Raw genomic sequence first — 288,358 nt, forward strand, 5'->3', positions numbered from 1 at the left:
GCCCAGCACAACCTAGTTGGCAGCTGCTAGCTTCCCTAGAGAATGTAGCCAATGTCTGAGATAATTCCCATTCATTTTGTGTATGTAAAAGGAGGTTTATTATAAACCACTAAACTTCCCAGATTTACTATATTATTTATTTTCCTTTTTTTATTACTGTCAGGGTGAGGCTGACTGATTTATTCAAGTCATGCTACCCCTCTTAAAGTGAAAAAAAAAAGAAACAACCAATCACTCTCAATTGTAGGCTTTAGACCTATTGGTCCATGGCTAGATTTCAGTTAAGTTTGTGAAACTGAATGGGAAGAAAAGTTGCACCACTAACTTCTAAATGAAATTTCTTTATTTTAAAACATTATGTTAAGGAGTCCATAGGTTCTGTCAGACTTCGAAAGGAGTCTATAACACACACATACACACACACACACACACACACACACACACACACAAGTTAATAATCCCAGCTTTACAATAAATGAAAAAATTCCTTTGAATTAGAGTGACATTGCACAGAAACTTTTGATCACATTCCAGGAATCATCTATAAATTATCAAGCTTGCTTAAAACTAGAGGAATTTGAGGGGTTACAACATTTAAAAAAAAAACAAAACCCTTTTAGGAAGAACCATGGGCACTGGAAGTAGAAACCTGAAGTTAAACCTTGGTCAGAGGAGGACCTTATGGATTTTGAAGGGTCCGGAGAATGTTGGACTTCTCATCTTCCTATTGGTGTTCTGGTGGTATCCCCAGATCAGCTGATGGCAGGGTCTGCATTGGGAGCCAAAGACAAATTGAGCATAGACTTATAGAACCACAAATAGCTTAGAAATCAAACCCAGAGCTCTGATCTACCCCTTTGCAACATTTGTTCCCTAAACTTGAGTTGACTTTTCCCTGGTCTCTATATACTTGTGTCCACAGACTTTTATGGAGATGTTTTCTACAAACTTTGCTAATTATGCCAATTTAGTAAATATGTAAAAGTTACGTAAGGCTGGTTGACTAAAATGATTCTCAACTGATAACCTCAGGGGTGAAAGAAGCATGCTGGTGGGGGTTTGAGCTGATGTCATTAGAGAATTACCTCCTGGATTTTCCTCAAACTCTGAGGTGGGGGGTGGGGTGGATATGTAATGTTTTTACAAGACCTGAGGTCCATCTGTAAAAATGGGAGTTGGATCAAGGATCCCCAGAGTTTCTATGGGCTACATTATGAACTTACTAAACACAAACACTTCAACATGCAAAGAAGAAAAGAGGATTGCATAAAATTGAACGTGTTACATACAATTTTTTAAAAATATGTTAAATTTAACATGGTAGTAACAAAAATGCCCTATTTGTCAGTGTCCCCTTCTGAACTTCCTTTTGTTCTGTGTATTATAATATCTCATTAAAACTCTCTTTAATCCTTCAGGTTTATTTTCCCATAGGTCACGAGCAGTCATCGAGAAAAAAGATTAAATCTTGCCTTGGGGATTATTAGTTATGGTTACTGTAAAAATGTTGACTGAGAGAGTTTACATTAACTTTTGAAATGTTTCATAATATGTTCCACTCGTCAAACTACTTTGCTAGACTATGATCAGAGAGGGCTGAGAAAATTGTAACAGCTGGATCCAAGCAGAAAACATTTTCAGTGGATAGGGTCAGAACCATGAGTCATATGCACAGAAATAACCAAAAGGAGGCATTGCTGAAGAGGCTAGTTTGTACTGATTGTGATGTAGATAGGAGCTTCTCACTTTGAGCTCAGCAAAGACTGTAGTATTTAATAGCCTATTGTGTATAGAAAATCATGCTAAGTGCCACAAGAGAGGCAAAGTTTGGATAAGACAATCATGGGTTTTAGGGGAAAAAAAAACTTACATTTGTGTAGTACCTCAAGTTTTACAAAACACTTACCTCACAACCATTCTATGGGGAAGGCAGAGTGTGTGAGCCTTATTATCTCTATTTTGAATATAAGGAAACTGAGGCTCAGCAACTTAGGCCAGTCAAAAATAGGATTCACATCTAGACCCTTTTATTCTAAATTCAAAGTTCTTTTCACTACACAATGTTGTCTTTCTAAAATTCAGACTAATTATGTAATTAATTACATTGTCAGTTTATTTTCCTTTATTTTATTCTATTTGTTGCTCAAGTGGTATCTAAGAAAAAACTGTCAAGTCACTGCCCATGGAGAGTATTGTTTTACAATGAAAGAGTAGCCTAAGATGCTATTTACAAAAATGGGACGTATCATTGTATCATTTTCTTTGTACTTCCTTTGGGAAAAGTTCTAGCTTGATGATAAACAATGCTAATACTGATGCAGAGTGAGTTGAGATGAACCAAGAAAATAATTGATTCAGTGAAATAAGAAAAGCCTACTCTAATCAATTTAAGGACCAAGCACAATTCCAGAAGACCAATGGGAGAAATGATGGTCAATGTAGGAATTTGTTTTGGTTGATTATGCATATTTTATTTGACTATGAATATTTGTTATGAGGATTTTGTTTTTCTTGTTTCAGTGAGGTAGGGTGAGAAGAAGTGGGTGATAGGGATAGAGTTCCCTCCCCACCAAAAAAAATGAAAGAAAAAGAACAGTATTGAAGCATTAAAAAAAAAAATTAACAGAACTGAAGGAAGTCGAGAAGGAATACCAGAGAAGCAGGATAGCCTTGAAAGTTATGTTGAATTAATTATATACTTAAAAAAAGCAAACTGTACATAATAGAGATGTACACTTTCATGTAAAATCTTTTTTTCTCTTCTACTATGTACATGGAAATGCTCATTTTATTTGGTGTCTAAAGTTAAAGAAATAAAATTTTGTTGTTTTTTAGTTGTGTCTGACTCTTGATGACCCTGTTTAGGCTTTTCTTGACAAAGATAGTGGAGTAGTTTGCCACTTCCTTCTCTAGCTCTTTTTACACATGAGGAAACTGAGGGAAACAGGTTTAAGTGACTTATCCAGTGCCACACAAGTAGAAAGTGTCTAAGGTAGGATTTGAACTCATGAAGATGAGTCTTGCTGACTCCAGGGCCAGCACTATATCTACTGTCTCACTTACCTGCCCCAAAGAAATAAAATAGAAACAAAAATAAAGTGTTGCTGTCAATTACTTTCAAGGCCAGTGGAATACAGGTGGAAACTATCTCCACCTTCTTACCCTGACAGGCCAAATTCCGAGCAGGGATAAATGTACATATTCTGTATTTACCTGTCAGTTTATTGTATCCATCTAGTAGACTGTAAGGTCTCTGAGGACAAGGACAATTCTTAGCACATAGGAGACACTTAGTAAGCGCTTGTTCACTGATTGATACTTTAAAGCTGTCAGTGGCTCACAAAGGTACCATATGGATTTCTTACTGACCTTACACAATTGTGATACTCAAATGAGATGATGTATTTGAAAGTATTTTGTAAACTACAAAGTACTAGAGAAGTGTGAATTGTTGTTTATTTAGTCCTGAATTAGTTGTCCACTATGTGTTTAGTCATGTGACTAGAATCAGATTTTTTTTATCTTTAAACTTTTGAGAAGTAGTAGGCACAGAGATGGTATTTTGGTTCAAGTTTTGCAGTCCAGCAGAATGTGTCACAATGCCATAAGAGCAAACTGCTCACTAAGGTTTATTCTGATGTCTGCCTTCTCTTAGTGGTAGAAATAACCTAGGATTCTCAAAGGCTAAGTGGGACTTCCAAGGGAAAATAATCTTGTTTCCTGCTTTCAGTTTGTAAGCACTGCAGTATCACCTAGCTCTTCACAGCTATGTAGATTCTTTTAACTTTCTTAAGTTTCTTTTGTGGAATCATTTCCATTTCCAAGACTGTTCAACTCTAGATTTCTCAAAAGGAATGCTTAGAGGTCATCAATTCTTCTAAAAGTTCTATTTCCTCCATGTTTGGATTATTCTCAACTTTGTAGGATATTGTCCTTGGATACAAGGATATCCTTGCTTTGCTTTTTGATAAATTGCATTCCAGTTTTTCCCCCTTTCTTCTTTGTTGAGGAAAAGTATTCCTGCATGATTCTACATGACATTCCTTGGTATGTGATCTACCTATTTTTGTCCACTTGTAATATTTCCTTTTTGATCTGTAATCTCTGAAGCTTGGCAATCACATTTTTGTGTGACTTAAACCTGGGGTGGTTCTTTATTGGTGGCTCTCCAGTCTCATCATTTCCTGTCACTCAGATGCTTTCTGTCACTATCTTTTCCTTCAACCCTATTTCACATTACGAAGTTACCTTACTATTTACTAAAGCTAACCCCAGAACTTGTTCAAGCAATCCCATTCCATCTCATCTTATCCAACAGATTGCCCCATCTATCATCCCTACTTTCACTTATTTTCAACCTCTCCCTGTCTACTGACTACTATTCCCTCCCTACTGCCTACAAAAATGCCCATGTCTCCCTCATCCTAAAAAAAAAAAACTTCAAATGATCCTTCTGTTTCCACTCATTCTATATCTTTTTTGCCCTTTGTAGCTAAACTCCCTGAAAAGGGCCATCTGATGCGGCCTCCATTTACTCTCCTCTCACTCTTTTCTTAACCCCTTATAGTTGGGCTTCCAAACATCATTCCACCAAAACTGCTCTCTCCAAAGTTACTAATGATCTATCAGCTGCCAAATCCAAATGGTCTTTTCTTAATCCTCATTCTCCTTGACCTCTCTGCAGCCACTGACACTGTTTATCACTCTCTTCTACCTGATTTTCTCTCCTCTCTAAGTTTGTAGGACACCGATATTTCCTGGTTCTCATCTTACCTATCTGACTGCTCCTTATCTGTCTCCTTTGTTAGATTCTCTTCTAAATCATGCCTTCTAACTATAGGTGTCTTCTAGGCTTCTTTCTTGGGCCTTCTTTTCTTCTCCCTCTATGCTACAGTTATCCCTTCTACATCATGGGTGCTAGGGGCATGGCACCTCTACAATCTGGAAAATCTGTGTAATTTTTTTTGCCCTCTCTTCATACCAGAGAAGTCTGATTTTTTTCTATTATGGGGTATTTACAGTACCTTATTGTAAAGTTTGGTTAAGTCTTTGGTCATAGACTATATTTTATGCATTTCTGAGTTTCTAAACTTTTTCTGAGTTTCTGATTTTTTTCTGTGTCATCTGCTGGCCTCCATGTGTCATCTTCAGCTTCTGTAAAATTCTCCCAAAATTCCCATTTAATTTCTTATGCTGATTCATGATATATCAAAACCTCAGTGGGGAAAATTGTGATGTGGAAGGGATACCTGTACTTTACTTTGTGATCTCAGTAGCTTTCATGGATTTAATTACCAACTCTATCCTGATAATTCTCAAATCTATCTATCTTACATCAAACTCTGTGCTGACTTCTAGAATCTCACATCTCCAACTGCCTTTCAGACATCTTAAACTGGATGTTTAATAAATACCTTATGTCCACTAAATGTCCAATAAATACACTATATCCAAAACAGAACTCATTATCTCTTCCCCAAATTCTCTCCCTCCCACCTTCCCTATTACTATAGAGGGCAATGCCATCCTCCCAGTCTCTGAGTCTCACAACCTATGACTCATCCTGGATTCTTCATTATCTCTTACTCCCCCCTCCCTACCCTACATTCCATCTGTTTAAAAGGATGTCAATTTCACCTTTGAACCATCTCTTAAATATATTTTCTTTTCTCTTATGATGTTGTCACCACTCCAGTGTAGGCATGAATCACCTCAGCATCTGGATTACTGTAAAAGCGTACTGGGGGGGGGGGGGGGGTCTACTTGTCTAGACTCTTGCCTTACTTTAATCCTTTTTCTACTCAGCCACCAAACTCTTCTTGATAAACACCAGTTGCTACCTATTGCCTCTAGGATCAAATACAAAGTGTTCTGTTTAGCATTCAAAGCCCTTCATAACCAACCCCTCTCCTACCTTTCCAGTATTATACATTACTCCCTGATATGTACTCTTCAATCCAGTGACAATAGCCTCTTGGCTGTCTAACAAACAAGGCACTCCATCTCTTGGCTCTGGACATTTTTCTCTGGGTGTCCCCTACGCTTGGAATATTTACATTCCAACTACTGACCTCCCTAGGTTTCAAGTCCCAACTAAAATCCTATTTTTTTTTTTTTACTGGAACCCTTCCCCAACCCCTCTTCATTCATGTGCCTTCTCTCTTTTATTTTCTATTTATCCTGCATATAACTTGCTTTATCTATCTATCCATCTATCCATCTATCTATCTATCTATCTATCTATCTATCTATCTATCTATCTATCTATCTGTAAAATTTGTATCTTGTCTCCCCATTTGTAAGCTTCTTCTGAGGGCAGAGACTGTCTTTTGTTTCATTTTGTATCCCTAGCACTTAGCACAGTGCTAAGTTCATAGTAGGTGCCTAGTAAATGTTTATTGATTGATTATGCATACTATTGATTACTTTACCCTCTAATTCTTATATTTCTAGGCAATTTTTCTGATTTCCTGAAGTAAGCATGATCCTCATACTTTTTGTTCAATAATGTTTTTCTGGAAGTTCAGTAATTCTTAGGTGGACTCTCCAAGCCCTGTATTTCAGGCAAATTATATTTTGTTACAAAGACCTCCCAAGTTTGCTGTCTTTTGGCTCTGCAGTAATATCACTGAACTTTTTTCTTTCTTCCATTCTTTTTTTACCAAGTACCCATTGCCTTGCTTATGTTTTATAACTTCTCTTCAAAGTCATCAATTCTTCCTTGGAGATTTTCATCATAGGACATATTCTCTTCTTCTGGATAGTTCTTACTGTTCTCTTACTATTTCAGGGGACTTTTATTTGCTTGCTCATTTTTAAGTCTTTTTGCTGTTGTTATTATAAGAAATTCCTTACTTTCTCTTATATTCTATTGTTCCTTCAATTTATCTGTCAAATGTCTGTTTTGAGCTAATGAGGCTAACTGAAAACCTCTGATGCAGCCATATGGATGGAAGCCCCCCTCAGCAGGTATTTGATACCTCTTTCTGGAATGAATGCATGAGAATAGTTAGAGATGATGCTTGAAAGGAATGTTAAAACTTGAAATAAAAGACCTATATTAATCCTTGGATGTCAAAATGAGGTTAAACTTTATCTTTTAGGCAATGAGAAGTTATTGTGCGCTGCTGAGGCAGTATTGGGGAGTCACGTAAGATAAATTATAATTAGGAAGCTTAATCTAGACAGCAGAAAACAGGGAGGATTGTAGAGTGAAACCAGTTAAAAGACTACTGCATAAGCCCAGGTCACAAGGGCCCAAACAAGGGATATTTGAAAACAATGAACCAATGGGAGAGTGATTGTAAAGGAGACAGCAACCACCTGGTTATATCAGGCCAGAGGGAGGAGGTGAGAAGGAAAGAGAATCGCTGTAAATAGAGAAGGACAAGTAAAATATAAGTTCAAAGTTCTGAGCCTTCTGAGGATGATACGTAATTCTCATTAAAAAAAAAAAAAGTCAAGAGGGGAATTGTTTTTAGTGATGGTGGGAACATGAGTTCTAAATAATTCTACAACTCCTCATCAGTTATTTGATGAGAGTCTGCCTCCACTGCTATCAATTATAGTGAGCAAGCCTTCCTAGTTGCTAATTGCTTCAGGGTTCCTTCTCTACAGCTGTTCATGTGTACAAACCACTGCTAAAATCCACCCACTTTGTTTTACCTCAATCATCTTTGCTGCTTGTCAGAAAATACGCACTATTCTTTTTGCTCCTTTTGCTAAATCTTTATTAGTTTAGTTAAGAAATAACTTTTTATTGACTTATTTTGTTTTCCCATCACCTGCCTTTCCCACTCAGTCCCTTATCTATCTTCTTTTTAAAGTCATCCTTATAATAAAGACTTTAAAAAGAGGGAAGAAAAAAAGCAAAAAAACCCCTTACAGATCACAAAGAACTAATGTTGTACAGTGTTGTATTTTTTAGGGGAAGCATCTTCTCATATCTCTCATTTGGGGCCATCTGGTCATTGTAATTTCACAGTATTGACTCTCTGTTCATACCATTTGCATTGCTGTAGTCACTGTTTATATTGTTTTCCTGCTTCTGTTTAAGTCACATATATGTCTCTCCATGGTTCTCTGTATTCATCACATTGTTTCTTACAGTACAGTAATATTTTACTACATGAATGTACCACAATTTGTTTAGCCATTCCCCAAACAATGAGTATATACTTTGTTTCTAGTTTTTTTATACTACAAAAAGTGCTACCATGAATATTTTGATGTGTAAGGATCTTTTTATTTCAGCACAATCTTTTAATCTGCTCCAGGGCTCTTACTAGGTATTATCCAAATAGATGATGCCCAAGAGTTCTTCAGGCTGCTGCTTTCACATTTTGTCTCAGATTTTCCTAGGTAGTACTCAAAAGGGTCTCTCAAACAACTGTCATAAGACAGTCTTCTCCACAGATTCTTGATTCCTATCTTTATTAGTAGAAAGAACTTTCTCTGACCTCTTTCAAAACTCAGGGGAGTGAAAGGTTCCTCCTCATACTTTCCACACTCACAGGGCAGTTTTCTTAGATAAGCATACATATTCTTTTTTAATAATCCTTTCACTGTAGGGACCTTGCAAATATTCTTGAATCTTTGATAATTGTCAAGGGTGTAACAAAAGTTGGGAGAAGGTGGGGAAGTACAGAAGAATCATAATACTAAATCCTTTGCTGCTATTCCTACTACACCATAAATGCTCCTACTCCCTTTTATAAAGAATGTTTGTATTATAAAGAATGTTTGCATCAAAAGTCTTGAGTTTAGGTCCTAATTTACTATACAGCATTAGTGGGGTCTCTATGACAGTGAAAAAAATTACATAAATTATCTGGGCTTCAGTTTCTCCATCTGTAAAATGGAGACAATACTTGAACTTCCTTCATCTGAGGATTGTTGTATGGAAAGCAATGTATAAACTGTAAAGTGCTCTAAAAATGAGTTATTATTATTATTTCCCTTTGGCTGGCCTCATTCTTTATCTGTAAAAAATGAGCTGGAGAAGGAAATGGCAAACCACTCCACTATCTGTGCCAAGAACATCTCCAATGGGGTCAAGCAAGAGTCAGACACAGCTGAAAACGACAGAACATACACCCCCCCACATACACATACATGTATACACACATGCACACACACATACATGTATACACACACATACACACATACATAGCAGTCAGTGACTTCTCACATTTTAATTAGGAAATTGAGTGACGGAAACCTCCGGCCACTGCTTACCCCATCCCCAAAGAGACAAGACTTAGGAGGCTCAGACGTTACCTATTCCAACCCTCCCCCGTTTTACGAAGGAGGAAGCTGGTCCAGAAGGGTTAAAGGACTCACCCAAGGTGACACATCACAAGAGGGGAAAGCCACGATGTAACCTGAGGACCACCCTCAGGCCAACGCGGAGAGGTCCCTGAAGACGCGAGCAAGGTAAAGGTTTAGGAAGGGGTGGGGGTACTGCTGGGGGAAGTGAGTGTATGATGAATCATTCTGGAGAAGAGCGAAGGAGAGAAAAGAGAGAGCGCGACTCGGCTCCCAACCACCGCTCTAGTAGAGACTGCGCTCCCAGCAAAGGAGACTTGCAGAGCAATCGCACCAGAACGCACTGATGGAGTTAGGCGGCGGGAGCCCATCTAGTCGCTCGTGATCGATTCCCTGGGCCTTGCTCCGTCGCCGCCGTCTCTCGGGCAGCGGCGCGCGGAACCGTCTGGCGTGAGAAGCTGCCGGGGTGCAGGGCCGCCGGCGGTGCGCGGGGGGCTTTCTCTTCCACGAAAGAGAGAGGTAAGAGGGGGTGCGTAGGGGTCACCTCAGAGTCGGGGGTTGAGAGGCCAGGATGGAAAGGGCCTTTTAGGCCCCTCCTGACGGGGTAGATAGGGAAGGAAGCGCTTTGCAGACTTCAGAGCGACCTGCCCCTCCGTACGGGAAGGCCCCCCGGGCCTGCGGGAGGCCGGGGCTGTACCGGGCTGGCGGCCCGGGCTTTGACACTCTGTCCGTCGGTCCTCCGGCGCCGCCCGAGACCAGGCCGAGCCTTTCCCGCCTGCCCTCCGGGCACTGAAAGTCAGGACTCGCTGTTTTCTAGTACTTGACCGGGATCTCGGGGCTTGCCTCGCGGGCGCGCACCTTGCGTTCCAGGCCCGAAAACGTCTGTCTTTGGGCTGGGCTCGCCTCGCCGAGCCGGGCTGGCTCCTAGGCGAGGCGGTGTGTGTGTGGTCCGCCCGGGCAGGAGGAGAGAGAAGGCTGGCCTCCGCTGGTGGAGGGCGGCTCCAAAGGCCGAGCGCAGTTGTATCTGTATTTAGCTGTGTATCTGCTCTCTGACTGTCCATCTATCTGTCCGTCATCTGTCTGTCATCTATCTAATCTCTCCGTCCATCTGTCTATCCATCTATCTTATCTATCCATCTCTCCACCTATCCATCCATCTATCCGTCTATCATCTGTCTATCTAATCTCTCCGTCCATCTGTCCGTCCATCTGTCTATCCATCTATCTTATCTATCCATCTATCCACCTATCCATCCATCTATCCGTCTATCTGTCTATCATCTGTCTATCTATCTAATCTCTCCGTCCATCTGTCCGTCCATCTGTCTATCCATCTGTCTTATTTATCCATCTATCCACCTATCCATCCATCTATCCGTCTATCTGTCTATCATCTATCTATCTAATCTGTCTGTCCATCTATCCGTCCATCTGTCTATGCAGCTATCTAAACATCTCTTATCTCTCCATCCATCCATCCATCCATCCATCCATCCATCCATCCAGCTATCTATCTATCTTGTCTGTCTGTCTGTCTATCTATCCATCTATCTAAACATCTATGTGTTCTTCCATCTATCCGTCCGTCCCTCTGTCTATCTATCTATCTGTCTCTGTCTATATTTGAGACACCCAGAAGAGTGCTTTACAGTATTCAAAGAAGGAACATTTTACTGCTTGACATCTACTTATATTTTCATTACCTTGTAATTCAAACAACATTTTATTTTTTACAATTTACAATTACTTCCATCCTCTCTCCTCCAATGAAAAAGACTCTTCTAACAAATATGCACGGTCAAGAAAAACGGATTTCCACATTGTCCACGTTCCCAAACATATGCCTCATCCTGCATCTACAAAAAAGTTAAATCTCTGCTGACTGCAAAGCATGGTGTTTATTGGATGTTGTGGATACCAAAAGATCTAGGACGCAGTCTCCATATTCCAAGAGTTTTTAAGTCTAATGGAGAGTAGAGGGTGGTGAGGAAAGACAAGCAGGCAAGTAATGATATCCTGGATTTGTGAGAGAAATACAAATTGCTGGAAAAGTGCTTTTTTTGCTTGTATTGCGGAAGGGAAGGTTAGGGAGGGCTTTATGCAGAGTAGAATATGAATTGAATCCTGAAGGAATTGAAAAGCTGTAATCTGGAGGTGAGGCTGGGGAGGGGAGAAGCAGTCCATTCTAGTCATTAGCAAAGCATGGAGATGGAAAGGGTAACATGAGAACCTGGGGTGGGAAGGGGAGTAGCCTGAAATAAATTGGAACTAAAAGAGAGCCTTGAATACATAAAGTAGGTCCTGTGTACTCACTCATATGTTGAAACAGATTGATAGGACCTACGAAGGTTTGTCTTTGAGAGCCTGCCAAACCAGACACCAAGAGAAGGCACACCTCAGACTTTTGTGGACAGTTTGCTATTATGACATTGTGTAATTTTTATTCTGCTGGATTACAGATCACTCCAAATTGTGCAGTTTGGTCCATATCTAATCACAGTATCTGTTGTTTCTTGAAAATTTAAAACCACATGAAAACTTGATTCTTCCTCACGTGACTAGAACACGTGATGAACTTATTCAGGTTAGAATAAACAATTTGCATTGTTTTAACAGTTTAGAGTTTACACTTTTACAAATGTCATCTCATTTGATTTTCACAACAACTATTTGAGGGAGTTAGTAAAAGTGCATATGGTACCATTGTGAATCACTGACAGGCCTAAAGCATGTAAAGGGACTTATGGGCAGAATAAGCAAACATTTATTAAGTGTTTCTACTGTGCCAACCACGGTGCTATGTGCTGAGTATACAACAGTGAAATGAGATACACTCTGCCCCCAGGGACCTTACAGTTGACAGAGGTTATAACACATACATAGGATATATTACAATAAGTACACTTTGATTTTTGGGGGGAGGCAATCATAATTGAGGGGGAAAGGAAAGACCTCTTGAAGAAGGTGGTACTTAAACTGAGCCCTGAAAGGAGTTTCAAGAAATGCAGGTAAGGAGAGAGAGCATTCCAGCTACGGAGAATAGTCTAAATAGGGATAAGGAAGCAAGAAAGTTTATTGGTGAAATGCCACTATGTACAAGTTTGGCTGTATCTCAGAATGCAGTCAGATTCCTGATAAGAGCTTGGTACGTAGTTTGGTAGTTGGTCAGTCATTAATGATTATAGAAAGAAGCTGAAGAGGGAAGATGGGACCTCCTGTATTTGGCAGCCCACTAAAGGTGATTGTACTCTGTATTTTGTGATGCTTTGTCTGGTAGGAAGGAATATTACATTTCAGAACATTGTATGTGAGTACATTTTTCTGTCAGAACAGAATGGACAAACAGATTCTGTGCCCAATAGTCACAGGCAAAGTATGCCAGAATGGCAGGGGGAAAAGGAAAACAAGTCAAAGGGAGGGAAAGATGGGAGAAAATGAACAAAAAGCCATATGGTTTGGCAAGAGTATAAGCACATGGTTTGCCTTATTCCCAGCAATAGCACAGAAGCATTCTAAGATGGGGAGGGAAGTAAAATTTGAAATAGTTTGTCTTTTTCTTTTGGAGACCTAGATCTTTTTAGACAGTCATTCATTAAATAGCAATTTTTAACCACCAACGAGAAGTTGCAATTAAATATCTGCCAAGACTGAGGTACAGAGACAGCAAGATGCATAGATGATTGAGATTCTTTGTGGTGGTAATTACTGAAGGCCAGCAATTAAAGTCATTGACTGTAGCAATGTATTGTAGTATTATTTTAAGTTTTCTGTATGTACAATTCTGCTATTTATCTGTTGATAGTAATTCCTCTGTGCCCTTTTTACAACTGATAATGAAAATTTGTTAGTGTTAACCTCTTAATGTTCAGTAACCCTGGTGTATGTCACAAAATTTGTGAAATTTAAAGGTAATTCTGAAATGCTTTTTGTGTCGGGTTTTAATCTGGATTTTTTCCTTTACTTTGCCTTTTGGTTATAACTAAATGGCTTAAAAATAGATTTCAACTCATTCATTCATTCAAGAGACATTGATTAAATTGTCCTTACTTTGTCTTCAGAAAAATGGGGATAAATAACAAACAAACAAAAAGATCAGAAGATGAAAATTTTAAGCTATTTAGGGAGATGAGATATACGAAGAGGAAATGACCAAAGTTAGTTGAGTGAATGAGTTAGAAGATAATTCTAAGACTGTAAAATAAGTTTGAATATTAGGTAATTGAACTTTTAAAAAATTAATGCCTTTTGTTTTGTTCCAGATACTTCTGTCTCCCCCAACTCAGCAAGATTTCCCTTATAAAAAAGATCTAAAAGGAAAAAAAATAGTTCAGTGAAACCAACTAGTCTGTGCCCATAGTTCTTTGCCTCTGTAGTGAAGGGAGGGAAGTGCATTTTATCACTTCCTCTCCAGGGCCAATTCTGATCATTTGTAGACAGTTTAGTTTCAATTTACCATTCCTTATTTCAACACCACGGTAGCTAGGTAGCTCAGTGGATAGAGTGCTGGACCTGGAGTCAGGAAGACCTGAGTTTATGTCTAGCCTGATTTAACTAGTTGTATGACTCTGGGCAGATCACTTAACTTCTTTTGCCTCAGTTTCCTCATTTGTAAAATGTGCTGGAGAGGTAAATGACAAACTGCTTCAGTATCTTTGCCAAGAAAATTGCAGATGAGGTCATGAAAAGTCAGACATGACTGATAGGACTGAACGTCAACACTGGCTGTTCCCTTGTCTTGATTGCACTACCTCTTCACTTCTGCCTCATAGAATCTCTCTTTTTAATGTGCAGCTCATACACTCCCCCTGCCCCCACCTATTAGTCCCTTTCCTCCCTAACTGCCTTGTCTTTATTTTGTATATGCTTATATAAATACTTACGTATACTGTTTCCCTTCATAGAATGTAAGCTCCTTAGGAGTAAGAATTGTTTGATTCTTCATACTGCTATCTCCAGTACTAGCACAGTGTCTGGAATCTAGTTTATGCTTAACAAATGTTTGTTGATTGGTTAAATGGATTTTGGATAAAAATATTTTACAATGGCCTGAATATAGTAAGGTGACCTTAAATTTCTGATGCCCGAAACTTTTCATAGAACAGAAAATCCTTTTTTTTTTGAAATATCTCACATTGATTCTGATACTTATGTCGTCAGCAAAAAGAACTTCCAAGAAACTAACACATCCTTGTACATAAAAGTCAGTTAAGCAAATATGTATTGAACTTCTGCTGTATGTAAAGTAACGTGGGGAGTTTACCAGTCAGTCATGTCTAATCAGTAAGTTATCTACTAATATAAAATGAGTTAACATTTAATATATTTATTAAATACATCATTAATATATAATTATAAATATAATTATAAGTATTTACAAATTATAATTATAATATAATTATTTACAAATTATAATAATTATTGTTAAATTATAATTTAATTATAATTATAAATATAATTATTAATATACTTAATTTTCTTTGCAATTTTTATGATAGTTGTGAATTATTGGCATAGAAGTGAGAATTAAACTTGTGGCAATGTGTGTTTGTGGCTATGGGGTAGGAGGAAGAAGCTCAAGAGAATGGGGAGAATCTTTCTTTCTTTTTTTCCCTTTTCCAACCAAAATTGGAAAGTTTGTTTTCTTAAATATTAATTTATTTTAAAAATTCTTTTCTTTTTGAATTTTGAGTTCCAAATTTTGTTCTTCCCTTCCATGGCCTTCATCACTCACTGAGAATTCAGTTCTACATGTGAAATCATACAAAAACATTTCTATATTAGCTATATATTTTTTAAAAAGCAAGAAAAATAAAGAGAAAATTATACTTCAATTTGCACTCAAAGTTCATCAGTTCTTTCTCTGGAGGTGGATAGCATTTTTTCATCATGAGACCTTTGGAATTGTCTTAGATTATTGTATTGATCAAATTAGCCAAGTTTTTCATGGTTGATCATCATTATAGCATTGCTAGTACTGTACACAATGATCTCCCAGTTGTTCTCATTTCACTTTGCATCATTTCATATAAATCTTGCCATGTTTTTCTGAAACTACTCCCCTCATCATTTCTTATAGCACAGCAGTACTTCATCATAGTTATATACCACCACTTGTTCAGCTGTTCCCCAACTGATGAGCATCCTCTTGATTTCTACTTCTTGGCACCACAAAAAGAGCTGCTATAAATATTTTTGTACACATAGATCCTTTTCCTTTTTCTTTGATCTCTTTGAGATACAGATCTACTAGTGGTATTTCTGGGTTAGAGAGTATGTATAGTTTTATAGCCCTTTGGATCTAGTTCCAAATTGTTTTCCAGAGTGGTTAGACCAGTTCACTGCTCTACCAACAATTCATTGGTGTACATATCTTTCCCTCATCCCCTCCAGCATTTGTCATTTCTGATAGGTGTGAGGTGGTATCTCAGAGTTGTTTTAATTTGCCTTTATTCAACAGTAATTTAGAGCATTTTTTATATGATTATAGATCACTTTGAATTCTTCTGAAAGGTGCCTGTGTATATCCTTTGACCATTTATCAATTGGGGTATGCCTCTTATTTTTATAAATTTGACTCATATATTCTGTACTCAGTATATTTGAGAAGTATAAAATATTTTTTATCAGAAAAACTTGCTGTAAAATTTTTTGATATCACTCCATTGTCTTTGGTACCCTTTTAGCAAAATGTAGTTTCCTTGATCATCCCTTGATCATCCCATTAGGTCAATTTTTGCTTTTGGTGTGAGATCATGAATACTACTTCTTCCTTTTTTTAGTTAAACTGAAGAATATTTTATTCTGCTTCAGCCCTTTATTTTAACTCTGCGTCTTTCTGCTTCAAGTGTGTCTCTTAAACACCAGTTTTTGATTCTGGTTTGTGATCCATTCTGCTATCTGCTTCTGCTTTATGGGTGAGGTCATCCCATTCACATTCACAGTTAGAACTACTAATTGTGTTTTTCCCTCTATCCCATTTCCTTCTGCTTCTTTTTCTGTCTGTCATTTTATCCTGCCTCTCTTCAAAAGTCTGTTCTGTTTCTAATCGCTGCCTTCCTTAATCTGCCTTCCTTTTTATCATGCTCCCTCAGCTTTCTCTTTTTCCCTTGCCCTCCTATTTCTCTGTTGGGTAAATTATATTTCTATACACAAGTATACATACATATTCTTCCCTCTTGGAACCAGTTCTGATGAGAATTAGGTTCAAATATTGCCTGCTACTCTCCTTTCCCCTTCTCTTCCAATCATTTTCACTTCTAGTGTGAAAGTTCTTCCTTGGAGTGCCTCTCTTATGTGAGAAAATTTTCCCTCTTCTACCTCTCCCTTACCCCTTCTCCCAGTGCATCCTTCTTTTTCCTTTTTTTTTCTTTAGATTATTCCAATGTAATTAACTCACATCCATGTCCTGTCTATGTAAACTCCTTTTAACTGCCCTAATAATGACAGAATTCTTGCATGTTACATGTATCATCTTCTCATTAACTTTATTGAGACCCTTATGATAACTTTTTTGTATTTCCCTTTTTGCGCTTCTCTTGAATCTTATGTGTGAATGTCATATTTTTTATTTGGCTCTGCTCTTTTCATCAGGAATGCTTGAAAATCCTCTTATTTCATTAAATATCCATTTTTTTCCTTTGAAGCATTATACTCAGTTTTGCTGGGTAGGTTATTCTTGGTTGTAATCCTGTCTCCTTTGCCTTTCACAATTTTGTATTCCTAGCCCTCTGCTCCTTTATCATGGAAGCTGCTGAATCTTGTGTGATCTTTCCTTTCCTCCACAATATTTGAGTTGTTTCTCTCTGGCTGTTTGAAGTATTTTCTCTTTAATTTGGGGGCCCCTACTCCCTTGTGACTGATCAGAAGTGCTGCTCTGTACCCTGGAACTGTGACCACAGATTTGAATATGGGTAGTAGAGTTGTCAGTCAGCACCAGCTGCCCAGCACAGGGTTCCCCATAATCTTTTTTTTTTGAGGGGAGAAGTAAGGCTGTTGGGGTTAAGTGACTTGCCCAAGTTCACACAGCTAGTAAGTGTCAAGTGTCTGAGGTGGTCTGCTGAAGTCTCCTGAAGCTGCTGCTGCATGTGTGGGCTCCAAACAGGCCCCTACTCCAGTGTCATAAACTTCTCCTGTCCATCTAAGTTTTCTTAGGCTAGAAAAATGTCTGACCCTGACCTTTTGTAGGCTCTGCCACTCCAAAATTTGATTGGAAGCATTATTTTAAAGTTATTTGGAGGGGAATGTTGAGAGAGTTTAACTGGATTACCTCTAAAGGGGGAGAATATTTCAGGAGGAAAATGATCAGCAGTATAAATTGTAGCAGAAAGATGGTAGGCTTGAAAAAGATCATTGAATTTAGCCAGAGGGAGTCTATTGGTGACTTTAAAGGAATACTTTCACTTAATTTTTTTAAAAAAAGCTTAAAGAAACATTTATTAATCACTTACACATGCGATACAAAGACAAAAGTTAAACAGTCCCTATCCTAACCTGATCATTTCCTTCCTTTCATCTTTGAAGGTAATTCTGTGGCATGCTTTGCGAGAATTATTGTGATTCTCCAAGATATGCTTGTTATATTACTAGTTTTACTGGACTCTGCTAGATAGTAAAATATTGTATCTTCTCCAGCACCTAACATATTATGCTCTATACAATCACAGTGATAAGTCTTGGATAATTAAAGCAAATGTCTCCTTAGAATAACAGATGTAATATCCTATTTTCTATTTGTTATACAGGTTTGTTAGAGTTTTTCACTGATAACTTCTGCTCCATTTGGCTGTATGGAAAATGGCATCAAATCTGAACCAGGATGCTAATGAATTATTAGATTGGAAAATGACTTCTAGCCAGGTATATTTCTTTTTGATACTTTATGAACCTTTTTTCAGTGTGTGCTAGGCTAGTTACACATGCTTTAATTATTTTGCAATTTATTTGTATATAATTGGGTTAACTTTTTTTTTAGCAAAATTAAAAAATATTTCTGAAGGCAGATTAGTGGTTTATTTAAAGATAATATCTAACATTTATATAGCACTATTTGAAGTTTGCAAAGCACCTCACAAATATTATCTCATTCATACCCATTTTAGCTCTGGGAGATAGGTGCTATTATTAATCCCTATTTTACAGATGAGGAAGCAGACATGGGTTAAGTGACTTCCCTAATTAGTGTAGAGAGAAGAATTTAGGATAGTCTTAATCTTGCAGATTATGGAGTTAGGAGAAAATATTCTACTCTTTGCTGAGAAGAATAAGAAGATCTTCAGAATATAACTGACTTTAAACTTCTATGTGGGTATTTTCTTATGCAGGTCAATAAAGATTTTTTGCCTACTTCATCTGATCACACAGAGTCGGTCATTCCACTGACATCCCCTACATCAATTGAATTACTAGACATACTTATGACAGGAAGTCAGGTATTTTTCTTTAGGAAAATGTAAGATTTTTACTTTTAAATGTCTGTAAGTTGGTTTGGGACGTAGTGACATTCTTAATATATTTGCATGAACAAAGGATTCCCCTCTATTATTTAGCTCTTTCTCGAATCCAGGCTGTATTTATAATAGTTGTTTAAGTAAAAGATACTCCTAGATTGTTTAGCTCTTTCCTGAATTTAGGCTGCATCATTTTGAAGTTATTTTTGTATAAGTTCCTTCTATAGATTCTTAATTTTAAAACTTTTTTTCCTCAGTGAAACAATTCAACAAATATTCATTTAGTGCCAACTCTTTGCAAGGTACTATGCTAGCCTCTGGGAATACAATGACAAAATCAAAATAGTTCTCGCCCTCAAGAAGATCATATTTTTCTTTAGATATAATGTCATTGAAGCAAATATAAGCAATATCAGTTAATTTGAAGGGGAGGAAACACATAACGGGGGAGATTAGGGAAGGCTTCACACAGAAGGTAGCTCTTGGATTGAAGTTTGAAGGAAGATAAGGATTCTGAGATGGGAAAGAAGGAGCACATTCTAGGTATGGAAAACCTGTGCAACAGATAAAAATATAAGTCTGGAGACTAACTCTTAGTGTGAGCTACATGAAGTAAGACTGGAAAAGCAGGCTGGAACCAGATTGTGGGTGGTCTTAAATTATAGACTGAGGCAGTTGACTTTACTTCTAGAAGCAATAAGGAGTCACTGAAAGTTATTAAGCAGAATAATGACATGGTGAAAAACATGCCACACAAAGATTATTTGGGCAGCTGTGGGGGGAGGAATTTCAGTAGGAGGAGTTGGACTAGGTGAAGGAATGCCAGTGAAGAGGCTATCCCAAATAGTCTTATGACCTGAAATAGGAGGAGACAGAAGCAAGAAATTTGGGGAAGTAGAATCAATGAGATTTGGCAACCCATTTAATATAGGGAATGAGGGAGAGTGAAGACCCAAGAATGAATGAAGGGTGAAGGGTGAGGGCAAGATAATGGTGCTTTCAACATAAATACAGAAGTTTGGAGGAAGGAATGGATTTTAGCGAACTTTTTTTAGTACTATTTTTGGCATGTTAAATTTGAGATGCCTACAGTATATCCAGTGGGCAGTTGAATATATGGGACTGGAATTTAGATGGGACTTTAAAACCGGATGTGTTGATTTAGGTGTCATTTGTATAGAACCCATGAGAGTAGCAGATGAGACTTTCAGGGGGAAAGTGTGGAGAGAAAAGAGAAGATGACTCAGGATAGCTCTGAGGAGTCAAGAGCTAGATGATAATCCGGTAAAGGAGGCAGAAATGAAACAGTCAGACTGAAGAATCAGGAGAGAGTAGTATCATAAAAGCCAAAGGAAGGGTAGTAATTCAGGAAGAGGGAATGGTCAACCGTCATGAGCTACAGAAAAATCAAGGAGGATAAGGACAAGGAGGAGACCCTGGGCTTTTTCAATTAAAAAAGTCTTGGGTGATTTAGTACCATCATATGACTAAGTATATATACTGGAATCAGATGAAAGACAGAAAAGCCCTATACGTGCTTGTAGCAGGGCTTCTTGTGGTTGAATTAGAAACAAGTGGATACCCATCATTTGGGAAACGACTAAGCAAATTGTAGTTTGTAGCACATTTACTTCTGAAATGATCAAAGCTTAACACTGCACTGAGAATATTGGAATACCTTACATAGTGAGAAATAACTTGTGTAAGAAGCAAAAAATATTTAAAAGAAATGAACAGAATTTTTGGTAAGCTTGGAGAAAATGAGTTCAGTGAAGTGTGTTATGTGTGTGGGAGGGCAGTGGAAAGGGTCCGATACCATATTGCAAAAGATCGAGAAGTGATGAGCAGTGAAACAAGTGAAGATGTGAAGACTTTCTAAGATTGTGTCAGTGAAAGGAAGAATAAAGAAGAGTAGCTCAAGAGCTTGGCAAGGTTGTTACAGTTTTTTTTTAAGGATTAGCATTTTTCTTTTTTTTTACTTAAACTTAATTTTTTAATTAATAAAAATCTATTTTCTTTCCCACTAAATAAAACCTTTTAAAATAACAAACATGCATAGTCATACAATACACATTCAAAATGAATGTCTTCTTCTGCACCCTGAATCTATTAACTCTGTCAGAAGGTGGGTGGCATGCTAGAGGTGGGTCTTCTGCATCATCAGACCCCTGGCTTTTTCATTCATTCATTCACTCATTCATTCATTCATTCATTCACATAGGAAGAGAGTGGAGAGCAGGAAAGGGACTGCTGAGGCCTGAGATTGAGTTAGGGACTAAAGTTAGGGGAGAGGTAGAAAGGGGCAGGTAATTTTTTCTCAGCACATCATGACTGAAGCACAAGGATTAGGGAAGCAGGAGACTTGAATTTGTTAACCGTTGCACGGCAGAAATGCCAGTTGACTGGGACCCTTATTTTATTGCATGTTCTAGTGAGTAGTGTTGGTCTGAGTGTTCAGTCTCCAAACACCAGGTTGCTGGACCTGGACATTTTCAGGCGGGGATCTGGTCCAGTAAATTCCTGAGGATCAGTTTTCCTGAAGTTGGATTGTGGATTTACCTGTTGTCTCATCTCAGTATGGCATGAGATGACGCACTCCTGGATAATATCCAATACCTGCCTGAAATGTTCACTTTACTCTGGCTTGGAGGCCATTCATTTAAAATATACAAATATAATGGCTTCCTTTATGTTCCAACCAGAATCCCGCCTTCTACAGGAAACCTTCCCTAATTCTAGTTCACTTAATTCTAGTTCTTTCCCTCTTTTATTTATTCCCTATTTATTTTGTGTATGTACCTTACTTTGTATTTATTTGTTTGCATATTGTCTCCCTTGTTAGACTGTATGTCAGTTCCTTGAGGATGGGAACTCTCTTTTGCCTCTTTTTATATCTCTAGTGCTTGGCACATAGTAGGTGCTTAATAAATGTTTATTGAATTGAATTGAATCAAATTGAATTATATTAACAATGATATTATTTGTTGGGCATCCAAAATCAGTATTACAATAGAGAGACTCTTAAATGTAATGAATCAATAGTGGACATGGTAGCCATCTAAATTTGGTTCTTGAATTAGAAGTCAGTTTTATTTCAGTGAAGCTATGTAGCGCTTGTGGGCTCAGCTCCCAGGCCTGCAGAATAAAGAAGGAAAGGTAGAAGGAGGGAAAACAATAAGGAAAAAGAAAAGGACATAGTGAATACAGAAATAAAATGCTGCTAATAAATAGCATTGTAGAACTGTAAAATGTAGAGTTTGAAGGGTAGTTCATACTGAATGCATCTCTGCATCTTACAGATGAGGAGACTGATGACTTTGAGTGAAGTGTCCTGTGGTGGTACCTGTGCTATGGGGTGCCTGCCTTTTCTTAGATTATTGTAACATGTAATTGATTATTCTTATTTTGGGGGCTTCGTTTTGATCTAGTGCTAGCTTGGGGTATTCAGCTGATAAGTTATTTTTGTTCTTTTAATAGTTACAATGCATATTGTTGAAATGTGTGTGAATTTTTTTAGGTGTTTAATAGTTCTATTTTCATATTAATTATTTTACCATGACCTGTAAAGAAAACAATGTAATCTTTATGACATGAACATTATTTTAAAATGAAGATGTACTTCTATGACTTTGTGTTTGTTGTTTAGAGATAAAATTAGTTCACTCTGAAATATAGATTCAGTGTAAAGAATTTTAAAAATCTTGACAAGGAGCACTGAGTTTTTGATCTTCTTTTAAAAGTTATTATTTAGTTTGCTTATTAATTCAAAGCTCAGAGCAAAAATTTCTATACCCTAAGGCAGAAAGCATATTTATAGTCTAATACAGTATGTGAATTTTACTTTAGAGTTTGTCAGCAATTTTTTTTGTCTTTTTCTGTGATTATAGCAAGAAGAAGCAGAATGGGAAAGCATAAATGCACTACTAATGAAAAATGGCTTAAAACCAGTGTTTCTTGTCAAAAGGATGCATGGAAAAAACCTAGGCGGTAATCAAACCTTACTCTCTTTGTTTCTGAAGTTTAGATAAAAGTTAGTTTTACTTTTCCAAATTACATATATTAAATAAAAATATATTACTAAATATAAAATACAATAACATACATGTTATAATAGTATGAGATATGGTACGCAGTAAGATATATAATATGATACTGCAAGTAATAACATTTTATATATCCTATACATAGCTATCTATATTTGATTTTTTCCCCCCAAATTAAAGTTCCTTACATTTTGGGCAAATTTTTAGTACTGTATTTTAATTTGTCTGATTCCAGATCTAATCATTTTTGACAAACAGTCATCACAGATGATTAGACAGACTTTAAAAAGGTTGGTGGATGACAGTGCAAGGAATCAGAATATGATCCATCAGCTCATCGAAGCAAATCAGCAACTTAGGTAAGATTTGTTGTTAAGGGAAAAAAAATTCTGCTTTGAATTGCTCTGAATTTTTATGACTATAAATACATATTTTTATAAGTATATTTTATAAAAATAAAATACTCTGATCTTTTATGGTTTTGACAGATCAGGCCTCTTCTATGGGCTTAAAATATTTGCATGTTAAAGGAAACATTTTCTACCATTGTTAGCTTCTGATGTAAGGCAAAATGTTGAGTGACTTAGAAGTTTGGAAAAACTATTGAATCTAAAATTGAGAAAATTTGCCTTATGTCTTTGACATGAATTGATGTTATAACCAAGAGAAGCAATTGTGTATTTATTAAATCAGAGATGAACTGCAGCAAGAACAAATTCGAACGTTGCAGGAAGAAAAACGAGCTAATGACTTGGAACAAATTGTGGATAGTGTGAAATCCAAAATCACTGAACTTGAAGAAGAATCTGTAGTCATGGCTTCCCAGCAACAGAATCAAGTGAAAGAATTTCAGAAAGATCAAAAAACTGCACAGGTATAAGTGTTATATATGTTTCTATAAGATTTCAAATGGAAAGTGATTTATAAATATGTTAAAGTTACTTTGTTATACTTTATAGTAATGTCAGTAATGATGAATATAGAATTAAGGATTTAAACTGTTTAAAGAAAATTGAACTGGTAAAAAGTCCTCATTCAACTTTGATGTTTAATATGATAAAAATGAAAAATGAATGCCATTTAATTCAACAAGTATTTATTGAATGTTTATCTTGTACTGGTTACTGATCAGTTCATCAAACAAGCATTTATTAAGTGCTTATTGTGTACAAGGTGTTGTGCTAGGTTCTGGATATACAAAGAAAGGCAAAAATATAGTTCCCATCTTTTAGGAGCTCACATTCAGATCGGAGAGGGAATGTTCAAAGAGCTATGCACATGCCAGGTATATTCAGCATAAATGGGGGTAATCTTATAAGGGAAGGCATTAGCTGGAAGTGAGGAGGAGAGAGTGAGAAAGGCCTCTTACAACACATGGGATTTGAGTTGAGTCTTGAAGGGAAGGAGGCCAACCTGCTGGTGGTTATTAGGAAGGAGAGCATTCCAGACTGGGGGTGGAGGATGGGGTGGGTGGGAACAGTCAGAGAAAATATGCAGTTGGAAGATGGAGTATCTCAAGAGGAACAGCAGGGGAGAGTTCATGGAAGACAGATGGTAAAGTATAAGAAGACTGGAAAGGTGGGAAGGGGCAAGGTTGAGAAAGGCTTCAAATGCTAGACAGGATTTTATAGTTGATTCTGAAGGTAATGGGATGCACATGAAACTGTAGGTCTTGATAATGTGCAGTTTGCTTTTCTTTTCAAGAATGTAATGAAGATCAACCTCTAGTTTTCAAAACTTGGCCTTTTTGTCTCATCTTCCTTTTATATTTTTCCCTCCATTACAAAAAAAGGACTCCCCAATGACTCTTCATTTCCCTTTTTTTTTTCCCCCAGTCCCTTTCCTTTCTGTCCTTGCCCTCCCACAGAGGCAGAGGTTAGGAGGGAAAACATTCCAGGCAAGGGGTAGTTCATCATTGTTATCTGAGTTCTTATGTAAGCCTGAAGGAATAAAATATTGTTTTACTTGGTTGAAAATAGTGTTTTGTTAACCACTTAAAATGCTTGCATAAACATGCTGCATTTGTGTTTTCAAGGACTTAGTAATGATGAATGAAAAAGCATTTATTAAGTGCTTACTGTGGGCAGACCATATAAGGATACAAGTCAAAATGAAGTACATTCCCTGGTCTTAAGGAGCTCACATTATAATAACACACATGGCAGGTTTCAGCTGCAAGTTAGAAGTAAAGGTCCCATGGTTCTTAGGGTGTGTTGGCAAAGCAGATGGTAATTTGTATTTAATGTGATTTTCTTTGATAAAATTTTTCTGATATTGGGCCATTTGCCAGTGCCAAGGACTTTGGTGTCAAGAACTTGCTTTTCTGGGTCTTCAGTAGCTGTGACTGCAGCTTGCTTCTTGGGATTGGACTGGGTATGGGAAAGGATGGGGAAAGGGAGGAGGGGAGCATTGCTTCCTGGAATGCTGCTTCCTTGGCTGGATTAGAAGCAGAATTGGAGATCTAATGAATCCTGCCACTCCCAATACCCTTGGGTTTAACTGCCCTAGGGAGGCAGTGGGTCTGATCCACACTACTGATGTTGGTGGTGTTGAAGAAAGTGGGCCCCTTAATAGGCACTGCTGCCCTCAGCAGTAGCTGAAGGACTAGGCCAAAAATAGTGCTGTGCTATGAGAGGCGCTGTTATTCCCAAGGCCCTTGGAGCTTGGATTGTGAGCTATCTCTATTGGAGTCTGAGGAGGGGTGGTAGTAGAGATAGTGGTGGCCCCACAGTTTGAATTGCATCTTTCATCTTGTCTCTCAGAGTAGTTTGCTGCTTCAGCTAGTGATAGGGCTTAGGTATGGTCCCTCCTCCATGGGACCAGGAGAAATCTAGAATATACCTTGAGTTAAGGAAAGCAAGGTTAGGTATCAGAAGAGTAGACAAGGCTGGGAGCATTAGTCAGGCAAGGTCCAGAGTTTGGGAAATCAGAGGGAATCTTCAAAAATGGCAGTAGTTATGTAGTACTGAAGGTGATCTCTTGGTTCTAAAACCAGGTTACTCTCTGCCTTGTTGTATCCTGTTTCCTGTTTCAGAGTGGTCCTGTCTGAGACCTACAGGTAGTTTGGAGGTCAGAGGTTCGGTGAAAGGTTTTGCCTTTCTCCTTTTCCACAATGAATCTTTGGTTTCCTTCAAGAAGTGTCACCTACATGAAACCCTTCCTGGTCCCTCTAGCTGCTGGTATCCTCTGTTCCAAGGTCACTTTACCCTGGTTAGTGTAAACTCCCTGAGGGCTTTGCTTTTTGTCTTTACCTCTCCACTACCTACCACTTAGTAGGTGCTTAATAAGTTCTTAATAGATTGAATGAGAACATATTATTTGAGGGGAGTAGGAAAAGAAAAAGAGAGCTGAGGCATCTTTACGAAAGCTTACATGTGTTTAGTGTAGAGACTGAATCCATGATTTCTTTAATGTAGAGGACTTCTAGATGAAAACATTCCTTCCACTGATGAATGTCTGCACCTTCTCTGCAACTTGAAATTTTGAAGGGTTTCCTAGATCATTGAGAAATTAAATGACTCGATTCAGGGTCATACAGCCAGTGTATGTCAGGTGGGATTTTATCCCACACTTTCCTGGCTCCAGGGCCAACTTTCTATACTTGCCTTTTAAGGGGTTTTTTTCATGGCAAAAATCTAATGTTTGTAGCAGTTAAGGATGTTGGTACGTGAAACAGAGCTTTGTGGTTAACAGAACACTGACTTTTATTTGTTAGCTAATAACAAGCATATATTTTCTCTCCCTCTTACTTCACCTGCCAAAAAACAAAATGAAAAACCAAAACCAAAGCCCTCTAATATGCATGGTCATGCAAAACAAATTCTCACAGGGTAGATTCCCACCCCCACCTAAAGTGGGAAGTTAGGGTTTTCTTCTTTTAGAAAATGAAATAAATATTAAAGTGGGTCCCAGAAAAGATGTATGCATTCCCAAGCTTTAGGTAAAACTTAATCAATTTTAAAGATAAATTCTAATGTTTACAAAGTTTCTAATCTATATAGAAGGTTGAATTTCACTCATTTCCATTATTGCAAGTTTTTAAACATAGATAAGTTAAAAGGTTTGTACTTTTAGAATGAAAGAAAGTTTTTTTTTTTTTTTAAAGGAGAGTGACTGGGTTTTTCTTTAGTCATCGAGATGAAATGGAAGTAAATGTTGTTTTTATCATTTCATGTTGGTTTCATTGGGTCAGTTATAGTTTATATCCCATTTTTGAAAAAGGGTGGATATTTTATCTACCTTAATGCATTATTGCTGTCATTTATCATTAGCGTTTCAAAAAAGAGTTCCAGTCCTGTACATTCTTTTCATACATACTTGCCCAGTATCTTCTCATCCCTGTAATCTTAGAATAAGAAGATAGGACCCTGTAAGTCATCTAATCCATTTTGTCTCTGAGCAGAAATTTCCCTCTTACCTTTCCTGTGTAACATCCTGCCTTTGCTTTATGACCTTCAATGATGAGGAAGCCATGACCTCCTGAGACCTCTTTCTAGATTTTTTTGGACATATATAACAATTACGCAGTTTTCCCTTCTCTCTGGTTAAAAATCTTCTTTTCTGGAATTTTTACCCCATTGCGCCTATTTCTCCCCTTTAGGAACTAAGCAGAATGTGTCTAATCCTTGTTTTTCCTGACAGTTGTTCAGATATTTGGTGGCAACTTTCATGTCCTTCATAAATTTTTCCCTCTTTAGACTAAACATCCCAGTTTCCTTCAGGCAGTTTTCTGTGGCATAGCCTGCTGTTATCTTGCCATCCTTGTCTTACTCTGAATGTTCTAGTTTGTCAATGTCTCTTTTAAAACTTGGTCCCCCAAAGTAAAAACAGAACTTATAAGAGCTGAGAATGGCTTGATGATCATTTTTTTGTTATGGACACCGTTAATTTTTTTAAAAATCTTTTGAAAAAAGTTGCATTATTTTATTTTGAGAATTAAAAAAAAATTCTCATCTCAAATTATAACCAATTCAAGAGATCTTTCCCAGTTCTCCCTACTGCTAATGCCAGTACCTTCCATCTGAACTTCTCTGCCATTTATACAGTATATCTGGTATGTACATTATTGCTGCATGTCGTCGTTACCATTAGAATGTGAGCTCTTTTTGTCAGCCAGGGCCATGTTTTTTCTTCTTTTTGCATCCCTAGTCCTTAGCACAGCATCTGGCACATAATAAGTGCTTAATAAATGCTTATTGTTGATGCTGAAGACATATTTACGCACCTCTGTTTCTTATATCCCTCTTTTTCCTGTTTCCAGTAGACCATTCCATATGACAAAAGATAAAAAAGGAGGTCAGCAAAACTAACCAGTGTTTTGCCCAAGTCTGGTATGGTTTGCAGTGTTCCATGCTGATTGTCCTCTGCCTCTTCCAAGAAGGAGGAAATATTCTCACATCTCTTCTTTGTGCTGTGAGAGTTAAAGTTTGTGATGTCAGAATATAAGTTCAGGAGAGCAGGCACGTAATAAGTAACCCCTTAGTGTTTGCTGTTAATTGCTAATTGATTAGGGATAAGTTTAGTCATTATAGTTTCACAGAATTCAGGTTCTTCTGTTATTCTTTCCATTTACTTTAGTGTAGTCATTGTGTATATTGTTTTTCTGCTACCTTTGTAAAAGTTCATGTCTTCCCATTCTTCTCTTTATTCATCATATTTGTCATTTCTTATAAGCAGAGTAATATTCTATTATACCAACATAGTACAGCTTTTTTAGACATTCCCCAGTCAATACACATCTACTTTGTTTCCAGTTCATTGCTACTACAGAAAGTGGTGCTGTAAGTATTTGGTGTGTATGAGACCCTTCTTTTTTTCCACTGACTTCTTTGATATACCTAGCAGTGGGATATCTGGGAAAAAAGGTATAGATATTTTGATTTCTTCATAGCATAACTCCAGGTTGCTTCCTAGACTAGTTAGTCCAGTTCACACTCTTATCAGTAGTGTTTTTTTGAGTGCCTGTCTTTCCACAGTCCTGCCAGCACTGACTAGTACTATCATTTGTCATCTTTGTCAGTTTGCTGGGTATGAGGTGAAAACTTTAGTTGTTTGTTTTGATTTGCATTTCTCTTCTTATTAGTGATTTTGAGCATTCTTTCATATGGTTGTTAATGATTTTCATTTCCTTTTAGAGAACTGATTGTTCATATACTTTGACTAGTTATGCACCAAGGTGTGTTTTAGTCATGTTGATGTTAATTTTCTATATACCTTTGATATCAAGCACTTGTCAGAGACATTTAGTACAAATTTCTTCTACCCCCCAATAAACAACTTCCATTTTTATTCTGCTTAAAAATTTTTTTATTTGTGCAGAATATTTTTAATTATATGCAGTCAAAATTACTCATTTTATTTTGTTTTGTGATTGCCTCTAGCCCTTTTTTTATGAAGTATATGCTAAATTCCAGAGGAATATAGGTTTACTTTTCTTCCCTTTTTTGTAGGTTACGATATTGTCCTTCTCTATGTCCATGACGTCTTTCCCATTCTTCACAATCTTTCAGATGTCACTAGTGGCTCAGCATAATATTTGCCAATTTTTTCAGTACTCAAAAAGTTGAATTTCATAGGAACAGCTGAATACTTTCTTGCTGTTTTCTTGCTTAATTATCAATTCCCAATTAGTATCAGGAAGGGAGATAATGGTTGTTGCTGGAGCAGACTGTCTTTAGCCTGGGGAGAAACTGCCTGGGACAGTATTTTGAGGCTAGGGAGAAATGTGATTTTTAGAGAGAAATGTTTTAGAATTAGGGTTCAAGCACAGGCATCCAAGCACCCCATCAGTACTATTTAACAAGTTCATCTTTACGATATGTTATCTGTCCTTCCTTCCATCTTCTGTACATGTCTTTGAAAAATCTGAATTGGTTGTAGGGTGGCTGCCCTGTACATCCTTATTGGCCATGTCAGAAATACAGACATTGTACACTCATTGCGACACTGTAAAATTTCCCCTTCTATCCACATATAATGAAACTGATATCACTCCTTGCCATTTAAACTACCTAGGGTGATTAAAACTCTTCTCATTAACATCTTGACATTTTCTTAGAAGCTCCCAACTGGGAGACAGCTATGCTTATTTTCCTCTTGTCTTAACAGTTTTTGTTACTTACCTTGTCTTAGCAATGCCCTTCTTAAGTCTTTCTCTTCTTCAGTCTCTTTTCAGCATTTCTTTTTCATATTAAGCCATTTTTGAAATTAAACCCTTTTCCCCCTCCTTCAGATCAACTCATGCTTTTTCAGCTTTTCCTTAAATTTTTCCAAATTCAGTTTCTGACTTTCTTTACAATTCCAATCCTCTCCTAGTCACTTTTAGAGTTATTTTCTCCTTATTCAGTTCAACTAGTGGTTCCTTCTACAGCAATCCTGTATTTTCTTGGGCAAGTCACTTAAATTCCTTGAACCTCAGTTTCCTCAACTTTGTATATTAGGTGACCTGTGAGAGGGTCCCTCTAGTTCATATCTTGGATCCTAAGTGGTCCTCAATCTCTGTTGGAAACCTCTAAATCATTCCAGTATTAGTAGTACTTCTAAGCAGCCAGGTGGCAAGTTCAGAGCTTGCCTCAGACAAGTCACTAAGCTGTGTGACCCTGGGCAAGTCATTTAATCTCTCTCTGCCTCAGCTTCTTCATCTATAAAATGGAAATAATAATAACTTCTACCTCCCAAGATTGTTCTGAAGACCATATGATATAATATACAAAAATGTTTTGCAAACTTTTAAGTTCTATGTAAGTGCTACATATTATTATTAGACACTGTTCATCCTTGGATTTCTTTGACCTAGACTCTGCCAGCCTGCCATTCTTATGGTATTCTTGTGGCTCTCCTCCTGTGAGTGTTCAATGAATCCTTTTTTTTTCTGTTCCTTAAGGAAAAGAATTCTCATTAACTTGATTTCTATTCTTTGAAATAAAATAGTTATGAATAATAATGTGATACATTCCTAAAAACTAAGATTAAGTTAGTTAGGTTATTGTAGATACTGCTGACAAACTGACTCCTTCCCATCTGTGGTCCTAAGCACCACACCCTTACTCCCCACCCCGCTTTCCTGCTCCTTCTCTCCTGTAAAATATTTCATGTGTTTTCTTGTTATTTTATCACTTGAATTGTATTTTAAACAAAAAAAAAAACCTTTTTGACAAGAATGTAATTAGCCATTTTATGTTTTTGGAGTTGAAGCTAGGTTAGCAGCAGGAATACGCAGAGAAGGTGGGTAGCATTAACTGTGGAAATGGTGTCTTTGGAAAACACCAAACACCAAATACCAAATACAAAAACTGAAAATACCATGTCACTTATATGCCATAATTGGTGGTTTTGTTTTGTTTTGGTCTACAGGCAAAATACCATCAGTGTGAGCAAAAATGGATGGAGCAACAAAAAGCTCTTTCTTGTTTGCAGAGGGAAATTCACAAATTACAGAAAGAGGAAGAACTTCGTGTTGCCTCCCAGAAAAGAGTTTTTAACCGTCTTTGCAGACAAGCAACGCGTACTGTTGTGGATAAACAGTAAAGTTTCCTAGTTACATTAATATACATAGTCACACTTACTATGATTTCTAAAAAAACACTGATTTGAATTTTGGTATATTTTGATTTTTAAAATTCGTTTTCAGAAAACTATTAGGTGAATTGGTTTACCTGTTTATATTGAACAGGAGTGAAGAATTTTCTTTCTCTTTCAAGGATCTCTGGGGAAAAATCAGGCCAAGACCATTTGTAAGTGAAAACTGAAATTAGGGTTTTTTGAAAGAGAGAGGTAAATATAAACTGTGTAGCATATATGGCTCTTAAATAAGAACAGGAAACACATTTTATTCAGCAAAAGAGATAGCAAAAAATATTAATAGTAGCAAGACAAAATAATATTAAGAGAAAGAGGAATGAAAACAGGGATGAAAAAATGAGTAAAAATAAAGGAACACTAGTAGATTAAAGGAGGGGACAGTAGGAACAAGAAAGAAAGAGAGGAAGAGGGTACCCAGGTTCTGGGGAGGGGCTAACATTTCCTCCTTGTTCACTTTATAGGGTCTGGCTTTTTGGTGCCATCTTCCCTTCCTGCTTGGAGAGTGTCAAATATCTCCTTTCTGGTAGCCAGATGTGCAGTGAATCCTCACCAATCACAACTTCCCCCCTCTGCCCTTTACCTTCTACCCTCTTCCAACCTGCACTGGGTTATATTGCATTTGGAAAAATGTATGATCCTGTAAGAACCTTTCCTTTTCTGATAAGGGAATTTTTAAGCAGCTATCTAGCCCACAATTTTATACTCATTTTGTTGTGCTAAGTGAAACTGAATTGAGGGTTATATTTCCTACTTTGGCCAGAAGTATCTTATCCAGAATTTAGATAAAAATTAAAGCTTAAATTTGACAAATAATAAAGAGAATAGTTTGAGACATTTAAGCTCCATATTGTGTAATGAACTGGTTCAGAATATAACTTTTGAATTCTAAATTTAATTTTTTTATTTCAAATAAGCTTTATTGGTGCCTTTTATTTTTCATCACAGCCATTCACAAATAAAGTTTCCCCACTCAGGCTTCATGACCTTATTCTCTACCACCCCCTGTCCCCATCTCATTGAACTCTTCCTTGTAACAAAGAAAAAAAAATCTAACACCAACAGGATGCCCATAGTCCCCAGTGTTTATACCAATAGGAGGGATGTTTCATTATCTGTTCTCAGGCACCAAGATTAATAAGGATAATTGTTAAGTTTCTAGGGTCTTATTAATAACCATTGTAGCTCTGTCTTCAAGGTGTGAGGCTTCTTAGAGATGTTTCGATTCTAATGACTTTTTATTTCTAGATTAGAAATTAGGACACACAAGACTACTTTTTTGATTAATTATGTATCCAGGGAAGATTAGTCATTTCCATTTAAATGATATAAAATTCCTAAGTTTGTTAAAGTATTTTAACAAATTGGTGATAGTTTATTTGACTGTTTATTTAAACCTACAATCTTAATTGGAAAATACTGTGCTAACATAAATTTGGTAAATTTTTTAAACAGTTGAGGATGGCTTGTCTTACATAAAAGATGAAACAACAAGGCAAATGACTGTTGCCTGATTTCAGCAAACTTCTATATCAGAAGTTTCATGTTATTTCATGTCTTCAACATTAGAGAAATTGACACTAGAAATTACATTACTGATCATGAAATTAAAAGTGATGGGTATTATTTCTTTAAGATTTAGTTTAACATGATTAGAAAAAAACTAAAAAAGGCTTTTAGTTGTTTTTAAATTCTGTGTTAGTCTTAATAAATAAACTGTGAATTGTCATATAATGTTGCTCTGGCAGTGGGGCATTAAGTAGAACAAACTGTCATATTCTTTTGTTAACAAAATTATTGCTGAATTTTAAAATCATATACCAAAAATCATATTGTAATGCAGCATTCAGGAAAACTTTCAATGTATTTCATTTTTTCCAGGTTGCTTATCCTGATTGATTATTATGAATCCAAAATTAGGAAAATTCAAAAGGAACTAAGGTAGAATTAAATCCAATTTTAAGAAAAAAATTATTAGGTATTAAATGGTTGCTTAAATGTTCATGTTATCTTTTGAAATTTTGTTTTGGAAATTGACCAGCATTTGATACCACAAATAAGGTTCTTGAAGATACTCTTAGAGTGGCCTGATGCAGTAATGTTAAGTTCTGTTACTTGGCAAATCATTAGTCTGTTGCTAATAGTAAAAAACAGTCTTTTCTTTTTTGTTCGTTGGATTTCATCACAGTGGCATCCATTTCAATAATTGTACTCAGTCAATCTTTATTCAGTGCTTATTAGATGTATAGTTCTAAACTGGGCACTTAACAAAATGCCTAATAAGGATACAGGTATCATATAAAGATAAAATTCAGAAGTGAAAAATGAAAAATAAAGTTTGCAGATATGAGCAGAATTATTATCTCTGATTAAGGAATGAGCTCAAAGAATAGATGCTTTTGCCAACTTAAAGCAACTAGACATGTGCAAGTGTCTTTAATGTGAGGACATCAGGGCACTTTGCAAGCATTATTATATGCCCATAGTTATGATTTTCTGCTTTGTATAAATGTTGCATTTAGAGCATTGATTTTTGTGACTTGTCTGAACTGCCTGGTGGCAGAGGTTTCGCTTGACACCTCTTTGGGTGCTTAGAAAACAGTAATGGTACTTGTATCATCTGGGCAAGAAAACTGTATCACTTCTGAAGTCATGTTTTATTACATATCTTCATTTGCATTTAATTAGAATTTTCATCTCAGGTTGAACACTTAGTGTGTATATAGTGATGTGTGCAGGGTGACAATAGTGGATACAAAGAAGTATAAGATCCTCATGGAATTTAGAATCAACTTGGGGAAATGACAGAAACTTGTGAAAAATGTTTAAACAGTTACAGTACATGATTTAAAAAAATGGAAAAGATGCCACACCCTAGACAAATGAATGGCACAGCCAATAAGTTCAGAGGGAGAGGTCATTCTGTGTTGGAGTATCTAGGGAAGGTTTTATGAGGGTTTGATTTGGGTCTTAAAGGGTGGAGAGGAGGGGGATAGAAAGGGTGTTATAAGGGTTTGGCTTTGAACAGTATAGCTATGAGCACAAAAGGACAAGGCATGGAATGGGAAGGCAAAAAGCCAGGGAATAAACCACATGAGCTGGAACAAAGGAAAGACCTGGGAGAGAAAACAAGAAATATAGGTTGAGGGTAAAACCTTGATTGTCAGGAACCACACTATAAAGATTTTTGAGGAATCCCTTAACCTGGTTTGCCTTAGTTTCTTCATCTGTAAAATGAGCTGGAGAAGGAAATGGCAAAACCCTCCAGTATCTTTGCTAAGAAAACTCCATGGGATCACAGAGAGTTGGACATGACTTGAAAATAACTGAATAGTAACATGAGAAAATGTTTTAGGAAGACTGATCTGGCATGACTGCACAGTCATGTGTAGTTCAATAGGCACTTCTGACAGATAATGAGCTAGACTGAGAATTGAATAAGGATAGAAAATTGGGCTAGATTGCAGCTGGGAAAATACAGTGCTTTCAGTGATCTCCAGCTTAAGGTCTTCTTTGGAGCACCAGTCTTCTCTCAGTCATACTGTGTGACTCTGAATCATGAAATCCTGCAGTCTCAGAAAAGTCATCATATCAGGTGAACTAAAGGGTAAGGGCAGAAAGACACATAGTTGGCATAAGTGTGCCCGGGCTTGTCACCAATATAACTTGCCTATGAGAAGTGTCATAAATCATCATGAAGGAAATGTGAGTGTAAAAGGAGTTGATTGCTTTTAGATTTAGGTGGCACAGTGGATAGAGCACTGGACCTGGAATCAGGAAGGAAAGAGTAAATCCAGCCTCAGACCCTTATGAGCAGTGTGACCCTGGGCAAGTCACTTAATCTGGTTCTCCTCAATTTCCTCATCTGCAAAAATGAGCTAGAGAAGGAAATGACAAACCACTGTAGTATCTTTGCCAAGATAACCCCAAATGAGGTCATGAAGAGTCAGATATGACTGAAACAGCCAAATAATAATAAGAAGACTTAAAGAACCAACGGAAGATTTCTAGCACATTGGATTGGTCTTCTGTAGCAGATTTATAGAAAGACATAGACAAAAATTGCATAGGATCAGAAAGTGTGGAAGGATTGTAATTAGCACCAAAGGATGGTACACCCACACTGATGATAATCATGGATCCACCGAAGTATCAGAACCATCTGATAGTGATATGCAGATTTTTCGGAGAAATGGTAATTAGGGCAACCAGTTATTGAAATAGTCTATGCTGAGGTAATAAAGGCTAGGACAGGTCAGTGGCAGCATTGAAGATGGAAATAAAAGGATGCAATTAAAAGACATTTTGAAAGATTATTCCAGTAGTAATTGGTAATTGATTGAATATGGTGAGTAAGGGATGTGGATGATTAAAAGACAACTTTCAAGTTTTGAACTTTATTAATTGAGAGACTAGCAGTACAGTAACAGAACTAGGGGAGTCAAGATTTTTTTGTCACTGATGTTTAGAGGTTTGTCACTGATGTTTAGAGGTATAGAACCTCTTTGACAGATATCCAGTTTATAGAACTTTAGCTTCCTTTGAATGCTACTAGTAGATAAGTATAAGAGTAGGTAGAATTTGGCCACCAAGAAGAAAGGAACCTTTGGTATAGGTCTGAGGGAGCACCCAAGGAAAAGAACAGAAATAATGGATGAAACACAGGGCTAAGCAGTTTTGTTTTTTTTTTTTTTGAAGTTCTGGGAAACTACGTTAGTAACTTAGGAAGATGGAAAAAAGAATATAAAATGATTGCCCATCAGTATCACTTTGCCTACTTTTTACCTGTTGAAGGTAAAAAGTATTACTATATATGTAATAGGCTGCTGATGTTTGTTCTAGTATTTCCTTGACTTGTTAGGATTACACAAATTAAGGAATTGGAAAATAACACAGGAATAAGAAATCGGTTAGTTTAGGATGAATTTATTTCAAGATGTCATAGACACATGTTAACAGGAAATGTATTCACTAGAATACTTGTTATATTCTGTGCTATCCACTTGCTGGAAATAATTATCAAAAATATTTTTTTAGGAGTAAAAAGAGGAGAGGCAGGGTTCCTCTGTGACTCTCCTCTGATTTACAAATGGTATGACAGTTAAACCAAGGAAAAACTGGACAATATAGCTGGTTAAAATTAAGGCAGAACTTCTCTGATATGCATCTTTATTGCTACTCATGATGTTAGAAGTGCTGATATCGTTTTTGGATCTATGGAGCTTTCCACATGCCAGCAGAGGAGAAGGCGAAATGTGGAGGAGTATTGAACAGAAAGAACCCCATATCATAGTGGAAGCAAAGGGACAAAGGCCCTGCTTTGAATCAGACTCCTACTTTGTGTTTTCAAAGAAGACCATGTCATCAGAGAAATGATGACATGGCTTGCACTTGACTTTGTTTTGAGTGAGGGAGGGCTGTGCAGGTCACCAGCCTCACTTCTCCTTCTGAGCCATTTGGATCCAGTAACCAGATATTCATCAGGATGACTGGCGATGGCCCAGGGTGCAATGGGAGACCTTGGCCTTTTTAGGCTAGGCCTTTTCAGGTACTCACTTAGAGGGAGATAACGCCTTTCAGTGAATAGGCCTCTTTAAGAAATAGTCAGGGAATGGCTCCTTTAGAGCAGAAAAAAATAACCAAATCAAGCAGGGAGGGAAAGAGAAACTGTTGCTATTGATATTTACTCCAAGCCAGCCAATAAGTGGAGCTTGGGCGGGGAACTGTTGTCCCATTCATGGGCTTCAGAGTGCACTGTCTTTCTTTCTTTCTGTCTTGTCTTTCCCAAATCTCTCATAGTACAGAAAACCAACAATACTTTGATCAGAGGCTATTGCACATATTTTTAAAAAATTAAAAAAACAAATTATAAAAGACACCTACTTTGTGAGAACCAGTGAAAATTTTGACAAAACTAAACAAAAGATTACATTTGGAAGACACACATTTGAAGAAATCTGTTTTAATACATTACAATTTACTATGCACCTTAATTGACAAAATATAACTGTAAGGATCTTGAGAGTTTAAAAACTACGAGAGTATAGAATCCGATATTTAAATTGATCTTTTATCATGTGTTAGGCTTTAGCTATTTAATTTGAGGGTGCTATTGGTCAACCAGAAGAGTTTGACTCTATCTTAATGAATTAAGGGCATAGAAGGAAATAGCAATATAACAACTCTCCATTAGAAAGCAAATCTGCTCACTCTTGAACCGGAGCAATTGAAGAATGATATTTTGTTTTGAAAATTAATTTTCATTTATATTGAAGGTATTGAGCTATTATTTAATTGGTTTGATTTTTGTTAGCAAAATTACGCTTTTGTACTTAAAGAATTTTCAGAAGAGGCATACCTTTTGTTTCATAGGCACTATAAAGAAGATACAGATACTGAAGATGGAGGGAAAGAAGACTTTGTAGATCTGGATGGTACACCAAATTATAAAAACCTTCTCCTGGTATGGAGACTTCATGACTAATGAAAATTTGCTTTAAATGTTACGTAATAATTCATAATAATTTATTGTCTCTCTGTGGTATGTGTTATAGTCGTTCCAGAATCAACTTAGAGACGTTAAAGCCAAGAATGATAAACTTTCATGTGAAAATCAGAATCTCCGCAAAGATTTAGAAAGCAGGTGAGAAAAGTGTAAGTTATCAAATTTGGAATCTGTTGAATGTTCCCGCTTCTGCCCTCCCAATCCTAGATCCTGCTGGTATATCTCAGGGCAACAGGGGTTCATATTGTGGAAGGGGAAATAATGACAAAGGCATCCAAATTGAAGACAGAATTCAAAGAGGAGAGAGAATTAAGCATGCCTCTGTACTTGTATCTCCAGTGCCTAGCACAGAGCCTGGCACGCTGTAGTCACTGAATAAATACATATTGATTGATTGTGGAAACTGGAAAAATGGATGAAGTATGGATATTGGAGATTTTGGAGATATTCTCCTCTCAGCTGGGATATGCTACTAATATTTACATGGTATGATTTCCCTCATTGGATCCCCTCTGAGCATCAGCATGGTATACCGTCCTGAAGAAATGTAAATTTTTGTATTATAAATGACTTTTATTAACATCCAGTCTGTTGTATTTAGGGAATGTTTTATTAGGCTTGATCTTTTTAGTTTTCTTAGTTTAGCAAAATCAAATGTATTTAACATTTTACTTTCAATAGGCCTTCGTCGCATGATTTAAGACTTTATAAACAACAAGTGAAGAAGCTGGAGAAAGCACTTAAGAGAAACATAAAGTAATTATGTTTTACTTAAATATATTATGTTGTTTTTGTTTTGTTTTATTTTATCATTTAGTATTATTTCTCTATTTGCCTAAGGCTACATGATTTCATATTAGATGTACCAGATTAGATATGAAATATGTAGATAGGTTACAAATGACATTAAATAGAGGTTATACTGGCCACAGAATTTTTTTTTTTTTTTAGAGTTAGTGGATTAGGAGTGATAATTATGGTTGTTAAAGAGACTCTATTCTCTTTTAAGGTATGCCTACTTGAATATGACACTCCATCTTCCAGCTCCATCGCTTTGCCCTGGTTGTAGCCCATGCCTGGAATATTCTTTTGTAACAACTCCACGTCTTAGCTTTTCTAGCTTCCTTCAATACTTGATTTAAATCTCACCTTCTATAGGAAGACTTTTTCCATTACTTTCAACCCCCAATCCTGCCTTCTCTCTGACATTACCTTCCATCTACTCTCTCTATATTTTATATGTACATAATTACTTACATGTTGTCTCCCCAGTAGAATGTGAGCTCCTTGAGGTCAGGGACATTGCTTTTACCTTTGTATTCCCAGTGTTTAACATGGTACCTGGCACATAGTAAATGACTGACTGATTGGCTAAGCCTATCCTACAGTTCCTACAACACCTAGCAGAAATTCTCACCTCCAGGAAGCATGTCCAGTTATTCTGTCTAAAATTGTTAGAGATTAAAGAAATATACTGAAACTTTGTTACCCCCCCCAAAAAAAAATACAACATAGCTTGTAGTAGCGAAAAACTGACAACAAATATGTGCCTATCATTGAAAAGGTTGAACAAATCATGATCCATAATTGTAATGGAATATTATGTGTGTTCATCCTTCGTTACCAAAGAAGACCATGCCATCAGAGAAATAATGACATGACTTGCACTTGATTTTGTTGTGAGTGAAGAAGGGCTGTGCAGGTCACCAGCCTCACTTCTCCAGAGCCATCTGAATCCAGTGACCAGCTATTCATCAGGATGACTGGAGATGACCCAGGATGAGGCAGTTGGGGTTAAGTGACTTGCATAAAGTCACACAGGTAGAGAGTGTCAAGTGTCTGAGGTGAGATTTGAACTCAGGTCCTTCTGACTCCTGCACTGGTGCTCTATCCACTGCACCACCTAGCTGCCCCAGTGGAATATTATATCACTGTAAGAAATGATGAATATGAGGAATTGAGAAAAATGAAGATAGACATGTATGAGTGGACACATAGTGAAGTAAGCAAAATCAGAAAAATTTACACTTGACTCTGATAATGTAAATGAAAAAATGTTAAAAGGAAGCTGAGTAATTGTACTGCCCAATCATGGCCCTAGAGAACAATCAGATGAAGAAACGTCTTCCTCCATCTGCTAGAGTGGTTGGGGAATGTCACATATATTGTCAGATGTTGTTACTGTCTTTTGTTTCTAACTGCTTTTCTTTGTTACAAGGGAGGGCTCATTGGGTGTATGTGTGTGAGGGGGCATATTGGAAAATGACTGATATAAAAAAAGACATTAATAAAACTAATTTTTTTTAAAGAAAAAACACTATGCTCAGGACAATAAAAATAAGAACATTTTAACAGTGGAATGGCGTCCCTCTGAAAGTAATGAGTTATATCACTGGAAATTTTTAAGCAGAGACTGGAGGAGCATCTTTTGGAGGTGTAGTAGAGGTTATTCCTGTATTGAAAGGGAGATTGAACTAGATGACTTATCAATTGTCTTTCCATCTCTTAAGATTCTGTGATTACAAATTAAGTTGTTCAACCTATTTGTTAATCATTTAAGATATGGCCTTCCTAGTAGTATTTGCATTTTATAAAGGAGTTGTTAAAGGAAAACATCTTTGGGGTCTGACATGTCACAGACATGACATATGGTGAAATTCATATTTTGGGGGTAAAGTGTTGCTTTAAATCATACTATCTGAGTGACACAAGTCTAATCTGATTATTGTTTTATTTTCTAGGGACTTTGGTATTTTATAGCTAATTATCCTCTAGAGGAATTTTGTGTGGACTGATTTTTTTTGTTGTTGTTGTTATATAGATTACAGGAACTCATCAGAGAAGACAAATCTGAGAGCTTAGACAACAGAGATTCTGAGATCAGTAAAACAGAATGTCAGCGCCAGGCCCTATTTGACCAGAAATACTTCAAGGTATGTAGGGAGTAATTGCATTTGAGTTTTCAGTGAATTGATGACAGTTACATGATAAACAGTCAGAACTTAGAGCTTGTGAAATATGTATATCTATCCTGCCTTCCCTTGCCTGTTATGTCACTAACTCTTCCTTTAGAGGAGCTCCCAAATTGTCCTTCTTTCTCTCTTCTTCTCTAAGGGTTTAATCTTAGATGGTAAAATTAAGAAAGTTTATCTTTCATACCTTCTTTATAGCCTTAGTGTTTTCTTACTCAGTTCAATAGATAAGCATGATATACTGTGTAAAGGCAAGTTGTTATTGTTACACAAAAATGATTAATGCCATTTTGCTTTAATATGCGTGCCCATATGGAGCTTATATTCTAGTAGGAAAGAGAATTATAAAGCAATGTCATGAGAATTTAAAATCAATCAACAATCACAGGGTCACAAAGAGTCGGATGTGACTGAAATGACTGAAAAACAAATTTGATTCTTAATTCCTTTGAGACATGGCCAGTGTCTTATATGTTTTTGTGTCCTGGACAGCTATTTTGCCTTTCATAAAGAGGTGCTTAATAAACATTTTAAGTCAAATTAATTAAGAATGGACAGTTTAAAGCAAGTCTTTTTTTTTTTTTTTACTACCATACTGTGAAGTTGGCCTCTTAGTAAGGATATAAAAATAATTTGAGAGAGGATACTTAAAATAAGGACTAGGGTAAGGACTACAGATAATAATAAATAGGCCACAAACAGATTTTGCCTCAATTTCTAAGCAGTCTACCCCATTGTTAACATTATGTCAATTGACTTTAAACAAGAATCCCTAGGTACTTAGCTTTGCAAGAGGATGAGTATGGGTTGATGGATTGTCAGAGCTTGTGAGCTGCATTCCTTAATGGCTACTTAGCTGCATTGGCATGTGAAACATCTTAATGTGAAATAATTTGATAAAATATTTAGCCAGATAGATCTGGTCCTGCCACTCAAGAGGACCTATGAAAAATAAAATGGATGAAATGCAGATTTTAAAATGAAGAATGCAACTGTAAATTAGAAAAACAGATACTGGATGAAAAAGGGAGAACACAGAAATAGAACCTAATGTATTTAATAGACTGGACCAGCCTTATGATTTTATTGGTATAAGGAACCATCAGGTAGTAAATTTCCTTTGCCAAATGTAGGTTAGTGCCTACTGGACAATTTCTAGCCTTAGAGAGATATGTGGAAGCACCAAGAGCTTTAATGAGTTGAATAGGGTAAGAACATGCATATTGACTACAACTGTATCAAACAATGAAAAGAACCCTAGTATTTTAAGTCACAAACAGTGGTGAGTTTAATCTCTTATTGTTTGTTTTGTTGTTTATATTCTTGGAGTGTTACTAAGTTTATGAAACATTTTAAAACATGATATGGTAAATAATTCATAAATAATTTCTCATCCTGTTTACTTTTATGCTCTGTTGCTTAATCTGTGAAGAGTAATAACCCTGTTTGTTATCACTTCTATACTTACTGCTGATTACAATAAAAACCAAAGGTTTGTAAGTGGTGATCTCCTTAAAGGATAGTCTTGTATTTTATGAGAACAATGAAAATGTCTCATTGAATTATTGATCTTCTTTTTTACACTTTTAATAGCATAAGTAAACATTTCCTAAATGCTGTGACTTTATTCTCTTATCATTGCTTTGAAGATCTTAACCAGCATTGACTCAATTATAAGTAATCCAAGAGCTCCACTAGTAATATACAAATTGAGCAAGGGGCCCTTCCAGAGTTATAATAAGGCTAACAGTCAAGGATGTGGATTTGATCATCTTCCTCCCACAATAGAAATGTGGGCAGACCAGCTGAGAGCTCTAAAGGTAAGGAAACATGCAAGAAATGCAACCTTTGAAAGTCAGAGCTTCTGAACTTTGATAGAGGAGACACCAATAAGAGAGGATTAATTTGCTTCATTTTCTATACAGTTGAAAACCTCAGATCCTAATCTTTCATCTTTAATATTTCCATCTTCTACCCTTCTTACCTAGTGTATGCCTTGTGCTAGCCTTAACGATCCCCTTGCTGTTCACTGTCTGCATGTGCCATCCTGCTTATAAAAGAATGAAGACTTTCAGGGCCTGGATTGTCCTGCCTAATATTGTATTCCCCTCTGTTACACAGACCATAAACCTTTTCTCTGCCTTCCATGTATGCCTTTGCTTCATTTATCTTATTTTAGCCTCAGCTATTGATTACATTCAGAAATTCTGTTTTCCAAATTACATTATTCAAATCAAAACCCATCACTTCTGATGCACTTTCCCATAGGAAGTAATGAAATGTTTAGACTGGCAAATAATTTGTGCCTATAAAAGTGTGTGCGTGTGTGTGTGTGTGTGTGTGTGTGTGTGTGTGTGTGTGTGTGTGTGATCATCCTTTAAGTTTAAAGGATAAACTTGCCAGATGTATTGTTAGGTTTAGGGCATGAGCTTTTTTTTTTTTAAATCTTACTCGTTTTCCCACTGCTTAGTACAGTGTTTTGTGTATTATCACATGAATTCTGTTTGTTGAATGAATTACCATCATTATAATTTCTGATAGTCCATAATGTGATAGGTTATATTAGTAGCTTTGCTATTACAGCCATTTTGGTCACATCATTAAATCTCTTTATCTTTCAGTTATTCCATTTACTAAAAAAAGTGAGGAAGATAAAAGGGATAAAGTCCATGAAAAGTGAAGTTTGCAGAATCATTGAATCTGAGTTGAGCAGGATCTCAGACACCCTTTAGTCTAAATCATGCCTGATCAAAAATTCCTCAGCATCATGCCCAAATAGTGCCCGTCCAGTCTTACCTTGAAGACCTCAGGAAGAATAAATCAGAACTGGAGAAGGTGGCAGTTGTCTTTTTTGCATCACTTAGAGCATCCATTGTATACTTGATACTCATAAATATTTGGTCATTGATCGATAGTATTACAATGTCTTTAGGTCATTAATTATTTTTGGTTAATTAGCCACTCCTACAGTTCTAAAATTTTATGCTCAACGATACAGTAGATGAAGATTGTATTTCAGGATTCAGATAACTATAGATAGATTATCTTGTTAATTAATTCTTTTATAAGCTAAAATCTGGTGCAAACTATTGAGTATTAACTAGGATATTTTTATGAAGTTTATAAACCATAGGTTGTCAAGCAAAAAGAAAGAGTGAACTATAGTTTTGTAACTATTTAAAGCAAGATTTTTTCATCTATGCACATATACTCCCTTTGTATTTCTTTGTAAATGTACATACAGAAAATGTATAAATAGATCACATTGCTGCACTCTTCATTGATGCAAATCAATACACCTGTCATAACTTAGTAGATCATTGTAATGAATCTTAAATTAAAAAAATTAATAATCATTGGCCAACCTTTTGTTGGGGAGCTTCTCTAAATTCAACTAAACTGGTCTTCAGACAGTAGATATAGAATCTATTACTAGGCTCATAATTAGATTCTTTCTAGGTAGATAATCACAAGCCAAAGATTGGATTCTGTAGGCATAGCCTGTGAGAAGTCAGGGTTACCTCCAGGCCACTTTAGTAGTTAGTATTTAGCATTTTAGTGGAAGAGAGAAATCATATATTAACTCATTTACAAAACGTTAACCCCTGAGTGATCCGGAGTTTCTGAAAACCCTACTGCCACTTTTCTTCATGTAGTCTGTTTATAATCACAGTTACTTAACAGTATGTTTATGTGGAAACTTGGCTAATTAATTGTCTAGCATTAAGTTTTTTGAAAATGTAATAATTGTTTTTAAAACAGGTAATACTGTGTAGTTTCTTCTATTATAAAGGACTTACATAGGTCCCTGGAAAAACTGTCTGAGGAGTTGTTGCCTTGGCACAATATGAAACGATATGATAAGAGTGAAAGTGGCATTAAAGTGGAAGATCTTCTATTTATCGTCGATACCATTTTGGAAGAAGTTGAACATAAGAAAAAGGTAACCATTAATCCATATTTAGAACACAAATATTTTAAGGTAACCAAATCAAAAAGTGTCATTATCATTTTTTAGCGTACAGCATTTGCTGTGTTATGATTATATTTATAGTATAGGTATTTACTTTTAGTTATTTTTTGGTTTTGTTGGCAGGATGATGTGCCATGTCCTGAAACTTTACAAGCAATTGTTAATCACTTCCAAAAGTTATTTGATGTAACATCTGTGTCTGGAATCTATCCTCGAATGAATGAAGTTTACACCAGGCTTGGAGAAATGAATAATGCTGTGAGAAACATCTATGAGATCCTAGAACTAGGTGAGGATATTCACTTTTAATAACAGTAGCATGTTGTGGTAGAAAGAACCGTGCATTTGGAAGCAGAGTGATGGAGTCTGAACATGTGTATCCTTGGTCAAGTTACTTGATCCCTTTGGGTCTCAGGGGAAATATAAAAGGAAGGAGTTGAATAGCTAACCTTTCGGTCTCCTTTCAGCTCCGAATTCTGTGACCTTCTCCTGTCTAGGAATTACTAATAGAAAAGTAAAAAGCAGTAGGTAAACTGGTAGTGTAAAAAAGAAAATGACAGTGAGAATAATAATGCTAATGATAATGTAAAATAATCGCTAACATTTATGTAGCACTTACTGCGTGCCAGCACTGTGCTAACCACTTCACAATTCTTATCTCACTCCGTAACCCTGGGAGGTAGGGTGCTATTATTATCCCCATTTTACAGACAAGGAAACTGATGTAAACAGAGATTAAGTGACTTTTCCGGGGTCACACAGCTAGTAAGTATCTGAAATCAGATATGAACTTAGGTCTTACTGACTCCTGGCCCAGCACTCTAGCTGTTGTACCGCATGAAAGGTAAACTGTTCCATACTATAGTTTGAAAAATCTTTTTCAAAAATAACAGCTCCATTTGTTCCTCTTTCTAGATAACTCATCATCACTAAGTGTCCTGGTGAATACAGTTGGGAAATTGTGTAAAATAATTAATGAAGATTTGGGCAGACATGTTCAACAGGTGTTGGGGACCCAGGACATCCAAAGGTATTTATTTTAAATGTTTACAAAAATAGTAAAAGTGCTTTGAGGAGAGAATTTATAAATTTATACTATTATATGTAATATATAATATAGTATTATAAATTTATAAAATATATAATTTATAAAAAATTTATAAGATCTATAAACACACATAAGTTACATGTCTTCCTTATTTGGAATATCTTATTTTAAAATATATATATTTTAAAAATTTATTTCAATAAATATTTCCCAATTTCATTTTAAGAAATTTTTAGCATTCATTTTTAAAAATTTTGAGTTCCAAATTCTCTCCCTCCCAATCCTCCCCTACCCCTTAGAAGGTAAGCAGCATATTGATTATACATATGTAGTCATGCAAAGCATATTTCCATATTATCCATATTGCAAATGAAAACACAAAAAAGTCAAAGAAAAATGAAGTGAAAAAACTTTGTTTCATTTTGCCCCCAAGAGTTCATCAGTTTTTGGAATTCCTTATTTTAAAGAAGTCCATTTGAAAATCAAAGAACCTCATACCCTTAGGAAGCAGGAGAATGCAAAGCATTTATAAGCTAGAAACAGATTTCAGGATCCTGTTCTTGTGTAGGGTGGGTGAGGATCTCTGCTGTGGTTTTCAACCTATTTCCAGTAAAATCTATAGCAAGAAGTAAATCTGTCAGTTTAAAATGAACTGTCCAGTTCCAGTTATTTAGGAACCAATATCAAATGATTAATTATTAACTAGGTAACTGGTTACTAATAACTAGAATGAAATGTTTCTTTTGTATTTTTACACTGAAATTTTGTAGCCAGTTTCCCTGTATTCCTTTTTTAAAAAATAATATTGCAGCTGATATCACAGTTCACATCACTTAAAAAATTATTAGACTAAAGAAAAAAATGCCATTCTTATTATTTTCTCCTATGTGTTCTTTTTACTGATTAGTAACAATTGTATACTTAGGCTAGAATCCTAAAATATAGGAGTAACTTATTTTCATAAAATTTGAAGAGCATACCAAAAAACTATTTTAAAGCTCATTAGAGAAGAAGGGAAATTATGGGACATAGGTAAATAGAAGTTTCCTTAGAGGGAATATAATCTAAATAAATTTAGTTTTGTAACCTGTCTCCAATATGACAACACAAACATTTTGACTTAGAAAAGTGTCACAAAGAAATAGAAAGCAGGATCCAGGCATAAGAGTGACTGCAGCAATTCCAAGCTGAATTTATATTTAAATTAATAGGCAATCATTTAGATTTCTTTCTTTGTCCGATGCAATCATCCTGAGTTATAATTACCCATAAACTTTTCTTCTAGCATTATCAATAAATTAGAAGAATATGATGAATTTTTCCCAGCCTTTCAGGCTTTTATACAAGATCTACTTCAGATTTTAGGTAAGATTGTGCTTTAAACTTGTTGGTGGGGGTAACATTTATGAATGATTGTCAGTGACTATTAACATCAGTGCACTTGAAGAAAGAGGGTTCCATGTCTAGTTTTTTGCTCTCCAACACAATTATTTTTCAAAACTTCACCTCTAGTCCATTAACAACATTTGTGGAAACACTTAGACCGAAATCGAGATTGCTTTAGGTTATTCTGTAGAACAGTATATAGGTCTCTATAAAAAGGGGTCTGAGGTATTTCTACAAGGAATGGTGAATTCAATATATTTTTTCACCACGTCCTTATTTCTTCTTTGATGGTATCTTTAAAAGGACCCATGATTTAAAGAATTTTTTACTACATTGTTGCTAACAAGCTATTAAGTTTATGATCTGAAGAAATATTTTTTTTCCTCCAAATTTGTTAATTTATTCGTTTTCAGTTTTCAGCATTCACTTCCATAAGTTTTAAATTTTCTCCTTCTCCCTCTCCCCTCTCTCCCCAAGACAGCATGCAATCTTATGTGGGCTCTACACATACATTCCCATTAAATACATTTTCACATTAGTCGTGTTTCACAGAAGGATTATAGCGAATGAGAGAAACCATGAGAAAAACAAAACATAACAAAAAGAGAAAAAAGTCGGCTTCATTCTGCATTCTGACTCCATAGTTCTTTCTCTGGATGTGGATGGCATTTTGTATCATGAGTCTTTTGGAAATGTTTTATTTAGGTCCTCGCATTGCTGAGAAGGGCTAAGTCCATCAAAATCAGTTCTTGCACCCCATGGCTATTAGTGTGTATAATATTCTCCTGGTTCTGCTTACTTCACTCAGCATCAGTTCATATAAGTCTTTCCAGGTTTTTCTGAAGTCTGCCTGTTCATCATTTCTTATAGCACAATAGTATTCCATTACATTCATATACCACAACGTGTTCAGCCATTCCCCAAGTGGTGGGCATTTCCAGTTCTTGGCCACCACAAAAAGAGCTGCTATAAATATTTTTGTACATGTGGGTTCTTTTCCTATTTTTACGATCTCTTTGGGATAACAGTCCTAGAAGTGATATTGCAGGGTCAAAGGATATGCACATTTTTATAGCCCTTTGGGCATAGTTCTAAACTGCTCTCCAGAATGATTGGATCAGCTCATAGCTCCATCAACAATGAATTAGTATTCCAATTCTTCCACATCTTTTCCAACATTTATCATTTTCCTGTTTTGTCATGTTAGCCAATCTGATGTGGTACCTCAGAGTTGTTTTGATTTGCATCTCTCTAATCAGTAGTGATTTAGAGCACTTTTTCATATGACTATAGATAGCTTTAATTTCTTCCTCTGAAAACTGCCTGTTTATATCCTTTGACCATTTATCAATTGGGGAATGGCTTGTACTCTTGTAAGTTTGACTCAGTCATCTATATATTTTAGAAATAAGGCTTTTATCACAGACACTAATTGAAAAAAATCTTTCCCAGTTTTCTAATATCTGTCCTAATCCTGGTTGCATTAGGTTTGTTTGTGCAAAAACTTTTCAATTTAATGTAATCAAAATTGTCCATTTTGCATTTGTTTCATCATAACTTCCTCCATTCTCCATAAATCTGACAAATACACTATTCCTTGCTCCTCTAGTTTGTTTATAGTATCAGCTGAAGAAATCTCTTTTGCGGTCTGCTTTAGGTTGTATTATGTGAACAGGTATCATGGCATGTTTCAACATATCACAGAGAAAATTAAGTTAGTATTATTTGATATGTAGAAAGAAATGTAGTGTTGCAGTTATGCTTTAAGAATGTAACAAACCCAGGGCTTGTCACACCTTTTAGTATATAAAGGCATATTTTTTAAAACCCATGACTGCTGTGATTATGCTTAATGACAAAACCCTTAACTGATATGTGATTATATTTCAGAATTGGAAAGTTCTTTACTTTATAGGACTATTTTGGAAAAGACTTATTATAGGATTGTTATTTTTTTTTTTGTCTACCTTTTTTTTAATAGGAGCTTGTGAGAATACACATGTAGAAAATTACATTGGAAGAAGGCACACCCTTTAGAAAGATAAGGGAATGAGAATTAATTAGAGCTGGGGTGTGCTTATAAAAGCAAATTCACAGATTAGTTGAGATATTAAGTACATTTGAAGAGGAAGGTAAGTTTCATAGAAACATTTTGAATAGACTGGAGTAGAAGATGCTGTATTGAGGAAATAAAAAATGGATGAGCATGTTTGTGGCAGTGAGCATGCTTGTGGCCGTGATTATAAGGAAAAATAGAATAAAGTAAAAATGTAGTTTGGAATCAGGAAGAGCTTAGACAGAGATGCTTTTTTGCTGTATAGAAGAACATTATTTCATAAAATAGAATAGCTTTATTTACCTTTAGAAAGCTATTGCATTAAAAATAATCAGTGTCCTTATTTGGCTAATCATTTAACACCCATTCAGTTATTCTCTGAGCATGACTTTGTTGATTGCTATTAAATCAATTGTGAGCAAACATTATTAATAATTTTTAAAAAATGATCAGTAGTTTAAATTTCTGTTGTGACGTAGCAGTGTATTGAGCTCCATATCAATTGTAGAGTTTGGATGAGAGATGATTCCTTAACTCTAACTCTTAGTGGTAGAACTGAGACAGGACAGTCTGTGCCAGTGTCCCATCATGAAAGGCTTCCTGTCCAATGACAGTGCTGCAGAGAGAGCCTGTCACGTTTTCCTATTGAGGCCAAGTAGCTCAGTTGATAAAAAGCACCCTACCAAAGAGGTCAGTCACAGTCATAGATGAGTAATTGTTTGGGTCCTATAGGTTCCCTGTGTCCCAAGTCCACAGATTATGCTCCTAATTTTGATTAGTTATTTTGCAAATGTATGAAATCTTAGGTTAAAGTCAGGGCTAGGCACAGTGCGTGAGGGTAGACTATCTTGAAGTGAATTGCTACAGTTTCATCAGTTTATATCAAGAGACTTAATATTTATTGCACTTTCTATTAACTATATTTTTAATGTTCACAACCTTTTTCTTTTTTTCTTCAGAAGTCAACAACTTGGATTCCATTATTCCTGAAGTAAAGAAATTAAAGCTAATTGCAAATTGAAGAAAATGAAACCTTCCTTTTTACTGTATAAATTTTATCTGTAATATATTTTATATTTACTTGCATAATTCACCTCTTTTTCCCATCCCAAATCAACACCAGTGGCATGGTTAATCTTCATTCTTTACAAAGTTAGTCTTTGATATTTTTATCCTTTATTATTTGTCACTCTCAGAATTATGCAGCATCATTTGGGGGACTGAATAACTGGACTCTGAATTTTCTAATTTTTTCAACAGTTTTTGGCTTACAAGGTTTAAGGAAAGCCGCTTATGTTTCAGAAACAGGGTAACAGCATGTTAAGAGTTGGCATGGAGGTGTTTGCCTTTAAGATGTCCTTTGACATTTGAAATTTAGAACGCTAGCATCTTTGACCCAAGGGAAGTAGTACTGGACTTGTTGATGACATCACTTCTGCATAAGTTTGGGGAATGAACAGTTCTATATCCTCCCAATCTCAAGGGAGAAAGAAAAGGGAAAGGGTTTCAAAAATAAGCTAGGAGAAGGTAGAGGAGGTGTAATGCTGCCTAATTCTTTTTTTTTTCTAATTTTTTTCTAATTTTTTCTAATTCTCAGTCATTGGCACGCTGCCCTTTGAATTTAACCATATGTATACCATGCCAAGCATTCTGTGTCGATACAGATCATCTTCTATTGGCAGAACCAGTTGTATTTTCAAATTGAAGGATAAAGGTCAGGGATCATAAATGAAAAACATTTAAAAAATTTTCCTCCAATGATGGGAAAATAGAGATGAGTAAAGAGGATGATAACTACCTTGAGGTATATATATTACATACCTTTCTTAAGAAAGGGTCTGTTTGAGACCTGGACTGTAATATATACATATGTATACATATATATATATTTTTTTAGAACATGTGACTGAAATAAATATTTTATAAAAGCGTGTCAGAACATTGCTGTCTCCTGATGTTTGTTTTGTCTTAACTGCAGTTGTACTTATTATAATTAGCCTCCAACTTGCATGTTAATCCACTTTCCATGGTAAGCTGTAAAATGTGAAATCAAACGACCTTGTGAGAACCCCCAAATACAGTGCTTTGAAAACCTTAGAAGAGACATTTTAAAAAATCACGAAGCTTCAGTTTGAGAACTCAAGTAAAGATGCAGATTAGTTGTCACCCTGAAGTTATTGCCAAAAAAAGATCTAGAGGAGTTCTTGCTACAGCAGAGTTACTGTCTTTTAGCCATTGCGCAGATATTTACTTTTGTCTGGGGTTTGGAGAAATGAACCAAATCGTTTGTAGCTGACCTCAAGCCAGGATTTTTTTTACCAAAATACCAAGTAAATGCTGTCACAACAGCTTTGGATTTAGGATGATTTTAAAAACAACCTACTCTAATTTAGCCCTGTAGATTAAAACATGATTTGAAGCACTGTTCTCTGTCCCTGAAATTATATTTCTTAAGCTAATGACCCCAGTATAGTACAAAACAGTACACAAATTCCAATAGCAAATTAAGGATAGGGATAGGAACAGGAATTGGACTTGTGATTTTTCTGATATAGAAAACTCCTTGAATGTCAGAACTCCTTCCACCAAAGTAGGTTAATACTTTCTTTGTGATTTAGTCCTAAGAGAGTAGCTTAGAGCACTGAAAGTTAAGTGACTTGCCAAGGGTTGCAAAGCCAGTATATGTCAGAAGTAGGACTTGAACCCAGATCTTTCTGGCTCCAAAGCCAGCCCTCTACCACTACACCAAGGCTGTCTTTAAATAAAATTTAAAAGTACTTATCTTGACAGCTAAGACTAGACTTAAATTGCCAGGTCCCCAGGCAATCAGTCTAGAGATCTTTCTCTGTTTGTTTAAAGGGAACCTAATGTCAAAGCTCAGGGTTCATTCCCCCAATTTTTTTTTCTGATACCTACCAGTTGAGAGTAAGGTTTATGTTCTCATTCATGAATGTGCTGTCCTTCCAAGATCAGAAGTCATTTCTGAAAACTGATGTGTGTTCAGGAAACATTGTGGGGAGCAGAGGGACAGAGGACTTATCGCACTATTGTAGCTCATCATCTGGTGGTGCAGTGGATAGAGCATCGAGTCTGGAGTCAGAAAGGCTCATCTTTCTGAGTTCAAATTTAAGCCTCAGACAGTTACTAGTTGCAAGGCCCTTAACCCTGTTTGTTCTTTATCTTTAAAATGAGCTAGAGAAGAAAATGGCAAAACATTCCAGCGTCTTTATCCAGAAAACCCCCAGTGGGGTCATGAATAGTTGGACATATTGACTGAAACAACAGCAACAGCAAAATGCATCATTTTGACTTAAGGGTATTTGGCAGTTATGTTACCCTTTGGCAACAGAGATAATCTGGAATAGAGTAAATAGGCAGCTTCTTAGTTGGATTGTGTGTTCATAAATTTATGGTAGTGGCTGATCTGGCTCACTGATGTATTCTTGACTGATGCTAGCAGACAGAGATAGATATGTGTGTCTAGGCACACACACCTATAAATATATTATTTGTTCTTTGAAAGTTAAGAACTCAATTTATACTAGTTCCAAATGAGCTTGTAACTAATACAAACTAATAAAATTAATGTATCAAGACCATGTTTAAAAGCTGAGAGAGAAGAAAAATTTGCAATATTATTTGTTACTTTATAACTGATGGTGTTTAAAAATTCATGGATTACCCACCAGTGTGTTTAAGGTATTTAAGTTTAAATGAATTTAGCATCAAACACTAAAGTTCTTTGACCAAGGTAGTTTTCAGTCATTAAAAATATCACATAAAGTAATTATGTTCTGTTTCCTCAGTTTAAGAAGACAAGTCAGTTTTGAGGAAGATTGTTATTAAATGTGGTTAATTTTCTGGAAGTCCCTGTGTCATCCCTGTATGTAAATTTTCCCATGCTTCTCTGAATTTTTTATACGTATCATTTTTATAGCACAATGCTGTTCCATTACATTCACGTACCATACTTTGTCTAGACATTCCCTAGCCAATTCATGGGCATCTACTTTGCTTCCATTTCTTTGCTGCCACAGAAAGTGCTGCTCTGAATATTTGGGTGTACATGAGGCCTTTCTCCTTGATCTCACTGAGGAATATGCAGTAAGATCTCTGCATCAAAAGATAAGGAAATTTTAGTTTTTTTTAGCATGGTTGCAAATTTCTGTCCAGAATGATTTGTAAAACAATTCACAGCTCCACCAACATTGACTTAATTTGCTCATTTTTTGATAGTCCCTCCAATATTTGCTTTTCCCATCTTTTATCATTTTTGCCAATTTGCTGAATGTGAACTAGAGCCTCAGACTTGTTTTGATTTGCATTTCTGTTACTACTGATTGAGAACCTCACGTAGTTCATACTTTCCAATTTTTTGAGACCAGTTTTCTTCATTTTCTTTGCCCACTTACCCATTGTGAAATGGTTCTTGATCTTATATATGTGTTATATACATTTCTCTTAGAGATAATCCATGAAAAGATTTTTTCCCAGTTGATGGTTTTCTTATCCTAATTGCATTGATTTGGTTTGTACAAAAGCTTTTCAATTTTAACTGAAATTATCTGTTTTATCTTTTGTAAAAAAAGCCTTTAACAGCTTAAACAGTAAAACCAGGTTAAAGAATTCTTGGCAAGACACCCAACCAGGTAGAGTTAAGGGCATTCAAGGATGAAAAGGGAAGGACTATGAACAGAAAAAAAAAAAAGGAAAAAATGACTTGCAGAAACCATTTGAACAAATTTTTCTTCATCAAGAATAGAAGAAACACCACATTTAGATTTGGATCCCAATATCAGGGTCCCAGAATGGTTGTGGAGCAGTTAGAAACAGCACTAATAGGAAAATATATGGGAAAGGTAGCCAGATTGGACTTACTATATTTAGAGAGATCTGCGTTGGATGTAGGACAGTCATGAGGGTGGGTGTGAACAGGTGGCAGTATATCTCCAGTGAGGAACTCTGAAGAACAGGAATGAAAGATGTCATCATGAAATTATGTGCTAGAAAGAGATGGCCTGGTCATGGGGCAAGAGTGAGGGATAACAAGTGGATAGGTAGGATGCTCCATTGGTTCCCTCCTGAAGTCAGGAAAGAGGGGAGGAAGGTCTCCAGCATATCTATTGAGAAAGTGCCAGAGAAGGGACTTGACCAGCACTCTAACCACTGGGCTAGACTGTGTCTTTAGGGCACATACTACCCTGACTTTATATAGGTGAAACTGAGACTCAAAGAGTTTAGATGCCGTAAATCATACCAATTAATACATGTAAGAGTCCATAATCCACCCCAGGTCTCTAGTAGCCATACATCCTCCAGTTCTACTCTGCTACACTATCTCTCATCCACAGGCTTATTAAGATTTCCAAATTTCCCAACTTGAGTAATGATTTTACTGAACTGTTACCATCCAAAACAACACAAAGTTTGGGCATAAATCAAATTTTATTGTATATTTATGAGGTATATAGCACTGTTAGATACAATGAGGAATATAAGGAAGCATATAAATTGTGCCTTCAGTGAAGTTACACTGTGGTTGAGCAGACAAGAGAAATACATGTTAAATAAAAATAGACAGTGCAAAAAGATGTCACAAGTTGGTATATAAAAGCCAGATGAGTGGAAAGATGTTAAAGGTTGTAGGAATTGAAAGGAGGAAGAGGTCATGGTGAACTGGAGTTGTCAAGGGAAACTTTGCTGATAGGATAATAGTTAACCTGGACCTTGAAAGGGATCTAGGATCTGAATAGTTGAAGAAAAAAAAAGCATTCTAGGTATATGATGGTAATAAGGGAATGTAGTGAGAGGCATAGTTTAATAAGAGAATGTAATGAGAGGTACAGTTGTTCTAGTTTGTGGAGGGCCCCAGAATCAAAATGTTGTACATAATGGGAAGCCACTTGTATGATGATTGAGAGTGGGGGGTGCCATGATGAAAGGGATGTTTTGGTAAGGTTAATCTGTAGGGTAGATTAGGAAAGGGGACAAAGTGGAAGCAGAAAGACCCATTAGGAAGCTATTGCCATAACTGAACCTTGAATGAAATGTTAGCTTGGTAAGGAAGAGAAGAAAAAGATTCAATGAGAGATTTGATTACTAATGGGATATGGGATGAGAGAAAAATTTATGGTAATGTGTGGCTGCAACAATCCTAGTAACAGAAATAGGGGAAACAATGGAGCAGGACCAGGTTTTAGGGTGTTTTGTAAGGCATATTAAGATAATGAATTATAAAGAGAGTATTAAAGATGAAAATGCGAAAACCACTCACTATATATACACAAACACTTTACATATTTTGCTTTTAAAGCAGCATAAGGTTACTTTGGTGACCAAAATAATCTTTTGAAATAGGGGAACAGACTCTGCCTCTATTAAAGATAAGGACTAATTCCCCAAGTTCCCACACCATGACTGTGACTCCTAATATTAATATAATATAAGTAGTCCTGAATTTACAGTTAATTTTGAATGAATAATAAATGCATTTTCTCCTTGAAATAATATAAATGGCTCCCTGGTCATTTCACAAAAGCCTACTTCATCTCTTATTCAATCCAGTTCAATTTGATTCAGTTCAATTATAAATACCCCATACATTTATTAAGCTCCTATGTTCAGTGCACTGGGAATGGCAAAGATAAAAAAAAGACCGTCTGCTCTCATGCACCTCAGTTTACTCCATTGAGATGGAGTAATGTACTGGAAGTTGAATCCTGCTAGCATCACGTAATCATTTATTTTGAAAAAAATCTAATGGAGGAGAGGAGAAATGCTTATATTGCTGTAGGGATGAGGTGAGGTTAGATCACTGCTGATTCCTTACATTTGCATAGGATAAGGTAAGCTGTCCAAGTATTCCAAATCCAGGAAAATAGTTACCCCTCAAGGTAGGAGTGATTCAGAAACTGTCCTTGCTCCTCCCCACCTCAACCCAATCACACTCATTCCTTTGTATATATCATTTGTAAATCAGAGACTACCTGTAATTGTCTAGAAATGGAAAACATCCACTTTGTGAATATAAAACTGTTACTATTCACAGTGCACCCAATTTCCTTAGTACAGGATTTAAATTAAATCTAGCCTCAGGAAATCTCACTTTTTCATACATCTTATCCTTTCTAAATATTAATCAGACACTCAAAAAAGTAATTTATAAATTTCATGCCAGAATGTATGCACTTCTCAAATATTCTTAGTTATTAAATACAGAATATACATATATACATTTTAATAAAGCATGCTTGTCCTCTGGTGAGTAGGAATCCTAATGTTCTTTATCAACTTCTTGGCTGGCCATTTGCTGTCAGTTCATACCTACAAAGAAGACAGGAGAGTTAAGGAGTAATAAACTTATTTGACAATAAGCCTGTATTTGAATTGCTTTTCTAAAAATGTTGTAATAGTTGGGGACCTTGTGATCAGTCCTATCCATTTACAAGTTGGCTGGCTAGAGTGAAGGGGGCATTCATAGCATCACAAGGGTTATAATGGGAGAGGCCTTTGGAGGCCCATCTTGTCCAACCTTAATTTACAGAGGAGATGACTGAGTCTCAGAGAGGTTACATGACTACCGAAGTGACACATGAGTAATAAGTGAGAAAGCCAGGATTCAAACTCAGGAATTTAAGAATTCCTTATAAAAGGGATACTATCAAATATTAATGCCAATACCTAATCACAGTGGATCGAGCACTGGACCGGGAGTCAGGAGGACTCGAGTTCAAATCTCAGACACTTACTAGCTGTGTGATTCTAGGCAAGCCATTTAACCCTATTGCCTCAGTTTCCTCATCTGTAAAATGAGCTGGAGAAGGAAATGGCAAAGAAAATCACAAATGGGGTCATGAAGAGTTGGACATGACCAATTGACAAAAAAAAGAAGGAAAGAAAGAAAATCAACTTTGATAAAAATGAGAACTAGAAGAACACAGAAAAAATGAGAGTGGTAGAAAGAAATGGGGTCTACTGCCCCCTAAATTTTGGGGAGTACAAGGCCATTCCTCTGTTTAGCTTTTTACTATTAAGAACTTGACAAACACTGATAACTATAAGAGAAGAAAGAGGATAATACAGAGAAGAAAGAGGATAATACATAACACTGAATATTATGCACAACTTCAGTTTTGAAAAGTATTTATTAAATTTCCCATGCTAATTCCAACACTGCCCTGACTTGTCTCTGTCCCCTTCTGAACTTCCTCTTGCAATTTTTATGTTTCACTCTATGTTCTTTCTTTTTCTTTTTGATACCATTCACTGCTGCTCTTATCCCTCTCATAATTCAACCACTCTTCCTCTGCACCCCAAAAGAAAAAGAAAGGCCCTTCCTTATACCCAAATAGTTTAAAAACAAAAGCAGAAAAACTTCTGTAGATCCCAAGCTAAGAGTCTCTGCCCTTTCTAAGACAGCATCAGAGAGGCTTGCCCAGCAAATGGCCAGCAGCAGAGGAAGATTTCTCTAGTCAAGGGGACCTCTAGAGTCCAGCATCTAAGGATGGGAAGGGTACCAGTCAGGGATTATGAAAGACAATAAATCCCCCTTGCAACTCAGCTTTCCTTGCAGTAAAATTGATCCATAAAACTTGCCCATTCAATATGAGATTGGGAAGATTAATTAAATATCACTATATGCTATGATAGCCCTTAAGATTTAAGTAAGCTACATCAGTATGAAGTATATCATCTGAAGTGCTATTTTAATCTGATTGGAAAACTACCACTAGCCAGGCATTTAAAAAATGTAATTACTTATAAAGTTACAGAGAATAACATTCATGATCAAATGAAAAAGTATACTCACCATTGTGTAAAACCCTTGACTAGATCTTCCTTTGATAAGTCAATCAATACCTGCCAGGACAACAATTACATTATGAATGTCAATTACTTATCCAACAATAAATCCCCACCAGTTGGGTGGCTTGTATCCCCACCTCTATCCACACAGGAGGTGCTCAGTAAATATTGGCTGATATTCAGCCAATATTTATTTATAGGTTGCCTGGTTGAATGAAACTCATTGGGATTAAGTAAAAATGTTATGGTTATAAAAATGCAGCTTTGTAGGTTTTAGGTGTGATTGTTAGCCCTTTTGTACTTTCATGTTAAAAATGTCATAGCCAGGAGACCAGGATTAACCTCAGCCTAACCACAGGAAAAATGCTGATGGTAGAAGCAGTGACAGTTTCAGAAGTCTACGTTTATTTAAAAATATTCCCTTGTCTGCTTCATTTTACAAACAGTTATAGATAATATTACAGAAAAACATAAGCAACTTTTAAAATTACTGTTCATTCTCCTCCCTGGTGTTCCCTCACTGTTAATGCCGCTATCCTGTACTGCGGATAAAGTCCCATTATACAGTCCCCTTCTTTTCCTTAACCACCTCTGCTGAGCACCAAAGAATGCTGGAGGTTAGCTATGGGCCACGTGTGATTCATTTGCTAAGCTTCCTGATTGGCTGCTAAAGTAGAATCATTGATGATGATGGGTGCCACACTTGGTTGAAAAAGAAATGACTTCTGACTGGCAGCCATCTTGGATGAAGCCTTCCAGTTGACATCAGGAGTGGGGGTTCAACTAGCATGGCTTGTATTAAGGACCGTGGCTGCCTTCGCTTCTTTTTCTTGTGTGTTTTTGTCTTTTAGCATGGACCCTTTGAGATTATAGCTGGAGTCTTTCCAGGAAGCAGTAGGAAAAGAGTTTGCAATGCAAAAAGAGTGGACTAGTTCCAGAGAAAGAGTTGACATTAGGAAGAGGCTGCTGGAAAGATCATGGTTGACTGTATGATTGGACAATGTCCAGTGCCAAAGGTGAAATCTGAAATGGCGAATTAGCAGAATTGCCAAACTGTCTTATGCCTTGATGAGGTTCATCTAGTGGATTACAACCATAGCTATAAGTAAACAATTAAATTCTCTGTTAAACATTCTTTAAATACATGCCATGACTTTTTTTGCTTAGCATTCTCTCCCTTTCCTTACCATTCCCTTTTGCTTAGCATTCCTTTCTGTGTGGGGATAAGGTCCCTAACTCTTCCATACCTGATTCAGGTTTAGTACATTGGGCACTTTTTCCTTCCTCCCCTTTTTGGGAAACCCCCTAAATTTCAATACGTTTAGCACCTTTCCCCAGGATGCTGAGGTTGGGGTGATGTCAGTGAATGTGAGAATTGAGGAGGCCTACTTCCCTTACCACAAAGTCAGGTCTCCATTGAGCAAAATCTAAGCCAAGTGCAATGGTTAGGTTAAGGCTAGACTGGAGATTAGCCTGTGTGCTAGATAACAAAAATTTGTCTCCTTTGAGATTTTCAAGCTCCAGGTTGCTTCACTTAGTTAATATACAATACTGAATATAATGAAATACCTGGACAACAAAAGTAGGAAAGAGGTCCCCTTGAAGTTGGCTCAACAATATTTGCCTTGTACATTGATTTGCCCTTGTAATTGTGCTGTTTTTATGGGTTTTCTCTCCCCAACCAAACCAGCCCCTAATATTGAAGCCGGGGCCTCTGTCTTCATTCTTTCCAGATGGTAGCATACAAGGCTCTCCATGCTTGTTGACAAAACATTAATATTAAGGTGCTTATAAATGAAGGGATGCCAGAAATGGGGACAAAATCTTAGATTTGGACTCAGAGCGCTTGGGTCCTAGAGCTTTGCTACTTACTACCTGTGTGACTTCACCTGTCTGGGTGAGGAGGAAGACATTTTCTCATCTGTAACATGAGATCTGTAAGTAGCCTTTCGGATCTAAATCCTGTGAGCTTGAACATACTTACTTTGCCCAGTTCTTTTCTTTTGTGTGACCCGAATGGCCTGCAGTGTTTAACTGCAATATCCAGTGTTCTTTGCTTCACTTCTTCTATCGTATGGACACAAAATTCAAATCTTTAAGAACATAAGATAATCAAGTCAGCAAGTAGACCCTCAAAGAAAATATAAATCAGTTTCTTTCATGTGTTGCAATTCTACAAACCATGTCCCAAACTCTCACAGCAGGAAACTGCCTGATGCACACAGACATTAAATGGCTTGACTAAGGTCAATAAGTGTCAGAAACAGAATTTGAACCCAAGGCTTTCTGACTCCAAACCTGTTACTACCATAGTACCATAGATTTTGAGCTAGAATAACATGGTGTTCAGTCATTTCAGTCATGTCTGACTCTTCATGACCCAATTTGGGGTTTTCTTGGCAAAGATACTGGAGGGATTTGCCATTTCCTTTATCTCATTTTATAGATAAGGAATGGAGGCAAACAGGATTAGGTATCTTGCTAAGGTCACACAGCTGGCTAAGTGTCTGAGGCTGGATTTGAACTCAGGTCTTTCTGACTCTAGGCCCAGTGCTCTATCCAATATGTTACCTAACCACTCTCAGAATAACATAGTACCATAGAGTTGGAACAGAACTCAGAAGTCAACCATATCCTTCATTTAGTTCATCACCCCCTCCATTTAGCTGAGGATACTGAGGCCCACAGAAGATAAATAACTTGCCCAAGCTCACATAGGTAAGTCCTGTGACTTTGCCAAGTAAGTAGAGGCTGAGTTTTGAACTCTGACACACAGTATATGCTTAATAAATGCTTGCCTTACTGAACCTAGGTATTCCTGACTCCAGACCCAGTATTCTGCTGATCTATCCTACAACATGTAGAATAACCAAATGTTAGGTATTTGCTTTTATTAACAATTGATACCTGAAGATTCTGCTTTGCCAGAAATACCCTTCATTAGGAAAGTTCATACAAAAAGCACCATACCTGCTATAGGCATAGGCTCTAAATAGATTTTTTTGTATATTGTGGAGTCACATGATCTGAGTATGACTCACGGCTCTGCTATTTACTCGCTGTGTGACCCTGGGCAAATCAAGTAACCTCTCTGGGCCTCAGTTTCCTCCCCTGCAAAATGAGGATTCCCTAGATAGCCTCCAAAGTCCCTTCCAGCTGTAAATTCATGTCCCTATTCTATGTAAGCAAATTTTTCAGTTAAAGCTTCTCCCTCCCTCACAATTACAAAACTCCAATCCCACCTCTTCTGAATGATCCTGAATCATCAGAAACACAGGAATCATTACACTATGTTATGATATCAAGATACCTTGGAGGTATTGGGAAGGGAAGGGAATAAGCACTTATATAGTACCTACTGTGTGCCAGGCAAAAAGTGCTTTACAACCATTATTTCATTTGATCCTCACAACAACCCTTTGAGGTAGGTACACCAACGTGTTCTAAGATAAACACGCAATGTACCAGACACTGTGTATGTTATAAAATTAGCAGGTAGGAAAAGGAGTAGGGGTTTAATAATAAACATTCATTAAATTGATTTTTTCTTATTTAATCGAGGTCCATGAGGCCGTTAGGTGGCTCAGTGGATAGAGCACTGGACCTGGAGTCAGGAACACCTGAGTTTAAATATGGCCTTAGCCATTTACTAACTATGTGGCCCCGGGCAAGTCATTTAATCTCTAGAGTCTCACTTTAATCCACTGGAGAGGGAAATGGCAAACCATTGTAGTATCTTTGCCAAGAAAACGCTATGGCCAGCACTGGTACGCTTTGGTCCATGGGGTCACAATGAGTCAAACATGACTGAATGACCAGAAGCCAAGCTCATATCTATCTCCCACAACTGTTGTAAGGCTCAACTGAGAAGCTGTGTAAAAGCACTTGGCAAACCACAACACTCTTGTTATGTCCTACTGTGATTAACCGGGTGTGTCTAAGAGTATGCCCCTTTCATATTTCTGGCAATTCTGCTGATTAAAAGGGGCAAAGGTAAATAAACAAATGTGTAAATGTGTATGAAAAACACTAGGAAGACAGTTCACAGAGATAATGCATTCACCTTGGGAAAAGTCTGTCTCGCTGCCTTGTTTCCCTGAAGCCTACTTCATCAGACTAACAGGAGAACTCTGAAGTTAATAACTAGAGAATCTGGAACCCCAGAACTGTTTTGGGATTAGCAGACAAATTCACACTGTCTGGTTATGTTTTACTATATAGAGATGAGGGTTTAGTAAATACACTGGCTCCTCAGAGTGAGTTCTCTCACTGACATTAGCTACTTCACATATAGTCCAATAACCTCACTTTAAAGGAAAACATTTCAGGAAGATTTTAGCTCCTGGGGAGGTGAAAAAACAGGGAAATATCCACAGAACAGGCAGCTAGGTGGTAAAGTAGATAGAGCTCTGAACCTGGAGCCAGGAAGATGCCTTTTCCTGAGTTCAAATCTGGCTTCAGACACTAGCTGTGTGACTCCGGGAAAGTCTTAACCCTCTTTGCCTCAATTTCCTCATCTATAAAATGAGCTAGAGAAGGAAATGGCAAACCATTCCAGGACCTTCACCAAGAAAACCCCAAATGGAATCACCAAGAATGGGACATGACTGAAAACAACTAAACGACAATCCACAGAATGCGAGCAGGAAAAGAGCACGTAAATGATAAGCTCTTCAAATATTAGCTATTCTCCACAATTTTCTAAATCCCTCCAAAGAATCCTATGCAACTCAGCTGACCCACTCACTTTTCATCATACTGGGGATTTACGGTTTTCCGTTTTACTGACGTCTTCTTTCGGCTTGTCCATTTCCTTTCCGGCAACAGGTATACTCGGACATATGGATCAACTCCACTGCTACAACAGGGTCTCAAATTCCTAGTTCAAGTTCAAAGATTTTGTTTTTAAGAAAAGGTATCCTTTAGTAATATAAATACAAAGTAGAAATATATTAAGTCAATAATTATTCAGCCTTAAAGTGTACTGATTTACATGCAGACATCATAGGCACATAGACTGAGAGTTAGAAGGATTCTCCTTTTCCCATTTTATAGATGAAGAAATTGAGGTTCACAATAATAGTTAAGTGACTTGCTCAAGGTCACACAGACCAAGATAAGATTTGAACTCTGGTCCTCTCACTTTAAACCCAACACTATATCTTGTTATTTCGATGACTATTAACATAGCTCCCATTTCTACATTGCTTAATAAAATTAGAGTAAGTAGGCAGGAAACTAAGCTTATTGGTTTTTCCAAAAGATTTATTTGTGTTTAGTGGAGCCAAAACATTTTTCATCCATAGGAAGTGAGATTTTTCCATCTGGAAAAATAGGCTATTTCTAACTAGTTGACACAACAGTTCTTACTGGAGTTATATTTGATTAGAGCCTGGGGATCAGAAATCCTGGCCAAAGTTTCCATTGGCACCAATGGAAAGGATGTACTAATTAGGATATTTTTGAACTTGGTCAACTGCAGCATGCAGGCATTTAAAAACAGTGCACTCTTCATTATAGAGGAGGAAGTGTAGGACAGTTAAAACAAACTAACTGGCTTTAGTGTCAGAAGACTGGTTCAAATCCCACATTTGATGCTTCTGCTAAGTATAGGACCTGACCTCTCTGGGCCTCAGCTTCTTGATCTGTGAAATGAGGGGGTTAGACTAATTGGTTAGACTAGGTAGCTCTGTGCTCCTCTAATCCCTCCATGGAGCATTCATTCTGTAGAATGTATATGTAGGCTTCTTAGTCTATATTTCTTTCCCCCAGGCCACCTTCACTTAACTGCTTTTCCACTACCTAGTTCTCAAGAAAGAGAGAAAAATCACAGAATTAGAAATACTTTACCTGCAGCCATTAATGAGAACCACGAGGCTATGTTCAAGGGACATGTAATGGACAGTGAGTTGAATCTCTCCCAGTGGCTGGAAGTTCCCATCAGTACTGCAAAAACAAAGACCTTTCACTTCTCTGCCCAGTTTAAATAACATAGACCTTCCTGAGAGACATGAAATTGTGTTTAACCCTAAGAAAGCTCAGTGGGTAAAAAAGATGAACCCACAAATTACAAATTATCCTCTCCCCCAATTTGTCTCCTTGTTTTATAGGTATTACAAAATGACTCTCGGCCTTACAAGAGGATTCACAGAGCAGTTATTTAAACACAAGTTCGGAGTGAATTTAAATGGTTAGAGATGAGATAATAAGGGTAGAAAGTTGAAAGGAAATTTAAAAGACATTAATGGACCATTGCTATTTGAAGAATTCCCAGAAGGGATGATTCAGAATGCTTGGCAAATATGGTTAAATAAATAGGAAAGTGTTTGATTTACAGACATTTGAAAGTTCATACACTTAAAAAAAAATCTACAGAAAAAATCCCTGCAGATCATGTTTCCATAATTTCAAAGTTTTTCTTTTAGCACTGCAAAACGCAGATGATTTTGTAACTTTTTTTGATACCCAAGTGTTACTTTTGGACCAATCTCTGTTTTTCAGCAGAGGGGAAATTTCTATAATGAAATTGCTCTTAAGGAATTTTCCCTTCAAGTCAAGAATCTTATGATTTAAATAAACTTTTTGTTTTTTGTTTCTGTATTTTTTTTTAAAGTGTAGAGGTATGCTGGGACAGCATTTTAATCTCCATCACACCAGCAGATGGAGCTCTTAGTCAGAAGAACCCTGGGTTCTTGATCTGGCTCTGTCACTCTGGTGTCTGGACTCTGCAATAGTCTTTCAATGAGTCTCTCTTCCTTGGTTCATCCCCTTCTAGCCTTCACTCAGCTGCCAAAAAGATTCTCCCAAAGCGCAGGTCTGATCAGATCACCTTCCTACTCAATAAACTCCAGTGGCTCCCTGCTACCTTCAGGATCAAACCCATTCTACCTTTCCAGTCTTCTTATACTTTCCTCCCTTCCAGGATCCGTGCTGTCCCTCCCTTATAACAAGACTCTATCCCCCAACTTTGCCTCTTCACTGGATGCCTCCAAGGTCTAGAATGCTCTCGCTCCTCCGTTCTGCCTCAAACTTCCCTGAAGGCTGAGTTCAAATGTTATCTTATCTGAGGCTTTCTTTCATCACTTACATCTCCTCCACTGGTGCTTTCCCTTCCATCTACCCTGTAAACAAACTTGTCTTTACTGTTCTTTGTATGCTGTCTTCTCCAATAGAATGTGAATCCCTGGAGGGCAGAGACTATGTTTTTGTGTTTGCATTGCTAGTGACACAGTGCCTGGTGCATAGCAAGTACTTGGTTACTACTTGTTGGCTGTCACCTTTGGCTTCCTGTTTTCCCACCCCTAAAATGGGAAGAATATTGTTAGCTACCTGAGCTACAAACCAACCAACCAAACAGATATGTGCTGAGACCAATAGGAGATAATATACGTGAAAACACTTTCTAAGGCAAAATGCATCATATAAATTAAGGAGGTACTAAATGGTCTTCCTTTGAGAGCAAGAATCAACCTTTTGGAGTAAAACTTTTTTTTGGTGGTTTGGTTAAATTCTTGGACAAAACAAGTCTGATGTGAAAGTATCCTCAATATAATCTTGCAGCCTTATCATTCTAGGTTTCCAACACAATCTCAAGGCAAATGTTTCTATTTTACAGAATCTTAAAGCATAGTAGACCCTAGAGATTAGCTGGTTCAGCCCTCTCATTTTACCTATCAAGTAAATGAATGGCCCAGGAAGACAAGACAATTTAATTAGCATAACTAGGGCTAGAACACAGGCTATCTAACTTCTGAGATCAGTTTTCTCTCCACCAAAAGACCCGATGGCCATACTTCCTACGGAATAATCAATTACAAGGAAATGTGTGTTCATGTTTTTCTTCACTCGCGTGAAGGTATTTTCACTTTTCTTTCAGGCTGCTATGATGAAAAATAATATTCAAGAAGAGAGAAGCATACTCAACGGTTAGGCTGCTTTCTGTCATGTCAAAGCATGAGGAGGCCATGGAATTGAGTGAAGACATGCTGGGAGACATCTTTTTATGTGGCCAAGAGAATGGGGTGGCATGGCCTTTCACCCATGGCCTGGGTGACTTGATGGGTCCTGGAGAATGGGAGCCAGGGACAGTCAAGAACATGGTCGTGGTGCCTTTGTTCCCCATTTGTTGTTGGGGCCTGCTGTCACTGCCCTTGCCTTTGGATTCTGGGCCCTTCTCCTGAGGAATGAGCTTAGCTGAGGTAGTTTTGTTGGCTTGCTGGGTGTCAGAAGTTCCAGAGGTTTGGGACTGAAGTGGAAGGGTGGAATCATGTTCCTGGCATGGGGTTTTTGGCTCCTGGTTGATTTCAGATCTCTTGATAAACACAGGTCCTTTCTTCAGGACCTCTGGGCCTGTGTATGGTGTGCCTGGTTCCCGATCCTCCACATGTAGAAACTGCAAACAAAACAAACCACAGGATCATCCATAGAATTCTGTTGCCTCAACCTTGGGCATCCATTACCTATCTTATCACTCATTGTCTCTTTGGCCCCTTAAAATCTGATCTTGATCCCCACTATACCTGCTATCTCAAAGAATAACTTTGTTTCTATGAGATCCAAAGGACTTTCAGTCTTCATTCTTCATCATCAGATGGAGAAAGATGGCAGAAGATTACGAGTGAATAAAATGCCTGATAAAATGCACATTTTCCCCAGCTATCTCTCTTGTCTAAAATGCTTTCCCTCTCATCTCCACCAATTGGCTTCCCTGAAGTCCCAACTAAAATCCCTTTTTCTTTTTTAAAATTTTTTTCATTAATTATTTTTAGTTTTCAACATTCACTTCCACAAGATTTTTGAGTTTCAAATTTTCTCTCCATCTCTCCCCTCCTCCCATCCCAAGACAGGGTACATTCTGATTACCCCTTCTCCCAATCTGCCCTGCCTTCTATCACACCCCCCTTCTCTTATTCCCTTGCCCTCTCTTTTCTCGGAAGGCAAGATAGATAAAATCCCTTTTTCTACAGGAAGTTTTCCCAACCCCTCTTCAGTCTAGTGCCTGCCTTCTGCTAATTAATTTCTATTTATCCTGTATATAGTTTGTGCATATTTGTTTGCTTTTTGTCTCCCCCGTTAGACTGTGAGCTCCTTGAGGTCAGGGACTGTCTCATGCCTCTCTTTGTATCTCTGGTGCTTGGCACAGTGCCTCGCACATACTAGGGGCTTATTAAGTGTTTACTGATTGAAGCAGTGAAGGGTAAAATCAGTCTGAAGAAAGCTTGCCTAAGTGAGCCTTAGTCCAAATTCCTAACTGTGTCTTCTGCTTTGTTGTTCTTTCTTTAAGTTGTCATTCAGTTGTTTCTGACTCTTTGTGATCCCTTCCTTTGAGAGCAAGAATCGACCTTTTGGAGTAAAACTTTTTTTTGCTGGTTTGGTTAAAGTCTTGGACAAAGTAAGTCTGATCTGAAAGTATCCTCAATGTCATCTTGCAGCCCTATCATTCTAGGTTTCAAATGCAATCTCAAAGCAATTGAGTGGTTTGCCATTTCCTTCTCCAACTCATTTTACAGATAAGAAAACTGAAGCAAAAAAGGTTAAGTGACTTGCCTAGGGTCACACAGCTAGTAAGTCTCTGAGGCCAGATTTGAACTAAGGTCTTCCTGATTCCAGACTTGGCAATCTATCCACTGTGCCACCTAGTTACAGGTAACCAAGTTGGTCCTGAAGACTAGACATTTTTAACCTTCACAACTAAGTTGTGAGCTGAAGAGTTCCTAGGTTCTTGATTCAGTGATCCAGTAGGAGTTGCTTCTTATAACTACACTGATTCTCAGAGGGAAATATATATCACCACCAGGAGAAACTGTCAGGAGGACACTGCAGCTGAAAGGACTAAGAAAGCTCAAATGATGCCCTGGCTTGTCAGGAGATCCAGATTTGTGAGTTGCACAGATAGCTGCTGGTTAGAAGGGAAAGTGGTATCTATTTATAAGTTGTGTTCATTTCTGGGTCCTTGTTTTAGAAAAGGCATTGATAGGCTTGTGAAGAGGCAGAGTAATCAGATGGTGAGTATCTACTGAAAGAACTGAGGGTGTTTAGCTTGGAAAACAGAAAACTCAAGGGTAATAGGAAGCTCTCTTAAAGTATTTGGAGCACTGTCATATAGAAGAGGGTTTAGCCCTCTTTAGGGCTAAGAACTAGAAGCAGTCAGTAAAAAAATGCAGTTTTGGCTCAATACAAAGGAAAAAAATGTCCCAATGATTAGGAATATCCAGAAAGTAGAATGGGATGCCTCAGGAGGGAGCAGTTCCCCTTTACTAGAGGTCTTTAAGTAAGGGATGGATGACTATTTCTTAGTTGTGCTGTAGAGGGAATTCTTATGAATTCTTATGGGTTAGAGTAGATGGCCTCTGAAGTCTCTTCCAACTTTCAGATTCTGTGACTCTGTTAAGTGAAATGTCCCTAAGAGAAACAACTGGTCCCTGCCAAATACAGGTTTACAAATGGAAGAAATGTTGAATTTGAACCCAGTTGTAAACGCTAGAAATATCTAGCCTTCAAGGTTACTCTTTGTTTACCTGTAGCTAGGTGGCACAGTGGATAGATTGCCAGGCCTGGAGTCAAGAAGACCCGAGTTCAAATCCAGCAATGTTATCGCCATTAATTAGCTATGGTCTTGGGCAAATTCCCTAACCTCTATGAAACTTGTTTTCTCATCTGTAAAAGGAGAGGGATGGAATAGATGAGCTCTAGAATCCCTTCTGGCCCTACACCTACAATCCTATTTATCATTAAGTCAAAGGGAAAATGAACATCATGAAATATCTCATGATGAGCTCATTATCTCCGTTATAAAATACAGATAGCAAATGATCACATTCAACTGATACACTGGAATAAAAATGATCTGAAAACATCTATAGTTTGCTTTTATTTTTTTTTAAACCAGCCTTCAGCCACCATTACTAATAAGCATCTCAAAAAAAAAATTTTTAAAGATTTTTTTCCTCTGTTTTTCACTAAAAATTTTATTTAAAGTGAAAGATTCCACAACTACAAAGTGTAAGAACCATTGACCTACAAGCTAAAGTCGGAAAAATCTGCCTCTGGCCAACCTACTCTTCCATCCTTATCTTCTATTGTTTCCTGAGAAGAACGCTCCATTCCAGTTGGACTGGTCTTTTCACTGAACCTTAAACACATCAGGCACATTTCTGCCTCCTCACTGCTGCCTAGGAATTCCCCCTGCCCAGAATTCTCTCCCCTGCAACTGTAACCACTGATGTTTACGTAGCATTGTAAGTTTTACAAAGCACTTTTCATACTTGATCTCATTCAATTCTCAAAGCAACTCTATGTAGATACTATAGGTATTAATTTGTCCATTTTGAAGATAGGGAAACTGAGGCTCAGAAAAACTAAATTGCATCTCCATGATCATAGAGTTACTCAGTGTCCGAAGCAGGATTTACTCTTTTCTAGTTGGAAACCAAGTATCCTTTCTACCATACCATATTATTGCCAATTCAATTTATTTCAATTCACCTCAGAGAACAAGAGTGGTTCCACGTATGGATGGTATAGTGCTGGCTGATGGAGTTAATGTGTTTTCTTGGTGTTAACTGTTAGGCCAAAATTCTCACAAGCATCAGAGAACTGATCCATACTTTGTTGCATCTCAGCTTCAGAGGCTGCATTGAGTGCACAATCATCTGCAAACAGAAAATCAAGCACCAACACTCCCTCCACTTTGGTCGTGGCTTTGCAGCTTTCTCAAGTCGAAGAATTTACCATCAGTGAGGTAGCTGACCTTGACGCCATGGTTGTCCTCGTTGAAGACATCTGACAACGTGGCTGAAAGCATCATGTTAAAAAGCATGGGAGCAAGCACAAAGGTTTGTTTCTCTACATTGGTGAGTGGGAAATCATGAAAGTATTGTCCAACATCCAGAAATCAGGCAAGCATTCCATCGTGAAATTCACATGCAATACTAACCAACTTCTCTGGTCAACCAAATTTTGACATGATTTTCCACATGGCCTCATGACTGGCAGTATCCAACGCCTTGGTCAGATCTACAAACACTGTGTACAGATCTCAGTTCTGCTCTTGGCATTTCTCCTGGAATTGTCATGCAGAAAACACCTTCCTTGATTACTGTAACTCATGAGACTCTCCTCTTCTTAATTCCTATAAAATCTGCTGTGTATACTACTCTTTTGGAACAATCAGCCTGACTTTCGGTTGTTCTCTCATTCCTACTTCTGTCACTGACTAGACACACAGAAGAAGAAAAGATGGAGGAGGGGCTAGATTACAAAAGGGAAGGAGGGAGGAAGGGGGGAAACAGGAGAGGGAGATAGATATGGAGGGAGGGAGAGAGAGGTGACAATGAATTCACAAACTCTATTAAGGACAACTGACTTGCTTGTGTTGCAAGCCTAAACTGAAAGCAGAAGGGATTATATCAATTATGGACAGCACTCACAAAATTTGATAGTGTGGAAGGGACAATAACCATCTGGTCCAATTCATAAAGGAAGCCCTGTTACAATAATGATAGATTTATATAGCATTTTAAGGTCCGCAAAGAGCTTTACACACGTTATTTTATTTGATCCTCACAACAACCCTGTGAGGTTGGCGCTATTGTTATCATCACCATCTTATAAATGAGGAAACTGAGATTGACAGAGGTCAAGTGACTTGCATAAGATCTCACAACTATTAAATATCTGAAGGAGGACTTAGACTCAGGTCAGCCTGACTGAATCCAATGCTCTTCCACTCTATGCCATGCCCTCCAAGTGGTTATACAAAAGGATTTAAATACTATCTATATGCAGTAGTTAGGTAAAATCCTGTCTGTGGGCATGTCCTTTCATCTCTCTGAGATTTAGTTTCGTCCTCTGTAGAATTTAAGGGTTGAACTAGATTTCTAACATGCCTTGCCAGAACCGAGTCTCTATAACTGGCAGCAGCATCAAAGCTACCCTATCTAGAACACATGGGAGGGCTTAAATGTGCTTTTACAGACTGTTGTCCTCATCTGGACTGTTGTCATCTCTCTACTTTGAGGCAAGATCCTCACTGTTCCAAATCTCATTCACAACTTGGAATGCTGTTAGGCATCTGCCAACTTAGCCATCCTTAGCATTACTACACATAATTCCCCCTAGACACTGAATTACTTTCTAGCTTTTTAGAACTGAAGGCATAATAACCCACTCCTCATAATGGATCCCAATAAGTCATATGACTGGATGCAAGAGGTGGCTTTCTATTGTTCCCCGGGCAGGAACCCCTTGATTGAGAACTGATTTGTCCCTTAAAGACAAGGGAAAGAAGAAGCAAGCCTTCTATCTGCTATAAAGTTTGGAATGCGGAGATAAAGGTGTTGCCTCCAGTCTTCAGTGCAACTGAGGAACAAGCATAGCAAGAAAGAACAGGATTTGGAGCATGTGACCCAACCTGACTGATCAGAGAAGACAGGGCTTAAAGATAGAGAGATCTTCTGTGGAGGCTTTTTTTGGCTCTTACTTCCTCTCCTTCCACATGGGCAGAGAAGCAGCTCTAATCTTGGTTTCCTTCTGTCTTCTTTCTCCTGGAAGGCAGAATAGCATTCTTCCTCCTCTCTTTCATTGGAGAATAGAATGTCAGGGAGCAGCGCTTCTCTTTTTGGCTCCTTTTCTGGACCCCATTCCTGGTAAACAGCAGAATCTTTTGTTCCTCTATAGTGGCTACATGGGAATATCTCTGTGCCTAGGACTGAGAATCCATTTCTACAAAAAATCACAGATCTATATCTGGAAGGGACTTCAGAGAATACCTAGTCCAATCCTATCTTTTTTCCAGATGAGGAAACTGAGGTCCAGGGAGGTCAAACAGATAATAAACATCACAAGTGGGATGTGAACCTAGTTACCCTGACTCGAGGATCTTGGGCCTGTGTTCTCTCTATTGTAACATGCTTCCTCCAAGGAATGGTTGTATGTCTCGTATATTCAAGGTTATTAAGAATTATATTTTGTCATTTACAGAAGTCATTTTAATGAATTTTTATGTTTGTTATGGAATTACAAATTTTCCCCAAAGCCTGTGTTCTTGCTAGTTTCATTAAATGCTTTTCTCTCTAGCAGTTTTTCTATTTATTCAGCAGAGCTTGGCTTGCTAAACATCCCCCTGTTCACCGCTGAGGAATTCCCATGGTAAAAGTAGCAATGGAGAAAGAAAGGCAACCATATAGCTTAAAGTTGTAAGCACTCCTCTGACTTCTACTAGAAAAATGGAGACAGTGTCTTCCCTATCCCCAAAGGCCACATACAGTCTGGTTAATAGGATACCTCTTAACACTTAAGGATACTTACATGGCAACTTGGAAGCAAATACAAATGAGGGTAACAGTAAAGAGGGTAATGACATTTGTTTCTCCTGTGTCTAGCCCATTTTTCCTAATCAGATCCAAAAGTCTCTCCAAGAGCAGAAAACAGGTCTTGCCCATCAGGCTAGGGGCAGGGGTGGGGAACCTGCAACCTCAAGGCCACTTGTGAGCTTTTAAGTCCTTGGGTATAGCCTTCTAACTCCAAGTTTTACAGAACAAACCCTTTTATTAAGAGGACTTGTTCTGTGAAGTCTGGATTCAGTCAAAGGGCTGTACTTGAGGACCTAGATGGCCACATGTGCCCTTGAGGCCAAAGGTTCTCCACCCCTGGGCTAGGAGATCCATGAAAGTAGAGACCATGCTATACATGCTCTGTTTGCATAAAACCCAGTTTTTTAAAAGTATATTTTAGATAGCTTCATGAAAATAGTCTTATTAAATCCATTTTATAGATAAGTAAACTGAGGAAAAGAGGTTTACCTCTATGACCTGTTGGCAAATAGTGGTAGAATAGAGCCAGAACTAGAACCCAGTATCCCCTGATTTGTCCTTCCCAGATCCTTTCCACAAGACCAGTGATTCTAAAATGTTTTCATTTCAAGGCCATTTTACACTCTTAAAAATGATTGAGGAATCCTCTTCCCTAATGTCCCCTACCAAAGAATTTTTGTTTACATGAGTTATATCTATTGACATTCACTATATTTGAAATTAAAATATCTCAGGATTATTATGAAAAGAGTTTTGACCTTGTGCATCCTTTAAATCTTGCATCACACTTGGAGAACTGCTGCCCAGGCCCATTCTGCTTCCCTAGCCCAGGAGCTCTCTGAGGACAGGAGATTTCTATTTTGCTTTCTTTGTGTCTCCCCTGGTGCAGTGCAGTGCGGAGGTGGCAAGCACTCAGTGAAAGCTTCCTCACACAGACAGGATGTTAGTCCAGAGGAAGCAGGAAAGAGGGACATTTACCCGAAGTACCAGCTTCATGGAGATGAGGCTGTCCAGGCCAGAGCGGTCCAGCTGAAATCGCTGCTCGATGGTCATGTCTGCATAGGTGAGGATCTGGCTCAAAGGAAGCTCCAGAATGCCCAGGGCACACTCTTGGTCATCATCGATCACCTGGAGGAAACAGTGGTCAGAACAAAGCAGCCCCCAGTGGATCCCAAACTGAGTCTGTCATCTCCCACTGACCCAACACAAAACAATGGGGACTAATATGTGGGCCCTTCTAAGAATGCTGTCATAAAAGATGACATTAACAGAGTTTTGGTTTGTTCTATAAGAGTCTAAAGCCCAAGCCCAAGCAAACCTTCAGATGCAACTGTTCAGTGGCCACGCTGTAAACAAAGAAAGTGAAGGCTTGGCTCCAAACGGGATCCTTGCTGTTGGCACACGTCTGTGAACATAGAAAACCTAATCAATCCAACTCCACTACTCAGGTTTAGTTATCCATTTCCAGATTGCCCAGGCTCAGATTCTCAACCACTCATGAAACTATCATAGGTTCCAGGCACAACATTTCTTGGGTGAGGTGGGAAGGGAGATCCCCAGCCAGCAGCATCCCTCTGACTTGTTCCTGTTCTCCACATCTTGTGTCCTAAATGTGATGTTCAACTGCTTATCTGGCAAACGCACTTCTTGAAATCTACTGAGGTGTTCCTTCTCAGCTTCTTCTACCACTGGCTATGTCTGGCAGGCAAACGCTGGCGCAGACTGACTACTGACTAATACGGAGCTTATTTCAAAAGTGCTTCAAGACTATAAAACTATCCATCCCCTTTGACTGAGTGATAACCACTGCTAGATCTATATCCCAAAGGCATCCACAAAAGGAAAAAGGACCTATTTGTACAAAAATATTTATAGCAGCTCTTTTTGTGGTAGATAAGAAATGACAATTGAAGGGATGCCGATCAAATGGGAATGGCTACACAAGCTGTGGTACATTATTATAAAGAATATTATTGTGCTATAAGAAAACACAAGTAGGATGATCTCAGAAAAACCTGTAAGGATTTACATGAACTGACCGATGTATAGTGAAGTGAACAGAGCCAGGAGAATGTTCTCCGTAGTAACAGCAATATGGTTCACTATGAATGACTTAGCTGTTCTCTATGAACTATGAATGACCTAACTATTCTCAGGAATACAATGATCCAAGACCATCCCAAAAGACTAATGATGAAGCGTACTATCCACCCCCAGAGAAAGAACTAAAACGTGCTATTTTCATTTGCTTTCATTTTTTCCCCTCTATTTGAGTCTTCTTGTACAAAACGATTAATATGGAAATGTTTTACATAATTTCACATGTATAACCTCTATGTATTTGCTTTTCATCTCAGGGAGGAGGGAAGGAAGGGAGGGACAGAATTTAGAACTGAAAACCTTAAAGAAAAATATTTTTACAATTAAAAAAAATAAAGGAAAAAAAGTGCTTCAGGCCACCTTGCAGTAAAGATGGAATTCACCTTTCTGTGACAAAAATTTGTTTTCAGGCAGAGTTCAGGGAATCTCACATAGAAGTAATTAGGATTCTTAGGTGGTTGAATAGTCTAAAATGATGGACTTCTGCTCTCCTCTCAGACACAGATAGTGTTTGCTACAGCACACTCCTACCTTACTTGTCTGAGTCGTCTGACCCACACACATCTTGACATAGGCAGAGGGGTCTCGGTCCACCTTGTTCTGTGGATAAAAGAATCAAAAGGAACTCTAAAACACTTTGGTGAAGCTGGGAATTGTTCCAGCCATTCTGGATTTCAATTTGGAACTCTTCAGGAAAAGTGACTAAACTGTCCATTCTGATAAATCCATTCTTCAGCAAAGACCATCCCCCAGTAGTCAAAGCCAAAACAAAGGTCTACACCGGGGTGGAGGCCACATGTGGTCCTCAGGTCCTCAGGCGTGGTCTCCAAGTCGCAGGTTCCCCACCCCTGGGTATATACCAAAATATTCACAGTAACACTTCATGGCAGCAAAAAATTAGAAACAAAGCACCCTTATACTAGGGAATGGTTTAAGAAAATGGGGCATATGAATGTAATGGGATATTATGTAGTAGGAAAGGGCAACTATAAGGAACTCAGAGAAGCATGGGAAGACTTTTATGAATTGATGCAGAGTAAAATAAGGAGAACCAGGAGAACAATACAGCTAGATTTTGATTGGCGCAAGAAGTGGCTGCGTGTCTTCAAATTCACATTATCAGAAGTTATAATTATAGAAAATATGGTAAGTGGTTCCAGCCCAAGGAAAATATTCTGTATACCACGGCTACAACAATGTAAATAATCACTAAAAGGAAGTTGAACTCTGAGTAATTAAAAAACCAACAAGATCTCAGAGAATAAACTGGTCATTAAATACTTGTCCTTCCTTGCAGCACCTGGGATAAAATGCTGTTTACACTTTCAGATACAATCCCTGAAGAAGATAGTTTTAACTGTTACTTTTGGTTGAAAGGAAGGGGTCAATCTGGGAGGGGGATGGATGTTTCTTCCCAACTGTTTCCCCAGTATAAAGACAGAATGCCTCAATAAAATATTTTTTAAAAAAAATCAAAAGGGAAAGTAATGGTGATTTGTCATTGACAATCTTTGAGATCTTCTATGGGGAACATCCCTGGAGCTCATGGAATTATTCTTCTGATAATCAATCATCACTTAATACTGCAAGGTATTCCTTACTGCTTTTGCCTTGACTTATCCCATTTCCTAATCTTTTCTTTCTCCAACACCCAGTTAAATAAACAATACTTTCACTCTTACAAGTCACCTGGCAAATACTGTTATTGAACCTAAAGACAAGACCTGAAGGAAGAAGAACAGAAGAGAGGTAAGTATTTGGAGAACTGGAGGTGAAGCTGGAGATGGGGGTAGACAAGGTATCCTGGATGCAAACTGCTCCCTTTTACATACTCTACACTACAACCAAGCTTGTGTCCTCTCGTTTCTAAACATAACCTCGATTTCTCTTGCCTTTGTATCTTTTTTATGTTGTTTCCTGGCCTGGAGTGTCCTCACTCCTTAACTGTTCAACTCTTATCCATCCTTAAAGCCCAACTCAAACACTGCCTCCTCCTGAAACCTTCCTTGATTCCACCCTCCCCCCATCCGCCTGTTGATGACTTTCCCCTTCTGATCTCATATCACAATCTTTCTTGAAGTCTTCTAATGTATTTATCACGTATTATTGTATTTTGTATTTATCTGTTCATGTATTTTATCCTCCTCCTAGACAACATACTCCAGGAGGGCAGTCTTATCAAAATTTGGTGTCTTCCCAGAATCTGAACTGGTCCTCTATATAACAAACATAAATGTTGGTTGAACTGAACTGTGGATCACACAATGGATATTTAATAAATATCTGCTTAATGGTTAAACAAACCAAGACTTTATTAGGAGCTGGGCTTAGTCTTACTCTGGCCAAAAGGAAAAAGAAAAGTATCCATAACTTTTACACTTTCAGATGAAGAGCTGGGTCCCACCACTTACCTTGGCATACCTGGGCAGTTTTTTGGCTCTGTATTCACCATTCATATACTCAAAAGGATTTCTCTACAGCAAAGATAGAAAAATATGAGTTACTATCATGTATGTGCAAAAATTATATTCGAAGAAGGCACTTGGCTACTTTTAATACTCACTGGTAAATTGCAGGCACCTTCTAAGAAGACAACAAGGATGGCAGTTGAGAGGCCACAGGGATCCTGTAGACAGACACAAAAACAACTTTTGAAAAATTACCCAAGAAACAGGATGGATGCTGATTCTGAAGATGCTGCCTCTACAAAGGGGCCTAAATCTAGTACCAGAGGTCCTGGCTCAGGAAGTGGTAGATATCTGCTACTCTGTAGCCAACTATTCTCTATGTGTGTGTAGAGGCAGACTAAAGCATGGAGAAGTTAAGTTAGACTTAGGAAGAACTTCCCAGTAGTGAGGACTATGAAGTACTGACACAAGCTTCGGAGGGGAGATTGTGGCATTTTCCTCAGTGAATGGGAGAATACCCATTGATTTGGGAACTGTTAATCAAATGACACATGAATGTAATGGAATTGTACAGCGCTGCAAGCAACGATGTCTGATGAGTAGAGAAACATGGGCAGGACTTATATAAATGGATTAACAATAAAACAGAACCAGGGTGAAAATACATGCTATGTCTACGAGAGAGTAAATGGAAGTAACAACAATAAAGCAATCAAAACTGAACGTTGTGAAATCATGATTACAGAGCCTGGCTCCTAAGAAGAGATACGAGAAGGCATTCTCCTGCTTTTTTGCAGAGGTCATGACTGTGGGTGTGGAGCACTATGTATAACATTGATTATTTTTTTCAAGTGTGTTGCTGGCAGCTAGGTGGTGCAGTGGATAGAAACCCAGGCCTGTAGGGAGGAAAACCTGGGTTCAAATCTGTCCTCAGACTAGCAGTGTGACCCTGGGCAAGTCACTTAACATTTGCCTCAGTTTCCTCATTGGTAAAATGACCTGGAGAAGGAAATGGTAAACCACTCCAGAAAACCCCGAATGGGGTCACCAAGAGTGGGATATGATTGAACAGTAACAACATAGTTCTATTTAATTGTCCCCCCGCCTCCCTCTTCTATTCTTTGTTATAAGTAAAGGTTCTCTGGGAGGGGAAGAGGAAAATATTGTTGCTAAACAATATACTGAGGGTTTTTCTTTTCTTTTCTTTTTTTAAAGATTGGGGTGAATCTGATTGGGGATTGCTAAATATTTTGTGTTGCATGAATGAAATGGCTGCTGCTCTATAAGAATAAAAATTCAGAGAAGCAGACTAAGATTAATGTGAAGTAATGCAGAGTTAAAAAAGCAGCACGAGGAAAATGCTTCTGTCTCTGTCTCTGTCTTGTGTCTCTCTCTGTCTTTGTCTATCTCTCTTTCTCTCTCTCACACACACACACAGAATGGCTACAACAATGTAAAAAAAATGAAATTCAATTCTCCGTTGTCACAGTGATCAAACTTAACCCCTGGGGAACGGATGCTGAAATGTACATTGCTCCCTTCCTTGCAGAGATAGGAGGCTATGGGTGCGAAACATTACATCTTCTATCAGACCCAGGTGATGGGTTGGTTAGTTTAGACCTCTTTTAAAAATCGTTACTATCATTATTATTACTTTGTTACAAGGGGTGGGTTGCTGGATAGGGCAGGGAGAGGTATCAGTAGAAGTTGTTTTTAAAAGAGTAGGGGAGAGTCTGCTCTCTCTAAACCTGCTTAGGAGCTAGGCTGCTAGACTTAAAGAGGTTAAGTGAAGTCAGGGGCAGAGGGGACCAGAGAGACAACGATTTTAGGTCTATAGTAAGGACAAAAAGGAGGTTAGTGTGAGTGAGAGAGAGAAGGGGAGGGAAAGGAAGGTTTGGTCAGAGAGCAGAATTTCAAAATTTCAGAAACAGCAATTCCAAAAGATGACAAAGCTAAAGATAATGATCAGACTAGTAGGTGGCCATAGTGGGGTGGGGATGGAGACATGAAGAGGTTAAAGAACTAGGTGGTCCGAGGGCTCATCACCACAAACAACTGAAGTCTCCAACAAAGATGGAAGGGTATGAGTACCAAAAAAATCAGGAGCAAATATTGTAGTTATTAAGAATATTTGGCAGTGTGATTTGACTGTTAGTAGATGACAGGTAACAAGGGAGAGGATTATGGAAACAGACTCTCAATCATTTTTCATTTTTAAAAAGGAAAGATCGTTTAGGGATGGTAGAGGAAGTAGAATCAGAGATCAGAGGGTATGTCATTTCCAAACAGTACAAAGAACACTGAATTTGGAATCAAAGGACCTAGGCTTGAATCCCAGGTGTGTGACTGAGGGTAAATCATTTAGTCTCTGGGGACCTTGGCTTGCTCACATGTAAAATAAAGGGATAAGTGAGGGAATCTCTAAAATTCTTTTCATTTCTAAATTCTGCAAACTTAATCTATCTTTAAAGGAGGTCATAATCCTATTACCTCACTCATGGCAGTTCCAATTTGTCCAGTTGGGCTGACTCAAATTCAGAAGCCTAGCTAAAAAGCGGGTGCCCCAGGACAATGCCTTTTCAAGTTTTACAAATTTGAATTTTGTCTGGGTTTTCATGGATGGGGGTACAGCAGGGAAGAGATTGGGAGCTCCGACAGCTGAGCCATCAGATCTGCCACACTTACCTCAGCCATAACTTCCTGGTAGGTGGTCAGAGAAAGCCACTCAAGCTTCAAGTGCAGCCGGCCACTTGTGGTGTTGTTCAAGACAAACCACTGAGAATAAAGGAGGGAAAACAAAAAGAAGGCAGGAGATACATCATCCCAGGGATCCTCCTATTTCTAGAGAGATGCTACGAATCCTCCCCAATCTGACAAAATGACAAAATACACTGGCCACTGCATCTTAGGTAGAGGTCCTTGATTTATGTTAGAAGATCTTGGGAAAGAGAACAAGATGCCCATTATGGGAACTTCAAGAAAGAGCTTTTGACTCAGTGATTTGGAGTTGTGATACTGAGAAGGAAAGGAATCTGCTGAGGGTTGGGACTCCAAAAATAGCTTCTTTTCTTACTCAGTAAAGCAACTAAGTAATTTAAAAGCTCTAGCTTTTCTTTCCTACGCATAATAGCAGTATGGTGCAGTAGAACAAGATTGAGAGTCAGAGGACCTATGTTTGAATCCTGTCTTAGCCATTTACTACCAGTGTGTCCTTGGGCAAATCATTTCTTTAAGTCTTAGTTTCCCCATATGATATGACAATGACTTATCTCTGCGCTTGTCTTATATTTAGTATTCAATACAGAGTTTCCCAAGACTCAAAAATGGCCCTTCACATTTATAATTGATATAACATTTCTTGCCTTCTCAATGGTGCATGGTAGGGGAAGAGGAGGGAGGGAAAGAATTTGGCACTCAAACTTTTTTATTTTAAAAAGAGAGGAGGGAGAGAAGAATAGGGAGGGAGTGAGGAAGGGAGAGAAAGAGAGGGAGAGAGAGAGGGAGAGAGAGAGAGAGAGGGAAAGGGAGAGGGAGAGGGAGGGAGGGGGGGGAGAGAGGGAGAGAGGGAGAGAGGGAGAGAGAGAAGAGAATGCTTGTTCCAATGAGATTTCTGCTAAAGTAGAGTTTAACTTTTTTGTGCTGTACATCTCTTTGGCAATCTTGTGACTCCTCAGAATGTTTTTAAATATGTAAAATAAGACACATAGGATTACCAAGAAATCCAATTATATTGAAAAACAGTTATCAAAATATTTTTTAAAGTTCATTGTATCCTAGGTTAAGAATTCTTTGTGTCCATCTGCAACAGGGATGTCCTTATAAGACATAGGGGTACCATGTATGTCTCTCAGCAGAAAAGAGTCATGACAGTTAAACTGAAGTAACTGGGGCTCATTCCCATAACCCAGCTCCAAGACTACATCCACTGTTAGATTGGAGGGTTACAAGGTGATGGGCGCAGGTTACTTATCTCTGGGCTGCTAGCCTGTCCTGACTCTGAGTGAGGTCCCAAGACAGACTTTACCTCATCCACCACACTGTTCTTCATGACATCGCCAAGGTTGATCTGGAGACTGGAAGACAAAAAGGAACTTTGGTCATCTATTTCAGGCTCCCAGAAGGCCTTGGCTATTTCTCCTTTAAACTGCTAGCTTCTTTCACCACAGATCCACTCCTCACCTTCTGCCTTTGGCTGACTGCAATGAGGGAAGAGTACAGCTAAGTGGCAAAGCAAAGAGAGCTGGGATTGGAATCTGGAAGACTCATCTTTATGAGTTCAAATCCTGCCTCAGAAACTTAGTAGCTGTGTGACTTTGGGCAAGTCAATTAACTCTGTTTGCCTCAGTCCCTTGTTTGTAAAATGAGCTGGAGAAGGAAATGGCAAACCACTTTTTTACCAAGAAATCTTGGCCGCCTCCCCAACCCCAAACAAACCCAAATGGGGTCACAAAGAGTTGGATATGACTGAAAAACAACTGAAAAAATAAAAAAAATGAGGGAAGGGTGAGAAGGCACAAAGGACTATTTTGTAAAGGACATTTTTCAAGTGGTCATACTATTATCTCCAAATATGTTTGTGAAATAAAAGCCCAGTCAAGTTTCACGCAAATATTCATTTAAATTCACACAGTAGTCCTCAGGTACAAGTGGGCTTGGCAATGAATTGCTGAGTTGGCTGCGCTCCTAAGACCACAGGTATCAAGGAAGCAGGTTTTCTGTAAGGCCAGAAGCACCATTCCTTTGAACTAACCTAGAGTCCCTCATATAGCAGGGATGCGTATGGGCAGGGGGGTGTGATCATAGACTAAGAGCTAGAAGGAAGCTTAGAAGCCACCGAGTCCTCCCTCATTCTACAGATGAGGAAACTGAGGTCCAGGAACTTAGGGGATAATTACCTTAGGGTGTGTTTGTTTGTTTGTTTTGAGTCAAGACACTTTGCAGGTAGAGAATAGGATACCGGAGACATGCTAAATGTCCCAGGAGTTGAAGGTCATAAGGTTAGATTTTTATTTATTTATTTCTTGAGATTAGGTCTTCCTATCTTGTCCAAGCTGGAAGTGCAGGGGGCCTCTCTAAAGGGACTGCTGATTGTCATGGAAATTTTGACCTGCCAACCTGGGCCCATCTGCCCCACCTCAGGCAGCCTGGTGGCATCCTTCCTTCCACTGGTTTGTCATACTGGTGCTAGATATAGCATAGACACTTGATTGGCTTTAGCCTTTATGCATCCCATAACTCCCAGACTCAATCCACCAGCCCCAGCTTTCCCAGTAGCTGAAATTACAAGTAAAATCACCAGGCCTCACATATGGCACAGTTTTCTAATGGTAGAAGAGGGCAATGGAAATCCAAGTCCCCGAGCTCCTCAGCCCAACAGCCTGGTACCCTTGTAGTGGCAGATGGCCTAATTAAAGGAAGTCTGCTATTGTGGACCCATGCTAGCATTATCCTCACCTGCCCAGAAAGTCATCTTTATCTGTATCTTCATCATACAAATCCACTTCCAGGTCTTGCCCCGGGACTTCATAAACTATAAACTTCAGAAAGAGAAAAAGTTTCCTTGGCAATGCAATGGGTAGATGGTATATCCTTAGGTTCTGCAGCAACTTTCCTGGCAAGAGGTAGGAAAATAGATTTCGCCTTCCCCCACCCCCTACTCACATGCCTAACAGCAGTTCTCATCATTCGTACTTATACCATTTTGGTTAATCTGGGATGATTATTTCACAAAAGGTTTGCATGCTTTACAAAGTATATGGAGATAATATCTTCTTGGAAGACAGCTGAGGGCAACCAAGATGCTTTCCCCAAAACTGTGGTACCTTGCATCAAGCAGTGGTCAGGATGTCTAGGACTCAGGTAACTGCTGTTAGGTAACTTCTCCCCAGAAAAGTGAGATCATATGATTTAGAGCTGGTGGAGGCCTTAGGGAACCATCTAGTTCAACTTCTTCATTATACAGATGAAGAAAAATGACTTATATTAGAAACAAATTTTCTCTCAGGTCTCTGTGTCCATGTCCCATTGCTCTCTGAGACTCCCATTCTGGTCAGGAATAGGGAAGAAATGACAAATACAAGGAGAAAGAAAAGGAGAGTTCCTATTTCTAGAGAATGTAGGATGTGGGCAGAGAGGGAGAGATACTGGGTAACCTACTTGTCCCTCTTTTTCCAAGGAAGAGTATCCATCTTAACAAGGAGGAAAGATAGTCACCAACTAGCTACCTGGACTAGGGACATCTACCTTCTCTCTGGGTCTCAGTTTCTTTTGCAAAATGGGGTTAGGAGACCTTAGATGACCTCTCAGCTCTTGCTCTGTGACCTTATGATGTCTAAGGTCCATCCCAGCCTTAACATTTTATGATTCTAGATCAGAAATTCTTTTGATAGTATTATCTGTCAACTGACAGGAGAGTCACAGAGGACAAAGGGAGTAGTAACTTCCAAAACATGAATTTGCAGTCAGTTTCTGTGTTGCTGATTTCCCCCAGTGATCAAGAGGAGGAGGAGAGAGGAGGAAGAAGCCTCACAGACCCACAGGCAGGCAGGACTTGCCCCACATAGGCAAGGTAGGTAGAACCCCTAATGGCATGATCTAATAGAAGCTCCAGATTGCCTTGTGTATCCAAATCTTGCTCCTTTCCTTCCAGTCAGCTGAAATGAACTTATTCTTTGATAAAAAAGGCTCCATTCCTAAGTCTCTCTCTCTCTCTTTTTTTTTTTTAACATGCCACACCTTGGAAATTCACTCTATCCATGGACTTCTCATGCTGAAAGTACATACTACCCAATAGTCTGTTCCTCTGATTGGCTAGTTCCTCTCAGAACCTCTGTTTTAAGGAAAACAACCAGATGAGTCATGTCTTCATTTCCCTCTAGGCTACACTTCTGATCCTCTACACTTTCTCTACCATCCCCACCTTCTACACACTTTTCAGCTTCTTTTTATGTATTATTTGTTCAGAATATAAGCTCCCTGAGGGGCAGAGACTGTCTGTTTCTGTTCATATTTCTAATGCTTGTTGATTTGATTTGTCTGAATCTCTGCTTAGCCCAAGCACGTTCTACTTGGTATTATGTTTATTTGTATCCTGTCCTCATTAGATTATATTCTCCTTGAGAGTGGGGGAACTGCTGATTTTCAACTTTGGATCCACGTGAACTAGCTTAGTGCCTGGAATATAGTAGGCATCTAAATGTTTCTTGAATTGAATATGGCCCTGTGCCCTTGGATTTCAGTCAGAGATGGCTTGCTGTTTCACAAAATATTGCTTGGCTTTCCCACCAGTCACATAGTAACTCTCATTCCACAATAAGAGAAGAAGAGGCTTAAAATGCAAAAATTCCTGAGAGAACGGCTAAAAGGATCTAAGGGATAAAGAGCTGGTGTCCTCTAGAAGTCTGATATTCCCACAGAGCACGAGGAAAAAATAAAACCAAATCTCTGGCATACAACAGCTCTGTCAACACCCAGCCCAGTATTGTGCAATGATCCCTAATTTCACACTCTCCCTTGTGCCAGTTTTTGATGTTCAGAGTGATTGGCAAACCTGCCCCCTTGGGCCACCTCCAAATGTTGGTTCTAAAGTACCTTGATACTTTGGCCCTATGTCAATATTTCATGATACATTGTCCCACTCCTGCCTCTGGAAAAGACAACATGGTTGCCTGGTCAGACTGACCCAAGGCCAGCCAGTGGCTCCATTCATTCAATGAAGTCTTGATATCAGGAAGTCCTCCACCGTCTCCTACTAACTGAAACTCCCTTTAGGCAAGAAAGCTTTGGGTTGGTCATGGAAAAATTCCTTAACCTTAGGGTTTGAAAGTGGTTTAGGTAACTGAGTGAGGTGGTGAGCTCTTCAGTAAGACAAGAGCTAACTTTCTCTTGGATGGTCTGGCCAATCAACCTCATGAAAGGATAGGCCAGAACCAAACAAACTCTCAAAACCTTCTTATGTGAGTCTGTATGAAAGTCATGCTGTAAATTATAGATCTCGGGCATCATGTCCTTTGATGGTGAGGAGGACACAAAGTATTAGAAGAAGGTAGAACCAGAAGAGTTCAGAGTTAATAAAAAATATAAAGAGGGAGACAGAGGACCATGAAGTCAATTTTAAAGTTCATAGATTTAGAGCTGGCTAGGACTCCAGAGGCCACCTAGTACAATTTCTCTGGGTTAGGGACAAAAGCAGAAATCATTGGAAAGTACAAATATTTTAGGAGGAAAGGATAGCCTTCTCCCATTAATACACCAGCATTAGTTCAATCAAATTAACTAGACATGACATTGAAAAACAGAAGTCAGAACCCTGAGGCTATTAAATATAGGTTAGGGGAGTTATAAGGACAGCAGGGTGCAGACAGGGTGAGGGACTACCAAAAAAAATCTGGGAGTGATCCAACATATGAAATGCAATTCAGAAAGGGCAGTCCTCTGGGAAACACTGGGCAAGCTAGGTGGCATAGTGGGCACAGAACGAAATCTGAAGTCTAGAAGACCTGAGTTCAAGTGTTAGCCTCAGTTTCCTCATCTGTAAAATGGGGATAATCCTATCCCTTACCAACCAGGGTTGTTACGAGGATCAAATGAGATGCTATTTGTAAAGAATTTAGCACAGTGCCTGACACACAGCAGGTGCTACATAAGTATTATCTATTACCACAATTATTAGATAGGGAATCACATAAGGGCATCAGGAACATGGGAGAGGGAAGAGAGAAAGGAGGAATCCTAAGCAAACTTCACCAATACTTTTTCTAAGGGGTAGGTATTCCCACAGAACGTACAGTAAGATTGTCCTTTGAGAGGCAGAAAGACACAGAGAGCCGGAAAGACAGAATAGACCTAAAAGATTAAAGAGTAAGATTAAAGGGTGAGATTCTGAGGATGCTCTTACCTCAAAAACTTCATTCCAGGTAGGATTCAAGTTTCTGTACACAGTCTTGCTCCGGAAATTTTGGAGGCCAATAGTCACCAGGGCGTATGGATCTGACTTGCCTTTCAACCCCAGGAAACCATCCTTTCGTTCTAGTTTCTCAGCCTCCACCAAGCGAACTCTGATAACTCCCTGAAAAATACAACCCCCATACCAAGGTGACAGGAACTCCCTAAACAACAAAGCAGTTAGGAAGCATCTTCCAGCATTTGATTCTTAACGACAGTAAATTCTCAAATATCTGTGGGTGGTTAAACAAAGCAAGATTTAGAACTCAGGGTGGCTTCTCTCTTAGCACCTCTTGCTTACCTCTACTGTTATCCGGGGCATGTTCCAGGACTTTAAATTTAACATTTATTTAACTTATTTAACACATCACATAGTGAGCAAATCATTTGAGCTTTCCAGGGCTCAGTTTCCTCACTTATAAAATGAAGAGCTTGGACTAGATAATTTCTTTTTTTTTTTTTTAATTTAAATTTATTTATTTATTTCACTTTTAACATTCATTTTCACAGAATTTTGGGCTCCAAATTTTCTCCCCCCTTGTCCCCTCCCCCCACCCCAAAACACCGAGCATTCCAATTGCCCCCATCTCCACTCCGCTCTCTTCTCCATCATTCCTCTCTGCCCTTGTCTCCATCCTCTCCTCTGTCCTGTTGGGCCAAATAACTTTCTATACCCCTTTACCTGTATTTCTGATTTCCTAGCAGCAAGAACAGTACTTGACAGTTATTCCTAAAACTTTGAGTTCCAACTTCTTTTCCTCCCTCCCTCCTCCCCCTCCCTTTGGAAGGCAAGCAATTCAATATAGGCCAAATCTGTGTAGTTTTGCAAATGACTTCCATAATAGTCATGTTATATAAGACTAACTATATTTCCCTCCATCCTATCCTGCTTCCAATTACTTCTATTCTCTTTTTTGATCCTGTCCCTCCCTGTGAGTGTCGACCTCAAATTGTACCCTCCTCCCCATGCCCTCCCTTCCATCGTCCCCCCCACCCTGTTTGTCCCCTTGTCCCCCACCTTCCTGTATTGTAAGATAGGTTTTCATACCAAAATGAGTGTGCATTTTATTCCTTCCTTTAGTGGAATGTGATGAGAGTAAACTTCATGTTTTTCTCTCACCTCCCCTCTTTTTCCCCAAACTAAAAAAATCTTTTGCTTGCCTCTTTTATGAGAGATAATTTGCCCCATTCCATTTCTCCCTTTCTCCTCCCATATATCTCTCTCTCACTGCTTGATTTCATTTTTTTTAAAGATATGATCCCATCCTATTCAATTCACTCTGCGCACTCTGTCTCTATGAGTGTGTGCATGTGCATATGTGTGTGTGTGTGTGTGTGTGTGTGTGTGTGTGTGTGTGTGTGTGCAATCCTACCAAGAACCCAGATACTGAATAGTTTCAAGAGTTACTAATATTGTCTTTCCATGTAGGGATGTAAACAGTTCAACTTTTATAAGTCCCTTATGACTTCTATTTGCTGTTTACCTTTTCATGCTTCTCTTCATTCTTGTGTTTGAAAGTCAAATTTTCTTTTCAGCTCTGGTCTTTTCATCAAGAATGCTTGAAAGTCCTCGATTTCATTGAAAGTCCTCGATTTCATTGAAAGACCAATTTTTCCCCTGAAGTATTATACTCAGTTTTGCTGGGTAGGTGATTCTTGGTTTTAGTCCTAATTCCTTTGACTTCTGGAATATCCTATTCCATGCCCTTCGATCCCTTAATGTAGAAGCTGCTAGATCTTGTGTTATCCTGATTGTATTTCCACAGTACTTGAATTGTTTCTTTCTAGCTGCTTGCAGTATTTTCTCCTTGACCTGGGAATTCTGGAATTTGGCCACAATATTTATAGGAGTTTCTCTTTTTGGATCTTTTTCAGGTGGTGATTGGTGGATTCTTTCAATATTTATTTTGCCTTCTGGTTCTAGAATATCAGGGCAGTTTTCCTTGATAATTTCTTGAAAGATGATGTCTAGGCTCTTTTTTTGATCATGGCTTTCAGGTAGTCCCATAATTTTTAAATTGTGTCTCCTGGATCTATTTTCCAGGTCAGTTGTTTTTCCAATGAGATATTTCACATTATCTTCCATTTTTTCATTCTTTTGGTTTTGTTTTGTGATTTCTTGGTTTCTCATAAAGTCATCAGCCTCCATCTGTTCCATTCTAATTTTGAAAGAACTATTTTCTTCAGTGAGCTTTTGAATCTCCTTTTCCATTTGGCTAATTCTGCTTTTGAAAGCATTCTTCTCCTCATTGGCTTCTTGAACCTCCTTTGCCAATTGAGTTAGCCTATTTTTCAGGGTGTTATTTTCTTCAGCATTTTTTTGGGTCTCCTTTAGCAGGGTGCTGATTTGTTGTTCATACTTAGCTTACAAGTCTTTTATTGCTCTTCCCAGTTTTTCCTCCACCTCTCTAACTTGATTTTGAAAATTTTTTGGGCTCTTTATGACCTTTTCCCAGAACTGATCCCATTGAGTGGGCTGGGATGTAGAAGCACTGACTTTTGTTTCTTCCCCTGATGGTGAGCACCGCTCTTCCTCATCAGAAGGGAGGGAAGGAGAAACCTGCTCACCAAGAAAGTAACCCTCTATAGTCTTGGTTTTTTTCCCTTTTCTGGGCATTTTCCCAGCCAGTGACTTGAGCTCTGAATATTCTCCTCACACCCACCTCGCCTCCTGATCCTCCCAGCCAGCGCTTGGGGTCTGAGGCTCAAATGCTGCTCCCCAGCCTCAGGGCTTTGGGCGGGAGCAGGGCTACTGTTCAGTGTGAGATTATGTTCAGGTGGTCAGGTGGAGGCAGGGACGCCTCATGGGCTCAGTTCCCTCAGGGGGTTTATGCAGAGACCTTCAACAATGGATCCGGGCTCCTGCCTGCTTGGGGAGCCCCGGTCTGCTCCCGCCTCCGCTGTTGCCTCCCGAGGGGGCCTGAGAATGGGGGCACCCCACTCCCTTCTCGACCCACCAAAGAGACCTTCTCACTGACCCCCGTCACCTGTGGGTGGAGGGACCCGCGCGGCCGTTGGAGATCCCGTCCCTGAAGTCCCCTCAGAACTGTTCCTCTCGGTGCTGGGGCCAGTGCGGGGCTGGTGCAGGGCTGGGCTGGGCTCCGCGTCCGTAGTGCAACGGACCTTTTGTGAGAGGTTTGCAGGTCCCTCTGGAACAGAAATCTCATCCGCTCCACTGTTACATGGCTTCTCCTGCTCCCGAATTTATTGGCGGCTCTTTACTACAGATATTTCATGGGCTGTGGGTTCAGAGCTAGCGTATTTGTGTGTTTCTACTCCGCCATCTTGGCTCTGCCCCACTAGATAATTTCTGTAAAAGCATCCAGCTCTAATATTATATGACTCTATGATTATAGATTTCATATTTATATTTTAGGGCAGCTAGGCATGGAGTCAAGAAGAATCATCTTCTTGTATTCAATGTGGTTTCAGATCCTTACTAGCTGTGTGACCCTGGGCAACTCACTTGACCCTGTTTGCCTCAGTTCCATATCTGTAAAAGGAGCTGGAAAAGGCAAATCACTCTGGTATCTTTGCCAAGAAAACCCCAAATGAGGTAAAAAAGAATTGGACATGAACAATGAATGGAAAAAAAATTATTATATTTGGGTTCTCTGCAGGTTGAATATCATTTCCTATGTTAACTAGTCAATAAATGGGTTGAATATAGGACATATTTCTCACTATAAAATGCAACGGTCATAATGGTTATTGTCCTTGTCTCCTAACTCAAAGGGGGATTTACTACCTTAAATGTAAAAATCTAAGAATTACAAATTATAAGTGCTTAACATATGCTTGTTTCTTTTCCCCCAGGAATTTTTATTGGCTATTCCCTATGGCTGGAATTCTCTTTCCTCTTGACTTTCCTGGTTTCCTTTAAATCCCAACTGAAATCCTACCTTCTATGAGAAACCTTTCCTGATTATCCTTAACATTAATCCCTTCCCTCTGTTGATCATTTCCACTTTATCCTGTATATATCTTATTTGTCAATAGTCCTCATGTTGTCTCTCTCACTAAACTATGAATTTGTCAACATACTAGGAAACACCCTGTTCTCCAGAGCTAATGCTCAGCAAGCAAGTTGTGCCCTGAGCTTGGCATAACAACAATCTTTTACACTCACCTGCTGGATGATCTCAACCTCTGGCAAAATCAAATAATTTTTGTATTGTTTTGATATGTGTGAAAGCCAGAAGCAGCTAACATGCTGCAAAGGAAGGTGATCAATCAAAATCTCCTGACGTGTTAACAGTTCCTGAATTCCTATGCTTGTAACTGCTAAGTGAACCAAACCAGGGATGCACTCTTGTTTCTGCCATGCTAACTCTGGTTCTATACTCTGCTGAATGATCACAAGGCTCAATGACTCCTACAACTTGAGACAATCACAAAGCTCAACTATTCTAATAACTTGGAGGCTGTTCTCACAGGACCCAAGAACGTCTGTACCCCAAATATCTGCATGCATAGGCCTGCTGTGGGAAAGGTTTACTGCAGACCTAAGAATGACCATGTTGGGTTCTGCCTTTTTGTGATTTTTGTTCGGTTATGTCCCAATGGCTTTTATCCTCTCTCTCAGCTTCTACTGTTAAGTGACTATTCCCAGAAATTCTATAAAGTTCTCTCAGAGCTCAGTTTTTCTAAAGCTTACTTGGCTGATATTCTGCTAGTTCTCCATGTATCTCTCAGTTACTTTAAGTGAAAGGCTCCTAATGTAGAGAAGAAAGTCAGTCTAACATCAAAGAGTATCTCAGCCCCTTTCAGACATTCCCTGTTTTGAACAGTAGAGTACTGGTTTACAAACCATGATGATAGATTGTATCTCCTGGATGCCTTCTGGCATCCTCCAAGGGAGCTTCAGAAGAGAATTTGCTACCTCTGTAGCACACAGTCTCAGCCATCAAAGTGATCTGAATTTTTCCTCAGGTGTCTTTTATCATAGACAAAACACACACATGCAAATTTGTATTCTTAAAACATAGATATTAATCCTTTGGTCCTTCGCTTCTGCTTTCAAACATTCACGGGAAAAAAAACAAACAAACCCTTTGCTTTATTTTATCCACTTCAGTTATTAACTAGTTTTTCCTTCATCTCTTTACTGCCAGACTTTTGAAAGGAATAATGTGAACTGGGGCAACTAGGTGGTACAGTGGAGAGAATGCTCAGTCTGAAGTCAGGAAGACTCATAATCTGACCTCAGATATTAGCTTTGTGATTATGGGGCAAGTTACTTAACTTTTACCTTAGTTTCTCATCTGTAAAATGAACTGGAGAAAAAAATGGCAAAGCATTGCAGTATCTTTGCCAAGAAAACCCCAAATGGGTCATGAAGAGTTGGACACAACTGAAATGAATGAACGACAACAAAAACGTACCAACCATGCTGTCCAATCCAACCACATTATGACAAATGCTCCTTCCTTTTTGCATTTTACATTGCTGGCTACTCTCTCTTTTTTTAAATCTTTTTTTTCTCTATGACATATTCTAGCTTTCCTTCCATTCTGACTCCTTCGCTGCCAGTCTTTCTCTTCCAGAACTCTAAGTAGGTACACCTCAAAGTTCAGTCTTTAGTACTTTGCTCTTTTTTCTTTATAATTGCTGCCTTGGAAATCTGATTCATACAATTTGACTCCAGCCCAGATACTTAACCCTTCTATGTCTCAGTTTCCACTTTTATATAGGGAGGAGGTAAACCAGATGGTCTTTAATTATATACTCCTATGATTTCAGCATCCACTGGCCATTTCCATTTGAATAGCTTCAAATTCAACATAATCTAAATCTCAACTAGTCTCCCTTATAAAAAAAACCATTTCCTCCTCCAACTTTTCTTTTAGTATAGATGTCACTATAATCACTGCAAAGGAGGCTACAAGCTCCAAATTGGTTGTTAATGAGATAAAGCGCCTTCTTATCAGTATAACTCTTCTACATATCCTCATTCTATGTAACTCATTCTAAATACGCATATACATATTTAATATTTTATTTTTTCCCATTACATCTAAAAATAATTTTAACATTCACTTTTTAAAATTTTGAGTTTCAAATCCTCTCCCTTCTTCCCTTTCCTCCCCACCTCACTGAAAAGGCAAGCATTTAACAATTAAGAAACAATTAAATGCATAAAGTCCAATATCGGGTAGCAAGTTAGTGTTCCACTAACAATGGGAAATCATTTCAGGCAGCTAAGTGTCGCAGAGGACAGAGCGCCAGACCTGGAGACAGGAAGATCCATCTCCCTGAGTTCAAATCTGGCCTCAGACTCTTATGAGCTTGTGTGACCATGGGCAAGTCACTTAACCCTGTTTGCCTCAATTTCCTCAGCTGTAAAATGAGTTGGAGGAGGAAATGGCAAACCACTCCAGTATCTTTGCCAAGAAAACGGTTAATAGAGTCGTGAAGAGTTGGATATAGCTGAAATGATTGAACAATAACAAATTTCCCACTGCACTGTCCATCTTACGTATCCAGCATTGATTCTCCTTCATCTGTGACATGCTGCACTCAGTCATGCATTACATGATCAGTGACCTTACTGCATTTGGTTCAAGGTCATAAGCACAGAAGAGGACAGTATAATAACCTCCTTCTCTTCCTGAACTGAAATCTACCTCTGTGTTACTATGTACACCTATACAACCTCAAATAAGTTTACCATGCCTGTCATTTTTTAAAGTTAATTTTTTTTAATCAGTTAAAGTCTGTGTTCTCTCCCTTCCACCCACTCACCCCAGTTGAGAAAGAAAGAAAAATAAAACTCCTGTTACAAGCATGTATAGTCAAGCAGAACAAATTATCACTTGTCATTTTTCCTTGTGGATAGAGAAGAAGCTGTGGATATGTGATTTATTCTACCTCTTTCCTGACAAAGACCTAACCTTTTCTACAACAAACAAACCCATTTTGAATCCTGCCTTTGACATCTGCTGTGTGACCACAGGCCAGATATTCTGAACCAGTTAGGAATATCCAAAAAAGATTCTATCGTTTGACCCAATGAAAAGTATTCTTTAATGTTGCTGCGTTCAGCCACTTTGATAAATACATTGAAGAACTGAATTATAATTTTAATTGTTAGAATTGTAAAGGGGAAGTTTTAGTTTAAATCTGTTAGTTTTTCAAAAAATTTCTCTTAAGTTTTTAAAAGAAATCTAACTTGTCAATTTTCTTTTGATATCTGTTACACTAGACAACAAACAGTAGTGTTAGGGTGTTTACATAAGTAGCTGTATGCTTGTTGTGGTTGTTGAATTTCTCTGGTTTAAGTGACTGGATGACCTCATTGGGACAGGAGGTGACAAAACCTCTTCTAAGGCAGCTGGAGCAATTTTTCCTTTCAATTTAGGGACCACATCTCACCAAGGTTGTTCTGTACTCCAACTTCAACCAGATTCATAACTAATCAAGAAAGTTGAAAGAGATATTAGAGGTTACCTAGTCCAACTCCTTCATGTTCCCAATAAGGAAACTGAGACCCATAAAGGTGATGCTACTTTTTCAGTTTACTGGTAAGATAGCCAGCAAATGGCAAGATTTAAATCTTGTGTCAACAAATCTAGTGGTCTTTCCATTATGTTACCACGTCCTTGAGCTTTAGACCTCAGAGAATCTCAATAAACTGTTTTAAAGTGGGCAAAATGGTGGTCAAAGATGACCATTCACTGCACGCATTTTTGGCAAGGAGGCAGATGGTATGAACAAGAAGGTTATCCAATAAGAATCCAGATACCGCTAGAAGGAAATTCCCTGAGAAGGACAAATAAAGCAGCTATGGAGACTGAGAGCAGGTAAATACAGCATTGAAAAAAACAAACAGTAGCTTTAGTGTAGCAAAGGAGATTAAAAGAGATATTTTCCAAGGGATAAGTATTGAATGAGAAAACCTGAGCTGAGCTAATGAAAATAAATCTGAGGATGTGTAAGGATGGTTAAGTAGCGCCAAAGGTCAGAGATCCCAACAGATAAAGAGAAGAAAGTTAAGACTGAACTTAAGGTTCCGTGAGACATTTCCTCATTCATTCCTTTCCTGCCCAGGTATGCTGTGTGTCTCACTTAGTAAAATCTGACCAAGTAGTGAACCACACAGTCCCCTTTCACTGGGAAGCCACTAGATTCTTTTCTTAGGTATGTGTGCTGGCAGATCAGAAGGGCCAGAAAAGGATAGGTTTACCTACCAGTATGACTACACAAGAGAGTAGCAAGGTGGCGCAGTGGATAGAATGCCAGGTATGGAGTCAGGTAGATCTGAGTCCAAATCTGATCTCAGACACTTACTGGCTATGTGATAGTGGGCAAGTCAATTAATGCTGTTTGCCTCAGTTTCCTCATCTATATAATTAAGTAGAGAAGGAAATGGCAAACCATTCCAGTATCTTTGCCAAGAAAATCCAAATGGGGTCACAATGACTAAAAATGTCTAAGCAATAACAAAGCACTACACAAAGAAAAGCCTCTTTCTGGCCATATAATAAAAAAGTCCCCTAGGTTAAAAGGTAGAGTCCAATTCAAAGAAGCATGGAAAAACTTAGATGAACTGACGGATGCAAAATTAAGGAAGCAGAATCAGGAAAATCACATATACGACTACAGCAATGTAAAAGAAAAAAAATAAAATTGAATTGTGTAATTGTAGTGATCAGGCTTGGCCTGGAAAAGAAGAGAGGCCAAAGCCCATCTCCCTCCATGGTTTGCACAAGTGGGGGACTATGGGTATGGAACACTGGACACACTGTGAGATGCAGTTGATGTGTCTGGTTAGTTATGCTCTACTGCTTTTTGTTCTCTGTTTATCCATTTTTCATTACAACAGGTGGCTCTCAAGGTAAGAAAAAATGGAAGGAATTCTGGGAAATAAAGGTGATATAAGAAGAAAAAAAAGTGATGAAATTAAAAAAAAGGACTTTTCCTTTCTTGGGAAGGAACTTTTCTCCTCCATTGTCTTATATTAATTGCAACATTCCTTGCATGAAGGAAGGAAAAAAATGGGAACTGTCCCAGTTTACACATGGAGCAACCATATTCAGCTTCCTCTAACACTAACCCAGACAACATCATGGACTGAGTACCCACTATGTGTTCAGCCCTGTGCCAAACATGGTTTGGCCTGATGTCTCCTTCCCCTCTCTCTGTAAAGCCTGAATTGGGTACTCACACAGGGTAGCGGGAACCGAAGGTTGTTTATGTTCAACCCTTTCTTCACAGGGACCGTCACTCTGTTTGGCAGCACAAGGTGTGCAGCGATGAGGTCTTCAAACATGCTGTCCGACACTTCACTGTGGGGCAATAAGAACATAGGCTGTGATGGTGATGTCATGCCCATCAAAGATGGTAGACTTCTTCTATTTCAATACCACACACTCTCCGGCCCTCTGAATTACAAACAAAATACACTCACTGCTGTCATGATTATGAAATTGATTTGTGGTTATCTGTAATTGTGGATTATTCATGATGCCCTGTGACCTCTGGTCCCAAAGGGAGACAGCTAGCTGCTCAATCAAAAGGGCCAGACAAAGGAGGACATCAGGGCACCAGAGGAAAGAGTAAGGGTTTTGTGTACTTGTAGGGATGGTTAACTTTTTTCTTTCCTCTTTTCTTCTTTTTTTCTTTTCCTTTCCATTTCCCTTCTCTTCCCTTAAAAAAAAAAAAAAAAAGCAAAAACTAGTTCTCCCTTATCTCATCTGGTCTGAAAATGTAGAACCTACTCAAGGGCCCATCCCACCACTAATTAGCATGGGAGATTTTAACCTGCTTCCCTCTCTACCTGGGCAGGTTTGCTTCTTCTTAGGTAACCAGGTGGCCCCTTGCTCTTAGGGACTCATAATATTAATGCTGAACATATTCAGATATCCAAATGACATATCACTCGCTGCAGCTCAGAGATTTACTAGCCTCTGCCTCCTGGGTAGCTGAGGTTATAGGCATGTACTGCTTCACATGGCATCAGATTAATTTTCAAAGTGAAATAGAAATGTTTTGAATTTTTCCAATTTGCTCCCTCAATCCACTATAGATAATGAACTATATATATTCATAATGACTTACATTAAGAACATGAAAGTTATATAAGAGATTGTTCAAAAGCAACTTTAAGTTTTAGGTGGTTTTAGGTAGTTTTAGGTAGAAGTCCAATATTAAGACAGATGCCTCAGGAAAATTTACTCTAACATTCCCCATGCCTCCATATAACTAGCCTTGTGACCCCTGGCAAGTAATTTAACTTTAGGAGGTAGGCCTCAGTTTCCTAACTTGAAAAATTACCTTGAATCACCTTGAAGATCTCATCCAGTTCTAAACATCTTCCCTCCCCAAAACCTGGTCTGATTCACGCCAATGCACTGTAGAAGAATGAATATGAACTGTGGAGGTCCTTGGCATCGTGTACACATATACGCATGCTTTTAATAAATATATATATGTGCACACCTAAATGCAAATAGTGAATATGCATAACATAGAAGCCAAGCCCCATGGAAACCCCTAGGAGCAAGGTGAAATTTAGAAGGCTCAGAACTTTGCTACAATTCAGTTGTACCCTCAAGGATGAGAATAATATAGCTAAAGGATTTACACACTGGGTATAGAACCATAAGATCATAAACTTAGGGCTGGAAGGGACGTCTGAGGCCACTTAATCCAACTCTTTCATTTTACAAGTGAGGAAACTGAGGCCCAGAGAGAATAAATGATTTGCCTAGTATCACTAAGGTAGTGAAAATCAGGGCCAGGATTCAAGCCTAGGTTCAAATCCAGCATTTTCCCCACTGTACCAGGTAAAACAGACCAAAGAATTTAGGCAAGGGATCCAGTAAGTGATTTTTTTGGGGCGGAAAGGAGGACGACAGTAGAGGGAAGGGTGGCAATTTGGAGGGGCAGAGTCAGGTGGCAATACAGTATCTAAATAGCTTTGTTTTCTTTTTCTTCTCCAGACTCAGACTCCCTGAAATAGTAGGTACCTTTCCCCTCATTGAATATGGCATGGCATTCTCATTCACATCTCCCACCTCATAGCCCTTAGGGATGATAATTTTCTATAAGGTAGGTAACCCTGGGTCTCTTCCTACCTGAACTATCTCTGTGGATTCTCACTGAAAGAGTAAGGCCATTTCTCACTGCATTAAATAAGCATCCATCACCATCCTCTCTAATCCTCCCTTTGCCCAACCCCACCCTATTAAACCTAGAGCACACTGGTCAAAGGGTAACATGCATGAAATCATAGGGCAGAGTTGAACAAATCATGATGCAGAGAGAGGCTTATGAGGGGTGTTGACCCAGAACAGGATCTCTGAAGAAACAGAATGGCATTCAGATCCTGCCCTGTTATAGGAGTCACGTGGTAGAGTTGCTCAGACCAAGAAGAAATTATTCTGGTCACCATGAACTGCGGCTCAGAAGACAAACTATCCATAATGCTAGATGTCCCACTAGGGCAGGCTGTTCACATGAACTTAAAAAGTTAAAAAGCCAGTGAGGACCTAAATCCCTCTTACTCTCACTGACCAACAAGGTGCTTCCTAAACCACAACTGGGAACCAGTCCAAGGGAAGGCTGGAATTTGTAGCTAGCACTGGGTAAGCAAATTCCACCCTGTTCTGGTCTAACCTGTATTTCCTGGAGAGGTATGTTTATATTAAATGGTTACTCAGCTTCTATCAAGCAGTAAATATTTTTTTATTTAGCTCCCAAGGGAGAGTCTGAGGGTGGCAGCTATTCAATGACGATTTTTTATAGTGGCGGTTTCCTAGGGAAGCCATTACTCCAGTATCTCTCTCCCCTGCACCAACCCCATTGTGTAGTGTCATCCCTTATGTCCTTACATATGTTTGTGGTGAGCAAGCAGAGACCACATCTCCCCTATTAGACACGGAGATCCTTGAGAACAGGGCCCATGCTTCCTCCGTTCTCTCGACCCCTTCACGATATCCAATATCAAACTGTTTACACAGTGGGTGGGTGCTCAGGGCTGACGTTCTGGGGGGGGAATGGGAGTGGGGAGAGTTAGATGTATTTATCTCTCATATGAAGAAATAAGGGAATGGGGGGCTGTTTTTTCACTCTGACTTTTCTCAGTCTCCAAGAATCAGTCATAGAATCAGAGGCAAAAGTCACCTCCAGAGACCTGATCCTGTAGCCCTCTTTTAGGACAGTGCAGGTGAGAGCTCTTCATGCTTATTTTAAGATCTGTAACCTCAAGAAATGGTAAGATATAGGGTTGGCAATAAGTTGAAAGATCATTTTATCCCGATCTCTCATTTTACAAATAAGAATAGAAAGCTAGGATGGAACTCAGTGCTTTGCAGAGTGTCAGCACACAGTAGGTGACTAATAAATGCTTGCTGACTTAAACTCAAGTATTTTGACACTAAATCCTATGCTTTCCCCTACTATGCAATACTACTTTCCTGTTTTTCTGTAGAGATTGCCACTATAGAAAATCTGTAGTTTTTTTTAAAAAGTTATTTCCAACCAAGTAAGCAGGAGTCCAAGCTGGACTATAAAACAGTATGAGGTAGTGGATTAAATGCTGGATTTAGGGTTAGGAAAACCTCTGTTTGAATCCTCTCTCAGACATTTACTAGTTGGATGACCCCAGACAAGTCATTCAATTTCTTTTTGTTTCTTTCTTAAATTTCTTAATCTTCAGAAGGAGAGAGTAGGACTTAAAGACCAAGAAGGTGTCATTCAACTCTAAATCTGTCCTTCTATGGTTTTACTGCTGTTCAGTTGTTTTTCACTTGCGTCTGACTCTTAGTGACCCCATTTGGGATTTTCTTGGCAAAGATACTGGAGTAGTTGGCCATTTTCTTCTCCAGTACATTTTACAGATGAAGAAACTGAGGCAAACAAGGCTGAATTACTTTCCCAGGGTCATACAGCTAGTAAGTGTCTGAGGCCAGATTTGAACTCAGGTCCTCCTGACTCCTGACTCCCCAATGTGAGGCTTACACTGATCTCCTTGAGTGGAGATGAGTACAATTGCTGGCTGGCTACATGGAAAGATGTCTGTGAGAACTAGCCAGACAGCCTGTTCCCTCCAGGGGCAGGACCAGGGCAGTCAGTGTTGACTTGAAGATAAAATATCAAGATGCTATAGAGCCAAACAGCTGGACTTGATGCGAGGTGACCAGGTTTGCCATCACTCTAATGCTGAAAGTTGGCACAAGGGAGAATATGAGGTGGGGATGAAGGGGGAAGCACTGGAGAACAACTCTGCATTAACTAGCCTGAGTAGTGACAGTTATTGTGTGCTACCTCCTGACCCTGGGAAAAGTAGCTCTGTCCAAGGACAACGGCACTTACTTGATGCCTGGAGCATCAAGGAGGTTCATCAGGCCTGTCCAGTTTATCTGCAGGTGCTGTAAGAGACCAGAGAAGAAACCAGTCACATTACACAATGAAGAGAGAAGACTATTCAGTGAGCTGAGGGAAATACTGAGGCAGGCAAAATAACAAACCAACATGGAAAGAGGTGGAACATCAGATACAAAACTTGAATGTTCCAAGTTAGTCCTTTGGTCCTAAAGAATGAGAGAGAATCTCACCTTCAGTACTGACATTGTATTTTATCCGCAGTGCTTACCATGGTGCGTGGCAAACAGGAGACACTTCATAGATGTGTTTTCATCCACTCTCTCTTTATAAAGGGTGTACAGTCTCAACATGTGGAGGAGAATGAATTGCTATGTTTCTACATGAAGGTGTGGCATATGAAGCCAATCTCTTTATTTTCCTCCCCACTCTCTAAATCTCCAATTTTTCACTCTTGCTTCCCCTGAGTACAGGCTGGAATAACCATTTCCTGCTCCCATGAGTCTCTTCTGGTTCTTCTCTGCCCAGATCATTCCCTTCCTATGGATCTCCCCTCCTGGACAGCTCTATTTTATATAGGAAGTACAGTCAATAAGCCTAGCTCTTGTCTGATGCTGCCTGTCTACCACACACAGGAAAAGGCAGATGTTGAAGGGGTGGCAGTGCAAGAATGCTTTAAAACATGAGGTACTGTCTCATTAGCAGTACGTCCCAGGATAGGGAGCCTTCCAACATTCCAGCATGCATGTAACAGACCCCGACTCCTACAGAAAGTGGCCCTCCTGCTTATAGCTGACCAGATGTGTGATTCGTCACTTGTACAGATCAGAGATGATAAACTCCCTCTCTGATTCAGGCCATGTGTGTCTCAGAGCTAGAGAGGCCTGGCACTTTGAGTTGATGAAACAGTCCCCTTACTGGCCGCTGAGCAGGAATTGCTGGTGACTCAGTAGATGTTTAGAAGGGAGTGACTACATTCTAAGACCTCATCAACTGAGCTGATGGGGGGCAGGGAACCACATTCCCATCCCCTTTCCAAAAGCTGGAGGGCAATTTTGATCGTGCCCCTGTTGAACCCCCTTGATATTCAAAGGTCAACATGCTTGCTAGACCTAACCCATATTTCTCTCCTGCTATTCTTTTCCTACCCTCTATGTCCTGAGTGTAATTCTCTAGGGTCAGACCCCATCAGCACCCTCCCCTCCGAAAGTACAGGGCAGAAGAGGACAAGTCGAGTATGTTTCACTTTCTTTAGTTTTATAAGGTCCTCCAGGACAAGAAACATGTCATGCCTAGAGTCATGGAATCTCAGAGTTGAAAAGGACCCGTTCAATTCCATAATGACAACAATATATAGCTAGAATTTATATAGCACCTACTATGCACTAGGCACCATGATAAGTGCTTTACAAATGTTATCTCATTTGATACCTAATACCTGCCATATATACTATGTCTTGGACAAGAGGTCATATGGTCCCTGCTCAAACATGTCTGGTGACAAGGAGCTTACTACCTGAGAAGGCAGTTCCCAGGAAGGATATTCCATTTTGGAAATCTCTATTAAAACTGTCCCTTATGCTGACATCTGCTTTACTATAATCCTCTGGTCCTAATTCTGCAACCGATTGCAATACAGAAGTTCCCATATCTTTCACATGGCATTCACCCAAAGGTCACATTTTCTTTAAGTCTTCTTTTCTTCAGGCTAATTACACCTAACTCCTTCAAATAATTCTTATCTAGTGTGACTATAAGACTCTTCGCTATTCTGATTGCCTTTCTCTGAACCTACCTGAGCTTGTCAGTGTCCTACTTACAAGCGGATGTCCAGAATCTAATACTGTAGATGTGGTCTGATCAGCATGAACTTCTGAACTTTCCTGCCAGCTGATGGGAAAATGGCCACCATGGAAGAAAAGTTACACTCTTGCCTTCCTTCTTGGAGCTGGCTGCATGACTGTTCACAGGGCTTAGAAGAGATGGCAGTCAACAACTCCATTTCTTCTGATGAGAGGGAGGACCTCCAGGCCTTCCTGTCTGCCCTTCTTCTAGGCTTTGCAGGCTCTCAACAATGTTGTCTTAGCTCCTGAGGTATCCTAAGGCCCTCTGTCTGGGCCTTGCCATTCACCCCACTGATGCATCCTTGTAACTTATGGGCTATTTCCTCTGCTCTACAGCTTAGCTTTCTTTGATGTGTGATCTTTTCCAATTAGAGTGTGAGCTCCTTGAGATCACGGAATGTTTTACTTTTTCTACTTGTAACCCCAGGGCTTAGTATATGTTTGGCACATAGTAAACGCTAGATAAATGCTTCATTCATTCATTCACTCATTCATTCCTTCATTCCTTCATTCATTCATCCATCCATCCATTCATTCAATACCCTTATTTTTGCAGTGAGTAAATGAAGACCCAGATATTAATGTAATTCTCCTATTTGTATTCTCCAAGGTCTAGCATATAGTAGGTACTCAACAAATGTAGCACTTTAAAGATAATCCTGAGGTCCCTTTCCAAAGTTCAGTTATCTATTCACACCCCACCCTCCAATCTCATACTTACAGGCTTTTGAAGGAAAAATACAGTCACAGCTCCCACAAATGGCTTATCAAAAAGGAGAGGTTCTAGGATCACACGTAGAGTGCCCTGTAACTATGACACACAAAAAACAAACCTCCAGTGAGTTTAAGACCTGGGCCCTGGACCCTCACTTTAGACCATCATCAGACAATCTCCAGCCTTCAACTATCATCCTCTGCAAACTTAGCCAGTCTTATCCTCCATTGATCAATCTACAAGTCTTATACTGGCATAATTCTTGCTTCTCTCTTACTACATAATGACTCATCTAAAGTCATTTGCCCCCTATCCTATGGACTGTGTCCATGAATGGATGTGAATGTTGATGCTGAATCCCATGAGGTCATCAAATGAAAGGAGGGTGCAGAAATTTTACCAAGTCACATCTACTCCTCTCCCATTCTTCTCCCTACTTCTAACCCTCATGTCTTCCCCTGGATCCTGATGCCCCAGGAAAGCAGCTTCAACCCAAAACTTGACACAGAGATTCAGAAACACTGCAAGACTATCCTCTGCTTTTTATTCCATTGTCTATTGGGTCCTTGCTTTGCAAGTTTCCTTCTCTCCTTGCATTGGGTTTTCATACTTCCTCCTTCTCTTACCTTCCTTTCTAACTAATCTGTCATTTCCCCTCCAAAAGTATTCTCCCCTACTAGTTCCATGGACGGTAAATGTTTCTCCTAAGTGGACTATTTAAAATTTTGTTTTTAGTTAGGAATTTGTCAGACTTCAACAAATGTGAACATTTCCTCATCCTCAATTGGACTCTGAAAATCTTCTCTATGAGCCAAACCCAATATGATCCTCAAAACGTTTCCTCTCTCTACATAACCAAACTCTCTCTCTTTCTCACTTTAACTTGAGTCCTCCACTCCCTTCTCTGTTCTCTTACTCCCTCCCTTGCTCCCCAAGAAAACACTTACCTGTATACCATTTACCCCAGCAGGCATTTTTTGTAACTCCACACTGATTTCGCAGTCTCCTATATAGCTGAAAGGGAAGAAGGAGGAACACATGGCATTAACCCCAGTGACTACACAGGCTGTTTTGCTCTAGTTCCATGGAATCCCAGAATCCCAGAGCTGGGAAAGGACTTCAGATCAGGCAATCTAGATGTGATCTAGTCTCTCGCCTGAAAATCACCTGTGATAGAATACTCATTGGCTCTAATTTTAAGAAATTTTTCCTTACATCAAGCCTAAACCTGCCTCTCTGAGCCTTCTAACCATTGCTCCAACTGCTGTGCTTTAGGACTAAGCAAAACAAGTTCAACCCCTCTTTTATATGACAATCCTTCAGATACTTGAGGGCAGTTACTAAGTCCCATCCCCACTTCCTTTTTCTTTTTTCCTGTTTCAAGATTTTATTCTTATACCTTCTTTACCTTCAGTACCTCACCTTTTCCCCACTGGGAACTTTGGACTCTGCCCCAGGTTCCTTAGCTCTGATAGGCATGATTTTGCCTTTATTTCCTAGGGTCTTGGTCTCACCCGTGCCTTCTCTACTCAGACTATCACCTCCACCTCCTCTTCCCTAGCAGTCACTTGGGTTCTGCCACTGGGCCCTTCAGCTTTGATAGATGAGCTTTTGCCTTATCTTGCTGGGATCCAGACTCCATGCATCATTATACTGATAAATGTTTAATAACTAGCTCTCTGGAAAAAATATATATGGCATAATTCTACATTTAATGTGAATTATTAGAATTTCCTTCATCGTTTTCTTAAGTCTAGACAATCAAAAAACCCAATAAATCAAAGCCTGAGTCATAGAATTTACTGATTTCTGAAGTTTAAGTGCTTGTACTGAAAATTTAAGACAGTGTGAACTGGCTCCAGCACACCCCTCCTTCCATGATGCTTTCCATACACTGCCCCCACCTTCAGTTTCCTAAGCTTCTTGAGGGCAGGGACTATTTTGATTGCTTGTATTTATATCCCAACCTTTAGCACAGTATAAACATTTAACAAATTCTCTCAATTTCTCTGTCTCTCCCCATCTCTTCCTCCTTCATTCCTCTCCTTTGCCCTTTGCTCCTCAACCTCCTAGGCTAAATATCATGATACACAAAAAAGCTGAACAAAGCCTACTGAGTAGGTGTCTGGGTGATTGATTCATGGGTAACTTGGAAGAGTGATAAAATTGGCAGATGAGAGGCTCTGCATATGTGGTCCAGTAAAATGGACTTCACTGACTTCACAAGAACCAGGAAAGACCCAGTCTGAGAAGGGGGCCCCACATACACTAGTAGAGAGTCAGAGAAGCCACAATAAGAACTAGATAGAACAGGTTGTATTTGTAACAGATCCTAAAATCAGGAAGAAGTTAATACAGAATAGGCTATATTACAAAGCTATGCAAAAATAGTTGTAATCCATATATATTATTTATATAATAGCATAATTACCAAGATACTGTGTCAATGTTTGTACAGGAAATCAGGTTCACCATTCTTATAATTATAATGTTGTAAAGGAATTCGACAATTAATGGTCAACACAGGACTACACCAGGAACCAGAAAATTCAGCACCACTTCATACATTATACCAGGATTAAGGTGCTAGGCAAAACTCTCAGAGAAGTCTTCATTGGAATATACATTGACGATATTAAGATGAACATTAATTAGAGTGCTAGACTATCTCTTACCTATTATTAATACAAACAGATTCCTAGAAACCAAAACTCCTCAAAACTCTCCAGCAGAAAGTAGCTTAAAAGAATTAAGGTGGATTGTTTTGTAAAGGGGGGAAACTATAAGATTAGAAAGAAACTCTGAAGGAATGTATGGAAGGGGCTGTGTGCTGGGCTGAGATGAGGTCCCTTTTTGTATCACAAGGGAAGCAGAAAATAGAAAAAGACTCTCTTTCCTAACAAAAAACATAAACGGGGCCTTTGATGTCCCACCCAGATATAAAATTGAATGATAGAAATATTACATAAAATAAAATCCTGCTTCTTTGAAGCATGAATGAAAGTGCTATCTCCCTCCCTCTTTTCCAGTGGTAGGGGATTAGGGTGTGGAACATTGTTAGTTTCAGGGGATATGTTGGTTTGTTTTACTGAACTGCTTCCTTTCCACTTTTTTAAAAAAATTATTTGTTATAGGGGATGACTTAATTGGGAGGAAGAAGAGGGAGGGATATAGTCAGAAATGGTGGTAAAGTAAAAAGAAAAACATATCCATACAAAATGATTATTTTCAAACAAAGAAATAAGGTACCTGCTCTCAAGGGCCTATATTCCTCTTCCTTCAGTTTCCTATTCAGTGCACCATCACTCTAACACTCAGTATAAGCACCTGGATTGTTTGTGCATTTAATTCATGACCTGAATTGTCCTCTCTGTGTCAATATTTCTGTATTAGAGTGTAGCTTCTCTGTGTTCCTGGCTTTGTGTAGTCCTGCACAACACCGCACACCTAGATGTCTAGCAAAAGGCATTTGGAGCTGATGATGATGGTCTAAAAACTTAATTTTCCTATACTGTGTTCCTTTCTCAGCCTGGCACGAGTTGCTGGTGATGTTAACATGGGAAAAACTTTTCTGTGGCTAAAAATTCACCTTTCAATGACCCATTCGCTAGTGAATGAATGGATGGGTTAAGTGAGCATGTGACATGTTTAGATGGATCATGGTCCTCAGAGACAGACTTTTAAAAGGACCTGTAAACACCTATGATTTCCAATGATAGGGAGTTTTACCTTATCACTGAGCCTGCCTACTCTGAGTTACGACCACCTGTCAGAAATGCTATGAAAGGGGGTTGCCCTAGAAGACCTCTGAAGTCCCATTTAGCCTTAAAGTTAAATGACAGAATATTACATAAAATAAAATCCCACTTCTTTGAAGAGTGAATGAAAGTGGCAAATAATAGACCCAACCAATAATGATACTGGTCTTGGAGTCAACAGACCTAGTTCAAGTTCCAACTCCAATACTTACTTGCTGCATGATTCATGATCCCTAACTTCTCTGAAGCCTCAGTGTCTCATCTGAAAATGGGAATAATACTTGCACTACCCATCTCACAGAGTTATTATAGAGAAGGATTTTGTAGACCTTAAGGGTATATATACTTGGCTTTCTAACACCCAACCACTTTCACGAGAGCAACCCCTCCTTCACTGCCACGCCATGATCATTACACTGCTCTGTTTTTCAAATTTTTTTAAGACAGCCTTCACTTGTACACTCACTCATAAGAATCAGCAACAAGGCTAAGTGCTCAAAAAAGTTCTGGGTGTCATGGAGAAGACAGCTCTTGGTTTCAGGACAATATGCTTTTTGATGGGGAAAATAAGCAAATCCAAGAAAGCAGACAAACATATATGGAAATAGATGAGAAAATAAATGTTGTTGCAAGAAATGGAAATGGAGTGACCTATCACGGACGTAAACTTCAGAATGAACTGAGACATATAAAAAAGCTAAAGGAAAGGAAAAAGGGGAGGGGGGAGCTCCTTGGGAGTAAAAACTGGTTTTGTCGCCCTTTCTTTGTATCCCCAGTACAGTGCCTGTCACATAGAAGGTGGTTAATAAAGCTCTTTGACTGACAAAAGCCATAGCTCAAACAAGAACTAGCAAGGAGAATGAACTTTGTCCTATGATTGACAGAAAAAATTCCATAAAGAGAGAACTTAAGTCTGGGATGGGAAGTATAATAAAAATGCATTCAGCTCTACAGGAATTCAAGGCTTGAGGTTCAGACAAAAATATTCCCTATTGTGCAAAAGAAACTATCTGTAATCTTAGTTAAGTTCTGAATTAATTGTGAAGAAGAGAAAAAAATTGGTGCCCAGAAACCACATCCTAGAAAGCTTGGCAATGATCCCCAGCAAGATCCTCTCAAGAAGAGGAAGAGAATATGGTCTTATAGGGGAAAAAAAACTGAACTGGTCACCACATGTCAACGCAGGTTCACTAAAACAAATCATATTAAACTGAATTGATTTTGGGGTCAGGGTTAATAAATTGGTCCTCCATTAAAATCCTAGCCTATACCTCATGATAGCCCTTGGTTCTTAAAGAGCACTAACTTGATAGATCCTACAAAACTGGAAAGGCTTCAAGGGTGGGTCTGGTAATAGACTGTGTGCTCACTGGCCCAAAGACTAGCCCAGAGAAGTTTGGAGATGTTCATCACCAGAAGGTTGACAACCAGGTGACAGATTTTTTTCTGGCAAAATAATTGATGAAACTATCTATGAAGATGAGTAGGACTTGAGGTCTTCATCTGTAAGGGGTATACTCCTCTCATTAAAGTCATAGACCCCTTAAGTAAGTACTATAATTAGTGGAAAGTTATAGATATACGATAGTTTGATTTCAACAAAGTATTTTACAGACTCTCGTAATATTCTTTCAGGTAAGATAGTGAAATATAGGTTGGGTGATTAAACTAATAGGTGGACCCACAGCTGTTTGAATTCCAAAAAATATTTATTAATTGTTTAGTGTCACACAGCAGGTCCCTACCTTTGAGCAGCTAGGTGACACAGTGGATAGTGTTGGGTCTGGAGTTAGGAAGATTCCTGTTTCTAAGTTCAAATCTGGCCTTAGACACTTACTAGTTGTGTGACCCTGGGCAAGTCACTTAACCCTGTTTGCCTCAGTTACTCAATCTGCAAATTAAGCTGGAGAAGGAAATGGCAAACCACTGCAGTATATTTGCCAAGAAAACCTCAAATGGGGTCATACAAGTGAACAACAACAGTCTATCTTTCAACTTGTCTTATTCAAAATCTTTATCAAAGACTTAGATGAAAAGGGGTGCTAGATTTGAAGTCAGAAAACTTGGGTTCAGATCTTGTCGCTGCTATATGTGTGATCTTGGGCAAAGCATCTAACTTTTCTAGTCCTCAGTTTCTCCAACTCTGAAATCAGGTAGTTGCATTGGATGACCTCTGAGGTCCCTTCTGTCTCTAAGTTTATGATCTGATGAAGACATACAAAGCATCTTCATTAAATTCACAAAGTAGTAAAGGATAAGCTGGGTAACAGAAACAAAATTAACTTAACAAATGGGAAGTCTAGATCTAAACTACCAAGTTTAAAGTTGATAAGGATAATTGTAAAGTTTTGTGTTAAGGTTAAAAACATGTATGCATGTATATGTATGTATGTATATACATATTTATAAAAACCACAGGCTGGGAGACTTTTCTGGAAGCTATTTGGACTTTTAAGCTAATGCTAACTAAGGGTGCATTATTTACAGAATTTATCATGCAGTAGATTAGCTGGGGAATGGATGAAAACATGTTAATTTAAGGAGAATTTTATTGTGCTATAAGAAAGGACAACAGAATCAGAGTCAGAGAAAATAGGGAAAACTTGCACGAACTGATGTAGAGCGAAATGAACAGAACCAGAATAATTTATATAATGATCAAAACACTTCAGAGACAAAGAACTCAGAAAGACCCAAGAACGCTGATCGATGCAATAACAAACTACACCTTTAAAAGACTAAGGATTAAGCACGGGAAGGAAAAAGTGAAGACAGGCAACAAAAGAGCATCAGGGAAAAATGTAACACTACACAAAAGAGAAGAGAGGGGAGTCCAGAGGATGACGCTGACAAAAGGCCAGTGTTGGTGCTACCACATGAAATCTAACACTTTAAGAGAAAAACCTGCAAGTAGTAGGTATGTAGTTCTACGCAGAGTCTTCAATCCTCTTTTTCTAGTTTTCCAGTTCATTATTAAAACACACACATACACACATATTTCAAGTTGCAGAAATGGTCTAGACTCTTATATAGAAATAGAAATTATATATGTTACAGGTATTACATATATAATATGTTATATATATTATAACACATATATGTACATAAAACATAGAAATAGTCATAGTCTACGTTATATCCGAATTTGATGGCCAAGGGTTCTTCTGAAGGAAATGGGACAGGATGGTGAGAGATCTGGAAACCATAGCACATAAGAAACCAATGAAATAACAAGGAAGGAGGGAAGAAAACAAGCATGAAATAAACTCCTACTGTGTACCAAACACTGTGCTAAGTGCCTTACAAATATTATCTCATTTGATCCTTACAACAACCTTGGGAAGCAGATGCTATTATTATTCCCATTTTTAAAGCTGGGGCAACTGAGGCAGGCAGCATTTAAGTGACTTGTCTAGGGTCACACAGCTACTAAGCATCTAAAACTAGACTTGAACTTAGGTCTTCCTGACTCCAGGCAAGTGCTCTATCCACTGAGCCACCAACTACCTCAACCAGGTAAGTGTATTTAACAAGAGGACATCTGGTTTCTGTCTTAAATTATCTGAAGAACTATTGTTATATAACATATTTTATTCTTATGTTAAAGTTTCTTATATTTTATTCCATGTACCTCCCAAAGAGCAAAGAGAGGACCAGTAAATTTGCAGAGAGGAAGATTTTATTTCATCTTTGAAAAAATTTTCTAACTGGAGCTGTCCAGCAATGGGATGGACTGCTTTATTAGGTTATGTGGCTCACTAGAGACCCTTATACAGAGTATTTCACTGTCAGGAGTCCTGTTCAAGACGACTCTGGACTCTGGGAGGTTGGGCTAGGCAACTTCTAAGATGTCTTCCAACTATAAATTCTATTATCTTGATAGTTAATGGTTCCCCACCCATGTACTCACTAATCAGGAATTCCCACCCAGCCATACATTCTCATGGGTTTAATAATCAAACACTTTATTCCATATGCATGTTTTAGGAGTTTGGTTCCTTCCACCCACTAAAGTGCACTCTATTTAGGAACCTGGGCTAAAAGCAGGAAACGTGACACCCAATGAGGGAGTGGTTGGTTTTAGGAACCTTTGGAATTTTTTTTAATTGAAAGACAATCCAGATTTCATCCCTTCTAGGAAGACTTCCTGGATTTAACCTCCTCATAGTTTATTACTAACCTTATTTGCCACAGTAACTCTTACACAACATACTAATTCTATTCATTATGAATGAGAATATATTCTTGTTTTTAATATCTACATACCCAGTTACATAAGGGTAGGATGCCAATTCTCATTGGGATCCCTGCAATGTCAAGGGAATGAAAACTAACAAAGATTTTGGGCTAAACTCTCTGTTTCATGTCAGGAAAAAAACATGGAAAAAGGAGATAACCTCTGACTTACTCTTTTTAAACAGTACAAGTTAGTGGCCAAAACAGAGGAAGAAGGGATGGAGGTCCATATTATAAAACAATTGTGCTACAGAAGAAAGATTCTTGCATTTAGAACCTGGGTTCAACACTCTGTTATCTATCTATCTATCTATCTATCTATCTATCTATCTATCTATCTATCTATCTATCTATCTATCTATCTATCTATCTATGAAAAGCACTGGATGGCAGAGAATCATAAAGAGATCTTGATAGCCTAGAACAGGGGTTGAAAAACTATGGCCTGTGGGACAAAATCAACCCATAGGCCATACAATTTTGTAGAGCTTGAGAGCTAAGAATTGTTTTCACATTTGAAAATAATTTTAAAATTATATTTAAAAGTGTAACAAACATTTTTAGCTCCTAGGGCATGCAAAAAAACCAAGCAGCAAGCTGGATTTGGTCCTCAGGTTATCCTTTGTTTACTCAGGGGCTAGAACATTGGGCCAAGTCCAATAAGATTAAATTTGATAGTAATAAATATAAATTTTTATCTATGTGGTTCAAAAATCAACTTCACAAGTAAAGTGGGAGAGGCATGGCTGGAAGATAGTTTAAAAAATATCTAGGACTGCAAATTCCATCTGAGACCGTATGTGAGTAAAGAAAGCTAAAGCTGACTGTTTTGTTGTAAAGTCAATTCAATCACGTCTGACTCTTCATTATCCCATTTGGAGTTTTCTTGGCAAAGATACTGGAGTAGTTTGCCATTTCCTTCTCCAGCTCATTTTACAGATGAGGAACTGAAGCAAACAGGGTTAAGTGATTTGCCCAGGGTCACACAACTAGCAAGTGTCTGAGACCAAATTGGAACTCGAGAAGAGGAATCTTCCTGACTCTCGGCCTGGTACTTTATCCACTGTGCCACTTAGCTGCCCCGAAACTGTATTAGGCTGCATAAAGAGAGGCACAGCTTCTAGAAATACGGAGACAATAATTCCACTGTACTCTGCCTTAGCCAGACCATGGTGTGTTCAGTTCAGAGCAGCACATTTCAGGAACTTCACTGACAAGCTAGCGAGCACTCAGAGAAAACCATGATAGTGAAGGCCTTCAATTTCATACCACATGAGGAGAAGTTGAAGGACTGGGAAGGTCTGACTTACAAAAGATTAGGGGAGACATAACAGTTACTCTATCATCAGGTATTTGAAGAGCTATAATCCAGAAGAGGGAACAGATTGTTTGCCTAGGGTTGGACAAAGAAGAAATGGGTGAAGTGAAGAAACAAATTTAAGCTTGATGTAAGGAATCGCTTCCTGACCATTAGTGCTATCTCCTAATGGAAGATACTGTGTCGGAAATTAGTGGTTCTCCCCAGTAGAGATCTTGAGGCAAAGGCTAGGTGACTACTCATAAGTTAGGTTGTAGAGCAAATTCTTTTTCAGGCATGGCTGTACCAAATGACTATTGGAATCCCTTCCAATTAAAAGTCTATGATTTTGGAGCTCCTGGTCTTCTCCTTACTACTTGTGACCTTGGACAAATCACTTTACATTTGATTTCCTGATCTGTAAAATCAAGTGGCCAGTCTAGGTGATCTCTAACATCCTACTCAAGTACCATCTTCTGCATGAATCCCACTATGCTGTCTTCTTCTTTTTAAACATAGCACCTTAGTGAATTTTTACAATAATACGTGCAAATTCATTAGTTGAAATGAACTCCCCTTTTAATTGATTCTTGAGACATTGCTGGCTTGGGTGACAAAGCCAACATACATAGCAACTACTCTTCAGAATCACTCTGCCAGTCACATTACCATGATAGCTCATAGGACTTAAGTGAATACAGTTTGGAAAGAAGCATAAGCAATAAAAGAAGATATATTGTTCAGGATTTCTGTAGCTTTCCACTGCCCTAGGGTGTGCATATTTAAAAAATCCAGCAAACACAAAGGTCTAAGAAACATACTACCCATCACTTTCATCATTTGAGCCTTCTGCCATATGGGAATAGGAGAAGAGGTATTTATTGTCCTTTTACAAAACAACTCTCTTCCCTACAACTACCACAAATCCCTCTCCTTTTTTTCCATCTCTTTATTTCATTTCACGTCTTGAAATTATTGCCTTCACCTCCACTGGCACAAGACCTCCTTGGAGTAATTCCACCCTTTCTCCCAGGTAGTTTCCGCTTTCCAGTGCTAAATGCCCAGCACACGGCAGAAGGATGGATTTGTTTTGTTTTGGTTTGTTTTTTTGGATGGAGCCAGTGATCTCATAGGTATTGGGAAGTCCTGGTGACGAAACTCCCGGTTACAATGCAGATCAGAGTGTTCTGCAATTTATAATCTTAGACTGTTGCCTGGGGGCACTTGCTCAGCTAGTTACATAGCCAGGATATTTCCTCTGAACCCAAATCTTTCTCTCTCCAAGGCCAGATCTCTAGCAACTATACCATTCTTGCTCTTAAATATGTTTTCTGGAAGAAGAGTTGTTGCTTCAGGACCAGGGTCTGATTCTAAGTCAAAGGGATAAGTTTTCTCATTATTTCAGCAGCTATCTACTAGGATGAGTTGTTCATCTCTATTCCAGTTCCCCATATTCATATGCCAAATCTGATTAACCACTGTTCCTCAGTCCTCAAAGATACTGTGTTCTGGACGAAGAAAGAGGTGTCTTTTTTTCAAGCAATTCAATCAGCTTATTAGATTCTTAATGCCAAAGCAAAGCATGTGATATTCAACTTGGTGTAAAATACTATGCCTTTCATAATCGAGGTGGCACTAGTAAATAGAGAGAAGTCAAGAAGACTCATCTTCCTGGGTTTAAATCTGGCATCAGACACTTTCTAGCTGTGGGACCCTGGGCAAGTCACTTAATCCTGCTTGCCTCATTTCTTCACATGTAAAATGAACTGGAGAAGGAAATGGCAAACCATTCCACTGTCTTTGCCAAGAAAACCCCAAATGAGGTCATGAAGACTTGGACCCAACTGAAATGAAGCAATAACAACAACGTCTACCTTCCCAGGAGCCCCCAGCTACATTACCATATCTGTAGGTCTAGGGTGATCCGTCTTCGATTGCACTGACTGGTATGAGCCTTGACACCGTTGACCTTGGGGCACTGAAAAAGAACAACGGAGAAGTCATTGTTGCTTTGGTTTCTGAGATGTACCTCCTGTGGAAACCACATGGAGCCCAAAAGTTCATTATATTGGGAAAGGCAATAAAAGTAATAATGGTCCTAGGTCACCGACAAACCAGCTGAAGTACAAGTAGACGTACATTGGAGCAGCTTCTCTGTTTTCCTCTTTTATTCCTCTTTCAAACTCTTTTGACTCATCCCAAACCCATAACAGACCCAATTTCACATATGCCCTTTGCTTATGGCACAGGACAGACCTCCTTGAACTAACATTCTATCACTTTTTCCCCCTACATCCCCTATCAGCCCTTACTCCTTATCAACAATAGGGTCACAGAATTTAGAGTTGGAAGGAACCTTAGAGATCTAGTCTAATATCTTCACTTAACAGATGAGGAAAATGAGGCAGAAGGGGTGGGGGTGTGTGTGTGTGTGTGTGTGTGTGTGTGTGTGTGTGTGTGTGTGTGTGTGTGTGTGTGTGTGTGTGTGTGGTGATTTGTGTGAGCTATTTAACCAGTAAAGGGCAGAGCTGGGATTTAAATCCAGTCACTTCTTCTACCATATGTCATAATAGTATGATTACTATCTTCATTTTATAGATGAAAAAAATTAAAGTCAGAGAGGCTGTGTGTTCATGCTCACATAAGCTAAAGTGCTCAGGATTTGAACTCAGGTCTCCTCTCTCAAAATCTTATACTCTTTCCACTATTTGCCCTCCTCCAACCCATTCCTATCCCCCTGGCAGGGTAGGACCGAGCCAGATTTGCTCTGGGGAGGGTTCTGGGGTGTCAAGAAACTCCATTTCCCTTCATCTCATTCACTTGCTTCGTCTGCCTTCTTTTACTTTTACCCGAACCTCCACACATCTACCCTTGCTTCTATGTTTGCTATAAAAAGGCCCAATTAAAAGAATAATATGAGTTGAGAGTAGGGTAGGAGTATGGAATAAACTAAAGCCATTATTTGGTCTAGTTTAATTGACGTAACAGAATGAGACTTACATGCCTGTTTCTGTTTAAATTGCTTTGTTCTCTGTCATCTCCAATAACAGCAAGGAGGCCTTATTGCTTTTGAGTTTTTAAACAAATAGGTAGTGGTAAAACTCTTCCCTCCTTTAAAATGTTGGTACTTGTCTTTTGATCAGTTTCCTAATCTACCTTTCAAAACTCAGCTCATGTTCTCTTTCCCTCCCCTGACGATGCCAGTACATCGAGCTCCATCTATCCTCTGAGTATCCAAGCACTTATTATCTGGACCTCACATTTAGCAATTTGGGCCAATTAAAAAACATGCCACGTGCAAAGAATTAAGGGATTGAAAGGTAAAAACTGACAGCCTCTGCCTTTAAGAAACCTAAATTTTAGAGAGGGAGATCTGATAGGTATATAGATAAAGTATAATATAAGGTAGGCTGAAGGTAGAACAGCAGGAAGAGTTTTGGATTTGGACTCAGAAGAACTGTGCTCAAGTCCTTGCTCCACCACTTTACAAGTGTGAACTTGAGCAGGTCACTTAGACCTTTCTGGGCTTCAGTTTTCTTATCTGTATAATGAGTGGGTCAGACTAGATGACTTCAGAAGCCTCTTCCAGATTCAGATCTGTGATCCTACATGGTCCTGTGACTGCTAGAGTCCCTTTTAGTTGTCAGTCTGTGATGTGATGGGGCAAAGGAGAGATCAGACAAAATGCTCTAAGAAAGGGAAAGGAAGAAGTCAAAACTTTTAGTTTGAAGAAAAATTATATATTGCATTGTACATTTATTTTATTTTATTTTATTTATATCTTTCCAGCCAGTCTGGATTTATACTCTACACTAAGTATCGGTTTATAATCTGGAGTTGCCAAGCAGACTAGAAAGACTAAAATAATGCCCAAGGTTATCTCTCCCATAGTGCAATGCACATAGTAAAAATTAGAAAATCAAATAGTTGTAATGAAGATAGATGGGATGTTCTCCACCTCTTTCCTTTTGTTCTTGATGGGTGTCTTCTCTCCATGGCAAAATTAAATATGTTTGCAGCAGGTGGACAACGAGGAACTCTGAGCCTGGCACCGAGAGGAGTGGGGAAGAAGATAGTGATGCATGGACAAATGAAGGTGGCCAAATGTGCATTTGGGACCTTAAGGAATCCTGGAAGCTTTGTTTCTCAGTGGGATGGGTGGGGTGAAGGGTGAGGGAGGAGGTCTGAAAACAATCCAGTACTTAAGCAAAGTAAGTCACCAACCTTTTGTCCAAAGCATAGCTTGGTGAAAGTGAACGTTTTAAGATGGATGCTCTTTTCTCTGATTTTTGGCTCGAGTTTTTCTCTAAGTTTCTTCTCCATGATCATGCCAAGGTAGGGCCAGATCTGTGATATGATCTATGTGGGAGAGAAGCACACACATGCACACACACACGCACACACACACACACACACACACACAGAATGAGATCTCCATTGTATCTGATGGTCAAGGGGTATTTAGGTCCTAATTCTTTTTTTTCTTACATTTTATACATAATTTATTTTTCAGTTTTCAACATTCACTTCCATAAGAATTTGAATTCAAATTTTCTTCCCATGTCTCCCCACCCCAGGACAGCATGTAACCCCATTCACCCCTTCTTCCAACAGGTCCTCTCTTCTATTAATCCCCTCCCCTCTATTTTCCTGTAGGGCAAAATAGATTTCTAGACCCCATTGCCTGTACATCTTATTTCCCAGTTGCATGCAAAAACAGTTTTTTAACATTCATCATTAACGCTTTGAATTCCATATTCTCTCCCTTCCTCCCTCCCCACCCACCCTGACTGAGAAAGCCAGCAATTCTAGGTCCTAATTCTTAATAATTTTATAAAGATTTTTCATTCTGTAGTCTTTTAAATTGACTGAAACAATCTAATTGCTTTTAAACCGCTCAAGCAGCTCACACAGTGTGTCATGTCTGGTCAGGGAGCATGGCTATCTTCAAAGGACTTTCAGTGCTGAATAGCAGGAAAAGGACTGCTCTGTTCATGTTCTAAGTCAAGACCAAATGGAGACAACAATGGTCTGGGAATCAAGAGATCTGGGTTCTAGCCCTATCTTACTGGCTTCATGCCTTCAGTGAGCTATCTGACCTCTTTTGACTTATTTCTTCATATGTTAGTCAAGGGGCTTGAACTCAGTGATGGCAAAGGTCTCTTTTGCTTTAGGACTAAAATATTTAAACTAATAAATATCATTTAGATCATCATCATTGACCACAGTAATAGCTAACTTTCATTTAGTGTCTACTATGTGCTGGACACTGTGCAAAGGACTTGGCTGTTGGGGGTGTAAGCTCAGTTTCACGTGGACAGTCTCGGGCAGGTAAAGGTGAGGACTTCTAAACCTTAGAGTTCTCATGAGGCCCCCCAGGGAATAGCTGGGAATTGAGGCATGAGACACGGGCTATCTCGTGCATCTCCGCCTCTTCTCCGTGGGATACGTGCTGGGGAGAGCATCCCACCCTTGAGATTGGCCCATGGTCTGAGCACACCTGTTGTTGACTATCTAAAGGCTGAGAGCACGCCTGGTATTCACGTGCAAACTATGCGGCGGGAGAGCTTAAGTAGGGTCAGGAAAGCCTGAAGGCGCTCTTTGTGCTGAGGGGCCCTTAGAGGGCAGAGGGTCCCTCCCCTCTCCCACTCCCATTCTGTTGCTGTACGATCTTTGCCTCCTTGGGAGGAGGAGGATTCCTCTCTCCTGAGGAAGAATTCACCCTGCACATGTAACCAAGACCCTGAATAAAGCCTAACCCTTGTTCGACTCTGGAAAGTCTCTTCTCTCAATACGTTTATCCAGTTTGGCCACCGAAGACCTGGACGACAGGTAAGGTAAGACTCGGGTAGCCCATCGGCCCCTAGGCCGAACACTTGGCAAATATCATCTCACTTGATCCTTACAAAAACCCTGAGAGATAGGTGTGGTCATTGTTCCTAAGTTTCAGTTGAAGAAACTGAGGCAGGCAGAGGTCAATGACTTGTCTAAGGTCACACAGCTAGTAAATGTCTGAGGTCTTTCCAGGGCCCCCAGGCTTTTAGTGGGATCAATGATCTTGCACTTTTTTCTTTTTGGAAACCATTTCGCTGTTCATATATCAGTCTTTTCACTTAACTCAAAAACCTATCTTTGGAGTAATAGGAAAAGGAGAAGATTTAATTTTTAAGGATTATAGATTTAGACTCAGAGGGAATTTAGAGGTTCCACTCCCCCCACCCTCATTTTAAAGACAAGGAAAGTGATTTCTCCTAGGTCACACAGCTAGCAAGTGGCAAAATCCAGATTAGAATCCATGTTTTCTGACTCCCAGATCCAGAGCTTTTCCCACTGTGCCTGCAAAGGCAGTGATGCCAGTTTTCTCCAAGACTATCCAACTTAGGGAAAAGTCTTTCTTGTCCCTGCTGAAGGGTACCTCTAGAAATCTTTTATTAATGCATTTTTTCTCTCATTAAACAATAGTCCTATCAATACAATAAGTGACAACCTTTACATTCCTCATATGGCCATTTTTTTAAAAGAATTTTTCATTTGGTTCCATCTGACTTGTGTCCCTAATTAGCAATCTCGTTTCTGAATATGCATCCTAGACAGGACTACTCTCCCAACCTCCAACACTAACTCTACCAGTAAAAATAAGGAAAAATCATCTAATCTCTGGTCATAGATACAGGAATCTCTTCACAGTATGAATCCCTTTGGTAATCAGATGAAGTCTATGGATCCATTTTTAGAATAAGGTTTTTAAATGAATAAGATAAAATAAATAGAATGACAAAGAAAATCAATTATGTTGAAATAAAGTTATGAAAATATTAACAAAATCCCAAATTAATGGACCTCAGGTTAAGAACTCCTGCTTTCGGGTTAACATATCAGAAAACAAGTCAAAATACTCAACACATGGAACCTATATTTTCCAAGGTTTGCCACAGGATTAGGTGAGCCGGAGACAAAAGCACTAGCTAGAATGCCCAGTAACTGTCCAGAGGGCCTCTCTTTATTTTTAACTTTCATCTTACACTCTGAAACATAAACGCATTCAGTCTCTTAACCACAGGTAGGCATTAAAACAGGAATCCTGGATAGAGATTCTAACATTAATTACCTATGTGACCCTAGGCAAGTCTCAATCATTCTCAAGTTTCATTTTCTCACCAGTAAAACAGAGATAATAACACTTTTCCTACTGACAACGCAGAGAGGTGATGAGATTCAAATGAGATAATGGATATGAAACACTTAGAAAAGTATGAAGTTAAACAGTGCAATACAAAATAATGTATAGTGTGTGTGTGTGTGTGTGTGTGTGTGTGTGTGTGTAAATAGTGGACAGAAGGTTGCCTCTGAAAAGCAGGAGTAGGGATGGGGGAAGCACCTATCTTATGTGGCCTTCCTGGGGAGCTCACTAATAAATGCTATCCCTCAGAACTGGGTAATAAGTAACATGAGAAAGATGAAGGGGAAAAACAAAAAAGAGAACAAGGAACAAGATAGAGTAGTCATGTCAATGACCAACTGACTAAAGAAGCAGCTAAATGAGAACAGACAATATGGAACAGGGGAAAGAGAAGGGACTCTGAATTCAGACTTGGGTTTGAATCTGTGTGATCCTGGGCAAGGCACTCAAATGACCAAGAATAAGGCATCTGGATCAGAGGATTTCTAGACCCATTCTCATTCTTAAAATCTGGTGACTCTAAGTGGAATATTGGTATCCAGTAGGTGCTCAACACATGCTTAATTATTCTGTTAAAGTCAAAAAAACAAACCTGAGAAAGGCACTCAGCACATTGAACCCCCAAGACGATCATAAAAGAGGTCATGGGCAAGAGTTAGATGATATAGGCACGTACAGAAGGGTCATAGCCTGTATCTTTTGGAACAAATACACCCCAGCAAGCATCTATTAAGTGCCTACTACATACCCAGGAGCTAGGTGTTAGAAATACTAGGATATGAAAGAAATAGTCTCTACCCTCAAGAAGCTTATGTTCAGCTGAGGAAAATAGTACATGCATATATCTACGATTATATGATTTTACTAGCACAAAACCCCTGAAGCACTGAGACATTGCAATAAATACTTGAGGACGAGAAAAAAAAAAAACCAAGAGCCCTAACATCTTGGCCAATGAATAAACACTCCTGCAGTTTCTCTCAGCCCATCCAGAATCCACAGAAACACTAGGACTTGAACACTAACCCAAGACTCTTGACTCATCTTCTCTGAAAGGCATTCAGAAGGATTTTGAATTGCTATGGTTTGGTTTCTGTGCCTCAGGTGGAAACTATATATTTTTTTCTCCCTCAAGGACCTAAACATTTTGTATATGTCACTTATGGGCTATGGAAACCACCCAAACAGAAACCTGTGAATTAACTTGAGGACTCATGAAACTGGAGATAGGGGACAGCTGGGTACTTAGTTCACAGGGTCTTAGATTTAGAGGTGGAAGGGATCATCAAGGACAGTCTCCTCATTTTACAGATGAGGAAACTGAGGTTCAGAAAGGTTAAGTGACTTGAACTCAAGTCCCCTGACTGCAAATATCACACACTACCTCTCTGATGATCAGAAGTCATTACTCTTTAGGGAAAAGCTGCCATTTTTTCCACCTTAAAGAGACCATCAAAGTCAGAATACTAACTGCTGATAACATAAAATTTACAGTCTACTTTCTACCAAATGACTTTTCCCAGGCAGCTCTTTTTCCAATTGGTTCTACAGGTGAACCCCTTTTCCTGCCCCTCAGTTACATTCTTCATGATTCAGCCTGCCCTACATACAGGATGAATGTAGCCAAGACATAATTATAGACCTTGCAGGGGTTCTGATTTGGAGGTTAGAAAGTAGCCAGAGCAGCCTTAGCCAGTTCCCCAGCTTCAGCTGCCCCATCTTGAATCCAAACTGGTTCTTACCTTGTTGACCCATTCAACTCGCTCCACATCTGGGAAGTGGATCTAGAGAGAAAAACAACAAAAAAGAAAAATTATTTCAAAAACACCATCTCACAGATAGAATATGTTAATGAACATAAGCGGATAAAGGAAGTGTACTTCTACAATAAATGTCCAATGGTATACAACAGGTACTTTGTAGTCTCAAAAAGACCAGTCTTCTCCTTAGTACCCTCATTGCACAATTTTATAATGACCAACCTTGGTCCCTCCTCCCACCCCTTCAGAGACAGAAGGGAATGCACCTCCCTCCTTCCTCTGCAGAAGTGGAAAGCTATGGGCATAGAACACTGGATATAATGCCAGATTTGGTTGGTATGTTGGTTATTTTAGCTGAGTCACCTTTTATCTCTCTTATAAAAATATGAATTATAAAAGGTTGATCTCTTGGTGAAAAAAAGGGGAAAGGCACATATTAGGAAATGAAGATGATATTGAAACAAAAGAGATGAATTTACTTTTTGAAATGAGCCTTCTGTGCTAAAGAAGGTTCAGAGGTGAGGTCAGAAGGCTACTCTTGCTCGTGTAAACTCAGCAAAGTCACTAGCAGATCCACCTGTTCCTGTGTCTGATCATAGGGGAGTCACATCACAGATTTAGCGCTGGAAGAGGTTTTAGGGGCCCACATTTGACAGATGAGGAAACAATCATGAAAAGATAAAATGATTTGCCCATGGCCACCCAGGGAGTAAGCACCTAAGGGTGGGAACTAAACCCAGTTCTTTGTGACTTAAGTGCAGGGCACTCTTCACTGTACCACACTGCCTTTCCAAACAAATGCTATTTGCAGACCTCATTCTGAGCTATGATAAAATTAGTATGGCTTTCTTTTTAGATGACTGACTTTTTAACATCAAACTTGAAAATGTAGTCTATTTTGCTCTGGAAAACTAAAATTTAGAATATCTCTTTTCCCTTTTTTCGAGTAGAAGATATTGAGAGCAAGTCTTAGAGTCCAGAATTGATTTCAAGACCCACATCTGATACAAACTGTCTGGTGACCCTGGACAAGACATTTTCTTAACTTCTTAGGGCTCCAGGCAGCCTTTTAAAACCATAAATGGCAGTTAGAAGGAGTTTCTAAACACCAATGAAATAACGGATCTGGGTAAAAAAGACTCAACCCACTACAAATTACACTTTTGCAGTATTTCATGGTTTACAAAGTACTTTCCTCATACTCCTGTAAGATAGGTTATCAGCTAGGGAACTCAGTAGATGGAGGGAATGCTGGGCCTACACTCAGGGAGACCTGAGTTCAAATCCAGCCTGAGATATTTACTGTGTGTTCTTGGGCAAGTCATTTAATCTCTGCTTGTGTCAGTTTAATTCATCTGTAATATATATGTATATATTATATATATAGATATATATAATATATACCTGTGTAATATATATACCTTGTGAGGATCAAATGAGATAAAATCTGTACACATTAGCACAATTAGCACACAGTAGATGTTACACATAAATGCTTATTTAAATGCTTATTCCTTTTCCCTTTCCCTTCATTTACCTCTTCTCCTCCTCTCCCCTTATCGTATCATTATCTTTATTTTACAAACAGGCAAACTGACTCAGAGTGGTGAATTTCCCATCCTGACAACCCTAGTAGGTGGCAGAATCAGAATTCCAAAAACCCCAACTGGAGTCACGAAGGTTGGGACATGATTGAAATGGCTGAACAACAGCGGGTTCTCTGACATCTCTGTTACCGGAGTGCCACAGAGCAAAGAGGGGCATCATGGAGCAGTGGAAAGACCTGAGTTTGAAACCCAGTTCTGGCATTTACTAGCTGTGACTGAGAAAAATCACAAACTTCTCTGGGCCTCCATTTCTTCCTCTATAATAGGAGGTGCTTGGATTCAATGGCCTTTAAGGTCTCTCCTACCACTTGATAGGTCAGACTAAGAATGGTCCAGATAGAGAGAGCATCTGGGCCAGAGCAAGTATAAACAGAACAAACCAATGCCGGAGAACACACAATTTGAAAGCACTGAGGAATCAATTTTCAAAACACCTGAAAAGGAGGAAGATTTTTTTTTCTTTGCTATAAGGGAGAATTCAATTCTGGTGGTGAGACATGTCTAGAAATAGTTATGATGTACAAGTAAATAGCATCTATAAAACATTTTTTTTTTCCTGAAAAGAACAGGAAGATACCAAATGGCAAAAAAATCAGAGAATATTGCTACAAAAAAAGCCAACTGAGAGGATAGCAATTACTGATCCATAATGCCTTTCTCACCCCCATTCAATCATCATGAGAATTATTGACATGCATATCAATGAAATCTTTGAAGAAAACATGAGAAAGGGACAGGTTAAGCTTTCACAAACAGTCTTCTACAGCACATTCTATCTTTGTAGTCACCTAACTGTCCAAAAGGTGCGGAGAATACAAGATACTACAAAGTTTATTGACTAAAAAACAAACAAAAAAACCCCATTCATTTGCTTGGTAAATCAAATGCCACCTTACAGTTTCTCTTCCAACAAGACGTCTCTCATGCATAGGTTATCATGCAATATTCCTTGACAGATGATACAGAAAATTTTATGAAAATTCTCTGATAATATCAAGTGAAATATAAAACCTTTATCAACATGCTTGACAAGGCATTTGCCACTGTCATGAAGGAGGTCCAGCACATATTCTAAATGGACTAACTTCATCATTTGTTCATCAGCTTTTTAATATCCATCACATTTTCCCATCATCCTTTGGGTTTATCTGCAATTTTGGTCACTTGAAAATTATGATGTTGCAATGATTCTGACATACAGAATGACTGGAACAATACCGTTGTTAAAAATATGGGGTTTTGTTTCATGGAGAAGTCTAAGACCAACAAAAGCATGGCATGGTATCCTAAAACCAACCTAGCTGACACTTTTCTCCTGTTCAGCTATGGGACCATCTCAATTTCTGTCTGCAGTTCTTGAACCAGCTAGCACTATAGGCTATCCATCCAACTGCACACTGCAGTCTAAAGCAGGGGTTGTTAACCCTTTTTTATTTCATAAACCCCATTTGCAGCCTGGGGAAGCCTAGGGGTCACTTCTAAGAATAATGCTTTTTAAATAATGTACATTTTTAAAAAATAGAATTACAATGGAAACTAATCATACTGACCTATAGTTATCAAAAAATTTTCTTTTCAGTTCATGGATTCCAGAGTAGAAACCTCTGGTCTAGACAATAAGCAGTTTTCATCCCCATGGTCTTTACTAGGTGGAAACTTAGGCTGAGCTCTTCAAAGTGATAATAAATATATTGAGAGATTCTACAGTGTTTCAGGGCTTGATGTAAGCAGCATGATATCTGCAAATGAACATCTAGGTGGTGTTCATCCTTTGTTCTCAAAGAGGACCAGTAACATCAGAAAGGGGATGGCTTAGCTTGGAAGTGAATTGGATTTAAGTGAGGCAGAGCTGTGCAAAGGTCACCAGCTGCATTCTCTCCTCTAGAGTCACTGGAGTCCAGTGGCAAGACTTAGGTCAGGATGAAGACCCAACAAGGCAGTCTGGTATGGTGGAGAGCTTTGCACCAGGAATCTGAAGGACCTGGGTTCAAATCCACACTCTAACATTTACTAGCTATATGATGCTGAGCAAGTCACTTACCTTCTCTGGAACTCAGTTTCCTCATCAATAAAATGAGGGGTCTCATTCAGCCCCCTCAGATAAGATCCTTTCTAGTTCTTAAATCTATGATTCTTCAATCTATAGAGAGTCCCACAATGGATAACCTCCATGATACTGACAAAACGTCTTCGGTAAGTGTCTGTTTTCTGTTTCATGAAGGTTGTCTTGTGAATACTTTGCATGTATCTTGTATTATTCACCTATATAAATACTTGCTGAAATGGAAGTTCTTTGAAGGTGGGGACTGATTCTTCCCTTTTCCCCTTCCTCCCTTCCTCCCTTCCTCCCTTTCTCCCTTCCTCCCTCCCTCCCTCCCTCCCTTCCTTCCTTCCTATCTCCTGTCCTTCCTCTTCTTTTTTGGAATTCCCAGTGCTTCACACAATTCCTGGCACAGATTTAAGTGCTTAAATGCTTGCTGTTTGGTATAAGGCAAGAATATCATTAGCTCTATCACTGCATCTATGAAGGAGTCTTATATGCTCTTAACTTATGCATGAGAGACACCTTTAAAAGATATGGTTATTAAGGGGGCAGTTTGCTTTACCACATTAAATTTTTTTTTAGATTCAACAAATAATATATGGTGGGATTTTGTATCTTCCATAACTTTCAGTCACTTGTGTCACTGTAAAGAAGGTGGGTCTGCTATAACTTTTTGTAAAAGTCTGCCTTTCCCTTTCTCATGTTGTTTTTACCAAAGATGCCCTTTACATATGTGTGTATATATATACATATTTGTATATGTGTACATATGACATATACACACATACATTTTGTATACATATATACACACACACATAAATCAGTTTCATTAAGATTTTGTCTAGATGAGAAAGTAGATATATGGATCCATAATTACCATTGTACTCTCAATTGCCTTTTAAAGAAATTCATTCAACTTGTTTGGCATCTTTCCACGTTTTGGATATTTTGAGAATTCAACCCTCAATGATTTCAATATCATTTTACCTTCTGCTAGCTGGTGCAGTGGATAGAGGGCTAGGCCTGGAGTTAGGAAGACCTGAGTTCAAATCCTGCCTCAGACACTTATTAGCTGTGTGACCTTTGGTAAGTCACTTTGCCCCTGTCTCAGCTTCCTCATCTGTAAAACAGGAATAATAGCATCTACCTCCCAGGGTTGTTGTGAGTATCAAATGACATAATAATTGTCAAGTGCTTAGCACAGTGTCTGGCACATAGCAGCACTATACGCTAGCTGTATACACTCAGCTGATCTAGCCAGTCTGTTTTCATTTCTTTGGTACCATTTCTACTTTATCACATAGCAAATAGGGAACTGAGAAGTTCCAGAATGCATGGGGTTATAAAAGGAGTTACAGCCAGATTCACTTATGGTGGGGTCTACTGTGGCAAATCATTTTGGAAAAGCCTGCTTATTTCTTTCTTCTAGGGATACCCTTATTACATAAGCAAGCTAACCTCATAAATATGTATTGAAATGAGAAAGTAGGTACATGGATGAGTAGTTCTTGATCTCCTCTGGATCACCTTTGGGTGATGATGTATTTAGTATTTTTTAGACATCTTCCCCTCTTTCAGGTATCTTGAGAACCAGGCCCTCAAAGTCCTCAAAATTGGACCACCTTCAACCCAAATCTAGTTCATCTGCTTTTCTGTATCTATTTCTGTTCATTTCTACTTCCTCATTCGACACGAGGCCTGTGACGGTAGAGTGCAAATATAGTGGTCCTACAACAGTTGATTTTAAGTTATTGACGTTATATGTGCTAATACTATTCCTATTAACATACTGGAAATTATTGCATTTGGGATCCAGAGACAGGGCTGGCTGAGGGCCCAAGGTTAGAGAAGAGCCACACCCCTTGAAAGCAAGTGCTGTAATTAAAAAGCACTCATTCTCTTAGGAACAAGCTGATGCTTGTCAACATAATCAATGCTCCTGGATGAGTTTCTTTGACAGCTACAGCAGCCAACAAAGAATGCCACATTGAAACAATTCCAAAGCAGCTAAACCCAGGTGAATTAGATGGGCATCAAAAAAGATGGATAATTCTTAAAAGAGAAAGAGTATAAAAGCCACCAAAATACAGAGTCCAGAAGAAGGAAAAAAGGCTGCATGCTTTTCTAAGTCCTCTCCTTCTCTGACTTTTCCTAGCTAGATTCTTTGGTTGAAGGAATTAAATAAATTATGTCCTTTAACCTTTCTTCAGGAGTATTAAAAATATGCTTGAAGTTTTATTTCCAATTCACTGAAATCATCATTAATATGAGATGACCCTAGCTTATTACAAGGGCAGGTAGGTGGCACAATAGAGGGTCAAGCCTGGAGTCTGGAAGACTCATCTTGCTGAATTCAAATCTGGCCTCAGATGCTTACTAGCTGTGTGACCCCAGGTAAGTCATTTAACCCTGTTGGGCCTCAGTTTCCTCAGTTGTACAATGAACTAGAGAAGAAAATGGCAAACCACTCTAGTAAAATCTTGGTCAAGAAAATCCCAAATTGGGGTCATGAAGAATCAGACATGACTCAACAACAACAAAGTTTATTACAAACACTAAAATTAGAATTGAAAAGGAGCACACATTTTGAATTTTAACTCTAATACCCATGCTTTTGAAATTCTAGTCATTTACTTTTTAGAGAACATTTTATTTTTGCCTTTTGTTTTTACATGAATAATTCCTTGAAATTTCACTCTCCCCCCACAAAAGAAGAACCATCCTTAGTAAAAAAGGAAAACAATTAAGCAAAAATTCCTGATATATTTGCTACACCTGACAATATTAATAGTATTCTGTTTTTTATTTTTTCTTTGTATTTATTTGATATATTTGCTACACCTGACAATATTAATAGTATTCTGTTTTTTATTTTTTCTTTGTATGCTTAGTACTCAGTACAGTGCCTAGAATATAGTAAATGGTAAACAAATGCTTACTGTTTGGTTGATGGATTATATTGTAGTGATCACTTTTTTGGAGAGGAGCTTTTATTTCATTGTTTTTCTCTCGGTAAAATGGTTTTTCACCGTCTCAGTCTCTTCCCCCCTTGGAACTCATTGAGAATATAAGGAATGTACACAAATAAAAAGGATACGAGGTAGACTGTAAAGACAAGGGAGATACCTAGACAAAATGGTATATTTCAAAATGTAAGGAAGGAGACATCATTCTGAGGTGTGTTTGTGGGGAGGGAGAAAGGAGGGAGTTCAGGCAGAGATGACCAAGGAAGTTCCATGAGGAATTTAGAACTTGAGCTAGACCTTAAAAGAATACTAGGATGTCAGCAGGTGAAGATATGGAGAGAGAGGCTCACCTCTACGAATACATAAAAGCAAGAGAATGCAGGATGAAATTGTGGAATTGTGAGAAGTCCATTTTGACTGGAACATAAAGTACATGAAAGAGAAGTAGAATGAAAGAAGGCCAGGAAAGTTGTGTCACAGAATTTAAGAACTGGAAGGGACCTCCGAGGTCATCTAAGGCATCTAAGGTGGTGCAACAGAGAGAGAGGTCACTGGACCTAGAGTCAGGAAGACCTGAGTTCAAATCTAGTCTATAGTTACTAGCTATGTGACCTCAGGCAAGTCACTTAACCTCTGTTTGCCTCAGTTTCCTCAACTGTAAACAACCTCTCAGGGTTGTTATGAAGATCAAATAGGGTAAAATTTGGAAAGCACCTAGCACAGTACCTGTCATTTAATAATTGCTACGTAAATGTTGCTGCTTTATTGTTATCTAGTTCACCACATAAGGTGAAGTGGAGCCTGACTGTGGATGGTTTTAAATGCCAGGTTACGAAGTTTGTATTTTATCTTACAGACAATAGAGAGCCACTGAAAATTTTTGAGCAGGAGAGTGATGTGGTCAGATATGTGCATTAGAAAGATGATTTTGGGGGGTAGAGCCAAGATGGTGGAGTAGAAGGATGGACCTGCTCTAGTTCTACCCCCATAGCCCATAAAATACCGGTAAAAATGACTCTAAACAAATTCTAGAATAGCAGAAGCCACAAAATTACAGAGTGAATGAGATTTCCAGCCCAAGACAGCCTGGAAGGCAGACAGGAAAAGTCTATTGCCCTGGGCTCAGAGAGGAGCACAGCCCAGCATTGACTTCATGGCACAGCAAGGACAGGACTGGAGCAGGCTTCAGGACACAAAATCACAGGTAGCAGCAGTGGTTCCCAGATTTCTCAACCCACAAATGCCAAAGACAGCTTCAAAGGTCAGTGAGAAAGCTCTTTCACTTGGGTGAGAAGAGAGCAGGGGGCCAGCCCTAGCCCTGACCCCATGGTGGTGGCTGTCACTGCTGTAGCAACATCCATTCTTTGAGCCCTCTGCCTAAAGAACCTGGGGGAACTGAGCAGCCGATCTGCACCTCAGTCCTGAGCTGCAGTCCTAGGGTAAAGAGGAGCACTGGTGTGGAAGAACTGGTTGAGGCTCTGAAGAGGGGATCCTACTCTCAGATCCTGGGCAGAAAAACTTGTGGTTGCTCCCAGATCAGAGTGCAGGCCAGGAGAGGAGTAAACTCCTCTCCCTTGATTGTGCCACCCTGGAGGAAATGAGAACTTACAAGTTCCTAGAGTATACCCTCCTCTTGACAAAGGACTCAAAAGTCAATTAACAGGCTGAGAAAATTCCCAGAAAAGGGAAAAAAAAGACTATAGAAGGTTACTTTCTTGGCAAAAAGGAATTTTCTTACATCCTTTCAGATGAGGAAAAACAAAGCATACATCAGAGGAAGACATCAAAGTCAAGGCTTCTACATCCAAAACCTCCAAAAAAATATACAATGGTCTCAGGTCATGAAAGACTTCAATTTTGAAAATCAAATAAGAGAGGTGGAGGAAAAATTGAGAAGAGAAATGAGAGCAATACAAGAAAATCATGAAAAGTGAGTCAATAGCTTGCTAAAGGAGTCCCAAAAAATGTTGAAGAAAATAACACCTTTAAACCAGACTAACCCAAATAGCAAAAAAGGTCCAAAAAGCCAATGAGGAGAAGAATGCTTTCAAAAGCAGAATGAGTCAAATAGAAAAGGAGGTTCAAAAGCTCACTGAAGAAAATAGTTCTTTTAAAATTAGAATAGAGCAGATGGAAGCTAACGACTTCATGAGAAACCAAGAAATTATAAAACAAAATCAAAAGAATGAAAAAACAGAATACAATGTGAAATATCTCATTGGAAAAACAACTGACCTAGAAACAGATCCAAGAGAGACAATTTTAACATTATGGGACTACTTGAAAACCATGATCAAAAAAAGAGCCTAGACATCATCTTTCAAGAAATTATCAAGGAAAACTGCCCTGATATTCTAGAACCAGAGAGTAAAATAAATATTGAAAGAATCCACTGATCACCTCCTGAAAGATATCCAAAAAGAGAAACTCCTAGGAATATTGAAGCCAAATTCCAGAGTTCCCAGGTCAAGGAGAAAATATTGCAAACAGCCAGAAAGAAACAGTTTGAGTACTGTGGAAATACAATCAGGGTAACACAAGATCTAGCAGCTTCTACATTAAGGGATAGAAGGACTTGGAATATGATATTCCAGAAGTTAAAGGAACTAGGATTAAAACCAAGAATCACCTACCCAGCAAAACCGAGTATTATACTTCAGAGGAAAAAAATGGTCATTCAACGAAATAGAGGACTTACAGGCATTTTGATGAAAGTCCAGAGCTGAAAAGAAAATTTGACTTTCAAACACAAGAATCAAGAGAAGCATGAAGGTAAACAGAAAAGAGAAATCATAAGGGACTTACTGAAGTTGAACTGTTTACATTCCTGCATGGAAATATAATATTTGTAACTCTTGAGACTTTTCTCAGTATTTGGGTAGTTGGAAGGATTATATACATATAGACAGAGGGCACAGGATGGTTTGAATAGGAAGGGATGATATCTAAAAGAATTAAATTAAGGGATGAGAGAGGAATATATTGGGAAGAGAAAGGGAGAAATGGAGTGGGGCAAATTATCTCTCAAAAAAAAAGAGGCAAGGAAAAGCTTTTTCAATGGAGGAGAAAAGGAGGGAGGTGAGAGGGAGAAAGTGAAGCTTACTCTCATCACATTTGGCTTAAGGAGGGAATAACATGCACACTCAATGTGGTATGAAAATCTATCTTACACTACAGGAAAGTATGGGAAAAGGGGATAAGTGGTGTGTGTGTATGGGAATGATAGAAGGGAGGGCAAATGGGAGGAGGGAGTAATAAGAAGTAAACACTTTTGGGGAAGGACAAAGTCAAAAGAGAGAATAGAATAAATGGGGGGCAGGATAGTATGGAGGGAAATATAGGTAGTCTATTATAACACGACTATTATAGAAGTCTTTTGCATAACTACACATGTATAGCCTATATTGAATTGCCTGCCTTCTCAGTGGGAATGAGTGGGGAGGAAGGAAGAGAGAGAAGGTGGATCTCAGTTTTAGGAACGAATGTTGAGAATCGTTTTTGCATGCAACTGGGAAATAAGAAAGCAGGTGGGTGTATAGAAATCTACCTTTTCCTACAAGAAAAGAGAGAAGATGGAGATAAGGGAAGGGAAGGGTGTGATAGAAGAGAGGGCAGATTAGGGGAAGGGGTAATCAGAATGCATGGTGTCTTGGAGTGGGGGTGGGGAGAGATGGGGAGAAAATTTGGAACTCAAAATCCTATGGAAATGAATGTTGAAAACTAAAAATAAATAAATAAATAAATATATTTTAAAAGATGACTTTGTCAGATGTGTAAAAGGCAGACTGGAAAGGAGATATCAGAGGCAAGAATACTCATCATTCAGGAAGCTATTAACAATAATCCTAGGAGGACGTAATGAGCTCCTAAACTAAGGAGGTGGCAAAATAAGAGATGCTGCTAAGACAGAATGGGCAGTACTTGGTCCCTGATTCACCATAGGAGGCGATGGAAAAGGAAGAGTCAGATAACTGAGGTTCTGAGTCTGGATGATGAGGACAATGGTCACGGTAGCAACAGAAACAGGGAAGGTGGTTGATGAGGGCAGGTTTTTGTTTGCTCTTGTATACGTGGAGTTTGAGGTATTGGCAGGATTTGCTGGTGGAGATGTCTAGAAGGAAGCTAGAAATGAAGAGTGGACACTATTTTTCTAATTCATTTTGCTTATCGTAATAGAGTTGAAATTTTTCCAGGGCACATGCCCAGCTCTGAGGCATCTGAAGTCAAAGGTCTTCTCCATCTTCTTCTTTTTCATGCAGTAGTTCTAAGTTCCCCTAAAAGAGGGTGTCTTCTTCTAGCTCTGCACCCAACTCAAAGAAGAGGCTCCAGGTCTGACTGTTTCAAATTTTCCTGTCTAGCCTTTCATTCATGATTCCTCACACATGGCAGGAAACGAGAGGTCATAATAGCTCACATGTATGTGGTGCTTTGCGACTTCCAAAGCTAGAAATGTGACACACCAAAAAATCAAACATAAATGTGACAAAATTATGAAGATCAAGTGGAATTCAAATAAGGAAATGTAAAGAGAAGTGGGAAGACACTCCCAATCTACTCTTTGTGGTGGTGGGCGGTCCACAAGTGGTACACATTACACACATTTTTTTAGACTTTTCCCAATGTATCAATCAGTTATGCTGACTTTTTTCCCTCTTAAATAAATACTATTTGTCATATGGGATGGCTATCTGGGCAAGGGAAGAGGAGAAATACATGGAATTCTATTGTGACAGAAAATATCAATAGAAAACTTATTTTAAAAAAAAGATTTACAAATCACTGACAATCAATCCTATGAGGTAATATAAATACTAACCTCATTTAATAGGCAAAGAAACAGGCTCAGAGAGATGTAAATACCTTGCTTAGGGTCACCCAACTAGTAAGTAAGTCTAGGAGCCAGGGCTCAAGTCCAGGACTAGAGCTCTGCTCACTATACTGCACTGCTGTAGGTATTTCTCTATAGCAAGTGAATTCCCCATGTGGTTTACTTTTCCTAGTCACAGAATGATCACTTAACACTCTCTTCTCAGAAGAATTTCCAGTTTCCATCAGGAAGACAGTTGTCCTAGGTGTTTCTAGAAATCTGCATGTTAAAACTTAGAAATGGGCAGTGAATAGAGCACCAGCCCTGAAGTCAGGAAAACCTGAATTCAAATGTGGCCTCAGACACTAGCTGTGTGACCCTGGGCAAGTCACTTAACCTTGTTTGTCTCAGTTTCCTCAGAAGGAAATGGCAAAGCACTCCAGTATCTTCGTCAAGAAAAGTTGTCATGAAGAGTTGGACAAAGTGTAATGACTTAACCACAACTGAAACTGTTTCTTCTTATTTTGCCACCACCTTAGTTTAGGCACTCATTACCTTTTCCCCAGATTATTGTTAATAGCTTCCTGACTGACCAGTATTCTTGCCTCCAATTTCTCCGTTCCCCAATCTGTCCTTTACACAGCTGGAAAAAAAGAATCTTCCAAATGCGCAGACCTGACCAGATCAGTCTCTTGCTCAAAAACTCCTTAGCCTGGCATTTAAAACCTTCCACACCAAGCTCCACTTTACCTTATGGGGTGAACTAGATAATAATAATGATGAAGACAACAGCTCTATTCCAGAGGACCCACTTCCTGACAGACAGGCAATGGACTCAAGCTGGAGAATGAGAAATGCATATTTGGATACAACCAATGAGGGAATTTGTTCTACTTGATGATATAGATTTCTTATAAAGACTTTGTTTTTCATTTTGTCAGGGAGGTGGGAGAGTGCGGAGCAAGAGGGATAGGGTTGCTTTAAAAAATGGAAAGAAAATAGGGTCACTGAAACACGTTTCTGAATCGTGCAGAGGAGAGCAGAAGGAATCTGAGATGAAGAGGACAGCTTCGAAAATTACATGTTGAATTTATTACATACTTGAAAAGAAAAGTGAGATCTATACATAGCAGACATTAGCAGTTTAATTCTACTACATGCATGGAAGTGCTCATTTTAGTATGTTTCTAAAATTCAGAAATTTTAGAAAATGGAGAAAACCATAAAAATGTTTCAAAAAAAATTAACACAAAACAAAAAAATCCTTACAAAAATGAAATCAGACTGAATGTGATTTCTGACCTTTTCCCCACAGACAGTCCCCTCTCCTGACTTGCCAGTGAATGACAAAAATTACTTTAACAAAAGTGAAAAGGGGTAAGATTCAAACCCTTCAGTTTGAATGAGTTCCTTTAAATTTTGTTTTAGAGATTAAAGCATAATTAGTCAAACAAGTGTAAATGGCTGGTTATCAGCATCTTCCTTGTTTTGACAGATGATGAAGGGCACACTCAGGTACTGTGCACTTTAATGGAGAGTCAGGGTGTGGTGGTGGGTGGTGGTAGGGATGAAAGAAAGGTACAAAATGAGCTAGTCTAACATGATCTTTTTCCCTTCCTCTCCCCACCACCCAGTTCCTTATTTGTGTATAACTATCCCTGCATAACTAATCTCCATCACTACTTCTCTGCACCTGCTCCACATTGCTAAACATGGCTAGACAAAGTCAAGAAACAGAACTTTATTTTTTACCTCCTTTAAATTCATGTTATACAACCTCAGTGGGAAGGGCAGTTAGTTGACACAGCTGATAGAGTGCCAGGCCTGAGATCAGGAAGACCTGAGTTCAAATTTGGCCTTAGATATTACTGTATGTGCCCCTGGGCAAGTAACTTAACCCTGTTTGCCTTTGTTTCCTAACGGTAAAATGAGATGGAGAAGAAAATGACAAAACTACTCCAGTATCTTTTCCAAGAAAATCCCAAACGGGGTCACAAAGAGTTGGACACGACTGAAAAATGACTAAACAACAAAATCCTCTGTGAGGAACTTGCTACAGAGACCTAGACCAGGTTCCTTTCTTTGTGCCATGGACCCTCTTTGGGAGGCTGGTAAAACCTATGGACCCCTTCTTTTGAAGAATAATGTTTTCAAATGCATAAAGGAAAATATGCAGAATTAAAAGGGAACTTCAGTTCACAGACCCAAGGTTAAGAACCCTCAATCTAGAGGATTATAGGAACTATAGATGGCAGGGTCAAGCATCAGCTAGCCCAAACCCCTCGCCTTACAAATGAGAAATAAAAGGCCACAAAGAGAAGGGTCTCATCCAAAATCACACAATTACTGGCAGAGATAGTATGATCTCTAAATTCTGTGCTCTTTGGATTAAACTAACAGCAGTTCGTATTTTTGAAAATCTCTAGGAACAAGAACTTTCTAAGTTTCTTTCAGAAATCTTCCCCTCTGAAGGTGGCCTAGCGCTACCAGACCTCAAACTGTACTATAAAGCAGCAATTATCAAAACCACTTGGTATTGGCTAAGAAACAGAGAGGTAGACAAGTGGAATAGACTTGGCACTCAAGATGCAGTAGGCAAGGAATATAGCAACCTTCTGTTTGATAAACCCAAGGACCCCAGCTTCTGGGATAAGAACTCATTGTTTGACAAAAATTGCTGGGAAAACTGGATAACAGTGTGGCGGAAATTAGGCATAGACCCATACCTGACACCGTACACAAGAATAAAGTCCAAATGGGTACATGATTTAGGTATAAAGATTGATACCATGAATAAACTGGAGAAGCAAGGAATAGTGTATTTATCAGATCTATGGAGAAGGGAAGAATTCCTTACTAAAGTAGAGATAGAATGCATTATGAAATGCAAAATGGATAACTTTGAGTACATTAAACTGAGAAGTTTTTGCACAACCAAACCCAATGCAACCAAAATCCGGAGGGATGTAGTAAATTGGGAAAAAATTTTTACAGCTAAGCTCGGGGATAAAGGCCTCATTTCTAGAATATATAGAGAACTGACCCAAATGTATAATCATACAAGTCATTCCCCAATTGATAAATGGTCAAAGGATATGAACAGGCAATTTTCAGAGGAAGAAATTAAAGCTATCTATAATCATATGAAAAAATGCTCTAAATCACTATTGGTTAGAGAGATGCAAATCAAAACAACTCTGAGGTACCACATCACACCTATAAGATTGGCAAACATGACAGAACAAGAAAATGATAAATGCTGGAGAGGATGTGGGAGAGTTGGAACACTAATTCATTGTTGGTGGAGCTGTGAGCGCATCCAACCATTCTGGAGAGCAATTTGGAACTATGCCCAAAGGGCTACAAAAATGTGCATACCCTTTGACCCAGCAATATCGCTACTAGGACTATATCCCCAAGAGATCATAAAAATGGGAAAGGGTCCCACATGTACAAAAATATTTATAGCAGCACTCTATGTAGTTGCCAAAAACTGGAAGTCAAGGGGATGTCCATCAATTGGGGAATGGCTGAATAAATTATGGTATATGAATGTAATGGAGTACTATTGTGCCATAAGAAATGATGAACAAGAAGACTTCAGAGAGGCCTGGAAGGACTTATATGACCTGATGCTGAGTGAAAGGAGCAGAACCAGGAGAACTTTATGCACAGCAACAACCACAGTGTGTGAGAGTTTTTTCTGGTAGACTTAGATTTTTGTAATAACACAAGAACTTCTGAAAAAAAAAAAAAATCCCAATGGTGGACCTCAAGGCAAAATGCCTTCCACACTCAGAGAGAGAAATATGGAAGTCACTCACATAATGTAGCAGATCATGTTTGTGTATGTGTATCTGTTTGTGTATCATGTTCTGATTTGTTATACGGATTCTTTCATTTATCTTAGTCTGACTACATAGCATGACTATAGTGAAAATATACTCAATAGGAAAGTATATGTAGAATCTATACAGAATTGTATGCAGTCGTGGGGAGGGAGGGGGGTAGTGGGGAGTAGGTGGGGAGGGATAAAATCGCAATTGTATGGCAGTGATTGTTAAACATTAAAAAAATAAAAAATAAAAAAATAAAAAAATAAAAAAAAAGAAATCTTCCCCTCTTTTATTACCTGGGAATGTAAGGTATTCAACATCAAAGTCAACAAAATTTTTTCTTTAATCTAAACCTATTTCTTCTTCTCAATTTTCTGTATGCAGTAACCACTGTCCTCCTAATAAGAACCCCTTTGTCCTCCTCTAATTGCATTAAATTCCATTATAAGAAGTATTTTAAGTTCCTTTATAGTTTTCCATAAAAAAGGAGAAAGTAGATAACATCTAATTACTTCTTTTTTTTTTTAAACTATACCAAGCAAAATTAAAGATCATGGAAAGATTGTTGACAGATGTAAACAGTTTAGCCAGTTCCAACATTTTCTATTCCTCATTCTAGAGCAAGGGTTCCAAAGCTTGGGTACCCATGCCTCCAAGGGGTAGGAGATGCTTTTCCACGAACATGGTAAATATTTATTAAATAACTATATTATTCTATAAAAATTAATCAGACTCTTTATTTTATTTCTTGTATGCATGGGAAACTCAAAATTCATTTTCTTTTTCTATCGAATAGAGAATATGACAAGTTTTACAGAAAGTCAAAGGGTAGGAGTGAAAAAAGCTTGGGAACCCCTGTTCTAGAGCCTAAGGAAACATATATTTTAATTGTACTAAAATCTAATTTCTAAAAAAAGATTTTTTTTTTTGATTGGATAATTAAGGGAGTTTAGCCCAGTGATTTCACTGACTATTAAGAGAAGCTAATCTTTTCTAAGTTACAGTCTTATAATTGCCTGGGATACTGATAGATTAAGTGACCATAAAAAGGTCATATAGCTATTAGGAGTCAGGAGCAGGATTTGAATCCAGTTTTTCCTGGTCCAATCCCATCCACCTTCTGTGATGCTTCTCAATTTCGAAAATACTAATGTTAAAAAAATCAGTGTTTCCCTCTGACAAAGGTCACATTAATATACTAAAGTACAGCCTATAAAACACACACATACATAGAGAGCTTTTCATCTTAAAATCACTCTAAGATTATATAACAAAGACTCTTACTGTTGTGATGGCAATACTCTTAATGGACTAGCACAGGTGCATAAAACCAATTTGTGAGGAGCATTATAAAAGTGACTAACCCCAGGTAATTAGTCATTATTACAAAGGATCCTTCCATATGAGCTAATATGACTTTCTGCCAGGAACTTTTTGTGGGACATATGAACATTGAGCCTTCACTAAAGTCATAGAAGGCCATGTATTTAGAGCTAGAAGGAGCAAGAAGTCATCTTGTCCAACCCCTTTATTTTATAGATGGGGAAACTAAGACTCAGAGAGTTTAAATGGCTTGTCTAATGTCACATGAATAAATAGGTGTTAATGTCAGGATATGATATCAAATCTCTTTCTCTGATACCTTATTATGGTCTGAGATCTCAAAAGATCCTATCTATGGGTTTAGGCAAGGTCTTCCAGGTTTTGGTACTGGCAGGGCAGGCCATCTGAGGACTGGTTGTGCTAAGTGTAGAGGGTCTCAACATCAAAAGGTTAGCCTTGTGTAATAAAGTGCTTTGGAGATAACAACCAGGCAAGTCAATTGATCTGTATGTGCCTCACTTTCCTCATCTGTAAAATAAAGAGGTCATCCTCACATTGAAAAAATTAACAAAAAAAAGGAAAATGCAAAAGTTGGAGGATCTGTGGGAAGATGGGCACATTAAGGTACAATTGGTAGAGTTGTGTATTGGCCCAGAAATTCTGGAAAACAAAACTATATCCAAAAAGTTACTAAATGATATATATTTTTTGACCCATTGACACCACTAGTGGCCTCACATGCCAAGGAGATCAACGAACAAGAAAAAGGAGTCATATATACAACAATATTTATAGCAGCTTTTTTTGGCAAAAAACCGAGAAACTCGGGGAGTGCCTGTTCATCAACTGGGTAAGGGCTGGATGAATTGTCCTATATGAATTTAAGGGAATCCTACTGTATCTAATTCCATTGAATGTAATATATTATGAAAGGGGGAGTTTTAGAGAAGACTTGTATGAACTGACAGAGTGAAGCGAGTTGAAGCAGGAAAACAATTTCTACAATAATAATATCATAAAGACAAAAACCTTGAATCACCTAAGAATTCGGAGCAATACAATAGCCAACCACAGTGCCAAAGGACTACTGATGAAAAATGCTACCCACCTCCTGGTAATACAGAATTCATATATATATATATATATATATATATATATATATATACACACACATACACATATACATAATATATTATATATATACATATGCATATATATATGTACATACATAATATATGTATCATGTATACATATACATACAAATGCTGCCAATGTGGGAATTTGTTTTGGTTACCAATACATATTTGTTACAAAGGTTTTGTTATTCTTTTTTCTTTTCTAATGTGGGGTGAGGAGAGGTAGGAGAGAGAAAAAATTTAATTTTTTGTTAAAAAAATTAAATTTAAAATAAAATAAAATGAGAGAAGATGGACCAAATGTCCTTTATGATACTTTCCAATTCTAAACCTATGATTCTATGAACTGATGAAACAGTGGACTAAGGCACAGAGAAGTTAGTACCTATGTTGGGAGAGAGAGTATACCCTGAGCCCGAAACCACACATCCTTGAAAAATTGGAGAAAGTATTTTGGCATTCTATTGGGAATAAGAGACATCTGAAGTATGTTAACTAGCGTCAATAGGTACCAAAAAATGTTGATTTCCCTGTACTACCACTTTCCTATATTTCAAACACTCACAGTAAATACCCCAGCCTGTGATCTTTCAACAGAATAGAATGGAATAGAACTGGAACTTGAGGTCAAGGACTATTTTGTGTTTATCTTTTGTATCCCTGGCATGAGAGTGACGATAACAAGTAGTATAGTGAACAGAGAGCTGGCGTTGGAATCAGGAAGACTTAGGGTCAAGTACTGTCTCTGACACACAAAGGTGATATAACTGGGCAAATAAGTAACCTAACCACTGGATGTACCAGACAACTGTCTGGGACTCTATTGCAGAGCAGATACTGATCCGCACCAGTAGAGGAAGTTTTCTCTCCAGAGGTCCCAGAGTCACAAGAATGGAATCACAGTTTTCAAAAAAAAAAAAAAATCCTATTGAGACAGTGAATAGTCATGGACAAAGGAATTCCTGAAGAAGCAGGTTCAAATCTTGCCTCTAGAGCTGGAAGGGCCCTTAGAACTCATCTAATCTAACCCCTTCGTTTTACAGGTGAAGAAACTGAGGCCCTGAGAGATTAAGTGACTTTCCCAAGATTAAGGTCATCCAAGTAGTCCCTGGCAGGGTTAGGATTGGAACACATATCCTCCAACCCCAGTGCATCTTCTGCTGCTTTTTGCTGCCTCCAGTCATACTAGATGTGACCATGGGAAAATTGCCTAACTTCTCAACGTCCTAGACATCTCTCTCAGGCTACAAATTACAAAGAGGGTGCCGAATCAATGGACAAAGCTTCCACACCTGAGTTCCTTACATGATGAAACCACAGATTACACATGTGTGCACGAGTACACACACAGAAATCCCTGTGTGCATCTATCACACTGACGTGAACCTTGCTTGTTGAAAAGATAAAAAGGCAATAAATAAACGATCATGGATTAAAAAAAAGGTGGTGGTTACTTACTAATTCCAGGGAACAATGACACTAACTATTCCTTTTAAGGGAAATCTGTAGCTGCCTGGCACAGGGGAAGGGTATTTACCAATACACACTGAAACTGTGCTAATATGAACAGTTGTGTCAAATGACCATCAAAATTCTTTAGTCTTACCACATCACAAGAAGATATTTTACCATGAAATTCTGCAGGTGGGGGTGGAAAAGCATGTTTTGTAGTTTGAATAACTTTTAATAAACTTATGATGACACCTTCCCTTCTCTGGGCATCAATTTGCTTATCTGTAAAATGGGAATAATACTGTGCACCTTCCGCAACTGTTGTAAGAAAAGTGCTACAGGATAGCTACAAAGTATTAAATATAAGCTTGTGCATATTCCCTCCCAAATACAACAAAACTGATTTTTAAAAACAAAACAGCGAAGCCTAGGCAAAATGTTATGCAAAAGTTGAGGAGGGTAAGATTATTTTCACCTGGTGAGAGGTGGTTTGGGTTGAGGGCTGGGAAGACTTCATGGAAGAGGTGGCACTGGAGTTGGATCTTTATAAATAGGTCTCCTTTTTTGTAAGTGGATTAGGCTAAAGTGGGTTGAGGAATGGAGAGTGGAGTCTCTTGTGTTTTCAGTGTGAATAAAATTATGAATATGAGAAATGGTAGGACAAAAATAGAGATGGTGTGTATTTGAGTAATCTACGTTGGATCAGAGTATATGAAGAGAAGCAGAAAAGAGATAAACTTGGAAAGGGAGGTCAGAACTCTATCCTGATTAGCTCCTTATCTCAGTCTTGAAAACAACTATTCCAAACCATTCTCTTCTCTCCCCATCAACCATCCCCTTTACCACACACTTAGGACATTCCTACTTCATGTAGATAATTGAGACCATCCAATATTAATTTCATCAACTTCCATTAAAACTCGGCATCATGACCAGCTCTTCCTTTTTTCACGCTAGTCATAAGATACAGCCCCACAGTTCCTTAAAGTTGATCTGTTTACCTATGACCTTAACCTTACATGTTTTCTTGTCTTCTCTCATCTTCAATACCTCCGTCTCCATTGGCTACTTCCCATCTGCCTACAAACTTGCTCAGGTCCCCCCAATCCTTGACTTGACTTTCCTCGCCTATCAAACTACTGTCCCATTGTTCCCTCCCTTTCCTTGCCAAATTTCTTGAAAAAGTTGTCTACATTCAATGCTTTCATTTCCTTATTACCCATTCTCCTTGGTCTCTTGCAATCAAGTTTCCATCCTTACCTTGCTATTGAAAGTGCTAATAAAACACTATCAGTGCTCCTAATTACCAAATTCAGTGACTCTTTTCAGGCCTCCTCCTTTAGCTCTCTGCTAAATGACATTGCTGAGCATCTTCTAAAGCAGGGCTTCTTAAACTTTTTTCATTCGAGACCTCTTCAGCACTTCTTAGATGGCCACATATGGGGTTGTGGCCCACAGTTTAAGAAGTGCTTGTAAGGCACACTTTTTCATATTGCAGAATCAGAGGTACCACACTCATTTCTCCTCCTCTTCCTACATCTCTTAACTTCCTTATCCATCTCCATTAACCCATCAGCATCTTCCTGCTCCTTCAGTATAACTGTTTCTTAAGGGGTCTGTTATGGTCATCGTCATCTTCTTCATCTTCTTCCTCTTTCTCCCCTTCTCCCTCTTTCCCCAGGCTTTTTCCATCACTCTGAAGATGACTCTTATATTATGCTCCAGGTCCTAGCCTTCAATAGCTTTCAGGATGTCTCTTTTTTCCAGGATTCCCCATCAACACCTCAAACTCAGCACATTTAAATATAGGCCCATTATTTTCCCAACTAAACCTGCTCTTCCTTCTGTCAGTGATATTACTATCCACTTGGTCTCCTACATTCATAAGCTTGGTGTAATCTTTGACTCTTCCCTCTCCCTCACCTCTCATATGCGACCAGTTACCAGATTGTATTGATTTCATCTCTGCAGCATCTCTCACAACCATTCCTTCCTCTCTGTCTCCACTATCACTGCCCAAATGAATTCCATTTGAATTGTCTTAGGGAGATTCTGAAGTTCACCTGGCAGGATAAGGTACCAGACACTGAAGTCCTTACCTGAACTAAACTGCCGAGCATTCAAACTATGCTTCAGAGAGTGCAACTCTGATGAGCTGGCCAGGTTGTTTGAATGTAAAATATATGCTTGCCAAAAAGATTGTTTTATGGAGAACTCACACAGGGCAAGTTCTCACATGGTGGTCAAAAGAAGCAATACAAGGACATTCCCAAGGTCTCCCTTAAGAACTTTGGAATTGAGTGTGTAGCATGGGAGACGCTGGCACATGACTGCTCAGCATGGCATGCCCACATCAGAGAAGGAGTTGTGCTCTGTGAGCAAAGCAGAATTGAAACAGCTCAAAGGAAACACAGGATGTGCAAATTTAGAGAATCCACCCAAATGTTCACATGGAATATTTGTGCCTGACTTGTGGTAAAGCACTCGGAGCTCCTACTAGTCTGATCAGTAACAATCAGAAACACAGAAACTTGACTCTATCACAGTGATGTCATTGTGGTCCTCTTTGAGAGTGAAAGACAACAGCCAATCACTGCCTGAGTATAGGCATTCATTAAAAACTCACAACCACCCACCTGTTCTATTATAATAACCTCAGAACAGGTCTCCTCACCTCCATTTCCTCAATTGTGAGGATAAAATGAGATACTTATAAAGCTCTTTACTAACCCTAAAGTGCTTCATAAATGGTGGCAATTATTATTGGTGGCATTACTACATATAAAGGAACTTGCCTGAGAGTACTTGGCAGTATGTGACTTACTACAGTAGGAAGATTAGAAGTCATAAGCAAAGCTACATTCCTCAGGTTAGAGCCATGAGGAGCCTCAATCCCTTGGGTGTTGGCATGAGAGGACTGGAAACCCACATTCCATCACATTTATTGCCAAATACATATCTTGTTACTGATTATTTCATGAGGCATCATTGAGATGTGGAGGAGCAAGACTCAAAGTGGCATGACTTGTGGTACAGGGAAAATAGTGCTAGATTTCGGAGTCTGAAGATCTGAGATTTGAAGTAGAAGAGTGAGAATTTGGACCTATATGAATCCGAGCAAGTCCCTTAATCTCTCTGCATTTCTGTCTTCCAGTTTTTAAAACAAGAAGATTGGACAGGGGTAACAAAATAGTTTTAGAGATAAAGGATCTAGTTTTAAATCTCAGCTCTGCTACTTACTTCCTGTACAATCCTGGGCAGCCAGGTGGCACAAGGGATAGAACTCCAAGCCTGGAGTCAGACAGACTCATCTTCCTGAATTCAAATCTGGCCTCATACACTTACTAGCTATGTGACCTTGGACAAGTCACTTAACCTCCATCTGCCATAGTTTCCTCATCTGTAAAAATGAGGATAGTAATAATTAAAAAATAATAATAGCACCTGCCTACCAAAGTTGTGAGGATTAAAGTAAGATTTGTAAAAATGCTATATAAATGCCAGTCATCATTATTATCTTCCTCCTACGATCTTTGAGTTCCCCTTTCAGCTCTAAGTTCTATGATGCTATAACTAAAATGTTGTATGCTGAAGCTGCCTATCCCTTCCAGGGGACAGACCCAGACCAAAAGCTAACTAGATTTACATTATAAATTCTCAGGGACCTTGAAAGGTCATCTAAGTCTACTTCCCTTACTCCAAACAGAACCACACCTAGTCCAAGTCTCTCCAAATAAAAAGTCTTTTGTTGTCACCTTTTTAAAAGAGACCCTAGAGTTCCAAGGATCGCACTTTATGATCTAATTGTTGAGCGACCAGGCCAGTAAAAAGCCATAATTCTTTTTACTTCCTCTTCAATTAAGAAAAGTATCAATACAGGAAAGGTAGTTGTACTCAGACTTCACAATAATCACAACTGTATTGGTCTACAAGAGGCAGCCTAGCAGACTGAGAGCAAGCATCCAAGTAAGGAAGACCAAGTTTCAAGTCCCATCCCTTTGACAAGTCCTGGCTGTGTGCCTCCAGCAGGCACTTAACTAGTCAATGACACACTCTGAGGCTACAAGTTGCAAGTTGCTAGTCTGCCATGGTAGAGGACATATTCTCATCAGGAATAACTACATTGATGAAATAAGCAACATATCCATGACCTTCCCCCTCCCCAAATATATCAAAATACAAATCTATAGAATCTCAGACTGTCGATGGGGTGGAGGGAAAGTAAGACACTCAGGATTTTACCTACTTGAAGGGAAGGGAGAAGTACAGACTATAGAACTGAAATGTGTCTCACCTTTTCCATCATGATATTCTAGAGATAGAGACATATAGGGGGAAGGAGGGAGGGAGAGAGAAAGAAAGAGACAGAGAGAATGCATCCAAGAACTGGAGAATGCGTGGCAAAAAACCCACAAAGCATTACCAGCTGATTGGCAACCCTTGATGGGTCCTGAACTCTTCAGCAGAAATGATCATAGCTGATCCTCAAGCACCTACAATCCTGGGAGAAATGAACTGGAACTTAATTCAATTAAGATCAACATATAGTGAGCCTAATTTGGTTACTTCATTGTTTGTTTCTTGGCAATTGGAGTTAAGTGGGTTGCCCAAGGTCAGACACCTAATAGTCTAAGGCAGTATTTGAACTCAGGTCCTCCTGACTCAGGGTAGGCATTCTATCCAGTCCACCACAAAGCTGCCCCCAGACAGGCTCGTTTCAAATTTTTGCCTCTCACAGCTTTTTTTTTTCTTTCATGCAGCTCCAATAGCTTCTTCTTCGTCATCTTCTCTCTCCAAATTATGCATCCTTCAAGGTTTACCTCTACCATAAAGTCCTCCCAGGGACTCAAAGTGTTTCTTCTTTTCCCAAACCCCTATCTGAGAGATTTCTTTCACTGTTTACATGTGAATATCCTGTTTCCATAAACAGATGATATAGCCTAGGACCTTTCCTCTTCTAATACTTCAATACAACAAACATCTTATGCATCAACTATATGGAAGGCACTGGAGATTTTTTGGATCTTAACCTCTAGAAGCAACTCAAATATAGGTCAAATGCATGAATTCTTTTCCGGGTGCTCTACACCCTAATTCGGACTTTTTTCCCACCCTCAAACTGCAGCATTGTGTCTGCAGAAAAGAAGATGATCTCATCTGTGATTGAAAGTTTCTTAGTCCAGCTTCAGCATTGTGAGATGGAGCACAAGGATTATGGGGCTGGGAAGAGAGCACCTGCTGCTTCATGCCTACCCTCCTGAGAAACAGTCTCTGTTTCTACCTGAGTTCTAAATATTTGGTCTTTGGGGGCTGAGGGTTAATTCCTGACTCCAATAGGAATCCAAATAGCTGTCCATTTGGAGATGCCTGAATGTGAGGTGCCTGTCCCTTTCCTTGCGTAGTCCATTCTAGCTGTCACTTGTAAAAAGTTTCAGTACAGGAAAAGTAGTTATATTTATACTCCAAAATAATCTGAACCATTTATGTCTACAAGAGGCAGTCCAGCAGATTGAGGGCAATCATCCAAGTAAGGAAGACCAAGGATCAAGTCTTACCCTTGACATGTCAGGTTCAGAATTTGAGAAAGAAGGGGGAAAAATACTGCTTTATTTTTTCCTAATGACTTTAAGAAGCAATGTGATAAAGTGGGTGGAGTGCTGGATATGAAATAAGGAAGATCTGAGTCTGAATGCCAGCCCTGACACCAGCTCAGTGATCATGAAACAAATCACTTCATATCTCAATTTCCTTATCTGCAAAATCTGTCGTAATCACCTCACAGGATTGTTGTTAACTCTCAAATGAGCTAATGTGTAACCTTTAAAAGCAGTTCTTAACCTTCTTTGTATCATGAAGCCCTTTGGCAGTCTGGTGGAAGTTTAAGGATCCCTTCTCAGAGCAATATTTTAAATGTATAAAAATGTAGAGGAGTACAAAGGAAACAGATTATCTTGAAATAAAGACATATTTTCCCCCTATCCAAGTTCATGGACCCCTTGGAGTTCCATGGACCCCAGGTTAAGAACTCTTGCTTTAAAAGTATTATATTCATGTCAGCTATTATTGTATTTTTCCTGTCCCTGTGAACTCTCAAATTAGAAAAACTAGCTGGGTAACTCCATTTCAGAGAATGGCATGTGAACATTAACATTATCATGGGTCAAACCACATCCTAGTCATCTTTCAAACCCCAGCTGCTCTCAGACTAAAGTCTCCCCCAACTGATGCCAGCTCACACTGTTCCCTCCTGCCTCTAGACAGTGCATGGCTCCTTTGACGCTCAGTTAATTGCCTTACATCATTATTTTTACTTTTCATATGTGTATTTAACCTCTCCAGCTCAATTATAATATCTTCCAGGACAACTACACATGTGTACCAGGAATGCCAATAGCCTGAGCAGACCAGGGAAAAAAAAGATATGTTGGGTGGAAAAAATATATATTCACTTCCGAAGGTTCAAGGAAAATCAGGATGATCCCTTGTCAGGGATGTCAATTGCAGAGGGGATTCCCACATTCTGCAGGAGGTAGGATTAGAGAGCTAGAAGGGCCCTTTCAATTCTAAAAGTCTCTGATTCAAACATATAACTAAGAGTTGAATGATAATAACCATCCCAGTACTGTAATAGGAGGCAGTAAAAATAATCAGTCACCCTCTATAGCAGTATTTAAAATTCAAAGCCTTCCTCTTAAGAATATGTTTTTTGTTGTTCAGTCATGTCTGACACTTTGTGGCCCCATTTGGGGTTTTCTTGGCAAAGACACTGGAGTGGTTTGCCATTTCCTTCTCTGTACATTTTACAGATGAGGAAACTGAGGCAAACAGGGTGTGATGATTTGCCCAAAGGAACACAACTAGTAAGTGTCTGAGGATGAATTTGAACTTGGGAAGATGAGTCTTCCTGATTCTAGGTCTTACTCTTTATCCATCATGTCTAGCATTATGAACCTAATATTGCTACATTTACCCAAACTATTCTTGAACCTACTTATTTATCCTTTTGGCCTCCTTATCATAATCTTCTTTAAAAAACAGGATTCCACACATTTTCCACACACTTTGTAAAGGAGCATTTCCTTTTATTTTCCCTAAAACCACTCTGAGATTTGGTGACCAAGGACACGCGTATCCCCATCAATAACTTTTAGTGCGTTGTAATAGTAGAAAAGAGTAATGGATTTGGAACCAGAGGACTTGGTTTGAACTCTGACTCTGGCACTTATTTAGTACCTGTGTTAGGCAGGTCACTTAATCCCTAAGAACCTTAATTGCCTCATCTGTAAAATGAGGGTTCTGGACTAGATGACCTTCAAGGTCCCTTCCCTTTCTTAATCACATGATACAGAGACTAGGGTGTCTAGGGTATCACTTTATCTTTTGCTACTTTATCCCCCTCTAGAAGAATATTAATGATGCAGATAAAGACAAAGGCTTGGGAGCATCACTTGACTCCAGGCATTATCCCTGGCTATCCTATGTGCCTGGGAATACTTTCCCTTCTCTCCTATGAGTACTAACCCCCCTGGCTTCCCAACTAAAATTCCAACTTCTCCAGGAAGTCTTCTCCAACCCTCTTTAATTAATTCTAATGTTTTTCCTCTGTTAATTATTTCCTATTTATCCTGCATATAGCTTACTTTTTATATATTTGTGTGCATGTTGTCTCCCCTATTACATCACAAGCTCATTGAGAGCAGGGATTTGTCTTTTGCCTGTTTTTGTATCCCCAGAGTTTAACATGGTCCCTGGCACATAGCAGGCAATTAATTAACGTTTGCCGATCAATTGTTTGTCTTGTATCAGTTTTTTTCCCATAGTTCTGAAAACAGGTCTGACCACATGGGCCATTATAGCACAGGAAAATTTCCCCACTGGGTAGACATCTGGATTCTATTTTCTCTTTTCCTGGGATGATACTGATATTAGACATTTGTCCTTTTAGAATACTTGCCTTGGGTTGGATAAACTTAACTGTCTATTAGTCACTCCTCTACCTCCACAGTAAACATCAGAAAAGACAACTCTGTGAGAAGATGCAGGTCCTCAGGACTTAAAAGGGATGACCCTTACCTCAATTTTGCTTGGCACTTTGATGGGAAAGATTTCGAGATGGAAGAGTTGGCGGTGTCAGTGGGACCCCAACAGAGTGTAAGGTTGTGTCAGGTAAGAAGCTGGAATACTGGGGAGGTGGGCAGAAGGAGGTCATAGCATGCCGCCTTATCCCATACCTCTCTCAAAGTTGGACCTGGAGGATGGGCACTTAAGGAAATGGATTCTCTTTCTTCTTTTCTTGCCTGTCTTCATCCAAACTTACAAGTTTGAAGCTTACCCATTTTGAGACGTGTTCTGTTTATTCCCTTCCTCTCCATCTCTGTTTTATTTTTTATCTCAGTTCTCTACCTGATTATATCACGAAATTGAGATTTTGGGGGTTGTATTTATGAAAGTCTTATTTCCTTTAATTATTTTTAAATGGGTGATATCAATGCTTCCAATTTCCCTTTAAAAAAAAACAAGAATAATTTTAACTGAAAGTTGATGTTGCTGTTTACTTGAGTGTTGGGCACGACTGATTTTTTCTTTTGTGATCCAGTGGCCTTCAATTCTTAAAAAAAAAATAAGTTTCCTATCTCTGCCTTATAAGGCCTGTGAGGGACAGCAGAAAGAAAACTGAATTTGAAGTGAAGGTTAGTTTCGAATCCAAGCTCTTCTGTTTACTGTCGTGGGATCTTGGGTATGATCTTGGGAAAGTCATTTCCCTTTTTCTGGGTCTCAGTTTACTCATACCTAAAATAATGGTGTTGGATTAAATGAGCTCTAAGATCTTTTCAAACTCTAAATCCAATATTATTCTATGAACTGTTAGTGGGGAAAACAACACTGGGGCCAGCTAAGATATGAAAGAACTGAGATGAGGAGTTTGCTCCCTGAGAGGGAGGAGCAAAGGGGTGTCACCCAAAGACCGGGGAGCAATCTCTCCCTCTTCTCATCTTCCAGCACACCTTGCCTTTACAACAGATACCTTGTGGAAACTGCTTTCTGTTAGAGTTAGACTGAAAACTCCTCGAGAAGCCAGAGAGTCTCATCTATCTTTGTACATAATGAATGAAGGCAAAGTATGTTCTGTAAGGGAGAAAACTTTCCGGGACAGCAAGCAAAGCAAAACCCAGTTGAAGGCTAACTGAATGTACACAACAGAACTGGTTAGATGTGAATGGGAAGGAAACCAAAGTAACAGGAGGCTGCGGCAGGCTCCCTCCGCTTTAAAGTTTCTATATTTCCCTATACTAGACAGTGCGGTCTTGGCCAGATTTCCTTCCCCGATTGAAATAAGGGAGAGGAAGCTGCCCTCTCCGAGGTTTCTACATTGGTTTCCAGTTCTAACACGCTATCAGATCCTCCTGGGTGGTGGCTGGTATCCTCCTCCTTCCCTTCCTTTCCCCCTCCTCAGACACTCACTGCCCCTTCGGCTCCAGCCCCGCTCACTCACCCAGGCTGGCAGCTGCTGGTGCCGGAGCTCCTTGCCGATTAATTGGCGTTCATTGTCCAAGAACTCGAAGGCGGCAGCGAGGCGCGAGTGCTTCCAGCGCCGGTTCTTGCGCCACCACATCCACAGGAAGGCTCCGAGGATCAGCCAGCTGAGGCTCAGCCCCAGGTAGCCGGCCAGGTAGACGGGAGCCAGGTAAAGCAGCACCCGAGCCACGAAGCCGTACAGCTCCGGCAGCAGCTGGCTGGGCAGCTGCGGCTCCGTGATTCCCGGCTCCGCCCGCGCTGGGCACCCCTGCGTCTCCATCTCCCCAGCGGCTTGTCTCCACAGCGCTGCGCCGCCCGGGGTCTCCTGCTCTTCCTACAGGCGCTCACCCGGGGGTAGGGACGCGCGCTGTGGGGCAGGGGTACATTTGCTCCTCTGGCAGATGAGGCCCAGGACTGGAGGAGGTCGCGGCTAAGCTCCAGCCGCTCCTCACTCAGCCCTTTCACACAGCCACCGCCCACCGGCAGCGTTCGTGCGCTCTCAGTGGCGGACTGGGGAGCATCCAAAGCCACGAGGGCGTTCCCCTTCCGGGGCTCCGCCCTATCAGAGCCCGCCCTGTAAAGACGTCCAGGTGGAGCGGGCAGCTTAAAGAACCGGGCTGTGGACCATCGAGAAGCAAAGGTGGGGCAGATCACGGCACAGACCACCTTACCTGGAAGGATGCAGACACGCCTCCTTTGGATGAAAGAGGCCAGGTGGTAAGCAACAAGTTGTTATGTTAATTAACTGCCCCGGACGTAACGTGGTCCAAATCACCACCTGTCTTAGTGCTGGTTTCCAAAAGAGGGTGAAGAGATTCCTTCCACCCTTCCCTGGGACATCTTCCTTTGTTCGGGTAAATCATGTTTGAATAAGTTATTCAATAAAGGAAAATTCTCACCAGGAACTCCTTAGAGATGCTTCCTAAATTAAAACAAACAAACCAAAAACAACGACAACAAAAAACTACTTTCTCCTAGGGGGACAAATATACTTGTGGATAGAGGTGATCCAATTAATACACTCTATTCACACTTTCAAAAAATCTTGTTAAGGTGACATACAAGAGACAGGAGAATATGGTGGAGAGTTTGGAGTAAGGCAACCTGAATTTGAATTCTGCCTCAGATGCTTACTGTGTGGCTCTAAGCAAGTCACTTAACTGCTGTTTGCTTCAATTTCCTCATGTGTCAAATGTGTCACTTGTATTCAATAGCCTAAATTTAGTATCATATAGTAACAAAGGCTGTTTAAAAAAAAACAGCTAAGTTACTAAGGGGTTTTAATCAGACATCAAGTAGCCCTGCATATGTCAGGGACCCCTAAACTGCCTCAGTGTAGTTATCTTCCTTAACTTTTAAAAATAAATATTCAATGAAGGGGGTGTCCAGTGAAACATTCATGATTACGAAGTATTCGAGCAATACAAGTTTGTTAAGCTCTCTCTCTCCTAAGGCGGTAGGGGCAAACTACAGGAAGATTGCTTATCCCTGCCTCAGTGCATGGATAACTGACAGGTGACTAAGTGCTGACAGATTGGACATAATGCATGGGGAGAGGGTAGAAAATCATAATATAGTCATATATATTGAAATTATGATTCAGTAAAGGAAACCAGAAGCCAGTGTAGATTATTCTATATTATTTTGGCAGACGTTGACCCAATGTCAAATGGATAAAAAAAGTCAAACTAGAATATTGTTACCTTATATTAATAAATCAAGAATCTGTGAGGTTTCCTCAATGTGGGGACTCTACCCATGCACATCACAACCATCAAAGCTTACTAGATACATTTTTAGAAGACTGTATTTTATGGTAAGTTATGTTATATACACATATATAATACAAGGTGTGATACTAACTGATACAAGAGTGATACTGTACTCTGTACTCAAAGTTGATTAGATTATATCAGAAGCCACAATTGATACTGACAACTAGAGCATATCTAAAGAAGGGAAAGCAGATTGTCTGGTTCGATGTCTCATCTCTATCAAGTGTTCTAATTTGGCATTTGCTTTGACCTTTACTTCAATCAGTCCGTCATCTGATGGTACAAAGACAGCTAATTCTGAAAAAAGAAAACAACCCTGGTAGCTACAACTATATCCGTTCATGTCTGATCTGTTAAGATAATCAATTACATTTTAAAATTACGTACTTTGGTACTTGCTATTTTCAGCATCTTCCAACTCTTTGCTATAAGAGAATGTACATGAGTGAGGCTTCTAACTATTCTACAAGATTTTGCCCTCTTTCATTTCTTCATCCTCTACCAGTCTTCACTGCCCTATTTTCACATAGAAATAATTGAATAGTAGCATATATTAGAGTATATTTAATTTGTATTATTTTGTCAAGTACAAAAATTCTATGAAGAGCCTCATCACCTGCAATAGATGTTGGCACCCAAGATGAAATTTTCTTCATAGGGAACTGCTTCCTTATACTCAATTCAGCCACTACAAAAGGAGATGATCAAAACTGACATGAAATGTTTCTTGTTCCCCTGTGGATATGTGATAAAACCAACTCCTCGATTCCCCCTGAGAGCTGGGAAGATTGTTGGGCTGCTATAGTGGTGGCCATAGGTGCTGTAGGTGCTCATGGTTTAGTGGATAGAGAGCTGGTCCTGAAGTCAAGAGGCCCTAGGTTCAAGTTTCAAGTCTGAGACCTATTGTCTATTCCCACCTCAAATGCTACTGTTGTCATCAAGATGCAAAGGGGACACTCAGGGCTCCTATTGGCAATATGAGTTAAGAATAGGAAGGGAAAGAAGCATGTAGAACTTCTATGCATCATTTCAATTATTTCATTTGGAGAAGAAAGGAAGTATATGGGGGGAGTTGTGGGGGAGAGGAGATGAGAGTCAAACAATTGTTTCAAGCGCTTCTGAACGAAGCAGGATACCTTCCATCTTATCCTTCCTTATGTACTACCCTATGCATAGAAGACCTTAAGAGCCCTTCTTCAAAGATAATGCTTTTGATTAAGTAAAATTTCACTTAGATCACTATCTCCCTCTAGACTGCCCCCTCACCACCTTGGAACCTCAATTTTCCATCTGTGAAATAGCCTTTAAAATTGTTTAAATTTTAAATTTAATAAATAATTTAATTTTTAATTTACATTTTAAGTATTTTAGTCTTTTATCAATTACATGTAAAAACATTTAAATCTTTTATAATTTTAATTTCAAATTCTCCCCTTTCTCCTCCCCCATCATTGAGAAGGCAAGCAATTTGATGAAGGTTATACATGTTCAGTCCTGCAAAATATTTCCATATTAGTCATGTTGTGAAAGAAGACACAGCCAAAAATAACCCAAGAAAAATAAAGTTAAAAAAACCCCAGTATGCTTTGATCTGCGTTCAGATTCTACTAGTTCTTTCTCTGGAGGTAGATAGCTTTTTTCATCTTAGGTCCTTCAGAATTATCTTGGATCTTTTTATTGCTGGGAATAGCTAAGTCTTTCACAGTTGATCACTGTAAAATATTGCTGTTACAGTGTACAACGTTCTCCTGGTTCTGCTCACTTCACTTTGTCAATTCGTTCAAAATATTTCCAGGTTTTTCTGAAAGCATCCTGTTCATCATTTCCTATAGCACAATAGTATTTCATTGCAAATCATGTACCACAACTTGTTCAGTCATTCCCCAATTGATGGGCAGCCCCTCAGTTTCCAATTATTTGCTACCACAAAAAGAATTGCTATGAATATTTTTGTACATATATGCCCTTTTAATTTTTCCTCTTTGATCTGTTTGTTATACAGAACTAGCAGCGGTTGGTATGGTTGGTGTCCTTCATTCTAGAAGAGTACCAAATGATATCACCATGATAAAGTGAAGTTTCAGTATGTAACACTGTGGCTGATCAGACCAATATGAGCTAAGAATGCTCGACCACAGATTGGGCACGGATAATCCATGTGAACATTTGGGGTGGTTACTCCAAATTTGCACATCCTAAGTGTGCTGTTTCAATCCTGCTTTGTTCATGGAGCACAGAATCCTTTCTGATGTGTGAATAGTTCATGTTGATAAATTATTCCAAAGGAAAAATTAATGTTGATAATTTTAGACACTGCAGAAGACTGATCAAGGGGATTCTTTTTCCAGGTGAATAGTTGTTTCTCAAATCATACCACTTATTTAGCCTGTGTTTTTGTTGTATGAGTATCTCCTGCCTTTCCTCTAACATTCTGTACAAGAGAACTATGACATCAGGGAGGTGATGCCGTGACATGCAAGTGAATTGGATTTAAGTGAGGGAGGGCTGCGCAAAGTCACCAGCCTTACTTTCTCCTCTGGAGCCATATGGATCCAGTGTCCAGATATAGGTCAGGATGAGTGAATATGGGAGATGCAGTGGGAAACCTTGGCCTTTTTAAGCTAAGGTCTTTAATTGATCTTAGTTTGACTGAGGCAATGCCTATTTGGTGATAAAGACTACTCAAAAAAAAAAACAACAACAACAACAAACCAAAAAGAAAACAATCTGGGAGGGTAAGACCCTCAAGGTTTCTGGCCAAAACAGAAAAACTGCTAATTTTATTCACTCTGAGCCAATCAGGGCCCAAACAATGACTAAGTGAGGACTCTGGCTGTGCACAAAGATACCTGCTGAATGGAAGCAAGCTTTATTATCACTAACAATGAAGGCTGGGCCACATTAGTCACTGGAAAATCATGTGGCTTCGAGTTTTAGCTGCTCAAGTTCTGACTGAATGCTTCTGAATGGTACCTAGGGTGTCAATCAGAGACAGCAGGCAGGGAATATGTGGGACAATGCCATGGGGTACCATTGTTGTTGGCCACTTGCAAAGCATTAGCCAGCAAGTCATTTTGTAAGCCCTAATTAATTTCTTCCACACTCCCTCAGGGAGGCCAGTGTTGCTACACCACCATTCCTTTAGAAATACCATATTCTCTCTCTAATGCTTAATGGAATAGGTGGCATAATGCCCTTTTGTGCTCAGCTGCTGTTTCTCCATTCACAAGTGGAGCTAAGTTTACTTTAATTTGTAAGATCATAGATTGAGAGCTGGAAGGGACTGCAGACCTATCAAGTCCAATATCTTTATTTTACATGTGGGAAAACTGACTCTGGGGGATGTTAAAAGGTGACTTACCCAAGGTCATGCAGGGATTAAGTATTAGGGTGGGCTTTGAATCAGAGCCCCCAATGTAATAAAATAGAACAACTGGCTCCAGGTTCCTGCTACCTGAGGGTAGCAGGTATAAAGGGATCACATGGCATAATCTCCAGTTCCTTCCCTTTGGAGGCCTGTCTCCCAGGAGGACAAGCTGGGAAACTGTTCTCTGGAATTGTTTGAGTCTTACATTTTATAAGGTATGTCTGGGACAGCTAGGTGGTACAATGAGTGAATAGAATGCTTGGCCTGGAGTGAGTTCAAATCTGGCCTCCACTTATTAGCTGTGTGACCCTTATCAAATCAGCTAACCCTGTTTGCCTCAGTTTCCTCATCTGTAAAATGAGCTGGAGAAGGAAATGGTAAATCACTCCAGTATCTTTGCAAAAAAACATCAAATGGAGTCATGAATAGTTGGACAGACTGAAATGACTCAACAACAACATTAATTATTCTATAATAGGGGGCAGAGCCAAGATGGCAGAGTAGAAAGATGCATATACTCTAGTGCTTCCCCCACAGCCCACCAAATGCCTTAAAAAATGACTCTCAACAAATTCTAAAGCAGCAGAAGCCACAGAACAACAGAGTGAAAGAGATTTCCAACCAAAGGTAACCTGGGAGGCTGAAGTCCAGCCCTGGCCACACAGCACTGGGAGCAACAGGACCTGGCAGAATTCCCAGCAGGGAGGGTCCCAGATCCCACAACCCACAAGCGACAAAGAAAGCTCCAAAGGTCAGTGTGGGAGGGCTTTCCCAGCTGGGAGACAGAGGCACAGGGTTCCCCCAACACTGGTCCTAGGTGGCAGCAGCAGTGCACTGGCAGCTACACAGAAGCAGCCTGGGTCCATTGTCCAGGCAGTTCAGCTTAAAGCCTCTGGCAGAATTGAGCAGCTGATCTGAACCTCAGCCCTCAGTGGCAGTGCCCCCTACACCCAAAGCCCCTGGGGGAGTTGAGCAGCTGATCTGAATCTCAGCCTTGAACACAGTACTGGGGAGAGGAGGAGCACTAAGACCCTCCTCTTGATAAAGGATTCAGAAGTCAAGTAACTGGCTGGGAAAATGCCCCAAAAAGGAGAAAGAATAAGACCAAAGAAGGTTACTTTCTTGGTGAACAGCTGTCTCCTTCCATCCTTTTGGATGAGGAAGAACAAGGCATACTGTCAGAGGAAGTCAAGGCTTCTGCCTCCAGTACCTCCAAAATGAATATGAAATGGACTCAGGCCATAGAAGAGCTTGAAAAGCATGTCAGCAGCCTGCTAAAGGAGAACCAAAAAAATGCTGAGGAAAATAACACCTTTAAAAAGAGGCTAACTCAATTGGAAAAAGAGGTCCAAAAATCCAATGAGAAAGAGGCTTTAAAAAGCAGAATTAGCCAAATGGAAAAGAAGGTCCAAAAGCTCACTGAACAAAATAGTTCTTTAAAAGGGAGAATCCAGTTCAGGGAAACTAAGGACTATGAGATAAACCAAGAAGTTAGAAAACAAAACCAAAAGTTTGAAAAAATAGAAGATAATATGAAACAACTCATTGGAAAAACAACTGACCTGGAAAATAGATCCAGGAGAGATAATTTAAAAATTATGGGACTACCTGAAAGCCATGATCAAAAAAGAGCCTAGACATTATCTTTCATGAAATTATCAAGGAAAACTGGCCTGATAGAACTAGAGGGCAAAATAATTATTGAAAGAATCCACCAATCACCTCCTGAAAGAGACCCCAAAAGAGAAACTCCTAGGAATATTGTGGCCAAATTTCAGAGTTCCCAGGTCAAGGAGAAAATATTGCAAGCAACTAGAAAGAAACAATTCGAGTACTGTGGAAATACAATTATAATAACACAGGATCTGGCAGCTCTATGTTAAGAGATTGAAGGGCTTGGAATATGATATTCCAGAAGTCAAAGGAATTGGGATTAAAACCAAGAATCACCTACCCAGCAAAACTGAGTATAATACTTCAAGGGAAAAAATGGTCATTCAGTGATATAAAGGACTTTCAAGCATTCTTGATGAAAAGACCAGAACTGAGTAGAAAATTTGGCTTTCAAACACAAGAATCAAGAGAAGCATGAAAAGGTAAGCAGGAAAGAGAAATCATAAAAGACTCTCTAAAGTTGAACTGTTTACATTCTTACATGGAAAGATATTATTTGTAACTCTTGAGGCTTTTCTCAGTATTTGGGTAGGTGGAGGGATTACACACACACACACACACACACACACACACACAGAGTACAGGTTGAGTTGAATCAGAAGAGATGATATCCATAAAAAAATATAAAATAAAAATTAAGGGGTGAAGGAGAAAAATACTGGGAGGAGAAAGGGAGAAATGGAATGAGGCAGGCTATAACTCATAAAAGAGATAAGAAAAATCTTGTTCAATGGAGGAGAAAAGGGAGAAGGTAAGAGGGGAAAAATGAAGCTTACCCTCTTTACATATGGCTTAAGGAGGGAATAACATGCTCACTAAATTTAGTATGAAAATCTATCTTACACTACAGGAAAGTAGGAGAGGAGGGGACAAGTGGAGTGAGGGGGATGATAGAAGACAGGGCAAATGGGAGAAGGGAGCAACTAGAAGTAAACACTTTTTTGGGAGGGCAAATGGGAGAAGGGACAAGGTCAAATGAGAGAAAAAAAGAGGGGGGACAGGATAGGATAGAAAGCAATATAGTTAGTATTACACAACATGATTATAATGGAAGTCTTTTGGAAAACGATACATATATAGCTTGTATTGAATTGCTTGCCTTCACAGTGAGGACGGGTTGGGAGGGAGGGAGAGAAGTTGGAATTCAAAGTATTAGAAACGAATATTGAGAATTATTATTGCATATGACAGGGAAATAAGAAACACAGGTAATGAGGTATGGAAATTTATCTTGCCCTACAAGAAAAGAGAAAAGATGGGGATAAGGGAAGGGTGGGGTGTGATAAAAGGGAGGGTACATTGAGGGAAGGGGTAATCAGAATGCAAGGTATTATGGGGTGGGGGGAGAGGAGAGATGGGGAGAAAAATTGGAACTCAAAATTTTGTGGAAATGAATGTCAAAATCTAAAAATAAATACCAAGAAAAAAAGAAAAAAAATTATCTATAATAGAGGTACTTAACCTTTTTGTGTTTCATTTAACCCATGGACAGTCAGATAAAGCCTATGGACTATTTCTTCTTCTTTTTTTTAGTTTTATTTATTCTACTTGCAATTTATGGAATATAACAAGTATTTCCATAATAAAGTATAATAACAAGATGCTTGTACATGAAATTGCAAATCTATTATGTACAATTTGCTATTCCTTCTAAATAGAAAATAAACTTATCATGTAAATTTATTTTTTCCCTTTTTCCCTTTCCCTTCCCTGCCCCCCATGACTGCCATTATATACAAATATGTGTATATATATGTGTGTGTGTTTATGTATATGTATATATATATGTAAAATAATTCTATACATACTCCTATTTATCAATTCTTTCTTTGGATGCAAATAGGGCCTTCCATCATATGTCCTTTGTAGTTAATTTGGGTATTTGTAATAGACTGTTTCTTAAAATTTTGTAAATGCATAAAACAAAATACATGGCATTACAAAGGAAACCAATTATATTGAAATACATAGAGAGAAAGACTGCTGTGTGATTTAATGCTGGGTCTAATAATTACAGTAATTTCAAAGTGGTGATGAGAGTAAATGATATTTTGAGATCTTTGACAACTATAATGTGATAGGAAAATATTGTGCTTTCTATTGGTGACAAAGTCACAGATCCATGACTAATATGACTACCTATTATTGCTTGTATTCATAGTTGAAGGAAATGCTTACTTTTAGAGGACAGTAAAAATAAAGGTGTCATTTTTTTTTCCATTGAGGTTCCCAGCCTCCCCAAAATCTGTCCATTGACCTCTTCGGGGTATATGGACCATAAATTAAGAATTCTTGTTCTGTCATCTCCCCTTTTGCATAATTCACAGCATTTTTCCTGGTCCAGGAAGAAAAACACAGATGTAGTTGTAACCTTTCACTGAAGAATTAGAAAGATGAGCACAGATCTTGGAAGTTAGGAGACCCAGATTCAAGTCCTGGCTCTTCTATTACCTAAATGACCTTGGATAATTTCTTTGGGTCTCCATTTTCTCATCTATAAATGAGCACTAGAAGACTTTTGATATCACTTGTGGCTCTGAATAAATGATTCTAAGGATTCCTAGGAATAATGTTATTAGCAGAATCTTCCATCTACAGTCTAGAAATCTGGAACTTGTCCTGAGTAAGGAGAGGCCTACAAGCCTGGCTGGTTTAGTCTCTTCACCTTCTCCAGCTTTAGATTGGTCTCTTCTCTATAATTCCCTTTCAGAAATAGTCTGTTCTCTCCAGAAGGCTATAAAACAGCCATTTGGGGCATGTTGAGCAAGTTTTAGGGGTCATTTCTTGTTTTTCTTAGTTTCATAGACTATCATGGCCAAAGAATCCATTGTCTAGTAGCTCACCTACTGGGGATGATGGTCCTCTCTGTACTTAATGAGGCTGGTCCTCAGACAGCAGGCACAGTCTGTCTCCAGGACTATTTCAAAGTCTTTCCACCAAATGGGTAGAAACTGTTCTCTGCTGTAATGTGTCTGAAAACCCAGGGTCCTTTTTATAACCTGATGAGGCATTTTACAGATGTTGCTGAATATTTGCGGAAGTAAAGAAGTAACAGAGACAAAGACAGATTCACACTATTTTTGTATCATCTTAATTAGCTCCTGCTTTCCCAAATTGGAGGCCTTTGTCCCATGACCAGTTAGTTGTCATGCTACTGGAATAACTGAGATACATTCATATTAATATTCTCACAAATACTGGGAACCAACCCTTTCTCATGTTGAGCTGGAATGAAGCTGAGAGTACATAGCAAATGTAATGGGGGACTGGTGGTCATTAAGCCTAACCCTTATGAATATATGTAGAGTGTTCTCCTGATGTAATTCCCAAGTTTGGAACATATATATATATGTGTGTGTGTGTGTGTGTGTGTGTGTGTGTGTGTATGCATGCACGCACGTATGTATTTATACATGCATGTGAGTATATATGTATATATACATAATGCATATACATACACATATATACACATATACGTAGATACACACATATACATATATACATACATATGTGTGTGTATGTATACACACACACACACACACACACACACACACACACACCTTGTAACTAGTTCTGGTCTAGTAGCTACATGGTGAAGAACAGTCTCTTTGATCAGCTGGGTAGCTGGAACAGACTATTTCTGAAAGGGAATCATGGAGCAGAGACCAATCTGAAGCTGGAGAAGGTGAAGAGACTAAACCAGCCAGGCTTGTAGGCTTCTCCTTACCCTGGACAAGTTCCAGATTTCTAGACTGTAGATGGAAGATTCTGCTAATAACATTATTCCTAGGAACCCTTAGAATCATCTATTCAGAGCCACAAGTGATATCAAAAGTCTTCTAGTCCTCATTTATAGATGAGAAAATGGAGGCCCAAATCCATTCAAAAGACAGTCTTCCAGAACCTGTTTTTTGTTTGTTTGCCTGTTTGTATTGTGGCTAACCTTTCTGATTGGTGGTGTTCTGGTGAAGAGAAGGGACACAATGATGGAAGGGATGAGACTTTAGCCTTTCCTGTGCAAGGCCAGTATAGGGCCTGGGATTAAGGACAATGGTGTTTGTTCTTTTGTTTTAAATAAAAGATGACCTTGTGAATATCAAAAGGCTAGTGGGGAAGTGAGCCACTAGGAAATCTGGGAGTAAAATCCACGTTGGGGTCCAAAGGCACAAGTCTTGCTTTGAGGCTCTGAGCAGTAATGGAAAATCTGACTCCCTGAGGTGGCAGTGACAAGGGCTTATCTAGATCCCATGCCACATGTAGACATCAGACATGTTGGTGTGACTGGTGCTGTGTAGACATTACATTAAGTTTGAGCTCACTCTACCCAAGGCCTGAATATACTTAGTATACTTCCAAAGTGGTAGTGGGTGAGCAATGTTTGTATGCCTCTTGGCTATATTGTTGAAGGGCTATATTGCCCTTTACTAAAAATGTGAATCAATTTTAATTGGTTAAATGGAGCTGGGGTGTTAGTCACTTGAGATTAACAGTGGGGGCAGGGGACTATACTGGAATTGAGGCTTGAACTGTTAGTGTTAGAGAAGACATTTTAAACCCCGTGGATAGACCTGTACAACTTGGCAATAAGTAGGAGGCAAAATGAAAATAGCCTAAACTTTGTCAGAACACATATAGGATTTTAGTGGCCCATCTTCTAAGTAAAGGTATAATTAATTGTTAAACTACTTTGCAAATAAACCATATTTAAAAAGGGAAATTTCAATTAATATCAATTAATTATACTTACTACTTAAGATTTTTATTTGTCTTGAAATCATATGTTTAAAAAATTATTTTGTTAAGCAGTACAAGATTTAACATATTTTTCAGGTTTTTTACTATTTACATTTGGTTAATGGAACTTAATACACTTCTTGTCAGCAATCAGTTTATCATACTCTGGAATCATGTTTGAAATCATTGTTTTCAAAATATCTTCCACATGTTCATCAGTTAGGGTTGATCATTGTTTATTTTTATTCCAGTTCATAATGGAGAAGGTTTGTTTACATTTGTAGATACTCTCAAATATGCTGAAAACCTATAAAGCACAATCTCACAGATTTTTAAACTTTCCCTTGTCCAAACTCTTGTAGAAGTCTTGTTTCTCTGTATTTATTCTGGTAAACTGTTGAGCTCTGGAGTTTAGTAACCTCTAGCTGTAAAAGTGTGGGGAGTTCCGATAGATCCACAGAGAAAAGATCTTCAGTTAACTTAAATTTATTGTCATATTCTTTGTATAATATCAGTCTTCTGTCAAACTCCTGGATCAAAGTCACCCCAAAAACTTTGATGTTAGAACCAAAAAGTCTCCATAGCAACTGCTCATATATAAATACTGAACTGAGTGTCCAACCTTGGAGGGAGCGCCAGACACTCATGTAACTTGGAGGGGAAAAAGTTCATTGCATAGTGAGTATCAGCTCCGTTGGCATGTGGCTGCACTCACTTTGGCCCTGTTCAACACCAGTGATGACCGAAAACACAGCAGAAAGATATGGCTTTCTCCTCTCAGGCTAGAGATAAATTGATGATGGTTGGTTGCTGCAGGTCATGTGACAAACAGGAGAGAGTGCACAGTGGCAACCCATCCATCAAGTTACATGACAGGTTTAGCAGAATATGGACAAAGCACTCACATATATTTTTTAAAATTTCTCTACATTTTTTGTGGGTTGCCTGAAATCCTTTGACAGGATCATACACTGTGCAGGCCTAGAACCCTAAAGGCAGATGTAGCCAGATTGAGCTGGAGTGATTGAGGCCAGAATAATTGCTACATAAGGAATCTTCAGCTACATGGAAGGATGATGCTTCTGTTTTCCTTGGAGAGTTGGTGGTAGTGGTTTTATCTTTTGCCTAAAGGCACAAGTCATCTTAAAGTACCACGATTAACAGACAAAAAGAACCCAAGAAAGATAGTGCAATTACCATTTGTGCGCAATATCTGTCATTAGAAGGTAAAAAAGTAATGAAATTCTATGGGGAACTTGATAAAATCCTACAAACCAAATCAACATATATTTTAATAGTTATAGAAATGTAAAGGAGAACACAGGGTCAAAAAATGATGGAAAGTAGGATATGGGATGAGGGAATGAAATGGGTCAAAGATTTGTATGTATACTTCCAGAAGTCTCATGTACACATTTCTAAAAAAAAAAAAAAAAAGAAAAGAAAGAAAAGAAAGAGAAGCCAAAAGGCACCGTTCAATGGCAACCATTGAACAATGTTTCATATACAAAAATTAGAAAAAGAAAGAAAGAAAAGAAATTGACTGTGTCTTAATTGATAGGAAAGCACTGGGAATTGATAGGAAAATTGATAGGAAAGTACTAGGAGAGCGATTTCCAAATCAGTTTCACTATGCATTCAGACTACTAAATAGGTGAAGTAAAGGCCAAACACAACATCAAAGACCAGTATGAGAACAAAAAGCTTTGTGTAGTTATAACAGACTATTTTCATCACCTCCAACCTGGCCTGCTTAATCTAGCTGGTGATGCTAAAAAATGGGAACTGGATAAAAGGAAGGATATATATTCACAATTTTTTTTTAAAGGAGCATAACAGACGTAAATAGGTGCTACGATTAAGAGGTCAGGGAATATTCACAAAAGAGGCTTCATGGAGGAAGCCGAAAAGTCAGGAAACTAGTTTACACAACCTTAATGTCCATTTTAAGTATAGAGGCATGGCAGCTGGGGTCAACAATTTATTTAGAGTATCATAAAACATTATGATAGTATTAACATTATGGTAGAGTATTCATAAAACATTACAAAGGATATTAGGAAAATATAAGCAATAGCAAAAATTAATGGAGAAGACAATGAGACTACAAAGAGGCTTGTGTGAAATCGGGGAGTTAATAAAGACCAAAATATACACATACTGGAGATGACAATTTTCAAAGCACCGAGGGATAAATTTTTTAAACTAGCTCAAAGTGGGGAAAGACACCAAAGAACTGGAAAAAGAGGTGGTTGGCATTATCAGAGAGCATTTAGACTTCAAGAGATAGCGGAGGATAGAAGGCTTGATGCGCTATTAATGGTCCCTGGGATCACAAAGAGTTGGACTCCTCTGAACAACAACAAAAAGTTTATGAAGAACTTTACAAATAATATTTCATTAGATCTTCACAACAACCTTGGGAGGTAGGTGCTATTATGATTCCCAATTTTACTAATAAGGAGACTGAAGAAACAGATTAAATTCATTGACCAGGTTCATATATCTAGTAAGTATCTGAGACCTGACTTCAATTCTGATCTTCCTGACTAAAGGTCAAATACGTAGATGTCTTTTGTCATTGATTAACAACAAACAAAAGAGGTGGCCAAAAGAGACTCATTAATTACTAATTCATATACTCCTTACTTATTTTTAGAACATTATTTTCTTTTTAAATATTTAATTTTGTTAAATATTTTAAATATTTACTTAATTTGGGTCATTTTTATTTATATTTATTAAAATTATAAATTAAATTTTATTTATTAAAATCTATTGGAAGTATTTTATTTATTAAAATAAATTTAATTAAGTTAAAGTTTATTTAATTTTGTTAATTTGAGTTATAAGCTATTTCCTTTCTTCCCTCCCAATCCTGCACGTTTGATACAACTTTATATGTGAAACTATACAATATATAGTTTTATATGTCAATTCTTTCTCTGGAAGTGCTTAGCACCTTCCTTCATAGGTCCTTTGTAGTTGATTTGAATATTCATACAACTCAGACTAGCTTAGTCATTCACATTTACTCTTCAAACAACATTGCTGTTACTATATACAACATTCTCTTGGTTTTACCCATTTCACTCTTCATTATTTCATGCAAATATTTCTATGAAATTTGTAAGATAAAGACCTACATAGAACTGCTAAAGGTATTCTTGATAAAAAAAATGTGAGAAGAGAATAGGCAGGACTTCCTAAGTTATTTTTGGTCTCAGACCACGTCTTTTTATTATTATTATTTATTTAACTTATTCTGAACTTAATAAATAAAATAAGCATTTCCATAACAAAATGGAGTAGAAAAACAGATGATTGCATCTCAAATGTATTATTTTTCTGGATATAAACAGCGTCTTCCTTTATAGGATCTTTGTGTTTGAGTATTTATAATAGTCAGATAACTTGGTTACTCAAAGTTGTTCTTAAAACAATATTGCTGTTATTGTATTCAAATGTTCTCTTGATTCTGCTCATTTCATTCTTTGTTATTTTGTGGAGGTCTCCTCCTGCTTTTCTGAAATCACTGAACTCATAATTTCTTATAGCAGAGTGATATGCCATCATGAACATATGTCACAATTTGTTTAGCCGTTCCCCAATTGATGAGCATTCCTGCAATGTCCAGTTCTTTGTCACCACAAAGAGAGTTGCCATAAATATTTTAGAACATATGCATTCTTTTTCCTTTCCCCTAATTATCTTGGAAAACAGATCTAATAGTGGTATTGTTGGATCCATTATTAAAGGGTATAGGGTAGAGGCAGTTTAATAACTCTTTGGACATAATTCCAAATCTTTTTCCAAAATGGTTAGATCCACCAAAAATGAATTAAGATCCTGATTTTTCCACCTCCTCTCCAGCATTTGCCACTTTCTCCTATCATTTTAGCTAATTATAGATATAAAATGATATCTCAAGGTTGTTTTAATTTGCATTTCTCTAATCAATAATGCTCTAGCATTTTTTCATATGACTATAAATTGTTTTTTTAATTGGAAAACTGCTTGTTCGAATCAATTGGGGAATGATTCCCATTCTTATAGATTTGAAAGAGTATTTTATCTATTTGAAATATGAGACCTTTATCTGAGGAAACGTCTATAATTCTCTCCCCTCCTCCCAGTTTTCTGCTTTCCTTCTTATCTTGGTTACATTTGTTTTATTTGTACAAAACCTTTTAAATTTGATATAATAAAAATTATCCATTTTGTATCTCACCAATTAGTTATTTTTCTGTGTTTCCATGGTCCCTTATTAAATATAATTTTTATTGCATTGTATTCTATAAAGGACTTATTGATACTGGTTCTTCCTCTGAGGATAGAGGAAAGATGTCCATAGCCTCTTTGTTGCTGAGTCCTTTCAGTCATGTCTTCATGGCCCCTTTTGACATTTTCTTGGCAAAGATACTGGAGTGGCTTGCCATTTCCTTCTCCAGCTCCTTTTACAGATGAGGAAACTGGGGCAAACAGGGTTAAGTGACTTGCCGGGGTCATACAGGTAGTAAAAGCTGGATTTGAGCTCATGAAGGTGAGTCTTCCTGCTCTACCATCCATTCACTTTGAGTCCACAGTCAAAGAAACTCAGTCTCTTTCAACTCTAGGTCACTTCTATCCTATATTTATGTGTATTTTTTTTTAACTTAAAGTAAGACTTGATTTTTATTCCTATTAAATTTAACATTTTAAATTTTCAACCCATCATTCTCCCAGATGTTCCCAAAGTAGGTGATACCACTCCCTGGGGGGAACTGGAATGATGTGGGGGAGATATGAGGTAGTAGCCTTGGGTGCGATTAAGGGGCATTGAATAAAAATAAGGGAGTGGTAGAAGCATAAGGAAAGAAAAGAAGATAAAATTTTGAAAAACTTGGTACATGTTTCATCTGTTGTATAACAGAGTTAAAGTCGTAGTGATTAGATTGTTTTCCAGATAAATGCACAAAATGCAAGTTAAAATCAATCAGTGGTCAAGTCTGCCAACAGGTCTTAACAGCAAGCGTTGGCAGGTGAGCATAGTGAGCATTATTGGGAAATCCAGAATATGTTAGCAAGAAAATGTGTTTGTAATAATTAATTTACAATATGATACTGTATGGTTACGTTATATTGCATCACCAAAATTTCAATGCAGGAACGCCCACCCCAACACTTACAATAAATTATTAAATTTAAGATGCATCATTTTAAAAAATTACATTTTTTGAAATGATGCAAATTTTTTTTTAAAAAGCCATTAAGGGGTTAAAGAAAGATTTCTAGGGGGACACTGAGTAACTTTTTTTTTAAAAGGGGGTGGTAGACCAAATAAGTCTAGGAACCTTTGTTCTAACTTGTTCATCTCTTTGACTCTTGATTCTCTAACAACCTTATTCAGTTCATGAATCTTCACTCCTAAAACTATAGCTCATGAGCTCTTTTCTTTAATACTTAGCCAGCGTATACAATTAGTTCATAGCAAGGCATTTACTCAGATGATATCTGGAGGAGGTTATCTCTACGTCTGTACATATTATCTGGGTTCGAGATGCAGATAGAATTTCAAATAGTTTTAGAAATAAACTTTGTAGTCTTCTTTTTTGATTTTGCTTAGACTATTGTACCCAACCTAACCAAATGCATAATGTTTTACTCCAGTGTGGAGGTCCACGTCCTACTTTAATAAGAGTTATTGGAATCATGAATTGGCTTCCCATGACCCCAGTCAAGGGGTGGAATAAGATAGGCCATGGAAAGGCATGTACAGATTACCTGGTTTGAGCAGATAGAATTTCAATTGAGAGGTACATAGGTTGTGGAGCTGATAGTATTAAAGCTACATGAAAATGAGTGGTTGCTGTTCAACAGTATTCTCTGCAATTAAGGTAGCTATATCACCAAGGTTTCTTTGTTTTATGAATAACTGAAGACTTTGCACTGGTAATATGGTCACTGGAATTCCTATTAGCTTATAGAAAGCACCTACCAATGCACCTACCTGCCTTCTCACAACTATCAGGTACTCTGCTCCATGCAGACCACATTTACCACCACTCAAGGAGAAAAACTAAGACAAGGGAAGGTCTTGAGACCTAGAACTAGAACCAGAACCATCAACATGCAACCATGCCATACTTTTAACAACTGTAGCCTTTATGAATAAATAAGCCTTTGGTTACTTCTCATTAACCCCTTGCCTGTGTTGGGTTAAATGTGCTAAGCATATCTTTATAAAAGTCATTGATTTAAAAAGTGTTGAATAGGACAAGACAAAGAATGCAGTCCAGTAGCTATCAGAAAATTTTCTCTAGGATTAGCTCCAGTGTCATTCCTGCATTGTGGGATTGTTGACCTAGAGTAACCCCTTGTAAACGCTAAGATTTTATCAGTCTTTGAAAGGGTCCAGAGAAAAACGAAATCCAAACAACAATGTCTCAAATTACAAAGAGAAGCAAAATAAATTTATATTAAAATGGGAATTTTTTTGCCAACCAATTCATTTTAACATGAAGACATTGCTTCTGCATTTGGGTGAATTACAAACCAAGTAGCAAACTTAGGACTTAGTTTTGGAAATAAACTTTCGAAGTTTTGTTACAAAATGAAGAATATTTATGACTACAGGAAGAAATACTAGCATTTCAATAAGAATGTCTTTTCTATAACATTGTGACAAGGCTAATGCATCACAAGTCCTCTGACTTTTCTTGCATCTTGTCTATTTCAAGTTACTCTGTTTGTAAATACATAAAACTTTCTTTTGTTCCTCAAAATGAATTGTATCAGTCTATCAAGTTCTGTAAAGTACCCCTTTGATAATTTAATAGGCATAACATAAAAATTATAAATTATCTTGGTAGTATTGTCATTTTTATTATGCTGGCATGGTCTAGCCATGAGCACTGAATACTCCTCCAGATATTTCCTTACAATACAGTTTTTAATCAAGTCTATACAAATTTTTCCTGTGCATTCTTACACACATGTTTGCATTTCATAACTATTTTGAGCGGGCTTCCCTTTCTCGTAAGGCCTCCTGCTTATTTTCATTATTATTATATGGAAATGGTATTGATTTTTGTGTGTTTATTTTGTGCAAGCTTGTTGATACTATTAATTTTCTTTACTCTCTGGTTTTCCATTCAGAAAGGGATGGGAGGAGCTAAGTCACAATGCTGTTCCCCCCTTAAGCAGACCAGGTCTGGGAGGAGCCATTTTTAAAATCACCACCTCCACTTTCCACCTCTTGCTCCGAGAACTGTAATCAAACCCAAACTAATATTTCCTTGGAAAGCTATGTCAGCGAACTGCCATATTGCTCCTGTCACCATCTTTGTGATCTTCTGGACCATAACTAGCTTTCCTGGTCACTTTTCCATTTGTTAACTCTGCCATTAGACTCTAAGTTCCTTCAGACAATGATAGTTTCTCTTTTGTACTTCCAGTGTACTAGAGTACTCATGGAGCTGAATATGTGCTCTGGAACCTTCTGGGCAGATGTGCTCTGGTCCCTTGCTAAAGTATATATGTGATCCAATGGCTTCTAATTGGTCTCTTGGTCTCTTACAGGGAGATTGTTTTGAAGGAGAGTTGTGACTGAACCAGGAAGAGATGCATACTCAGTCTGCTACAAGAAGAACTAAAAAGAAACGTCTCTCTCTCTCTCTCTCTCTCTCTCTCTCTCTCTCTCTCTCTCTCTGTCTCTCTCTGTCTCTGTCTCTGTCTCTCCTCCCTCCCTCTCTCCTTTCTTCCCCCTCTTCTTCTATCTCCTTTCTCCTTTGCTCATCTCTCTTTGGACTTTCCTCTACCCAGTAGCAATGAGAACATTTGGACTGGATCTCAAATTTGGCTGTATCTCCACCCTTTCCCTCCCTTACCCCCCACCCTCCACACACATAAAAGCCTGAGATCAGCATCCAGGGATCCTAGGAGAGAAAAATTTCCAGTTTTGATGGTTACTTGGTAAATTAAAAGCTGCTCAGTGCTGGATGACCAGCAGGAGGTGCTTCCTGAAACTACTCTGATTTTCAGAGTAGTTGAGGGAGGAATCATTTCAAATGTGAAAGGACTAAGGAACCATGTCTAACCTGCTAAAGAATTGGAGCTTGTAGATTACTCATACTGTAAAGCTCTGAGGTCAGTGTTTGTTCGGCAGCCTTGAGAAGTCGTCCTTACCTCTTGGGAGGGTATGATAGGTGTATTGGAGGTATTGCTTTGTGTTTAAAGTATTTGTATAAGCACTTACGAGTCTAGAATTTTAAGCATTTCTTTTGTGGTGGAAGGAATAAATAACACGTATCCTGATATGAGTTATGTATACAGGTACAAAATATACCTGATGCATATACTTTTTCTAGAAGAGAATCTATTAATCCTTTTTGAAAGGAATGTAATTAGACATGAGGTAAGCTGTTTTTAGAGCTCTTTTCTGAAGTTGTAGGGGAGGACTAGCACTTCCAGTGTGAGGTTTTGCTGAGCCTTCTCACTAGTTCACCAGGCACTCAACTTTCACTTGTGTCTCCAAAAAGCTGTAGCACTTACAGCCGCCACATTCCAGTAAAACTGTCTTGACGGACAAGTTAAACCAGGTTGAGGATAACTGATGAACCTCAAACCTGTTAGTGAATTAGGGGGATGTCTACCCCAAACATGTGAAGACTTCTCCTTGTGGAATGGTTGGATGAGAACAACTTGTTCCAATGGCCATGAAGGTGGCTAAAGGAGCCACTGTGGAACACTTAGAGCTTGGTTAGACCAAAGATACCAAGGTCACCCACTACTCTGGACCATCACCCATCATCTTGACTTTGGTCTTGCAACCTGACTTCAATGCCTCTGGAAGAGTGAGGCCAATGGTTTTGTATTGGACTTGTGTCCAATTCATAAGCAAGTCAAGACAGTACCCATGGTGTCATTGGTCCTCTTTGAAAACAAGGTATCAACAAAAGCAATAATGAGCCAAAGAGTTTGAAAGATGCCTGATTCCCTTACTTTGGGATCAGACTGCACCCCCAGGATGAATCTTTGTTCTGTGTTAGTCCTGAATTGGAGCTCTCTTGTGAAAGGTAGTGGCACCCTGAGTCACATGTAACAGAATGAATGACAATAGGAAAGAGCCTATTAGTTGTCTCCCCTTTCATCTTTATTACCCAAATAGCAGAGGGGTTGGAAATCTATTTTTCCATTAAGAACAGGAGCACCTATGAGAAACTTCCATTTATGGCCTCAGAATGTCCAGTTATTCTCCTATTTTTGTAAGTGGTTTGCTCCCCTTTTTGTTTACATTTGTAATACAGTACAAATCTGTTAGAAGGAGTAATTGCTGGATTGCTTTTGAGGTCAGCACTTGTTTCTTTTATATTATATTATTAGGCAGGATAGAAAAGGGAAGGGTCATATAGAGTCTGGTACAAATCATTGTACTATCTAATCCCACCATCACAAAGATAATACATTTTTAATGGTGGATAACCTCAATAGAAGGGTAAGCTTTGAAAGGGAAATCACAAAAGGGAAAACTTCAATGGGGTACGAATGTTGGAATGAATTTTCTTTGGTGATGTAAGAATTTATGAGCTTTCTATCTTTTTATATAATGTGAGAGAAGTCTGAGCATACTGGAGCCAGTTCAACCAGGTAGGGAAATCCAATAGTTAAATTTTAAATGTGAGTATTTACATTTGGGAATGAGCAAGCTCCAAATCAGGGCTTGATTTATTAGTTTATTGTCTAGACTTCAGAAAGTGAATGAAAAATGTTAGTGATGCAGATTATTAATGCATCCAGAGAGGGAATGGATAAATAGCAGTATGTGTAGAATGGTTTTATATACCTCTACACACACTTTTATGTCTAATGGTAGCCATTTCTAGAGTGAGAGGGAAGAAAAAAAGTGAAAAAAAGTTACATGATAACTTTAATATATATACATATTTAAAAGGAATAACAAGCTATACATAATAGACCTTGCGATCATCTTTTTTCTATTCTACTCTTCTTGCTTTATTTCTTAAGTTCAGAATAAAATTTAAAAAAAATACAGATTAAACTTTAAAGTACATCATACTTTTTTTCCCTGCAGAGCCTGGTCTTTAAATATTTACCAACACACCTCTGGTTTGAAAACCTGTCTCTATTATCTAGCTGTGTGACTGTGGACAAGCCACTTAATTTCTCTGGGTCTCAGTTCCTTATCTGTAAAGTAAAAGAGCTGGATGAGATGACCTTTAAGATCCCTTCTAATTTTAAATCTATGATCCCAAGGAATCCTTTATATCTAGCAAGCTGCCTTTTGCAACAAAGAATAAGAAAGAGGAAAAAAGCAATTCAGCAAAATTAACCTACCCATCTACCCAGGCTGAAGGTATATGCATCGTTTAAAACCCATAGAATCCAAACTCTACAAAGAAAGGAAGGAGGTCTTGGTCATTCCTCCTATATAGTTTTCAGGTTTTGTTTGGTTTTTTCCCCCTTTCTTTCCATTATCTTGTTAATAATTGAGGATGTTCTTTTCCTAGGTTTCGTTACTTCCCTCGAATCTGATGACATGGCGCCATCTAGTGAGTAAAAGGAACCTTGTGCTGTCACTTCATTAGGGGACAAATGTGTTATTAAGTTAGACCACAGTTACCCATGCCTTAGCCTGCAGGAAGGGACCCTATGGTCATTTGGTTCCCTCTGTCTAGGAACTAACCCACTATACTATTCTTGTCTTATGCAAGTCATTGTTAGGAAGTTCTTCTAAATGTTTGATAATAATGGGTATTGGGAAAGAGATACTTTTGTTTTGGCTTCATTCCTTAGTAAGTCTGTTTGCTTTGCTTTTCTTTTAGTCAGTCAACAAGCATTTATTGAGCACCTGTTATGTACCAGGCACTGTACTAAGAAAGGAAGGCAAAAACCAGTCCCTGCTTTCAAGGATCTCACAGTCTAATGAAGGAGATGTGAAAGCAATTATGTACAAACAAGATCTATACAGGATAAACTGGAGATAGTCTCAGAGGGCAGGTGCTGGAATTATAGGGAGTGGGAAAGGCTTGTTATAGAAGGTGAACTTTAGCTGGGACTTGAAGGAAGTCAAGGAAGTTAGGAGGTAAAGATGAGGAGGGAGGGTGTTAAAGGCATGGGGAATGGAAACTGTTGCTATGACTTTTCATTAACTCCCCCAGAGGAGAAGGTATTAATGAGCTGCCTCTCTCCAGCTTCTCAAAGTTCTTTCTTCTCCTGGCTGTTGAACAGCACCCTGCCTACTGTACCTTCATTGTGCCAATCAGTTCCTATTAATTTCACCTTTCTGACATCTCTTAAATATGCCCCTTTCTTTCCTCTGACACTGCCATCCCTTGTTACCTCACATGTGGACTATTTCACTAGCCTGTTGGTGAGTCTGCTTGCCTTAAGTCTCTTCCCAATCCATTCCACCCTCCATTCAGCTGCCAAAGTGATATTCCTAAAGCACAGGTCCCATCAGGTCAACTTTTGCCCCGCCCCACCTGTCCTACTTGATAAACTCCAGTGGCTTCCTATCACCTCCAAGATCAAATATAAAATCCTCTAGCATTCAAGAGCCTTTCTGACCAGCACTCCCTACTCTTTCAAGTCTTCTTACACATGTACTCTTCAACTGGCTGTTCCATGAACAAGACACTCCATGTCTTGACTGGACATTTTCTCTGGTTTTCCCCTGTGCCTGAAATGCACTCCCTCCTCATCCCAACTTCCTGGCTTCCTTCAAGCCCCAACTAAAATCCCTTCCTCAGGAAGCTGTTTCTAACTCCTCTTAAATTCTAGTGCCTTCCCTCTCACAATTATTTCCTATTTATCGTGTATGTAGTATGTTTGTATATATTTGTTTGCTTGTTGTCTCTCCCCCATTAGATCATGAGCTCCTTGAGGAGATTTGATGTAAGGGCCCCCCCCTTTTTTTGCCCCTTTTTGTATGCCCAGTGCTTAGCACAGTGTCTAACTCAGAGCAGTTTCTTTACAAATGTTTACTGACAATCTGTGAGCATGGACTTTGTTTCCAGTTCTTTGAAATCACAAAACATGTTCCTATAAATATTTTGGTGTATATGGAGCCCTTATTTTTGCCATTTGGAGTATATGTCTGGCAATGGAATCTATGAATCAAAAAGTATACATGTTTTAGTCACTTTTTTGCATAATTTCAGATTGTTTCTCAGAATGATCAGACCAATTTACAGCTCTATCAACAAAGATTTACTGTGCCTGTTTTCTCACAATCTTTCTAACACTGATTATGCTCATATTTTGTCATCTTTGTAGATTTTCTGAGTGTGAAATAAAAGTTCAGGATTATTTTTAATTTGTATTTTATTATTAATGATCTGAAGCATTCTTTGTTATAGATGTTAATAGTTTGCAGTTTTTTAAAGAACTGTTTGTTCATATCTTTTGACCATTTATCTACTGAGAAATACCTATTGGTTTTATATATAGACAACTTGGAGTTGTCTGTATATACTTTGAATATCAGACTCATAGGAGAGATATTTGATACAAATTTTTTTCTCCAGTTGACCACTTCTTTTTTACCCTAGATACATTAGTATGCTTCAAAATCATGTAACCAACACTGCCCATATTATTTTTTACAATTATTTCGATAGCTTGTTAAGAATTCACTTCCTCCCTATAGATGTGAAATACATATAATCTGTTTCTTTTCTTTTTTAATGGTATGATTGTCAATAGTCATGTTATATATCTACTTTGAATTTATTGTGGAATACAGTGTAGATGTTAGTCTAAGGCTAATTTCTGTTGCTGGACTGCTTTCTTGTTTTTCCAGAAATCAAGTATGAAGTGCTTTCCTAGGTAACAGATGCTTTTGGATTGACCAAACATTGAATAATTGAGTTCCATTATTTCTGATTCTCCCTTATCTAGTTTATTCTGTTGATTTACTTTTCTATTTTTTAACCACTACCAAATGGTTTTGGTGATTGCTAATTTATCATATAGTTTGAAGACTGGAAATACTAATCTTCCGAAGTACAAAATACACTGCTCCAACCTTTTACCTTTACGCTGTATGTATGCCCCCATTTCATATGTGTTTCTTGTAGACAACATATTGTTGGATTATGGTTTTTTAATCCATTCTGCTATCCATTTCTGTTTTATGAGAGAGTTCATTCCATTCACGTTCACAGTTATGATTACTGTCTGTGTCTTTCCCTCTATCTCTTTTCCACTTATTTATGCTTTTAGTTCTTCCTTCCCCCTTTTTCATATAGTAAGAACAATATTTTTGATGATCAGCTGTGAATGACGGTTTTTCATAGCAATACAATGACCTAAGACAATTCTCAAGGACTTGTGATGAAAAATGCTATCCATCTCTGAAGAAAGAACTGAGGCAGTCTGAATGCAAATCAAAGCATATTTTTTCTTTACCTTATTTTTCTTGGTTTTTTTTGGCTATATTTTCTTTTATAGCATGACTAACATGGAAACATGTTTTTCATGACTGGATATGTATAATTTAAATCAAATCACTTACATTCTCAGTGAGGAGAGGTGAGGGAGGGAGAGAATCTGGAATTCATTTTTTTTTTTTTTTGTGGTGGCAAAGAACTGAAAATTTCATTTATTTATTTTGGTTTTTAGTGTTCTACAATCACTTCCATATATCTTAGATTTTTTCCCCTCCCTCTCCCTCCTTCCCCACCACCTACCCACTCCTTTCCTGAGACAGCATACAATTTTATAGAGGTTCTACAATTACATTCCTATTAAGTACATTTTCACCTTTGGCATGTTGCATAGAAGAATTAAAATGAATGAGAGAAATCATAAAACAAACCAAAATATAATACAAAAGAAAATGACCTGCTTCATTCTGCAATCAAATTCCATAGTTTTCTCTGGATGTGGAAGGCATTTTGCCTTAAGAGACATTGGGAATTTTTTAAGTCCTTGCATTGCAATGAAGTGCTAGGTCTACCAGAAAAAATCCTCGCACACTGTGGTTGTTGCTGTGTACAAAGTTCACCTGGTTCTGCTCCTTTCACTTAGTCAGTTCACATAAGTTTTTTCAGGCCTCTCTGAAGTCTTCCTGTTCATCATTTCTTATAGTACAATAGTATTCCATTACATTAATATACCACAATTTATTTAGTCATTCCCCAATTGATGGGCATCCCCTTGATTTCCAGTTTTTGGCCACCACAAGAAGAACTGCTGTCAATATTTTTGTACATGGGATCCTTTCCCATTTTTATGATCTCTTGGGGATTCAGTCCTAGAAGCGATATTGCTGTATCAAAGGGTATGCACATTTTTGTAGCCCTTTGGGCATAGTTCCAAACTGCTTTCCAGAATGGTTGGATCAACTCACAGCTCCACCAACGATGAATTAGTGTTCCAACCTTCCCACATCTTCTCCAATATTTACCATCTTCCTGTTTTGTCATGTTAGCCAATCTGATAGGTGTGATGTGGTATCTCAGAGTTGTTTTGATTTGCACCTGACTAATTAATAGTGATTTAGAGCATTTTTTCATATGACTATAGATAGCTTTAATTTCTTCCTCTGAAAACTGCCTGTTCATATCCTTTGATGATTTGTCAATTGGGGAATGACTTGTATTCTTATACATTTGACTCAGTTCTCTACATATTTTAGAAATGAGGCCTTTATCACAGATACTAGTTGCAAAAATTCTTTCCCAGTTTTCTGCTTCCCTCCGAATCTTGGTTGCATTGGGTTTGTTTGTGCAAAAACTTTTCAATTTAATGTAATCAAAATTATCCATTTTGCACTTCATAATGTTTTCTGTCTCTTATTTTGGTCAAAAATTTTTCCATTCTCCATAAATTTGATAAATACACTATTCCTTGCTCCACTAATTTATTTATAGTATCAATCTTCATACCTAGATCATGTACCCATCTGAACTTTATTCTTGTGTAAGTTGTCAGGCATTGGTCTATGTCGAGTTTCTGCCATGCTGTTATGCAGTTTTCCCAGCAATTTTTGTTGAATAGTGAGTTCTTATCCTAGACACTGAGATCCTTGGGTTTATCAAACAGTAGATTTTTATATTCATTGACTACTGTGTCTTGAGTACCTAATCTATTCCACTGGTCTACCCTTCTGTTTCTTAGCCAGTACCAAGTGGTTTTGACAATTGCTGCTTTATTATAAATTTGAAATCTGGTAGAGCTAGGTCACCTTCCCTAGGTGACCCACACACCTTCTTTTCATTAGTTCCCTTGATATTCTGGACCTTTTGTTCTTCCAGATGAATTTTGATATTATTTTTTCTAGCTCTACAAAATAATTATCTGATAGTTTGATTGGTATGGCACTGAATTTAGGTAGAATTGTCATTTTTATTACGTTGGCTCGGCCTACCCACGAGCAACTGATGTTTTTCCATTTACTTAGATCTGACTTTATTTGTGTGAAAACTGTTTTGTAATTGTGTTCATATAGCCCCTGGGTTTGTTTTGGCAGGTAGACTCTCAAATATTTTATAATGGCTACCCTAGCTTTGAATGGCATTTCTTTATCTCTTGCTATTGGGCTTTGTTAGTAATATATAGAAATGCAGATTTGTGTGAGTTTATTTTGTAACCTACAACTTTGTCAAAGTTGTGTATTATTTCAAGTAGTTTTTTACTTGATTCTCTGGGATTCTCTAAGTATATCATCATATCATCTGCAAAGAGTGATAACTTAGTTTCTTCTTTGCCTATTCTAATTCCTTCAATTTCTTTTTCTTCTATTGAGATAGTTATATAGCTTCTGTTAGTTTTGTTGTTGATATGATCAATAATGCTAATAGTTTTCCTAATATTGAACCAGTTCTGCATTCCTAGTGTAAATCCTATCTGATCATAATGTATTAATCTCATGTTAAGTTGCTGTATTCTTGTTACTAAAATCTTATTTAAAATTTTTGCATCAAAACCATATTTGTATCATAAAAAGAAACTGGAAGGACTTCTTTATCCCCAATTTTCTCAAATAGTCTATATGGTATTGGAATTAACTGTTCTTTAAATGTTTGATAGAATTCAATTGTAAATCCATCCAGTCCTGGAGTTTTTTTCCTAGGGAGTTCATTGATGACTTGTTCAATTTCTTTTTCTGAGATGGGGTTATTTAAGTATTCAACTTCCTGTTCTGTTAATCTGGGCAATTTATATTTTTAAAAATACTCATCTATCTCATTTAGATTGTCGAATTTATGGGCATACAGTTGGGCAAAGTAATTTCTAATTATTGTTTTAATTTCCTCCTCATTGGAGGTGAGTTCACCCTTTTCATTTTGGATATTGGTAATTTGGTTTTCTTCTTTCTTTTTTAAAAAATCATATTGACCAAACGTTTATCGGTTTTATTGGTTTTTCATAAAACCAACTCTTAGTTCTATTTATTAGTTCAATAATTTTCTTAATTTCAATTTTGCTAATCTCTCCTTTGGTTTTCAGCATTTCTAATTTGGTATTTACTTGAGGATCTTCAGTTTGTTCTTTTTTGAGCTTGTTCAACTGCATGCCCAATTCATTGATCTCCTCTTTCTCTATTTTATTCATGTAGGCATTCAAAGATATAAAACTTCCTCTAAGAACTGCTTTTGCAGTAACCCATAAGATTTGGTAGGTTGTCGCATTTTTGCCATTTTCTTGAGTGAAGTTGTTGATTGTTTCTATGATTTGTTGTTTAACTCACTCATTCTTTAGGATTAGATTATTTAGTTTCCAGTTAATTTTTGGTCTGTCTTTCCTGGTCTATCTTTCCACGGCCTTCTATTACATATGATTTTTACTGCATTATGATCTGAAAAGAATGCATTCACTATTTCTGCCTTTCTGCAGTGGATTGTGAGGTTTTTATGTCCTAGTACATGGTCAATTTTTGTATATGTGCCATGACTACTGAGAAAAAGGTATATTCTTTTCTAACCCCATTCACTTTTCTCCAGAGATCTATCATATCTACCTTATCCAGCGTTTTATTTACCTCCTTAACCTCTTTCTTTTTTATTTTGTGGTTAGATTTATCAAGTTCAGAGAGGAGGAGGTTGAGGTCCCCCACTAGTACAGTTTTGCTGTCTATTTCTTCCTGTAACTCCCTTAATTTCTCCTCTAAGAATATGGATGCTATACTACTTGGAGCACATATGTTTAGTAATGATATTGCTTCATTGTCTATGGTACCTTTTAGCAGGATATAGTTTCCTTCCTTATCTCTTTTGATTAGATCTAGTTCTGCTTTTGCTTTGTCTGAGATTAGGATTGCTACCCCTGCTTTTTTTATTTCAGATGAAACACAAAATACTCTGCTCCAACCTTTTACCTTTACCCTGTGTGTATGCCCCCATTTCAAATGTGTTTCTTGTAAACCACATATTGTTGGATTATGGTTTTTAATCCATTCTGCTATCCATCTTGGTTTTATGGAAGAGTTCATCTCATTCACACTCACAGTTATGATTATTATCTGTGTCTTTCCCTCCATCCTCTTTCCCCTATTTGTGCTTTTAGTTCTCCCTTCTCTCTTTGCCTCCATAATAGGGTTTTAATTTTTGATCACCGCCTCCTGCAGTCTTTCCTTCCTTCTTTCAGCCCCCCTCCCTTTTACTCCCCTTTACCCTTACTACTTCTTCCCTCCCTTTTAGCCTCCCCTGCCTTTTCTTTCCTCCTTCCCCTCCTACTGCCTATAGAGCTGGTTAGATTTATGTACTTAATTTAGTTTGTTTTTCCCTCCTTGAACCAAATCAGATGAGAGTATTTCTCAAACAATACTCATCTCCTTCTCCTCTTTCCCTCTACTGTAGTATAATTTTGTGCCTCTTCTTGTTATGTAATTTACCATTTTCTGCCCCCTCCTTTTCAAATCTGCTGTTACAGTCCCTTTGCACCCTTAAGTCACATTTTTATCATCACATCATTTACTTTATACCCATTCCCTCTATCTAAGTATATCCCTTTTTATATTTCATGATAAATATACAATTCTCAAGATTAACAAGTATCATCTTCCCTTATAGGAATGTAAACAGTTTGCCCATATTGAGAAACAAGTTTTTTTCCCCCTGTTTACCTTTTTATGCCTCTCTTGAAACCTGCATTTGAAGATTTTTCTATTGAGTTCTGACCTTTTTCATCAGAGAGCTCTGAAAATCCCTTATTTCATTGAATGTCCATCTCCTTGCCTGAAATATTATGCTCAACTTTGCTGGGTAATTGATCCTTCGTTGTAGTCCCAGCTCCTTTGTCTTTCGAATAACATATTCCAATTCCTTCTATCTTTTAATGTAGAAGCTGCAAGGTCCTGTGTGATTCTGACTGTAGCTCCTCAATATTTGAATGGTTTCTTTATGGCTACCTGTAGTATTTTCTCCTTCATTTGATAGTTCTGCAATTTGGCAATGATATTCCTTGGTGTTTTTAGTTTGGGACTCCTTTTGGGTGGTGAATAATAGATTCTTTTGATGACTATTTTGCCCTCTGAATCTAGGACTTCTGGGCAGTTTTCCTTGATGATTTCTTGGAAAATATTGTCCAGGCTCTTTTTTCATCATGGCTTTCCGGTAGGCCAATAATTCTTAGATTTTCTCTCCTGAATCTGTTTTCCTGGTCAGTTTTTCCAATTAGATATTTTACAATTTCTTCTATGATTTCATTCTTTAGATTCTGTTTGACTGATTCTTGATGTCTCGTAGAGTCATTAGTTTCTGCTTGCCCAGTTCTAATTTTTATCAAATTGTTTTCTTCAGTTAACTTTTGCATATCCTTTTCCATCTGTCTAATTATTCCTTTTAAAGAGTTATTTTCTCCAGTTAGTTTTTGTACTTCCTTTTCCATTTGTCCAGTTTTCCCAGTTAGGTTTTGTGCTTCCTTTTCCATTTGTCCAATTTTCCTTTTTAAGGACCTGTTCTTTTCAGTGAATTTTTTTCATACTTTTAAAATCATTGGACAGTTTTTCTTCTATTTCTCTAATTTGGCTTTTAAAATCCTTCTTCAGCTCTTCCATGAGTACTCTTTGTGCTTGTGACCAGTTCATAGTCCCTTCTGAAGTTTTAGATGGGAGTGCAGTCTCAATGCTTACCTCTTTGGTATTCATGTTTTAGTCCTTGTCCACACAGAAAGATTCTATGGGCTTTTCTTTCCTGCTTTGCTTCTTACTCATGATGATGATAATCACCCTTTTCCTGGCTTTTAAAGTAGATCTTTGCTTCTAGGGCAGGAGAGGCTCTGTCCCACACTTCTTGTACTTTGAACTTGAGACTTTGTATGTTATCACCACTGGTTCTTTTAGCTAGAAGCTAAAGTGCTGCAGTTTACCTAGTGCTGAGCTGGCTGGTTTGAGAAGGCAGAGACCAGGTGAAGTCTTTTTTAGTTTCCCCAGAATTACCCTGCAACTCACACCGTTAAGTGTGTGAAAGAGGTGGTCTGGTCACAGGAGATCTCCTCTCCTGAGCCAGAACTAGGCAAGCATAGTGGTTGATGAACCTGTCTAGGCTAATGTCTTCCTGATTCCCCTGGCTGTGCTGAAGCACACCTGGAGTCCTGGTGTTAGTGATTACAGGCTCCACCCAATTGGAGCTCAGTATGTCTTCCAGGTTCACTGAGGTGGGGCTGTCTGGGATAACTCTGGTCCTATGCTTATCCCCTTCAGCCACAGCAAGAGGGAACCCCCTTTGCAATTTTCCTGGCCTTACTGGCTAAGAGACTGTTTACCCCTTTGGCTGATCCCACTTCTCCAGGATTTTTCCTGGGGAAAAATTATCTGGATTTTTCAAGGTCAACAAGGGGAGAGGGGGATGGCACTTACAGATCATTCCACCATCTTGGCTCCCAGAAGTTCAAGTAGGTGACTTACAGACATTTAATCTGCAGACTGATAGTCTTAGGAGCAGTTGTTGCTGTTATCATTACCTGGGATTCTGCACTTCTCTCTTGCTGAGTTCCACTGGACTCCTGTCCTGGGCTGATATGTTTGAGAATCTGTAGTGCTGCTGCTTCAGACTGCCCAGGGCTTCCTGCTTGGCTTTGCTATGGCGAGGTCTGGGCTCTGTTTTATGTTTTTAAGGAATCCACTGTTTCTTTTGTATTTGAAGTTAGTTGATGTATATTATCTATAGGTTCTGATGTGATTTTTACCTTTTTCATTTTTAATTTTTTTTAATTTGATTGTCTTCCCTCTTCTTTTTATCCTTAATGTTGGATTTGTCCAACTGAGAGGAACATTAACATATCCTTCTATTATTATATTACTAGCTATATCTTTTTGAAATTCAGCTAATTTGTCCTTTATGAATTTAGGTGATTAACCATTTGGAGAATAAGTTTAATATTGATGCTGATTCATTTTCTGTGGTTCCTTCAAGCATAATGTAATATCCTTGTTTATCTCTTTAAAAATGTGCATTTTTATTTTTGCTACGTCTGAAAGAATAATTTGCAACTTCTACTTTTTTGCAATGGCCTGATGCATAGTATATTGCTTCTGTCTCTTATTTTGATTCTATGTATGTCTGCTTTTTATATTTTTTCTTCTTTTCTTTTAGTGTCCGTGGAAGAAATGTTCTCAAAAGCCAGTCCTTCACCTCATTCTAGATCCCATCTGTGATAGTTTTCATAGCCTAGCACAGTGCCTGGCACAGAGTAAGACTTAAATTCTCACTCACTCTGTCTATCTATCTATCTATCTATCTATCTATCTATCTATCTATCTATCTATCTATCTATCTATCTGTCTGTCTGTCTGTCTGTCTGTCTGTCTGTCTGTCTGTCTGTCTATCTATCTATCTATCTATCTATCTATCTATCTATCTATCTATCTATCTATCTTTCTATCTATCGACTTGGAGCCTGAAAGAGCTAACTTTAGATTCCATTTCTAACACTTACTAGTTTTGTAAACTTAGGCAAGTCACTCAATTTCTAAACCTCAGTTTCTTCATCTGTAAGATGGAGATAATAGTACTTGCATTAAGTGCCTTGCAGGGTTGTTCTGAGGATCAAATAAAATAATATATATAAATTGCCTTGCAAATATCAAAGCTTTAAACAAATATCAGTTCCTACCTCACCTCACCAGAGTGAGGAAATTTAGTTATCAGTTATTGTTAATGGCAGTGAGGTCCAGGGAGAACTGGAAATACCCAGGACCTTATCTCAACAAGCCCTGCACTTTTAAGATCTAAACTTGATGTTCTCTATCTGTAAACAAACTCTCTGGATCTGTTGCCTCTCTCCCCAAACACTGACTCTATTCTTTGTTACTGTTAGAATGAACACTCACCCAGATCATTCAGCTTCCTTTGGTTGTACTCCTTTGCCTTTTTATCCCTTTGTCAAGACTGGTTCACCATGCTAAGCTGACACCTTGCATGTTTATGTTGAACAACTTCAAACAGGTTCTTTTTTAATAACTATTCAGCTTGTCACTATAGTTGATTAAAAGAATTGTTAACATACGTCCTGAAACAGGACTCAGTTGTTTACTTTTTTTCTCAAATTCCCAACTTCCCCCTTTCTTCTTACTCTGGGGATGACCTCACTTACTCTTTTACATCTATTACATCATTAGATTGCTAGCTACTCTCCTTTTTCAGTAAAATGTTTATTAAACATTAAAGTCTTATGTAAATATGTATAATAGTAACAATAACAATAGCATTATTGTTAATATAACAACATAGTGTTTAATGTTCACAACATATTTTACATGTCACCTTATCATTTGATCTTCACAGTTACCCTGTTAAGAAGGTGCTATTATTAACCCATTTTTCAGATGAAGAAAATGAAGCTGATAGAGGTTAAGTGACTTGCTGAGGTCACAGAGCTAGCAATTGTTTGAGGAAAGATTTGAACTTGGATTTTCCTGAAAATGAGACTAAAGAAGCAACGCAGTTCCTGATAATGATAATGATTTTGACAAAGCTAAGTCTCATCTTCACCTTAGTATATTTTTCTGCTCTGCACCTATCATTTCCTTCTCCTTTCAGTGTCAAAGGAAGAGATGCTTTCTAAAGCTAGTGCTTAACCTTGCCCTTAAGCCCATCAGTGGCAGCTCTCACAGACTAATATAGTGCTTGGCACACAGTAAGTGCTTAATAAATGCTCTATCATCATCATCATCATCATCATCATCATCATCATCATCACCTAACAGATTTGGATTTGAAAGTCTAGTCCTAAATAATTCCTCCAAGAAAACATGCATGACTTCCAGGTATGAATACAATACAATAAAAATTAATTGTCTACTGTATGCAAGTTACTAAGGTAGGTGTTATGAATACAAAAACAAAATTTAGAAATGGTTCCTACCCTCCAGGGGTATACATTCTACTATTGGGAGTATTATGGGGACTGGCCACTGAACCTAGTCCTTATGAATATGAAGAGACTGACACTGATTCAGCCCTTCTCAAAGAGAAATTGGGGAGCCTGCTTCTGGGAGAGGCATGTTGATTTTTAATGGAAGTGCCTTGGAGAGACTTGATAGCACTTGTGACATTCTAGAATTAGTCAGCTAATCAGTGGGTGAGAGGGAGCCTTTTTGATGGACTGGGGGCTGGCTAGTGCTTTCATAAGGCACTAGCTAACCAAAGCCTCAGCTCTTTGTGCTGGCTAACAGTGGTCAGAGATAGTTTAGGGGAGGAGTCTTGGGTCCTCTCTCTTGAAGGCCAACATGTGGCCTGTAAATATGGGTATTTGCTCATTCATTATAGTTGAAGGAGATTAATCTGGAAACTATTACCTCGTGCATTTCAAAAGGCTGGGGAAAAGAGCCTCCTGAGATCTAGGAGTCAAGTAGATGATGGGTGCTGTAGCTAGCCTAGCACAGATGCTTCAAGGAACGAAGAGCAACTGTAGATTTTTGGGACCCAGCCCAGGAGTAGCTAAGATGAGGATTTATCCTGGTAATCAATACTACATTAGCATGTGAAGTTGGTGGTACCAGTGCTTTGTAAAAATTACATTGTCTGATCCTACTTTTCCCAAGGACCAAGGTGGTAAAGAGGAAAGTTGGCTCCCAAAGTGTGGGAAGGAAATATTTGTGTTTCTGTTCTTACTGTATCGTCTAAGTAAATACCCCCTTGTAAATGGTACTTGATGTTAACTGGTTAAATGGAATTGAGGGGCTAACCACTGGATAGTGGGGGGAACAGATGGGGACTCAAGCCAATAGTATTAAAGAAGAGACATCCAACCCCTTAGGGTTTAGTGCTCAGAGAGCACTTGGAGATTATCTAATCTCTCATACATCATAAAAAGATCATCTGATCTCTTAGAGAGAGACCTTAAATCTCATATTTTACAGATGTGGAAACATGAGACCCAGAGAGGTAAAATAAATTCCTCAAGTTCACACAGCTAAGAAATTGTTAAGCCAGCATTTGGACCCAGATCATCTGACTCCATGTCCAGTGGTTTTTTCACCAGCATAGAATTCAGAGTGATTTTTGTATTTGATAGGAGTGTGGGTGGAATTATTCTTAGAGAAGTGCTGCTGTGTAAAAGATATAATCTATGCACATGTATAACCTATTTTAAATTCTTACTTTTTGGGGAGGGGAAGGAAAAGAAGGGAGGAAGAGAGGGAGAAAATTTGGAACTCAAAAAATTTTAAATGAATGTTAAAAATTGTCTTTACATGTAATTAAAAATAAAATATACCTAGAAAAAGAAGATATAATCTTAAAGTTTTATTTTACTTATAGATTACCAAATAGGACACAGTACTGCATAGTGGATAGAGAGCCAGTCTTGAAGTCAGAAAGACCAGAGTTTAAGTCATTCTTCTGGCCCATATTAGCGGTGAGACCACAGGGAAGTCACTTAACCCCTCAGGGCTTTTGGTCATTGAATAAGACTATAAGTGCTAGAGAAAATACATCTGTGAAGGGAGGAATTCAGGGTACCAATAAAATCCCAAGTCTAGTCCCTGTCTCTATTACAAAATATGGGTTTTATCCAGGAAATAACATAATTATTCTGTGACCTTTCTCAAGATCCCATCGGCAGCACTGTCTTCAATTTTGGTGGTGCTGCTGCTTAAAAGGATCATTGATAATTAGAGAAAAGATTATTGCTAACCAATGTTTTGGGGAGTTACCCCTTTTTCTGAAGTCATTATTTAGAAAACTCATTCTCTTAAGGTTGAACTAATTTTCTCTTCTATCAGACCCCACTCAACCTTAGGAGGAATCTCAAATCTAAGGTGAATTCCACTCAATTGAGCTTGGGTGGAGGTAGATCCTTAGTCTGGATTGCCCAAGTGTGGGGGTGGTCTGGGTATAGGGATAGTCTCTCTGTCAAAGAGTGACATAATGTCATTCTCAGACCCTCATTATAATACTTATTCTTTCTCATTACTTGTTAACCAGTCAGTGTTGAATGCCACCCTCTGGAACACCTATTTTTCTAAGGCCATATAAGCCTTGAGCCTGTCACCAAGAGGATCTTTGGCATTCAAGAGTACCACTGACCTTTTTCATCAAAATATTGGCATCATTAATAAAATGACAACCCAGAACTTATGTCTCTTGAACTTTTTAAGTGTCACAAAAAACTGGAGAATGTCCAGAGGAAATGAACTGGGATCCTAAAGGCCTTGAATCCATGTCATATAAGGACAGGAGTTGGGTGTGTTTTCATCTGGAGAAAAAAAATATTTGGGGAGAACATGATAACTGTTTTCGAGAATCTGATATTTTCTTGTGAAAGAGGGATTAGACTTATTCTGTTTGGCCCTAGAGGGCAGAATCAGAGAAATGGGTGGAAATTTCAAAGAGGAAGTTTTAGACTTGATATCAGGAATAATTCCCTAAAAGAACTGTCCAAAATAGAATGGATTTCCTTTGGAGGTAGTGAACCCCCTTCATCTGAAGTCTTGCGGCAGAGAGTGGAAGCTAGCTGCCAGGTGTATAATTGCAGAGAATCCTTTTGGGATAGGGATTGGCCATTGAGGTCCCTTCCAACTTGTAAATTCTGTGATTTTAGTTCAATTGCGTTTTCTCAGTTCTCATGATCTAGCATTATTTTATTCCTAATTGTGCCTGTCTCCACCCACACTGCTGAATTCATTAATCTGTTCAAGTATTGAGATAGAAAACAAGTAGATTTCATTAAAACTATTGTATGAGTTTAAGTTGCCAACAAAATCTGAAATAAACAAAGAAACAATAACTGAAAAACTAAAAAAGATACCTGGCACTTGAGCACTGTATTCTGTGATAACCAGAAATTTTTTCCTTGAGAGTTTCACTAACAAAAGTGTCAAGTTCAATCCTCCTTGTTTGCTTAGAGGAAAATGAGAACCACCCCTCCCCCCCAAAAAAACTTCTCCATTTCCTACTCAAGCAAATTTCTCTCTCCCTAGGGCGAAAGGAGGTGTCATTGAGACAAAGTTGAAGGACTTTGCAACTGATTATTTGCAGGGTCAAGGAAAGCAGAAATAGTTAAAATGATTCTGAAGTTTCAAACGTGGTTGACTGAGAGCAAGATGATGCTTTCAATCAAAATAGAAAAGTTGAGAGTAGGGGTAAATTTGGGGGAAAGTGATGAGTTTCATTTTTGACATGTTGATTTTGAGGAGAATCCAGATGGAGTTTTTCACCAGGCAGTTGGACGTGCAGAACTAGATATAGAGGGATACAAGTATGTGCACACATATATACACATATATGCTTATACATACACATAGTACAGTGGATAGTGTGCCTGCCCCGGAATAAGGAAGACTCATCTTCCTGAGTTCAAATCTGCTGTCAGATACTTATTAGCTGTTTGACCCTGGGCAAATCACTTCACCCTGTTCCTCATCTATAAAATGAACTAGAGAAGGAAATGGGAAACAACTCCAGTATCGTTGCTAAGAAAACGGCAAATGGGGTCACAAAGCGTCAGACATGACTGAAACAACTGAACAACAACAACTGCACACACACATACACACACACACTACTACTTAATCTATATAGAAATATAGATTTTGTAGGTCATTTGTTTAGAAGTGCTAATTAAAGTGACGGTAGCTGACGATGTTATCAGGGGAGAGAGTACAAAGAGAGGAATGCTGGCAAGAGAAGTTTGATGTCCATCTACTCAAACAGTATAAGAGGAGGATAATGAGCCAGTAAAGGAGAATGACATTGAAACCAATACTAGAAGTAGAAACAATCTAGGAGGCATAGGGATGTGTTCTAACAATGGAGAATTCCTCCTTGCCACATCTAATAATAATTATGATCATGATAAAATCTAATATTTGTATACCGCTTTAAAGTTTGCAAAACACTTCATACATAATTTGATCCTTATAGCACCTGTGAGGGAGGTGCAGAAGTGAGCTGGTAAGTATTTAACAACCAGCTCTCTGGGAAAAAATGTATACATAACATGCTTCTAAGATTAATATGCATTATTAAGATTTGATCCATCACTTTCTAGTCTTTAGATCTAGGTCAGCAAATTATGAACTGAGGGCCAAGAATCCCACAGCCTGCTTTGACATAGGTGAACTAAGAATGAGCTAGATTGGCCTATGGGTTATAGTTTGCTGATCATCAGTTGACAAAACAATACAATAAGACCTATCTTATAGCATTTGTCAGTTTTTGTGTAAATGCTCCCATTGAAAATTTAGCCATCTGCTCAGGAGCTATTTGGAGCATCCCTTTAGGTACATGCTATTATTATCCTATTTTACAGATAAAGAAGCTGAAGTAGAGAGAGGCTAAGTAATTTGCTGAGGATCACACAGCTAGTTAATGTCTGAGGAGAAACTGGACTGAGGTCTTCTTGACTGTAGGCCCATCATTCTCTCTACTAAGCCACGCTGTATTTTCTACCTTTTTCTCTCATCCACCCACTTCCCAACTCATCCCTTCCTATTAGGCAGACTTGTGGCTCCCAAGCCCATTGGTTAGAATGGTTTTCTGTCTACTGTAAGTTGCAGGCAGTTCTGACATGGGTGATTCATTCTCCTATTTCTGATAAGCCAGTTGTGTGAGATCCAAAAGTGTGGCCCTTGTCTCAGACAGCTCAGGCTCCAGTCTTGCACTGAGGCTGTATAATGGTCCCGTTGCCTCTTTTCAGCTATCACCTCCATGGCATGGTACTTGAAGAGATCTGATTTTCCTCTAGCTTCCTCCATTCATAGATCAATAGTGTTTAAAAACCAGAAACTTTGTTCCCAAGTTTTGTTCATTGAAGTGTCATTGGGTTAGATTATATTATGGCAACAAATGCATAAGATGTTCTCAACTAAATCAACAAATTATCTGTAGACAAACACTGGGGCCAGGGAACTTTTTGTGGAGTTTTAAGGTTTACAAAATACTTTCCTCATAACAACCACAGGAGGGGAGGTAGTGCTAGCCTTAATAATTTTATCCCTATTTTATATATGAGGAAACTGGAGCTTGGAAAAATGAAAGGGATTATTCAAGGTCACACAGTGTCATAGTCAGGTCTCTTGACTTCCAAACTAATGCTTTTCCTACTCTGCCATACGGTCCAAAGTGGATATGATCCATCTGGAAAAGAGTAAAACTGTGAAGCCAACTGCCAGAAGGTCTCTTTAGCCTGTCATAGCCAATAGTGGCTGTGCCAGAGGACTATGGAATGGCCAATGTGGATCCTATTCACAGAAAGGATTCCAAGGGAATTTGAGGACTAAAGATTAATGAACTTCAGTTTCCAGATCTGGAAAGTTAGTGGCATCTATAATGAAGGAAAAATGCACTGAAAAGATAAGCAAGTATAATAAATGGGAAAAAGCAACAGGAAGTCTGCAAGGTAAATAAAGGAGCCCTTTAATGGGCACAGTTAATTAGGTAAAGAAAGGGCAATCGATAAACATACTATGATTCAAACGTTCAAAAGTCCTAGAACAAAGATTATTAAAAACAAAATTGAGTTCCTATGGGATCAGAAAAAATTTTTAAAAAATCATTATTACATAACAGATTCAGAGGCAAGAAAAAAATAATTCATGGGATCATGGATTTAAGAGCTTTATAGGTAGGGCAACTAGGTGGTACAGTGGATAGAGCACCAGGCCTAGAGTTAGGAAGACTTGAGTTCAAATCTGGCCTCAGACACTTCCTAGCTGTGCGATTCTGGGCAAATCGCTTAACTCTGTCTCCGTTTTCTCATCTGTAAAATGAACTAGAGAAGGAAATGGCAAAGCATTACATTATCTTTGCCAAGACAACCACAAAGAGGGTCATGAAGAGTCAGACATGACTAAAAAATAACAATAACAAAAGGGGATTATACTATCTGGGCAATTTTTTGGAATGGAGAAGTATAAACAAAGGGTTCTGTGGGGCTGAATATAAAGACCCATTTAATTGACATTTTAATTTTTACTTTTCTTATAAACTTAGTCAATAGAAACCTGATCAAATAAACATGCAAAATTATAAATATAATCTTACATAAAACCCTTAACTTTTAATAAAGTGGAACCAAACAAATTATGAGATGACAAATAAAACATGCTTTTGTGCTGAGGTTTATTCCAAGCCTCTGTCCAAAGTTTCACTACTTCTAGCTTTGGTACATTTAACAATGAAAACTCCTACCTCACAATACCAATGGAGTAGAAGTTGAATTGGTCTATAGGGGATATCTCAGGAAGCTGACCTCTGGAACTTCCCTCAAAATGTCTGAGAACTTCAGGAATGTGATAATTCGACACTTGGGACTTTTGAGGATGAAAGATTTCTTGACTGTTGCCAGCCACACGGTGGACCAACACTGAAAGAAATGATGACTCTGGTGTGATGCAAAAATAATCAAAACCCAACACCTTTTTCCCTCCCCTACCCTCAGACAATAGAAGGAGGACAACATGCAGTGTCAGGTAAAAGGAAAAATAGCTTCTGGCTGGCACTATCTTCAGTGAGGGGTGAGGGAGGAGCTGCCCTTTCCTTCCCCTAGTATCCTGGCAGCTTCTATCATGTGACAACTAGAACAAGGAGACTTTACCACAGGAGCTTATGATTGGGTCCCTGACTGACTTTTCTATTTTGTGTTTCCTTTCTTGAGTAGTTGAACAATGATCAAACTCAAGGTGAATGAATTCACATTTAGAGGTTAGCCTATGGGTTTGAAAGTTTCAAAGATAGTGGGTCCTTTGAATGAAGCTGACTGGGAGCATTTGTTCACCAGAGAAGGTGAGCACTCAAAGGAGAATCTGGGTCTGCTTGTCCAAGAAGACATGAACTTCAGGGGAGCCAAAGGGAAATAGGAAATGTCTTATTAGTAGTTCTGTAAACTGCCATAGGTTTTGATGAAGTTTACCCATCAGTCCCCTAGTAGATTGTAATAATAGTTATAAGTTAAGTTACTGAATGAATCGTGTAATTCTGTCAAGGCATGCTGTCTTTTCTGTTTAGTGATTCTTTTGGATATACCTGATTTATACTAAACATTGAATATCTTTTTACTTTGCCTTTTGGGGAAACATAGACATTAAGTACAACCTAAGCTTTAAGTAATTTGTGCCTGGGGCACCAAAGTAGGGCTTTAACTAGCTAAAGTATGAAGAGGAGACTAACAGCTCTTATTAGAAGCCAGGCTCCCCTAGGACTGAATTTAGCTGGAGAGCACATCTGGGTCCAAATCAAATCGACCCCTTAGTGAAGGAGGGAGGGGTACAGGTGCCATGGATCCTTGTTTCAGCACCAGCTCCTTAATGTTACATGTAGGGGGTGGGAGAGAAGGAAAGGGAATAAATATTTATATAGCTCCTACTAAATGGCAGGCTCTGTGCTATGCACTTTACAGATATCTCATTTGGTCCTCCTAACAACCCTGTTATGTATATATTATTATTCCTATTTTACAGTTGAGGAAACCGAGGCAAACAGAGGTTAAGTGGCTTACTCAGTGTCACATCACTAGCAAGTATATGAAGTTGAATTTGAATTCAGGTCTTCCTGATGCCAAGCCCACTGCTCTATCCCCTGGGCCACCTAGCTGTCCTACAGTTTGAGGATCTCATTTGAGTTTTGAGGGATTGATTCTAACCAACCTTGAGTGTTTAATCTTTAGAAGTCTACACATGCTTGGGGCTCATTTAAGTTTATCTTCTTTCTTTTTGAATTAAACCTGTTCGTTGTATTGCTGGGTGAGTTTTGAGCTCCACTTGCATTGCCCTCTGCATTGGCAGGCATTCATTGGAGAAATTTTGGGTACTCTATGTGTGCAGGAACCCCAAAGAATTTTTTTGGGTGAGGCCTCTATTGACATTACCCTAGGTGTGCAAGGGATTCCTTGAGTGCCCTGCATCCAGAAGGGACACACAAAAAGATTTTATCTTAACCTCCAGTTGGATTGCCCTATTTGCTGAAGAGAATCATGGAGAATTTTTATCCAGGACAGTTTTGGTTTCTCATCTAAGGATGAGAGAATTGACTTCCAGTTGACTGTATATCCTTATTCCATTTGGGAAAGCCCCACATTTTTTTTGGAGTTCACGTGGGACTAGAATTCCCCACCTAAATGGTCCTGGAAAAACTTCCTGAAGGATATTCCTACCTACTTGGCATTTTACTACTTGGGAGAGTTTCCTGTAATCTATAAACTTAAAGAATCCCTCCTCCAGAATTTACATTCAAATGTTGATTAAATGGAAAGGCCAACAAAACATGGAACAAAGTAGGGTAAGCGGAAGCAGAACTTTAGACATGTTGCTTACATCCATTATACATACATGTTATCTCTCTATATTTATATCTATACACATGCATATAATATATAATGTTATTTTTATATATGATCTAGGTAATTATGTGTTTATGCTCACTCAGAGGAGATTTGGCTATCCATTCACACAGGAAAAACCATTTGGATGAAGAACACCTATTGACCACATCTCAATATGGATTTAGATGAAAAGTTTACAAAGCTTACCCATCAATGTGTAAGAAACTAGGGACCAACCATAGAAACAGCAACAGTAAAGTGCCTGGAAGCCATGAGGATTTGAAAGCTAGGTGAGCATTTGATTTAGGCAGGATGCACTCAGTCAACAACATGAGGCCCTGGCTCAAAAACCAGGCAAGTGAACAAATGAAAAAAAAAAAGCATCTATTAAGTGCTTACTAGTTAATAAAGTCAGGCAATCAATAAACATTTGGTAAGCTTCTAAGATATGCCCGGAACTGTGTTAAGCACTAGGGATAGAAAATAAGCAAAAAAGATAAAAAAAAAGAAAAGGATACAAAAGTCAGACAGTTGAGGAAGGACAGCATTCCAAGCATGGGAAAAAACTAGAGTAAATGCCTGGAGTTGAAAGATGGAATGTCTTGCTCATGGAACAGCAAGGAGGCCAGTGGTATTGGGTTGAAGAATATATGGCGTAGTAGGGAGTAAGATACAAGACTAGAAAGGTGGTGGTAGGGAGGGCTAGCTTATGAAGGGTTTTGAATGCCAAACAGGATTTTGCATTTGATCCTGGGAGTGATAGGGAGCCTAGGAAGTTTATTAAGTAGGTGGATAATGTAAATCAGACTTGTGCCTTAGGAGAATCAATTTGATAACTGAATGGAGGAGACTTGAGGCAGGCAGAACTTCCTGGGGTGGGGGGATGAGAGCCTGCAACAGAGTGGTAGCAGTGTCAGAAGAGAGAAGGGGATATACAGTTCATTTGTGGGTGACGGCAAGGTCAAGGGAATTACTTTCTTTGTGTGTGGCTGAGGTGGAGTGGAGGAATAGGTCATGAGGACCTGAGTGGTTAGGGTGTTTGAGAGAAAATCAGTATGTATGTTGAGATCCTCATGTATGAGGGCAGAAAATGGAGAGAATTGTGGGGCAGGTAATGAACTCATTGAGGAAGGAAGGGGAGTGACTTGGAGCTACATAGACCATAGCCACTGGGATTTTGACTTGGTAGTAGATCTGAATTGTATGAACCTTAAAGGAGGAGAGGTTTTTAAGCGATAGAGGCAGAGGGAAAATCCAAAAGTGTCAATAGGGAGCAGGGACTATTCTGACTACCTTTCTTTGACCTGTGAGTAAAGGGTAATGAGAGAAGGTGCAGCCAGAACTGAAAAAGGTAGCCAGGGAGACTCTGTTATGAGAGGGGAGCCAAGTTTCAGTAATAGTTATAAAATGGAACAAGAGGGGGAGGAAAAGCTTTAGGATGAAGACAAGTTTGTTGCCTATGGAACAGGCATTCCAGAAGGCATAAGGTGCGTGGTGTTTGGTTGGAACTATGGGGTGGAAGGGTTGGGGGATATGGGAATAAGAAATTGGGTGGAGGGGATAGGAAATGTGGTTTAGATGATGATCTCTAGGGGTTCTAATTCATTAGTATGATCAGGTCTGACCATGTTCAGCATTTAGTGGATAGTGCCACCCCCTTCTCAAACGGGGCTGGAGATTGAGCTGGAGACAAGTAGACCATAAGGGGGAAAGCAGATGCTCAGAAGGGAAGTCTTGTTTTAACTATTCTTCCCTCATAAGGTTACACGCAACTTCTCAGCAGGAGATGGAAATTGAATCTGCACAGCAGGAGTTGGATGCCAAGCTCCCCACTGACTTTCTTCTTCCTCTTCCTTCAAGGGACAAGTGCAGCAGGAGATGGAAGCCTGCAGTCAAAGGGAAGCTTGCTTCACTTTGCACTGAAAGTTCTCTACCTCTCAACTGGGAGAGCAGGCCATCAGTAGGAGGGAAAAGTTGCCTTGTGCTGGCACAGATGGAAGTCACTCTACTGGCCTCTGGCAGCCTTCCCTCAGTAGACACATACTGCAGAAGATGCAAGGCTCTGGGTCATCAGAAGGTCTCATGTCCTCTGCTCCTTCTTCTATGTGTCAATCACTGTCCTAAGCACTGAGGATACAAATAGTGTACTGCACTTGGAGTCCAGAAGACTTCAAATCCTGCCTCCTACATAAAGCTTTATGACCCGAGGCAAATCCCTTAATCTATCTCAGCTCTATCTCTTCGTCTATAAAATGAATGGATCGAACTCAATTGGTTTGCTGTCCCTTTTAGTTCTAAATCTATGAACCTTTGTTCCTACATCCTGCCCTCAAGGAACTTTTTTGTAGGAGGAGAAAACATGTAGGGTAGTGGTGGCCAAGGAAAGGTATTTTGGTTTGGAAAGTTACGTGATGATAAGTGATCAGGAAGAACCATAGAACATAGGCACTGGAGGTCTGGGCAAGGGCAGTGTCACAGAAGGTAGGAAAGAGGCATTGATCACCTTCCACAGGATTAGCAATAGGCACGCAGGCATAACAATCAGCAAGAAGAGAAAACTCACATCTCCGACAGGAAGCCTCTTTTGGGCTTTTTGCTGGGGCTTAAGTCAATTTCGGATATAGCCAACCAAGTTCCTATAGAGAACAGGCCACTCATGGTAACGATAGTAAATTGGTTAACTCATCTGAAGTAGGGATTGTGTATGTTTTCACCAATAACGGCAGGTCTCTTCAGTCATGCCGAAAGAAAGGAGGCAGAAGTTAGCGAGAACCAAGGATGCTCTAGGTAGGGCATTTCCTAAGCTGAGATCTAGAATTATTTTGTTCATTTAAAATTGTCTGCCTAGCAATAATTTGTATCACAAGAAATCCTTTTGTCTATGGCAAAAAAGTTTTATTTGATGCAAGTTTATAGTTTTGCAAAGTTAGCAGTCCAGAGGTTCTTTTGGGGTTAGAAAAGGATACAAAATGGATTCTTTACAGTTGTGCTGATGATTCACTGCTAAGGAAGTCTCTAAGTATTGCCCAGGGAGAGTTTCAAGTCCTGGGGTGGTGCGGGGGTGGGGGTGGTCTATTCACATATTTCTAATGCAGTAGGAAGGATAGGAACTTACAATGGCTATGCTCTTGCTACTAATGGTAGCAGCATATGTTGCTGACTCAGGGCTAGAGTTGCTTGCAGTGAGTCATGTTCAGTGCAATATCATTTGCAAAGTACTTTGCAAAGTGGTATTAAGATGAATGGAACATGAAGGCATTTAATCAGCTTATTGCAGAGAATTGGCCAAATGTCTATGTAAGAGGAGTGGAAGTAGCTCTGGGACCGGAAAGAAGTCTTTAAAATGTATGGGTTTTTTTCTCTCAGATGTCAGCGAGAATTTTATAATGTTCCTGGCTCCTGGAGTAGCTACAGAAAACAAGTAGTGGACATTGCAGATGGGTTAATTATTGAAGATAGATGGGTTTGTGTACTGGGAGAATGGAGGAAGGGAAGGAAATGTAAAAATTTTCTGCTACAAGGCAGGATTATGTGGGATAGCCTTATAGGGATCATAGGAGAAAACTGGCTCCTTTTTTTTGGTCTTCCTGTCTATGATTAATGTGCACACTTTCTTCCTTGATTGAGGCCATGATTCAAATGTCTCCCGAGTCTTTACATTTATAGCTGAAAGGGATTATTGCTGAAGATGACAGGATCCTGCAAAACATAGTAATTGAGTAAGGATATGTATTCTTTAATATATAGTAACATACTGTTAATGGAAAGCCATTTTTTTTTTTTTTTGGTAAAGAAAGGACCATTGGAATATTGCTCTAAGAAATTTGATGAAAATGAGATTCCATCTGAATAATGAAGAGAAAAAACACTACATCAACGTGTCTCCTTTTTCCTTTATTAATGAATCAGAATACACAAAAAAGTAATAAAAATTTACATAAAAGGCTCAAGCATCATTCAAATGTTCTTTAGCAGTCATGTTCATTTCATAAAACTGGCATTTTCGTTAATAATGTATTACATAAAAATGGGATTGAACTCTATTTCTATAATTCAAGTATCCTTCATCCTAAGTAAACTTGATATACAGAATTTTAAACATAGAACGGATAAAATGGGGAACTTTTTTGTTACAATTAACCTGAAGATTCAAACTCAAGGGATTTTTCAGGCTAGAGTATATCACGTGTTGATGGGAGCACCTACTGACAAAGTACAGTATTGCATCCCAGATATATTGGACATTCTGAATGGGAGGCCAAAAAAAAGGTGGAGAGCAAAGTTCTGGAAATCATCCACCTACAGCTTGACCACTGAGATCATGAGAGGGGATGATTCCCTGAGGAAATGAATGAGTATAAAGAGAGAAGGCTAAGGATTGTGTCTCAGAGGATCCCCACAATCAAAGAATGGCAGAGAAGAGCTATTATTACAGGAGTAGTCCCAGAGGTGGGAGGAGAAACATAGAAGTTAAAGAGTGAATGGGCCACATTAGCCAGCTTCAAGGAAGGAGCTGTCAGTGGTGCTGAAGGCTGCTCTACAGGAAGTCTGGAAGCCCAGAAGTGTTCTTAGGTGCCAAGGGGGAGCTACCAGGGGACCAACATAGAAATAAGATTCAAAATGGCATACTTAGTCAAGGATTATCTTGCCAGATTAAAAAAAAATTATCAATACTAACAGTATCATCACTTTGTCCTTATGGTAAGTTGAAGAAATACTAAGCTAAAGGTGATAGGATGTTATCCTTCTGTCATTTTTTTTTTTTTTGCTCCAAATAGCGACTTCTTTTCAATAAGGCACTGCATTGTCTCCAGAGCAGAATGAATCCCTTAGCGTGTTATTTACTCATTTCATAGATGGGTGAAAGTGAGGCAAAGGGAGGTGCAAGCTCACAGTATATTCTGTATTGGAGAAAATGAAGAGGCCGTAAAGTGAGCTAGTTCATCAACACAACGTCTTATACCCAATTTCTGTCTCAGGCAATGTGGGTGTAAGTTGTATTAGGAGTCCAGAGTATGGAAACTGAAAGAAGTAGACTGTGACTCTGGGCGTACCCATATTTGCCACTAGGAATGTTGGAATGCCTTCTTCACCTCCTTCCTCCATACCTTTTCAGAGCACCAACATTAAATAGGAAAGGTGAACAATTATTCCCTTTCCTCAACAAAGTTCATTCTTGGCACCTTGACAAACTTTCAGCATCATCATTCCTGCTCAAAGCTGCTGGTGGATAGAAGAGTCCTATCCTGGGTATTATCTGCATACAGTAACTCTCATCTGGTCCTTTGTATTTCTCTTACATATCTCATTCACTCTCACTTCTGTTCAACTTTTCTTTCTCCATTCCAAACCTTTTCCTCATCACGTCATTATATTGTCTTCAATTTCACCTCTTTCTATCATGGAAACCCAGAGGGGTTCTTGTATTGTGTTTGGAGCCAAGGGGCTCACAGTTTTGAAAAGCACCTTGTTTATCTAATGTTTTTTAAAAGGTCATAATGTTAAAGAAAAATGTAAAACTATTAAGTATAACACTCTGTGATCCTTTTAGGTTTCAGAGATAGGGACCACTAAAACAAAGTTTTACTCACATCTGATTCCTTAGGTGGCAGAATTAAGCCAGGTCCCTAGATGCTGGTGATTGGGTTGAGTTAGTTCATGTGACTAACAAGATGAAAAACAGAATGGAGGTCTCCTAACTTCTAGTCTAGTGTTCCCTCTCCCCAGTTCTTTTCCCCCAAGAATAGCCATGCAGTTGGGACTATCTAGTTCCCATACAACCTGATTTTAAATATTTGGGACAAAAAGCAACTAACTTCATCTTGTGTTGCTCTCTCTGAGGAGAACCTTATCCTTCCAATTCATTCTACCCTTTCTTACTCCATTTGGATTAGACTTTCCTTCTTCTTTCTTTCCCCATATTGGACCAAACCATTACTCAGCCCTTATTAGAAGTGGCTAAGTGGGAACTGGGCATCATTTTGGAGTGCTTTGAATGTACTCCCTCTAGGAATGTGTCAATAATAGCCATGTCACTGGCTTTATGGTCATTTTTGCTTTTACAGTCTAAGAGGTTAATACAGACATCTGCTAAGAAAGTCTAGCTGATGCTAAAATCTGTAAAGAACCAAGCAGGTTTTCCACTTATTTGACTTAGCATACATTGGCCTTAAGGGACTAAATTTGCTGGTCTTTAACAGTGTTATTTTAATTAAGTGTCGCACATCTATTTGTTCTTCCAGAACTCTCTGGATGATGTCCCCATTAGCCAGCCTATACGTAGACATGTATGTACAACAGAGTACAAATCACTAATTGGAGATTCATGTGTCTCTTTTGAAGGGAGATAGATAGGGGACAGCGAATGGACCTGTTATTCCATCGGTATAGGGAAATCCCAGGTAAGGGAATTCTACCGTAGCAGGCTGGCAACTTCTCTGCAATTTAGTGTCTTAGAGAGTTACCTGGCACACTGAAGTAGTGACTTGCCTGGGGTCACATAGCCAGTATGTGACAGAGGCAGGTCTTCCACCCAGGTCATCCTTGATTTCAGGTCAGTTCTCCATTCAGTATGACATGCTGCCTCTCCTTTGAGGAGAAACATTGTAGGATGTTTAAATTGATGCAGTTCCAGTCAGTAACAGACAATGGAAGGAAAGCATGAGGAAACATATGAGATGGGTTTCAGAAGTCCAAGAAATCAAGGGCCACTTTCACATGCCTGGGGAATATCCTGAACCTAGCTATTGCCCTAAAAATAAATTAATACATCTCTTAAAAAGTCAATAATCTTATCTCTGACATTAAGCATTTCCAGGTTTAGTGAAAATGCTGTTTAAATTCGGCATGCACATGCCACCCTCTGCCCTTTTAAAAAAACAACTCTTTTTCTCATCCTCTGTATTCCCAAACAGAGAAAACTCTCCTAAAAGAATCATATTTTCTCCAGTTTATGGATTGTGGAGTTGGCTCCCCTCCAAGGTTTGACACAATGCTTGGAATCCCCAGAAACAGCCAGGTTTCATTTCCAATCTCCAAACCACCATAATTTCATGTTATATTTAGTTTTGGCACTGCTAGGAGAACTCACTTTAAAAAAAATTCCAGACACAGAATTATATAAGTCCGATGAGTGCCAAAGATTTCGCTAGGCAGTGGGCACTGGCTCCCTTAATAAAATAATAATAATTTTTAAGACACCAAAAAAGAAAAAAAATCCAATGTTCAGAATCAATGAGTTATTAGGTCTGGGAGAAAAAAGGAGCCATTTCATAAACTGTTATACTTTATACTTGTGCGTGGATAAACAAGTCCACATCAAAGTGACACAATTTAGTTTTTTTAAAAAAGAAAATACCCACTAACAGAGGGAGGGAGGGAGGGGAAGGGGGCCTCGATTGTATCAACACTTAAAGGGACTTAGATGCTGCTTTTGTTTGCTTGCTATTTGCACTTCTCCTGTGAATGACCTGAAAGCTTGTCACTCTTTTGGCAAAACCAGACCAAATCCTCCTCTTTCCCCACCTATTCCCTCCAGAAGAAACTGGCCACAGTTCAAGTATTCCTCAAAGGGCAGGTTCTCTTCCTCCACCTTCCCTGCCCTCCTTCCTTCCTTCCCAACCCTACCCCACCCCACCCTCCTCTTCTTTTTCCTTTACATGCCAAGATCTCTGGCCAAGATTCACTGTTAGAAGCAGCTGTCAGTGCAGTTAGGCAGTTGAGTGCATCCCCGGGTCTCTCTAATTCACATTCACAGCAGCAAAGAGGCCTTGAGGCCCTGTCACAATATCACACACTGGAGTTTGTGAGCACCTGTGGCCCGGTCCCCACGCCATTTGGTTTTCTTCTTTTTCTTCTGGCTTTTCTCTGGAATCTGTTGCCTATTGAAGTAGAGAAGAAGGAAATGAGTAAGAACTGGCTTTTCTGATTCATAGAGCAGTGAGGTGGTAGGCGCCTGCCCTGGAGTCAGGAAGACTCATCTTCCTGAGTTCAAATCTGGCCTCAGACACTTACTGCGTGACTCTGGGCAAGTCACTTAACCCTGTTGGCCTCAGTTTCCTCTTCTATAAAATGAGCTGGAGAAGGAAATGGCAAACCATTCTAGTATTTTTGCCAAGAAAACCCCAAGTGAGGTCATAAAGAGAACTGAAAAATGACTGAACAACAAGTTTCTGTTAGATAAAAATAGTAGATAGTGAGCTGGCCTGAAAGAAGCCAGGAAGATCTGAGTTCAAGTCTGGCTTCTCATGTATACTGACTAAGTGATCCTGGGCACATCACTTAACCTTGCAGTGCTCTAAGCAACTCTCTAGGACTATAAAGTTGCAGAAAAGATGACAGCTTACTTTGATAGATTTTTTTCTTATCTTATCTTATACAGGGTTTCCTGTATGTCACAGGTCCTATTTCTAACCTTACTGAGTCCACTTTCATTTCCCTACTGCTAATTTCAGAGATACTACTTTAAGACAGAGAGGTTTGATGTTGGAGTTCATTAAGTCTAGAGGAGGTCTAATCTACATAATTGTCCAAGGTAGGCAGAGACTGAAGAGAGAAAAAGTAGAGGACAGGAAACAAATCTAACAGCCTGTCCTATGTTCCTCCATCCAGGAGACATCCTAGTCCAGGGTGTCCCCAAAGTCTTGGTGCAGCTGTAAGGCTTAATATTTAAGCTTAAATGTCTCCAAAGTCTTGATGCAGTTGCTGTTGGGGCTTAAATACTTTAAATACTTCAGCCTTAACAGCTTCCCACTGCACCAAGACTTTGAGGACACCTCGAACATGGATCCTCTAGAAGTTACATTAATTGTACTCTCTTTCTATGAGGCAAAACTATCCTTATGTAATAAGGAAGCTAAAGGAAAAGAGAGGCAGGCAGGCAGATGAAACTTCACAAGTTTTCTTAGTAATTTATTCCAAAGATTTTTCTGGCATGTAATCATTATTTGTTGTCGTGATGCATGTTTGTATGGGTATACAAGTGCCAAGACCTTGGTAATATTTTACTGCTAATACCATCTAAAAAAAGTGCTTTAGGTTTGGCGAAGTGCTTTTTTACTATCTCATTTGATGCTCACAAGGACCCTGAGAGGCATACACTATTGTTTTCCCCATTTTACAGATGAGGAAACTCATCTGTAAAACAGATGAGGTTAACAGAGGTTAAGTGACTTGTCCAGGGTCACATATCTGGTGTCCAAGGCAGGATTCAAATGCAGACTTTCCTAACTTCAAGTCCAGTGCTCTAACCACTAACCCCCCTAGCCACTCTTAGTAGTATTTTAGAACAAAAATTAGTTAAGAGCAGTTAGCATTTAAGTAAAATTAAGAGAAGTGTGTCTGTCTATGGGGAGAGATGACTAAATGTTTGTCAGAAAAGGAGCATGTCCTAATGAAGTTGGTAGATATTTAACTAATACTAGAAATTGGACTTTAAAAAAACCAGCCTGGCAACAAAGAAGGATTTAATTAAAATGGGAAAAAAATATCTCCTATAACAGATCTTTTCACTATTCATTCAAGACAGAGATGTTCCTTGCCATCAGAGGCATAATTTTTACATTAGGACTAGAGAAAATCTTAGCACTGGAAAGGATTTTCAATACTGTCTATTCCAATCCATTTTATGAGAACACAAAAATGTAAGGTGACTTGCTCAAGGCCCTTCCATGGCTAGAGGATTATAGATTTAGAATTGGAAAGGACCTCAGATCTATCTTATTTATTAAAATAAACCTACATCAATCATCAGCATTTCTATTTGTAACCAACAAAGTCCAGCAGAAAGAGATAGAAAGAGAAATTTCTTTTAAAATAACTGGAGACAATATACAATACTTGGGATTATACAACACCTGCCAAGACAAACCCAGGAACTATATGAACACAATTACAAAATACTTTTCACACAAATAAAGTTAGATCCAAATTAGTGGAAAAGTATGAATTGCCTGTAGGCAGGTTGAGCCAATATGACAAAAAATGACAATTCTACCTAAATTAATTTATTTATTCAGTGCCATATCCATAAAACTATTGAAAAAATTATTTTATAGAGCTAGAAAAAATCATAACACAATTAATCTGGAAGAACAAAAGGCAAGGATCAAGGGAAATAATGAGGAAAAAATGTGAAGGAAATTAGCCTGATCATAAGAGATCTCAAACTGTATTATAAAGTAGCAACCATAAAAACTATCCAGTACTGGCTAAGAAATGGAGTGGATTGGTGGGATAGATTAGATATATAAGACCCAGTAGTAAATAACCATAGTAATCTAATGTTTCCAATTCTTTGCCATTACAAAAAAAAAAAAAAAAAGAACTGCTATAAATATTTTTGTACAAATATGTCCTTTTCTCATTAAAAAAAATCTCTTTGGGATATAGCCAAACTTGAGGATAGACCTCAAGTTTGGAGACAAAAATTTGCTACTTGACAAAACTTCTGGGAAAATTGGAAAACAGTATAGCAGAAACTAGGTATAAACCAACATCTTACACTATGTATCAAGATGAAGTCAAAATGGACATATGACTTATACATAAAGGGTAATACCATATGCAAATTAGGAGAGCAAGGAATGGTTTACTTGTCAGATCTATGGAAAGGGGAAGAATTTATGATCAAACAAGAGATAGAGAGCATTACTAGGTGTAAAATGGATAATTTTAATTATATTAAATTAAAAAGGTTTTGCACAAACAAAACCAATGCAACCAAGATTAAAAGGAAAGCAGAAAGCTGGGATACAATTTTTAATAGCAAATGTCTCTGATAAAGATCTAATTTCTCAAATATATGGAGAATGGAGTGAAATCTATAAGAATTCAAGTAAATTGATAAATGATCAGAGCATATAAACAGGCAGTTTTCAGATGAAGAAATCAAAATTATCTATAGTCACATGAAAAATTGCTCTAAATCACTACTGATTAGGGAAATGGATAATAAAACAACTCTAAGGTACCACTTCACACCTAATTGGTTAGTATGCCAGAAAAGGAAAATGATAAATGTTGAAGAGGAAGTGGGGAAATTAGAATGCTAACACCTTGTTTGGTAGAGATGTGAACTGATCCAACCATTCTGGAGAGCAATTTGGAACTATGCCCAAAGGGTAATCAAGCTGTTCATACCCTTTGATCTAGCAATATCCTACTAGATTTGTACCCCAAAGAGGTTTTTAAAATGAGAAAAGCATCCATTTGTACAAAAATATTTATAGTAGTTCTTTTTTGTTGTTGTGGTGGTGGTGGTAATGAATTGGAAATTGAAGGGATGCCCATCAATTGATGAATGGCTGAACAAGTTGTGGTTTATGATTGTAATGGAATACTATTGTGCTATAAGAAATGATGAGTGGGTTGATTTCAGAAAACTTGGAAAGACTTATGTGAACTGATGCAAAGTAAAGTGAGTTGAACCAGAAGAACACTGTACACATTAACAGAAATATTGTACAATGATCAATTGTGAATGACTTAGCTATCCTCAGCAATACAATGATCCAAGACAATGCCATGGGATTCGTGATGATTTGAAAATGTTATCCACCTCCAGTGAAAGAACCTATGGAGTCTGAATACAGATCAAAGCATACTATTTTTCACTTTACGTTTTTAGTGAGTTTGTTTTTTCATTTGACTCTGTGTCTTCTTTTACAACATGACTCATATGGAAATATGTTTTACGTGATTGCAAATGTATAATCTATATCAAATTGCTTACTATCTCAAGAAGGAGGGAGGTGAGGGAGGGAAAAAGAAAATTTGGAGCTCAAAATTTTTAAATAATGTTAAAGATTGTCTTTACCTGCAATTGGGGAAAACATAAAACATCTTTTTTTTAAATTCCACCATTTTGCAGATGAGAAAACAGACACAGTTAGGAAACAGGAAAGTTAAGTCATTTACCCAAGATGACAAAAGGTGGAACAGATGGGATTGGATACCAGGTCCTCTAAGTATAGAAACAATGCTCTTTCCACTGTCCTAAGGGGCCTTAGGACAGCTAGTCATAATCCTTTCACTTTATAGATGAAGAAATTTGAGGCTCAGAGAAGTCCTCAGTTGCCCAGAGTCAGACAGCTATGCAAAGATAATTTTGATACCCCTGCTCAATTTAATTGGCATTTACTTAGTTCACTGTGATCTTATGGGTATCACTGGGTGTTTTAGTGAATTAAGTGGAATAGGATTAAGTTTGAATTAGTTGTTAGTCAATGCTGTTAGGATAAGAGTTATTATAAGTTATAAGATTAATCCACCATGTATTAATGATTATATTAATTGGATCAGATTTATCAGCTAGATTTATACTATATTAAATTAGGTCTGGGATAAGAATGTAATTCCTGCTTCCCCCCACCCCCACCCCAACTCCCAGCACAGTGCTGGAAATAAGATTCATTTGCCTCTGCACCCCTGTAAATCACTGCTGCCCACTCCCTAGTGACTTTTGTTTCAAAACCACAACTTCCTTGAATCCTAAGATACTGTTGGTCGAACACTAGGGTCTCATGATCTGTGGAAGGTCCTGAGATGTTGTTAACAGGGTCTTATGACCTTTGGAAAGCCCCTGCTGAGATGACCTACAGTTGATGACCTATAGCTAATGACCTGTGAAAGGCTGTTCACAAAGTGGTTATGGAAATTTATTTCCCTTAGCCAACCAGAAGAATTCCCCACTTCTGGAACTGACCAATCATGGAACTGTACCACCTCATTCAATGTCTGGTACTCCCTCAATGGCAATAAAAGCAATTTTTCCAGCAGAGGGGACCCTGAATGTTGAAGAAGGTCTTGAACTGAATTGATTAGGGACCACCAGTATCCCTAATAAACTGACTGATCATGCTGAGAGCTCTGTCTTAGTAACTTTTGTAACAGATTGAAACTTTGTGACCCACAGCTGGTTTATTGTTGTTGATTCAACTGAGAGGCCAAGCCAAATTAGTGACCAAAGGGTAAACAAAGGAGAAAGAAACATGATTTAAAAGAATAATTTTAAGAGATTATTATCTCTTAATGTAACATCTCTAGATACATCTATAGGATACAGTTCAAGGTGCAAATTCATAAGTGGAATGTTCTTTTTTGGTCACAACAATTTCTCTTCCCTCCTTATGAGAAAGGTCTCTCAAATATTAAGAGGACTTATAATTTACATAGACTTGCTTTTATTTATAGAACAGCTGTCTCCATTCAGGAATGGAAAAAGAGAAGGCTACATGTACGTTTACTTGGATTTTATGTATGTAAACTCAGATTTTATTGTCGTTTAGTCATTTTTCAGACATGCCTGACTCTTCATGACCGTTTTGGGGTTTTCTTGGCAAAGATACTGGAGTGATTTGCCATTTCCTTCTCATTTTACAGACGCGGAAATTAACGCAAATGGGATCAAGTGATTTGTCCAGGGTCACACATCTAGAAAGTGTGTAAGGTCAAATCTGAACTTAGGTCTTCCTGCCTCCAGGCTGGTGCTCTATCCACTGAACCACCTAGTTGCTTAAACTTAGTTCACACAAATATTTTAGGTTAAAACTGCCACCCCCCCCCCCTTTTTAGTCAACAATATTCCTTTGTGGTAGAAGAGTTCTTAAAATCTATCTACACTAACCCTCCAATATTACGGATGAAGAAATCTGAAATGCTAGCTTATTCCAAAATATAATAGTTCCAGAAACCTTCCTGAAATCTGAATATGTTAGCATAACTGAGGAAGTATGGTCTATTGGGAAAGTACTGGACTGGGAATTAGAAAATATAGACCCTTAGTTCTGATTTTATTTCTTTCTGTGTGACCTTTATCAAGGCATTCTATGTCTGTGTCAACTCTTTTAACCTGCATCATGAGAGCCTTAGAATCATCTAGTTCAAACGCCTCATTTTACAAAAGGAGTAACAGAGGCCAGTAGAGGTTAAGTGACTTGTTCAGGATAAACAAGGTATTCAGAGGTCAAATCCCAGTTCCTCTGATTCTAAAACCAAGGCTTTTTCTAATGAACCATCTGATCAGCACTAGGAGAGGTAGTGTGGATGCACTGCATGAAATCTTGGATCCTTAAATTAAGAATTATATATTAAGACCAGTCAGTCACTTAATAAACTGGATTTAGATGTAAATGGAGCATAGGGATAATCTAATCCAACCTCTTTATTTTATAAACAAGGAAAGGGAGACCCAAAGACATCAGGTGACTTTATCCAGTTACCCAAGCAACAAGTAGCAGAGCTGGGTCTTGAACTGAGGTCCTTTGACTCCAAATCCAGCCCATCCTCTACCAGCCCCACTACCTTTGCAGTTAAAAATGTACCCACTATACATAATCCTTCAAAGCAACAGTAGTTCAGACTATAGAGAAAAGGGCAGAATATATTACCATAATACTGTAGGAAAGATAACTGTAAAAGCTAGCTGGTGGGCTGTCTGAGAGAGGGCATGTGTCAATGTATATCTGTAACAAATTCTGCTTTTTATTTAAGTTTTGTTTGTTTTTCCTCTGAATTTTGTTATGGCTCAACTTTCTAAAATTATAGTTTATAAAGTCAACTAACTGCCTAAATTTCTATGGCTATAAATAGTTATCTTTTAAAAATTATAAATAATACTTACTTTGTATCTAGTTCTAGGCGGTGGATTTTGGTATCTAGTTCTAGGCCTTAAGACTGTTCCCCTACACTGACTTTGATGAGAGCTGGAAGGGGAGGGGGTGAGACCCCCACAAAGACCAGAGTACCAGGGGCAGGTCACCTTGAATGAATTCGTGGACTCAAGCATTGTTGAGGTCAAGGCAAAGATTTATTACGCTTTTCAGTGGGCAAGAGTTCTTAGGGAACCTGAATCCTTAGAGGGGTACAGGTAAAGTTTATATAGGATATTCTATAGGAAACATGTGCCAAATATGCTAACTAGGTGATTCAGGGTGGGATTAGGGAGTGGTTAAGGAGTGGTTAGTTCTTAAAGGAACATACACTTTTAGTATCTACTGCACAGGTATTTTACCCAGAGCCCATCAGGGAAATAGCCAAAGGGGGGCTACAGAGAGGTGTGGTTTTACCTGAAACATCACTAAGTCAACTAGGGGTCAGGATTGACTTAAGAATAACAGGCTGCTTTCATCAATGTCTTGTCAGACAAGATAAATGTAAGGGAGTATATGTATATATAAGTCTAGGATACATGATTGGTCAGTGAATAGTAAATGTTGTTATGACCAGGGCACAGCCAGCTCAGCCAGTACACAGCTGGTTCAGACTAACAAATTCCATAGATACAGCTGGCTACTGTATCAGGAAGGGAGATAACGGTTCCTGCTGGGGCGGGCTATGTTATTGGGCTGGGGAGAAACTACCTGGGATAGTGTTTTGAGGATAGGAGAAATGTGACTTTTAAAGTGAAACGTGATTTTAGAATTGGGGCCCAAGCACCCCATCAGAATCACATATCTAGTCTACTAGTTCCCCATTGTCTAGCATGGTGCTCTATACATAGAAGGCACTTAATAAATGTTTGTTAGATTAAATTGGATTGAAAGGAGAAGGGGAAGAGGTAGGAAATGGTGGTGGTGGGAAGGGAGCAGAAGACTGATGTCAGGAAGTCAAAACTTTATGGTTCCAAATACATTTATTTTATCTTACAATTTCTGTGACCGCTACATATATATTAATCCTGTTAATCCTGTTAGAGTGATCAATTAATCAATTAACAAGCATTTATTGTCTCCTATGTGCCAGGCATTACACTAAACACCGAAGACACAAAGACAAAATTGAAACAGTCCCTGCCCTCATGGAGCTCATGTGCAAATGGAGGAGACGACATGCATATATAAGTATATACAGACCACAGAAAATGAATATAAAGCAGTTTGGGGAAGGAGGGCATTAGCAACATTCCAGACAAAAAGAATAGAATGTGCCAAAGTGAGGAACTGAAAAAGCACAGGGATGTTCTAAGAATGACAAGTAGCCCAGCATGTGGGGATAGAGTGTGTGAAACATGTAGGACGGTTACAGGAGATCAAGTTGGAAAGGGACGTTGTAGCCAAATACGATGGGATTTTTGAGTTCCCTAAAACAAAGGCCTCAAACATACGGCCAGCAACACTCCCAAGTGCTGATCAGAATGAGATTAAAATTCAACTAGGAAATACTGAACAATATAAATAAAAACAGATAGAACATAGATAGTGTTAATATATAGTTTTCTACTTCGACTACATACTCCCTCCCTCTCCAGTCCTGGTATTGAGATGATAGATTGCCTGCTTGTTAACATTTATTGCCCTGTGTTACAACGAAATGTTTAGTGTCTGAATAATACTATGTGTATGATGAATTATTAGAAATGCTCAATATTCTTCATTATAAGTATCCTGAAAGATGGATTCTCTTAGTGTTCAATGCCGCTGAATTCTTTATGGTGATTCTGCAAATGGATGGTAAACTGTTTAGTTATTAATTTACCTTTCATGGTCAATTAAGAGGTGCATCCCTCCATAAACTAATACCATCCAAACATTAAAAATTAATATAACTTGAAAGTAATTCTGTAACCAACCTCATGTGAAACAAAAACCAAGAAGCTGTAGTGAATGAAACCTTCTGGTTCCGCAGGTATCTGAAAGCAAGGCCCTTGTTCATGCCACAGTTATAATAATATATGTATATATGGAGCTTTAAGGTTTTCAAAGAACTTTATGCATATTGCTATTTATCAAGACAAAGGCATTGCAACTTACCTAATTACTCTAACAAGGTCATGAAAGGCTTTGTCAACATTTAGTGGTGGATCCTTAGCACTGGTCTCTATATATGGAATCTGCAAGAGAAAAATTCTGCTTTATAAAAATGAAAAATACAAACAGATTCATCAAGTATCTTTCTAATTTAGAGATTCTTAGCATTTTAGTAAGCAATAGCTAATTAGAAATTCACGTGGGTAATGTACTGTCTGAGGAAATCATTTAACCTCACCATGTCTAGTCAATTCTCTAATACTATAAGCTGATCTGTTTTGGGTAGGGATCATTTCTCTATTCAGAGTTCCCTATATCAATTAAATCACAGTTCTGATCCCACCCGCCACACCTCCCTCTGCCTCCAACAAACATGTGTGTAATTTGTACAATTGCTAGAAAGCCACCTCTGGGTGACACAGTTGGTGGTGCAGTCAGGAAGTCTGGAGTTCAAATCCAGCTGCAGATACTTACTAGCTATGTGACCCTAGGCAAGTCTCTTAAGCTCTCTTTGCCTCAGTTTCCTCAACTGTAAAATGGGAATAATAATAAGACTTTGCAGGGTCATTGTGAGGATCAAATGGTATAATATTTTTTAAAAGTGCTTTGTATAGTACCTGGTACATAGTAGGTACTTCATAAATTTTTATTCCCTTCTTACTCTTCCTTTCCTCACATGTATATTTTGGAGTATCACTATGAGATCAATAGTTATGTAAACCCATTCCTTTACTAGGTAGGATGGCAACAGAAGTGATATTTTTGTAAGTTCACTGTGGACTGTTGGGATAGATTAAGTAAAACTAGCAGATGATAGAGAGAAAGCAAAATTACTTGGCTCCAATTTTGCCTATGTCTCCTCTTTCAAAGAGAATGATCTCTAAGACAGAAAGGGTTAAAAAAACCCTACCCCATATAGAAAAGGAGACAGAGAACATTTAGTTTCTTGAGGTTAATTCAGACTGCCTAGTCCAAATGAATTACATATCAGGTCAATGCCACCATTTGCAAAGAGGCCCATTGAACTTTTGTCCATTAGTAATAAATGGTAGAGGCCTATAGGAGACAAAATGTAGCCTGATTTTCAAAAAGATGAAAAAGTAAGGGTCTGCTACAAAGTGACTACTCTGATGTTTTCTGTACAAAATTATGTAAGTAGATGATTTGTGAGCCTTTAGGGAATCAGTAAGAGCCAACCTATACATTAAGGACAAGTTATGGATCCCTGGGCTTTTAACTAAAAGGGACTTGATAGATTATCTGTCAAATCCTTTCATTTTCATACCAAATTAATTTCCTTTCCTTTTTTGGACAGAACTCATGAGTCTGATGGATCTGTAGACATTGTGAATTGGGATTTCTTCCCATCCACACTTAATAGTATTTTATTTTTCCAATTACATGCAAAGATAGCTTTCAACATTTGCTTTTACGAGATTTTGAGTTCCAAATTTTTTTCTCCCTACTCTCTCTTCTCCCCAACACAGCATGCAATCAGATATAGCTATAAAATAATATTAAACATGTGAATTGTGATTTCAGCAAGGTTTTTGATGATGTTTCTCATGGAAAAGATGGAGAAATATGTGTGATTGTGCAGTTACTAAATTCAAAGGTGGCTGAGTTTTGACTGAGGACAACTTGTATGAATGAATGAATGAATGAAAAAGCATTTATCAAGAGCTTTTACTATGTTAAACGTACAGTCCTAAGCACCAGGGCTATAAATCAAAAAATAAGACAGTCTCTGCTCTCAAAGAACTTACAGTCCAATGGGGAAGACCATATACCCCGGAGATGTCAAATGCAAGACAAATGGAAAGACCTCCTAGTCTTTAGGTACAGCAACAAGGTATATGGGAAAATATCTTCTTTGGTGTCATTTCCTTGAATAAAACCATATTTTTTCTCATATTTAAAGATGTGACAGTGCTAAAGATTTGGGTGATGAGAATTTTTTTTCTGGATCTTTAGTAGTTATGGCTCCCAGGGAAGTAGGAGCTGAAAGGAGGCCAGGTCATATCTTCCCAAGACTTGTTTCCTCCAATGATGTCTACGGAGACTAGGCCAAAGTAGGACCAGTGACCTGAGACTGGTGCTACTATTCTGGGGACTCTTGGACTTGTGTCCCTGATGTGACAGCTGATTGACATTTGGTATTGGAGGTGGCATGAATGATCTTAGAGATATACCACAAGGTAGTATGTGTGTATGAAGGTGTGTTGTGTCTGGCTAAGGAACAGAGAACAGAGAAAAATACCATGCCCTCTAACCAACTGAACTAATCACTCTCAGTCAGCTCAACTCAGTGACAGCAGCTTCTATTTCCATAGTGCTTTGTGGTTTATCAAATATTTTCCTTACAATGGCCTTGTGAGGTAAGTAGTACAAGTATTATTTTCCCCATTTTACAGATAAAGAAGCTAATGTATTAGAGGTCAAGTGATTTCCCTAGGATCACAGTCTAATGAATCCAAGTCTTCCAATCGGCAAGTGGGTTTTCTTTCTTCTCCCCTCCCTGGACTTCCCTCCACCCAACGTACCATGCACTATTTCATGCCCCCTCTCAAACAGAGGGTTGTATAGAATTCTATACCAAGTCTTTTGTTAGTAGGATAGTCAATCTTTATAAATCAAACAAAAGTAAATTCTGGAGAAGGAGCTGTGTGATTCTACAAAGCAAAGTGACAATAAAGCTACTAAAAAGATCTCCAAGATGGAGGCTGCCCATCATATATTAGCATGAACAATGATCAATAATTCCCTCTCTCACTCTCCTTAACTATATTGTTTTAAATGAAAATAGAAATGACAGCAAGGTTCAAATACTTCACTTCCTGGTTCTGTTACAAGAGGGCTCTAACCTTTCAGCAAGAAGCACTTTTTTAAAAGAGTGTGATCATGTCAGATCAGAAAGACTTGAGCTTAAATCCTGTCTCCAACTAAGCGTGTGACTCTGGAAAGCCTCTTAACCTCTGTTTGCTTTAGTTTTCTCTTCTATAAAATGGAGATAGTAATAGCAGCTGCTCACTAGGGTTGTTGTGAGGATCAAGTGAGATATTTGTAAAGCATTTTGATAACCTTAAATCACCCAGAAATGCTAATCCTCCTTCTCCTCTCCTCCTTTTCAGAAGAAAATTCCATCATTCTCCTTCCTAACTTTTCTTTAGTTGGATGAACTGGTGTCTGGAGCTTCATTTCTATTCTTCACAAACTGAATTCTCCATATCTCCGGGTTGTTGTGTTCACTCCTCGCTTTCAAATAAGACCATGCCATCAGAGAAATGATGACAAGACTTGCACTTGACTTTGTTTTGAGTGAGGGAGGGCTGTGCAGGTCACCAGCCTCACTTCTCCTCCTGAGCCATTTGAATCCGGTGACCAGATAGTCATCAGGATCTTATTCAGGGACTCACTTAGAGTGGGGTAACAGGACCCTCCTGGCTTAAGAGTGATTATCAGTAGTAACTGTTGCTCTTTCCCTCCCACTTGATTTAATTATGTTTTTTTCCTTTTCTCATTAAAGGGGCCATTTCCTGACTACTTCTTAAAGAGGCCTATTCACTGAATGCGCATTACCTCACTCTAAGTGAGTCCCTGAGTAGGACTTAGCCAAAAAAGGCCAAGGTCTCCCATTGCATCTTGGGTCATCTCCAGTCATCCTAATGAATATCTGGTCACTGGATCCAGATGGCTCAGGAGGTTGGTGACCTTGCACAGCCCTCCCTCCCTCAAAATAAAGTCAAGTGCAGTCATGTCATCATTTCTCTGATGTCATGGTCTTCAAAAACGAAGGATGAACACAACCTGTGAGTAGACTGAGCTGCCTGAATGGGGACCCAGCTAGCTGGGGAACTCAGCTCATCCTCTCCCTCCTGTCTCTTCCTCTGCTTCCTTCTCCTCTCCACATGTCCAATACCACTGAGGAAGGATGAGGATTTATTTCAACCTTGATTCCTTCCTTGAGACATTGCTTCTCTTCCCCCCAAACTATACACACCCATGCAACCTACGTTGTGTTTTGTTGCCATTTCTTTTCCTTGTTCCCGGGTGATTTTCCTCAAGTGCATCAGATCAACTTTGTTGGCCACCAAGATCATCGGAAAGGACTCCCTGAAAAATAAGGGGACAAGAAAAACATATCACCACAATTAAATACAGATGTATGAAATGCCATCTCTTACTGGCCTCAGAAAGACAAGGAACAACAAACACATCTAGTGGTTAGTTTATTGTTCAACTGTTTCAGTAGAGTCCAATTCTGACTCCATTTGGGGTTTTCCATTTGGAAATGGTTTGCCATTTCCTTCTGTAGCTCATTTTATAGATGAGGAAACTGAGGCAAACAGGGTAAAGGGACTTGCCCAAGACCACACAGCTGGTAAGCGTCTGAGGCTGAATTTGAACTTACAGATAAAAATAGATATTAATAGATAATAGAACTCATAGAAGATAAATGTCTGAGTGGTTAGTTAGCCTGCCATAATACTAACAATAGTAAAGTCATACACAAAGAAATCACATTAGGACACAAGAGAGAGATGCTGGTCTCCATATTCCCCAAGACCTATTTTCAGGGGCCAAATTGCCAGACACCTAGGGTATTGGGAGCCAGGGACGATATGGGAAACTGAAATCCAAAATTAATCTAGAAAGTCCAATCTATTTAGGACTGTAGTTTTATCTCATTACCCTACCACATCTTCTTTCCTCTTTGATCCCTCCAAAAGAACCAGAGAAGCTCAACTAATTTTGTTTAAGCTTTTTAAAAAAAATCAATTAACTAATTTTTAATTTACAACATTCAGTTCCAAAAGCTTTTGAGTTTTAAAATTTCTCCCCCTACCTCCCCACTCCTCTCCCTAAGATGGTGTGCAATCTGATATAGACACTACAATATTCATATTAAGCATATTTTCATTTTTTTATGACTCATGTCCATCCTACAGTGGGACTATTCACGGGCATGGAAAGAGCTTAAATCTAGGTAGGTACAGAAAGAGAATCAAAGGGCTGGATGATTACCAACAAGCAGTCAGGGGATGATGAGAGATAGCCCTGGCAAAATTATAAAGTAGAAGAAATGTATAGGCTCAATATGAGTCAGTCAGTGGAATGACATGGGAGCCTACATCAAGAGAGGCATGATGTCTAGGATTGTGAAGGCTGAGTGATGCAATGGATTTGGAATCAGAGGTCTTGACTTCCAATATCAGCTCTGCCATTTACTGCTGTGTGCACTTGGGCAAGCTACTTGACTTGTCTCAGTTTATTCACTTGTTACATGAAGGACTAGATGACCTCAAAGTTCCCTTCTATTTTGAAATTACGATGCTATGACCAGGTAGGTGTTGTTCCATGGTACTCTTTCCTGGTCAGACCAAATCTGTCCTTAATTTTGAGTACCAAACTTTAGGAAAGAAACTAAGATATTGGAAAGTGTCTAGAGGCCAGTGATATGAAGTTGTAGAACTTGAGATCATCCCATGTGAAGAACGATTGAAGGAAGTGAAAATGTTTTACCTTAAGAAAAGGAAATGGGACAAGGGAACATGATAGCAGTCTAGTTATTTGAAGGGCTTTCATGTAAAGGAAAATAGACTAGAGTTGTTCTTTTTTAGCCCCAGAAGGAAGTACTAGAAGCAGTGAGTTGAATTTGCCCAGAGACAGGTTTTTGGCTTCATGTAAGGATAAATTTCCTAACAATTAGATGCAAATATGTACAAGTTACATATATGCTGTGTATGTGTGCACAAACACACACACATACATGTGTGCATATGTCACATACACCTTGGGAGACTGATGGCAACTCAGTGGTGAATCTGAGATCATGGGTCTGGCTGTTACCTAAATCATCCCTGGCAGCTGAGAGCCAAAAATTGAATAGGTTACCTCAGAAGGCAGATCTCATGCTAGATCTTCAAGCAGAGGCAATAAGACTTGTCAGATATATTATGGAGGTCATTCTTAGGAACATTAGGACCAGACGGCATTCAAGATCCTGTCCCATTCTGAGATTCTGTGATTCACCTCTTAGTATAAATGGAAGCAAGAAAGTATTTTCATCTTAAAGCTTATCTCTTAAAACAATGAAGTTTTTGAAAGTAACCAGCAGATTTTATAGGAACAGCTATAGCACAGTGGCACGGTGGATGGCACTGCACTTGAAATTAGGAAGATGTATCTTCATGAGTTCAAATCCAGCCTCAGACGCTTACTGGCTGGCAAATTATTTAACCCTGTTTGCTGCAGTTTCCTCATCTGTAAAATGAACTGGAGAAGGAAACAGCAAACCATTCCAGTATCTTTTCCAAGAAAACCTGGAATGGGGTCACAAAATATTGGACATGACTAAATAGCAAGTTTTAGAGATTTTTGTATAAGCTTGGTCCTTATAACCTGATTCTAGAAAAAATGACCAATACTAAAATCATAGAACTAGAAAGGAGCTAAGAGAACTTCTAGACCAAAGTCTTCATTTTACAGAAATGAAATCTTGAGTCTGGAAGGAGAAAATAACCATTTTAATTCTCTGTTGATCTTGGTGACAAATCCAAAGTGAAGCCAGATACTAGCTGCAACCCTGGCCAAAACCACTTTATAACCTGAGCCAAATGAAGAGGGAGTTATCATGAGAGAAACGACTGTGGGGGGTTGATTCCCATGTGTTCCTTTCATCCGTACTCCATGCTTTGGATGATCAGTGAACACAGCCCTTGACGTGGAGCCTGATGTGTTTTTGAGACTCACTAAGCCCGGTTCTGTTGGAATATATATGATTTTCCTTTGATGTGCCCAGAGGAGTAAAAACTGCTGTGACTAGTTCCTTTTCTTGTTTCCTCCCTCCTCAGTTCTCATTGTTAAAGTGCTATTGTCCATGGAGTAGAAAGGAATGCTCCCATGGAAACACCCTATTTTTACTGCCATTAAAGAAATATTATGTCAAAACAAGTGTCTGGGATGAGAATGTTTTCAGCTCCACCTTCTTGTGAGAGCTGGAGAACAATTCTGTGATTTTGCCCTAAGGGGTAGGAATGGTGTCTCTATAATGTACAATGGGAGAGTTCCAATGGGCCTGCCAGAACCAGAAGACTAACACTCACTCATCTGCTGGGGATGGTTTAGGTTAACATCTAGATCCATAATCTCAGACCACCGAATTGCCATCAGTCTCCCAAGGTGTATGTGGTATTTGTACACATGTATGCATAAGTATATATTTGTATGCACACAGTGTATATATAACACAGTGTATATATAAGCAGTGTATATAGACACACATTTGAATATAATATGTACATGTCTATATGGTTATGATAGGTACATATGTATATGTCTTTATGTAACAGGGATATGAACTGAAACGGATACAGAAAACTCAGAGATGAGGAAACACCCTCTACCAATGTAGGCTGGAACCTTCTCTATAACTTATAGTCTTAGAGAGTGGCCTAGAGCATTGAGAGGTGAAGAGACTTGCTTAAAATCACATAATCAGTATGTATTAGAGGTAGGACTTGAACTCAGGTCCTCTTGTCTCTGAGGTCAACTCTTTCTCCACTACTTTACACTGCCTCTCACAGATATACTTATGTATGTATTCATAGATATATTAATGTATTATATATATGCTTGCACATCCACAGACATACATGCACATATATGCATATACATGTAATATGGATACATGTAAATGGACATTTATACTAATGAATACAGACATATTATACATGCATATATTAAACTTGGTTTGGAGCAGCCTAGGTGCAGTGGATAAGAGTGCCGGGCCTGGAGTCAGGAAGACCTGAGTTCAAATCTAGCCTTAGACTCTTAGTAGCTGTGTGAGCCCAGGCAAGTCACTTAACCCCGTTTGCCTCATTTTCCTCATCTATAAAATGAGCTGGAGAAGGAAACAGCAAACCACTCCAGTGTGTTTGCTAAGAAAACCCCAAATGGGATCACAAAGAGTTGGACATGACTAAAATGACTAACCAGCAATAACAACTTGGTTCGGCAGAATGTGTCAATGGGCATGTCTTTGAGAGGAGATATTTTGATAGAAGTAGTACCAACAGGTGAGTGCTACAAACTTAAACATACAATAAGACCCCTGATCCAGGTAACTTGGTCAAAGTTCATTCCAGGCTAAGTTCATTAGCAAGATACCTAAATGAGCAGTAAGTTAGTGACACATACTTCTTGGTTTTAAAGGGATATTTAGTAGGTTAGAAAATTTAATTCTTTACTTCTGGGATGAAATGAATGAAGCAGTGTTTTGTAGCTAGAGAGTGCAGTGGATTTAAATGCAGGGCCTGGAATCAGGAAGATTCATCTTCCTCAGTTCAAATTCAGCCTCAGAAACTTCTAGTTGTATGACCTTGGGTAAGTCACTTAACTGCTGGTTGTCACCGAAGAAGGAAATGGTGAACCACTCTAGTTTCTTTGCCAAGAAAACCCCATTGACAGAGGTCCACAGGTCTATGAAGAATCAAACATGACTGAACATGTGCAGTGGGGTAAGCTCTAGATGGACTCAGAGGACCTGGGTTCTGATCTAGTTAATATTATTTACTAAGTGGGAGATCTTGGCCAAGTTCTCTTTTCTCCCTTTACTTCAGTCTCCTCAACTGTAAAATAAGGTAACTAGACTAGATCATCTCTAAGGTCCCTTACAATTCTAAACCTATGATTCCAGGAGTCTAATAATGTGAATTCATGAAACTCAAAGACCTTGGAATTTTGTGAATGCATTATTATTTTTCATCAGTATCCCTACAGTAGAAATAGGAATTTAACTTTAAACTCCCAAGCAAACTTCATCAGCCGCACTACCCCCTTCCCCCAGCTCCCAGCTCCAGAAACATGCCTGCCTTCTGTCCTCCCAAAGGGCTTTCTTCTGTGTTGTAGTAAAAAGCTAGGCATCCCCCCTAGAAGTGGTGGGAGAGAATTTAAGGCATAGAACATTACCATGAGTAGGCCTTGGAGGATGGGAAGTCAGGCAAAACAACTATTTTGGAAAGGCTTTCATTTCAACCCACTTTTTCCTACCAAGTGAAAATGGCTCATACTGCTCCTTCTTAGTCTCCTTCTCCCTCCCTTGCCACCCACCAGCCTCTTGCTCTTTTCTTTATCCCCCTCTCTGCCTTAAGCTTTTCAACTTTCTTTAGTGGTCTCCCCAACCCTTCCTCTCCTCTCCCCTCCCCTCCCCTCTTCTCTCCTCCTCTCCTTTCCTTTCTCCTCTCCTCTCCCCTCCCTTCCCCTCTTCTCCTCTCCTCCTCTCCTTTCCTTTCTCCTCTCCTCTCCTTTCCTCCCTTCCCCTCCCCTCCCTTCCCCTCCCCTCTTCTCCTCTCCTCCTCTCCTTTCCTTTCTCCTCTCCTCTCTCCTCTCCTCTCGTCTCATTTTCTCTCCTTTCCTTCCTCTCCTCTTTTCTCCTCTCCTCCCCTCCCCTCCCCTCTTCTCCTCTTCTTTCCTCTCCTCTCCTCTCCTCTCCTCCCCTCCCCTTCCCTCTTCTCCTCTCCTCTGCTTTCTCCTCTCCTCTCCTCTCATCTCGTTTTCTCTCCTTTCCTTCCTCTCCTCTCCTCTCCTCTCTTCCCCTGCCCTCCCCTCCTCTGTCCTCCCCCTTACTCTTCCTCCCCATCAATGTCCCCCCCCCTCCCCATCAATGTCCCCCCCCCTCCCCATCAATGTCCCCCCCCTCCCCACACTGCCCATCTTTCCTTTATGACTGCTGTCTCTCTTTCCCTATATGCCCTCTTGTAGAAAAGAATAAGGGATTAGAATTATCAAATTGCATTCAAAGATAAAGGGAGGAAGGAAAAACAAGGAGGGCAATATGATGTTTTCAGAACAAGAAACACATAGATTCAATCCCAGAATTACAGAAATTCAGAGCTGGAAGGGACTGAAACAGCCATCCAGTCCAACCTACACCTGAAAAATAATCCCCTCTACAATATTTCCTCTGGTGGCTTCTCGTGTCCAAAAATAATCACTATTGATCACATGAAAAAGTAAAATAAGCTTAAATAATGTATTAAAAAACTTTGAAGGTCTTGATCTGACTGGAGATATCTCAGGCTTGAGGAGCAAGTTCCATATTAAGGTGTAAGAGGTGGTAAAAATATAAATGCAGGCAATAAGCAAATCTCATTTGTGAATTTCTTGAGATTTTTTGTTGTTGTTCTGAACTGTGACACCAATTCAAGTACTCACAGCCTGAAGTAAGGCCCTTTACCTCTCTGGGACTCAGTTTGTTCATCTCTGAAAATAAAAAGAGTTGGACCAAATGATCTTCCAGCTTTCACACTGTTCTGTAAGTATTTTCAGGAAGTTCTTGGCTCAAAAAGAGTCAGTCTTGCAGCCTTGAAGTACTCACTATTACCTACTATTAAAAAAAAAGCCACCAAAGCACTTTGATTTCAGATCCCCAGCTCCCCTACTTCTAATTTGTCTACATGAGCCCTCCTTTGGCCTGGAGCAGGACATGGAGGCACCCAGGAGACTCTCCATTTCTTCCCAAGTCATTTCCAAAGTATTATTTAAAGGTATTAGAAGCCTTCCTAAACAGTAGAGCAAAACGGTGAAATTCTTTTAGAGAAACTCATAACTCTCTTATGGAGTCTAATGACTCCCATTATAAATGTACAGGTATGTTCTCAAGAAAAAATGTTGGCCTCAGTTTTCTTTTTTGTGATTCTCTCAGTGATTCCATTGCACATATTCACTGTAAAGTATAAAGGAGTGATTTCTATTTTCAAAAGTAAAAGTCAAACCAACATTTATTTATTTGAAGGCTAAGTATATACCCAGATACTAATCTCATTAACATTTAAAGACACTTCTCAAATTCAGACTAGTGACTTGCCCAAGGTCACATAGCCAGCTTATGCCAGAGACAGAATTTGGAGTAGGGTCCTTCTAACCCTACATCCAGCTCTCTAATTACCATCCTTTGTTGTCTTTTAACTGCATACTAATATTAGACTAAGATTTATATGCCAGAACTTTATAGTTTGTTGTTGTTCAGCCGGTTTTTTTAGTTGTATCTGACTCTTTGTGACTCCATTTGGGGTTTTCTTGGCAAAGATACTGGAGTGGTTTGTTATTTCCTTCTCCAGGTCACTTAACCAATGAGGAAACTTAGGCAAACAAGGTTAAGTGACTTGCCCAAGATCACACAGCCAGAATCAGAGGCTGGATTTGAACTCAGGTCTTCCTGACTCTAGCCATTGCACTACTTAGCTGCTGCTCATACGTTTATCCCTATTAAATTTCATCTTCCTCAACATAGCCATCATTGTAACCTGTTAAATTCTTTTTAGAACCTGAGTCTATCATCCCATATGTTAGCTACGTCACTCTTCCTTCTGTCATCTGCAAATTAAAGGGCTAACTTTGACTCATCCAGAAGTGCCATTGAGAGATAGACAGGATCTTACACTCTCAAGAGTGTAAGTTCCAGAGCTGGAAGAGGCATCTAGTTTAGACCAAGTCACTCATTTTACAATTGAGGAAACTGAGGCCAGGGAAGTTAAGTGACTTTTCCAAGGTCAAACAGGTAGTAAGTTGCCAAAGCTGATATTTGACCCCAGGTCCAATGACTCTGGGACTGATACTCTCTCCATTGTACAAAGAGATCTCCTTTACCTTCATTACTGTAACTTACTAGCAACATTGCAAGAAACTACATACAATGCACGTTTGCTCTGTACCTGCTAATCATTAACTCAGTCTTTGAGGAGATTTGGGGTTTCCTATTTTGCCCAGGTCTACACACTCAGACCATATTGTCTCATTTTCCATTTATCATGGGATCTTTAATATAGAGTTGATTCTATCTCAAGTATAGTGCTCTTTTCACTATGCAGTGTTCCTTCCTTGGTGGGCAGGTGGAGAAGGGGAATGAAAATTGGGATTTGATTAGTTAGGATTCCAATAGGTTTTTTAAATTTTTTGACTAGTCAGCCAGCTAGAATTCTGAATGAATGCCTCATCAACTGGAAATTCAAATTAAAGGTAAGAACAGAAAGGCATTCATTAACTCATCACCTGTTAATCAGGGGGCAGCTAGGTGGTGAAGTGGATAGAGCACCAGTGAAGGAGTCAGAAGGACCTGAGTTCAAATCTCACCTCAGACACGTGACACTTACTAGCTGTGTGACCTTGGGCAAGTCACTTAACCCCAACTGCCTCATCCTGGGTCATCTCCAGTCATCTTGATGAATATCTGGTCACTGGATTCAGATGGCTCTGGAGGAGAAGTGAGGCTGGTGACCTGCACAGCCCTCTCTCACTCAAAACAAAGTCAAGTGCAAGTCATGTCATCATTTCTCTGATGGCGTGGTCTTCTTCGGCAACACACACCTGTTAATCAATAGTTTCAATCAAATGTGAAAAGCAAAGGTGTGGATGAATGAGGTGTAGGTAAAGAATACTGGCCTGGGAAGAATCGTGAGGCATGCATCTTACCCTAGTCTTGACACTAGTCTCATCACTGTGGGCAATTTACTCCCTTCTATTCCCCAGATTTCTGCACATGTAAATGAGCTAGATCACAGGATCTTGAAAGTTCTCTTACTAGGGCCTGTGTAGGTTAGGCTGTAGGGCCTGTCTTGGTGTCAAAGTCAGATCCTGAAAGTAATCAAAAGTAACTAGAGTAAAAATGAACCTGCTCCCCTCTTTACTCATTACAACTTTGAAGGAAGAACATTTTAGGATCATAGAATCATAGATTTAGAATGGGAAGGTACCTCAGAGACCATCTAGTATAGAGGTATCAAACCAATTGTAGCCCAAACCAGAGTCAGTTGCTTTTCAGTCATTTGGGACTCTTTGTGACCCCATTTGGGGTTTTCTTGGCAAAGATTCTGGAGTGACTTGCTTTTTCCTTCTCCACATCATTTACAGATGAGAAAACGGAGGTAAACAAGGTTAAGTGACTTGACCAGCATCATAACTCGAGAGACAGGATTTGAACCCAGGTTCTCCTACCTATAGGCTCTGTGCTTTATCCACTGTGCCACCTAGCTGCCTCTAAAATGTAATTAGGAAATGTTTAACAGAATAGATAAATATACAACACTATATGAATAATGTTAATAGATGGGTCTCAATGAATATGGTGCCTCAAATGGTCTTTTTCTATTGGAGTTGGACACCAGTGGTTTAATCCAACCACACTAATTTTCCAGAAGATGGTACTGATGCCCTGCAGAATAAAATAACTTGCCCAGAGTTGGGATTTGAAGCTGAGGTCCCCTGACTGAAAAAACAGGAATCCTGACAGCCCCCATTACTACTCTAGAACATGGACCCCCAGAGAGGCAGTTATCTAGCTGTGGGTTGTCCCTAGAAAAAGACAACCACAGCTTGAAAAATGATGCTAAGGGAAAGGTAAGGCAACTGAAGACCTTTGGTTGTATACTTTAAAAAAAATGTGTTCCTCTTCTTTTCTTTTTAAGGTTCCCTCTCTTGGATGTCTTTTCTTGTTCTTGGCATTTTTTTGGTCTACTTTGCTTAGTTCTAAGAGGAAACAACAGTTGTGTGTTGGCGAAGACTATGTCTTGTTAAGGAGATAGTTCTACCACATTATAGCAATATGTGTGATTCCCACTGAGAGAGTAATGGATCAGAGACCCCAAAATGAGGACTCAAAATGCTTAGCTAAAGAATGGGGTCATACTACTTGGCACACAGCCTCCAAATATTCACCATTGCCTTAATTCAGGAAAGGTAGGTATATGTGAATGTGTATACATATATGTATGTGTTACTGTGTCATGTTTATGTGAGTGTGAGAGTGTATGAGTGTTTAGTGTGTTAATATATATAAGTATGTTAGTGTGTGTGTGAGAATATATGTTAGTGTGTATGTGTATATGAGAGGGAGGGAGGGAGGGGGAGAGAGAGAGAGAGAGAGACAGAGAGAGACAGAGAGAGAGAGAGAGAGAGAGAGAGAGAGAGAGAATTTGTTTTGGAAGAGAGGAGGTGGGGAACATCAGTGAGAAAGTAGGAATATGTTAAAATTAGTTCTTTCTAACTCCATTAGTATTGGACATGATTTGTTGCTTTCCCTTACGTTCGTCTTTGTGTGTTTTCCAATTGTGTGTTACCAATTTCATGGAAATATTTTTACATTTTATAGGTTTTATTTTCTCTGAAAAGGTACTGTTTAAATCCTGAAATTCAAAGAGGCCTCCAGATTATTTTCATTATATCAGAACTTTGTTGTATCAAATATTGCTCAAAGCAAATGGATCATTGATTGGGGCTTGGAAATGTTTTCATTGGAATGAGAATTCAACATTTTTAAGAGTACACCTTGAACTGGTTCATGACCTATTATCTGAATATAATCTAATAGCTTAGAACTTATTCACATCTAAAGAGTTTTTCCTTCTGATATTTTCAAGTTTAAAGGGATCATTTATAGGAAAATCAGCAGAGGAAAGCTATCTCTTAAGGACCTTGGTCCTTTTCCTATCTTGGGTTCCTAAGAGTTTTTACATAAAGACAGCTAGATAAAAAGCTTTCTTTTTATGCTAAAAGGGAACTCTGGGGAACTCTCTTTTACAGTAAGAGTCCAATCTATAGCTCCTTGTAGCCATTAATCTTCTCTGGGGATGAAGTTAGCATAAGTTAAATAATAGCCTCCATAACATAGGATGGGTAAACACTGTGCTTGGAGAGTGCCTGAAAACTTCCTTAGTCTCCTCACTGTTCTTTCAGCAGAGATCTCTTCTTTCAATGAGGTGATATTTTATGGCAAGTGACTTCTTTGACTCTCAAAACAATGTATGTTTTATTCATTTCCAGCTGTCTACCGTTCAGCACATTAAGCAGCTCTATGGGCCACTTAGAATTTGGCCTCCCTCTCTGGGTATGTGGATAAATGGGGATATTAAATTCGTATTCTTGAACTGATGCAGACAAATATATTTTAGTTGTGACAGGTGAGTGAGAAGCAAAGCACGTGGGAAACAGGTGAAGGAATGGGGAACATGGGAGTAATAAATCTGGATTTAAAAGAGTAGTATGAGTCTACAGAGTTCAGGAAGGTCAAGCTCTGAATGAGGGTGAGAACCAGACAAGTTTCACCCACTTCACAATTTTGCCCAGGGCAGGCCTTGTCCTGTATTAAAAGGGAACCCTATGACATGAAGATCAGATAAGGAAATATGCTTTCATCTTTTTGGCAGAAATAATGGGGACAGAATGCTGCATTCACTATTACTTTGTCAATGGTTCAATCTTAACTGATATGGCAAAGAAGACAAATACAGTGACAGAATCTCAGTGTTTTCTTTGTTAGGAGGAAGAATTTAACTTTTTTTTTTTTTTGAGGGGAAGGGTATACATAGAAATTATTGTGAAATGAGGACAAAAGTGATCAATAAACCTTTTTTTAAGAAGAAAAAAATACCATAACAGAAAATAATTTCATCTCATTTCTACTGTTTTTTTTTTAAAAAAGCATTTTATATGATGCAACTGAATACTGTGCAATTATGATGATGGGCTGAGTCCCAGAGCAGAATTGAGAAAATCGATCTTCCTTCCCTCAATGCAGAGATGAGAATGGGGAATATTGCATATACTCTCAGATAGAGCTGATGTATTGATTAGGTTTGCTGAATTGCGTTTTTCTTTTTAGTGTCTTTTTAATGGCTTTATTGGGTAGAAGAAGGCAAGAATATATTAAAAAATGAATTAGATCTACCCCACTCCCACCTCAATAAGCATACCCTTTCTTGAAACAGAGAAGTATAGATGGGAGAACAAATCAACATGTTGGCCATATTTGATAATGTGTGGCTCCTTTCATACCTAAAAGTCTACCAGGTTTCCTCTCCAATGCTTTGAAAGCCACTTTCATTGCCTTACTTTTTCAACCTAGAGCAAAATACACTTAGAAAATAGTTGCTTCCCTCAGTAATAAATGCTTTCAGTTTCAGTGTGATACTGGCTAAACGGAGCTCTGGCAGAAGAAAGTCCAAGTCTCTTCACCCCAGAGAATCCATTTTAGACCCTAGGAGAATGTATACTTGTCTCCCAATGCTAAAGGACTGGAGTCCTTAAAGCTATATCTACTTTGGAGGCCACTAGGTGGTGGACAGCAGCTATAATACTGAGTTTGAAGTCATGAAGACCAGAGTTCAAGTCCAACCTTAGATATTTACTTAGATATGTGACCTTAGGCAAGTGTGCCTCAGTTTTCTCAACTGTAAAATGTGGATAATAATGGCACCTACCTCCCAGGGTTGTTATGACGGTCAAATGAGATAACAATTGTAAAGTGCTTAGCAGAGACTGGCATATAGTAAATGCTTAACAAATGCATGTTTCCTTCCTTTGTTCTTCTGAAATAGTCAGATGGATCTGTTATTTGGATATTCCATGCAATCAATCCACCACTGTCCATACTATCCAAATCATGCCCATGCATTCCTCTAAGTTGGCCACATTGTCTCTACCCAAAGAGCTAGGGGCATTCTTTTTTGTTGTTGTTCAGTTGTGAAACTCTTCATGACCCCATTTGGGGTTTTCTTGGCAGATATTGGAGTGGTTTTGACATTTCCTTCTCCAGCTCATTTGACAGATGAGGAAACTGAGGCAAATAGGATGAAATGACTTGCCCAGGGTCACATAGCTAGCAAGTATCTGAGGCCAGATTTGGACACAGGAAAATGAGTCTTCCTGTTCCTAGGCCCAGCACTCTGTGCACTATATCACCAGGGCCTTCTTCCATTTCTCCTAACATTGAGATGATCTCAGTGGAGCCCTCTGGTTGTTTCATCCCTTCAATCTAGTCCAATAAATTAATTAACAAATACTTGTTCCCTCCCCATCCCCACCCCCCCCAGTTTTGGTCATGACTCACCTGTCTTTGACTCTGAGGATCAGCTGATGAAACCGGTCTACATGCTCGAAGCTGGCTTTGTCTGTGACAGAGAAGACGATGAGAAAGCCATCTCCTGTCCTCATGTATTGTTCCCTCATCGCGCTGAATTCCTCTTGCCCAGCAGTATCCAAAACTGGAAAACAAAAACACAGGGAGGAAAGAAGTCACTGTGAGCTCATGCTGCAATTACTATAAACCTTGAAACCAAACAAAAAAGAACAGACATATTTTCTGGGACCACAACAGAATGTATTACCATGGAACAAAAATAATGCTACCCTTCAAAAATGAAGGTGTTGGAACTGACCCAACAGGCCTTGAGTCCATGTCATATGACAATTACTTGGAGGAACCTGGGGATATTTAGCCCTGAAAAGGCTGGGAGGGGGGGAACCTGACCACTTCAAGCGGTTTGTAGTTTGTGGGACTATCACGTAAACCAAACCTGATTCTATTTGTCCCTAGAGGGCTGAATCAGGAACAATTTAGGCCTGATGTCCACCAAAACTTGCAAATAATTATAGCTGTCCCAAATTGGCATAGGCTGTCCACGGGCATGATGGTTTCTTTTTCACTAGAGATCTTCAAGAAAAATCTGGATGATCTTGTTGGGTATGTAATAGTAGGAATATCCTCTGGGGCTCCAATTGGGGTAATGTGCTGCTGAGATCCCTTCTAAAGCTTAAATTCTGCAATTCAGAGTCTCACTGTACCCACAGTGTCTAACCCAGTCCCTTCCTCTCTACCCCTTACCAGGGTTAAAGCTGACGTGGAAGATGGCCAGGGGTAAGGTGAGGAAGGGATATATAGACCTTAACTACACCTTAGTTGAGACAAAGCTAATATTAGGGAAATGAGTCTGTAGACATGCAACATGTTTCCATCTAGTGTGTTTGTGCTAACACACCCAGATATTGCTGGATAGAAACAGCCCTTACAGTTACACAATAAATTCTGGATTTCCAATAGGGATCACATTTCTCTGTGAACTTTACCAATAGGCGGCTCAGCAAGAGGTTGTATTCCAAAACTCAGTTGAACTTCAATGGTCTGAGCCACTTATTCGAAAGGAAACTATACCAACAAAGTCTCTGGACCTTTAGGAATTTGCAATAAAGGAAAGACTAACCAATAGAAAAGATCTATTTATAAGTTACAAATTAAGTATATTTATAGGGGCAGTAAGTAGGGAGTATTGAAGAGTTTTTATGACTCCTCCCTCCCTCGTTGATGCTCCTTCCCTCGTCAAATGGCCTGGTGACTTCTCTGTATGCTATAAACTCCTTGAGGTCAGAGAATGATTCATTTTTGTTTTTGTATCCACAGAATATAGCATTTCCTTTTCTTTGGTAGAGGGAGGTAATTGGGGTTAAGTGACTTATCCAGGGTCATACAGCATTAAGTGTCTGAGACCAGTTTTGAACTCAGTTCCTCCTGACTCTAGGGTTGGTGCTCTATCTACTGTGCCACCTAGCTGCCCCTAGCATTTCCTTGTGTATGGTATTTATTTGGTTTTCAGGGACTTGATGAGGAAGTCCCATCTTCCAAAGTAGATTGAAACCTCCTCTATAATTTGCAGTCTTCTAGAGTTGTTTGGAGGCATAGAGGGTTAAGCCATCTGCCCAGTACTATTCAGACTATCTGAAGTGGAACTCGAACCCAGGACCTCCAGACTCTGAGGTTGATTCTCTGTCCACTCTACCATGCTACCATTCACATAGGCTGATACTATGTAATTAATAAATGTTTAGTTGTTGATGTAGAAATACTGGACAAATGATCAGCTCTTGGCCCTGAGCGGAAATGATTTTACCCATAAGAAACTCCCAGCAAACTTTACTGAAAGAAAAATGGAAAATTAAATAATGATTAGGGGTAATTTTATGAGGCACAACTACCAGAGCTGTAGAGTTGTTGTTACTGTTTTGTAATTTGTTAATGTTTTTATCAGGTGATATTGTGAAAATATACCAATTTGTGTTGCTGTCCTCCCCATTCTAGCCCATAAGATCCTTGAGGACAAAGCTCAGGTTTTAACTTACCTATTCCCTTTCTAAGTCTATGTATTTTTTTGCTTTTAAAACTGTTTTTAAACAGTTTAAGCTGTTTAAATCAGTTTTAAGACTGTTATTCTGAGGAGTCCATTGGCTTCACCAGACTACTAAGGAAGCTCATGACATGAGAAGCAAAGGTTATAGCTATGGACATTTATTCCTAGTACTCTTTTTGTGTTTAGAGAGAGAAAGAGAAGAAGAGAGAAAAGGAAAGTACAAAAAGAGAATGATTTTCAAATTTAAGATAAAAAGATGATTTTGCTAAGATAGTAGTAGTAGTAGCTAGCTTTAAGGGTTACAAAATAAATTTGCACATATGTTATCGCATTTGATCCTCACATCAAGCCCCATTTTAAAGATGAGGAAACTGAGAGTAAGAGACCTTAACTGACTTGCTCAGGGTTACAGACTCTTGTCCGAGGTAGGACTTGAACTCAGGTCCTCCTGACTCCAGGTCTAGCACTCACTCCACTGTGTCACTAAGTTACCTCATGGTATTCAGTGGAGAAGAGTGGATTGACTGACAAAGAACAGAATGAAGAAGATATTCGCTCTTGCTAAACACCCATTCCTATAGCTTTGGTCCTGGGAGACACAAAGCAAGTTGGATATATCATGATAAAAATATTTGGTGTAGTTTAATTTGCCAGTCTATGAATACCTCTGGGTCTAGCTCAAGTCTGTGGGTGCCCACAGAAATGTTACATACTGATAGATGCTGCCCACAAACATATGTAAGTACTTCCCATCCTTTCCTCCTTGTCTCAGTTAACCCCAGCTAGACGCTTCCTGAGTATAGGCCAGAGGGCCAAATATTTCTTCAGAGATGTATTTCCTTAGCTAATTAAAACGTACTGCTTATCTCTGATCTGTTCCAGGCTTTTCTTTCAGGAGGGTATGCTTCATATCAAGACTGTCAGTAAAAAAAATGAAATCTGGGACAATGAATGCATATGGCTGATTTGTTCAATATTTTGTTTTTGTTCAGTGTTTTCAGTTGTGTCTGACTCTTTTCTTGGCAAAGATACTGGGATACCTTCCCATTTCCTTCTCCAGCCCATTTTACTGATGAGAAAACTGAGACAAACAGGGTTAAGTGACTTGTCCAGGGCCACCCAGCTAGTTAGTGTCTGAAGTTAGATTTGAACTGAGGTCTTCCTGACCCCAGGCCTGGTTCTCTATCCACTGCACCAAAGTCCTGTATCCACTGATAGTTAAGATGTTACTTCTATACTAATATGCCCTGTATGTTTAGGAAACACATGTCTGTGTCTCCATGTTACATCAACACCAAGTTTCCAGAAAACTTTGGGATATAATTGTTGCACTATTGTTGGTCTTTGAAAAATGTAGCTAAGAGGGGAAATGTGAAGGGACTGGAGAAAGGCAGATGTGGTGAGGATTTTCCAAAAGAGGAAGAAGATTCCTGGCTTACTGAGATTATAAATTAGTGAGCCTGACTTTGCTTCCTGGGAAAAGTTTTTAATATATTTCTTAAAGAAATGGTATGTTAGAGGTGTCATGAGATTCCCAAGGTCATGAGCATAACTGGGATCTGAACTCAGGTCTTCTTCAAACCCAGCTCTTTTGCCATTATATCATACTGTTCATTTTAAGGTCCTACTTTTGCATAGTACTTTATAGTTTCCAAGATCTCTCTGGATCCTCCTAATAAATTATGCTGCCTCTCCTGGATCATTGCTTTGTTGTAGCAAAGGGGCTTGTGTAGCTCAATGAAACTATGAGCTACACCATGCAGAATTACTCAGTATGGATAGGTTATAGTGGAGAGTTTTGACAAAAGATCACCTAATGGAGAAGAAAGTGGCAAATCACCATCTTTGCCAAGAAATTGCATGGTTCGTGGGATCATGAAGCGTCGGACATGACTGAATAACTGTGCTAGTACCTTTAAGGCTCTGAAATAATGGGACTTCAGAGAATCATGGAATTTTAGAGCAGAAAAGATCTCCCACATATCCATATAATTGAATTTGTTCATTATACGACTGGGGAAATTAATGTACAGCATTACCTCATACTCACAAAGCTAATTGGAACTATAGTAATCTCGGTCCAGTTCTCTTTCCAGTAATCCACTATAATAAGATCACTGGGTGTTACTGATGATACAGAAGACCAAAAAGGAAAAGTGTATTTGCCAGGTAATAAAACCAAAAGAAAAAATCTAAAAATAAAACCTTCATGATATGAATCTTACTTGTCTTAACAAAGAAGCAAAATATCTAAAATCAAATGTGCTTTTGCTTTTAGGTCTAATTCTTATTCCAAAGTTCCATTAATCTTTTGACTTCTTTCATTTTATGGTGAACAATTAATTGTAGTTTTAAATACACCCTATCAAAATCATAGCAATTTTGTAACTCAGGCTGTTTAATTATAACGGTTGTCAAGGCTACATCCCTGCTGGAGCACTGTGTATAATAAATGCAAAAGGGCCATTTTTAAAGTTAGGTTGGGAACAAATAGATCAAAGAAGGAATAAGATTGCTTATGGCAAATGGGGTGGATGGTAATGGACGACAAACAGAAGGCAAACCTATTCAGCTCCTGTTATCCTTCTGTATTTTCTATCAAGGATGATGATCTGGTGACTGAGAAGGTTTGGACAAAAATGGTTAACAGGGAATTGGGATCCCAAAGGGGAAGAACAGTAAGAAATCATCTAGATTCCTTGATAACTTCAAGTTACCAGGCACAGAAGAATTTGCATTCTAAGCACTGAAAGAGCATTAGGAAGTGCCTGCTAGCCTACTAAGTCACTGTTCTCTGATAAGTTGCAAAGAATGAGAGAGGTGCTAAAAGAACAGATTGGTCTTTTATTGGCAAATTGGCAAATATTGTTAGTAATTTCCACAAAGTAATATTATAATATTATATATATGTGACATGTATGTAATATTATGATATAAAATAGTATTTTCAATAAAGGAAAAAAGATGCTTTCTTTAAACTATAGGTCAGTGAGTTTGAATCTTGGCAAAATTCTAAAGTACAGAATTAAAGGGACAGTTTGTGAGCATTCGGAAAGGGAAGCAGTGATCATATGAGTCAATATAGATGCATCCACAATACACCATGTTCTGATGATGAAGCATGCTCCCTGCCCTGCCACCCCATCTCAGTAGAGAGGTGTAAGTGACACACATTTTCAAACATGATCAATGTTTGAATTTGTTTTGATTTTTTATACTTATTTATCCTAGGGAGAGGGAGCTTCTTTTGGAGAGTGGGAGAGAATCATTGAGGGAAGTGAATAGATAGTAATAATGATACTTTAAAAAGAATAAAAAGAAAAGCACATCAATGAGACAAAAAATACACAGAAAAGAGTAGAAGGATGTTCAGATGGGGACATAGACAAGCAAGACAATTGAGGTACTAGTTGGTTAAATTTAATATATACTTAAAAACTGTAAGTAAGAAAAATTCAATTTCATATACAACCTTCTCTTTCATATTCTTTGTACATTTAAATGTTTATGTTTGTTGATTTTTTTAAAGTTCATGATAAAAATAAAATTTAAAAAGGTCATAATTCTTTTTAAGATAGCTTTTCGATCAAAGGAATGACAAGGATATTCCATATCTGGATTCTAGCAAGGCATTTGACAAAGGCACTTCTGACATTCCTGTGGAAGAGAAAAAAATATGGACTTGCTGATAGGTAGATATGGAGCTGGTTGAATTACCATACACAAGTGGTGATAAATAGGTAAATGTAAACCTGGAGAGAGATCTCTAATGGAATGCCATGTGATTCTCTCTTTAACCCTGTTTCATTCAACATTTTTATCAAATGACTTGGATGATGAAAGAGATGACACGCTAATTAAATGCACAGGAGGCATTAAGTTAGGAGAGTTAATATACCAGATGAATCAGGATCCTGATAAGGTAGAATGATGGGCCAAACCTAATAAGACAATTAAACATCGTTAATAAGATTAAATTTAAGAGGTAAATGCAAATTCTGGCACATTGAATCACAAAAATAATTTGCACAGCATAAGATGACAGAGATGTAATTCATGTGGAAAAGCCATGGAGGTTTAAGTGGACTGCAAGCTCAATTTGAGTAAAAAATGTGATTTAGTAGCCAAAACATCTTGGGCTACATTATCTTTGCTCTGCTCTGCCTTTGGAGTACTGTATTCATTTCTGGGTACAAAGTGGAATATTTCCAGAGGTCAATGACCAGGATAATTAAAGAGACTCAAATGAAGGAACTGGGAATGTTTTGTTGTTGTTCAGTCATATCTGACTCTTGCTAAGCCCATTTGGGGTTTTCTTGGCAAAGATACTGGGGTCATTTGCCATTTTCTTCTCCAGTTCATTTTACATATGAGGAAACTGAGGCAAATAGGGATAAGTGGGTATCTGAGACCAGATTCGAACACAGAAAGATACTCCAGGGTCTCACAGCTAGTAAGTGTCTGAGGCCAGATTTGAGCTCAAGAAGGTAGTCTTCCTGAACTCTGGAGCAGGGCTCTATCTACTGTACCACCTGTTTAGCTTTGAAAAAAGACTTGGTTGGGAATGTGATAACTGTTTGTGTCTGAAGAGCTATCTTGTGGAAGGGTCTAGACTTAGGAGCACAGGCTGGAAAGGATCCTAGAGGCCATCTAATTGAATTTATTTTTGCTGGCCTCAGGGAGCAGAAATAGGAGCAATGGGTAGAAAGTTCAGAGAGGAAATTTCTATTTGATCTGAAGCGTTTCTGGCTAAAAGTGGAATTGCCTGCTTTGTGAGTTCTGCTCTACTAGAAATCTTCCAATGGAGGCTGGATGATCATTTGTCAGGGGTGTCATGGGAATGTTTCTCCTCAGGTACAGGTTGGACTAGGTGACCTCTTAGGATCCTTCTGAGTCAGAAAATCTATGATTCCACATTATGAAACAAAAACAAAATCTTTTTACACAACTCTAACTAATACAAATATGGCACAAGAAGAACAGGGGCTGGATTTTGGAAAGGCTACCTTCCTTCCTTCTAGCTTGTACAAAAGTAAGGATGAGGTCAGTGTAAGAGTGAATGCTTTGGACCTGATGAAGCAGGTGAGGGGAACTTTTTTTAATTGACTGTGACCGAGCAAGACAGAAAAGTAAGTCAATGAAAAGTAAACTAATGAAAACTTGAGGGTGTTTTTTCTTTTGAAACAAATATAAAACTTTCTGTTCATGCTTTTTAAATTCAGAGGGAAAACATAAAATAAGTAATGTTATATTATGTCCAACTAACAGGTTAGGGAAAGAGAAAGAAAAAGAGAGGAGGGGCAGAGAAGAAAAAGATAGGAGATAGAGAGACAGAGAGACTGAGAGACAGACACATAGAGACAGAGATTAAAAGGGTAGAGATAAGGAAAATAGGGGAAGAAAAAAGAAAAGGTGAAAAGATAGATAATGATGGGAGAATGAGGGAGAAAGGAAGAAGGAAGGAAGGGAAAAGAAGTAGAAATTGAGGCAAGGAGGAAGAAAATGGATAAAATTCCTCCTTTTTTTGTTCTGCCTTTCACCCTTGAGAACTAGCTAAAATCTCTCACCTCTATGGCCCGGGCTTAGCATCTCCCTCGAAAACTCTCACTTCCAGCAGATATACATCTGCAGCTATATATACTGAATCCTCTTTTATTGAGTAGGTTGGCATCATACAAGGTCAGTATGTATCTTTCTTCCCTTCCATGACAACAAACAAATAGATGACTACATCTATATCTAGCCTCCCCATTTCCCTCCAGTCCCAGAGGAGAAGATTTCTATCTTTTCCAGTAGAGCTAACTTCTTTCCCTCTACTCTAGATCTTACCACCTCCTCTGGGATCTCAGTTGTACAGTCACTTCCCTCCCACCCTACCTACCCATATTCTCTAGCTTCTTCAGTCTCACATCATTCTAAGAATTCATTGTCTTCTTTCCAATGTGCATAGATCTGGCCCAAACTATACAAAGCCTTTTTTTAAGAAGAGAATTAATTATTGTGCTTTCCCTCATTGATAGAGACAGAAGTCTCAAAGCTACAACATCCTTGGCATTCTGTCTCAGGGTGACCATAATTATTTTCTCTTTGTATCTGTGTTCTGTATCCTGACAGAATATAAGTTCCCAGAGGACAGGAACTGTTCTGTTTTGAACTATAGTGTCTCTGGCAACTCACACAATGCCTGGCATGTAATAGACACTTAATATAGGCTCTTTGGTTGACTACAGATGGCTAACAAATCCTAACCTTAGTGAAATTCATTCACTAGTTCTCAGCTGTTGTCTACTGACCAGCTCTAAACTATTGATTTATTGAGGTTAATATAATTCATAAGATGTCTCCTGTCCTACCTGTGCTTGTTTGACTAGTTATTCTTTACTGGAGTTCATCCAGTATTTGAGAGCTAGGATATTTTCCCCTTCTGTACCAGACAGAATCAAGTACAAACCAGTGTATGCTGGATTCTAGTTCTCTCCGTACTCGAAGGTTTAGTTTTCTGGCCTTAGGTTTCCCTGTGCTATTCCAGCTTACATTATTTCCTGTTCTTTGGTAATGTCAGAGTGAATTCTTTTCTTTTGGAAATGACTCACTGTGTAGGCCCACTTGCTCCTGCCCCCTCCCTTGGCCTCTAAAACCTAATCACTATTTATACTTAACCTAATGAAATTCATTGATTTTTGAGTTTTAATCAATAATCATGACTTTCAGTCCTCTTTCACATGCCAGATGTTCTGTATGCAACTAGAGTTGCTTTTGGTTTGTTTTAGTAATGTGGTCATTTAGCCACCAATCTGGAATTATCACTCTTAACCTCAAAGCCAAAATGGAATTTTAACATGAAGTTTTAACAAGGCTAAAATACCTATAGGGTGTAAGTCATTCTTCAGAGAAAGATACTCATTCATTCATTCAATATTTATTTAGTGTGAGCAAAGCACAGTATGGTATTTTGGGAGACATAAAAATGTTCCTATTCAGCGTACAGACAAATTCAATGTAGGAGCTCCTAGGGTAGGCCCCACTCCTCAGAGTTGCTGTGAGAAAGGCACATTGTAAACTCTAGAGTATTATATGAACTGTGAGTTATTACTACTATTATCACTGCCTAGGAACACTGAAAGACGTCAGAGTAGATAGAGTGTTGGCCTTTGTGTCAGAACAATCCGGGTTCAAGACTATCTTTGACACATAGTGACTGTGTGACCTTACCAAGGTCACCTAACTTCTTAGGGTCCCAAGCAAGTCTCTAATTTATAAATTCCAGACAAGTTGCTAAACTCTAATGGTGGTGGGGGTCTACATACTGGGAGTTATCTAAGGTTTGAAATCAAAACTAAGCTGTGTTTTTTTTTTTTCCCTCAGAGGCAGGAACTAGGCCAACCTATCTAAAACCAAAGGCTTCTATAACAGAATTATAGAGGAAGATAGAGCTAGATTGGAATAGATTCTAAGGATTTTACATTTGATATCTTCAAGACTCAGTACTGTAGCAGGCCTTTCTCTGTTCCAGGACCCTCCCATCTTCACCTGCATGTCTCCTCCCTTCCCCCAGATGCTCCAGGCTTATCCCTCTATCAGGAGTATTCTGGATCTGGTCAGGCTGATTGGTCAATGTTCATTGCGAGCATTTACCTTTGGAAATGGGCAAATGCTACTCTTGGTTTTGTAGGGTTTGATTTATTGTTTTCTTGATTGTCTAGACTCATGAAAGTGATGGGAAAAATGTTTCCAGTTTTTTTCCCAACTGTTTGCTATAAATTTGACATATGAATATTTTTATGCAAATTGTCTCCTCCATTAGAATATAAATTCTCTGAGGGCAGAGACTAGTTCTGATTTTTGTTGGTATTTTCAGGGCTTCAGCATAGGTTCTGGAACATAATAGTAAATGCCTATTGACTGGTTAACTGATTCTGTAATCAGGAAGTGATTCTGCTATTTTTGGTGGGGTTGCTAAGGAAAATATCCTACAGCAGTTACTAGCCCTAAATTAGAGAGTACTGGGTCACCAGTCATGTTACTAATGTGTAATGTCAGTAAAGAACTCTACCCTTCAAGGGATGACTCCTTAAAATGCCCAGACCATGGCAGCAGTGGGGGAGAATAGTAAGAGAAGGGGATGGAAACTGAGGAAATCTGGGTTCTAGTCTGTGCTCAGCTGTCTACTGACTTTGAACAAGTCACTTCACCTTTTAGCTTCCATTTTTTCATCAAGGAAAGCTTCCCTGCCTAACATCACAGAATTGTTGTAAGGATCAAACAAAATGGCGTCTGTGAAATTTCTTCATTCACTGCAATGTATTATTAAATCTTAGGCATCATCACTATAAAGACTGTTAGAAGGGTGAGATGGGGATCTTGCTAGATCATAGGCCCTCTCTTTCTATAGACTTGCTCTTTGCCCTGGCCTGTGCTGAAGTGAATACACCTCTCAGAGCTTCAAAAGTTCATGTATGAGGCTGGGTGTTGATGTCAGTCAATAGCAGAATGGAAACAGGAGCCTGGAAATGTGCTTTTTTCTGCTGGAGTCAAAATGATGTCGGCAGAGAACCAATTATTCAATTTAAATCTGTTTCAGGAACATTGCTGGCAAAAAGAAGGAGGTTAGCACTGCCAACATTAATGCAACAAATATCTAGGCTCAGGGATGAGTTTCACAGTGGGGAGGGTATTGAGGGGGATTGCTGCCAATATAAACCATCCATTTCACAGAGCACCCACAATGTCCTAAAGGAGACAGACAGACACACATACACACACATATACATGCACTCTCTCTCCTCTTTTCTCTTCCCTTAAAGTCTGGCATCATAAGAACACCTCTCCTCTTCTAGGGTGACTAATGTTTTCTCATCTTAAATCCTCCTACTCTCCCTATATCAGGCATGGAAAAAGTAATTCTCTTTACAATCCCAGGGGTAAGAGAGATTATGTTCATCAAAAAGCTCATTTTACCATTAGACTTAACTTCAGCCACCAAACTTCTTTTTTTTTTCCAGAGCCCTGACAAGGAAGAAAGGACTCTATTTTAATTTTCTTTTCTCTTTCCCTTCAAGACAGCACTGAAACATCTGAAAGAAAGGTAGGAAGAAAAGGAAGAAAGGAAAAGACTTGAGCCTCTGGGTTCTAGTCCTGTCTGCCACAAACTAGCTCTGTGACCTTGGACAAATAACTGCTTTTCTGAGCCTCTGTTTCCTCATCTGTTAAAATAAAGAGATTTTAGACAAGTTGACCTCCTGCTCCCTGCCCCATAGTCCCTTCCACTTCTAAGATCCTTTGGCACTATAAAGTAGGCACTCACTTTTATATAACTGAGCACTGTGCTCAATATGAATGAATAAAGGTACGATGTACCAACTCTACCTACAATTATGCTCTACTTTTGGCCTGAGTTTGCCAGGAAGAACACCCTTCTCTTGTAGGAAAAAGAGGGTAATGGTACTAACAGGTCTCCTGGAAAAAACAGCCCAGGAGAGGTCAGGATGCTTTCCTATTGTTGGAGTTTATATTTCAGAGACCAGTGGCAAGACGCTAAGTACATATTTTCCTTATGCACCAAGAACACCAATTTTCCATTACTTATTTTAATGAATAATGTAAAATTCAACATGATTAGTAATCCAAAAGGCATTTGAATGTGACTCTGTGATATGCTTTGGTTATTTTAAAATGAATATGCCTGATGTTTTGCACACAAAAATGGATTCTCATTAGGAAGATACTGTGTGATGGATGCAGCAGTCCTAGGTTTCTCTAAGCTTTCTAGTTTCTTTAGCCTGTCTTACTTTTCTCTAATCTATATTAGAGGGCAGGGTGGAGGGAGGGAAGCATATTTTTCCATCCTGTAGCAAAGCACCAGACTAATCATAATTCTCTTCTCTCAAACATTCTTTGAAATCAGGGACAGTGTTTGATTTGGATTTCAGTAGGCTCCCCCCTTAAGAGTCCATGCAAAGTAAATGGAATTTAGAAATGACAAGTAATTATGCTGAGTGGATGCTATTAAAACAAAGAGTGTTTGGGAAATCAGGTAACTAAGCCAAAAAAATCCTACCAATACATTTGTCTGAAAGAAAAAAAACCTGACAGAATGCTGATGGCCAATCCAATCTGCTAAAGCATTCTCCAACATTGCCAAGAGGCCTTTGGCCATGGCACATAAATAATTGCCACCTTCCAGATTCTGAGCACTGATGCAGAGAGGGAAGAGAGTGGGCTGTCCCGATATTTTTCATAAAGAAGGAGATACCAAGCTGTCTGAACTTTGGAGAATAATTTGTCAACCATTTTATCTATGGAAATTTGGAAAGACAACTTTGCTTGTTGTTCCAGATGTCTAATAGTGTGGATATATCCTTTATATTTGTGAATAAAGGCCCTGTGAGTGTGAAAAGAGTGGGAGCAGAGGTCAGAACTACTTGTCCCTATGTGTCCTTGTGGGCCAGGATATGAAACCTAAAGAAATAACTAAGTGGTCTAGCAGGGTCCAGATGCACTTGGCTAGGACCTCAGTAGCTAATGGGATCTCATGGGCCAACTCACTTAGAATTTGGGCATTGATCCACCTCCACAGAGAGAACTGATGGAATGCTGAGTGTATACTGAAGTATACTTTTTAAATTTTCCTTGTTTTTCTTGTTTTTTAGTTTTTTTGCAACATGGTTAATATGGAAATACATTTTATATGGTTTCACATTTATAAATGATACTTATATTGCTTGCCTCTTTAATGGGTAGGTGACGTGTGGGAGGGAGGGAGAGAATTTGGAACTCAAAATTGTTAAAAAAAAAAAAAGAATCTGAAAAATGAATAATCAATTAAAAAGACTGAGCCTTGTCTGGATGAATAAAACCTGAAATTGCTTGTTTGTCCTTCATTTTTGAAGAGGATCAGTGACATCATAGATGATAACTTGTGAGTAAACTGGATTTAAGTGAGGCAGAGCTGTGCAAAGTCTGCCTTTCTCTTCCTGAATCATTGAAGTCCAGTGGCAAGACCAAATCAAGAGCACTGGCGATGACCCAAGATGCAGTGGGTGACCTTGGTGTCTTCAATGCCTAACCAAACTCTATATGCTCCATCTGCCTGCTTCATTAGCCTTCATGGCTCTTGGAACAGATTACTTAAAATAGGAAGAAATATGTTCAAAAACTGTTGAATGAATAATGAAGTTTAGAAAGTATTAAAAATGAATATCAACAACTGGTCAATGTAGAAAAGCAGGCTGCCACATATAACAAATAGAAAATAGCTATAAAGAACCCAAGGTAATGTTTGGAAAAGGGCTGGGCCAGGTATCTGGGGACCAAGGTTCTGGGGTTTGAGAGCTTCCAATGGTAGCCCTGTCTTCAAGTTCGTTCACCTTGAACAACTTTTAGATTCCAGTGTCCGGGTTGCTTCATCTGGACTTCATCTGGACTCTGAGAGCTGTATTTTCCCCACTTTCACTGCTGAACCAAAATAATAGCAAGGCAAAACCTGATATTAAACTGCTGGTTCAGTTGAACACAAAGGGCAAAAATGCAGTATTTTTGAATACAGATTTAGTATTCCTCAGGAAGAAAGGGGGAAGGGTAAAAAGCAGCATGTGTTAGTCAAACTAACTGCCAGAAAGATGCTTTATTAGAAAAGGGCAATAGTAGGGATGGCAGACATATTGATTACTGGTGTAATCTCCCTTTTCTCTTTGTTCTTAATAAATGTTTAAAAGTGTTTAATAAATGTTTGTTGGATGGATGAATGTTTACCACTTGCCACAGGGGAAACAGATGTAGAGGGAGAAAGGAATTGGAGAGTCAGACAGAATGAGTGTGCCAAAAGCTAAGCAATACGAACTGTGTTAGCACGTCTAGGTCAGAAACTGTTAGCATTCCTAGGTGAGGGCTGTTAAGGAGGCATATTAACGCCTTCTCTCTGAACAGTTAGGAGGGGATAGTTAAAAGCTTTAAGAAATATCATCTGGCCTTCATGCCTTTGACAGTTAGGGGTGAACAAGCAGAGTAAGCTGATATGGGCATCTAGAACTATATGTGGCCTGGGACTTTTCCATACCTGAGACATAATTGCTGAGAGAAAGTTATAGATCAAGTCAATTTATGATGCATTTACTAAGTGCCGACTGCCTGCCTGGTGCCATACTAGATGTTAGGGATACAAAATAAAATAGCCTCTACCCTCAAGAAACTTATATCCTAATGGGGAGAGGGGAAGAGAAGCAATGTGTACAAAGATAAGTAAATATGGGCTTCACTAGGTGGCACAGTGGATAGAGTGCTAGGCCTGGAGTCAGGAGGACTTGTCTTCCTGAGTTCAAATCCTGCCTCAGACACTTAGTGTGACTCTGGACAAGCTACTTAATCTTGTTTGCCTCAGTTTCCTTGTCTGTAAAATGAGATGAAGAGGGAAATGGCAAACCATTCTAGTTTCTTTGCCAAGAAAACCCCAAATGGAGTCATGGAGAGTCAAACACAACTGAAAATGACAACAATAACAAAAGGAAATATAAAATATTTATCAAGGGTAAATTGGAAATTTGGGAGGGAGCATACTAAAAATTAGGTGAATCAGAAAACACCTCTTGTAGGAGGTTGCACTCGCGTTGTGCTTTGAAGGGAGCAAGGGATTCCAAGAGGCAAATGTAAGGAGAAAGAGGTATGAGTGCTTGAAGAGAAGTGTTGTGAAATCAATCTAGAAATATAATGTTGTAGCCAGATTTGGAATTGCTTTACATTCCAGACAAAGGTATTTGTATGGTATCCCAAAGATGGAGGGAACTACTGAAAGCTTCTCAAATAGAAGAATAACGTGGTCAGACCTGGACTATCAGAATATCAAATTGGCAGCTGAGTAGAGCATGGATTAGAAAGGGAAGATATTGGAGTCAAGGAGACCAATCTGGAGGCAAATACGATAGTCTAGGTGGGAAAAGCTATAGGCTTGAGCTAGAAAAGTGTCTTCTATGTGGGTGGAGAGAAAGGGACAGATATGAGAGATGTTGTAAAGAACATCAACAAAAGCTAGTCATTTGTTTGGGCATGGGGGCAAAGGGCGATAGAAGAACTGACGAAGAGTCCAAGATTACAGGTTTGAGATGACAGGAAGAACAACAGCATCCTTGACAGACACAGGGGAGTTAGAAGAAGGGTGGGCTTCAGGTAGAAAATTCTAAGTTTATCTCTGAACATAATGTGTTTCCGATGTACAGCAAGCAGCTGGTGATGCAAAGATTGGCACTCAGGAGAGAGTAGAGAGCTGGATTTGTAGATTCAGGATCCATATACATGGAGATGATAATTAACCCTATGGGAGCTGTTCAGATCACCATAGAGAGAAGAGGAGAGGAGCCATGATGATTCAGCAAAAGAAGCTGAGAAGGAAAGGTCAGGTGGGTGAATCCTCTTTAAAGGATTGAATTGTCAGGGTTCCATTGGTGGTGACAGGTAACATTTGATGATAAGAAGTTAGGAAGGTATTTAACAATACCTAGTTTCTGTATTTGTTTAAATCTTGATCTAAATTATATACCATGTTATACTAAAATTAGTGATTAAGTATACTAGTTACATTAATTTCTATATTTGCAGAGGACATATATTATTTGAGGTTAGGATTTGTGTTTGTTTTTGTATCCCTAGAATCTAGTACATTGTAGGTGCCTGAAAAATGCTTTTGAAATTTAAATTGACCCTTCACTTTGGTTCATGCAGTTATAACTCCACTGATTACCATTCATCTGGTGGTGACTGCAGAATCATGGAGCCATGGCTAGATCACTGAACTTGGAGTCAGGTAGACATGTGTTCAAATCCTTCCTCTGCCCTTTATTAGTTGTGCTGCCATTAGCAAGTCATTTAACTGCTCTGAAACTTAGTTTCCTTGTTGATAAAATAGGGATCATGATGCCTGTAAGTGCTAATTTCACACAGTCCCTGTGAGACAAATGAGAAAGTGTATATTAAGTACTCTGCAAATTTTGAATCATCACATAAATGTCATTATTTGAAGTTGTTCATTTTTTATTTTTGAAAAGGACCAATGACATCACAGGATGATGTCTTGAGTCGTGCATGAATCTGATTTAAGTGAGGCAGAGGCGCACAAAGTTGTCAGTCTCATTCTCTCTTCTCGTGTCATGGAAGTCCAGTGACAGGACAAAAGTCAAGATAACCAGCAATGGCCTTGGTGTCTTTGATGTCTGACCAAGCTCTAAGCACTATGTCCATTGGCTTGCCCTTTGTAAATTATTTGAAATACAAACCTTGTAACCTAAAATGTATAGTGGCTGCAAATGTAACAAAGCTTAATATACTTCACTTTGAATGAAACTTAAAACATTGATTTTTACCTAGTAGCTCTCATTTGATGGGGTAGATTTTTGGATTCTTCCCTAGTGTGTGTGTGTGTGTGTGTGTGTGTGTGTGTGTGTGTGTGTGTGTGCATGTGTGCATGTGTGTGCATGTGTGTATGTGTTTTCTCTGACACCATGGATAATTCAGAGTAGCATCAAGTGTGGTAGCTAATGGTTTAGACTGGGAGTCAAGAGACTGAGGTCCTTGCCTCAGTTTTGATACCCACTACCTGTATGAACTTGGGCTAGTCACAAACTCTCTAGGTCTTTGTTTCCTTATCTTTAAAATGAGGATATTAGATTACATGATCTCTAAGGATCCTTTCTAGCTCTAAGATTCATAAGGCTATGATTATTTGGGGGGAAGTGGGAAGAGAAGTGTGTGTGTATGTATGTGTGTGTGTATGAAAGAGAGTGTATGTGTATGTATGTGTGTGTGTATGAAAGAGAGTGTGTGTATGTATGTGTGTGTATGAAAGAGAGTGTGTGTGTACGTATGTGTGAGAGAGGAGAGAGAGAGAGAGAGAGAGAGAGAGAGAGAGAGAGAGAGAGAGAGAGAGAGAGAGAATCTATAAAGAGTGCTGGTTTGGTTATTTTAGCAACAGCACCAAGCATGCTCATGAGTCCCCCTCAACTTCTGTCTTCTTTTAGTAATTCAATCCCTCATAGCCAATCCTTTGTAAAACATCATGGTGTAATCAATTCGTATGAATAAAACATAACAGGGTGTGAAAAGGACCATGTTACACTTTGGTAAAACTTCTGAAATCCCTTTATAGATCTCTTGAAATTATCCTAAATTCCAGAGAAAGGGTATAGTTCCTTTTAAGCAGAGGTTCATGGAAGGGAATCCTGCATAAATTTTTGGAGAACTGTGAAACGAATGGGGAAAAATAACATCTTGATTTCAATCTAATTGTTTTCCTTTGTGATCCAATATATTTTATGCATTTAAAAATCTTCTGAGAAGGGGTCCATAGGATTCACTAGACAGAGTCTATGACTCAAAAAAGGTTAAAGAGAAAGAAATGAATAGAAATAGGTCTACAAGTGAAGGAAAAGCTTTTGTTATTCAGTTGTGTTCAACTTTTTGTGACCCCATTTGGGGTTTTCTTGGCAAAGATACTGGAGTGGTTTACCATTTCCTTCTCCAGCTCATTTTTACAGATGAGGAAAATGAGGCAAATAAGATTGTGACTTGCTCAGGGTCACATAACTAGTAAGTATCTAAGGATGAATTTGAACTCAGTTCTTTGTGACTCCAGGTCAGGTGCTCTATCCATTGTGCCACTTAACTGCCCAATGAAATGTTTAACTGGGCCATTATTTAAGGAATCAGCAGAAGAGTAATTAAAGAGTAAACTTAAAACTTTGGCACACATTAGAAGGTGTTAATTTTAGATCTGAAAGAGCAAGAGGGACGAGTCAAATAAAAATAGATGAAAGAGAGAAAAACTGCTTTCAACTGGTCCAACCTGGATTCATGTTTCTCTTTTCTGAATACTTAATATTGGATTTTAAGAAGTAGCATGCTTGAACGCAAAGAGGATTGGTCTTGGAGTAAGGAAGACTTGGGTTTCTGCCCCAGCTCTGTGACATACTGTGTGTCCTTAAGCAATACCTTACAGGGATGTCCTAGGAAACAAGAGAAACAAATTTCATCTCTCCTACAATGTAAGGTCCTTGAAGGGCAGGGACTCTTTGATTTTTGCCTTGGTATCTCCAGCATCTCTTGCAGAGCCTGGAACATGGTAGGTACTTAATAAATGGGCACTGATTGATGGCTAAATGTAAAACCTGTAGCAGGTGAGCTAGGGGACTTTTTATTGATCTCCTTTGAATTTTCATAGCATTTCATTTGTAATTGCCTTCATTCTACTTTCTATTATACTTGAGTATCTTTTATCATTCATACTAGACAGTATAAGCTCCTTGAGGGCAGGGATTGTGTCTGAACAATCTTTAAATGCCATGCCCTTCCAGTACCCATTCTGGCTTTGTATGAATTATACCTTTTACGTGTCCATCCGCACACGATGCACTCACTTTTTTCTACTCATTTCACCACTGAGAGTCTTTTCCCTCAATTAGACTATAAACTGCTTTGCAGGAATATGTTTTTTATTGTATTCCTCAAAGAATCTGGCACAGTGAAGGGAAAAAAGCAGAAAACATCTATTGACTGATTGAATAAGACTGTTCTACTGATTGGGCAACTTTTTATGCTTCCGCCCATCAAAGAAGACATAGGAGGTTCAACCCTGAGGATCAAAGAACTCCAGGGTGCAATGAAAGGCAGGCAGGTTAACTTCTTATCTGTGACTGCCCTCGATTAATCTCAGAAAAGATTCCCCTCTATTAATTATCTCCAACTTATCCTATCTCTGTGTTGTTTGGGTATAATTTTAAAATGTTTTTTAATTTTTAAATTTTTAAAAAATATGTTTAATTAAAAAATTTAAAACATGTATTTTATTTTCCCCCAATTACATGTAAAAACAACTTTTAGCATTCATTTAAAGGTTTTTTTTGAGTTCCAAATTTTCTCCCCAATCTGAGATGGTAAGAATTTGATATGTATAATCATGCAAAACATATTTTCATATCAGTCATATTGTAAAAGAAGATGCAAATCCAAAGGAAAAAAAACTACGAAAAAAATAAAGTGAAAAATAGTATGCTTTGATCTGCATTCAGACAGTTCTTTCTCTAGATGTGGACAGCATTTTCCATCCCGAGTCTTTATATGTAGATTCTCCCATTAGACTGTGAGTTCCTTCAGGGCAGGAACTGCCTTTTGCCTTTTTTTGTATGCCCAACACTTTAGTACAACACCTGGAAAATAGTAGTGCTTAATAAATGTGGATTTATTGACGCAAACAAACTGAAAACAGGGAAAATTACAAGGATTTTAATACCTAAAAAAGAAGTCTGAAAGTCTCAGTGTAGAACTTGTGAGGGCAAAAAGTCTAGAAAAGTTCAGAGGAAGTTAGAAAGCTGTGGTTTATTCAAGCCAGAGATAAAACCAAAATTAGACTAAGTAATACTTGGAAACTGGTGAAGGTTCATGAATGTTGACCATAGAATCATAGATTGAGAGAAATCTGCCATCCAATCTGACTCTTTCATTTTACAAATGAGGAAAGGGAGCCCTGGAGATGGGGTGTGACTTGTTTAATGAGACATAGGGAGTAAAGAGCAAAGCCTGAATTTGAAACTTGTTCCTGCGACATGAAGGTCAGCATTGTTCCACTGTGCCAATTATACCTTGAACAATGTCATAATTCTATTTTCTCAAGCCTTGGTCTAAATTGAGAATCACCTTTTCAACTATTGATTTACTATACTAGATAAGGTTTGTGTTTTAATAAAACATTTTCGCCTCAGGAAAAAAACTAAGTGGGAAAATATGCTCAGTTTTGATTTGGTTAATATAAGAAGTATAGAATGAATAAGGAAAGTGGGAGGAAGAGAAAATAACATAACATAAAATAAAAGTTACATAAAAGTAACATATTGAATCGATGATGTACTTTTTTTTTAAAGTAAGCTATAACTTGAAAAAAAAGAGTATGGTAGGAGGCTGTAGTCCAGATATCATCAACTACCTGATAAAAGGTTATCTAAATTAAAAACAGTGTTCCTAGGAAGAAATAAAGCTGGGCTTGGCAAACCCACACCTATAAAATGATGTTAAACATCACATATCTTCATCCTTACTTTCCTCAAAGCTGTAGCTTTTATTTTTTCGTTATTGAATCTACTTAGAGAATCACCTATTGTAAAAAAAGAAAAAGAAGCAAGGAAAAAGAAATTGCACTAACAGACATTGTATGACAATGTGATATTGTAGAGGGAATACTTGGTTTGGAATCAGAAAATCAGTATGCAAGTCATAACTCTAACATTTATAAGCTCTAACATTACCATTGAGCAAAAGACTTCACCTTCCTTGGTTTCAGATAATTTATCTGTAAAATAAGGGGACTGAACCAGAGTGCCCATTTGTCTCTAACATTCTGTGAGGCTGTTCAATAACTCTTCCCTCCTCCCCTGACAACTTTAGAAAGATTTCACTCTCTTTTCAGAAAATAAGTCAATGTCCAGGGCTAGTTTTTTTCCTCAAAAAAAAAAAAGTTACTAGAATTTAAAATTTAATTAAAATTCACTTGCCTGGAAAGGTAATACTTTGATCTACTTATATGCAACTTGCTGTCTCTAGATCTACATGAAACAGACCTGATAAATGGGAAGAGAGGCCTTAGAATGACATCTCTAAGAGAAATGGGGTTGGATCTTAACCTTTTTCTAATTAGCAAAGTCAACCCCATGCAGTGTTCTTACAGTGATATCTCACTAGCAGGCCAACTTTCCCCACTGTGAATGTAAAAGTTGATATAACTTTTATTCTGATTTTCTGAAAGCATTAAGACTTTTCATTCTGAAGTAATCATTACTGTTTGACAGCTGCACCAGGGTTTTCATTATATCATTTTTCAGAGGAGGAAAAAGAGTGAGTAGGCCTGTCTTGGGCATCAGCTTTATTTTTGACAGCCCACCCCTGCTCTGTGATCTTATTGTTCACACAATATCTGTCTCTTTGTGAACGCCTGCCTTTAAATCCACAAAACCTTATTAAACTTAATAAAAAAATGTCTATCTCTTTTCCCTTTTGTGAAGTGCAAAGAATGAATAGTGGAAGCTAGGTCACCATGAAACATGGAGCACATGGAAGTCATGAATTTTGCCAGCTGTCAGGCACGCACACAAAAAAATGGATTGAAGTGACTTGCTAAGCAATGAAATGAGGATCCTTTGACAGTCTTTTAATTAGCATGAGATCACATCTTTCTGACTAATATTTCCTCCACATGTTAGCACGATTAGACACGATTCTGTAGGAACTGGAGTTTGAGGAGAAATGAAGGAGAAATATTTTCTACAGTATGAGTCCCTTTGCTCTGGCTTCTGAGGCTGTTAAATCAAGAAATCATTTTTGCATAGTCTCCTGGGAGATATCCCTCCCACCTTGGTACTCATGAGTAACTAAAATGCCATCTCTTCCCTACTGCTAGCCAAATAACAAAGCTGAGGGTTGGGTGGAGAATTTAATAAGTCACAGCTCTGCTCTCTATTGCTCTTTAAGGGAATATACTTTGGTGGGAATCTGGGAAATTATGGCTCTGTGCTGCAGATGTTTGTTACACTGTAACGTGCAGTAAGGGAAGAAGGCACAGGTAAATGGTAAATGGAGATGGAAAAATAAGATTCTTTTGGGGCCTGGGAATGAGCAAGTCCCCAATTAGAGCCTTAGTTGTTTGCCCTTGGGCAACTCAGGCTGGATGACTTCTTGTCTGGAGTGCTGTAATGAGGATTCATGTTTCTATGAATTGGCTTAGATGGCTTCTGAGTTCCCTTCCAGTCTTTGATCTCACTTGTCTGGATTTCAATATCTTCAGTGGTAAAAAGAGAGATTGATAGAAATAAGAAGAGAATTAGCTGTGATGCCTTTCACAGGTATGGCCACTAGGTAAAAAGTCTAAAGCAAACAAGGGACAGAGGCAGCCACAAAAGATAAAAGAAATGAAATGGTTTCACACTGTCAAAAAATGGCTTAACCTCTCTGGGCCTCAGTTTCATCATCTGTAAAATGAAGGGCATAGACTTAATGATCTCAAGGATCTTTTCAAACTCTAAATCAGTGATTTTATGAGAAGAGAAGTTCTATATTGGTAAAAATATCATTGCATAAAGCATCTCGAATAAAGGTTCATATTCAAAATAGGGACAGAAATATTTAAGTCCAAATGCCATTCTCCAATGGATAAGTGGTTATAAACAAAATAGTTCTCAAAAGAAGAATGGCAAACTCTACATACCATGTGAGAAACTGCTCCAGATGATTTATAAGGCAAAAAATACAAATTGAAACAACTCAGAGGTTTCACAGCACATCCAGCAAAGTGAGAAAAATGACAAAAAGAGGAGAAAAGGCAACCTTGGAGGGGCCTGAAAAAACAGGTAGACTAACCCTGCTGGTGAAGGAGTCAATTTCAGGCATTCTGGAAAACAACTGAAATGATGCCAAAGAGTGACTAAAATGTCCATACCCTTTGACCCAGAGATCCTACTCCTAGGCATAGACCCCAGGGAGGTCTAAGACAGAGAGAAAAGTCCCACATAAATGAAAATATGAATAGCAGCACTTTCAGTATCGGCAAAGAACTGGCAAAGTAAATCTGCATCTGCTGAGGACTATCTAAGCAAACCATGGTGCAGCAGTGTGATGGAATCTCACTGTGCTGTAAGAAACTGATAATAAAGAATTCAAGGATCACTTGAAAGGGGCAGTAATGCAGGGTAAAGCAAGACAACGGGAAAATAATATGTAATTCAACCTCAACAAAGTAAGTAGAAGAAACAACAACAACAAATCCCCAAACTGAATGCCATGTAATTATGATGACCAAGCTTGGTGTCCTCTCCCACTACCCCCTCCCTGCCCCCCACTTCTTTACAGAGGTGAGGGACTATGGATATAGAATACCGAATATGCTGTCAGGTTTAGCTGAAGTGTTGGTTAGTTTTGTTGAACTGCCTCCTCCCCCCCTTTCTTTTATTCTTTGTGTGAAGGGGGAGATCCTGGGGAAGGGAAATTTGTTTAGAAATTAAAATATAAGGGGATGGGAGAAGAGGGGATGGGAGAAGGGAGGGCAGATTGGGAAAAGGGGTGGTTGGGGTGCACACTGTCCTGGAGTGGGCAAGGGGAGAGATGAGGAGAAAATTTGGAATTCAAAATCTTATGGAAGTGAATGTTGAAAACTGAAAATAAATAAATTAAATATAAAAAGGAAAAACTATAAAAATAAGAAATGAAAATTATCAATTTTTATCAATATCAATGCCAATCAAAATATAAATGTTTAGAAAAAGATATCAATTAAAAATTTTAAAATGAAGAGTTTGAATAAAATGTTCTTTAAGATCCCTATTCGCTCTGAGGAGATTTTATGATTCTAGTCATGCGACCCTGGACAAATCACTGAACCCCCCTTTGCCTCAGTTTCCTCATCTGTAAAATGGGGATAATTACAGTACTTATCTTCCAGGTTATTTGTGAGGATTAAACGAGACAATGATGACAAAGTGCTTAGTACAGCGCCTGGCACGTAGTATTTATTGCTGTTGAGTCATTTCAGTTATATCTCAGTCTTTGTGATCCCATCTGAGGTTTTCTTGGCAAAGATACTGGAGAGGTTTGCCATTTCCTTCTCCAGCTCATTTTATGGCACATAGTAAGCATTACGTAAATGTTAACTATTATTATTACTCTCTGGAAAAGCCAGGAGACTGGTACAGAAGAAAGGCACTGTGCTTTACCTGAGACTAGGGGATACACAAAGGAACGGCCACAGATAACCCAGAAAGTTTATTAGAATTTTGGAAGGGAACAAGATCAGGTAGTTTTTACAACTTTGAAAAGGAACTTCTGGAAGGGACCTCTGAGATGATCTAGTCCAATCTTTTCATTTTATAGATGAGAAAACTGAGGCACAGAGATATGAAATGGCTTGAACTAGGTCATAAAGGCAGTGGAACCAGATTTTGAATCCTGGCTACCCTAAATTCAAGGGTTTTTTCTACCATGCCATGATGGCTTTAATCTTAACCAAAACCCTTAGACTTTCCTCTATCTTTAAAAAAAAACAAAAAGAGTATATTTATGGGATCAAAGAATTAGAATTGAAAGGGATCTTTAGATGCCATCGAGCCCAACTTCTTCATTTTACAGATGAGAAAATTGAAGCTCTACTAGCTGTGTTTTGTACACTAAGATAACGTAGAGAAGAAATTTGATGAACTAGAAAATTTGTTTTTATTAAATGTTTGATTAATGTGTTTCTTAAAATGGTTACATCTCAAATTTGTAAGCTTCTTTAAAATTTTTTTTAAATAAGGTTTTGGTGGATAGCTCTTTTTAAAAATTCCAATAATTTCCCTGAAAATGCCTTCTTCTCCTCCCCCTTCCAGATAACCACCCCATAAAACAAATAGTGAGTTTTAAGGACAAAAAAAAAAAAAAAGAAAAGGGAAATATTAGCATAACAGATCATCAAATTTGGAAGCTTTTAAAGATAATAAATAGTTATAATAGGAAAAAAAGAAAAGAAAACTTGAGGTCCTAGAGAGGTTAAGTGATTTATATAGGTAGTAAATGGTAGAGCCAGGATTTGAACTCAGTATAATCCCATCAAGTTTAAACTGTGGCATGAAATGTTAGCATTTATACCTTTTCTCATTTATTTTTTCTCCCAGTTTGACTCCAAAAGCATTCAAAGCCAACCCCACTCCCTCCATCCCTAGGAGACCTCATGAAAAACCTTTTGTTTCCCAAGGCTTACCATCAAGGATGGCCCACTGGTTGTCAATTTCTGTGTGCTTCAGGTAAGAATCCTCAATAGTGGGGTCATAGTCTGGCACAAAGATCTTCTGGAAAAACTGGATGGTCAAGGCACTCTTGCCCACACCACCATCTCCAACCACCACCAGCTTGTATGTGGGGAGATTGTCACTTGGTACAGCACTAGTAGCCATGTTTCTGATAAGTCAGACCTGGAAAGGCAAGACATGTTGAATGAGACCAGCATCCTTAGTTTTCACACCATTCCCAATCCAACACAGGGGTTTGGTTGCCCCTCCTGGGTCTGGCCCCGGTAGGTAGCCTTCTTGTGAGAATGGCACCAACTCCTCAATCAAAAAATATTTATTGGGTGCTTAATATATTTAAGGCACAGTACTTGGTAGGGAATACAAGGAATTCATATACTTACAGTGAACACGACTGCAGTTATCCATTTTGACAACAATTTTAGTTTTATTTGATTTTTTAAAAATCTACCAGCCTATAAAACTTACCAACTCCATTCTCAGCAGATTTAATTAAACCCTGGTAGTTAATGTGTCCTGTGTGTTCTCCCTAGTATATTCTTTAAGATTATATAAGATGACACTCTAAACTATTACTTGGCATAGTAACATCAATAAGTAAAATTAATAGAGCACTGGATCTGAAAAGAAAAGTTTCAAAAAGCTTCCAGTGAACACACATATACAAACCTCTCCTTGCTCATTTAGCAATTTCTGCTTGACATTACCTGGTGGTTATTTTGTAACCTAAGAATGATTTAATAGCTCATTTTATTTCTCCCTCTCTACCCCAAAAAACAATAGAAGATACTCCTGCAATGCAGGGCGATTCTACATTAAGCAAACTCAATATGTAATAATCCAGGATTCATTAAAAATATATATTGCGAGTGATTACTTTCTTTATGAAAGAATCTTTTGCTTTACAAGGAAATTTGCTGCAGGGCTCTCAGGCTGGCCATACTAGAGACTGTGAGGAAATACAGAAGAAATTTGTAATTGACATGATGCCTGCCCTTGAGTTACTTATTGAGGCTCTTTGGGGGAAATAGGGCCAATACTCACAAAAAGAACATATCAAAAGGAAAACCATTCCTAAATGCAAGCTGTAAAACTGAAGAGAATTAGGTACATATGGTAAGTTCCTGGGTGATTCTAAAGTAAACGGTGAGAACGGCTTCCGAAAGTTAACAATGGGAGTTTCTGCCTTTGACAAAGATTTATCTGTACTGATATACAGGATTTTATGACTCATTAAAAAAAACAAAACCATGGATGATATGGGAGTAATTTGTTTCACAGGAACAATATTATAACAGGAGTACATTACTGCATGATGAAATCTCAGACTGTAAAAACCTCAGATAGGTGGGAAACAATATAATTTTTTATAATGATCGATCCAGTTCCTCTCTCCCCCTGTTTTATAGCTTCCTTTCCCTACATTTGGAAAGAAGGGACAATACGTGGTATACTCCAAACCCAAATCATATTTCCATAGCTATTTGGCTTCCCCTCTTCTGTTAACATGCTCTCCAGAGGGCCATGGCTACATACAGCAGGCCAGTCCTGAAAAGTCAAAGAAATTGATTAGCAGCACCCACCTGTCTGTTCTCTCTTCCACATGCAACCACCTGGCTCTGGTTGCCTCTTTTGTAGGAATCAGACCCATTTCCCACTTGATAGATTATCAAAGTATGTGAAAAGGCAGCTTTCAAAGGAAGAAATCCATGTTATCAATACTCAAATGAAAAAATTTCTCCAAATAACTGATAATGAAAGAAATATCAAAATTATAGGAAAAGGTGAGTCTGGGGAAAGTAGCATTATCTTCCCCTCCTCAGCACCTTTTGTGATTTGCTAACACAGCACAGTCACACTAAGCAAATTCCCTCACTGAGTCTGAAAATATATGTGTACATGTTTATATAATACACAATCTTGTGTATATACATATATGTATATGCTGTCCTATAATTTGAATCCATAACTTCTCTGTCAAGAGGGGGATAATATGCATTATTACTGGTTCCCTGGAATCAAGGCTGGCCATTGCATCAATGAGAGTTCTTAAGTCTTTTAAAGTTGTTTTGTCTTTATGATGTTGTTTTTACAGAAATTATTTGCCTGACTACTCACTTCATTCTTCATTTTATTCATGCAAATCTTCTGAGATGTTTTTTGTAACTGTCTCATCATTTCTTATGGCACAATAGTTTTTCCATTACATTCAAATATCATTAAGTTTGTCCTTCCCTAATCAATGAGTACCAGCTTGGGTTCTACTTCTTTGCCACTAGAAAAAGAGTCACTCTATTTTTGTAGATATGGGACTCTTTCTTTTTCTTTGATCTCTTGTGGCCATAGGTTCCAGTGGATTGTTGATAGATCAAAGGGTCAGTTTAGCAACTTTGGGGGCATAATTCCAAACGTTCCAGAATCGAAAGCTGGACCAATTCACCTCTCTACCAACTGGAACTCCTCTAACATTTCTTGTTTTCTCGTTTGGTCACCTGTAACAATCTGATAGGTATGAGGTAGAATCTCAGAGTTGCTTCAATTTGCATTTCTTTCAGTATTAGTTATTTGGAGAATTTTTTTCATTTGACTATTGATAACATGGATTTTTTCCTTTGAAAACTGCCTTTTCACATACTTTGACAATCTATCAAGTGGGAAATGGGTCTGATTGATCTATCTTAGAAATTAGACCTTTATCAGAGAAACTTGTTGCAAAGACTTCTTGCAACAAGCTCCCCCAGCTGTTTCCCTTCTAATCACAGCTGTACTGGTCTTGGTTATACAAAAAAAATTATGTAATAAAAATTTTCAAGTTTAACTTTTGTGATCCTTTCTATACCTTCTTTGGTCATGAACTGTTCCCCTATCCATGGTTGCAAAAGCTAATTTCTTATTTGCTCTTCTAATTTGTTTCTGATATGACCTTTTACGTCTAAGTTATGTATCTATTTGGAGCTTACTTTGGATTATAGTGTGAGGCATTGAACTGAAACTAATTTCCACCAGAATCCTGTCCAGTTTTCCCAGCAGCTTTTGCCAAATAATGACAGACTGGTCACTTTCCACCAATCAGAGAGTAAAGATAGGTGCCAAAGAACAAAGATACATCAGGGTTCATAAAAGTTAAGGGGGAGTTTTGTCATAAAGTATGATTAACAAGGTTATATTCAGACTCACTGAAAAACAAATTTCTAAGGAATGGCTCTCTAATGTATATTTAACTGATGTGTTTTTGAAAGCTGATGAAAATCAAACCATAAAATGCTTTTTTTTAAAAAAAGGATAATACTCCTTTAAACTCTACATTTGATAAGCTATGCCCCTAAAAGGACCTAGGCTGTATGATCATCTATTCAACTCTTCCTTTATACCTCCAGTAGCACTCTTTCAATAAGATCATCTAGTGGTAAAATCATCTCACCAACATTCTAAAGGAAACCATGGGATCCCATAACCCTACCTACTCTCCATTCAGAATCTCTTCCTGCTCAGTATTACACTTCCTTCATGACTAACACCTCATCCATCTACCTACCCAATTTTCCATTCTATGATTTCTGACCTCCAGATTCACCATTTTATGTACTAGACCTGCCACATTTTTATTTCCTATTACTCTCTCATCCTTATACACTCATGTCTACTCTCCCTGGGCCAATTTTCCACCAGCCACCCCTTCCACTGTATCTTTTGGACTGTTTCATTATTAACAGCTTCCCCTTCCTTTGTCCTTGATCCTTTTTCACTTATTTTACCTCCTCACATTCACTAAAACTTAACTGCAAATTCCCCATCTCTGGTTCCCCTCTCCAATGTTGACACTCCATTTCTCATTCCTACCTCAAAGGTTTGGAGGGGGGAAATCAGCATACCCTTTGCTCTCTCTTTCTACTGCGTTCCCTCTGTTATACAACTTCTTTTATGCCACCCTTTCCCTTGTCTCTGTCATAGCGACCCTTCTAGACACTTTTCTACCTTTCCTCCTCACTTTCATTCTTGAATCTCTCTTTTCTACCCCTTTCACAGCTACAAGGAGGGCAAGGGAGCTACAGCCTTGCCCTGGGCTGGAATGTGCTCAAGCAAAGGCCATTTAATGAGTACAGGAATACAAGAAGAAGGGAAGAAGGCTGGAGGTGGAGCTGGCTGGGTGATACCATGGTGAGGTGGAAAAGATGACAGAATGGTGAGAGTGGGCTTGGGGATGAAGGTAAGAGTGGGCTCCTGATGTTCCACCACTTCTTCCTCTTATCTCCCAGGGTTCCTTAAGGGTTGGAGGTAAGAGATAGGGAAGCCAGAGCGGACAAAGGCCACAGGAGAGCAAAGCTCTGGCCTAGTTTAGAAATGGGGTTAAGAAGCCCAGTCCTGCCCCTGTGAGCAAGTCAGTTCAGTGCAAATAGCCCTGGGCCCAGCTTGTAGTCACTCCCCCCTTCTACTTGTCTTAATGCATTTATTTGTTCTTTCATCTTTATTCATCTACTTATTTATCCTAGAATTTGGTTTTTAAAATGCTGAAATCAAAATAGGCATTTCCATATAAATAATAGAACCGAAAAAAGAGAATTGTATCAAAAATGGGGATGTACAGTTTTTTACTTTAAATATCAAAGCTGTCAAAGCTGTCCTATTTATAATTCTTTCTGAACTTCTTTTCTCTTTATTTTTTCCCCCTGGCCCAACCTGAAAGCAATGAGACTACCATAGTCTAGGGATTACAGTCCCATAATTGGGAAGGAGGACCCTTAAGATGGAGCATGACTGGGGAAGGAAGACAACCTAAGCCGCTGCTGAGGGGCTTGCCTCCCCATTGCAGGGGACTTTTCCTTAACTCAAAATTTTGTCCTCCCTTGCCTCTCATACTTTTCTGAGACTCAGCGTCATAGGGTGGGTAGAAAAACCAAGTTGAAAGTAAGGTCCACTGTCTTGTGAATTGACAGGAACAGAGACCAGGACGCCTAGGAAAGGGGAAAATGCTTTCTTTCCCAAGACTATGAGTTCTCAGTATGACCTGGATAGAAAGATACAGTTAGGGATGTGAATCCTTTCTTGCTTTCTAAATTTTGGCCTCTCAGACTGTTCAATTTTCCTCAATGGGGAGTGTGATGGAGTACAGGCAGAAAAGAGGAAGGAGGATGCGGGGCCAGAGCGCCTCTGAAAAGACTGAAACTTTGAACAAGGTCAATTTTTTGTTATCTGGTTAGGAATCAAGAGACCTGAGTTCCATTTCCTGACCTGACACTAACTCTTGACCTATTTCCAACTCAGTAAAATGAGGTGATTGATTGTATAAGGTGGTCTCTGCGATGAGACTTGGGCTCCATTTGATTGTATCTCAGCTGAATCTCAGATTTAGTAAGAGTTAAACGATCTTTCCTTTGTGTTCTTGGGCAAACAATTTCCTTACTCTGGGGCTCTATCTTCCTCTTTAAAGGGAGGGAGTTGAATTAGATGGTCCTTAGGGGCTCTCCCAACTCTCCCATGAAGCTTTGAGGGTTGAGATGGAATTGGCTTCACGTTCTCTTCAAGCACAATTGCTTTGAGGATTATCATTCCACTCCAGTAATTAGGCTTCTTGGAGGCCATGTATGAAGAAACAGCTGACCTTAATATATCATTATCAAGAACAAGTAGTTAAAACAAGAAGCTAACAGATGGTTTCCAGTCAAACTGGCCTGTTTTTCACGCAGAGCACTCCATCTACCATCTCCATGCCTCCTTAGTGGTGGTGCCCCATGTCTCTGTAGTGGTGGTGCCCCTTGCTTCTGCAGTGGTAGTACTCCATGCCTACACTGCATTCCCTCCTCACCTCCTCCTCTTGGAATCCCAACTTTCCTATTTCCCCTCACTACTAAAGTGCCTTCCCTTCAAATTATCTTATTTCCAATGAAGTTGACATATGTAATGCACTTTACAAACTTTGTGGTGCTATATAAATGCTACCTATTATTATTGATTATAAATATTTTGTGTATAACTATGTACATTATCTCTCCCCTAGCTACAGTGTATGTTCCTTAAGGGCAGGGACTTATTTCATTTTTGCCTCTGTACACCCAGCAGCACAGTACCTGGAACATAGCAGGTTCTTAAACGATTTTATTGTCTGGTTGATAAAACATTAAAGCATATCCTTAATGGGATCCAAAAAGACTCAGAAAAAACTGACTTTGTAGTTCAGAAAACAAACCAAAAAATCAAGTGAATGAGGCCAAAAGAACTTTTACCAATGACGTGGCCTAAAAAACATGGTTAAGAAATTGTATTATCAAAAAAAAGGTGAACCAGTCAAGGAATAAGAATGAATTCAAGAGGAATGGGGTAGCCCCAGTGCTGTATCAATATTCAGGAAATGTTCAAAGACCTATAAGGAAGCCTCCAGTATGTTAGGTAGATTCTCTTTGCAAGATGTATGGCTGGATGACAGGAAAGAAATATACAGGAAAAAAGGGAAGAATTGCTATCTCTACCAGTAGAAAGATCACTTCCATTGAGGGGGATCTTGGATAAATATCAAAGTAAGCATCCATTGGCCACCTGCTATGTCTTTAAATTACTGTCCAGTCCCCACACCCTCCCCTCCACCTCAGTGACCTCCTCAGTCTTACAGATGAAAGGAAAGACTGATAGAGGTGAAGTGATTTGCCCAAGAGGTCAGGCATGTTATATTAGGGAATATCTCAACCCAAAGGTCCATAACACCCACATAAGGAGTAATTGCTCCCACCTTGGTCCATTTGAGTGGAGATCAATAAATCAGAAGATAATCTAGGAGATAATGAAGGGTTTTAATAATTACCAGCTAGTGTGTTGCTGCCATGTGAATCATATTGGCAACCCAAGAGAAAAGCAACTGAAGAGGGGGGTCTAAAGGAGGGAGTTTTCTTACAATTTATCAAGCACACACTAAGAGCATAGCATGATGCTGGCTAGCTAGGAAGAAAGAGTTAGGAAAAACTGCAAGAATGAGCATAAAGGTGGAATTTGAAGGGTAACAGATTGGCCATTTCGATGCTAATTCTTGGTCTCCAAAAACATTTCCATTGACCTTTACTTAGGAGATAAGAGATCTTGTTTGGGAGACAAAGCTACAAGAGAACAGGGCATATTCATCATCCTCTGAGACTTGGTAAACAACCAGAGATTTCAAGGAAAATCAGGACATTTTCCCAGTAAAATGGAATGGGGGAAGGAGGTTTGGGTTTTTGTTGTTGTTGTTTTTAATTTGTTATGTTTTCTCTTTTTAATTAGTACCAAATTTCGCAAGGAAAGTGATTATGCCTGTAAAAATGTTTGACAGCCACTGTTTTCCAATTTATCATAAGTGATACCTAACGGAAACTGCTGCAAGTGAAGGGGTAAAATTTAGCAGCTGGTGGTTTTTATCTGAGCCACTTCCAGGAAGGCTAACAGGAACATACAGCACACTGCAATTCAACAAACATCTAATTGGTGCCTACTATGTGCAAGGTAGTACTGAGGATAAAATGAGGACAGAAAACAGTCCCTGCCCTGGGAAGGAAAGGGGGGGAAAGGGGGGGAAGAGAAGGGATAGTGGGAATATTTCCTAAGGCCCTGCCATACAGGCTGGGCTATCTTTTTCCTAGTGTCCAACCCAAAAGTAGTTAGGCTAGGTTTTCCTTTAGAGGGGCTAAAAATCGTTTTTAAATAAGACTTTATTGGCCCAAGAGACTGAAGTTTGAACCTTTGATGTAGCTTGCTGGTAGACCAAGCACCAAAGGAAGCCCATGTGGAGTCAGGTGTCTGACCAGCATGACCAACACAAAGGCAGGGAGTCAATGCCGTATCCTGGGTGAATATGCTTTCCAGGCTATAGCTAAATAATTGTCCTTTTGTTAACTGTTAGATATTAATTTTAGTTCCTGAATATGAAATACTATCCTGAGTCAGACCTAACCTACAACGGGTAATAAGATCAGAAAAAAAAACAAACAAAAAAACAACCAAACTACCTTCGATAGGAGGTGGTACCTGAGCTATGCTTTGAAAGAAGTTAGGGATTCTACAAGGCAGAGGTCAGTTAATACATTCCATACATAAAGGAGGGAAGCAGCTACATGGCACTTAGGTAGGGTAATGGATAGAGTGCCAGGCCTGGAGTCAGGAAGACTCATCTTCCTGATTTCAAATCTGACCTCAAATACTTACTAGCTGTGGGACTCTGGGCAAGTCACTGTTTACCCCAGTTTCCTTTTCTGTAAAATGATCTGGAGAAGGAAATGGCCAACCCCTCCAGATTCTCTACCAAGAAAACCCTAAATGGAGTCACAAAGAGTAGGACATGATTGAAATGACTGAACAACAACGATACATAAAGGAGCGCTTTGTCAAAGGCATAGAGGTGAGAGATGAATTGTCATAGGGGAATGTTAACAGTTACCAGGCCAGTATGTGGAAGGTGAGTGATCCAAACTAAGCCTAGAAAGGTAGATAGGATCTCAGCCAAGGAGTTTGTATTTTATTCCTTAGAAAAGTGGGAGCCACTGAAGACTTTTTAGGACGGAGCTGACCTGGCCAGATCTGTTTTAGGAATATCAGTTTGGCAGATATACAGAAGACAGATTTGAGAGGGAAGGGACTAGAGGCAGAGAGAAAGTTATTGTAACTGTCCAAGTAAGAGATGATGAAGGCTTAACTAGAATAAAGGCCGTGTGAGGGGAGAGGGGACAGATTCTAGAGAGTTGTAAAAGTAGGCTTGGCAAGACTTCAAAATCCAGTTTCATTGAATAGTAGGAAACTTAGCCGCACAGGAGTGTATGGTTGGTTCATAAGGCCCAAGCAAACGGAAGTACATGAATGGCTAGCATGCTTGTGGTCACTTCTATAAAAACAGTTTGCATTGCTAAATGACGGTTCCAAGAAACTCATTCCACCAGTACTCTGTGTTTGATGGTAGCCATTCAGTGAAGGCAAGCTTTAAAATATAACAGAGTAACCCATTCTAGTGATCCTTTAGAATGTCTTTTAGCCTCATCTTGTTGACCATTGAAAGATTCTCAGAATTGAAAATGATCTCCTTCATATAGAATATAAACAGAGCCTTAAAATGTAGCTAGTTGGTTCAGTGGATAGAGCAATGTGTTTAGAGTCAGGCAGACTCATCTTCATGAGTTCAAATACAGCCTCAGACACTTGTTAGCTGTGTGATCCTGGGCAAGTCACTTAACCCTGTTTGCCTCAGTTTCCTCATCTGTAAAATGAGCTGGAGAAGGAAATGGCAAACCACTCCAATATCTCTGCCAAGAAAACCCCATGTGGGGTCATGAAGAGTTGAATACAACTGAAATAACAGAACAGAACAAGAAGTTACACCAAACATCAAAACTGAAATGTCACAGCCAGTTCATCTAAATTCCCTAGGCTCTGGGTTTCTTAAGAGTCCATGAAGGTGTCTAAAAGAGCTAATTAGATTTGGAGTAGAAATCTCTGTTATACTACCAGTGTGATCTTGAAAAAGCTATATCTCTTTTGTTGGTATCAGTCTCCTCATCTGTACAATGAAGATATCAGAATAGATTATCTCAGGTCCCTTTCTGCTTTCACATTTTATGTTATTAATACAGTACCTCTTGAGAAAATGGAAAAAAAACAAGTGAAGTAAAAGAAGCAAGATAAAAAACAATACAAAAGCATATCTAAAAAACATGAGAAGGAAGAACAGATATGGACCAATATCCAAAGAAAATTTAAGAGATGGTAAACATACAAAACCAAAAAATTAAGGGGAGGATGAAAAACAGGAAAATATGAGATAGGATAAAATAAGGAATTAACTCAATTAAGAAAATTAAGGAGAAATAAAAAAATTGAATGTACCTTTAAAATACCTCAGCAGTTACTGGCAAAACCCCAAAGAAGTGAAAAATATTATAGCAAATTTATCAATGACTTAAAAAACCAGATTAATACAGGAGGAAATAGAATGGAAGCAAAGGCAAGAATTGAAACAGTTGAAATAAAAAGCTCAAAAATAACTCAACTGGAAAAAGACTTAAAAGCAATGCTATTGAAAATGATGGATGTATATGGCAGAACATGCAGAAAAAAGTCCTCAAATTACTACTGTTCGACAAAGAAGAAAAGAATTGGACGACTACATTTCAGGAAACGCCGCAAGAAAATTTCCCAGCACTATCAAAAACAAGCAGTACTCTGTAACTAGAAAGAATTCCCAGCAGACTAACAAAGAAAACTCAAATTTCGTCTCACCTAGGCAAACCATTAGCAAAATTCAGACATTCAATGAAAAAGGGAAAAAAATCCAACAATCAGTAGGAAGAAAAACATCAATTAACAAAAAAAATCAGAGTATTTCAAAGATTTTTCTTTTAAAAGCAGAAATGACAGCCTATGTATAATACGTAAACGTTAAAAACATGGGCCTAGCTAGATCCCAGAACCAATTTCCCAGCAACGTCAGCATTTAGGGTGAACAATTAAAACCACAAAACTTCAGAGAATTTTTGAATAAAAAAAAAAACCCAGACTTTAAAGGGCCTTTGAAATAGAACTGAAGAAATAGGAGAGTTTATAATGTAAGACAACAGATACTTTTTGTCAGTGATTAATTAGTTGTTAGATCCTCTACGTTGTGATAAAAGAAAATCACAGTATTATATTGTTGATATGTATATATGTTTATAATATATATATATATATGTATATATATATATAGTTATATTTGACAGTGTGATCCGTAAGATCATGAAGCATCAGATACAGCTGAATAACTGAATAACAAAAATTATATTTTTAAATTACTGGAAGATACAATATTTTAATCCAATGGTGAATGAAACTATTATTTTTGATAAGGGAGTGAGTATAAAATTTTGGAAAATATTATTTCATTAATAATACAAAATATTTGATTTTTTTCACCTGTATATCCTACCAGTTCCTTAAATTTAACCTGTCCAAAATGGAAACTCATCATCTTCCCCTTGAAATTTGACCCTCCTCCAAATTTCTGTGTCTTTGTTCCTGGCACCACCATCTTCCAAGTCATCCAGACTCATAACCTGGAATCACCTTTTGATTCTTCTCTGTCTTACACCCTTTTGATCAATACTTTACCAAGTTCTGTGGATCTACTTTACTATTCTCTCACCGTCAGGCCCTCTTTTCTACTACCGCACCCACCAAATTAGTTGACACCTCCATCTCCTCTCACCTAGACTATTGTAATGGCTTCTTAACTTGTGCTCTTATATCCATAAACTATCAGCTCTCTAATCCGATCTTCTCATTTCTGGTCAATTTTATTTTTTCCTGATGTCCTGGTGTGATCACATTACTTCTCCACTGACAATCTTTCATTGACTCCCATTGCCAAATATCCTGTAAAATCCAGATCCTCAAATTCAAGGTTTTCCACAGAACAGCCCCAATGTTCCCTTCCAGCTTTGTTTCCTGTTGCTTTCCCTTTCATGACTGTTAAATCCGACTGTTCTTTTCCTGTGAATATCCTATCCTCACCAATCTCCATGCATTTGCCCAAGCCAACACTCATGCCTGGAATGGACTCCTCTCCACAGGCCCCCTGGACCTATTCTGAATGTGGAAGTCCCTCCTTTCCTTCACAGACCAACTTAGGTGTTCTCTCCTCCATGAAGGCTTTCCTAACACCTCCACCTAGATAGCAATCCCTCTTGAAGTGTCCTCTCCTCTCCTTTGCATTGATGCTTGCCCATGTTATGATTGTTACTTCTATGTGTCCTTCCCTTACTCTCCCATTGGATGTTAAGTTCTTTGAGAAGACAGTCTGTGTCTTCTAGATAGCTGTGTAGATGTAGCATCCAGCATAGTAGGTGGCCTTTGAACTAATATTTCAGGCAGCTAAGTGGTGCACTGGATAGGGCCTGGAGTCAGGAAGACGAGTTCAAATCCAGCCTCAGACCCTCACTAGCTGTGAGACCCTGGGCAAATCATTTAATCCCATTTGCCTCAGTTTCCTCATCTGCAACATGAGGTGGAGAAGGAAATGGAAAACCACTCCTGTATCTTTGCCGAGAAAACCCCAAATGGGGTCACAAGGAGTCTAAGATGACTAAAAATGACTGAACAGCAACAAAATGGATATTTATGATGATTATTGCTAATGACAATAATTGACTTCTATGCAGTGGTTTAAAATTTACAAAGCTCTTCACATACTTTATCCCACTGGATCCTCCCAATATGCCATGAACTCTTGTCGATATTACTGTCCCTATTTTACAGATGTGGGAACTGATATTGACAGAGGTGGCTTCTCCTACAATCACAGTCAGTAAATATGAGAGGCAGGCTGGAACCCAGGTTTCTTCTGACAAAGTAAGCACTGTGCATTTCCCCTATACCATGTTGTTTTTCAAATTAGTAGCTGGTATATATAGTCCTTTAGGGTTTATGAAGGATTCTATATGGAGGGAGTCAAAAAAAATCTTTAGCAAGCTTTAATAGCTTGAAAATGCACTAAGATTTTTGGGACACTTTGTATATTATCTCATTGGATCATCACAACACCCTATGAGGTTTGTACTCTATGTATAATTATCCCAGTTAGACAGTATCAAGAAGCTACTGAAAATGGGGGAGGGGGTTGATGAATAATGATCAACAATGCTGTGCTTTGTGTCATGGACATCACTGTCATTCAGAATGGCTGCTGGTAGGAACGGGTCTGAGTGACAACTGTTCTATGTTTTGCTAACATCTGTTTCCACAGCAGCCTCTTTCTCTTTCTCCTGTCCTCATTTCCCCTCCCCCTCCTCTTTATCCAAACTGCTGCTGTGCAGAAAGCTCCCGTCCTCATCAGGGGACTAAAACTGCACCAGCAGTAGCCCATGTACCACTGGCAGGCAGTGAAGTCCATGGTGATGAAGTACTCCTATTTCCTCATCAACAATGTGGCATTGAGGGCTAAGTAAATGTTATTGATTGATTGGTAAAAATGTAAACTACTGCAATCATTTGTGGGAACAAACTGTTAACATGGAGTAAAGGTTACAATACTGAATATGTGTGTTCGTCCTTTGTTGCCAAAGAAGACCATGCCATCAGAGAAATAATGACCTGACTTGCAATTGACTTTGTTCTGAGTGAGGGAGGGCTGTGCAGGTCACCAGCCTCACTTCTCCTCCAGAGCCATCTGAATCCAGTGACCAGATATTCATCAGGATGACTGGAGATGATCCAGGATGAGGCAGTTGGGGTTAAGTAACTTGCCCAAGGTCACACAGCTAGTGAGATTTGAACTCAGGTCCTTCTGACCCCTGCACTGGTGCTCTATCCACTGTGCCACCTAGCTGCCCCAATACTGAATATACCTTTTGACTCGATGTACCCACTGATACAGCTAGGGCAGCTAGGTGGCACAGTGGATAGAGTACCAGCCCTAGAATCAGGAGGACCTGAGTTTAAACCTGACTTCAGACACTAAATAGCTGTGTGATCCTAGACAAGTGATTTTACTCTGTGTGCCTCAGTTTTCACATATGTAAAATGAGCTGGAGAAGGAAATGGCAAACCATTCCAGCCTCTTTGCCAAGAAAACTCCAAATAAGGTCACAGAGAGTTGGACATGACTGAAAAACAACTCAATGAGTGAACACCCATTTATAGGATTACTCTAAAAAAAGATAAAAACAATGTATAACAATGGAAAGAGCAATGGATTTGGATGCTGGTTCAGCCCCTGCTTCTCTTGTTTACCACTTGTGAGATCTTAAGCAAATCACTTAACTTCTCTAGGTGTTAGCTTCCTCATCTGTCAAATGAGGGTGTTGAACCAGATGGACTTTAAGGTTCCTTTCAGCTCTAAAGCTATCATCTATGAACTATCTGGCAAAAATACTCACATCTGACTTATTTTTAATAGCAAAACAAAAACTGGAACCAAACCGAAAGTCCAGTCATTAGGGAATAGCAGAATGTGTTGAGGTGTATCACCATAACAGAACCTGACCTTAAAATAATAAATGTGGAAGAATACAAAGAAATATTGAAAAACAAAGTGATGAAGAGTGAAGAAATCAGAAGTAGGAGGCCACACACACAGTGACTATTAAAAACAGTTTGATTTATATGCTAATATATTTATAATAATGTGATTATAAAATATAATAACAAGCAGACTTTACAAGTACATGAATTGAAAGCAGACCGGGAGATATTGAGTAATGCTATGCTTATTTTGTTAACAATTTTTATCTTTTTCTTTAATCAAATTGAAAGAGTTCATGGTTGGCTCTTTTGCTTTGTTTTATTTGGGATTTTATTCCTTGTTTTATTTATATGATTCATGTTTGTTATGTTTGTTATTAAGTTTATAGCACAGATTATTCTTAAAAGACAAACAAAAGTGAACTTTTGGAACACTCTATAATCGGTTCCTTAGCAACTATTCCTTTTCCATCCTACTTCTGATATTGCCCTAAGAATGAAGCCATTTATTATAACAGACCAGAGACTGTTTTCAAAAACACTCAACATTACTTCTAGAATAAACCATTAAAAAAATCTCAATGGAAAATGTCAGAGAAATAAGTGGATTGACCATAGTATCCAATCATTTGGCGCTTAGTTATAGCCAGTGGTATATTTTTTTTTTTGCATGATACAAATGGTAATTTTAATTTTCTTATGTTAATAAGAAAGCACAGTTTGCTACAGGTAGCCCTTAACATCCTTCATATCAGATTTATAATTTGTTACACATCTTGGCAGTTCAGCAAATGCCCTCCATCCTGGTAAAAAAAACAATTGTAAAATGTTATTCGCTTAGAACAGAAACTAACTTTGTCTACATTTAAAAAATGACAGAATTTTAATGTAAGCTTATTTAATTCAGGTATATAGAATTTTACATGAACTTAAGAGGGATGAAAATATTGAAAGGATGAAAAATATAGAAAATCATTAGTCAGCCAGCGGTATATTGGTAAATGTTTAACTAGCAGTTCCCAAGAATCATCTCTGGTTGTCCTGATCTGTGTCTGGCCCCTGGGCCCAGATGGCTCTGGAGGAGGAAGTGAGGCTGGTGACTTTGTACAGCCCTGCCTCACTTAAATCCAATTCAATTGCATATCATGGCATCACCTTCCAGATGTCACGGTCCTATAGACAAGCTACAACAACAACAAACATCTCTCAAAAGGGAAAACTGTATACATGACACATTTTTTACATTTATTCACTGTTCTCAATATTTCATCACTTTCTTAAATCTAAACTTATCAACAAAACAATGAATCAAGTCCTGATTTGTAGCATATTTCCAAGGTGGAAATACACTGAAAAGCTGACTCCAGTAAATCACAGATTATCTAACCTATCTGTAGTGTTCATTTTGAGGTGCATGTTGTTCAGTCGTGTCCAACTCTTCGTGACCCCATCTGGGACTTTCTTGGCAAACTTGCCCCAACTAAAGTTCAGTTGTTTCACTCCTGTCCAATTCTTCATGATATTGCTTTGTCATTTCCTTCTCCAGCTCATTTTACATGTGAGGAAACTGAGGCAAACAGTTAAGTGACTTGCCCAGGATCCTATAGCTAGTAAATGTTTCAGATATAACGTCTTATCTCCTTGACTAGACCCTGAACCCTCCTTCTCTGAGAGCTGCATGGTTTTACTTTGGCAGTGAAAAAGCCCAGCACAGGGTGGGTCATTTAGCTGAAGTGATAACAATCAGGCAATCTGTAAGCATTTAATAAATATTTCTACTAAAATAAAAGAAAAGAAGTGTTCGATGGCTCAGGTACTTTTCTTCCAGAGTCAAGAGGATGGAGTAGGTGATCTCCAGAGACTGGAAGGCCTCTTAACCCTAGAATTTTATGATTCCAAATAGGATCATTCTTTGAAGTCATCCTTGACCTTGAGCTTTTCTCAGTGTTTGCCCTCACTCCAACACCTTTTGATATCAATCAAATGCCTTTTTCTACAAGCCTTTTGATGCCTCTACCATGTGCTAGGGAAACTGAGTCAAAAATTAAACAATCTCTGCTAGAAAAGAGTTTATAGCCTATCATGTGAAAAAACATTGTTGTTTAGTCATGCAGTTGAATCTGACTCTTTGTCATCGGTTCCATGCAGTTTTCTTGGCAAAGATACCATAGCGCTTCCTATTTCCTTCTCCACTGGATTAAGGCAAATAGAAGTTAAGTGACTCACCCAGGGTCATATGGCTAATAAGTGTCTGAGGTTGGATTTGAACTCAGATCTTCTTAACTCTGGGTCTAGTTTTCCAACCACTGAACCACCTAACTGCCTCCTATACACATATATAAGTATAAACAAAATACATGCCAAGTAAGTTTCTTCTCAACAGATGTTAGAACAAATGTGTTGGCATACTTCACCTAAAATTTCCCTGATGGATGCCATTTCAATTCAAGGGATATTAAGTCCAGCGTTGTGCAAGGTACTGCATGGCGAACTGGGGTTACACAGACTACCCCCCCAAACCTCCCAGTCCCCTGCCCTCAAGGAACCTCCATCCTACTGCTCTCTAACATTATCATTGACACATTATAGCTGAAACCCAGAAGAAGTCAAGAAACAGAATTCAAATGTCATTCAGTGGATGGCCCATTAATAACATTTTTGCTACTCAGTTCAATAATCATTTCTTGAGTGCTGGAAGTGCTAAGCCACCTGAAGGGAAATGCTTTGAGCAAATCTCTGTAAGAGGTAACCTTGATGGCACCGCCCAGCTGTTTACCAATCACTTTGTTTTTCTGGAGCCAAACTGATCAGTAGGGATTTGTTAAGAACTTGCTATGTGCTAGGTACTGTCCTAAGTGCTGGGGATTCAAAGGGAATACAGATCCTACCCTCTAAGAGCTCATATTCTATATTAGTATATATTACATTATATTATACTATATTACATCCTACATTAGTATATACTATATTAGCATATAACATATTAGAATGCCAGTCTCAGAGTCAGGATGATCTCTTCAAATCTGGCCTCAGACACTTACTAGCTGTGTGATTCTGGCCAAGTCAATTAACCCTATTTGCCTCAGTTTCCTCATCTGTCAAATTAGCTGGAGAAGGAAATGGCAAATCACCATCATGGACAGGACTGAAACAAATGAACATTAGTTGGGGCAAGGGTAAAAGGGAATATGGAAGTAAGGAGGAAGGAAGCTGGAAAATGCCTCATGTAGAAGATGAGCCTTGACTCTGCTACTGGCATAGGTTGCAGCTGGTAGATCACTTGATTCTAGGGGTTTTGAGCTGTAGGAGGGCTAACTGGATATAAGCACCCTACATTAGATCCAGCAAGTCAAAGCTTATGAATCAAACAGCAAGGAGACTGGGACTGTGAGGAGCTGCTGTTGTATTTCCAGTCTGAGCAAAATAGAGAAATTCCTTCCTTCCTTACACTATCCTCCCTTCCCCCAAAGGCAAGAGGATGGGGGATGGATGAATGTTAAGCTCATTCTTCAAGGAAGCCAGAAGTGGGAGGTGAAATGGGAGAACATTCTAGGCATGCTGGCCGGCCAATGAAAGGCCACTAACTCAGGAGTTTGAGTGTGGTGTGAGAGGAATCCCAAGGAGGCCAGTTAGGCTGGGTATGCCTGTACTAGCAATTGCTTTGGACTGGGACATTTGCCAGGGTGGGGTGTCTGTTTGTTGGAGGGTAGATTCTGAAACTTTTTTGTTTCCCCCCAAAAAAGGATGGTGCTAGCAACCTAGGCCTCTAGCTCAGCTCAACTCTTTCATTCTAATCTTGCTTTCTTCTTCCATTGCTAGTACAATTAAATTTTTTTTTATGATCTTCACATCCCAGCTTGAACCATTCATTCCCTTGACCTCCTCTCCCACAAGCACATAAGAGTGCAATGATTTCACTCACATCCTTAAAGGCTTTGCTGATTTTGAAAATCCTTTTCAGATTTGATTTCCAACAACACTGCAAATACCTTGCCAAGTATTTCATGTACTGGTATTAAAACTGACTTTTTATATAGACCATTAAAATAAAATCCTGTAAATTACTGAAGTGACAGGTTAGTGGGGTGAATGGGAGTACTGTGGAGTGAAGGGACGAAAGAGAATTTAGGGAGTACCTCATGAAGCAGTCAAGAGGTTCCCTAGATATTTGTCTGCCAGGCTAGTCTATGGGAAATAGGTAAGTTTGGAGACGATCTTCTTGGTACCTTTGCCAGGAGCTGGCCTGGCTATTTAAGGGAGTCAAACTAGGGAATGAAACTGGCATGTGACCGTTTAACATTCTGCCAAATGCCCGTGTTTGCTCAGGCTAACCTGTAGTTAGTGAGGAGCAGAGAGTAAGTGTATGGTGAGCATGTGTGAAAGAAGCGTTTAAAAGCATTACTTTAAGAAGGGAGCTGAGGTCCTCAACCAGTCTGCCAAAGGGGACTATGACACCAAAAAAGCTAAGAATTCCTGCCTGAACTAGATTATCCTAAAACTAGATTGTCTATAAGGTCCCTTCTACCTTGAAGAGTCTATGGTTCCATGAATTACAAGGTAGACAGGTTCTTACTAATACACCCCAGAAACTGTTCCTGCCTGAATGCAATAAAGAGGGTTGAAATTTAACTTTTTTCTTTCCTTCTTCAATTAAAACATCAATGAAGTCTGCCTTTAAAATTGCCATTCTCTCCCCACCCCTATTCCTACTGATGGTCATAATTGAAAATCTGTTATCTCAGCTGCACCCCCAGATCTCTTAAGCTAAATGCTAAGAAGGGCTGAGTACTGTTAAGTGAATGCAATGGCTGTCCGAAGCTGTTAAAGACAATTCAGCGCATGTGCCTTTTCCATCAATAACTAAATGACTTGACATTTTTATTATTTTGGATTTACTGAGCAATATTCTCAGAGCCTTTAATGAGAGCAGCTGCCAAATTCAGGTCAATTTCACTTTGAACCTTCATTCAGGTCAGTTTACAAGTCAAGAAACTGATAAATTGGGAAAGCATTGCAGTTTTGCTACTGGAGTGTCTCACATATATTCATTTTTTCCAGGTTATCCTTCTCTCTTCCCGACCCAAACTCTTGCTTCTTGTCTTGGGGAGGAGTCAAAAAGCACCGCCAAGTGAGGTGAAGAAAAATCCCAGACTAAACATAATGGACAAATGACTTTCTGTCCCTGGTCCACACTTTCCTCATTTATAAAAAGAGAGGATTATCATACTTAATATTTTCTAAGATTCTTCCCATCTACCAATCTGTGATCCTACAAAATTAACTAGTCTAACAGTTGCCTCTTCCCTCACCATGATGAGACTGGCACAGTGGAAAGAGCTCTGGATTTAAATCAGAAGACTTGGGCTTGAATTCTGGTTCTGCTGTTGCTATATGTATTACCTTGGACAAGTCACATAACATCTTTGGGTCTCAATTTCCTTATCTGTAAGAAAAGGGGATTGAAACAAAGTCCCAAAGTCCTTGCAAGTTCTAACATTCTATGATTCTTAATTTAAAAATTGAACAATATTTTCTATTTTATGACACACAAAAAAATAAAAAATCCTAAGATTAGTTGCGTTGTTTGTGACTTGGATTTAGCTCTTAATTTTTTTCTTTCTGTTGGTTAGTGGCCCTACATTTTAAAAGTTTTTTCATTTCTGCTTTAAGAGCTCTATCAAACAACATAAATGATTTATTGAAACTGAAATGCTGCACACAACTGATAACAAGAAGTTAGTTTATAAAACCATAATAATATTTTCCTGAGTTCTCCACAGGCTTTTAAACAGAGACCATATTCATCTTTACCATCTGTCTCAGCCTATCTCAACAAGTCTGATAATGTGGCACTTTTAGCTAATGAGCTCTTCTGAATATCTGGAACAATGGCCTACTCATTGGGACCCCACACATATTTAGTGGGGTCAGTAAACATTCTTCAGGAAATAGTAATTAACTAAATGGTAGTATCAATAAGTGTGTCAGTTATAGAATCAGAGGACCTAGTTTTAAATCCTAGCTCTGACACTATCTGGGTGATATAAGGAAAATATTCAACTTCCCTGGGCCTCCGTATCTGTAAAATGAGGATGGTGGATTAGATAACCTTTAAGTTCCCTTTTGGTTCCATACCTATGATGTAGAGTATTCTGCATTCCTGTAATTTATCCCCTTCTCACCTCTGCCTTTTAAAAATCTCCAGTTTTCTTTAGGCCTTTAATGATTGTTCCCAGTCACTAGTGCCTTTCTCTTCCTCATTACTTAGAATTTATTTTGTAAATATATTTACATATGCAAATGATGTCTCTTTCCCACTCCTGTATCTTCAAATGCTGAGCAAACACATAGCAGGCACTTAATAAATGTTGTTGATCTGATCCTGTACTCTTACGATTTAACATGTTTATTTATCATGTAGCACATAATAATATATTCCTTGTAGTCAGGAAGACTCATCTTTCTGAGTTCAAATCCAGCCTCGGACACTGACTGGTTGTGTGACCTTGGCAAGTCACTTAACTCTGTGTTCTTCAGTTTCCTCATCTGTCAAATGAGCTGGAGAAGGAAATGGCAAACTACTCTAATAGCTTTGCCAAGAAAACCCCAAATGGGATCATGAAAACTTGGACACAACTGAAAAATGACCAAATAACAATTGCACATAATATTAACAAACACTATTATGTAGCATATACAAGACAATATAAAATTACAAAAAAGAATAATGCATAGTTGGTGCCCTCAAAAAACTTGTCATCCAATTGGTGGGAGGACTAGGTATATGTTCACGTACATATAAACATATATGCATACTTTAGATACATATAACATTTCATATAGATATAAAATATACTTGTATATAGTATACATAACATATAAGATATATATAATATACTTATATGTAGTATACATAATATATAGAGATATATCTACAGATATAAATATAGTACACACTTGTATAATACACACATATATAGATATAACATACACTGTATATACACTTCAATACTCCAAGATATGAATGCAAATAACTTTGATATGGGGCAGAATGTGGTAAGTACAAAGGAGGGGTCCAAAGTGATATAAGAAATTTGAGGAGGGAGACAAGTCCAACAGCTGGAAAAATAGAGGGGAGGGAAATCAGGTGAAGTTTCATGGAGGAGACAGCAGCTAAGTTGATCAATGAAAGATGGGAGGGCATCTATTCCAGTCAAAAGAGATAGATGACTGTGCACACAAGGGCATAGAAAAAGGAAAGGCAAAAGGAATGGTAAATAACACAGCCAAACTGGAACACATAATATGTGAATGGTAGCAGCATGAGATATGGTATACCCGATTGTGAAGGGTTTTATCAAGATCAGGAGATTAAACTTTATGCAATTAGCAATGAAGAGCCACAAAAATCCTTTTAATTATCTTTTAATAATTCTTTTAGTGGATCTGCAAAAGATCATCCAGATTGATCATCTATTTGACTAAATTTTCTTAAAGGATTATGGGAAAATGAAATACAAACCACACACTGATACACAGAATACTTCTTGCAGAGAAAGTTAATGTTTAGATGTGATTTTTATTACACTTTGGGGTCAAAAATTTTTTCCATGAATATATATCTCAGAAATTATAATGGTTTGCAGTTCTAGTTCCTTTCTGCTTCTCTGTGATCTCCACTGCCAGATTCCCACCCCATTCCTTTGTGCTGCTTTCCCTGGGTAGAATTCTGACCCAGACTTGTCCAGCACAAGCTCATCTTCTCATGTTTTCCACCCACGTTAATCCATCTTCTCATTCTTTCCACCTGCATTACTCTTCATATCTCCCCCCTTCCCTCACTTTGGAGACAAGATTCCTGCCCTGTATGTTGGCACCAGCGGTAAACCCAGACCAGCTCAGTTTAACACTACAACTCCAGATTCCATTTCCTTGTTGGACCCAAACACTTCTTCCACTGATTCCTAACTGTCTCAGTAAGAACACCCACTTCCCCCTGCATAACATACAAGATTTCTTCTCCATCAAATATTGTTGCCTGGCATCTCATGTGGATGTAAGAGGCAAGGAGATCATTCTTTTTCTGCAGATGCTATGCATTTCCTGGAGATCCATAATGTACATTTTCATTATTTTTATCTTTTAATGCAACTGGCTCTTTCTGTTTCTTGCTTTCTCCTCTACTGTACCTTTGCAAGAAGTCATCAGAATTCTTTGGAATCTGGATGCAGGCTTACCCTGACTTCTTGGCACTATGTTTTGTGTTCTTCCCTCTTAATCCTCTGCTTTTTTATTTCTACGAAATACATTCCTTCCATTGAAGTTGGGCCAGTCATATCTGGCTGTGCTGGTGGAAGCTGCTCTACCAGGAAGACTAGCACTGCCTCTGTTATGGACTTTCTTCAGAAAAAAAGGGCTTTCAAGGTAGAATATTTGATGTTAAGCTAAGCGAGTGCACCCTGAGTGAGAAGGGCTCCTTCTGGACCTGTATTAATGACCTGTATTAATCAGCAGCCTAAATAAAGGAAGCAGAACAGTAGACAAAGAACTGGTTCTTGAGTCAGAGAATCTGGATTCAAGTCCTGTCTCTGAGGTTCACTACTGGGGCCTCACTTTTCTTCCTTGTAAAATAGGGGGTGGGGAAAAAGCCTGTGAGGTCCCTTCCAACTCTAACTCTATGATAGCAATTTCTTCTGTAAACTTTTAATTGCTTAACCAAATAAACAAATGAATGAGTAATGAATAAACAAACAAATGAATGGATAGATAGATAGACAGACACACACAGACAGACAGACAGACAGACAGACAGACAGACAGACAGACAGATAGATAGATAGATAGATAGATAGATAGATAGATAGATAGATAGATAGATTTATAGATAGACAGACGGACAGTGACAAACCAATCCGGGTCTCTGGTACCGCCACTAGAGGCTTCAGCGAAAGCAAACCATGCTACAGAAAGTTACCAGAGGGTAACTTAAGTCTGTCTTGCCACATAAAAAAAGGATCAATGGAAGAATGCTAGGTTCGATGACAGAGGTCATAGGTTCAAATCCCAGCTCTGACACTTCAGACTGATATGTCCTTGGGACAAGTCTCTCTGGTTCTCAGTTTCCTCATTAGTCAAATGAGAAGAAGGTTGGATGTGTGATCTATTGGATCCTGATCAATGTAAATTGGTGCCGTCCAGCTCTGAATCCAGGATCCTATGATGTACACCATCCTGACATTTTGATTGATTCTTACTTCTCCCTAAAACTGGGGCTAACATTATCTGTCTAAAATTCAGAGCAGTAGACTTTGTATCAATCAATCAAAAAACATTAATTAAGTGCCTACTACATGCCAGGTACTATACTAGGGATATAAATAGAAGGGATGAAATCTGTGCACATCTACTTCAGAAAATCCTCTAAAAATCATGAGTGTATGGGTGGAATTGAATTCCTGTCTCCCAAGAATACTCTATGTCCCATAGGATCATAGAGCTAGACCACAGAAGCCATCTGGTCCATTTTATAGAAGGGAAAACTGAAGGTCAAAGATGTGACTACCTGCTCAAGATCACAAGGCACTCAGCAGTAACAGCGACATCTAGCATTTCTATAATCTTAACTCATTCCATCCTCATAATCACCCTTGATCATAAATGCTATTATTATTAACACATGAAGAAAATAAAGATGATAGAAATTAAGTGGCTTGCCCAAGGTCACACAGCTAGTAACCATCTGAGAAGAGATTTGAACCCTTGTCATCCCAACTTCTATGGCATAGGGTCCTAAGATAATATACAATTACCCAATTCCTCATATGTTTCCTTGGCACTCCTACCTGTTGGCCTCTTTCTTCCTGCTTGATCCAATTGGCCTACTTGGGGTATGTGATAAGGTAGTAAGAGACTAGGCTTGGAAATCCAAAGACATGAGTTGCAGACTTTGTTCTGCCCTTGATTGATTTCAATCCTTGGCAAAATCCTGGTCTCCTCAGTAGCCACAGCTACTGAAAACCCAGAAAAGAAAGTTCTTGACACTAAAACTTAACACTTTTACACTGTCAAGTGGTTTCAGCATCAGAAACAGACATGTTTTTATCAATAGAAATCACACTAAAAAAGATGTGCTACCACTGACGTTTTCCTTATAGCCTAAAGACTACGAGGCCTTTCTATCTGACTTACAGCTGAAATCTCTTATAGGCCTTGTCTCCTCCTATTCAGACACAAGTTCCTGGAGAACAAGGATTGCCTTGATTTTCTATTTGTAGCCTGAGCAATGAACACAGTGCTTTGTACGTAATAAATGTTTAATAAATTCTTTCCCATTAATTAACTCATTCTAATGCAAACAGAAATAAACACCAGGCTTTAACTAGAACATATGACTTTTCCAATAGCTGCCATAGTTTGAGAAACCAAAGGCCAGGCAACTGGATGCTTTTTAAAAATAACTGAATGTTCTTTCAGTAAAAAGGTGGCAGGCTTTGAGTATGGAGTGCTGTGTGAAAGAGTCATTTTAATGGTTATTTTTCCTTAATGGCTTTTCTTTGTAAGGAGGAGCAAGGAAGATGATATACCTGGAAATGACCATGATATAAAATCAAAAAGCATCAATAAATCTTATTTTTAAAAAATGGAATGTAGATACATTAAAGCCTAGGGATGCAGTGGTTCCCAAGGTAGCTGCTCACACTAAGAGAAGCACAATTTGGGGAATATAAGAAGGATTTTTACTTATTTGGATAATGGAATTCCTCTGCCTTGACTCCCCCCCTCCCCAATTTTATTATGACTTTGGCTATAAGCATGTAGTTTGAGCAGCCTGAGAATGAGTGGATGTTCCCATGTATGATGTAGGTCAGTGAGGAAATGGGTTTTCTTAAGACAATTTTTTCAGGAAGACATCTATTTAGTTTATTGCTGGATATCCGCAGTGTACATTATTTAAATGGTACTCTCAGATAGTAAGCCAACTAATGACTAATAGTAATCAAAGTTGCCATGTGTGTATTTCCATTAAGTACATAAGTAGAAAATCACCTGGGAGCTGTTTGCTTTCAGTGCTTCAAGTTATTTATTTATAAAAAGAACTTTGTCTAAATTTCCCTTAGTATCTTAAATAGTACTTTGCACATAGCCAGTGCTCAGTGTTGATTCCTTGAACTGAATTATGCAGCATGGGCTCTTAGTGATGTAGTAGGTTAAAGAAAAGGTAATCAGTGAGGGTTTGTGTAATTATCAAAGATTACATGGAAGGAACAGGACTTGAGATGGGTCTTGATGGGTAGGATTTGAATGGGGACATAGGAGGGCATTCCAGGAAAGACAGGCAATGACTGATGACAGTGGTAAGAGTGGCCTGGCTGTCAGAAGATTCCAGTTGGGTGAAAAGTCAGAGGTGATGAATGAGCTAATAGGCTGGTTTTTTGCTCTATTCTAATCAGCTCAGTTGACAAACTTCATCAGTAACCCAAGCTGTAATGAAGGGTATCATATAATCTGGAAAGTAGATAAACCAAAATCCCCAATTCCACCAAGAGTTAGCCTTTTACTTCCAAATGATAATAATTCTGTACTATCTCCCTTACACATTTTGTATGAAGCTAAAATGTGATAACACATGTAAAGGAGATCTGCAAAATTAAAAATGTCATATAAGTTGGCATAATATAGATAACAGATTCTTTACACACTTGGTTTTTCCTGTATGGATAATTGGGTCAAACTTTTTAAAAGTTTGTGGATCTTTTTCATGATTCTCTGCAATGTTCTGGGACTTGATGAAACCAGACAGGTGTCCTTGCAGATAGGAGCATCTAGAAGACTTCATTATCCATATGAAATCCCTTTTTCCAAATGGACCCAGGATTTCATCAATGTTGATACTCCCTCCAATGATGCATTCTGAGCCCATCCATGTTTTCCAGACTTGTGTGACTTCTGTACGTCTTCCTATAAGTTCAAAGTATAGATAAAGGGTCGATCCAAACAGTGAGATTTCCTTGTTTTTGCTTTCTTCTGACATTTTGACAATACAAGTGGAGCAAATGAGCTGTGTAGTGTGATGTTCTCTACCTCTTTTAGTCAATTGTGTGATGGTGGAGATGAAGTCTACTACGGAACATTATTAGCACCTTCATTAAGAATGCCCTTAATGTGTGTGTAGATTATTCTTATGAAAATTTTTAATGGGAAAGTAAGTAGTTAGTAGTTGCTAATGTTTTCTTAGTTACCTTTTACACACATGCATATTTACATATACTATTATTGTTCACTCTTCCTTTTGAAGAAGACCAGTGACATCAATGGGATGAATTCTTGACTTGCCATGAATTGGATTTAAGTGAGGCAGAGTTGCATGAAGTCGTCAGCCTCACTCTTTCTTCCAGAGTCATCAGAGTCAAGATTGAAGTCAACATTGAAGTCAAGATGACTGCTGATGGTCCGGGATGCAGTGGACGACCTTGGCATCTTCAATGCCTGACCAAGCTCTTAGTGCTCCAGAGCACCTCCTTCAGTTACCTTCATGGCCATTGGAACAAATTGTTCTTATCCACCCCATTCCATAGGGCAAAGTCTTTACATGCTTGGGGTAAACATTCCTATAGCTCACCAATGGGTTTGAGGCCTGTTGGTTGCCTTCAGCTTGGTTTAGTCTGTCTGCTGAGATGGTTTGACCAGGGTGTGGCTGCTGTGTGTGCCATAGCTTCTTGAAGCCACAGGTAAGAGTAAGGTGAAAGGTGGACACCAAAGGTAGATGAGCATGTAATACACACACACGCACATATATACATATATATAGTATATAACATATATAATAATGTGTATATATGTATATATGTATATGTGTGTGTATACACATGACTTTTTACCCCATGTCTCTTATATCTTCTTGCCCTTAGATTCCTTTGAAGCAATCCCTCAGTGATTTCACAACTGTGTCGTCTCCAGCGCAGATCTCCTTTACATACACTTTCCTTCCCTCTTGTCTCTCCCCTCTCCAATAATGATAGCATCATTTATATAGGGATTTAAGATTTATAAGATGCTTTACATGTATCATCTCATTTAATCCTTTCAACAGTCTTTTGAAGGAGGTACTGCTGTTATCCTCATTTTACAGATGAGGAAACTGAGGCTCAAAACTCTCTATTCACTCCGTGCCACCCAGTTGCTAAATGACTTTTTCAGTCTATTCTTGCTAAACTGACATTAAGCAGAGAACTGACCGTGCCACTTTCTTGCTCAAGAACCTTTAAGAGCTCCCCATTTCCTATACAACAAAATGCAAACTCCTTTGTTTAGCATTTTAAGTCTTTCAAAATATGGCCCCATTCTATCTTTCTAGTTGATTACACATTATTTCCCCTGCTTCCTCTCTACACCCTATTCCAGGGGTAGGGAGCCTTCTAGGTCCTCAAGTGTGGCTCTTTGACTGAATTCAAACTTCACAGGACAAATCCCCTTAATAAAAGGATTTGTTCTTCTAAGTTTTGATACAGTCAAAAGGTCACACCCAAAGACCAAGAGGCCCTTGAGAACTCAGATTTCCTACCCCAGTATTCTTTAGGCAACCTGGTCTACTTGTAGCTCCTAGTACATAATATTCCATTCTTGCCTCAGGACCTTTGTTTGCCCTTTGTTCTGAATGCTCTCACCCCTCTTCTCTGCCTCTTGGAACTCCTAGATCCTTTCAAGGCTTAGTTCCAGTGTCATCTCCTTCAAGTGTCCCTTCCTGATTCCTCCAATTATTAGTGCTCCCAATCTTGTCCCCATATCCCAGGCACACTGTATTTATTTTGTATTTACTTATCTGGGCACATTTTGTACCCCCTGAGTAGAATGTAAGCTTCTTGAGGATAGAGATATTCTCTTTTGTATTTTTATCCTAAGTGCCCAGAATATAGCAGGTGCTTAATAAATGTTTATTAACTAATCATAGTGGAAAAGGCACGGATTTGGCATCAGGAGCCCTCGACTGGGAGTGGGGGTAGGGAAATAAGCATTTATATAGTGCCTACTGTGTGCCAGAGACTGTGATAAGTGATTTACATATATTATCTCATTTGATTCCTAGCTTGGTTACTTGTAACCTTGATCTCTTAAGTCCTTCTCATTTCTAACCATTTGGGAGAATCTGTGAGGGTATTCAAAAGTGCTTTAATTTATTAGCAATTAAAGAATTGGCTATAAAAATGATAAAAGAACAAAATTCCAGAGAGGTTACAGGCTCCTAGAATCATAGTTCAAGATCTATTAAATCTAACCCTAAATAGCTAGTCCCCATATGTTATCTAAATCACTGACATCCCTTCCTCGACTCCCATCTCAGGATCCTCAGATCTGATGCTCACTTCGATCTATCAAGAGCTCAGCTAAGTTTCCTTTATCACTTACAGGCACCAGATGAAGCTGGATGACCACTTGTCAGGAATATTATTATAGGGACTCCTTTAGTATATAGTTCAGGAGTAGGGAAATCAGTCAAAGGGTGACACTTGAGGGCCTGGAAGGCCACATGTGGCCTTCAGGCCACAGGTTCTCCACTCCTTTTGGACCATGTGACCACTGAAATCCCTTCCAACTCTCAAATTATGTCCTTCTATGACACCCCTTCTCCCCCTAATCTTCTTACCTATGCTAAAGATAGTACTGGTTCTTCCTACAATTCCGAGTGTAAGTATTTTAGTGGCCATGACACCATCACCTTACAAAACCACCATGACATGTTCATGTTAGTATAGCCCCGCTCATTTTCCCAGAGTGACTGATAACAGAGGGTACCTCCATCACACCAAGGAAATATCATCACTTTATAAACCCTACATAGGTGTACCATATACACATGGCTGTTTAGAAATACAGTCATGCCCACAGATAATACCCACTAAGAATATAGGAAGGACCATTTTTCCATACCATTTTCCTTACCTTTCTTATACATTTGCAGCATTCCTCCTTAAATACATACATAGGCCCAGGTCCACCAATAGTCTCTAAACACCCTCGCCTCAGGACCTGACCCCTCTCAGTAACCCCTTTTGCCTCAGGTTCAAATTCTGTCCTAGTTATGCCTTGATTATTTCCAGTCAATAAGGGAAGGAAAGGAATAAGCATTTATACAGGGCATGCTATGCACTAGGCACTGTGCTAAGTACCTTTTCTTTTTTAAACAAATATTATCAGTCTCTTCCGGTGCTATGGGGTTAGGAACAAACATAATAGAGTATCTACTATGTGGAAGGTACAGTGCTAAGTGCTTCATAAATACTACCTCAATTGATCCTCATAACAACCCTGAGAGGTAAGTGTTGTTATTATCCCTACTTTATAGATAAGGAAACTGAAACAATCGAGGTTAAGTGATTTGCCCATGATCACACAGCTATGAAGGCTGGATTTGAACTCAGGTCTTCCTGACTCTCAGCATTCTACTACACCACCTAAATGCTCCAATAAGCATTTATTAAGCATCTACTACATGCCAGACCCTATACTAAGTGCTAGAGATAAAAAGAAAAAATACAGTCTTTGCTTTCAAGGAGCTCATTGTATAATATCCTATTGCTTTTTCTCAATTATCCTATAGCATTACCTGGATTCCAGGCACCTTCCTTTCCTGTCATGATCTCTAAAACATGTCAGTTCTAACAAGTTTTGGCTGATTCTTTGAATTTTGGTCTCTGACACTGGGCTCTTTCTTAGCATTGATCTCACACTACCAGACCACTGATGACCTCCTGACTTGCTTTTCTGACTCTAGCAGTCTCCTTAGCTCTACCCAGATGACCAGGATGACAACATCTGGCTTATTTTAGTACTCCCTAACTTTAGACGTCAACCCTAGATCTCTTCCTGGATTTCCTGCCCATCCCTCTGAGGAGCTTAGTCTAACAACCAACAATCCCCATCCCAAAACACCATGGACAGGAGAACTTAGATTTGATGTGACAGAAAATGGAGAGCCATTGAAGATTGTTGAGTAGGACAGTTGAGAATATTGAATGACACAAAAATCATCAATTACAGGGGTTCAGAAACTAAGGAATTAAGTGAGAGGCAAGGGTGGTGGTCACCTAGCATACAAAATAAAGGAATGTAAACAGTAGCTAAATTATTAATAAATAGTTGACATTTCTCTAGTACTTAATGGTTTGCAATGTGCTTTACAGAACTTATTACATTTGATCCTCATTACAACTCTGTGATGTAGGTACTACAATATAACTTCAATGCACTGTGATACCATTAATTTGAGTACTCCCTCCACTGGGGCAGATTGCAACCCATTCATTCATCTCATCCTGTGAGATGCTTATCTTTATCCTCCAGTAAATCCACCCAGTGACCAGAATCTTCCTTTAGGTCTGTTAACTTTGATGTGGCTACCAATCAAGCACATGATCTTTCTACAGATTTTCCCTTGCTCTCACTATAAGACCAGCTTTTTGAGTCATACATATCTCTGATGACATACTCTAGTCTATACTGCCTCTCCTGTAAAATTCTTCATTCCATATGTGTGTGTATGTATAGGTATGTGTATGTGTGTATGTGTGTGTGCTCCCATTTTACAGATGGGAAAACTGAGTCTCAGAGAAGTTAAATGATCTGTCCAGGGTCACTCAAGTGATAAATGTCAGGGACAGGATTCAAACACAGATTTTCCCTATTCTGAGCCCAGGACAAAGTTGGAGAATGATGAGATTGGGGTAGAGCAACATAGGCAAGGTTTCTTTGAAAAGATGATTCTTGAGTTTGGTCTTGAAGGTCTTGATGAATGTGGACTAAAAATGAAAGTGAGGAGAAGCATTTTAGCAAAACCTCAGGGACAGGAGCAAAGATGCTTTAATGTAGGTTTCAAATGACCCAGACCCCCTAATGGAGCCAAAGATGTCATATTTCCTGAGCACATGAGCTTGTTTCCAATGGCAAAGTGGGGAAGCTGCCCATTTCTGGTAATTGTGCAAAGGGGAAGGGCAGCTCTTGGAATGCAAAGCCATTTCCTTCATGTTGGTAATGCTCCCCGTTATCTGTACCCACACGGTATGCACACATCTCAGAGATACACTTTTCTTTCTAATGGTTGTTTTGATCAAACTCACACGAACTTCATGCAGCATCCCTGGACATCCATAGGCAAAGACTTGTTCACTCACCCTTGTTCACTCAGTCACCAGGACACTTTCTGTTCTGACTGGCAATAGAATAAATGTTTTGTTTTGCTTATAATTATAAAAATGGGGGAAGACCAAATTTCATCGATGATACTTACTAAGTATATACTAGTCTCTAGCTCTGTGTTAGTTACAGTGGGAAATATAAAGGGACATAAGAAATGGTCTCCCACCTTTAAGAAACTTAAAATTGGTATGGAGAGACAAGGCACAAAAAGAAAAAGTTACAGAGACAAAAAAAAAATTAAATAGCAGTTCAAGACCTTAACTAAAGAGATATCAGAATTCAATGCATGGTGTAACGGATAGGGCACTGACCTTGGAGACAGAGTACCTGGGTTCAAATTATGCCTTAGATCTAACTGAGTACTAGTAAAGGAAGATTGTTTTGGCATGGATGTGAAGGAAGAACTGGAGATGAGAGACTTGAGGCGTGAAGCAAGTTAGGAGGCTATTATGGTGGTTGTTATGATAGACAATGAAGGCCTGACCAAAACGATGGTGGTGCGGGTAGAGAAAGAAGGAAAATGCAAACGACGTTTTGGAAAGAAAATTAACAGAACTTGGTAGCTTATTTGGATAAGAAAAATGAGATGAAAGAGAAAGACGAGGAAAATGACCTTGAGATTTCAAGCCTACCTCACTGTGAGGATAATGATGTCATCAACAGAAACAAACTTCAAGGAGGAGTAGACTTTGTGTGTGAGGTTGTTGTATTTTGGGGAGAGCGGGCTAGGGGGAGATGGTAAAGGCATGATGTAGTAAAGTCAGAAGATTTAAGTTCCACCTACCTAGTGGCTACATAAGTTCATTATCCTAAGTTCTTTCACATCTCTAATTGTCTGTCTATCATAAGCAGTGAACTAACGGCTACTGCTGTTATTATACTGGTGTATAAGGTTGGCCACCAGATTATTATTATTAATAACTGTTAATAACATCAGTAGTGTGTGTGACAAGCACACACCACACACATACCTTATATAGAATATATACTGTATATGTGTATGAGTATATATACACATATATGTATGTGTACATATACATGTATATGTATATGCATTACACAAATATGTAAAACATATGGAGGCAGTGGATAGCTGTCAGGAAGACCTCAATTCAAATCCAGCCTCAGTTACTTAATAGCTGTGTGACTCTGGGCAAGTCTCTTAACCCTGTTTACTTTAGCTTCCTCGTCTGTAAAATGAGCTGGAGAAGGAAATGGCAAACCACTCTAGTATCTTTGCCAAGAAAACCCCAAATGGGGTCACAAGGAGTCAGAAATAACTGAAAATGAGTAAACAACATACATTTTACATAGAGAATAAATATATGTGTGTTCCCTTCATCTGAAGTGCTATGCTTGCAAAACAGACGACCTCTTAGTGATACCTTAGGGCACGCTACGTAGGCTGAGAATTAACGCCACCCCAGCACGAATAAATGAGAGAAAGCAGCAACTAAATGTAATACGGTCAGCTATTTTTTTCTATAAAAGTATAGTTACGAAAATAACAGATTAAATAATATAACAGAATAGCTATTTATAACAGTATTAATAGTATAAAACAACTGTATGAATAGGCTATATTCTATATCTGGGGTGACTGGAAGGACGTTTTGTAGAAAGTGGTGCTTAAGATGTGTCCTGAAGGAAGCTAGAGATTCTGGGAAGCAGAGGTAAGAAGGGAACGTATTCTGGGCATGGAGAGGACCAGTATAAAGGCAAAGAGAGAGGAGATAGAAGGCTGTGTGTGAATACAAAGAACTGTAGCTTGACTGGACCACAGAATGTGAGAAGGACAGGTTGGAGTCAAGTTAAGAAGGGTTTTAAAACCCAGTCAGTAAATGTCTCAGGTTATTTTACAAGTGGATGTTTGTTTTCCATCTCCATTAAGGGTAGAGCCATAAAAATGGTTTTAAATTGAAAAATGGGGGGAGGGGTTGATAATAAACATAAATGTGTGCCATTTATCTGTCTAACTGACTGTCAGATATCAAGACCTATCAACTGGAGTCTCCTTCACTGAAGAGCTCAAAATTGATGGACATTCCATGTCTTTAAATATCCTCCTGTCTAGAGGCTGGGCAATGACTTCGATGCTTTCTAGGTGGAAGATTATCTGGCACGGCATATCAAAGTCCTTTCTTGAGCTGAACTGCCCCCAACTTTCAAACTCCACTGCAGAAACCATGACCCCATTGGGCTGGTCATGTTGTTTGAATGACAAATGTACATTTACCTAAAAGACTATTTTATGGAAAACTAGCACAAGACAAGTACTCACGCAGAAGTCAGAGGAAGCAGTACAAGGATATTTTCAAAGTCTCTCTGAAGAGCTTTAGTTTTGATTGTGAGACATGAGAGACAGTAACACAGGACCACCCAGCGTGGCATACCCACAATAAGGAAAGCTCTGTGTTTTATGAGCAAAGCAGAATTGCAGTAGCACAAAGGAAACGTGAGATGCACAAATCTAGAGACGTCTCCTTCCCAGATGTTCAAATGGACTATTTGTGCCCGACCGGTGGTACAGCATACCAAGCTCTTATTGGTCTGATCAGCCGCAGTTGAACATACTGTACCTTGACCCCAACATCATGATGTCATTGTATGAAGGACAAGCAACAACAACAGATGGCCCTTCTAATTCAATAAACTCCACAAGAGCAGAATGGCACAGTGGAAATGTGTTCAATTTCAAGTCAGGGAATCTGGGTTCAAGTCCCATTTGTACTACTTCTTTTGTAATTCTGGGCAGTCATTTAATCTCCTGGACCTTCATTTCTCCTCTGTAAATATATATATATACACACACATATATACATATATATGTACACACACAAACATACACACACCACATATATACATACACACATACATATATGTATACAGAATGTCCTTGATGTTTTAGTGAAGGTTTAAGCTTTAAGGGCTTAAAATGATTAGACTTTAACATTGGATAGACAAGAATTTTAAAATACCCTGAAGAACCAAGATTGATTCAGTGCATTTTTTTAATCCTGAGGAAAAGATAACAGAGGTGGTAGGATGAACATGTTTATTTCAAAGTATAATTTCATATACATGTGTGTTTGTATATGTACACACATGTAATATATATGTGCAAGTGCACACTTGTATACATGTGTATGTGTATATGTATATACAGGCACATATACATATATACATGCACATATAATGATTTGCCAGGTCCTTCTAGTGTTAACAACTTAAAATTGCACTTGGAACATCCTGTATTTTGGGAGTGATGCTGACTTGATCCACAAAATGGGGAAAAAATAAGTTTAACATAGTAGAAAGTAGAAAGAACCTTAGACTGAGAGTTAGGAGGCTTAAGTTTGAATTTCAGGTCCACCACTCACTATGCACGTAAGTAGAACACTGGATTTAGAATCTGAAGAGACATGGGTTCAAATTCCACCTACAATACCTACCTGGGTAAGCCACTGATGATCTCTGTGCCTGTTTCCTCATCTATAAAATGAGTACTTCCCTCATGGTATGGTAGTGAGGGCCAAGTGGAACAATGTATACCAGAGGTATCAAACATGCCACTAGAGCTTCAGTATGACCTGCAACATTCCTAAAAATATACCAAATAAGACTAAAATATAATTGGGAAATATTGAACAATTTATATTTAAATATTTAAAATATTTAACAAAACAAAGTACAATAGAACATGAATAATGTTAAGAGGTGATTTTTTAAGTTAATATGTGGCCTTAAGGAATTCTCATGTACAGTTTAGGGGCCCCCATTTTTATTTCAGTTTGACACTACTGATGTGCAAGTGGCTCAGTGGACAGAACGCTGGGCCTGGAGTGAGGAAGACTCATTTTCCTGTGTTACAATCTGGCCTCGGACACTAACTAGTTGTATAACCCTAGGCAAGCCACTCATCCCTGTTTGCCTCAGTTTCCTCATCTGTAAAATGAACTGGAGAAGGAAATGGCAAACCACTCCAGTATTTTCGTCAAGAGCACCTCAAATGGGGTCAGGAAGAGTTAGAAATGACTGACTGACTACCATAACAACAACAATGTACGTAAGGTGTTTTTCTGAAGTGCTACATAAATGTGAATGGGCCTTGCCTCCCCGTAAGTGAGCACTTGCAAAGACCTTGGCCTAAAGGTCTCCCAGTACATCCTGGGTCATCTCCAGTCATCCAGAGGAATATCAGGCCACTAGATTCAAATGGCTCTGGAGAAGTGAGGCTGGTGACCTACACAGCCCTCCCTCACTCAAAACAAAGTCAAGTGCAAGTCATGTCATCATTTCTCTGATGGCAAGGTCTTCTTTGGCAGCAATGAAGGACGAACACACAACACATAAATGTGACTATTATTTAGGCATCAACCTGATACTGGATCCTGTACAAATACTTCAACAGGCACTGATGGTACTTCAGAGGAAACTAGCCGATTTAATAAAAGCAGAGTCTCAGAACCAACCTCACACCAGGATTTCAAGGATTCATTAATGTCATCAGTTTGGGTACTCTCTCCACTGAGAGCATCAGGAGAGTCATCATGGAGAAGTACCGTATCTACCAAATGAAAATGATACTATAACATTCATCTATCAATGTTTTGTTGCTGTACTTCCGGGAGTTCACACCAGAGAGAAATGGTCCAATCCAGGGATGGGGAACCTGTGGCTTTGAGGCCACATGTGGCCTTCTAGGATCTCGGGGGCAGTCTTTTGACTGAGTCCAAGTTTCACAGAACAAATTCTTTTATTAAGGGGACTTGTTCTGTGAAATTTGCATTGAGTCAAAGGACCACATTTGAGGACCTAGAGGGCCATGTGGCCTCATGACCACAGGTTCCCCACTTCTGGTCTAATCAATGCAGAAAGGGTCTTTTTACCCCACCATAGTTCAGATCTTATAAAACATTAGAAAATTTCCAGAGTGGCAAAGCATTTTAAATGTGATAAGCATAAGAAAACCTGCAGCCAAAGTAGAGAGCTTCTTGGACATTAGACTATTGATATTGGAGAAAATTCCTGTAAATGTGCTCTCTTTACTGAGAGAGTACCCAAATTGATATCTCTTCATCATCATACCTCAGCAGATGATTGCATGAGTTACTGTGCCCAGAACAACTAAACTTGTCTTCAGATGAGAGATATATAGTCCCTCACTAGACCTATACTCAAAATCTTTCAAATCTGATGAGGTGTCCCAAAGTTCTGGATTCAGAGATGGAGTTGGGGTCACGTTTACAGTATAATGAGGTTGGACAGACAGACTTCAGGAGGCACCATGAAATTTGTAAAATCAGAACTTGGGCTTAAAAGAGGACCCATCTCTCTCAGCACAATACCTGTAGAGGTCATGAGTTAGTTATAGTGTCTGCCACTGTTGTCTTTCTCATTCTTTTGGTTTTATTTTGTAATTTCTTGGTTTCTCATAAAGTCATTAGCTTCCATCTGGTCCATTCTAATTTTTAAAGAACTATTTTCTTCAGTGATCTTTTGAACCTCCTTTTCCATTTGGCCCATTCTGCTTTTTAAAGCATTCTTCTCCTCAATGACTTTTTCAACCTCTTTTGCCATTTGGGTTAGTCTAATTTTAAAGGTGTTACTTTCTTCAACATTTTTTTGGGTCTCCTTTAGCAAGCTATTGACTCACATTTCATGATTTTCTTGCATCTCTTTCATTTCCCTTCCCAATTTTTCCTCCATCTCTCTTACTTGATTTTCAAAATCGTTTTTGAGCTCTTCCATGGCCTGATAACACTGCAAATTTTTTTTTGGAGGTTTTGGATATAAAAGCCTTGACTTTTATGTTTTGCTCTTATGGTATGCTTTGTTCTTCTTTATCCAAAAGGATGGAAGAAAATACCTGTTCGCCAAGAAAGTAGCCTTCTATAGTCATATTTTTCCCCCTTTTTGGGGCATTTTCCCAGTTAGTTACTTGACTTTTGAGTCTTTTGTCAAGTTTAGAGTATACTCTAGGGACCTATAAATTCTCAGTTCCTCCAAGGTGACACAATTAAGGGAAAGGAGTTTCCTTCTCTACTGGCCTGTGTTCTGGTCTGTGAGCAACCACAAGTATTCCTTTCTGTCCAGGGTCTGTGAGTAGGGTTCCCTCTTCACTGCCACCACCAGCTCCACCATGCCAGTGCTATTCCTCACCCCAGGGCTGCCACTCAGGATGAGACCCAGATCAGCTGATCGAATCCCCCAAAGTCTTTAGGCCAAGGGCTCCAAAAGTGGATGCTGCTGCTATAGTGGCTGCTGCTGTAGTGGCTGCCGCTGCCCTGGAGTCAGGGCTGAGGCTGACCCACTTCCTTCTCACCCAGGTGAAAGAGCTTTGTTACTGACCTTTGAAGCTGTCTTGCATTTGTGAGTTGAGAAGTCTCCACTGTTGTCTTTCTCAACTTCTCTACCACCATATCCTTTTTAATTACTGCTCTTTTATTCAGTAATGATACAGTATCCTCAGTTTTTTCCATAGACTAAATCTTACTGGATTTGAATCAGTTTCTTTAAGCTGGATCTCTTTTATCCAGAATGTCACATTCTCACATCTCCCCCATCAGCATCAGAGTGTGCATAAGAAATTAGGTTGGGTCTGAATGTAGCTTTAACACTAATGGCATGTTTAAAAAAAAAAACAAAACACCTCTCAGTTTTAGGCACCTAGATGCCTATTAATATTTTAACAGTGCTGGTAATCATTGGAGAAAATTTCCTGGGAGTTACATAATACATTTACATAAGAATTTAGATTTACATAATAGAAAAGTGTGAAAAGAAGTCTATTTAAAGAAAAACGCAGGTTAATGTCCCAAATGGTTCCTATGCTAATCTTCATGAAGGCAGGGAACTGGTGCAGATGACCTCTGAATCTCCCCTTTAATACCCTAAGATTGGATCATAGCCAGAGCTACTGCTAAGTGACCTGTCACCCTGTGCAAATGCTGGACCAATAAAATTACAGATTTTTCTAAATCTATTAAAGAGTGAATGTGCACATGTGAACATATGTGTGCGTATATACACATACACAAACATACACACTTGTGGATACAGAGCTGGCTTTGGAGTTGGGTAGATCCTGGCTTCAAGTCCTGCCTCTGACAGATAGTGTGTGGCCATCAAAGAGTCATTTAACCTTTTCTCAGGCAACCCTCTAAAAGACTATAAGTGGCAGATAAATTCCTGAGCTGCATCAATGAAGGGCATTTCCACACTTGGAGTTCCCTGTACAAATGATATTACCAGTCTGGATCTCACCCCCTTCAAACACACACACACACACACACACACACACACACGCACACATGCATACGCACATGCACACGCACACACACACATACACTTTTTCCTGTAATAGCCAGTTACAGGAGAGATATACACATAATAAAACAATGTAAGATGAACAGTGGGAGAAAAATGTAGGGAACAAGGCTAAAAATGTACAGAGAAGGAAACAAAGGGAGAAGGAGAGAGAAAAAGGAAGGACCAAGGATGGAAGGGGTGAGCAAAGGCAGATGAGTGAGGGGCTCAGCAGGTTTTGAAGTGTGAGCTTAAGTGCTTATCAGGTAAATTGTTTCTTCTTTTCACCTGTGGATTTCTGAATAACCCTTAGAAATATCAATTAGCTGATGAGCTACCCTTCACAGTTCAGATACAATAGCAGTCTGCCAGATGGAAAACTATTCTCTGGGATGCAGCAACGTGGCCAGAGCAACATCATCTTAAAGGGTACAGAATGACATGAACCCAAAAGGCTGGACTGCTGAACTAGAGTTAGAGTGTGAAAATTCAGAACTAGAGGACCTCAGAAATTATATAG

The 288,358-nt window shown here is 38.7% G+C and overlaps 3 protein-coding genes and 1 long non-coding RNA gene across 13 annotated transcripts in view; 1 reads left to right on the top strand and 3 right to left on the bottom strand.

Annotated features, from left to right (window-relative positions):
* Positions 1-328: 328 nt before the first annotated feature.
* Positions 329-9,465, bottom strand: LOC140506407 (uncharacterized). The gene is made up of 2 exons (XR_011967926.1): positions 9,343-9,465; positions 329-769 (listed from the first exon to the last, which is right to left on the bottom strand). It is a non-coding gene; the product is annotated as an uncharacterized lncRNA (long non-coding RNA).
* CEP70 (centrosomal protein 70) lies at positions 4,030-51,214 on the top strand. Of its 9 annotated transcripts, none has more exons than XM_072613541.1 (18): positions 4,030-4,047; positions 18,009-18,123; positions 18,588-18,695; positions 22,601-22,700; positions 22,992-23,115; positions 23,450-23,630; positions 31,109-31,278; positions 33,215-33,274; positions 37,706-37,796; positions 37,888-37,976; positions 38,520-38,594; positions 40,660-40,771; positions 42,460-42,630; positions 44,604-44,753; positions 44,907-45,072; positions 45,699-45,813; positions 47,117-47,196; positions 50,233-51,214. In XM_072613541.1, exons 2-18 carry the CDS (start codon positions 18,061-18,063, stop codon positions 50,292-50,294), a joined length of 1,917 nt encoding a protein of 638 aa, XP_072469642.1. In that variant the 5' UTR covers positions 4,030-4,047; positions 18,009-18,060; the 3' UTR covers positions 50,295-51,214. The 9 variants fall into 9 exon arrangements, with proteins under 9 accessions (XP_072469642.1, XP_072469640.1, XP_072469644.1 ...); XM_072613539.1 differs by lacking the exon at positions 4,030-4,047 and adding an exon at positions 9,583-9,786; XM_072613540.1 differs by lacking the exon at positions 4,030-4,047 and adding an exon at positions 11,178-11,268.
* A 3,485-nt stretch (positions 51,215-54,699) lies between these two features.
* ESYT3 (extended synaptotagmin 3) lies at positions 54,700-149,360 on the bottom strand. Of its 2 annotated transcripts, XM_072613537.1 has the most exons (23): positions 148,622-149,360; positions 119,940-119,981; positions 115,242-115,376; positions 112,919-112,995; positions 102,674-102,740; positions 101,733-101,822; positions 99,159-99,214; positions 95,008-95,128; positions 85,795-85,965; positions 82,353-82,435; positions 80,923-80,971; positions 79,584-79,673; positions 77,054-77,116; positions 76,902-76,964; positions 75,022-75,090; positions 73,709-73,795; positions 73,369-73,518; positions 65,998-66,470; positions 63,929-64,024; positions 62,826-62,957; positions 60,063-60,171; positions 58,083-58,132; positions 54,700-56,596 (listed from the first exon to the last, which is right to left on the bottom strand). In XM_072613537.1, the coding sequence occupies exons 1-23, from the start codon at positions 148,922-148,924 to the stop codon at positions 56,560-56,562; spliced, it is 2,613 nt and encodes an 870-aa protein (XP_072469638.1). In that variant the 5' UTR covers positions 148,925-149,360; the 3' UTR covers positions 54,700-56,559. The 2 variants fall into 2 exon arrangements, with proteins under 2 accessions (XP_072469638.1, XP_072469639.1); XM_072613538.1 differs by lacking the exons at positions 54,700-56,596; positions 58,083-58,132; positions 60,063-60,171; positions 62,826-62,957 and having other exon boundaries at positions 63,935-64,024; positions 66,003-66,470.
* A 48,765-nt stretch (positions 149,361-198,125) lies between these two features.
* The window catches only part of MRAS (muscle RAS oncogene homolog), a 112,836-nt gene continuing 22,603 nt past the window's right edge, over positions 198,126-288,358 (bottom strand). Inside the window, exons 3-7 of the mRNA XM_072613553.1 lie at positions 249,354-249,564; positions 224,530-224,683; positions 211,661-211,760; positions 207,651-207,730; positions 198,126-198,782 (exon numbers count right to left, since the gene is read on the bottom strand). Coding sequence (XP_072469654.1) covers positions 198,683-198,782; positions 207,651-207,730; positions 211,661-211,760; positions 224,530-224,683; positions 249,354-249,546 — 627 coding nt within the window. The 5' untranslated portion in view covers positions 249,547-249,564 and the 3' untranslated portion in view covers positions 198,126-198,682. The remainder of the gene's footprint in view (positions 198,783-207,650; positions 207,731-211,660; positions 211,761-224,529; positions 224,684-249,353; positions 249,565-288,358) is intronic.

This window comes from Notamacropus eugenii, chromosome 5 (genome assembly GCF_028372415.1).
Source record: "Notamacropus eugenii isolate mMacEug1 chromosome 5, mMacEug1.pri_v2, whole genome shotgun sequence".
Taxonomy (NCBI): domain Eukaryota; kingdom Metazoa; phylum Chordata; class Mammalia; order Diprotodontia; family Macropodidae; genus Notamacropus; species Notamacropus eugenii.

Coding starts and splice junctions, on each gene's coding strand:
- CEP70 (XM_072613541.1), top strand. CDS start 18,061: ATGGCATCAAATCTGAACCAGGATGCTAATGAATTATTAGATTGGAAA. Junction 18,124..18,587: donor GGAAAATGACTTCTAGCCAG/GTATATTTCTTT, acceptor TTTCTTATGCAG/GTCAATAAAGATTTTTTGCC. Junction 40,772..42,459: donor TTGACCAGAAATACTTCAAG/GTATGTAGGGAG, acceptor ATTGCTTTGAAG/ATCTTAACCAGCATTGACTC.
- ESYT3 (XM_072613537.1), bottom strand. CDS start 148,924: ATGGAGACGCAGGGGTGCCCAGCGCGGGCGGAGCCGGGAATCACGGAG. Junction 95,129..99,158: donor CTTGATGCTCCAGGCATCAA/GTAAGTGCCGTT, acceptor ATTGCCCCACAG/TGAAGTGTCGGACAGCATGT. Junction 77,117..79,583: donor ACCAGGAAGTTATGGCTGAG/GTAAGTGTGGCA, acceptor GTCTGTCTACAG/GATCCCTGTGGCCTCTCAAC.